Raw genomic sequence first — 243,793 nt, forward strand, 5'->3', positions numbered from 1 at the left:
GCCTTTTCAGTCTCTCTTCACAAGCAGTTTGCTCCATTCTCCTCATCATTTTAATTTCCATTCTCTATAGCTTTTTTGGTTCTACTATATCCTTCTTCAGATGCAGGGATGAGAGCTGCACACAATACTCAAGATCCATGGGTGCACCAAGGTTTTACAGCATGGCTATTTCCACCAGTATGACATGTAGTGTATATATATAAAAAAACCCCCCAAACACACCAAAACAAAATGGAGGATGCAACCACTATAGAGAGGCCGAGAAGGGCATTGATATGCTAAAATGTCTGTAGGTAAAAGCAATGGTGAATAAGAAATAGGAGAGACACTGAAAAGTGTCACATAGTGAGCATAGGAAGAATATGATGCTTAGAGTAATTAGAGACTTGATATTGAAACCTTAAAGAAGGAAAACCAGTACTACTTGGTGCAATGCAGTGTGGTAAAGAAATCACAGTGGGCAAGGAGCCAAGAGATGAAAAACAGGAGAAAGGGCTTGAGAAACTGCTGGGTGCAGAAAGAGAGGGAAAATAATTCAAAACCTTCTCTCCTACGATTTGGGGCTGTTAAAACAAAACAAAGGAGAGGGTTAAAAAAAATATATCCCCGTCTATAGAGATTACAACTTAATGGTCTGCAAAGTAAAGAACATGGAGGAAAATCCACCCTGAATCTGATTTTTTCAGTGAAAAGTAACTGATTGAAAGTAGGAACAAATAGAGGAGCTACTTAAATTCAGATTACCATAGGGTAAAATCCCAGTGCAAATGTCTATGATTTTATGAAAGCAATAATTAGTCACAAGTGACTAGGACTAAGGATTAAAACCATCCACTGTGGGAGAAGGCTAAAAGATATGATCTTCAGTTTCTGGTAGGAGATGAGTCTCCTGGAAGAGAGGACAAAGGCAAGGAGGTCTGACAAGGGGAGTGAGCTTTAAGAGGGAAACTGCATCAGTCATAAAAGAAGGGAGCCAAAGTGACAAGATAAAGGGAGTCGGGTAATTCAAATATAGAAAAAGTAAGGCCAGAAGAAGATAAGAAAAGAGAAAAATGGTGATTTAATGTAGAACAAATCTTCAGTCGTTAGGTAAAAGATCTTAAGGATTTACGAGGACAACAAAGGTGAGGGTAGATATCTGTGCGATACACTCCATCTGTACTCCCCACAACCAGCTTAATAATGTCTTTGTAGGGTGGACCTGTGGTAGGTGGGGCTGGAGAAAGCCAACTCTTTCTCTAATGTACAAGAAACAATTCCTTAGGTGTTAGACACAGCTCTCAGTGAAAGCTTTCATCTGTCTAGGTGGAAAATGAAGAAATAATCTCTTTCAATAAACATGAACAGCAGCAAAAAAATAAGCAAAGCATAAAAGCTGCAGTTGCCTCAGGTGGGTTTTTAGGTAGGTTAGAGCTATGCCCCTATGGGTATTTTTACCACCGGAGTAGTTGTCCACGAAATTCGGGTTTTAGACCTGAGCTATCTTCTGTATAATTTGATGCTAGTCTTTTTTCTCTGGCTTTAGGTCCTGACCTGGCATTTAAGTATACAACTATCTTTACCACCTTACTACCTCATAGTCTTTGTTAGATGGCATTTCAGATGAGGGCAATGATCTGGCATCCATCTATGACACTGCTGGAGATGCAGAGTAAGAAGGGCAGATAAGCAGATATAATCTTCTGCTGCAAGGGGATGCTAAAGGATTCATGAGGAGGGCTAAGCAGAGCCTCCTCCTTGCCATTCTTCTGCAGGCTGCGGCCAGATAAGGGCACAAACAGAGCGGAAAGATTCAGATTAGACCAACAACGTCAGGGCAGTAAAATATCTGCTTATTCAGTGCTGTGGTTTCAGATGGGAAAATAAGTGAAGAGGCCCTTCCCTCACATACGCGTGTGTTCAGCTTCCTCTCACGCTGCCAGGGTGGGGGTCTATTCTTGACTCTGGTCGAGTTTTCAGGACACCCAGAGCAGGGGAACTGAAGCACAAGATTAAGTGACTTCCCCACCAATGGTGACAACCAGGAAAGAAATCCAGATTTCCTGCTTTGCTGTTTAGGGCTTTAACCACAAACCTTTTCACCACAAAGGTGTCTGCAAACCTCTCCTTTGCTTATCCCCTTGTTCCAAGCAAACTGCTCCACATCATTAGCAAACAACAGCATTGGGGATGCCAGGGCTCAGGCATGGCATTTAGTCCTTTTGTTCCTCTCACCTCCCTTAGCCTTCTCACAGACCCTGCTAACTTCAAGTGCCGGTGCCCAAAGCAGGAAGGGTCCCTCTGGCACTGTGCATCCTTACTGCCTCTCCCAAGCATTGCCCGAGGCTCTCTGGAGCCTCCACACCTTCTGCACAGTGGCAGGGGACAGGGACAGACCCCATCTGTCTCCATCACCTGCAGGCTGCATCATACGGACCATCACCATCGCACTGCAGCAGGGCTGAGCCTCATGCAAGCTGGATGGTTTTGAAGCTTATGCAAAGGTGAACCTAACTTCAGTGTTTTCTAAATGAAGGGTTTTTTTGTTTGTTTGCGCCTGGCATGTAAATACCTGTAATACAGTGTATTGATGTTTCTGACTTCTGATATAGATGGGCCTGTCTGAAATGTCATTACCTGAAACCTGAAAAGCCTTTATTCTTGCATGCCATGGTCTATTTTTAATGCATGGCATGATCCTTCACTCATGAATGATCACTAGCTCCCCATTAATTTCTCCTCTGTTTCATTGCTCAATGGGCAGCCTCTGATCTTGCCGCTGCCCCCCCAGACTGTGGAAGAAACAGTCTCCCACTATCTGCAGAAACACCCTTCCCTCCTGCCCTGCGCCCCGGCAGCCTCAGCACAGTCCCTGTCCCCATCGCCCAGGCTGCAACTGCCTCCTTTTATCTGTGCTTACCAGCCCTTCCTCTGTTTTTTCACTCTGCCATCAAGGTCTAGAGCAGCTTCCTGTAATATTTTCTGTGCCACTTGTATCTTAACTTCTGCCTCGAGTAATCTCTGCCTCTGGTGAGCATTTTCCATGTCACATCTTTCTGCAGACCATATATCTTTCTTTGCTCCCATCCCTCACACTTCCTCCGATCCTACTGAATCTCTTCTTTACTGACTGGTGATTTTAGGGTTTCCTGTTCTCAGGAGCCAGGATCTCCAGGCAATATAATATAAACTGCCAAACCAATTTGCTTTTGACCTTATTAAAGTGGTTAAGCTAAGTCTTGTGCTCTTACACTTGAAGTATACATTGCATATGTTGGTTTCCCCTGCTTTTTTTCTCCCTGGACCAAAACCTCCTTTTAATCATTGCTGCAGTTAAGACTTTTCACAAGGAATCAGTTACAGGAAACGTATTTAACAGCATGACTTTTACAGCACAGTTAGTATCTTCTGAAGCAGTTGTCTCTGCTTGATCAGAAAACCATTGCTCTGAGCATCCAGTCCTGTGCTGCCAACATGGCTGGGAGCTATACCCTCAGCGAGAGCTGTCTTTGGGTCTCAGGCACCTGTTGGACTTAAAGTTAAGTACATGTTTACATTCTCATGAAGTCACTTGGTCTTAATCATACACTGAAGAGCTTTGCAGAGTTGATGCCAGTGTTCAATCATGTAGCGGATGGTTGGAGGGAAAGTGGTAACTGCAAAGACCTGCAATGGAGAGTCAGAAAAAAATTAGTTGCTCTCCATAATGCCCTTGCATTTTCCACATAACACTCTTATATTTTTTATCCCCCTATTTAACTTATGAATCTGCTGATAGATCAAATTTTGATTTTCAGCTGTATCATTTGTGATCTCCCTGGCTGTTTTCTCTCATAAAGTTAGCCTGAGTAAATATTTGACTTTGTTCTCTAAGCCACTGCATACCGTTGTGTAACCTAATAAACCCTTTTATTTCATTAGCACCAGTTTATCCAATGTTCCGGACTAACTGAGACTGGATTTCCAAGAAGAAAAAGGAAGAACATGTTCACAACCACAGACACCTCCTCACCTGTTTACGAAAGATAACGTGGGTTCTGCAGGACAGAAAAAATACTGGCAGAAAATACCGCATCTCACCTTTCTGCAATTTTCTCAGTCCGTATCAATTCCCTGAACTAAAAGTCACATCATTCAGTGTTTAAATAAAAATGAAAGCTAAAAAGTAAGGTCGCTGTTTTCCTCCATCCAGTAGGGATTATTGGAGCAGATTCTGCACTTACATGTGCGGAGATCGCCTCCTGCTCTGAGCCCTGCCTTAGCAACTGGGGAGGTGGCTGGACACGCGCAGGTGGGAAGTGACAACTGCTGTCTTCTTTATGTCCACTTGCTTCAGCAGTGTGTGATCTTTGTAAGGAAAAGGGAAATCAGAGGGAAAGGCAAAATACTATGGCAGCAACAAGCCTGCATCCCAAGCCTGTGTCCTCCTGCAGTCACCTTGACCTCCCTGACCACGCAGCAGTGGGGGGGGTTCAGGCAGTGACTGCCCCATGCCTGGCACAGTGGGTACCCACTGTGGTCTCACCTCCAGACAGCTCAGCTTTGCCACTGCTGCTCTGTGGTCTCTGTTTAGTACTCAATAGGATTTTCTGGGCTACATCAGAAAACCTTGGGAATGCAACGCTTTGTGAAGATACGGAAAACATGCAGCACAGGTCCTTTTCCAAGGAGCTTTGTATCTAGGTGAGGAAAAGACATAAAATAAATGGCTGAAAACCTCTGGAGGCATGAGAACAACCTGAACCAGTACAAAATCCGCTATGGCAAAATAACCCCTCCAAAACCCACTGATTTGTCTTGAAAAACATTTGGAGTGGCAGCAGGAGTTTGTACCTTGTACAGTGTTTCTCATTGTGCAACCAGTGGCTCTGGCAATATAGGCACCTGAAAAGCAAATTTGTCACCTTAAGACCCACAGTGTCACCCTTCAGAGGCCTCCAGGAGCCACCCAGCTCTCTCTGTTGACTCGAGATGACAGGATCCAATTTGTAAGTGCTCTGCATTACTCTGACCCACAGCTTTTTGTTTAGGCATTACCATACCTGGGCTGCATACCCAAAGCAGGTGCTTTGAAAATAGCCTGACATCTCTTCCATTTAACGAATAAGGACTAACTGGTAGCACCTCTCACACAAGCACACACTCCTCTCACACTCATACAGTGTGTGAAACAGTTCACAGAATCATAGTAGAATGGTTTGGGTTGGAAGGGACCTAAAAGTTCATCTAGTTCCAACCTCCCTGCCATGGGCAGGGACACCTTCCACTAGACCAGGTTGCTCAAAGCCCCGTCCAACCTGGCCTTGAACACTTCCAGGGAGGGGGCAGCCACAGCTTCTCTGGGCAACCTGTGCCAGTGTCTCACCACCCTCAGCGTAAAGCATTTCTTCCTTATGTCCAATCTAAATCTACCCCCTTTCAGTTTAAAACCATTACCCCTCATCCTATCACTACACTCCCCGATAAAGAGTCCCTCCCCATCTTTCCTGTAGGCCCCCTTTAAGTACTGGAAGGCTGCTATAAGGTCTCTCTGGAGCCTTCTCTTCTCCAGGCTGAACAACCCCAACTCTCTCAGCCTGTCCTCATAGGGGAGGTGCTCCAGCCCCCTGATCGTCTTTGTGGCCTCCTCTGGACCCACTCGAGCAGGTCCATGTCCTTCTTATATTGGGGGCCACAGAGCTGGACGCGGCACTGCAGGTGGGGTCTCATGACAGTGGCATAGAGGGGGGGAATCACCTCCCTCGACCTGCTGGCCACACTTCTCTTGATGTAGCCCAGGATACGGCTGGCATTTCCAGTCCTTTTGTCATTATGGATATAAAAAATAAAAATCAAAGGACTTTCTAAACTGATCCCATTTAAATAGAAAGCTGATGCATTTTTATCACTGCTGTGATATTTCTGTGTGCTGCCAAGAGGGCCTGGAGAAGGGGAACTGAAGGAATTGCTGTATTTTACAAACAAACCAAATAGTGCAAGAGCATGTTCAAGTATAAATTATTAATGAAACTGAAGAGAGGACAACATTGCTACAACAGAGCCCTTCCCAATCAAAGTGCTGGCAAGCTGATCTTCCCCTGCCCTTTGCTTGGGTCGCTGTCCTGGAAGTCCCTGGGGCGTATCGGTTCCTCCTCACAGCGTTAGCAGGGTTGCTGTAAGATGACACGCAGTCCGTTCTGCTGTTGTGGACTGGAGCACCAGACCTGAGGCACAGGTTTCTCTCTGAGCTACAGGTAGGGATGGATCCTTATAGAGATAAATGTTTGTCACTCCCATAGTATTTAGGTATGGAGCAGCAGGGCCACCTGATGCAAAGGCAGAATGTTTGGCCATGCCATTCAAATTTCTGACATACTGTTCGTTGAAGTGAAGGCTGTATTTCATCTACACAAACCAAACAGCTTATCTGGTAATTTGCTTGTTATTTCTCTTCAGCTAAGAAGGAGCCAGACAGCCCTACCCCAAGCTGTGAGCTGCGCTTGGGACAGTGGTAACAGAGGCAGTATAAGCACTGTCCTTTGTGAACAGGGACAAATCTGTCCTGGTGAAATCAGCAGGTGTCCTGGGAGCAAGGTGGGGAAGGGCTGGAGAAGGCAGACCTGCTCCACAATCTCAGCAGGGGGGCCATGGGAGCTGGAAGCATGACCAAGGCTTCTTCTCACCTCTGTGTCCAGGTGATTTGAGGACCTGTCAAACTGCTGGATTGCAGTAATTCTGGATTAGAAATGTTGTGTTTGGACAGTTTCTACAACGGAGGGTGCAAGGAGAATCAATGAACTGGGATGACCATGCAAAACTGATACAGAGAGTAGGGACAAGACCTTTCTTTAAGGATTTCCCCATAACTTGGTCATTCTGAGGGGCATTTTCTGAGCCATTTCTAAGGGAGAAGGACCTTTAAGAGCTTAGCCAGTCTTTTAAAAGTCATCTTCCAAAAATCATTCATAAATTCCTATTAAAAGTTCATGAGGCTGCTAGGCTACAAACAAGGACACCAAAAACACTAAGAAAAAAAAAAAGATAATAAAATATGTGTCCTCTTCTGACTCTTACCCACTTCTGACTCCGATCTTTCAAGGTCAACTGCAGATCCAGTGAATGAGCTCACGTCCTGCCTCTGTGCCTCTGCAGTCTGGCACCGCTGTCGGGGCTTCTTGCAGAGCCAAGACTCGGCAAAGCTTCAGCCCCATGCTCTGCCCCAGTGAAACCTGTCCTCACCCAGCAAAAGGCACATGGCAGGCCAGGGACCAGGGCAGGACGCACCCAGGCAGCTCTGTTTTCTTCTCTTTTCACCTTCTCTGTGACTCCTGGAATGTGTTTGCACATGGTGGAAAAAATGCAAAGAGCAGGGAGAAGCGGCCAGGAACATCACCCTCCCTGTCGCCGCTCGGCTGCGTACCCAGGGAAGTCGGAGGAGCCCCTGATGCCTGTAGCAGGTGAAACACCCAGAGATGAGATGAATTTTTGGGGTAATCCATTTTGGAATTAAAAAAGGAAAATGTATCATCTGCACAAACTCAGTTAACGCAGATTTGCAGTGAAAGAGGCAAAACCTGTTTTGATCAGAAAACTGGCTTGCAAGGAGCACAAAATATTTTACAAACTTTTGAACCTGTCTTCCTCCCATTTTCATTAACGGGCATCTTTTATCCTGCCATAAGCAACAGCAACGAGACTAATTAGTTTAACAAGTACAACAAATGGTTTTATTGACAAAAAGAACCCTTTGAAATATACATTACATTCACAAAGGATTAAATTACACCCTATTATCCATTTTCCATAAAATAAAGATTACTTTGATAAATCACAACTAATGTTATCTTTGGCTGATAAGAACTCTGTGCTTATTTGTGTGGCTTCTATAAATAGTGTGTTTTGAATTTTTTTTCTCCCTAAATATAGTCAATGATACAGTATGCCAGACATTTTCCTGCAATTTGACAATACCACATCTGTGAACCAGGCAGCAAATGAAAGCTTCATTGTCTGAATATGAGACATGCAACAGCCTTTTTCTTTTTCGTCAGCTGCTCTGCAGTAATCTATCAAACATCTTTCAGCCATATCTTGCTCAATCAAGGTTTCCTTACTGTTAAAGCAAGGCAGTCAAAATAAACTTTTTTTTTTTTGTCATGAGAAAAGCCTTTGTGGTTCATCTTCCCATTTTTCAGGTGTAAAGGGCTTCTTTGCACTTTTTCTTTCCATAGTTTTGCACCACAGGATTCTGTAGATCACTGAAGATTCACCTGCATCATCTTTGAGATGAACAGTCAGTCAAGGACCAAGACAGAAGCAATGTCTTGGGTTTACTTTAGCCTTACACCAGGTCTACATAAAATGGATCTTTACTCAAGGATGTAGATAGCTGAGCTATCGGAAGAAGGTCTTTGCGTGACAAGAGGTTCACGCATCCTTTCAGCATTTGGTAACCACATCTACTGCGCTAGTGTGAACATCCCCACTGGAGCACCAGCCCAGCAGCCTAGCTGGGCAGAAAATGCCTGCTTTAATACAGCACAGGAGCACATGCTTACCTTTATAATGCCTTTAAAAAACTTTTGAAGAAGTAGTTTAATTCTGAAAAATATAGTTACTTCCTACCGTGCAGAGGATGGCTGGAGAGACCTGCCCTGCCATACGAAGGGCAATGCCTCTCCTACCCTTCAGGACAAATACCAAAATTCAAGTTATATTCATTTCCCATTTTTTGAAATTCTTTCAAGAAACAACTTGGCTCTGAGTTCAACTACTGCTTTGTATGCCATGGGGTGACTCAAAGCATCTCATTTTACTCTGAATTGCCCAAGGGTTAGAACTGGTGTAGCAGTTGCAGGACTGTCTTGAAGTTTACTTTGCAAAGTGCTTAAGAGTGGTGGGGAAAAGATGTAGAGGTTCTAGAAACCTTTAACAAGCAAATCCAATATGTGAAGGAGTTCAGTTATATGACACACCTTTTACTTCCACTGCCAGCTCCTTCTAATCTGCATTTTGAAAAATTCTCCAAACTATTCAAACGTAACGTCAATTTAACATCAATTTAAGGTATCTAACCCTATCATGGCTCTTTTGGATGGGTGCCCTCATCATAAGCAAATTACTCTTTTCCTGCATTTTCCCTCAGAAGCAGGTGGCAGTACATTTCAAACAAACCCACACCCATGTCTGTGTTGCTTCTGCAGGGTGTGTTTTACTCATGGAAATATGTCTAACTGCTTCGTTTAACTTTCAAAATTTTATAAGCTTCCCACTCCCTGGGTCGCCTGAAAAGTGACTCCACAAGGCAAGCAAAGGGATCAAAGAACAGATAGAGTTTTTTAAATTAATGGAAAAGTTTAGTGGTTCTGAAAATATTTTCTTTCAACACATATTTCAAAACCTTTAATAAAAAAATTACAGCTGAGTCTATTAACAGACAAAATGCAGGGCTAGAGTCATAAATCTCAGAGAATAGGGAGGAGCACTCTGGAAATGCTGCAAAACAAATGTATTATCACCTTTCCAAACATCCGTAAGCTTCTCTTTTCCTATTATACAACACTAAAAATTGCTGTGGCTGGACTGTTGTGTGCTTGCTATAATTTAAACAACTTTTATATTTTATTTCCATAGTGGTGTGCATATTTGTAAAGAGGGGAGGAGAAAATTGTACACATAGGATTGAACACAGAGGTGGTCTGTCACCAGTGTGGATGAACCACCTTGGGTTCAACCCAAACTCAGCTCTGTAGCTTGCTGTTTGCTGGATATTCTGTGGGTGATAAAAGTCTTAAGATCCTGATTCTGTTTCAAAGACTCATGTATTGGAAGTCAAAGATAAGGTCCCTGTGTAACAACTGGAGGAAGATCTGGGCAGTGGAGTCCTTAGGAGAGCCCTCACATACATGCCACACGGGCCAAACTCCTCCTTGCTTATTCTATCTGATGCCTCCCATATTTTGCATTGATTTATGCACAGCTGCTAAATTCAAGAGAGAAGAAACAGACCTGCCCCATCTCATACTACACAACAGCCAAGGGTTTGGGTGCTCTCCAGGAAGGCAGGAGATGTCGATTCCAAACTCATTTGGCCCAAAACCCAGATCTCCCACTTCCCACGAAAGTGCTCTCTGCATCAGAGAACGATGTAAAAAGAGGCCTTTTACGCATCTGTTCTCAGAACTGAGTTGTCAGAGTGTCAAATGCTGGCACTGGTGCCTACTATAGGCAGTATTCAAACACTCCTCTTTACGCAGCATGCTCCTGCCCAGCACAGACTAAGCGACTGGCTCTCTGAAGGCATGCCCCTCCGTATAGTGTTTAAGGACCAACACCAGAAGTGGTGACTAACTCAGCCCCACCAGGGGAGCCTCTCTTCACGCACTGTGATGCTCAAGTCAGACCTGCAGTAACCCCTCTGAATACGGACCCAATACTGACACCCTGAACAATTCCATTTACTGCGACACTTACGGGTCATCCACCTAACTGAGCAATTAGACGACTGCAGCTTCATGGTTCCTGGTGTGGAAATCCTGGGAATTTGTAAAATAAAAGGGTCAGAAATGCCAAGCTAGGAAAGGCAGGTCAAAATCTAATCATCTTTTCCTTCCTCCTCTTAGGAAGGCAAGCAAGAGGAAATAACAACATGGAAGACAGAAGTCAGTAAATCAAATGCTTTTATTGACGTCCTTTCTCATTTGTGACCCTTTGTCATTTACTTTAATTGCACAGATCAAAATTAGTGACTGACTGCAAATTTTTTAAGTTACAACTTCTACAGCTTTCGCATTTTATTAACAGAAGATGAAATCATGGATAAGTCTCTACATGGAAAGACTCAAAGATAGGAAGCAACTTCTTACTAATCCTCATGCAAACTACTGACTGATTATTGGAGACTGAGGTTGAGTGTGATTTCAGGAAAAAGTTCACTCTTATGAGTATGTTAATCTAGTACCAAGCTAATTTATAATCCTTTCACAACTGATGTAATTTTCACATATTAGATAATAATTATAGGCTTATTAAGCAATATTAACATTATTAAACAACAATGAACAGCCTTCTGAATATATACTACGGTAATGCAAAATCTAAGTAATTTAAAGTGCCTTACCTAATAAAAGAGCATAATTTTCCATTAGAGCTTTTCTAAGCTTCTAGAATTTTTTGTCTTACAGGTCTAGTTTTTAAACAGAATAAATCTAACATTCACATTTACAGAAGAATTTGTGCCTGATCCAAGAATTCCAGGGACACTTACACTTTCAAACATTTTTCTATTATACCAACAAATTATGCCCATTTGGAAAACGAGCTATTGCTTTACTGTGGTATTACCAAAGAAGCTGATTTCTGAGCACACTGGATATATATTTTGCAATGAGTTTTCCGAGAGACTAAAATGTATTGCTGCTGCTCTTTTCTTTTTTTTTTGCTGTTATGCAAGTATACACTAAACTACAGACTTGGCTGCCACTAAGTATATATTTTATATGGGGAATATTATTACTGATAAAAATAAAATATGTAAGTTATTCAATATGAATGACTGCTCATCTCCCCCTTGATGTATATAAATAAGCCACATCATAGTATGAGTGTAAACTGAGGCAACTGTAATAACTCTGTGGCACCCATAAAACAACAGAGGAAAAAAAAAAGTTAAAGGCTTCCAACAAAACAGCTTAAATTATCCTTTAAAAAAAAAAAAAAAAAGGCAAACAAAAAACCTAACCCTAAAACACCCCAAATTTCATTTACTAACTTTGTTTCCTGAAGGTTTCTCTATAACAAGGTTTTCCTAAAAGAATACGTTCAAGGAATCTGCAGAAAATTATCATAAGGCCCAACAGAGAACAAGTGTGTCCTACTGATCTGTTTTCCTCTTTTACTGGAAGCAAAGGTCCCCTAAATGATAACTCTCTATATAATTAAGGTTTCTACACAGAGCAGGTTCAGCTTTGCACCAAAGGAGGAAAGAAATGAAACCTTCACTCATGGCTTTCTACACATCAGCCAAGAACAAGTACACACCCACCTCTTCCACATAATTCGCAGAACAACCTGTGGCTGCCACAGGTGAACTTAACTACAATTTTTAGGAGCACCACTGCAGACATATAAACCATGAAAATCTCTTGGTGGATTATTAACTGAATAAATGCTTGTACTACAGCAGATGGACTTTTTCTGTGTTTAAAAAAAGCAAAACAAAAAACATGTACATGTGAAGGAGGAATGGCCATACTGCTGTGCAAACCATTTTCCTAACCTACACTGTTATTGGTCCTAGCCTTGAGAGATCTGCAAGTTTCAACTGATACAAAGATTCCTACAGAACAATTGCACTAAAACAAAATCCTTCCAATAAACCAAAATTATACAAATAACTTAAAGCATTACGTTCCACGTTATGTACATGCATGTAGTTCAAATATTTCTTTTTCTTACAGAAAATACCAGAACTAGCAACAATAATGGATTCCAAAAAAGCAGACAAATTTTGCCCCAAAGATTTAATCAACAGGATTTGAAAAACAGCATCAAATATTCTGAAATGATTTATGAACTGTAAAAGTGATGGACTTGAGACATCAAAGTATATCAGTTGTATTAAAATTACAGTTATCAGCATTTACTGATGATAGGCTGAGAAAAGGAGTGAAAGAACACGAAAAAGAGCAAATAAAAATATTGGTGAGGTCATAAGAGACACTGGTTCAGTCTCTAGTTGAAAGGATTATGTACAGCAAGGAAAAAGCTTCTTTCTCCTTTTTTGAAGAGATTGCATATTGTCAAGGTCCATTTCCATTAGAGGAATACATTAAAATAATTTTTAATCTATATTCTATTTTCCGGCCTATAGAAGGTATTCAAAGACACAGGAAAGACTAGACCTGCCAAGCAGATTAAACAAAACCGCATTCCTACATATTTTAACTACACAGTTACACATCAAAATTCAACACAGAAAAATAACTCAATGCAAATACTCAACAAATACAGAATTACGGATTCTGATAAATCTGGGGGAAGCAAGACTATGAAAGGAGTGCCTGAACTTGATGAGGAGATCTGTGTAGTATGGTTTCTGGATCCTTATATTCATTTGAAGGATTCATCACAGCTGCATATAACTCACTGTAAGCTCTGCAGACCAGTTCTGTTGACTGTTTTATTATCTGCTCTCTAAAAAAACAGAACAAAAAGATAATTTGCAAATTGTACGAAATATAACTGCACTGCATACAAGGAATTAAAGATATATGCTAAAAATACACATTAAAAATCAGTGTCAGATTAAAAAGCACTTTACTTCAACTGTGAAAATAGCTTAATGTTTCAAAACAAAAGAAGGCTTTTTCATCCCTTTGTATCATACATAAACTCACATATATGATCCTGATAGCCAATAAATTAGCTTCTCTATTTCTGCAGTCATGAAAAAAAATAGTAGAAGGATTTAATTTGCATACATTAGTTTTTCACCCGCACTCCTCTGCATCTTTTAAAAGACTGATAATCTTAGTGATCTACTTTCTACCTCCTGTGGCTTCTTGGCGTCCTTTGTAAATACACACTTTTTTTTTTTCATCTACCAGCAAATACTTTCTACTTGCTTTATCTGCACAAGCACCTGATTCCATAATCGGTCAAAAAGGAAGAGCTGAAAGTGATAGTGGTCAGAGATTTAAAACTTGCTACAACCTTTTACCAACAATGCTATCAAGTCTGTATCCTGTTATTTTTCTGGATCTAAATGAGCAACAATGCACAGAGACTGGATGCTAAATTTAACTGGAAAGTTTAATATTTTTTTAAGACAAACTGATATTTTTATTTTACATTGCCCATTGAATCAGTTTACTTTAATCACCATGGTGATGTGCTTACAGTTGTACATGCATTTTTATCTATCAGAAATAGTAGTTACAACTATTTTACAGCCAAACCCATGGAAGCGGAACACCAGGAGAAGCTGAGGAAACCAAGGTAACCATGAATCCAGATTCAGCCCTGCTGTAATATGCAGCAAAGGAATAAAGACAACAAAAGTGCATCCACTAAAATCAGGGCTGAATTTACCAGCTGTTGGGAAGTGACAAGTTAAAGAAATCTCAAAGACCAAGTGTGTAGAACTTTGTCTTTTCAGGTAATATTAAAAAATGGAAACTATGGGAAAGAAGATTAAGAGACAAACCCTGCATTTTATTCTGATGTAAAGTATCCACGTTTTCAATATGCAGGATCAACTGCCATTATCACTAGATTATTAACACACCTGAAAAACAGACTGGCAAATTTAGAAACACTATTGCAAGGGAAATACATACAAGGTGTTCAGGTAAAACAACTGCCTCCGAACAGTCTAGGTTCACTAAGGTGCTGTAACATGACAGTCTCTCTTAAGAAAGTATTGCACACAGAATTTGTATAAAATTAACTGTATTGCACCAAATAACATTAAAAGAAAAAGCTCATTAAAATATTCCAGAGGATTGAACAGCATCAAATAAGTCTTTTCATCACATAACGTGTGTCATTAATCAGTACATTAGGATTTCAGTTGCCATAACAACATGATACATTTTATCACTAACACAAATGGCAGCACTTTCTAAAAATAGTAATGCCAGCATTCAGTTTCTGTGATCCAACACAAATGAAAAGAGCTTTTCAAGACCAACAACATATAAATAAATAGCTTAAAACTTTTAAAACGAGCAAAGGAGTTTGAAAGACAAGAGCATGCACTGGCAAATGTTGGAAGGAAGGTTCTTCACAGTTGTAAAGCTTAAATGATATTGTCAGTATGTAATGCACTGGTCCCTTATTAAAAGCATGTGGTCTGATTTTGAGAACCGAAGAACTCTTGGGTTCCAGCTCAACTGCTGGGACAGTGGATCACAATTATGCGATTTCAAGGAAGATGTCTTCAAAATTGACACCTGCAAAACTAACTTGAAAATTTCAACTACTATAGCCAGAGATTAAAGTTATAGTATTGGTTAAATGTTTTGCTTAAATTTTGAAGGCTTATTTACTACAGAAATATTGACTATTAAGACCCTGATTCTACAAGCATGCATCTCTGTAAATAGGTATCTTAACTTCAGAAGGATTGTTTGTGTTTAAAGCTGCATGTTTGAAGGCTAAAGGGCTAACAGACATTTGTTTTGTTTTAATTCAGAGCAGAACCTGACCTATAGCACTGAGTTATAGCAGGTTAATAAGCTCCTGCATGTTAGCTGAGCTGTAGCAGCTATAACAATCATCCACACACAGGCTCACCTCTCAGCTGCCCACTGTTGCAAGATAACATGAATTTGGCTTAAACTGCGCTAAGAGAGGTTTAAAAAGCTTATCACTGGGATAAGGCTAAGACTGCATACATGACCAGCTTATCTTGGTTCATCTGACAGAAGAAATGATTAAGTCAAGGTAATTTCACTATGCCTGAGTCTTTATGGTAGCATAAAGTCTACCTCTGAAAAATTGCTTCTGTGTTCGTAGTGAAAAATTGAGCTTTCAAAATACATTTACTATTACTATGATTTTTAAATAGACCTACATTTAAAAAAAAGTACCAAGAGCTAAAATACAGGTATAATAGCTTAACACTTAGAAGCAGAAGTCGCAGTGCTTCATAGACATTACTGCTCAAGCTGCCCTGTTTGATCTGTACTGAACAGCTCTCACACAATAGGGAGAGCTCTGCTGGCTGAGCTGCGGGAATGGTAACGCTAACAGAGACACCAAACAAACTACAGAAAAGCACCAACATCTCCTATGCCAAACCATGCACCAGGTATATGGCATGAAACTGCAAGTCTTTGGATGAGGAGGACCTGAGCAATACCACAGGAGAACCTGGCAGCTGGACTAGCAGACCATTGTAGGTCCCTTCTAACTGTTCTATTCTATTAAATTCACAACAATTATTATTTTTGCCTTGACATACTTAATGTTTTAATTGCAAGATGCTGTAATACAATCCTGCTGAGGACAGGTACTAGTAATGAGACTCCAAATATTATTGCACTACATAAAATATGATGTGCTAGTCTCGATTTCTGGTATATTCTGTAACCTGCATTCTTCACAAGTGTGAAAAATAACGTCAAGAAAAGTTTTTGATCAGTGTAGCATATAATTCTCTGAGTTTAGGTATTACAAAATGTCTTCATATGGTTCACATTTTACTGGAAAGAAATTTCTGGCACTTTCCCCAGCCTTAGGGTTCAATTACATTCAAAAAACAAGAGAAGAGATAAATAAAGTTCTTACTTCCATACTTCAAAGAAGAAAACACTAAAAACCAAACATATTAAATGAAAAGCAAAGTAATCTCAGCACAATATTCAATGAGACAGAATGCCAATACTCTACAGCAGAATAGAACAAAGTTGAAAACTCTAGACCTGATGAAGCAGTGGCGATAAATCTTCAGTGGAGAATTACATATTTCATTTGTCTCTGGAATACTTACAAAATAGTTCTGAAACAATTTACAACTAAGTTGACAAAAAACTGCTGACACAGTGGAACATGTTTAAAATAGATGAATGTAATTCATTTTGATGGTGTCCGTTAAATCTAGAGTAACTACTTCAGAAAGTTACAGAATTACATATTCCTCACTGCTTGCTCAAAAAGAGGAGAGTCAGAATAAAACTGAATTGTGACCTGAAGGACAATGCAAATATGACCACAGCTGATAACTTGAATTCTCATCGTGATCCACTAAAACCTAAACGAATTCATCTTTCTGATCATTATGCAGGCATAATACAAATTCAAAGGTAAGGTACGTACTTCACAGTGGCACTCAGCAGGAAATTCAGCTGGGACATTAACAGACTATCTGGAGCAGACAGATAGCGATCAAACTGAGCCTAGGGGTGGGGGGGGAAAAAAGAGAATATGAGATCCACATATTAAACACTTGCTGTTAGATGAAAATAGGTAAATACACAGATTTCTGAAAAGTGATTACATTAAAACGACACCTTCTTATTTGATAAAAATTTCTCTTTTTATATATTTAAGATAGAGCCTAACATACTATATAAATGTTTAAGGTAGAACTTAATAGTCCAAACCAAATGCCTAACTTCAGCACCTCTGTCACCAAAATTTTAAGCTTCTGACTCTGAAGAGTATGGGTGGAGGGGCAACTAATGAGAATCCAGCTTCCATAATTATCCATCTAAGTTTCCTATGCAGCTGATGCATCTATGTACGCACCTCTGAAGATCAGACCTAGTCTGTTCAGTGCAGAGGGAATACAGTAGCCTCCAGACAGAAATGTAGACTGTCCAACTTAAGACATGTTGCACATTTCTTTTTACATGTTTCTTTTTACTTTTTGGTAGGGAGTCACTGCTCAATAATCTAATAATCACTTATGTGGGAAAAAACAAGATCAAGGGACGTAGTTCAGGCTCCTCAAACTGCTTCTAGGCCTACTTCTCCTCCGTCATATAATATATTTAAAAAATTTGTGGTGCTTTGATTCTGGTAGTTTGGAGAGGGAAACACTAAGAACGAACATTACTGCTGTCTTCAACTATCTATCAGAGAAGTTGTCAGTGCCCCATCCCTAGAAGTGCTCAAGGTCAGACTGGACAGGGCTTTGAGCAAGCTGATCTAGTGAAAGGTGCCCCTGTCCATGGCAGGGGGGCTATGCTAGATGACCTTTAAAGGTCCCTTCCAACCTGAACCATTCTATGAGCAAATGGGTGACTATAGAGTCGATGGAGCCAGGTCTTCTCACAGGTGAAAACATGAGGAATACTGGACACATATTACACTAAGGGAACTTCTGATCAGATCGTAAGAGGAAAAAATCTCCCCAGGAGTGTCATCAAATACTGAACAGGTTACCTAGAAAAGTGTAATCAAACTCTGAACAGCTTACCCAGAAAAGCTGTATAATCTCCATCCTTGGAATTACTCAGGCAAGGCCTAGGCAACCTCCCTGAACACTGGACGAATCTTATCAAGCTGGTAAACCCTAAAATCCACATCCATCATTTAAATGTGCAAAAAGTGGACACAAATGACTAATGAAGTCACTCACAGTTCTCAAAAATTAACTTTTTGTGGTTATCTGCCCTTGTTTGGAAAGCAAGGGAGCTTTAGCTGAGAGAGAGGTATGGACTTTGCTAGAACAGCATTTGTAAGCACATATGAACAACATAAAAGGCTGGGACATAGAAAACTTTCAGCCTAAGTTGGGAGACAGTGAATCTGCCTGCAGGTACTCTCTCCACATGGTTTAAATCCTGGGAAGCGAACAGATTAGGCTGATAGATGGGATTTACGTGGGTTTGATTTCAGCATACTGGGTTCCATTCTGGTTAAAGTGTGTTCACAGCAGCAGACATTAAACAAAGTAATGAAGAAAATAAAACAGTTGGATTCTTCTAACTATTCAGGTGAAATTATTGTGCACTGCTATAGGTAACAGAGTTATATATATATATATATATAAAAAATTTAAAGAGATGGTCCCCAAGCTGCTGTCTTTAGATTCCTCATTGGTCTACAAGACTATGATAAATAAAACCTATTTTAATCGCAAAATTTATAAATATTGATAAGAATGCATGCTGATCTGAGTGAACCACTGAATGCTCTGCACCAGAGCTCTGTCTGTCCAACCAGCTAGGAATCACTGGTTTAAAACCTGAACAGAGGAAAACAGGCTACACTGACACAACTAGGAGGAATTCAACATAATATTTTTTAAAGACATTTTATAAAAAATTTTCTTTTAAAAAGACCTTTTTTCCCATGAGGGTATATCTGTACTGATGGATGAGCGGGCCTTATTTACAGTTAAACTCTTAGAATACAACCACACTTGGCTAAGCAAGAAGAGTGACAGAACACACATTATTGCCTACTGAACTGTGATATTGCTATCTCTATGCAAAATAGCCTTCACACACTCTAAGAAAAAATATCAGCTGATAATTTGTTTTATTGTAGCTTTCAACTTAAAAAAAAATAATGACATATGCCCAGCACCTAACTTCTGAGTTTAGCTAAACTATTTGCATAAAATCAAAGCCTTAGGACTAAAATTATAAATTATAGCAGAACCTGTATTTCAAAGCATATAGGCAAAAAAACCCTTTGGTGATTAAAACTAATTAGAGCTAAGTATTTGCTTTTAGCAATTTAAGATGACTCATGGGATAACATTCTTGTAAGTAAAGTTCTGTTTCTCAAGGCTTAGAAACTAATATTCTATTACTACCCATTCATAAATAATTTATGTATTTATTACTTCAAGTGGCCGAATTACTACAAATGAAGAAAGTATTCCCAGACATGTAATTTAGCTATTCTTAAAGACTATGATTGGTTAGATGAATATCTACCACATCACATAATTAATAGTATTCTTTCCCACGTCACGGCATCACCACCACAATATGAAACTGTAAAATGCTTACCATTGCAACCTTCAGGGACACAGAATCCATACTTGGCAAATTTGAAAGAGGACCCTAGGAATCAGTAGTCAAAGGGGGGTGGAAAAAAAGGTCACACTACCATATGCAAAAAGATAAGAAATAAATTCTACAATCAGTTCAGTACTAAATTGTTATTTGGTTCTCCTACAGGATCTTAAATGTTTGGAAACTGAATCACCATATCAATACTGAAATGCTGTAACAGTTCACTTGTATTCTACCGCTCTCTTAAATTAAAAACTCAGAATACTGAGTTCTTAATACGTTCTTTCAAGTCCTTTCTTCCTTTTTCACCATTAAATCATAAATCCCCAAAAAAGCCTTCCACAAGGTCTAGGATAAAAACTGAACTGCAAACTGGCCACATCCCCTTGGTGTTCTAAAATTACAGAGGACAATTTAGCTCTGCTCATCTGTTCTGGGACCCTGTAGAATTCAAGCCTGCTTCCCAGTAAATCCTCTAGTAAGGCATTACAATGTATACATGCTGCATAACCCCCATCAAATCCTGCGACAACGTCACCTCTGCAGCCAGGCAGCTGGACAGATACAAATGAAAATTGCTACATTCCACTGAACAATCTCCCCTGGTCTATTTGAAACTGGTTTTAGAACAAGACATAGTTTCATTAACAGGAAACCAAGCTGAGTTATTAATCAGATATCGCACTTTATGCAAAATTATTGGCTGAAGAAACAACACAAAGCGCTCCAACAGAGTTCTGCTTTCTCCAGAAAACAGTTTTTCACCTTCAGAAACCATCACAAAAGAACATAAGCACACCTGAAGGGAAGAGGGGCTGTATTAATACCTATCACATAACAACCATGGTTCACAAGAAAGGAAGAGCATGAACTCTGAATTCCAGTTTTCAGCTCACTCTAAGAAATCTAGTTTTCACTTTCAGCATCTCACTGTCTTGGTGCTAGAATAGCTAGAGCAATGAATAAGGACAAAAGAAGAAATTATTTCAAATGACTATTAAATTAATCTGCCAATTTTTCAAAGAAGAAAAAAGCAGCAATTGTCTAATGCATGCAGGGTGTCCACAGCAATTGTCCAGTGCATGCAGGGTGTCCACTCTGTATGGTGTGCACTGAAAGAAACCTGAATGCTGCACACACTGTAGGTCCAACATGTTCTAGATGTCATGGAAGTGGTATACACACTCAGTATTTGTGTTTTAGAGACAGCTTGACTCTGACACCTTCAGAGGCCTGTTAAACTACCTATACAGTTACTCTGAGAACGTACAGGATGTCTGTGGTGTACGGAGCCTGTTGTTGGTACACAGATAAGCTGCAAAGAAGGATTGTTGCACAGTAAACCTGCTAGGCTTGCTGAATGTAGGGGAAATCTCTCCTTGCAAGGTGCCTTTGCCTCATAGTCCTGATCCCATGTGAAAAATCAACAGATACTGAGTTTTTGCTTTCAGAGTAAGCTTAATTTGCAAAAGTATTAGTGCCAAAATTCTTCTAGTTGGCAGGTACACAGTACCTCCTCAACGTGTACATTATATAAGCTTACCTGTTCCGGTTTGTGTTGCTGCACAGAGTTATATATGTAACTTAGACCAGCTCTTGTTAGCACATAGGAAGCTTGTTCATTTATGAGTGTATCTAGATGAGCTTCAATCTGAAATTTTAAGCATAAGCCATTTATAAAGCGTGCATGAGGACATTAAATAAAACAAGCTCTGCGGTTAAAAGGCCTAGAAACACAAATAATAAGAAAAAAAATAAATACGAAGAAAAGGTGAGTGATCAACAAACAAGAAAAAAATCACAATACATGCAGCATATTTCACCCATTTATATCTTCCATATTATAAGGAGCCAATAATAAAAATACTGATAATTCTTTCATGTCTGACTAACATATGAACTTAATTTTTTTTGTATTTGTAAATTCAACAGTACCAAATATTAAGAATACCAAAGCTCTAATCTTAAAAATTGCTATATCATTTTATTTTGCTATAATTCTCTGAAAATAAGTGATAAAAATCATCCAACTCTTATTAAAAATATTGACAATAGCATGGCAGTTTTATAATAAAGATAAAAAGACAGTCTTTCACCAGGAAAATAAAACTGAAAGTAAATCATAATCAGTAATGATTTTAAATTCACAAACATGTACTTGAAAAAAGTTAACTGAAAGAACAATAGACAAGGAAATTCAGCTATCAATTTTGCTTTAATTATTTTAATATGAAAAAAGTCATAAACGTATTTTACATTCTTAGTATAATCTTCACTTTGCAGAGAAACCTAATCAATAAATCCAGTCACAGCAGCAGCAATAATTTTTTAGTTTGAGTAGTCTTGGGAAGGTATTTGGGTATATATACATTATTACTTCATTTTTACAAATAACTACCCCACATTTCATTTATTTTTCTTCCAATCCTAAAGAAAGGCAAAAATTTATAATATAATCAAACTAGTAAAATGCAAGACTTTCATATCTGTTATTTTAAGAGTTCACCTTTTTACTTCCTAAAATTGTTTAGAAAAAATGCATTTTTCTTTTTAAATCAGGAGGGAAAATCTTAATATTTCAATTTGGAGATTTTAACTGTCTTAGAGAGTTCTTTTTTCCTGTGAAAAATGTTTCTCTTATTAAATATGCCATTCTAACTCCACTTTAATAACCTACTTATGTATAATCTTAAAGATATTTTTTCAGTCTGTTCCTGTATTTGTAAAATGTTTGAAGAAAGTAAATGGTATTAAATGCATAACCTTCAGTTTTACTGCTTATTTGAAGAATAAATCAATTGCAACATATACTGTGAAAAAGAAATTCTGCTAATGCAAATTAGAAATGCCCCAGACAGTTTGACGGGGTTGTCTGTTTGTTTGTTTCCGAGCTAAAAGGTGCTAGAAATTCTAATTAGGAGTAGAAAGCGAAAAATGGCTCACAGCCAATCTTTACTGATGCCTTTAAATAAGAAGTTGTGACTTTTTTCCAAGCCCCCCAGCTCCAAAAGCTCTCCTGAGATATACTGCAGAGATGTTCGTGTAGCAAAACTATAAATGGGCAGTGCCTAAGTTTTCCCAAGTCAATGGTTTATAAACTACATTTCCATTTCAAAATGGTACCACATATGAACTATTATCCTGGCACATTAGGTGAAACCAAGGAAATGAGAAAAAGGTAGAAAGAAGGACGGAAGTAGTGACTTCAGCTATACTATATTCTAGTATAAACTAGATGATGATCTAGTATTAACTATATGATTGAATATAGTCAGCCATTTGACTTAGCTTTCAACTTCCATTTGCTGCTTCTCGCACAGTTTGCAGATAAGTATTAGAATGACTGGGATAATGAAAATGTTCACTGATGTGAGTTTATCTGCAACTAAACCAAACCAAACCAAATCTTCTAATCATATTTTTGTCTGTTTAAAATAAGAGATGCTGAGTACCATAAGGTCTGATACCTGCTATTTGCTTACGGTATGTGATAAGAACCCCTCTTATCCCATTTCCTTGATTTAGAGTTGACCCAAGACAATATTATCAAAGATAAATACATTCACATCACAACTTATAGTCTGAAAAAAATCAGTAGTAAGTTCATTTTCTTTTGGGGCTGTTAAAGCTTACCTGAAACTGTAACATTTCTAGACGTTTGTCAGTGAATTCAAAGAGAGCCAAAGTAGTTTTCATCATATAAAGTGAATTTACCATGAAAGTTGCCATATCAGCTGTGCCCAAATTACTAGCAGACATAGTACACATCTGTAACAATGGATCTAGCACACAAGACAGAACCTAAAATAGAAAACACACAGAAAAGAGGGAGGGGAGGGAGAAAATCATGTCACAAGAAGCTTCTAAGCTCATTCTGTCTCTATCACATATTTATTCCCCAAAGCAGAGTAAAGAGAAATGAGAGCTTCCAACTGTGCAAGCAGTTTTCTACTAGATTTGTCAGCAGGTCATCAGCTACCATAGTGATGGGAAAAGTATAAAAACCTGAGAAGAACAGATTCTAACCTAGCAGGAAGAAGAGTAACCCAGATTAGATAATTGGTAATTGTGCAGTCTTGAGGGTGTATTTACTTAATGGAGTAGTAATTGGATAACAGAATTTAGATACCGTGTTAAGAGTAGCACTCCATACTGTACTGTAATTATCCACTTTGTTAGTCACCATCTTGCTCATATTACAAACTTGGGTTTGGTAGAAAGCTCCAAAATGGGGCCAGACAAAAAAGATTAATATTTCACCCATCTTCTGTGCACGAGACTAACTTACACATACTTTTTTTTCCCCTCCTCTTCAGAGCAGACAAACATTCTTATACCTGCACAAAGTCAGCTTGACGGGCATCCAGAGGAACAACAGACGAGTCATGAGAAGCCAGAACCTCCCGTAGCAAGTTAAGTGTCTGATTTAGTGCAGAGCTTGGGCCAAGATCAGGAGGTGGAAGTTCAACCTGAAGAACAAGATTATCTGTTTGTGGGTTTTTTTTAAATTTCATTTACAGCAAACACCATCCAATCTATTTGCACAAACGCAACCAGCTAATAATAAAATTATGTGCAGCCATACAGAGAAGAACTTTGACACCAAACCTAGCACGTTTCAGATAATAATTATGTACAACTTTCAACATAACCATCCCATTCAGTGACAAACAACCAAAACTGAATTTCACCTTTCACTCAGACTATGCCTATTTTATAATCTAGAGATCCCCAAATGCTACCGGTTTTGGTTTGGTTTTTTTGCTACCAAAACATTTGCTAGATTAGGTGCCAAAGAATAGCCACATTGTTTGCACCACTGAGTTCACTTTGAGCAGGACCTCCTATATAACTCCAGAATCTAGTGCAGGCAGAGCTCTGGGATATTAGGGCCCTACTGCAACAGCTGAATGAAGTAATCTTCTTGACAAGGCTGCACAGCACCTATCATGCTAAGTATGAGACCTGCAACCACAGATGGAACAAGTCTTAATCCCTAGCAAGTTTTAACCTTAAATTGCCAGTATACAAATGAACTGTGTACAGGCTAACTCAAGTACACCTACGTAAATTGCAATGATACTGCAAGAACTGGAATGCAGGCCCACCTTAAAGATAAGAAGTAAAAATCGTAGATGGTTAAAAAAACCCCACGCTTTCAGAGTCAAATTATGACAAGTTTGAGCACCTGAAATGGACTGAAATTCTACGCTATTTTTAACATAGACTCACATACTTTAGCCCTTCTTTGTAACAGGCTAATACCCTCAAATGCTTCATAAAATGTTTGTATGTTTTACAATGATATAAAATCTAGCACATCTCTTCTTCCCAACCGACGTTCCTCAGGCTCCACTCCAAATGTAGTTGCATCTTGTAGTATTCAATGCTGCCTCAAACTGGATTCCTGCTGCCTCCAGACTATTACTACAAGCCAGGCTGCTGGCCTTATTTCCTTCTGCCAACAACCCTCTTCCAACCTTCCTGTCTCCTACCTACCTAAGGGCAAACACAGATCTGTCTGGATCACATGGGAGTAAGGAGATACCCAGCAATACAGAATAAGCTAAAGCTTCAAGGCATAATCTCTTTCCAGAAGGATGAAGGGAGAAGTAAATTTCGCCTGGCCTGGAACGGCCTGTCCATTTCGCTCAAGGTGTTTGGGCACAGAAGAGCAAGGCAACGTGCACTTCTGCAACACTCTTAAAGTCTCCAGCTCTCCAAGAAAAAAAGGCAGCTTTGGATGGACCCCCAAACCACAGGCAACATGCTCTACACTTTCCCAAATGAGAACTACAGATTAACAGCATAATAACATACAGGTCTGAGTCTCCAAGGAAGAAAAAAAACTATCAAAGGGACAGAGTGTGATGGCCAAAGAAACCAAGGAGAGCGTAACAGGCGTTTTGAGAGTGGAGCATTTCACAGCCTTCTGGAAATGAATCCATACCTAATGAATATGCCACCCGAGGAAGACGGAAACAACTCTCCCTCTTTGGAGCCAGGCCTAGCTTTCACCCTGTGTGTTTTTCAAAACATTTGAGATATCATACATGTCCCCACACTGTTATGAAGACAGATGAAACAAAAACTTTTTTTCATCCTTCTGAATATAAAGTGTTCCTTTATTCTCACTTTCCAACAGATAGTATACTGAATTCAAGGAACTAATGGAAAACTAAATCTAATGGAAACGAAATCTATTAGGTTCAGAGAACAGTTGTTCAGCCTAAGCAGTCTTGAAAGCATAAAACAAATATTCTAGCAATGAAGTAACAGTAATTCAGAAGGAGGCACTTATTCAGTGCTGATTAGTAGTAAAGTTTACTGAAGTTTATAGCACTGAGTGACTTTCTTCTTGTTTATTATTAGGGGTATTGATCGTGCCCTGAACACACTGTTCTCAGACCTGAACTGGACCGTGTTCAGGGATATTTTGGCATTAATTTGGGACTGGAGTTTGATGGGGTTTTCACTTCCAACACACACATAGCTCATGGCAATGATAATTTCAGGCTTCTTTGCACTGAATTTTTGTCTCATGAAGTAGCTGACGGTCAGAAGCTTCTAAATTAGCTTCATCTTTCATTTAATCTATTCTTTTAAAGTCCACTGTCTTCTAGATGGGAGCAAGAAACAACATTATGGAAGAAGAAAACATGGCAATGAAAAAAGGTTTAGATAGTTAGATTCTATTGGGTTAGCTTGAAAATCCTGACTACTGCAACAGAGGCAGAATTATCAGTAAGTGGAAGGAAGACTAAAGCAGTGCTGTATTCATTTTGAAAATTCTAACTTTTTGCACATGAATGCAGGTTGGTTTTTTTTTTCAGAATTAAAAAGGAAAACTTAAAAACACACATTTCTAATTTATAGAGCTACCTACAGACTTCTATTCATGAGAGTTAAATCGCTATTCTAATGAAAAAAATTGATGCCTGAATGTTTTACATGCACTAAAAGATTATTATAATCAATCCTATTTCCAGAAAAATAGATTTCAAATGGATGCTGAATTCTACTTTTGAAGTACTTGCTTCAGATGCAAGCCAGACAGGAGCTAACTGAAAAATTATCAGACAAGTTCTGCAGCAGCTAGTTCAACAGCATCAAAACATACTCTAACACAGTATTAAGTGTTTAATCAGTTATAACCAGCAGTTCAGTCATGCAGAAACAAGGCCAACCAGCTGTCTAGCCCTTCAAAGAAAACAAGAAGAGATTCCCAAATATTTAAAATCTAATATACAAAACTGAAATGAATTCTCCTAAAATTATAATGGACACTAGAAGTTGTACACAAAATTTAGTATAAAAGGTTGTATCTTCATTTGAAGTTCTGCATATCAATCAGTGGGGAATAATTACAAAGTCATAATCTTCCACCAAATACACAATCCAGAGCAGGCTACTCTGTCTATGAGAGCAAATAGCTCAAAGGATGTCTTGAAGGATTTAACAAACCGCAAAGGAAAATACAGGAAAAAGAAAAGGAAGTATCAACAGTCAAGAGAGTGCATGTATGTTAGTTGTTTCCCTCATTTACAAAGAAAGCTAAACAGAAGAAAAATACATGCAATTTTTGTTCCTATTAAATAGTTAATTCTACTAAGGACTGGAGCAGATATTAAGGAGAGCAACTTTGTTAGAAGTTCGTATGTGCACCTGCAAATACTGAAAGTACTGTATAGGCAGGCAATCAAAACTATACACTATCCTACTTGAACATTAGGAAGTTAACAGTACAGAAAGACATGGACATACTGGAGTGAGTCAAGCAAAGGGCCACAAATTTCATAAAGGGACTGGAGTATGTCCTACATAAGGAAGGAGGGACTATGTTCAGCCCAGAGAAGAGAAGGCTCTTCTCAGAAGAGGGGGGCTGTTATCAATGTGTATAAATACCTTATGGGAGGGATACAGAAGAGGGAGACAGATTCTTCTCAGTGGTGTCCAGTGACAGGTCAAGAGGCAATGGGACAGATTGAAATACAGGAAAACAATTTTTTTACTGTGAGGCTGGTCAAACACTGAAGACAGTTGCACAGTGAGGTTGTGGAGTCTCCATTCTCAGAGACATTCAAAACAACTGGAACCAGTCCTGGGCATCCTGCTGTAGCTGAACTGTTTGAACAAGATGGGTGGACTACATGATCACCAGAGGTTCCAGTTGACCTCATCCATTCTGCAATTCTGTGATACTAGTATTAAATAAAACAAGACGGTAATTTAAAACACAGACCTCCTCAGAGAAAGTACTGCTCAGAGTGACAAACAAAAGGTTGGTGGCTTTTTAAAGGGCCTAATCAGCTTTTAATAAGAGTCTTTTTGGAAACCTCACTGGCAGAGGGTAGAGACAAAGCACTAGAGAGGTGGAACCTTGTAAAAAGGTATCTGGATATTTCAATCTGTCAGTTACAACTGGTTAGTGTCAACTACGGAAGTTTATTCTACAAATTGAAACAATTTCCACCACCAACAGCTGCAGTTTAAGAAACCAGAGTGTGTGTCTTTCAGAGAAGCTGTACTAAGCTCTTTCGAGCCCTATTAGGATCCTACAGAGATCACCAGGGGTTCCACAGTAGAATGCCTCATGGCATGCTTTTCTTTTCAGCTATCAAGTTGATCTTGAAAGAAAAGACAACAGAAAAATTCTTGTTAACTCTTTTTTCTTCACATGGATCCATTCAGACCACAACATCAACCAGTCTCATTTCACATGTCCCGCATCTGGTTTCCCAGAAACCTAACAAATTTCATTCTGACAGGAACCAAATTATGGGGGAGAAGTTTACAGTTATTCCCATGCAATGTTTTAATACATCTCCGATTGACAAACTTCACAGAAAATGCAATCATAACATTTAATTTTCATACATCTACTCTAAAAAGAACAGCATTAAGGAATAACAACCCCAAAGCTTGATTTGGGATACTCTACTAATAGTCTCCTAACAGTTCAGACAGCCGATGACAGGCTAGTTTGGCACAATCTCTCTTTAGTACCCTTATGATAACCCTCATTCCATTTAATTCCAAGTTTGTAATTATTCTTTCATTTAATAATTGTTCTGGAACACTACTGAAGCCAGAGTAAGGACAGCTGTGCTTGAAAATTCCCACTCTCTAAACTGAGCTGGTTCAATAAAACACACTGGCATAGGTTAGTCTAACAGGCTTGTTAAAATGCCTCACCAGCAGACTCATGCTTTTAAATGACAATTCTCTCAATATGAGAGAACTGAAAGAGTCCATCCACTCCAGTACATTAAGTGCTTTGAACTCTGCTTTTAGTTTCATTGGAACAGTTTCTGTTGTTCTGAGAATTATTTTCACTTTACTATTTTCTCCTGAATTTATCATCTGTAAAATGGTAACCTGTACCAGGCTGTTCTTAGATCCAGACAGTGATTAACACAAGCAGAATCCCAGATCCCTAAACATCTGATTTATGTGCACAGGGTCAAAGGAAACATAAAAGGATACATGTAAGGACTGAACCTACAGTTCTGAACTGTTTTACCAGGATGGCTGCTAGACCCATGGCTGGGTCCAAGAAAGCTAAAAAGAAACAAATACAAACACCATTTTTCAGCGCAGAGACACTTCATACTGGCCAAAAACCATTCTGGTTGAACCAACAACCAGAACCAAATTGTTACCAGAGCTAGAAACCACTGGCAAAAGACTGCCCAACACTGCCTCTGAAGGGTAAGAGCCCATACAACAATGCAAAGGAGAGACAGCATTTGCAGTAAAAGCTGATGCACTGAACCTTCAGTGACACAGGAGAAGGGTGGTGATGCACGGCTTCTGTATGATGTCAGCATTGAGCTCTGCAATGACCTGAGAATCTCAAAGCTGTGAATGGTGTTTTAAACCCTGAAAAAAGAGTGGCTTTGCAACAACTCTGTTACCAAGTTTCATGTCAGGTTTCAAGGAGTATTGGAGCCAAAGACATTCCCTTGCGTATTGCTATTCTTTGATAACAATGGACTTACAGGCAGCATGCTGAATATTTCCGTTACATAGATTTCGGATGGTGAAGAGCTACCTGAGAGGTGTGAATGAGAACACCACAAAAAGAGTTTCTCAGACTGAAGAGTCTAAAGTTGTGAGAACTGCTGACTACCTTATTTTCAGATTACAATCAGGATGCTTGAGATTTTCTGATGTAATGAAAAAGAATGTTCATAGGAAAGTGCTTCTGAGCAAGCCATTAAGTACTCTGAAGTAACTAGGGATTTCCCCTGTATCATTTACACTGATGGCTTGACAACCAAGAGCGAGAATCCTGATCTAAGACTGCCTTTAAGTTTCCATACAGCTTGGTGCTTGTGACACTCCTTATGTAATATGGGACTCTTCTCAAAAACAGATGTAAAGAGGACACTATTTTCTGAATAGCCTGAAGTCTGTTTCCCATTGCACTTCAGAAATTAAATCTCAGGGAGTTTGAAGGCAATGCTCAACTCAGCATTATCAATAACCTAGGGAATTAAATTGTCTGCAGTCATGAGGACATCAGTGTTAAATTACCATCCTGTCATTTCTCCACATCCAAAGGAAGGGATCTAGAGGAGTTAGCATATTTAATGAAATATGCTTTGTCTAAAAAAAGTTCCCAACTAGCTATACTTAAGAGAAAGATTTGCTTAAATACTGTCCTGGGCTATCAACTACTGCATAGACTGTAGATATTAAAAAAGCATACCACAGCAAGACACAGTAACACATCAGTGTTTCTAGACAATTCTCCCCACAATATACAGTGCAAGAGAATTTGTACAGGGCTAAAGAGACTCCTGTCAAGTTACAAATTCACTGGTAATTATGACTAAGTCTTCTGGAATTTTGTAGCTACAAACAGCAATTAAGAAAACACTTAAATTCTCTTTAAATTAAATAAAAATTGTAGAACTGATTTCCATTCAGAATTTCTTGCTTGATAGTTTTCAGATTATCAGCAACAACTGAGGATAACTGAGGGAATACTATTATTCCCTATAGGCTATATTCATCACTTTCCAACGATCTAAAAGAGGCACCTAAATTTATAGAAATAAAAATATTTCTTATTTAAGAACATCCTATTTGTATTTTAATCTATTTCTGAAGTTTAAATTGCCTTAGGAATCATATCTTAATCAAAGGAATGGACAGCTGATATTCTTTGAAACAGGCTTATTAATGCCTTAGAATGCAAAATGTAAGTGGAAATAAGGAACCATGATTTCCAGATTGTCCAAGTGAAAAGTAATTTACTAATTTTACAAGTGAGAATTCTCTTTGTGCATAACAGGAGCAGCAACGAAGCCTTTGCAACTGTGTATGTAAACACAAAGGGTTGATTTTCCAGTGCTTTAATCTTCTCTGAAAATAAAAAAAATTCTCAAAGCAGTTGCAGTGCACACATAGTTAGCAAAATGCTGGTAAAAAGGTTAGGACATGAAGAGAATCCTACTAATACATATACACAATTTTGGTCTGAAGACACATTAATAAAAAGCAACCTTGAGATTTCTCAATACGCAAAAGCATTGTGACATTCATTACTAAATTAATGAAGACATATGAAAAGGCATAAAAGCTGGTTATCTGTATATTAACACACAATAAACTAAGTAACAGGAGAATTAAATTTATGCTAAAACAGGGTCTTTATCTCATGGAAACTAATGTTTCTCTCAGTGTAATTCAGCCTATTAATTTTGTACTTTTTGTGAAGTAAAACTAATTTCAGTCATGAGGAGATAAGATATTCTATCAGTTCTGTAGTCCACTCAAAGGGAAATAATATAAGGTGCTTCAAAAGACTGTCTGAAACTCTGTCACAAGAACTACACATCTCAGACTCCTCCTCACCCACAGAGTTACCTCATTCTTAACTCCTGAAGCACTGAGATTAATAAATAACAGTGGATGCCTTTGTTACTCACATATCTAATCCTCTCCTGAGTCTCTTTAAGCTTTTGATCTCAATTATATCTCAAGGAAAGATCTTCATAGGGCACACATACAATGTAAAATGTTCAGTGTTTCAGATTTAACTTCTAAAATGTGTTTATGAGAAAGACCAATACTATAATCTTTTTACATTACATGGTATCCTCGGTATGCCATTCATTATTTGTAATGAGGTGCCACTGAAGTACAGTACAATTACTGCCTTCATTTAACATCAAGACCAAATCGAACTCCTTTATAAAACAATGGCAGCATCTAGAGCCAGTTACATCCAGGCTGGGGGCTGAGAGAAGGGGAACTAAGAGGTCAAAGAGGATTATACAACCTTCCCATAGCGACAATACAAAGAACACATGCTAAGAACTGGGGGATCACAATTACTTTATCACTCCTTCTCCTTTTGAATTCTACTCGTCTCCAAACTGAAAACAGCATTATCGCTCAAAACAAAAGTACAAAGATTTTGAGTTACGCGAGTAGAAAAATTATGCTGGATCCTGTTTGAGTACAGATGTAAGACCCAGCAGGATAAATACAACAGAGATGAATATAGAGCTGTCTTACAGTTTCGAGCCAAGAAAATTTCTTTTCCTAAGCACTGCTTTGTTTGCACATTCTTTGTAAGTAAAGAGCAGTCATATATTTTTGCTAAGGTCCATCACTGATTTCTCTTCATAAAAGGAAAAAGTACACAGATATTTTCTTTTAGCTTACATGTTAGGAAATAAAATGTTCTGAGGAAATCATATAGAGCTAGCATATGCCCATAGCAAGCCATAAGCTTTATTTATTTATTTTTTGAGAGTAAATTCATACTGTCCCTGTCCATTGTACATTTCATGAACTCAAGCTTTAACTGACCCTTGAAGAAGCATTAGTAGCAGAGGAACTACTATTCTGATGACACTGCATTCAAATGGAAACACCCCATCACAACAAACAACGTACTAAGTGAATTTCAGTAGTATGGACTGTGGGTGGTAGTAACTAAGGAGTCACCTATGAACAAATGAAACCACTGAAAAGGGTCACTGGGATATACAGAAGATGAGGAACAACGGTTCCTTTGAGAAAGTAATTTTTCAGCCCTTGCAGAAGGACAGGAAGTTGGGATCTGATGCAAACTGTGCAGAATGAGAAAACTACTCTGAGACCACAGAACAGCACTGACCAAACTCAGAAAATCCCACTGACTGGTTAGTGAACTACAAGGCTTTGCACAAAGATTAGTTTTTGTAAATCTATGTATTTTTTACATTTTTCTTGTAGGTTAAGTACAAATAATTTAAGACATACACTTTCAAAATATTTTCCACTTTCAAACTTTTTTTTTTAAACTGGAAAAAACAGTAATGCGAGGGCTTTGTTGAACTCTGGAGTTGTGCAGTAACTAGGAATTAAGAAAGGCATTGGTTTTACAGCCTAGTCAACTCATCACATCTCAGACTGGGATGCTGGATGAAGATCAAATCACTAGGAAATGGCAAGGGACATGTAGCGTAACAATTTTCTTTGACTTTGCTTGGATTTTAGAAAGGTGAGATTTAATGGGAAGATCCACCAACAGCAACATGATACAATTACAGGAGTGAGAAATTAAAAAAACCTGTATTAGTTACTGAACAGTGTGATGTTCACTGAAATGCAATTCAAAGTGATCAACCGGAGAGGAAAAGATACCAGGAAAGTGATGTTGGCTTAGGCACAGATGTTTGGTATAACAAATATATATTCTGCTTTTAACAGCAGCAATGTTCATGTGGCAAACCTATAACAGACAAAAAAACCCAAGTTTTGTTTTACTTAGCTTACCATCTTGGGATATACTTCATAACTTCCAGAAAGAAATTATGCACATGAGTAATTAACTACAGATCTGATGATGTATTAATACAAATGATCTAGCTCAATCAGCTGACTTTGCTATATTGCACTTACAGAAATTTCCAAATTTTTCTGTTTCTCATAGATTTTAAAAATATGTAAACTGCTCTGTAAATAAATACTGCTAACAACACAAAAATCAAACTATTTAGAGAAATAAAATACACACAGCAAGTTTTTTATGTAGTTCAATAGCTAAAGTATAGAAACTACAAAACTTCAATTGTAGGAAAAGTTGACATATAAAACAGCTATTCACCTAATAATCTTACTAGACAAAAGGGAAATGAAAGTGTGTTTTGAAATATGAAAGCTGTACGATTTTGAAACAAACCTTGTCCATTAGTTTACTTGCATGAAGACTCAGGCTATTAAAGAATATCTTCTTGCTCAACAAATGCATTTCTTCAATTGTTGTCAACAGTGTGGCTGCACTGTTTCCTACAATACCACTGAAACCAAAATTAAGATTAATTAAATAATCTGAAGGGGGGGCGGAACATGACAGGGTCAGATACTTTAGACAGCATTTAAAATAAAGGTTTTTTTGAAGTTGAAAATTTACAACAAATAATTGTATGGAACAGTTCTCCATATTAGCTGAGAGATTCAGTCGTAAGATGACTGGGAGAACAAGCATTATCAACTATGTCATTAAGCAGATATTAAGTACAGGCTATCTAAAGCTTTGCACTTTTTTAGTAGAATTCTAAAATCTAGAATTTTGTTCTTCTGCAAATCTACTTCTCATAGAAAACATTACATAAACAAAAAGGGTTGGTAACTGTCCTGTCATACTGTCCTTTACGGACAGCATCATCTCTCTTCTTTCTTCATTGCAATGTTAGGCATCTCCAAAAATCCAAGAATTCATGCCTTGCTATTCCAAGTGTCAAACTATTATAATCGGCCTGAACACTGCATAAACCTTAAACAGCGCTACATGACTATGCTCCTCTCATAGATACACCTTCTATCTAAAGTAAAAGTACTTTTAAGCTACAAAAATGGCAGTAAAAATTCATTGCATCATACTAGTACTAATTTAAACTTGTAGCTTGATTTTCAGATAATCTTGTTGCATTTAATAGATAATTTCTCAAATTGCATTTTCCCTTCATTAGTCAGGTGCACTTCATCTATACAGAGGAACTTACTCAACTGACAGAAGGTACTTCAAGTGTTTTTAAACAACATATCATTTGCAAGACAGAACGCAACAGATAAGACTGCCTAAGACCTTCCATTTTAACATCGCGTTTTCAATTGCACTAAGCTTTATAACCACTGGGAAACAGAAACTTTCGAGACACAAAAACAGCATCAAAAATCTTTCAGCTTTTTTTGACAATAACATTAGGAATAAGTCTTATATGTGTTCTACCACAGACCTGTAGTGCCATCAGAACTGAGGATTTTAAATGCAGCGGGAGGTGCCCGACAATCACTTATCCCAGTCTGACCAGTATCTAAATGTCTTTTCAGACAGAAAAGTAGTAGCTCAAGTAGTAATATCAGTGATTCAAATTCTCAGCGGTTCAGTCCAGGGCTGTGAAGGAAGATTTTTCTGCTATTGCTGTTTCTAACCAGTATGAACTACTGCAAAGGCTATAATGTATAAAACCAGCGGTTCTGGCTTTTCTCCAGTTTCCATGTTCCTGGTGGCATCTGGAAGGTTGGAAGACGATTGCTGTACCTTCAACAGCGAGATACAGAAAAAGGCAAACATCTTCCCAACAGAAAAATGCAAGTGCATAATTAGAAAAAATGGTATCAAAAAATGGTATCAAGTTAAGGAAGAAAAGGAAAAATTGCATTTCTAGAGATAATTTAATTCTAGCATTTTCTCAAAGGGGACTTGACTTGGTCACCTTAAATGTTTTGTGTTGGTTTTTTGTATACTATTTGTATCCACACAGAACAATAAACACTTTCTGTTGCAAATTGATGCTATATTCCAAAGCAGATTCAATACAAATTGAGGAATGTCAACAGACGAATGGCATCTGCTTGATATCATGCACATTTCTCCTTGATTCCACAGTACAGAGTAAAAACTAAGCCACAAAAATACTTTTTACTGTATTAATCTTTACATATACAAATTAAAAAAAGAATTTTCAACACATTTTGTAATTTTGCATACCTGATTGTATGGTGGTAGAACTTGAGAAGATTAGAAATCTTGTACAGTAAAACTGCTCCTGGCTCAGCAACAATCACCTGCTCAATTCTAACCTGCAGAATAAAGAAATACAAGCATCCTTCAGGTCATACATTTCCAAAGCCAATATCTGTGATTTTATATGCAATATATGTCTGATTTTTGAAAAATATATTTAACCAGAAATAAATTTTAAAAGAGAATGTCCAGTTAAGTAAAATATTCTGCTTGAACCAAAGTGCTTCTTGGTTGTCAAGCCTCCGAGTAGAAAACAAGCAGGTAGATGTATTCTTTAAAAAAAAAAAAAAAAAAATTAAAAAATCCTGTTTCCCTATAGATTTTTGTTGCAACTTGTTATTGAACATTTCAAAATAATGAGATCATTTGATGGATTAATACCAGTACATACTGGAATTCTCCCCAGCACTGAATAGCAAGAACAGCTGCAAAATCCTTAAACTACCACAGTTGATCATTATCATGATGCAGCAATTCAGAACATCCGAAAGTATTAAGCATTTTATGCAAAAGACAAAATTTCACCTGGATTAATCTCTCGTTCACTTAAAGGAGAGATTATATACCTCCTCCCAGTAATTAATTAAAATATATCTATAACTAACGACCAGCTATGTTCACTGTTTATGTCAACCAGGAGATACTGGCTACACAGACCAAAACACTGCTGACTGTCTTTACAGTTGGACAGTTGATGTCTTGTCTCCATGGTACACACAGTCTCAATCCACTCATAAAAGGCTGCCCCAGGGTCAGTCTTTGGGCACTCACGAAGCAGCGACAGACAGTGACTTATCACTGTACTGCTCTCCCACAAGTCTGCGTGTGAAAGGGCTACACACAAATCACCAGCCGCCACCCGCTCTCCCAAGTTATTTGTCTGCTGCTCAACGGAACACGATGTGCAGCAGTGCCTTCTTGTCAGAGCCAGCTGCAGGGAGAATTAACTAAGATTATGCCTCCTTGATCCTCTCCCTTTGCATCTAAGTCAGAGACCAAAAACCAAAGAATAATTTTGGACTCTTATTCGCAATGCTCAACGCACGAAGTTCATTTCAACACTCAGGTGAACTTTGCTCTTCAATGCATATGTATATACAAAGGTATATATACAAATACCTATCTCCAATGTTGCATAAAAGGTCATTTGGTCACAGATACTGAGTATAATCTAGGTGTATAGCAAAAAAAGAATAAGAAAGGTAGGGGAAAAAAGGAAAATCAAAATATGGACAAAAAAATAATAGCAGTGACTAAAAATAAAATAATTAAGAAAAAGAATAGGCAGGAGAGATAAAAAACACAAAGATCTTAGGGTTAGGAAACAAAAATGAGAATTAAAAAAAACAAAGCATGAAAAGAAGCATTGCTGCTTCCCATACAGAAGTCTTAACTGCACAGGAGAGCCAAAATTCCAAGTGATTCAAACTAACCCGCTCAGGGAAGTCCTGGATTTACAGGTCTTCCTGTTTCTTAATCTGATGCATCCTGGTCAGTTAACCATAAAAGACTATCTGAAGCCTACATAAGGCATCAAAAACATTGTTAGTTTTGACCTCATCTCAAGTGCTATGGAAAAGACGAGGACCTTAATTTAAATGCTTTTTAGGGTCCTTCTACTTCCATCTAAAATGAATGGCCTGTGGTAAGATCTACCACTAGTGAGTACTCAAGATTTTCACTTGGATGTCTAAAACTCAAATCAACTATCAGTAAGGAATGTGGAAAATGTATACTGCATATAAGCATAATCCTTCCTCAAAAGTAAGGAAGCTGTACCATATTTTACATTCACCTGGAAAGGCATAAACCAGTAAGAAAATTCTACATAATTCTGTATTTAAAAGTGCTCATGGAAATTCCATGAGTAGGCTTTTATCAGGGTATTTTATACCTCAGCATCAACTCAAATCAAAGAGACAGGTTTGTAAACATCAGCAGAAATCTACTAGAAAAACAGTATACTGTGGTGCCACACAACTACAACAAAGGGTGTTTTCCAAAAATTAATGCAGTTATTTTTCTTATTGTGGACAGTCTTCAGAAAGAACAATGTATTCAGAAAAGACTCCTCCAAACTGATTCTATTTTTGTTGTTCCTCTCAACATGATGGCTTGCAATTATCAAACTGCATTGTATGAAGGCTTTTCTGCTTGGGGGTTTGGTGGGTTTTTTTCTGCTGTGGAAGATTTCCCCAGGGGAAACAATAAGTACTGCATATTTTACAATGGGAAGTCTAGACCGGCAGTGAATTAACATGAGTTGTATTCTATTAAAACATAGAATACAATGGGAAGTCTTTAATTGTTCTTTTAGGCTTTTTTTCATTTTTATTAGCACAGTAACCAACTACTGACAGTATTTCAGGGCATGCTTCTAGAGATAGCAGAAGCACACAAAGAGTTTGACAATCAAAATGGAAGGTATAATGTATCAAACCGTACAAATCACAAGTAAAATCACAAATCAAGACCAAAACTCCCTCTGACTTACACAAAGGTTTGATTCTATCCCTAATTGCTTTGTTGGAATGCACAGAAATACTGAACTCAAAACATCAACATTCAGTATTAACAGAACTAAAGCATGCAAGAAGAGCACAAAGCTTGGAAAATATCTTTTGAGAAAACAGCTGTGACAATAGTTTGTTTAATATGACAGGTGTTTTTCAACAGATCAAAAACTAAAGGGTGTGAAGGATGATCATAATTATGGCAACAGGCACAAACTGAAACACCAGAGGTTCTGTCTGAACATCAGGAAACACTTTTTTATTGTGAGGGTGACCAAGCACTGGCACAGGTTGCCCAGAGAGGCTGTGGAGTCTCCATCCTTGGAGATACTCAAAAGCTGTCTGGACATGGTCCTGGGCAAACGGTTCTAGGTGGCCCGCCTTGAGCAGGGGGGTTGGACCAGATGGCCTCCAGAGCTCCCCGCCAACCTCTACCCTTCTGTAATTCTGTGACATAATAAATGGCACTTTCTTGATTTTTACTTCTTCAGACCTTATCTCTTCCTTATCAGAAACTTATGTATAGTATTCAGAACCTACCTGTTAACATTTGGGACTAAGTATTTGGCAACTGAACACAGTTATTATAGCTACAGCATCCTAAGAGAAATTTATTATAACAGTATTTAGTACAGTAGATTTTACTTTAAAAACACTTGGATTTATACACTGCATGGTCAGGCAATTATTGATATCAGCCTCATCACCTTGATTATTTTATTTTGTACTTATGTGAAACACATCCAATAAATAAGACAGTTAATAATTTGATGGATCATTATTAATAATTTCTATCAAATGGATCCCCTAAAATGACTAAGGCTGTAGTTTGAAAAAAGACAAGGGATGCAACAGAAATACAGCAAATCATGGTAGCGTGAAGATGGTAAGTAGGAAACAAATCTTCATGGTCTCTTTCAACATAAGAGCTAGCATTATTAGACAAAACAAAAGGAGCTGACTTTTCACAGAGCATACAGTTAAACTGTGCACTTCCCCCTTGCAGGATATGTTGTGAATACCAACATTTTATATCAACTTGACATATTCATGCAAGAAAAAAAATCTGGTGCGGTCTATTAAATATAAAGACAGTAGCTATGGCTCAGTATGTCCACAAAGAGGTGAGGAAACTACTCTACAGCACAGCTGCATAACCTGTACATTCTTCCCTAAGTATATGCTAATGGTCACTATGAAAAACAGGGTAGCAAATTAAATGATTTTTCATTGGACCCACTACTGCCATTCCTATGTTATTTATCCCAAAGCTAAATTTCTGTACTTAAGTACTCCTGAACCTAGGAAAAGTAAAACAAAATCAAGATACAGATTTAGTATCCTAGTATATCTCACTATGTGACTATTTGAACCAGGTATCTATGATCTATAGAATCTTTAATTTTGTAGGGTTTTATGGTTCTCAAAGTTGAGAATCTGACTCTTAACCAAGGACAATGAAAACACATTGCAGAGATGAGGACACAGGTTCTACAAAAAACATGACAGAACAAATTTTATATTTAGAATGCTAAGGAAAACAAAATACTTCACCTTCAGAGGCCTGCAGACACCTTCTGTGATGTGCCCAACTACTTCTTGAATATTTTCTTCCACACCTACAGTTAATGCAAACACATGCTAAGATTATGCAAATATAATTCTCTTTTCTTCAAGACTGTAAAACAAATAAACAAATGTAGGAGATACTCCTCCATAAAAAGCATTATGAACTGCATGTTCTTTTCTCTAGAAGACTAGTTTACACCTCCACTGAACTTCAAATCTAGCCATTAAGAAATGGCTGCATGACAGAGTCCTGGAGTCATTACCTTATGCTATGCAATTGCTTCCTAGCACAACATAGAGCCTGGGGATTTGAGGGAGAAGGAGCAAGGAGAATAAATGATCTAGCAAGAAACTGTCACAGTAAGGCTCCGTATTAGCACTTCATGAAATTAAACAGGAAAAAAATAAGGCCAGTGAGATGCTCAAAAAGCAACATTACATACCATTTTGAAAGGCCTGAACCATAAATACACGTCTGTCAGCGTTCGGTGCTGATGTGCTCACGGCATTGTTAGAAATTAAATCACATATGTACCTCCACACTGCTGTGTGCTGCAGCATTAGCAAACTCTTCCTCCCCAGCAGCAATTGAAACTCATCTTTCACAGAACTATATACAAAAGAGAATATTTGCCCTATCTTATCATGGAACACAAATGAATTGTTGCATGGCAACCAGTACTGTCATAAATCAATCAAACTGAAAGCAACAGATCTTCAAACTCTCACTTCAGTAACAACTCAGAATACATTTATGGAGAAAGCAATACTTTAATTCTAATTTAAAACTTGTCAACAGGAGTTCATCTTCAGATGGGACCCATGCAATGAACAGTAAACAAACTGACTGTGACATGTGACAGAAATCAGGTGACCTGAAGCTATATTTTGCAGATCTTATTTCAGATGAAAAGAGATTACCTCTGAGAGTAAAAATTATAAAAGATCAGAAATCTGTGCCAATGTCTCTTTACACCAAGATACGTGAAAAGCCACATAAGCAGAAACATCTGAATTCAGTGTGGTGGCTGTAAGAATTTCAGCATACTAAATTGGTAAGGTAATAAAAATATGTTTATATATTTTGAGTACTGATATCAAGGAATAAAGCAAGATTACAAACCACAAGATGTATGGCCTGTTATGTAATGGCTAGCTCCCAGATACACCCTAACAATTTACACATTTTTTAGTAGGAACTGTCACACTTTCACTGTTTATCAATGTAACAAGCACCTAGCACATATTTGCAATAGTGTATCTAGACTAGATTGACTTAACAAGTTGTTGGGTATGAAAGTTTTAGCTGCAAAAATACACAAGTTCAAATACCAAAGGATATGGAATTACAATCTTGAAATATCGCATGCTTGTGCCTTTACATATGTCTTCATATCCAATTAAAATATTTTGGATTCAGAAAACAGTAAAAAGAAATCTTCCAGCACAACGGGTTATGTAACTGTTGCAAGTATGAGTACGTCACACTGACAAAGAATTATGGAATAAACAATTTTAAGAGACCCAAAATAATTTCTAGAAAACAGTTCATTACTGAAGATATGCTTCTGGCCATCTGCCACATCACATATCATTTTTCTCTGTATATCCTTCTATAAGGGAGAGATCTTTCCTGGACATGGTTTGGCTTCTGCTCTCCAGCTGGGTTCATGTAACTCCATGAAAAATGGGTTTCTACTGCATCTCTTAAACAGAACGCCTGCAATTCTCCCTTCCTTTCAAGTGTGAGATCTCCGTAAGACTGGAAGGCTCCTGTTAGCAGAATACCTAAGCTCCAAAGAAGAGAACTAGATGCTTTATGCTTGTCCAGCACAATGCAAAATAGTTAAATTCTTCTGAATGTGTTTTCAGTGCTTAAAATTTTAATAGCATTTTTGGTCAGATTAGTTTTAAACAATTAACATTCGCAAGCCTAAAATTTTAAAACTTATTAAATGCTATTCTTGAATACTTGATTATGGGCTACATATTTTGTTCTCTTTAAAGTAAAAACTGGTATGGGATCATGTCTCCAAAAATGTGGCATTCATGCAATTTTTCTTCCACCAGGACCAAATCCACCTCTGTCTCATCCATAGCTACACATGTGGCTTTTTTTTTTTTAAGAAGGGAAGTTTTTGCGTAGCTGCGACTTACCACATTCTCCATAGTCCTGAAATTACACAGATCTTATAGAATTTAAACAGAAATCTTATCTCAGAACAGACATGCCTGAATTAAAATAATAAAACCAGTTCTGTCTGCAAAAAGTTACTCAAATTGACATTAAAGTTAAAACATCTGACTGACCTAACTTTAGACTCCCAGTTAGGTGTTTTATCTATAGCAGTTTTTTGGGCTCCCTCTATAGGGAACTGAAAAAAACCCAAACAAAACAGTTGTGATGAAAGTCTTCATAAATGCCTATATTAGATCTAACTTTTGTTGGGAAGATGTGCCCTCTGGAGACACAAATCTCTGTCATTATCTGTAACTGCAAATAAACAAGATGTCCACTTTTTAAATGGCTAAGTGAGATTAACTCAATCCCTGCTGTAGCCTGTGCAACCAGACATCTGAAGACTGTATGATAGCACAGGAAATTCAACTTGAATCTCTCAGTACCATAGACACTGTACTCACTGATTAGCCACTACCAACTCAGAATCTGTATTTCTATAAAGCATATCATCTCAAGGTACTTCATAAGGCTGCACTTCCAATAAACGGTTCTTGTTAAACCCAGTGGTATCTCATCAAGTACTGTTTTGTCTTACAGATCTTCTCACATAACCACCCCTGTCATCAAAAAAATTTCCCTAAGATGCAGAGGAATAGTTAATGGACAGCACCTTCCAGGCTTTGTTGCTCCCAGTATGAAGCTAAGAAATCCTCTTTACATTTCTTGAGAACTGTAGAACAGTGATGGCAAATCTATTCCTGGAGAGCTCAGGAAAATGTATTTTTGCTTCAGACATAAATATTGAATCTCTTGTTTATACTAGTCTCTTGGGGAAAAAGTTTTGGCCTGGCGATTTTTTTTTTTTTTTAAATTTTTCCCCAAAACATTTATATTCTCTGTATTTTCAAGTAGTTTACTCTGATCTATGGCTGAAATGCTCTAAATACATCTAATTATGTGGTCATAGCATCTCAGCCTGACGTCCTGCCAGAAGGCCAAGGGATTTAGGAGTTAAATAAAGAGCACTGCACAAAGAGGTGAGACAATTTCAGGACAGAATGCAGCCTGTAGCAGCAGTAGCTCAGTCTACAGCAGAACCAGACACAGTAATATCCTCCATGGGGCCAGCTTTTCCTGACGGACTCCCCAGTCACAGCAGAAGCATCAGTCATCTATAAAAAACTGCCATGTCATTTTCTCCACCATAAAACAATCATAAGGTTTGCTTTCCTGTCTCCCTGAGATACTGTCAGTAAATAATAGCAAATTCACTTCTATAGTACACTGTAACTGTCATTAAAAACAACAACGTGCCTTGAGTTTGATTTAGAAAGTTCCTAAACAGCCTCCTTGCTCATATACCGTTTATTAGGAAAGCCAATTAATACTTCCAGCAGTAAGGAAAATGAGAATGCATATTCACTTTAAATCCCAGAACAGGACTCAATTAAGATGTACAGTCTGAAGAGCTCACCAGATACAGATCAAATGTAAGTTCCTACAATGAGTTTGTTACAACTGAGTACAAACACTTAATTTATTAAACAAGCATTTGGCTGAAGCTATGGAGGCAAATCATACTACAGCTTCTACAGGATAAAGGTCTTTAAAGTCCAATGTACTTAAAACAAAGCAAAGGAGCTGAAGAATAAGCATGAGAATCTGTAGTTTTGTTAATGAAGGAGAGCTTTGATATTAAAAAGCTTCACATATCTATGAGTGGCCTACGCTGAGCTCCGCAAACCTGCAATGGTATGTTACATGCCAAAAGAAAATTCCATTTTACTTGTAGCATACAAGGAAGAGAATTATAGGAAGAAGCAATTATATTTTTAAAAAATTACCGAACAAATAAGCAAGGCATAACAGGAATCCTCAACATACCAATAAGCAATCCTAAGAAAATGTTTTCAGAGAGGTATGTATTCATATACGTTACAGACAATTTTTGAACTCTCAACTAAAATCTAAAATTTCCCTTTATAGATTTAGTTTAAATCTATTATAAGCACAGTAAAATGAAGAGTGCATTTTGAAATACTCTTCTTCCTTAAGGGCTTTCTCTTGGCGAAATGCAACCACCAACTATTCTGAAATTATTTCCAGGAAAATCTAAGCTCAAGACTCTCACAACTGAAGCCCAGCCTAAGAAGTTAACCCCACTTTCTGACTTATCACAGACTTACTTTCTATCACTTCACAAATCATGTTTTAAAATCTAGTCCTACCTTGAACAGTTACAAGCTTTAACATAGCTTCTAGGTGTTCTTTTTCAGAAGCTGTAGCTTGATGCAACCAGGCCAGCATGTCTCCTACATACCTAAATAAAGACAGAAATTTCAGTGGTTTATGGTGCCAGGGATTCAAAGTACCTACAGGCAAAAGAAGAGTTACTTCATATGCATTCTTGCTAGTACTGTACCTCAGAGGATCGTGGGAGTGCATTTCAATAGGGCGGGGAGTACCTCCCAGACCTCCTCTAGTAAGAGCATCTATAAAGCCACGAACTACAGCACTCCTCCTAGCTGTTCCAAACTCATCCAACGTGTACCTGTTATAGAAACATGAAAATGGGTAGAACAAAACACTTCACCTCATCACAGTTTATCAGCTCAACTTTACAGTTAATAGGAGAAACCATTTTTAGAGTTCTAGAAATCTTGCATCAATGCTTGAATCAATGAAGCGTTCAAAACCGCCTGATTTTCTTGACTCCTCTAAACTAAAGATAACTTTTCCTTGACCCTCCCATTCCCTTACCCCACACAAATAAATAAGTAAATGAAAAAATCAGCTTTTCCATTTTTGTACATATAAGCATGAATTGGCAGGTCTAGGACTCCTGTTCACATGTGGTCTAGCTGACTGACAGAAGCAGCAACACAAGGCCTTCTCCTTCTAGGCTACCACATGATTAGTAGCAAAAAAATTATTTTCATTTGATAGTTGCTCACTGGTTTTAATCAAGTGAGTCTTAATTAGATATTTAATGGATGGACAATTACAGCCCAGAGTGCATAATCTCAAATGGCTTGCTGGTAGTAGCGGAAGTACCAAGAACATACACACAGTTCATTTTTGGAGCAGGCTACCTTCCTGTTGGGGCTGAAGCATGATAGCAAGTGAAGGATGGGAAAAGAACACTGCTAACAGCCCTGATACATCTGCTAAGAAACAGGATTTCTGCAAGTCACGGAACACTATATTTTTTTGAAAATAAATGAATTCCAGCATTTTCAACAAAACACATAAATTACAAAGGAGAAAAAGAAAATGCAAATGACAGTTTATTTTTCCAATATAATTGAAGAAATGCCAAAGAGTAAGCATGGTGCCACTTACCAATGACACCCAGCAGCTAAACAGATATAAAAATAATAATAATAAAAGGCATGTTACTCACTGACTGAAGTTAAGTGAGTACTGCATTCACAATTAACAGATGTGGGAAACAAAATACAAAAGAAAATAATACACTGTTTCAAATATGTTCCAAGTTAAGTTCAATTAGATTTCTATTACGCTATAAAAAGTCCAAGGAAACCTTCAGTTTTGCTCTTTTCAATCTACATTACTAGTTGAGAGACAGGGAAAAAAGCACCCCGAAGGATCCAGAAGTTTCTGTTTACATCTTTTTCTTAATACACTGTATTTGTTAACTCAGAGAGTAAATATCCGCAATTAAAAAAAAAAAAAAAGTCTAATAAAAAAAGTCTTTAATAAATTACTATTTACAAAAAAGATGCAATTAAAAGAGGGAGAGATCTGGGATGTGCTGACTACCCACAGTCCAGGAGCAGCAGCATTGCAGTCAAAAATCTGAAGTGTTTGTAGAAACCAGCTAAGCCTTTTCTTCCCCCCTCCAACAAACAGCTATATAACAGATCATTAAAAATACAGTGGTGAAACAGATCTTGTGATCTTGCTATTAGCTTTAAAACCAACATTTAATGATAATTGTTTTAAAAAAGAAAACTACTAATTTTCCTTTTGCTCTCAGTAGAACAGGGTATAACTATTACAAAATCCTGCATCTTGAAAAATGCAGTAATAACTATTATTTACACTAGAAACACAGTACTTACTACTGTTATTGTACGTACTCATGTCAGGGGAAGAAAACAACATTTGGATTCTTTTCAACCCAGCTTCAAATTTTTAAAAAGCCAGTGAAGTAATGATCACTGTGAGGAGAGGAAGGAGGTGGAGAAAAAGGTCTGAAAGCCAGAGTGGATGATGGAAGAGGAACACTGCTTTGAGCTATGACTCCATGTATTTTCTATGAAACAGTTTTCAATTTTTCCGTTAGAACCAGGAAGGGAAAACCAAACTGAAATGTTTATTTCAGATCTCTACTGACTGCGGTTTCCAAAGTGCATCCATCCATAGTGCAATCTTTCTGCCATGAAAAGTCAATATAAGAAAACAAGAATTTGTAGTTTTGCTTCTAAACTCCAGCCCTTCTCCATCTTACCTTCACCCAATCAAATCACAATCTTTATCAGATGCAAGGGGAGTGATTTGGAGGAAAAGTGTTTAGTTCACATAGCAGTGCTTATATCATAAAACCAAAAATTTAAAATTACTTTCTTCTGTGACATAATTTTTACATTTTGAACTCAACAGTTTGTTATGTACTAAAGATACACAAAAATTTCTGGAAGTAAACTAAATCTTGAGATTTAAAATGTAAAGCATCAGTACTGCAATACTGCTGTAGCAAGTAGTTAAGCATGATAATCTATGATGAGAGACATACGGCTGCATCTTCTACAGTAATGTTTACTTTCGCCTTTTTGGCAGAAGAAAAGTCCTACCTACCAAATTCTATGTTTGGTATTACCAGTACTGCTGTTTGTGAGAGAGATGTCAGAAGAAAAACAATGGCTCTTTTGCAAATTTGTTTTAAACTGGCCAGTGGGTTTATACAGAAGATGGAGGGTTTTTCCATAAATGTTAAGAAAGCAAAACAATAATTTTATGACATTTGAAAGTAACATAATTTAACAAAATATTTATTACAGAAAATATAAACTGTATCTATAAAGAATTCTATAAATGTTCTGAACATAGTTGTGACTGATCCTTTGCAGCTGTGAAAGGGGGCCTAGAGGAGAGAACACAAGTACGGCCTCTGCAATCCCCAGCTACGGCCTGATGTACTGCAGTGCACCGCATGCAATAGCTGGGAGGTGGAATGACACCATCTCTCCCTCAAATTAACTAGCAGAACTGACTGAGCATGTTGGTATGTGCACTCTCTCTCATACTGACAGAATTTTTAAGGTCCACTTGCACTATGCATTTTCCCCGGGAACTGGTCCATGGAGATTTACAATGTCACATACCCACACCCTCACACACTTGACGCTCTTAAAGAGAAGGCTAACCTTTGAAAGTCTGCCTAGTACTCTGCTGTCCTGAATGCCTGTGGCTAAAATTAATTTGCAATAGTTGCAAAATGTGATGAATGCATTTTTCAAAAAACAAAACCCTAAAAAGCAAAGAAGTGTAAAAAGTACCTCTTCAGGTATGGTCACCCCAATAAAAACAGTTCTTACAGTGCCACCTCGTGGCTGTCTCTACTATCATTTCGTTTATGTTAATAAGTGCCTTCAGCAAATTCTGAGTAAATAAGGAGTAGTGTATTTTTTATTTATATATATGTAAGTACCCCTAACACTTTAGAGGCCCATATGTAGCAGGTTTTTTTATTACAGATTACTGTACAACTCATAATGGAAGACATTCTTACTACTAGAAGCCTTTCAGTAAGAGCTAATTAGCCTTTATCAATTTTTTACTTTGGGAATTTAAATGAGACACTGACATGCTTTGGACAGCATTATTTTCTTCAGGAATGAGAGCAGAAGAAATTCTAAATTCATTTAGATTAAAATAAAAACAATCTGACGTTTTACTTTAATTAGAAACCAGTAAGTTGGAAAAAGTCCAATGACATTTACTGCACCATAATTATGTCAGAAAGACTTTTGAAATTTAAAGAAGTTGAAATATGATTTTTTTTTTTTTTTTAAATCTGTCACAGGATTAAATTGCCACCATCCTTGGCACTGTAATTCATGCCCATCTTTAAATTTTATAGGGTGGAAATACTCATTTCTGTTAATCACAAATATTTACTTACTTATACAGGACAGGTCTATCCTGTAAGGCTTCCATGGCTTGAGCGAGAACAGGAGAAATATCACATGATTCTTGTGTCAAAGTCCTGCATTCATCTATAAAATATCAATACAGATAAAAGCGCATTCTTTATACTGTAATACCTTTTACGACAAGCTGTCAAACAAGAAAATGAGTTAAAAACTCAGAAGTTTTTGATTTTGAATTGAAGCCTTCAGAATAGGTTACCTGGCCTAGTTTGTATTAATGTAATTAAATTCCCCCATAAGCAATACGTCAATAAATGGATATTCATCACAAATTCCAACAATAATATAAATTAAAGGAAGCTTAGTATCTGTTTGCACCCACATACAAATATTAAATCATTCAACCATCAGAATTCTGTCAGGCTCTTTTATAACTGTTTATCACATTCCAGGTAAACTATTAAGAAAAAAGGGAGCAAGTATTTAATGAAGGTGTGAGATTGCTTTGTTGGTTTTGTTTGACTTTTTACTTTAAATCACATTAACTACGTAATCTTGCATATTCCATTCAAGAATGTGGAAATCATAAACTAAATCAAGTATTGGCATTAAAATTATGAATCTTCATTAGGGTGAAACCACCATTATTTGATGTTTCAGCATCCACTGAAAAACAGCTAATGAATATAATATCACATTGCACCAGCTTTTTTTCACAAATCTTCCTGTCAATGTCTTAGGAGAAAAGAGAAGTAATAAAAAAGCATCTACATTTTACACTATCAAGATGTTACATCAAACACTGACGCTTGGATCCAGACTAAATATGCAAAAAAATAATCACCTACTATCATTCAAAAGAGCATCCTGATAAAATAAGGTTGTCTCTTTTTTCTTTTTTAAAGGTAATAAGCCACTCCTCCGACTAAATTAGTTCTTACTACCAAATTGTCAAAAACAACTTCCCTGTAACCTGAAAGAAAATGAAATACAATACACTTAATTTGCTTAGACTACCAAACTGTAGTAGTTGTTCTCTGTGGAAAACATCTAAAAATACAAATAAAAAAAATACGCTTTTACAAACAGAAATGAGATTGGCCCAAAAAAGGAGAGAATCTCTAATTAACTATTTGGTTCACAACAAATCTTTCACTAAGAAGAAAACCCAAAGCCTTGGTAATGAATCTTGGAAAGGGTTTTTGCTGAGTTCAATCCACATCAAGGAATTAAAGAAATCATCATAATAATATTCATAAACATAAAAACATTCTTAGTCCTACTTTGAGTCCATCTGTAAAGTCGTTCGTAAGATGTCTCTTGCAGTAAAGCCATCTGTTCCATAATTTCCAAGCTACAAGACAAAAAGATTTTATTTGCAAATACTATTTTAGGTAGTACTAGCAAAGGCATGTATAAATCAAATAAAACACAACATTATTAAAATTATTAAGGTTTTAAAATATGTTACTATTCTTTTGTGAAATACTTTTTTTATGAAATACTCTGTATAGAAATATGAAGTAAAGAATAAGACCTTGTTGTGACTTCTACTTTTAACTAGTAAATGGTTACCTTGCACTCATTTAAGTAGCACTCACCCTGCTCTCTGCTGATTTGTCCGGAGGAGAATCTTGACATCATCATGAATTTGCTTTACTCTTCCCAAAGCCTTGAAAAAATCCTAAATCAAATTTAAAAAAAAAAAAAAAAAAAAAAGCAAGCAGTGTTTAAAAGCAGTAACTTCTCATCCAGATCTCTAGCACTCTATACTCCCCTTTTCAATTCCGTATTTATGTTTGCAGGTCTGTGTTCCAAGTGCTGCTTTGAAAATACAAGCTCCCCTCTGCCACCTCTTGCCTTTCATTCCACCTTAAGAGCCTTAGGATTCTTTTCTTTCCCACTGCATCACAATTTTCTTCCACAAAAAAAAAAAAAAAATAGCAGCAGCAAAGATGTGTTTTTAACACGTCTTTTATGTGGCATGTGTGTGTTTTACATTTATTAGTTAACACTTTGGGGAGATTTTAAGGACATTACTATGCATTCCATTATCTTCTCCCCATTAATGTTAGCAACTAAAGAGCAAACTGAAACTTAGAAAGGGCAATGATTACAGGTTGTATTTTTTGTTTTCATGTAATGCAGTAACAATTTCTAAGAAAAGTCAAACATCTGCAACAGACTAGACCAAGGTTTTCCAGGCCAGTCTTTCCCCTCTGAATATCAGTGGCAGTGAAGAAAAAAAACCCTTAGAAGGCATGGATATATGGCCAAAAAGGTTATTTTGTTACTGCTCCAGATAGCAAACAAAAATCCACCAACATTTTCAAACACGTCTTATTATGAAGTAATCTTTCAAACATCACGGAGGAAACTAGCTAATTCAGATATAACTGTTTGTTGTATCTTTTGTGACTTAAACACAGTTTGCCTCAGGAAAGCAGAGTTTCGTTCTGGCTCAAGTCATGTAAAACTTACTCTAAGTGAAGTAGGACACTGATTTCACCTACTGCCTTGCATCAACTGTGTTGAAGATCATGTTTATAAAAACCCAAATCACTCTTCCTTCAGGAAAAAAAAAAAAAAAAAAAAAAAATTGCCAAAACAGATGCCTGACTAAAAATGTTTTAAACACACTGGTTGATTCTCTCATAGGGGAAAAGCACACACTATTTTACTGAAGTCTGCCATTTCAGTTACTTCTGCACATTTTTTAGACAGATCAAAGTATCAAAAGGCCTAATCCTCATTCTACTGCAAGCGAAGCACTGAATAAATGGCACAGCATTGCTGTCATTGTTCCCTGCAACATGTTGACCTGGTTTCAGCTGGGGTAGAGTTTTTAGAAACCTGAATGTTCTTTCACAGTAATAGTTGGTACAAAGGCATACAGCAATTACTCAAGTGCACAATCATTTAACACATTCCATTTATGCTTTCATTAGCACTGTTTATGGTTATCTGTTCCATATCTTTCATAATGCTTTAACTGCAAACAGGATGCCTGTGGAAACCAGGTAGTATGTCTCAGTAGGTCGTCTACATTTAAGTGAAGGTTTCTATGCAACTACAATAGTAAAAATCTATGAAGTGTACTCAATTCTCTCATTATTCAGTTTGCTTTTACTACAAAACAATGTGCCTTCTTATTCAAACCATAAACATATTCAAAACTTGTTCTGGAAGGTGGCTAAAAGTCAATCAGCACCTGATATCTTCATCAACCAAACAATAATGAGGGAAAGTCTCAGTTTATATTGTTTCAAATCACTGAATACCTATATACATGCATATGCAAAACGCACACACACATGCACAAGGGCAGTACTACATATTACTCAAGCACTGTAAATTTCTCACTTGCTTTATTTGAGTGTGATGAAGTTTTAAAACATCTTCACTGAAAATTCAGACTTCATAAAGGTCTTTTTGAAGTGCAGAACCACATGATAGCTCATTTGCCCCTTAAACTCATTACACAAACTAGAATTTAATGTTGATTTTGTTACTTGAATCTTTCATTGCACATCTCAAACTCATCAGAAATTCACCATTCTGTTAAAAGGTACATTCTTCCATAAGAAAATAAATTACAAACTGATAAGATCTCACGTACAATTCAGCTAGGACACTTCTACATTTTAGTTCAGGGCAAAGCTTTTAATGTTCATTGAGCTACCTCAGTAATTGGCTCATCTTTTGTGCCTCGAAGGAGGTTCATTTCATCTGGTGTCAGCTGGAATTTTGCTATGAATGCGTCTGCAACTTGTGCTTTCATTTCTAGTCTCTGACTGTAATAAAACAAAGTGAAGAGAACATTAACTTTTTATGCTTATCTCAGATTTATTTTGCATATTCATACTCTTGGAAATATAATTAGCATTAGAAATCAGTTTTACTAAATTCTAATAGTACATTCTTGCCAGAAAACACTTGTGTTCCATCTTCACATACAATTTTCTATTAAGCTTACATAAATTACTGAGTAAAGACAATAGAAAGATAAGTTAGCACATTTGAAAACTGATAAATTTTTTTAAAAAATATTCCTTTAGCATTTATATCACAAGTTATCTAACCCAAGTACTTTGTGCTTGTACAGTTGCAATGCTTGCAGTTATTTCCTTTTAAATTCATCAAGGAAAGAATGGAGTTTCAGCTCATGTTTTCAGGGATACAAAAAGCTGTAGCAACCAACTGAGAAAATGATCATTAGATAAATCTACTTTTCTGTGGAACAGATCCATTTCTTTTTAATAACATACAGTTCGGATACAAATTCACTAATCTCCCAAGCAATCAAAATGTAATGGCTAATTCTCTTGTTGATTACCCTCCCTGAAATAAACACCTCAGGGATGTAGCATGCAAACGCCATCTTGTGGACAGCATCTTTTTGCACATGTTTTGTCACACACCTTACAACCACAGGACACAAATAAATACAGTTTTATTGCACAGGAAGGGACTGGAATTCCTGTAGCAACAGAAAATTTGCTCAAACTGTGGTTTGAGCACACAGCATTCCAGGAAATAGAGACTAATTTTCAGGACATTGAGAAGACACTAATTAGTTATTTGTAGAAGAATAAGGCTCAATTACTTTAAGACTATTTCAGCTTCCAATGTAATTATTGCAAGATAAATACACTGTTATTATAGGGTGGTAAGACAGGCAAGCACACTTCTACTACTGACTACAATAATTAAATTTCCTGGCAAGATCAAAGCTTGAAAAGTACACTTTTATTTATTTACCCCTTCTCTACTATTCAGCTAGTGTCTGGACTTCATTCAGCTGAAGAAGCACAGAAAACTGGCTTCCCTTCTGTAAACATGGATGACCTTCCCATCCTGCTGTTCCACAAACTCTTTTAGAGATCAGATTAAATGTTTTGCAATTGTCAGTGCTCTAGCATACTGAACAGCAAGGAGGAGGGGAATATAAAATCCAACAGTGTTTTAACAGTTACATTTATGAAGATCAAAGAGGAAGGAAACCCAGTACTTGGAGTTACACAGAAGACACCTAAACAAAAAGGAAAACCAAAACCTTATATGCTTTAATACCATATCTAACTGGTAAGTCAGGTTTCCCCAGGGTCTTATGCAGATGTGGCTATTTTGCCTTTACTTTAACAGTTTTGTAATGCTTAAAATCAATCTATTTAATTTCCTCTACAATTGCAGATTCAGGGTCTCCATGAAGCTGAATGTTTCTCAGGGAAGGAACAAGAGTGAGAGAGGAGCATTTTGGCCAACTAAACAGCAGATGCATCCATGAAAAATTATAGCACTTTCCAAGTAATCTAGTGGTAGCTCACTGAAAGTGAGGAAGAACACGGAAGAAGTCTAAAAAGAAAGGGCTCAAGAGTGCATACACAGCTTGAAAACAAGAAAATGCAGGTAGAGGAAGAAAGAAAAGGTATTTGGAAGAGAGGAAAGAGATTGAGAAGCATCACAATGGTTTGGCAAGGAGGTGGAGTCAGTTTTCTAGCACACAGAATGGGGCACAGGGAGAGAGAGATTTAAGAGAGAATGGAAAGTACCAGAAGACTGGAGGCAGAGAGGGGAGATGTCTGAGGTGATGGGTCTGAAGGGATTGAAGTGGCCCCATCTTCTCTTTTAATAACTTTATCTAAAGCTCTTGTATTGGGGAGAGGACACAAAAGACTATCTTCAAACCTAAACAGACCTGGCACTGTTTTCCAGCCCCACTGATACGCTTTTCTGACATAGGAGGTCAACACAGTGGAAGCAGAATAGAAGAATACCATTTTGAACACATTCAGTAAATTTTCAGCACGAAGATTAGGTGATAAAATCTGAAGAGAGGAAGCCATGGTGTAACTTCAACTGGAGACAGAGGAAAAAAATAGCAAGAGAAGCTGTCTGCGAAACATACTCACAAGAATTAACAGACAGGAGGATATTAACAAAAGAGTATTTTTAATTATTAGGCTTGTGAGAGAATTTCTGATAACTATGCCATTCTCACAACACAGATGAAAGATGGATCAGGTCTGCTCTGTAGTAATGTATTCCAGCATTGCAATGAAACCTGAGCCATGCCAGCTGCTTAGGCTGCCCCAGTCATCCCTGGTCATCCCTGCCCTCTACTGCCCTTCCACCATGCCAGAACTGTTGTTTATACTATCATGTAGTGAGTCAGATCAGAGAAGAAATCTGGTAGGAAAAAGTAAGAAGGTTTTATTTTATTTATTTCTTTTGGGTGAAGGTTATATGTATTCTCTAGTTCAGTTTACCACAGGCCTGTACTAACGGACTGTGGAGTACTAAATTCTGTACGAGCACACGCCCTGTACTAAAGGGTGTGCCAGCACAGCAAGCTGCCAGAGGCAAGGGGGCAGTAACTACTTAATTCACTGCTGCTATGAAACTGCTCATGAAAACTACACTTCAGAACTCTTCTGAGGTATAAAAAGGTCATTTCAACAGTCAGTTACAACAAATAATAGCAATAATAAAAAAATATTATGACTGTCCCCTCTCAACCCCCCCAAAAACCTAGAGGCATATGACATAGCTACTCAAATTGAAAATCAGGCAACACCACTTAGAATTTTACCCAATGATGGTGCTTTCAACAGCACATTCCTGTTTCACACCATTGTGCTGAGGAAGTCTAATCCATCAACATCACCATCACTGGATTTGGTTGAAACAACTGACAATGTAATTTAGTAATTTAACTTTATTTAATAGTTGCTCTGAGTCTCTCCTCTTGTGATGGAAATCTCAATTTAATATAAAACCACAAAGCTGAAAATACTTACACTGGATTATCCCTCTCTTTAGAGAAAAGAAGGAAGGTAGGAAAGAGACTAGAGAAAGCAAATGGAAGACCTTCTTTGGTTTCAACTGAAACAAGATCTCCCACAAACACAGGAGCAGATGGGATGTTGAGAAACTTTTCTGTTTCTCCTGTGTATCTCCTGAGTGCATAACCTTTTAAGTGCTCTTACAGAAGATCTCCATTTACTATTATCTCCTGTTTTTCAGATTTTTTTGAATGTATACTTTCACCAAAATGGGGGCAGGGGAAGGTCTGATTTTAAGAAGTGCAATATACTGGGTATAACAGTTTTTCAGTTTGCTTTGCAGATTTATTGGAATCAGGGTTGTAGACTTTCAAAGAACAAGGACCAGAGTCAGGAACCCTACAAACAGAACACTCGTTAGTCCCTGCTGGAATTCTGCATCCCCTTCACTCCTGGGGTTACAAACACGAGCAGATCTCACTAGTCAATCTCTCTCTGCCTGCATGTCCTCACTCTGCACAGTCCTCCCTCTGTTGCTTTTTTGCTGCTACAGAGAACAAGGTTCAGTCAAATATCATGCTTTAAAGGCACTCTCATCTGTGGCTGTGTCTTTGGCTAACACCTGCCGTAACTGCTCACTGACCCATTCTGCACATTCCCAATAATTCACTTTTATAAACCAGAGTCAATATATCAAACTCTAAAATACTGGCTAGTTAGAAGTTTCACAATATAAACACAAGATAACAACCTCAAGGTGGCAGCAATGCTTCATCTATCTTTCTCGAGATAGTGATCTGGAGGTGGTGAGAAACATCTATCCTAAACCTAAAATCACGTTTCTGAATTTTGATAAAGCTATTTCTTTTGGGCTCTTTACAAAGGACATAGGATTTCAACAAGCTACTCAGTTTCAACACCCAGGTTAGCCACATCTGCTTATACTGGCTATGAAAGTTGCCTTAGTTATCAGTCTGCATGAGAAAGAGATCCTATATCCTAGATGATGGATCAGGAACAAAACATGAAGTGCTATGTACCCTTGACTTCTACCTGGTTGTATACAGCATTAATGACACCAATACCTTCACACGGCTATTCAATTTTTATTTTTTGAACCAATTTCATTTTAATCTTATTAAAGCAGAGAAATGGATTAAAATATCACTCAAGTTTGCTATGGTTATTTCACTGCAATAAGTGCTATGCAAAACACAATGCAAGTAACAACAAAAGCTAGAGTAAGGCCATCTTACATATCACCCACAGCAGTCAGTACCTGTGCAGCACTTGGACATGTCAAGACCCACTGGCCTTTCTACAGACATAATAATTTCTAAATTGTGTCCTAAGCAAGTGCAGTACAGTAGAGGAAACACTGTGCTGTTATCTGACAGTTGTTTTTTTTCTTTTACAGAGTTATCCCTGCATAAAGGAACAAAACTGTTAACAGATCATGGGAACACTGCACCGATGCAAAGGGGGAAGTGCCAAGCACTGGTAGACTTTGGAGCTTGAGTGGGGGCCGGGACTCCAACAAAGAGCAATTTCCCCAGTTTTAATCGTTACCAGGGAGACAGAATTCTTTTGCAAAAGAACTCAAAAGGCTGGGAAAACTATGCACTTCATGCACTTCTCCCTTGAACGAAATACAAACGTGCACTGTTTGTTAGGATTATCACCTAGACAGCTCAAAAAATGAGCTGGAGGAGTAACAGGCTTTTCCAAAGTTTAATTTTATCTTGCCACCAAATACTGCACAAAAATCTGCTAGCTTCCTTTTACAGAATTTCACAGAATTCATAGATTGTCCTTCACCTAGGACAAGTCATAGCAGCACATTCTAAAATTACTTTCAATTTGTTGTACTGAGGATTCAACAGACTTTTAAAGCCTTAGAGAGATGGAGTATTTCTAACTCACAAAGAAATACCATCCTTAACAGACATGTATAAATGCTTTTCAGCAGCAGCTGGAAAAATTATTTTTCTGTGATGGTTTTTGTGGAAGGCAAATATACAATACTATATAACAAAATATCTTCACACAAGTAAGTGTTAGGAAACCATCCTTAAGTACAAGGTGCAAAAATGCATTTGTAATTGCTGAGAACAAGTGTTTTTATTCTACATTTTGTCTGTCAAACACATCTTTTATTAAAGGAGAAACGAAATACTGTGAGAAGGTATTCAGTGACCAATTCCATCACAGAATATAATTATGAAATTTTCTCCTTAATTAGAAATAGGAAGGCACAGAAAATTACAGTGAATTGTCTAACGTTCCTAGGATACAAGAAAATAGCTGTAATATTACAGAAGGCTTTAGTGAGACCTCATCTGGAAAAGATATCCCAATCCTGATCATCTGTGTTCAAGAACAATGGACTCCCATTAGACCAGAGCTAGCACGATGATCATGGGAATGGAGAACCTAATTTATCTTAAGAGCTTCCTTCATCTCTTCTCATAAAGGACAAGATGAGAAAACAGACAATTTATATCCAAGAACTAGGTTGGAAATTAGGGAAAGGCTTTTACTAGAAAGAACAATCTTTTGAGGTAAGTGTTCCAAGAACAACAAGTACAAAATGCAAAAATAATTCTCTTAGTTATATGTTGAACAGTTGATGAGTTTAGGAAAATCATCATGCAAATGATAGCTGGCAGCAGGAGAATGGACTTGAATTTAGAAGGCTTTTCCCATCTGTAATCCCTATCTAAAGACAGCTAGCCTGCAATGCTGCAGCCCTGCCATTCTGCTCTAAACAGGTAAAAATCAAAAAGGCTAAATCAAAAGTTCAGCAATAAAAGATACTAACTGCACTGAAATGACTCAAACCTTGCCAAACAGATTACTAAACACTAGAATAAAAAAGCTTACATACTGTAAATAAATTCATAGAATTCAGTCATTTTCTACTTACATACCGATCAGGCTTCCCATAAACATCATTGGTATGTATCTACAGAACAGTCTGGATAAGTAATTTTCAAATGCAAAACTTCTCAGCAATCATGTCATATATATACTTACTAGGTAAACCAGTGTTTAGCAATGGTTAAAACACAAGATATGGTTTCTAACTTGTGAAGGAGTATTTCCACTGAATAGATTCTTTTCCATACTGCAGAAGTTAGCAAGTTGATACTGTTATACCAAATAGACTGATAATCTTCAGTGTCTCTTTTATACAATCTGATATAAAGACATTTGAAAGGGGCCTGCTTAGTCTAGCTTCAAATTTGCCATCAAATTCAAAAATGTTGCCAAAGGCATGAAAATAACATGCTGTTCTCTATATCCACCTGGAATAAGATCAGAACAAATGAGCTTAACCAGCAGCAAAAGGAGAACTAAATCAGATAGTAGGAAAACAATAAAGAACCAAAATCAATTTCCAGGGAAGATCATGGGCTCTCTGTTCCTGGGCTTTTCTTCTAAGAACAGATTAGACAAACATCTGTCAGGAATGGTATCGTGTAACTGATGCTGCACTTCCGATTAAAGTTTCTCCACCTGTAAGACCATACCTCATTTCATAGTGATCAAGAGTACTTCATGCCTCAACAGAGTACATGGTTGCCAGGTAGAAAAGCTGTCAGGAAATAAGGCTTTGCACTTTCTCTTGCTGGTCATGGCTAAAATGTCACAAATTAGTTGGGGTTTTTTTCAGATCCATTTTAGCTGTTTTGATTCCTGTGTTATGCCCTGTTACCCATGTTTTACTTTGTTGCAAATCAGGAAAGAAAATCAGCCTCAGAATTTCAAGCCTTCACCATCCCCCACATCGAATTATAATTCAGTTTGGGTAATCACTGCTTTCTCTCATGAAGCATATTCACAGGAATAAGTGTAATAACAAGTTTCAAAAGGTCAAGACATGCAATACATCTCATCAGTGCAAACCACCAGGTAACCACTTTTCTCAGCACACGCTGATGAAAGCAAACCTCTCTAACCTGCTACAAATACTGCTGAACTTCCTACATCATTTCCAAACTGATTACGACAAAAAAGATATTTCTTTAAAAAGGAAAAAAGCACCAGCAACAGACAAGCACGAGATCTGTAGCGTAGTGCTACTCAAGCAGCAGATGTTCACTAAGAAACATTTTGCTGAAGACTTCTGACCTTGTATTGAACACAGAGGTGACAGTCAAATCGTTCACTGAACTCCAAGAACAGTTTGTTGAATTTAAATAAAGGGCAAGCCTGAATGCAATTCAATTAAAATAAATTGAAGTACACACTGCTGCATTCCAAAATATGTGTAGGAATCATATTTAACTGTATTTTAAAAAAGTGAACAATCCTAGTGCCACAGAAACTGATTTTCCAGATTCAGCACAATAAGGACTGACATCAAAACACACATTTTGCTCTAACAACACAATTAATAGAAGCTAGCAAAACAAGATAATGTATAAAGCTGTTCAAGTACATAATCTCAATTAAAGTTCTGAAACTTTAGCCTGACTCAAAAAATATCTGTCCAAGCCATTTCCATTCCCAGTCTTCCATACAGCTTTCATTAGTTTCAGAAAACTACTTCCAACTCTCACCAATTTACTATTTCTGCAGGCTTATTTTCTGTGATCTCCCTGAGCATATACATACACTCACATAATCACTCTTATTTAATTTTATAAGAATTAATGTTGTAACTATTACCTTCTGGTCTCTTTCTTCAATTGTTAGATTCACGACTGTCATTTGTGGCTAACCTCAACAACAATCTTGCACAATACCTTACCATTAAGTGGCTGGTAGAACTACTATGAAGCCAGGCTTCTGGCATTCTGCATACAGTATTTTGGAACAGACTCTTATTTCTCTGGTTTGGGAACTACTGAACTACAGACACCAAAGCAAGGTGAAGTAGTTTAGCGTTGCAAGTAGGTTTTTAGTTTCACACAAAGGAAAAAAAGGAACTAAACTCAGGTATAATAAGAGAACCAATAAGTCACAGGAAGCTTTTATTAAAATCTCACTTCAAGGAACAAGATCCTTTTTCTGTCAGCCTATTAGCAATAGCAATAAACAAACCCACATCTTTTAAAATGCAGCAGATGTTGTTTGAAAACAAACTAATCTCCTCATTAATACACATAAAAAGCCTAATGCAACCTGAAAGCCATATTAGTGTGCTCAAGTAAATATATAGAAACCTAGTGAAGACACTGAAGTGGATTTTTAACAATTCACAGAAATTGTCTAAAGTAACTACCTCAATTTTTCTTTATTATCACAGTTTGTTACACAATACATTAAAACAAACATTCTAATCAAGACACCACATTATTGAACAGCAATAAATTAACCTTGCTATAGAGAGATGGGTTGAATGGTTTGGACTACTTTATTACACGCTACATGGCTCTACTAAGTTGTGGTAAGTCTCAATCTTAAGGAGAGAAGAGGGGAAAAAACCCATGCTGGTTCCTATATTTAAATTATGGAATCTGCTTAACAGTGTTCTGCTTCTAACATACAGTAGTTTTAACTAGTCTTTACAGAGAAAATAAATTCAAAACAAGCAACCTAACTGACCAAAGAAATGCACCATCTCTAACAATATTCACAAATAAAAAAAACGCAATTGTATTAATGAAAGATTACTTTTTTAATTCATTATCTAAGTAACATACTGTAGCATTTATGCTATATCAAGTCTAAAGCTCACAAACCAAGTTTACAAGGAAAACAACACTGCAAAGCAACAACCTGAGAATGTAGGAGTTTTAACTTAAATCTGAAACAAGCATCTTCTTTTCTACCCTATTTAACCAAGTGCCTTAAATCATACATTTTACCAACATAGGAAGTCCCAAATAGCTCATCAGGTTACCTACAGGATAATGCAGGTGGACCACTATACCTTCAAACCACAAATCTGAGAGACTAGGATGACCAACAAAGAGTTCAGGTAAGAAGCTTAGGAAACTGAAAATCATCTTGAACCCCATCTAATTATATAGGTGATGATACAATGCAAAAACTACTTAGTATAAGAAACCTAGTAACTGCACAGAACCACCAAGACAGCCATTCCTTTGCAAGTACTGCAGAAGAGAAAGAGTATGCACAAGGATGAAAGCACGAACAAGCATTCTTACTTAAAATGTTCATCCTCATACTCAGTTCCCATGGTCACTCTGCATCTTTGGGAAACTATTCTTCACTGCTATCATGCAGTTCTTGATTAAAAAAGCCCCACTACACAGGTTCAAATGCCACACAGGGAAAAATTTCTGAGGAGATATTTACATTTGCAAGGGCAAAATATGTTGCAATGTAAGAAAATAGTTGACTTACTACTTCAATCTTTCCTTTATTTGCTTTGTGTAGCTAGGGGAATAAAGTTACAACTCCAATCAAAAAGACCTTGGCTATTGACTTTTCTTTCGCTGGTTTTGAAGTGAACATTCTGTTCTTTTAATTGCAGTTTGCTTTAAACTTGATATAATAAAATTTACTTTCCATGAGAACTGACCAGGCATGAAGAGGGTTTACCCAAGCCAAAGGTTCCACCTGTCATTTACTGAAAGCTTTAAGACTCTTACAGAAAGACAACTAGACATATTTCATCAAAGCCAGAGCTAACGTATTCCTTCAAAATGAAGGGAATAAAAAGCTGTGAAATACAAACTCAATTATTTGCCTAAGTAACTTTCTATCTTCACCATACTGAGTGAAGACAGCAGCCCATCTTCCCTAAAATATCAAATACAAAATATTAAGTATTTTTAAAAAAATCTAAATCTCCAAATACCATAAATGCATGAAATGCATCTGAAAGTTTACTGTCTCCCTTCAGCTTCAGAACATTGAATCAAATCATAACATTTTCCTCCCATGAAAACATGGTCAGCTAAAGTAAATCTGATAAATGCTAAACATTTATAACAGAAGACCTTCTTTTTTGACCAATATCGCACAGCAAATCACTGACTGCAAATCAGAATAATTTCTGAAGTTATTTTTTAAAAATGACTAAAGACCGAGAAAACAGATGACGACTTAATGTAGTACTCAGTGAGAAGGGCAGAATCAAAATAACTTTCCTTAAGGACAGTGTAAACAACTGGCTCAGCAAAATGACATTTTCTATCTCACTATTTAAAAATGTTCAGTAACGATCATCTGCAAAAGCAGAACCTAATGAATGCAAAAATGAAGAAGATGACTAATATTTTTCAGGGTAATGTTTAAAAACATTCCGTTACTCAGCACTGATTTAAGAATTTAACTCACAAACACTGTGGTACATAAAATCGGATTTGTTTTTTAAAAAGTACTTTGATGTTAAACTAAAAAATTACACAGAAAATTCCACTACATCGGTGCTATCTGAATACCAATTCCCATTATCCTAAACTTCAAGGAACTTCTGTCTAATTCATGTTTTCTTGTGAAAAGTCTATCATAAAATAAACAGCTGGTAGAACCACAGAAAGTAGAAACAGAAATTTGGGACTGATGAAATCTGAAGACAGCTTCTAATAATAATAAGAGATACATCTTTTTATAAGAACTCTAAAAATTGATTATGCCCAGCAATTACTGCCTTGTTCTAGACTGACTGTTCTTGCTTTAGAGTCATTGTTTCAATTGACTTCTTTTTGAATGGATCAAGCTTTCATACCTGCATTTCAATCAGACAGCATTTTACAACAACCCTCAGAAGACAGAAAAGCCGTGCCCTCCCAGTTGCACCATTTACTCCCTTGCTGGTTAAGAAATGTCACCTGTTAAGTTAAATGAATCAGCAATTTAAGACGTCTATTTTGTCTGACTGTAGGCAAGATTTCAGCTTTTCAAGAAACCCCTCACATTTGGTAGCAGATGTCTCTTGATGTGCCTGATGTAAACCAAAACGACACATCAGAACAGTTATTTAATGAGTTAAAAGATGACTAAAGTGTCACAAATGGAACAAAACAGCCTTCCCATTGTAGCTTTTGTTTAAATATTTCATAAGTTTAGTCAGGAAAAAAGTTGATTTTGTTAATAAATGGCACTAAGAGTCTTCCATAACCATCATATTGTAAGATCACAAATATTGTTTGGCTTCTGCTAGTGGGTACTTCATGGCATACTTAAAAAACAGTCTTTCAGAAGAGAACTTTTTCCTACATGTGCACTCTGAGGTCACACAAACCCTTAGAAGGACAGGCTACTTCCTAAACCTTTTTTCCTCCTCACACTAGGGAGATGTTCTGTCTCTTAAAGGAATTAGCGTAAAGTCTTTTAAGTAAACTATTGTGTAAGGACTATATTGTAGAAGTACTGACGTACAGTCTGCATAATCTCCTTTAATGGAATTTAAGGCCAATTAGACATACACCACTTGGGATTGGTCTTGATATCTTCCATTCTGCTTCAGAACAAGGAATGAAAGCAGCTTTCCTTTTCTTGAGACTACAAAAAGTATGATCACTTCTCTGTCCTACTACTTCACATACTTGTATTTAAAATAACAAATTTTCTAAGACTTGACTTCTGCTCATTGACTTAAACTGTGACTTTGCCAAATCCTTCACTTTATACCAACTGGCACTGTATTTTATGCAGTTATTCTACATTCAACTTTTAAAACATGTACAGATTACACTCTTAACTTCACATTCACACTCTCACAGGACATAATCCACATCTGACTGAAGGCCACAACATCAACCTACTGATTTTGAAAGTGCACCCAGAGCTATCCAAAGCCATAAATTCTACCAGAAACTTATCATTGGAAATAATTATTTCTCATCTCCAGTGAACTGTATATAACTTTCAGAAGAAAGCTCATAAAGCAAGGAGAGTCATTCTTCTACACTGACAAAGCCTATAGCTGTAAAACCAGATACCCTAGCCATAAAACCAAGAAAGATTCCTTGAATCCGTCATAGGCAATTATCCCCTTCCCCTGAATAAAAATACTGAAAAGAGCAAAATACAAATCTTTTTTTCCACAAGAGGTTGGAAAACCAAGAGAAGTAGTGGCCTGTGTTAGGCTCATTAAACAGCACTTACGTATTTCACAGTTAGCTTTGAATATGGCAGAGTAGGTCATAATCCAACTTTCTGTTCCTACATACAGTCCCTGAACAAGAGAGTGATTTCCACTGGATATGAAACATTAACAACAGCAACAAGCCTGTAAAACTGATGAGACACTGAGTAGGTCCTTATCTGTTACAAAACAATATAGCTTACATTATCAACTGACAGCACATCCATGTTCAGAATGCTGTACCAGTATAACTGATTCTCTTCCCTGAAAGGCCAATTTTTATTGCAACAAGCACTAACACATATTCTTACCTTTTTGTATTTTCTAGTAATAAACAAAGAGTTCAGTATTTTATTCCAACTGAGCTACAAACACAGATAGTGCTAAAAACAAAGTACAAATACAAAAACCCCCAAAGTTACTATTGAAAAATAAAGAGTGGCAGAATCAGATCTAGAAGAAAATTCCATCAGTACAGTCATGTCTTCAAGAAATAAATAAGGTTGTATACATACTTTTCTGCCTGGAGTTTTGTGGTTTTTACTATCAAGTCCTGGGTTTGTTCCTTTGCTGCCTAGAATACAATTAGAATCATTAAGCATGTGAAAAACACAAACATATCAAATGTATTACACAACCGTTAAAATATGTAATACTTTTAAAGCTTTCTGACTATAAGCAGTTTTGAGTGTACTCTTTGAAACAAAAGGCCTTCTCAAAATAAGTATTCATTAATTCTCCCTATTTTCAGGCATGAAAAAAACTAATATCCTTATCCGTATATATTTTCATCTTTAGATACATTTATATTCACATACAGTTGATTTCTAGTTTATACTTAATAGAAAAACATTATTATAAATATTAGAAATAGTTCTGATTTTGTTTGTCCATCCACTGTAAGTTGTTTACTGTTACTAAATGAAACAAGTTCCTCTGGGTGCGAAACTGCCCAGTACCACTGTCCATACAGACAGTTTAGACCACATGAATACAGCTCTGCTGGTCTAAGCAAGTTTAGCTCTACAGTCCAAGCAGCTTACAGGGTTGTAAGAACCAAGAAAAATTATTAGAAAAAAATTCTTCACCAAAAGGGTTATCAAGCACTGGAACAGGCTGCCAAGGAAAGTGGTTGAGTCACCATCCCTGGAGGTATTTAAAGGATGTAGACGTGGCGCTTAGGGACATGGTTTAGTGGTGGACTTAGCAGTGTTCAGTTTGTGGTTGGACTTGATGAACTTAAAGGCCTTTTCCAACAAGAATGATTCTACAATTCTAAGAGCGATGCACTTAAGTTCATCATAGCCCTAAATGCTCAGTGATGACAATGCAAGGGTATTGCGGTGGTTTAGGCCCTGCCAGGACCCGAGACCACGTTGCCGCTGCCTTTCCCCCACCCTCGGACCAGACGGGGCAGGGAGTGAAATACAAACCCCAGGGTTGAGATAAGGAAAAATTTAATACAACAGTGTAACAACAACAACAAACCGAACAACAACAATAACAGTAACAACAATGAACAGAACAAGAGGTATACCACACAGATACAGCAGTGAGAGGACCGAACCACACAAAAACTGTCTCTGCTCTTCCCGCGCTTGGGCACCCGGACCTCAGGTCAAATAACCCGGCTAGAGCTCCCTCTCCACTGCTGGGGAAACTTAACCCTATCCTAGCTGAACCAGGACAGATATCCATGCAGAAACTATTCTGCTAGAGACAGCAGCTGCATGACTAAAGGCATTGCTGCAACTGAAGTTAAAGAGTTCTGAAATTCATCGCTCAGCAAGAAGATAAAAGACATCTGGAATTGTTGGTTTCCCACTGGATATCACCAGTGATCATTTAGGCAGAAAAATAAGATTTAACAAAAAAAATAATCCTGAAATCAAAATGCATTCAGTAGAGAATAACATTGCAAGTGAAGAGGTGAAAGCAGCTATAAAGATATTCTGCATGAATAATTTCTACAGGTCTACATTACAGCATTTGCCAAAACGAGGATGCCAGTCTTGAAACCTGTGAGAGGTCTAGTGCAAGTAGATACACACACTGATTCATTTTGGCCTTTCTATCTGCCACACTACATTAGTTACAATGGAAGAACAGTCACAGTACAGAATGCTTTGAAAGGTGAAAGTAGGACTGCAACCACTCAAGTACAACTTCAGTCATCAGAGGGAGCCTGAGCTGTTCCACAAATATAGACAGCGGGCACTGCTGAGGTGACAGTTACTGAATTTTCTAAAGGGAACTACTATGGACTAGCATGCAAATTTAATAAAAGCTCGACAGAATTTACTGAACATTTAGTAGTTCCAAAATAATTTAAGATCTCTTTACGCTTTTTATATCTTATATAAAAATAATATTTTTTTTTTAATGTATTCATATTTTAAACTTTTTTTTAATAATACTGATTTTCAATGTTTCAGCCTAACAAAAAAAAAAGACTATTACAACAAAAGAGTAGACCTGAACTATTCAGCATGGAAATCTACTAATTCCAGACTTTTTTTTTCTCCCCTTCCTTCAGAGTTGCAAATTTTAATAAAGCAAAAAGACAGAAGACATTTGCTTCCTTTCCAGTGCTTTCTGGACTTAAGTACTAATTGCCAAGAAGAATGCTAACGGTAGGACAGCAGAAAGGAAGGAAAAGCAGTTTTTCTGGATCTAGCTAGATATATCAGGAAGTCAGTTTTTATTTACATGCATTCAAATGCATGCCACATACTGTTATTATTGCATGTACATAATGTAAGAGCTTACATCTAATCAAAAGAAGGTAACTGGCAGAAAAGTCAGGCATGCCAGAAAAATCAGAAAGCTGATATTTGATACTTCTTGCAGATCCAAAATATATTTTTCTCTTGTTTCCCACCTCAGTATACTAATTAAAACTCTCATTATCCTTCAACCCATTCTAGCACTTGCCTCCTCCTCTCCCTTTCAGTCATTGCTCTTATCAAGTCACTATCCTGAAATCAGATTTGACAGTATCTGGTTATTTGCATTGGATGGTATTATAAACTTACAAAATAAAAAAAGGTACAAAGCTTTTTGGCTTATCAACATATAGTCCCTTTTATATCTTGTGTTTGTTCTGCTCTCTTAGCACACTTTTCTGCCCTATATGCTATAGATATTCCTTTTCGTGTCTTGTATTTGCTCTACTCTTAGTTCATTTTTCTCTTCTTGTTCAGTTTAAGCACATGCTTGCAAGTCTTCACATCCTATTACAGATAAAGTATTTGACAACTGAGTGCTAGTTCATGGGTTTATTAATTTACATTCATACAAAGAAAACATTGGTTGAATTGAGACAAGTTAAGAGTTCTGCAGGGCTTTAGAGGAAACCTAATGTGGGGCACAGAACAAAACTACCTACTGACTTTAACAGAAAAAGAAATCACTGCAGGGTGGCTCTACTCGGGGAAAAAAAAAAAAAATCACAGATGATAGTTACACTTCATGATCTAAAGACTTCTGCCTTTTAGAGCAAAAATCTGCATGGACACTTGACTCATTTCCACATCTAAGAGTTTAATCAAACAGTTCCTGAACTGCACTAGGGAATACATCCACATTAACAGTATTCAAAGAGATCTGAGACCTCCCAAGGTGCATTACCCATTGCCTTCCAAACCTGAAAATTAAGTACTGCAGTGGGCTACACTGTACTCTCACACTTTTTCAGAGCAAGTTCATCAAACTACAAGCGTTCTTATGGGAATTACATGCAATGACTATGAAACCTATTAATCTAAGTAGGGGGCCATCTCAAATACCCACGTACACATTAGGAGGGGAAAAAGCAACTGTTTTCATAGGATTTTTTTCTCATTTATGTGCTATATTCAGAACAGATTGGTTTGGCAAAACATCTACACCTCAGTGTCCATAAACGTTTTAAACTCATCACTGTACTCAATATTGAACTTGTACACTAAAACCAAGCCAGATTTAGTAATGCATTATAAAACACAACCTTTTAACCCGCCTTAGAATGTTATGGATTCAGGCTTAATACAAAACAGAACTGCTTTTGTTGAATATCAGCATTTTAAGACAATGTTATGAAACAAAACCAATAGAATGAAGATGGCATACTAGATTTGTCTCCCTCTTTGGATTACAAGATACTTTCTTATAAATATACTTGATTTATATGAAGACGTAACAGATGTAGTCAATGCAGAAGGCACGAATTTTAAATGGAAATACACAAACATAATTAACCCTTTAATCTCACATACATCCAATCTAATAAAATATTTTCTCTCCACTCACAAATGGATATCACATTGCTATTCTCAAAATAAGTATATTGCTGCATTCTGAATTGCAATTTGGAAGAAATTAAAATTACTTCCTCCATACATTTTCTAAATAAGTAAAAAGAAACATATTAATATCCTAAAGTAACATAATATGCATACTATGGAAACATCTCAATGTCATTGTTAATCCCTAAAAATAATTATTTATCTTTTTAAAAGAAAGTAGTCTCACCTCAAAAGGAAAAATATACAAAGCACATGTACTTATATATTACCTTCAAACGACTGGACATATCTTCACAGCAGCTGCTCATTGCTTGCACATCTTCGTTTATACTCTCAAGCTCCTAAATAAGTTCAAATAACATTAATTGTATTTTAAATCAGAAATGCCATGCCTAAGCCCAGCTTCATCCCACCAAAATGAGATGCCCAAGTTACAAGGAACATAGTTGCTCTAGGCTCCCTGTAAATCAATGGAACGAATGCACCTCTAAAGATCAGCATTCACTTGGGATTTTATCTGTTTGAAACATCACCTCTCTCTGCACAGGATTTTCATCAAATGAAACAAACGATGAAACAATTTCACAGAATCACAGAATCATCTAGGTTGGAAAAGACCTTGAAGATCATCCAGTCCAACCATTAACCTAACACTGACAGTTCTCAACTACACCAGATCCCTCAGCGCTATGTCAACCCGACTCTCAAACACCTCCAGGGATGGGGACTCCACCACCTCCCTAGGCAGCCCATTCCAACGCCTAACAACCTGTTCTGTACAGAAATGCTTCTAATATCCAGTCTAAACCTTCCCTGGCGCAACTTGAGGCCATTTCCTCTTGTCCTATCGCTTGTTACTTGGTTAAAGAGACTCATCCCCAGCTCTCTGCAACCTCCTTCCAGGTAGTTGTAGAGGGCAATGAGGTCTCCCCTCAGCCTCCTCTTCTCCAGACTAAACAACCCCAGTTCCCTCAGCCGCTCCTCGTATGACATGTGCTCCAGACCCTTCACCAGCTTCGTTGCCCTTCTCTGGACACGCTCGAGTAATTCAATGTCCTTTTTGTAGTGAGGGGCCCCAAACTGAACACAGTAATCGAGGTGCAGCCTCACCAGTGCCGAGTACAGGGGTAAGATCACTTCCCTGTCCCTGCTGGCCACGCTATTTCTGATACAAGCCAGGATGCCATTGGCCTTCTTGGCCACCTGGGCACACTGCTGGCTCATGTTCAGCCGGCTGTCAGTCAACACCCCCAGGTCCCTCTCTGACTGGCAGCTCTCCAGCCACTCCTCCCCAAGCCTGTAGTGCTGCTGGGGGTTGTTGTGACCCAAGTGCAGCACCCAGCATTTGGCCTTATTGAAACTCATACAGTTGGCCTTAGCCCATCGCTCCAGCCTGTCCAGATCTCTCTGCAGAGCCTCCCTATTTTACTGTAAAAGTATATTTGTCCTGTAAAGTCAAAATCTCTCTTAATACTTTTTTTAAACTTTAAATTACATAGCAGTACTCTTGCAAGATAGCTAGTCACACTGTAAAAATACTACCTCTTTAACTTGCTTGAATATGTGGACAAATTCTTCATTTATGGCTAAGCTTCGTCGTTCAATGTCTCCACGCAAGTTTCTTCGGGTGCGCAAACTGTTTTCAACAAAAAAGGTCGAGAGAGCCTTGAGTGCTTCCAGCATCTCCTAGAAAATAAAAAAAAAGACCTTAACTTTCCACACAGTTACAAAGAAGCAGCTTACATAGTCTATAACTATGTTTGTGGTTTTAAGAAAAAAACCCAAAAAACTACTACATGATTTTAGAGAAAAGACTACCTAAACACACTCCAGATAACTAAAATAATTGTTGAGTCTTTCTTCTTCTTGTATGTTATAACACAAACCTTACTATTTCAGAATAGCTTTAATCAGTAAGATTACACCGGGTTAACGCACGACCTACCTATAGCTAGAAAACATTTAAATCAGAAAAAGCCGGAGAAGCGCCCTCCGAGCTAAGCAATACAAACCTGCCTACGATTTGAAGGTATCGAACAGGTGCGTGGCATGTCGCTGGAGAAGCAAAACCCAATTTTGTTTTTAATTAACGCTGCAAACGTCACCTTGCGACTCCGCAGCGGAACTGAGGGTATGACACGGTGGCTCCCCCGCGCCGGAGCCTATCGGGGCTCGCAGCCCTGACGGCTCATCCGGCCGCCCGCCCGCAGGACGCTCCCGCCGGGCAGGCCCCGGCCCCCGCCGCGCCCCCTCAGCCGCCGCCCGCCCCACCTTGTCGTTGTCCAGGCGAGTCTCCAGGATCTTGTTGAGCTTGCGGGACAGCGGGTTGCTGCCGGGGGAGGCCGGCAGCCCCGGAGCGGGGACAGCGGGCGGCGGCGGTGCGGCGGTGTCGGCCATGGCTGCGGCCCTCCCCTGCCGCTCGCACCCAGCGCCGCAGCGGCGGACCGGCCCCGGCGGAAACGCGGCCCCGAGGCTTTGGTTCCGGCCCGGCCCCGGGCGCAGGCCCGCAGCGGCTGGTGGTGGGGCCCGGGCCTTTGGTCGCCGGTACAGGTGGCTCGCAGGGGAATGAATAAAAAGATTAGGGGTTGATGGTAAGAAGGAGGGTTCACTTCCTGAGGTCGGCTAGCTGTATTTATTTCATGAAATAAATGCTTATTTATGAGCTTAGCTAAAAAGGAAAAATAAATGGGCTCTATTGTATAAGCTAATAGCAATGACAGTAAAAGTGTATGAAAATGAGGGGGGTGTCTTGTTTCGGCTGTGCGTTTACTGACACAAAGGTCTCACCCCCGAGGTCTCCTCGTGTCTCCAGAGCAGCAGAGCTGCCCCTCCACCGCAGAGGGAAGGAGATGTGGCTTCGTGAGCCGGGGCCGCGGTGGGATCTGTGTCTGCTGCAGCCGTGGGCTCCGCTCCCCTGGACAGCCCGGCCGCCTGGCCTGGGACCCACCGCGGTGCTGCCTCGGCACTCTGGGTCGAACAGCCTCAGGAGCCTGGCTGCGCGCCCCGCTCTTGTTCTGCAGCCGTGACATGTCCTGTGTCAAGCGCTGAGGTGCGATGAAGGGATTTCTGTGAGCTTTTCCAAAGGACAAAAACCGGATATGCAGATGAAGGTAAGACACCATGGAAAGAAGATGAATATATACAGCACACAGCTGTTACTTATGAAGACGGGGGTCCCACCATGGTATTAGCTCTGAAAACAAGAGCGCCTTGCCCATGCAATTGAAAGTCTGTTTCCATTTGTCTGGTGGTGTGTGGATCAAAAAGCAAAGACTCAAGCAGCAGCTTAACTCTTCAGGAGTCTGGGGACTTCCCATTGCTCTTCTGTAGGCTATTCCTGAAAGAACTGCAGGCAAATCGAGTAACCTTTCCCTTTATGCCCAGAGTGGAGCAGTTTTCATTCACTTATTTTTTCTTTTAGTTTGAGTCATTTATCTCAAGAAAAATTTATGTGAGCAGAGACGCCCACCTGAAATTTTAGCATGATGGGGACAGTGGTAAGATATTTTTCTATTTAATTTTTATTTTTTTGTTTGCTTCCTCACATAAATCATCTGCATAAAAGGCCAGCTTTTCTAAACAGCCTGTGTAGTGCCTTGTTTCTACTGTTGGCTAGTCAGCAAGCAGGTTTTCAAATATTTTCAGACTCCTTGTTTCCCTTCTTAGTTTCTGATCCTCCACCCTAATACGCTGATGTTATGTCCTTTGCTTCTGACTAAGCTTCCAGGAGCTAGGATCTCCCTTCTCCACGTCAAAAGAGATAAACCAGTATGCTGTCATCACAGCTATGAGCAATTAGTATTTAAGCATCTCTCAAAAATCCTATTATTGGAAAGATCCCCTCCCACTTATAAATTGAATGTTGTTAGCAGTTTGAACAACATTTCAAATGCTGTTAACCTGTTGGATGAGTTGACAGAGTGAAGGCACACCTTGAAGTCAGAAAGACTTGAACATCTGAACCGCGAGTGTCAGATGAGTCAAGACCATTGCCAAGTCTTGTCCAGCAAGTTATACCACAAACCTACACGGAGCCACAAAGATTTTCCTCTATCAGTTGGTGCATTTTCTTTTGAAGCAGACAGTTCTGCTTTCAGATGCTCCTTGATGGGTGTGCATTTTTTCAAGAATGTGTTTCATGAGCCAGAATGCTTCTAGCTAACATAACACATTGGGCTGGCAGGAACTGATAGGATTTTGAAACAGCATGTTTTTATCTGTGAATGTGTTCTCCTGGGAAAATGAGAAGAAATAATTGAGGGAGCACTTTTTAATCTCCCACAACTGCAAGAAGTATTTGTATGAAGACACCAGGACTTACCTTTTGTTATTCTTTTAGGAATACTAGATGCAGCTACCAAAAAAATCCTCTCCTTTTCCAACATGGATAATATTTGCAGGCTACATTTTTCCTCAGAGCAGATCTTTTTAAACAAAAATGCAAATGTGATAGTGCAGTGAGGTCACCCTCTAAATCTCAGCTGATGTGCCATGGCTTGTAAGTGTCATGAAAGTGGGTTTGACATGACATTCTTAACAGTTTTCTTGTCCATCAGCAAACATTGTTGTGTTAAGTCAACTGGATGTACACTGTGGGATAAAACAATTGAGAGTTTGTGATCTGTAACTGCCAGAAGGGACTCTGATTTCAGATATCAGTCTATGTATCAGTGGAAAACAGTTTGTGTAGTGTCAAGGATAAATCCCCTTACAAAGCTAGATACGGCAGCAAAAATACAGGTGTCAGCAAAAAAATGTCTGGTACATGATGTTTTCTGTTGATTTTCTTATCTCAGTTCCTTATTGTGTTGCTTTTTGGTTTTGTTTTTTCCCCAGGAATAGACAGCAAAATAACTGTTATCACTATGCAGCTAGTGAAAGTGTTCACAAAACACTCATTTGCTGCACTACAGACAGGACCACAGTTTAGCCTGCAGAACAGGGAGTGTGTGTTCTGTGGAATGCTACCTGTCATCTATGTAGCCCCAGCTAATAATGCCATTGTACTTTCAAATGCTTGGAGGTACATGTACTTTTCAAAGGCAAAGACAAAAAGGTTTGTAGTAGTCTGTTCTTAAGAAGTCTAAGTAAGAATAAAACTCCAGTGGATGAATAGGTTGACTGGGGTCAAAGACATGACTGGAACTGATATCTCCCTATCCTGTGGCAAAAGAGGAGTGATAGAGCAGGACAAAAAGGAAATGTTTTCTTATATACAGAGAAGGAGAAATGGCCCTTTGCTATAGCTGTTGTCACAAGCAAATGAGGGTGAGAAAGGATTTTTGTGATGAACACAGAAGAAAATGTAAAAATACATTAGAAGAAGAAGAATAGTAGAGATTGAGGAAGGAAGGAAGGAAGGAAGGAAGGAAGGAAGGAAGGAAGGAAGGAAGGAAGGAAGGAAGGAAGGAAGGAAGGAAGGAAGGAAGGAAGGAAGGATAGACTGATGCAGAACTTGCTTCAGTATGATCCACAGAGGACATAGGAACAGGACAGATTATGAAGTAAAGTCAGGGAGGTGAAACGTCATATAACAAATGTTCATAATCAGTTGTATTTTCTATCTATTACAGTGTAGTAGATAAAAAGAATTTGACAATGCTACTGTTATATACAATTTACAGGCCCTGATGCTTTCAGATGCAGGGAAGAAGAGCATCTGCGGGAAGCTGGCTATAGTAACTTGCTGCTCAGCTATGCCATCCTTGTGAAAGTGATAGCAGCCCTTTATGCTGCAGCCCTTATAGAAGATCAGGTGAGAGGCTGGTTCAATGGGCTAAGGCCAACTGTATGATTTTCAATAAGGCCAAATGCCGGGTGCTGCACTTGGGCCACAACAACCCCCAGCAGCGCTACAGGCTTGGGGAGGAGTGGCTGGAGAGCTGCCAGTCAGAGAGGGACCTGGGGGTGTTGATCGACAGCTGGCTGAACATGAGCCAGCAGTGTGCCCAGGTGGCCAAGAAGGCCAATGACATCCTGGCTTGTATCAGAAATAGCATGGCCAGCAGGGACAGGGAAGTGATCTTACCCCTGTACTCGGCACTGGTGAGGCTGCACCTCGATTACTGTGTTCAGTTTGGGGCCCCTCACTACAAAAAGGACATTGAATTACTCGAGCGTGTCCAGAGAAGGGCAACGAAGCTGGTGAAGGTTCTGGAGCACATGTCGTACGAGGAGCGGCTGAGGGAACTGGGGTTGTTTAGTCTGGAGAAGAGGAGGCTGAGGGGAGACCTCATCGCCCTCTACAACTACCTGAAAGGAGGTTGCAGAGAGCTGGGGATGAGCCTCTTTAACCAAGTAACAAGCGATAGAACAAGAGGGAATGGCCTCAAGTTGTCCCAAGGAAGATTTAGACTGGGTAGGAAGCATTTCTTTACAGAACAGGTTGTTAGGCGTTGGAATGGGCTGCCCAGGGAGGTGGTGGAGTTCCCATCCCTGGAGGTGTTTAAGAGCAGGCTTGACATAGTGCTGAGGGATCTGGTGTAGTTGAGAACGGTCAGTGTTAGGTTAATGGTTGGACAAGATGATCTTCAAGGTCTTTTCCAACCTAGGTGATTCTGTGATTCTGATTCTCTGATGATTCTGATTCTGTGAACTTGGCTCTGCCAGGCTCTCCACTGCACACAACATACCCCAGAAGAAATCCATCATTGCCTTATGTTCTTCACTAGTTCTCTGCCATCAAATTATTCTTTGGCTTTCTCCGGCATTTTGTTGTTATTTTGTGCTGTGGTTGGGCTAGAAAATCCAGTTGATAGGCAGGAGCACAGGAAAATGTTCTGTGTCTTTAAGTCAATTAGAATTGGATTTTTTGATGGTTTATTTTCTGAGAGGTTATTGTAGATACTTTTCACTGGGCCAAATCAGCCCTTTCCTTGAGCTAACAATTTTTCAAAAGCTCAGACAGTGTTGACCCCATTTTGCAAATGAAGGTATGACTCTGTGAGTGATTTGGCCAAAGGTCACCCTGACAGCAACCTGTAGTCATGTAGTGAAACCTGTCTGTGTCCCTTGAAGCTCCAGAAGAATGTACAGCTCTGAAGTTTTCGGTTAGCTCATGCTATATCACTTGAGGATTTATTGTCATGCCTCACAGTCAGCAGTAGTGGCTATAATATATGTGATGCTGAATCAGCCACCTGGTTGAGGAGCTGTAAAACTCCTGTTTGTTATAACTCACTGAAAAGATAACAGTAACAGTACAGTATGCACTTTAATGCATACCAAACCCGTGAAGTCTTTCTGTTCATCTTCTGCTAAAAAAACCCAGCCATTGATTTCAAGGTAAGTACTGTGCCAGCAAAACTGATAGGGTTTGGTCTAAATGTATTTGGCTTCAGAACTCTACATGATACAGGAATTCTCTAAGGAAGTGGTCATCTAGACTACGTGACCACATCCCCAGCAAGGTCAATAGGTCATGGCACTGCCAGTCACTATAGTGAGGGCCCAAGTTTCACCTAGAAAAAAGAAATAAATGGCTTAGATGGTGGAGCCAGAAGAACTAATATCTGCTTAATAGCTGACTAACTGCATCACCTTAGTGACACTGTCTCCGTGGCTCAGGTATAAAGCTTATCTTCCTTTGCATATGCTCATTAGTATGTCGATGAGACCTGTAATATAAGAGATTATTGTTATTGTTATTACAGTATAGCAACAAAGAGGAATATTTTTGCCAAAAAAAGTAGAAGCACGACACAAGTAACACATGATATAATGTTAATGGTGTATGCCAGACCTGCTATCCTTCCTCTTTAAGCAATGACTGCCTGTGTCTTGCTGGCTAAAGGTCTCTGGAATGTGTTCTGTTTTACAGATGAAATAAAAGTAACCCAAACAACTGAACAAAAATTACGATTCACCATCAGGCAAAGAAACAGTACCCTTCACTATGTTCTGATCTCAGCTGAGGTCAGTCTCTAGCAAAGAAAATCTAGAAAATGATGCCTAAATTACTGGGCAGTGCCTTCACCTCAGCCGATCAACCCAAGGCCATCTACAGGATCATGACACGGCCATGACATGGATCATGAGAAGCCAAATGTAGATCTAATAAATCATGGGATTTATGGCATTAGAACAAATGCTTTTTGAGTAAGTCCATCAGCAGCACAAGTTTTAACACAGACCATAACTGCTGCAAACTTGGCAGAGTTCCCTTTTTTGGCAGCTCCTCTGACTGCTCTATTTTAATCCAGCGCTGTGGGTCAAATGTCCACGTCTTATGGATTTCAGTCGAATCTCTTAGTTTTTTCTTCCCTTGACTTTTCTGGCATGTTTCCTGTGAACAGACTGTTCGTTAAAATCCATTAATGGAAATCCAGACCACTGCCTTAAGCCCCCACAGCTAGTGATGAACCATGACTATTCTTCACTGAAATGCCCGCACAGCTTAGGCAATTGTTGTTATCCCCAGAATCCAACCACTATGGTTGCTTTGTGTTTACAGTTCAAGTCACTGAAGACACGTGATAAATGTTGCATATATTGCTGCCATTCAGGATTCATACAGGACTCCAGGATAGTATTATTCCACTTGGCAAGACAAGAGATGCATAAATACAGACATAGTAATAAAATGTGTAATGAAGTACATTTTTGCAGCCTTTTCCATTTCCTCTATTGCATTGACTGGCTGATCTCTGTTTTGAAGCCTATTTGTCTTTTCTAAGATCCTTTTAAACTCCTGTTGTGTAACTTTTGCGCTCCTGCCCTTTTTGAATCTACCCCCCCACGCATTTCTGCCACACAGGCAGGGTAGTATGACTGGCTTCTCTTAGCTTCAGCCAATTTCTTTACCATGGTCACTATCCAAAGTACAGTCCTTAGTGTGAATAACTGCTATACTTGAGCTAGTAGCTGTTCCTTGGAATGTAGTTGCATAAGATGATAGATTTCTCACCCTGCTAACACAGCAAATCCTGCACAAATGTTTGTATTGGCACAGGAGAGACAAGAGTCTATGGCCAGGAACACCTTGGGGACAGGACTTCCCTTTTAAATGGCAGCTAACGGTTTTGTCAGGCAAAAGTGTATCTGGAACCATGAGGGCACAAGGAACTCTTGAGGGGACAAGCAATGGTGTGGCATGGGGGCAAAAGTGTGGCAGCTTCATCACAAAAGCCATGGTCTTGTGAAACTGCACCTTAGGGATGCTGCTAGGTCAACTCACATAAAAATATTGACAATCATGGCAATTTTCACAGCAGCATTACAACACAGAATCATGGAATGGTTTGGGTTGGAAGCGACCTTCAAGATCATCTAGTTCCAACCTCCCTGCCATGGGCAGGGACACCTTCCACTAGACCAGGTTGCTCAAAGCCCCGTCCAACCTGGCCTTGAACACTTCCAGGGAGGGGGCAGCCACAGCTTCTCTGGGCAACATGTTCCAGTGTTTCACCACCTTTATTCACAGTAAAGAACATCAACCTAATTTTACATGTATGGGTGTTATAAACAGGTTTCCCTAGTACTCATAACGAATCTGTTTGGGTGAATTTAATCAAAATTTATTGCTACAGCAGGAAAAGTAAAAGTTTCCAAAATGCCAGAAGTCACACTCTCTGATATCTGTCAGGAGGGAAGCAAAACAACTCCAATGTGGAGCTACCTCTGTAAAGTTGACTCAGAAGTGTCCTCTGGGCTTGCCTCAACCATTCATCTTTGTGTGTCAGCTCATGCAGCCCTTCCAAAACCTTGGCAAGATGCCATCACCCTCCAAGATGCTGGAGAGCTGCAGTGGATAAAAATAACTTATTACTTAATGGCTGACACTGGCTGCATTCACTGCAGATGAGTTGCAAACAATTTCTCTGCGAAGATCTACTCACCTTCAGAAGAAATATGTTTAAGCCTGCAGTTTCTTGCTCAGATTACCTGCCATCTCTCTCTGGTGGTCATTTCTGCCTTCATGGCATTATTACAGGACTGGCATCCCTATGACTGATGCACTGGAAGCCAATAATTATGTCCTCAAGGGAAGGCAAAGGTTGTAGGAAGCAAACTTGTTTCTAAACTTCTGCATCTCTCATGCATATTTATCCATTTGCAATTTGAAATTGTGAGACTGGAGTGAGTCTGGGCAGCTCTGCCAAGAACAGGCAGAGTGGTAGCGACCTCCCCTGTTCCGGGCCCTGTCGGGTGGCTGCAGAACAGCAGTGGGGAGCACGGTGATGGGCTGCCTGCTCTGAAATGCAGAGGGAGGACAGCTCAGCCTAGCCACCCTGGGTGATGTGGCTGTCAGATGGCTGGATAGTACTGATGTCGCTCTGTGATTACATTGGAAGGAAAAAGCGCTGTGCATTTAGCTGCTCAGATGAGAGTTTTGCCAACGCAGGAGTTCAGCGTCAGCATCTACTGCAGCCGAGTAGGTTGGTTCGGCTGGTGTACAGCACGGCATCGACAGCTTTGTGAAGCACTCGCATTCCCTGGCAGGAGCTCAAGGAGCACTTCCAGCAACCTCCAATTACAGTATTAATTACAAGAGACTATCAAGTTCCACAGAATAGGCCCCAAGCTTCCTTTTGCATGCAAACTAGCAAGGACTTTCTTGTCCATGCAGGTAGAACTCTGTTCAGAATATCATCAGCCTGTTTATACATCACCCATCACTGTCAACTTCCCTTAAACAATGACACCTTAAAATAATGTTGTGCATGCAGAGCACATGCCTTTCAAAAAGCAAATGTCATGTTGAGTGAACTGCCAATCTGTAGGTTTTGAGAGGATATTTTAATGTTAATTGTGGTGATTAGTGGCTTCCTTCTACTTCTGCCCCATACATGGCCTTCTATGTGATAAAGTCTAGAGTACTAGTAATATAGGCACAGTAACACCCTAAAGAGAAGCATCAGGTGCCTTAACCAGATTGTGGATTGCAGATTGCAGTGCTAACTGACAGAAATTAGCAGATTGTCTTCAAGCAATATTTGTGCCTCACTGTGGAAATCTTATGGCAAGAAATGCCCATGCTGGCATGGAGCTAGGCTTTCCTTTCACTGGTCAAAAAGCAGATTATTTTGCTGCTTTACTAGCAGTGTGACTACTGATCCACTGCTGATATAGGAAGCTCTGAACATTAAGTGGCATGAATCTCTTCTTGCTCTCTTCAACTTAGATACCTGAACACTTGAAGAGAACATTAAGTACTTACGGTGGGATACATCTCACCAGTCTTCTACCATCTAAAAGTTAGAGGTGAAGTCCACATCCTATCCTATCAGAGGAGTGAAAGAAAGGAACTTTCAGAAGGCAATTCCTACCTAGTCTTCTCCACTGTCTGCATAGAAAATTTGTATGATGGACCATTGACCAATTTTTTTTTAATCCTCATTGGTCTGACTGTGGCTTTTGACTTCTCTGCAAATAATACTAAGAGTATGCCCCAGCTACAGAAATGAAATATAGTATTAGAATGCTGGTGTAACCCCAGACTCTCCATATACTCAAGGGGAAGGGGGTAAAAACCCCAGGATGTTTGATTTTACAACTGCATAAATAAAATGTCTTATTTTCACAGTAAAATGATCCACTTGGTGCCTGTAGGCATGTGACATATCATCCAGACACATATCATTTTGGGTGACACATCGTGGACTTGCCAGTTGCAAGAGTAGAACTGCCCAAGGGCTAGTTCAATTTTTGCACCTGAATCAGAAAAACTTTTAAATTTTCATTCATAAATCAATGGTGCAGTCTAGTTCATACCTGCTTCTTCTGTTTCCTCTTCTCCTATGTCTCCTTTCTTTATTCATTTTGTCACCTGCTCTCTGTCTTCCCATGCTCAGAGGTATGTGTTTCACTCTGTCAGAGATATGCCTACTTGCGATGCATTACTCACCTTCTCAGATACCAATATTAATCCAATTTTCTTTTGGTGTGATGGGATTTGGACACAATTTCTATTATCAGTAGTGGAGATATTATGCCAGCATACCACCACAGGGATATCGGCTTGTGTCTGATTTCTTGAAATGAATAGTTGTTTTACAAGAGACTTGAGCATGAGCAGGAATATGTGTGAGCTCCATTCTCCAAAGTGTTGGGCACTGTCTTGAAGATGTGCTTAAGTGCTTGGTGATTTATGGCCAGAGTTTCTGTGTTTTACAATGTTGAGCCAAAGTTCCTTTCTTTTTTCAGTCACTGAAGTTAACAGAAGCACTCATGTATGGGTATTGCAGCATAAATTATCTTCAGCTGAAGAAACAAGATGGTTGTGAAGAAAGAGGGAAGACAATTCTCACTGCATCAGAGAGGAAGGGTGCATTGGCTTCCTGAATTTGGAGGAAGAGAATAAGAAATATCCTCATCACCGCCTCAGCCCCGTTCTGCCTCATTTTCCTCCAGGTGGTTAAAGCTCCAAGTGATGGGCAGTTCTTTAATACACAGAACTACCACAGAGTCTTCTTTTCTCAAATGTGAAAGTGGCTTAGCAAATATCTAGCATCTCTAAGGCAGCTGATGGTGTATATTTGAGTGAAGGATTTTTTTTTTAAAAAAAGAAGAGTCCTCTGTTTAATGGGTAATTTCCCTTGAAAATGGTAAACTGCAAATGAAATGGCAAAAAGCAATTAATTATTGAAATGATAATATCCTTGTAAAGGTTAAGAGGTAATATAAATGAAGTTCCTGTGAGCATATTAATGGAATTACTATCTTCCCCCTTATAAGTGGCAACTGTAATGACCTTGCTAATTAGCTTTTTCATCAGGAAAAGGAATATTGAAATATGTAGTTATATTGGAGAAGCAAAATCTATGACTATCTTATTTTTCTATGACATAATACAGAGAGAACCCTTTTACATGCATTTAAGAGCTCTTCCCAGAGCATGCAGTTTTTGGTGGAAACGGGAAACGATGCATTTGAATTACATAGGAAGAACAACTTGTAATTTGGAAGGATAACACGGGCCAAAGCAAAAGATTAATGCAGGCACCGAGACCAAGATACACCTCTCAACAGCTTGCTTCAGCTTCCCTGGGAGCACAAGGCATGACCAGAACATGATTCAACCCACTGTGGCTGAAGAGGTGACTATCCCTCCCCACACAGTGCAGGGTAGGTAGCCTGGGCTCTACAGTCCAGTCTGGGTTTCAGGTACTCCCTATGCAGTATTTTTAATATGTGGAACTATAGGTATATACGTGTAATACATAAATGCATACCATGTAGGCATATGAATGATATATACATGACAAGCATTTTAGAGAGCTTTAAAAAATGAGCTTGGTTCTTCCCCCACTGAGAACATGTTTTGGACATGGATACACTGGGAAGTGGGTACCGTTTGGGTTTCAGCTGACAAGAGTTGGCATTACAATTTTTCCGTGAATGAATCCATGCAAGATTTCAGAGGTTTCAGCTTCACAGAGTGCCTGAGATCTGTATGAACCTCAGGGTATGATGGGGAGGAAATGAGCTTCCACTTGTAAAATGAATTGGCCTTTGTCCCCAAGAAGAGGATTTTCAGCTTTCCTTTTTAAAAACCCCAGAAGTCATTAGCCTCATTCTTGGGAATGTGATCAAATATGGTGACCTAGATGCAAATGACTGCTGGAGCTCAGGGGGAGAGGCAGCTCAGCTCCAGTTCTGCGGCAAAAGCCTTGTGGGGAGGAACGATATGGTGCCTTGCACCGCGTTCACAGACACACACCGCTTATGCAAACTGTGCCGCCAAAGTCACCGCTGCGTGTTCTGCAAATGCATCTCATGAACCTCAAGATCGTGGCACAGGGTGGTTACGAATCACACACATTTTGTGGAGAACAGAAACAAGCTCTCCTCCCTGCCCCCGCTTTTCACGCACACGCCCTGCCCCGTCTTGCAGCCCGCATCGCACGCAGCGGGCAGGGGGGTCAAGGGCTGAACCCGTGCCACTTCCCCACGGCCCCGGTAGGTGCGAAGCCCCCCTGCGCTGCCAGGCCGGCCTCTCCGCCCTTCCCGCGCTCCCTGTCCCGGCCGCCCAGCGAGTGTCACTGTCGAGCAGCGCAGAGCTCGGCTCCCGCCTCCGCCGAGCCCAGCCGAGCCGAGCCCAGCCGAGCCGAGCCCAGCCGAGCTCGCTGGGGACTAGCACGCTCCTGGCCCTGCTTTGAAAATGTGACTCGCAACTGAAAGCCGATCCCTAACTGAGGCTTTAAATGGAACAGAAAAATCTTAACTGTTGCATGCGCCATTAAACAATCTCATTTTGCCGAACGTGCACGCCACAAAGTGCAAAAGAGCGCAGTGGCAAGACCTGCTCTTTGTATATTCCCCGCATTCTTTAACAGCGTCTAGGGAAGATAGGCAGGTGTTCCCTGGTAAATGAGATGCCACGATTAAATTATTTGTATTGGGTCTATATGCACAGAAAACAAGCTGCTAGTAGATGAGCATTTCTTATTGGGAAATCGCTCATTTGTTATCCAGACATTCCTTATTTTTCCAAGTCCACTTGGGAACAGTGGAAATTTAGGATTGACATCATCCACATGTTTTTCCTGAGTTTGTGCAGGACTAAACCAATTCCCTGTCGAAGGAGGATGGGTCTGGGACCTGTCATCCCAGAGCTCGGTCACCTTGGCAGTGCTTGCGAGGGTTGAACTGGAATTCCTTCCCCCAGCTGCGGGGCTGGTGCAGACTAAACCTCTCCGGCCTCTCCCACAGCCACCAGGCTTGTCAGCAACAGAACACAAAAGGAGTAATCAGTAGCTTGATTTGCTGTAGCTACTATTTTAGAGCCTTGAAAAATGCAGACCACCTGGTGGCTTTTATATAATAGATGATAAGTAATAACTTTATAAAGATGAAACAACATAAGGAGGCTTTATCGGAAATAATAAAGAATGCTTCCCTTTTTTGTTATACATTGACGTGTTATTTGTATGTGCATCCAGAGATTAGAAGACTGGTATTAGCAACAACAGCATTATATATCCAGTAAGACAACTGTCCTTCAGAAATGTGTTAAGTTCTGTTCATGAACTGTCAGTAATAGGATTCATAAAATTTACCACCATGGGAACCTCTAAAAAAAGTACCAATCATAATATAATATTGGAATGGAAGTGGAGAGAGGATCTTTTGTTTAGAGCTAAGTTTTTAGGCCAGGATTCAAGTTTAGGTGTGACAGCCCAAAATCTTGGGAGTCTAGTTCCACCCACAGTAGAAAACACGCAATGTGTCTGACTTGAAAGAGACACCATATGCATATATTAGGATCTAGTGACCTGATTTTTTTTTTTTTTACCTTATTCTGAGAAATTTACTGGTGTTAGACTTGGGGTTCTCTTTTTCTGCCTGTTTAGTTGATGGATTTTTTCCAGATGCTGCAGATTGGACATAATTTCAGGCAAATATATTATCAGATGATTTCCCTAACAGTACTTGTCTGTTTGGTTTTCAGTGACTGTATTTGAATAATTGGGTTGACTTTCTGTTGCTCCCAGTACATAGCCTCAGTCTATTGTTGTGCCTACACCTTTCTTTTTCACTTAAAATCGAGTACAGACATGACCTGAAGATCCAGTTTTGTAAGATGCTCGGAACCATGTCGGCGTGATCACTCTCCTGTGGACCACACAAGAGAAAACCAGATGGTGGCCTGCAAAATAAAAATGTCTTGTTTCTTTTTCTTGTCAAAGACTGAAGAATGAGATGGAGCTTCACTAGCTGCTTCATTTTCCTCGGGGTTCGGGAACATATGTACTCCCCTATGGCATTTTAGATAACAATGGATTGTCTTACAGGATATGCTGTAATGAAGGAGTCTGTGGCCAAGCCTGTGATGTGTATATTAGCTGGGATTGATTTAGGTACAGTGACAGGATTTTCCCTCTTTTATTCTGCTGCGCTGATTAGCTCCATCGAGTCTGTAGGGCCCCAGCTGTAACAGCAGCTTAGTCAATGGATCGGGGAGAAAAGAAATGGTAAAATCTATAAGCATATTTTCCCGTCTCCCTGCTAGAGTAGTTTTCTGACAGCGTATTCATGGGTGTTTGATCCATCTGACTTCCAATGATTCCAGCAGTGGCTCAGGTTCCCTCGACCAACTCTGAAGCTTTCTCAAAAGCGAATTCTCTTAAATTTCAAAACACCAGAACCAATTTTAAAATCAGATGCTATTTCAGTATAGACAAGACCCTGGGGACTAGGACTTTTGTTATCGCTCTGCTCTGAGGAGGTCTCTCTGCTTTTGTGGTTACAAGAGAGATTGTGGATCCTGAAGCACCATGTAGTACAGACAGGTTAGATATGGATTGAAATATTTCAGCTAAGTTTCCCAATAAAAATACTTCTAAGCACAATGTTCCCTGAAAGGGGCAGCAAATGTTGATACAGCTGAAGCATGTTGAGCTGTAAACATTAGGAAGAAAATGGAATAAGAATTTGGATGTTAACTTATACACACAATGTGTTTAATTTGTTTCTAATCAAAACAAAACTCCTTCTCTGACAGAAAAGGGATTGTGAAATAAATTTTATTTCTCTACAAGTGACTAAGTCATGCAGCCAGCTTGTGGGGGCATTCAGAGACAGTTGGCAAGATAAGATGCTTCAGGAGAGGTGCAGAATTCAGCGTACAGTTTCCATGAGGGAATGCAGAATGGCAGCAGCTCAGGGAGTGAATGTAAAGGCCATATAAGGGAAGTAAATGAACTGCTGTAGAGATGCCATTAGCAAAGTAAACACTGACTTGGGGACCTTGGCATATACCATAGAAGAGATAAATTGCATGAATAAATGCATACTTGTTTGCTTCTCCCCAGGTTTACAAAGCCAGTTTTAACTGAGAAACCATTTACATGTGTGAAACAGAAGTTTTTCCACAGTCACTTTAATGCCAAGCAATTTCTACCCCTGTCTAATCCCAATGCATGCCTAATTTAGACACATTTATCACAGTTTCATTATAACTGAGGCCCTTTGCTAAGGAAAGAATGTCAGACCGGGTCTTTAAACAATTGCAGATTTAACAACAGTACTCAATTCTTCTCTTTCTTTACCCCAAGAGCATAGTTCAAATGTCACAATGTTAACTTAGTATTCCTGTCATTTCAGGTGTTGGTAAAATGAATAGCAGGAGGCAAAACATGGCTGAGCCAAGTGAAGTCATGAGAACGATAAATGAGGAGTGTCTGCACTCATCAACAAGTGCATAGCTCCTTGCAGAAGTGGAGACCTGAAAACTGGGGCACTCTCAGGCATGGAGGCTTGGCACCAGACAGAAATCTGATTTGAGGGGAGGGTGCTAGAATGGTATGCTGGGGAGCACGCTCCAGCTCTCAGCCTTGGGAAAGTCACACCATCTCCCTTTCTGTCAGCCACCCTGTGGGCACATCCACATTCATGTTTTGGTGTGGATCAAGGGCATGCTTTTGGAGTGTATCTCCGGATCATCCTCACTTACCTCGTTTTGGCTTACCCAGCAGTGGTGAGTACACAAAGTGGACACAGCCAGCACTAAAGCAGAAGACAGATGCCAGGAGTGCATCTGATACATTCTGAGTACTCATAGGGCCCTCGGTCCATAGACCCAGGCTGGAGTGAATCTGAAGAAAAATCTGTGGAAAAGCATGAACATCATTCAGGTCCTCAGCACCAACAGATCGGATCAGATTGGCCCACATTACTTGCTAATATAGATGTGTACTAGGTGGATAGTACACTAGAGGTAGTCAGGGGGTGATGGACTGTTTTGGGGGTATGCCTTGTCTTCCTTGTGAAGGACATTATTCCATACATTCTAGCACTCAGCCTATATTTAACCTACTTCTTTGATTTGCAGCCCTTTTCCTTGAAGAATACACTTGAAATGTTAGGATGGAAAACTCGATCTTGCTAGATACTTTCCAATCCATTTTTTATCCCTTGAGAAAATACGCATTTTCAGTAGTGTTCTGATTTTAAGACTTTGCATTATGGGGAAAAAATGGAAAGTCTTATTTTAAAAATCCAATAAAGTGGCTTTGTAATTTAAAACTGAACACGACTGTTGTTACTATTAAATGGTGTAAACACAGACTGAGTGCAATAAACCTCACTTCCATTTAGCATTAATAATATTAATGATCAGTACTTAAATCACATGTCATGTTCCAGGACTGTAAAAGAAACATTACCAAAGAGACTTTGCCTGTCTGGTGCTGACATAATTTAAACCTGGCATAAAATGGTCTTCTGTCTGAAGGAATTTATTCAAGCTGCAGGGCGGAGAGGAAAAAGCAGAATAGGAAATCTCTTTCTCCCAGGGACTCTGTGCGCACCATCCCTCCTCGCCCCCAGAAGGCAACCCCTCCCCAAAACTTTCCCACTTAAGACGCTCTGGGAAAGGACTGGAGCTCCTGTCTCTCCGCTTGACCTAGCCCGGCCGGGATGAGCTGCTTGGTACTCCGGTCACATTTACTCTCGCTGTAGACCAGCTCCCGAACTGTTGCGACCAAACTGCTGGATCAGCAGCTCGCACGCAGACACAGACACACACAGACACACACACGCCTTATCACACGCACACCATCAGGAGATTAGCCCATATTTCCCATGTAAGGCTGCAGCCTTCCCCCCTTCCTTCTAACACTCCTTCCCACGGCTTTTTCCTCCTCTCCTCTCCTGCCCCTTCCTCCCTTCCGTCCCCGGCTCTGCCGCCCCACGCACCCCGCAGGCAGCCGCGGAGCCCAGCGGCGCCGCAGCGCTCCCCGCCGCCACCGGACCCACCTCGGGGAGCCCGCACCCCCCCGCTCCGGCCCCCGGCAACCGACACCCAGCGCCCCAGAGCCGGGACCCCACCGCCCCCGCGCCGACCCCTCAGAGCCGGCACCCGCTCCCCGGGAGGGCTCGGGAAGGCCCCCCCCCTCTTTCCCCCCGCCGCCGCCCGGCCCCTCGCCCCCGGCCCCGCAACTGCGCCGTCCGCGGCGGGTCCCGCCCGGGGAGGCGGCGGCCGGGAAAGGGGGAGGAGAGGCGGCGGAGTGCATTGCCTCCCGAGGAATCAAACGGGAAGGGGGGGGGGGGGGGAGAGGAACGTGCGGAGGAAGGGAGGGGAGGACGGGCCGGGCTGGGGAGGGTCCCGGTCCCGGTCCCGCCCGCCTCGGAGCGCCCGCATCGCCTCCGCGCCGGGACCGCGGGGAGAGTCGCTTGGGGCGGCCGCCACTCGCCGGCCCCGCGCCCCGGCTCCGCGCCCATGTGCTCCCGGCAGCCGCGGCGAGCAGCCCCCGCGCCCGGCGTGTCAGTAAGTAGCCCTTCTCCCCCCCGGCCCCGTGCCCGGCCCCATCCCGGCACCCCCGGACCCCTCGCCCCTCCTGCTCCTCCCAGACCTCGGCCCTCCCGCACTCCCTGCGCGGCTGCATCCCCAGCCCCTCCCGGACCCCCTGTACCCTCTTCCCCTCCCGGACCCGTGCCCTCCCGCACTCCCTGTAACGCTGTAGCCGCTGCACGACTCCGGATCCCCCAGCCCTCGGAACCTCCTTCCCCTCTCCGACCCCTCCCTGCCCTGCACGGCCACCTCCTCTGCACCCTCGGACCCTCTTCCCCTCCCGGATCCCTTTTCCCGCTCCGACACCCTTCCCGGCCGCATCCCTTGCCAGTTCCACCGGACCCTCCAGACTCCCTTCCCCTCCCGATTCCCCAGCCTTCCCATCCCCTTGCCTTCCCGCATCCTACCCCTCCCGGGCCCCCGTCCTTCCCGGATCTCCTTGCCACCCCGGACTGCTCTCCCTTCCCGGCCCCCCTGTCTTCCCGGTTCTCCGTCCTCCTGTCCCCCCTGCCCCCCCCCCCCCCCCCCCGATCCCCTGCCCTCCCGACACCGCTCCTTTTCCAGCCCTTCCCCGCCCGCATCCCCCTTTCTCTCCCGGACCCCCTTCTCCTCCCAGACCCCCTGCCCCTCCCAGCCTGCCCCTGCCGCAGCCCCTGCCCCTTCCGGGGCCCCCTGCCCTTCCCGCAGCCCCTGCTCCCCGGCCGGCACCTCCCCGGTCCCCCTCACACCCCTCCGGCTCCGCGGGCGCGGCGCCCTCTGGCCCCGCAGCCCTTCCCCGCGCATCACCCCGGCGAGTTTTGGTTCCCGGACGCCGCCTTCCCTCGGGGGGTGCCGGATCTCTCCGCCGCCCCCTCCTACCCCCGAAGGGGGGGAGCGGAGTTTCGGGGCCCGAGGGGCGAGTCCGCCTCCCCGGAGAGCTCCCCGGCTGTGAGCCTTCGGGGAGGCGAAGCTGCTGCCCCGCCGGAGCCGGCGGGTTTGCAGGGTCCTACCCCTGGAAGCCCCCATGTTGTCCCCTATTTCCAGCCGTACCTCCTCCCCCGATTCAGGGAATGATGATCCCCAAGTGCCGTGGCCCACTTTGCCTTAGACGTTTGGTGCCACGCCAAGACACAGGCAGATTCTTCTCCAGAAGATGCCTCTGGAGGGATGGAAACACCCTATGCCCCTCTCCCAAGTTTTTATCCTCAGGGGTTTGGTGTCTTGCAGGCTGAAAGGCATTTCTGCGTATAGGCTACGAGTAGATAGGTGTACACTTCTCGAGTAGCAGCATAGGCTTTTTTTTAACATTGGAGAAGAGACTTCTTAGTGTTTTAAAAGTAAACAAAACTTTTGTGTGGTGCACATGCTTAGTTTCACTTACAGACTCTTTCTATACCTTCCCTCCTTGTGCTGAAGTAGTATTAATTTTATTGCCTGTACATGAATTGTATTCACTGATTGGTGTCCAATCATGCTTAGAAAAAAAAGCCCTGTAAATAGCTATCAGAATTAATTTGGCAGCAACTCTGAGAAATGATCCATAAATTTACAAATGCAGTTGGAGTAATGATCCAGCATGGATTTAACAAGAAACACACCCCCAACCTCTGGGAAGCAGCGTGTAGGTTTCTATGACAGTCAGACACACTTGGTCACGCTGGTACTGAGCTTAGAGGCTGCGAGCTGTCCGAGAAGGATGCAGAGGGGATAAGGCTCCTGGGTTTGAGCTGGGAAGAGGCAAAGAAGAGAAGGAGCTAGGCTGAGTGCAAGCACAAATGTTAAGAGAGACCTGTGTGTTTTAATCATGTGCTGCCTGAGGTGGCGTGGGGGTGAATCCAAAAGATGTGGCAATGTCTTCACTTGCTGGGAGCCCATCTGGAGTTGGGGTTCCTGGCACTTCTGGACATCAAGTGATAAAAGGCTCCTTTTGTACAGGGATGCCAATAACTTAAGGCACTGCTGGAAAAAATGTCACCTCGTAACACTTCTCTCTGGGGGTGTGTTAATGAGGTTTACCTCTGCCACAAGGGTCTGATCTTGGAAAGCCTTAGGCACTGCAAGTGGCTTTGTGCTGAAGCTGCGGGGCCATGTGTAACATGAAGTACATTCCCCAGGCGCCGCAGGAGGAAGGCCCGACTAACTCAGGATAAACAAGACCTCATGTTTTTTCTCAATTGGTATGGGAAAGATCAAGACATACAGTGGAGAAAAGTGAGTAGGCAAGCACAAGGGGAGCCCCTGAAGGTGGCTGCAGAGTGTCCTTGGATGAGCACAGCAGCCTGTGCCGGCTGGGCTGCCTCCCGCCACTGTCCCCGGCAGCCGGTATTGCTGACGGCGATTCTAGCGGCTGCTTGCAAAGATGGGACAGAAAAGTGAGATGTCTTAATCAGAAGTCCTGTAGGAAGGAAAAACACTCTGGCAGATAAACATGTTTTTCTAACATCAGTATTACTGAACTTGTATTTTTCTCCTTTTTTTGTGTGTTGTTATTTGATTAGGGACCTTTGACTTCATGATGGGAGGAAACATCCCATCGGCTATTAGGATCCGAGCTTCTCCCAGCGTGAGGATTTGTCAAGGCTGAGAGACTCCAGATTATTCATAAACCTCTTCTAAAATACACAGCTGCTTTTCTGTCTCCCCATCACGAGGGGTCTTGGAGCAGAGACAAAGATGGCCTCCAGCCTTACCTGTGCCGGCGTTGTCTGGGCCTTCCTCTCCTTCCTCTGTGCCGCTGCCTCTTGTGTGGGCTTCTTCATGCCCTACTGGCTCTTGGGGTCTCAGCTGGAGAAGTCGGTTTCCTTTGGCACTTTCCGGCGGTGTTCCTACCCAGTGCGGGATGAAAGTCGCCAGACGACCGTGATGGTGGAGCAGTGTGGCCGCTATGCCTCCTTCCAGGCCATCCCGAGCGCTGAGTGGAGGATCTGCACCGTGGTGACGGGCCTGGGCTGTGGGCTGCTCCTCTTGGTGGCCCTGACGGCGCTCATGGGCTGCTGTGTGTCCGAGCTCATCTCCAGGACCGTGGGCAGGGTGGCAGGAGGCATCCAGTTCCTGGGGGGTAAGTGCTTGTATGGGGAGGGGACGGGGACTATTGGTTTACACATGTCGAGACTCTCCTGGTGCTTTGGGATGAGGAGGAGGTGAGTTAAACTTTCTGCTAACAGGGGACACCACTTGGCTCCCTCAGTGGTTGAGCTGGTTGTCTGAACGCCTCAGTGGCCCAAAGATGTAGCCGCCTGTGCTCACTCTCTTGTGCTTAAGTCCTTGCTTGGTCATTGTCCAACCTTTGAGAGTTGCATCACAAGTCGATTTCTGTGGTCCAGCATCTTTGCAGTGGTTTGGTGAGCTGTAGTTTCCAGCAGAGCTCAGCTGGGGTGGAGGTACCTGGAGAAGCGTGGAGGCTGCAGAGCCCTATGGAGCATCACAGTTTTGCAGAAGAGAGACTGTGTTATGTGGGAACAATCTCTCTTCTTTCTCCTTCCTACCCCCATCACTGGCACAGCTCTCTCCACCTCTGCTCCCTGCAGCTGCGTGAATCTGGCAACAAGTCTGCGGTCCAGGTTTGAAGTAGGGATTGTTTATCCCTGGTGGAGGTGGCCCACCATCTTGCAGGAGGAGCCCCGCCAGGCTGTCTGACCCATGCTGCTTGCTGATGGTGCTGCTGGTTTGTTGAGTCCATGGGCTAGACAGCGTGTGGGAGAATTGCCTCCCCTCCTTTTTTTAGCTTGTAATTGTATGGAGTATTTGTAACTGTGGAGTATTTGAAGGGTATGAGATAATAAACAGGAACCTTAAGTGTGTTTTTTATAGGGCAGTTTTCCCAGTAAATCATAACTCTCTTGTCATCACTGACATATGGCTCAGTGGCACTCACTTTTGCTTGGTGCAAGTGCTCCACCCCATAAGGGGATGTTTTCCACAAGCTTTCGGTGCTGGGGCAGCGCAGGTACCAGTGTTTTGGGTGCCCTGCAGCGTTCGGTCCCAGCCAGGCACCCCGCTCGTGCCTGGAGCAGCAGGCTGCAGTGGGACCCCCACCTCATTCCGCTCCAAACAGAAATTTGCCCTGCAAGGGCAGTCCGAATACATCCCAAGTCTGCAGCCCTAAGGAAGCACAAGACAAAAACTCTGCTCCTGTCCAACTTGGGGCAGACAGCCAAGGCAAGGAAAGGGCCCTGTGCCAAGCCTCCAGCCAGGCAATGCCAGTGTAGCTCCCTCTTGGCCACAGGGAGCCCTGCCTCCAAATTTTTGAGTAGTTTCTGGACTTTAGAGCAAGCCAACCCCGTCACTTCGCCCTTCTCTCAGCTTTGCGACTCACAGGCATTCCTGTGTTTAATCTGGCTGACAATTTGAAAGTGCAGCAGCTGCTGGAGAGTTAACTCTGCTGGGAGCTGTGGCTTCTTGAAGCCTGCTCCATCATACAATTCCAGCTGGGCAGCCAGGGAGTGGAGAGGATTTTTGTTTCGGTGATATTCTGCAAGCCCGCTTGGTCTGGCTATTTTCACTTAGAGCCATCACAGGTTCATGCTTTAACCACCCCCCTCCTCCCAACTGCTGGCTCGGCTCGTCTGGTTTTGATTTGTGTTTGGCCCCTTTCTCACGGCTGTGCTCCCCCGCCTGCCCATGGAGCGGGGCTGGCCGTGCCTGTGTCTGCTTACAGCCACCCCAGCGACCACGGCATCTCCAGCGGTGGGTGGCCAGCTGGAGGACGCAGGAGGAACCCCGCTCCCCCATGGCACTTATGTGGGCTGAAGGTGTGCACCCTTCTCCGAGGCGGAATGGTGGCTCCTGTGCAAGGAGGTGAGAGGTCCCTTTAGACCACACCACAGCCACTCCTGGAACTTGTCCCAGCTGACCAGGCAAGCGTCCCATCCCGCCTGGAAGGGTGTGCGCAGGTAGGACTTGTCCTCGGTAGATGACAATTCGAAGAAATAAATGTGGACTTGTGATATGAAACAAAAATTGCCAACAACTTCGCTTACAGTTCAGAAATTAGTTACACAGCATGTCTAATTTTCCCCTCTACTGGCTTTTATGGTTGTCTCTCATTTCACTCAGCACTGCTGGAAGTGTGTTAAGAAATGAACAAAGTGAGAACCTGTCATTTCTTAACCTGCTTAAAACCCAGCTGTGGGGACAGGAGGGAGAGCCAGGTGGTGAAAGCCGACAATTTGCATGAACTGAAGGGACATATTAGGGTAAAGATCAGATCTTTACATCCTTAATCAGATCCTTAGCTGCTATAAATCAGTATAGCTTCATTGTTTAAATGACATGACTACATTTATTCAGATGTCTAACTTAGGCACTATAATTATTAGGTTGTTTTATGTCAAGATAGCCACGAGCTGTTCACTTTATTTACTAACTGGGAATGCCAGCTCTTTGTTCCCTCTACTGCAGTTGAAGGTTTAGTTATATATCACAATGTGTGCTTTGAATATGGCTCAGTGGCAGTACAGTGATTGCCATTTTAATTGGCCTCCGCTTGGAGATCTAACCAAATAAAACTCTCAGAAATATTTTGGTTTTGATTGGGGAAAAGAACCCCCTCCTATCTTTATATGAAGAAAGAGCCTGGGGAAATAAGCAGTCCACTGAGTGATGTTATTAATTCATCCTCTGTGTTAGGGCAAGGAGATGGCTAGGCGGTTTCACTTTCTGTTTCTTTTTGTCTGAGTCACCTGCTCCAACATCCTGCTGTGGCTCCTGCTCCAGTGGTGGAGGATGAGTATTGGAATAAACTGTGTTTCTGTTGAAGTGTAGATAGTTTATGGCTTTAGTGGTGTTCCATTAGTCTAGGATCCAAGTAATTTTCTCAGCATTATTTAAATGGATTTAAATGGATTCGATGAGGAAGTAAGCCAATTAACATTGGAGTATTATGGGAGGCCCAGGAGTGGGTGAGATGTACAAGCCCCTGAAGCTGTGGTGAGCCAAAGCACAAAGGTTGCTAAAACTAACTTAGTGCAACACTGGAAGCATTTTTACTTCTGTGAAGAGGTGGCAGAGTGGTTTGCTTACCAGAGGTGGCAAGCAAACAGCCTGGTCCTCTTCTTCTAGCTGTGCGAAGGAGGAGTAACTCCAAGTAGGTCAGTGGAATAACACCTGTATAAAAGTAGTGCAGCTTGCACTAGCTAAACAGTGCCAAGGTTTTACAGCTGGGATTTCCCCAAGTTGTATGTGGCAACTCATGGGAGTGAATTATTCATGAGTGCTTATACCATAAATCTACTCTTCTCATAAAAATTGCATGGCAGAACCTACAAGAAATTGCAGATCCGCATAGAGTCAGAAGGGGTCTTTAGATATTGGTTGATGTTACGTTCTTAATCTATATTTGCTATTTCAGATGGTCCTGGCTGCAGAGCATATGTATATTTTAAGATGACTCTGGGATGATACATGCTGAGTTTCCGTTCCTAGTAGGAAGACTGCACCATAGACTTTTCCTCCCATTTGCAATTATGGGAACCTCTTCCTTTCCCATGCATGATCACGTGGCAGCTCTGTAGCCATTACAGCAATTGCTTATGTGAAAAACAATGCTATTTTTAGCTTTTTCTAAGGCAATTTGGTGGTGGGCGACAAGAAGTAGCCAACACCCCAAGGCCAGCCATTTCTGCAGTGGCTCTCAGTGGTCTGCAGTTCATGGTGGGCAAACTGCCGCTGCAGTGTCTCAGAACATGCTTCATGGACATTTCTGTTGGATTGCTTCAAAGAACTGACAACTGAGGTGAAAGTTACACTGTGTGTAACCTCTTGAGGGCACAGTTATGTAGACGGATACAGTCTTCACTGATAACGGTAAGTGCAGTGTTTCCAGCTGGTTTCCTTTGAATGTTGAAAGACTGAGGCATATATAATGTAGCTAGAACAGATTGCAAGGATGTATCTTTGACCATAACTATAGAGAGCATGACAGCAGGAAGTGAAGTTTAACAAATCTATGGCAAATTGGAGTCTGTAATTATTGATCTTCTTTTCATTGTGCTGTGGCAAGTCAATTCCACTTAAATGGGGAGACTAGAAATTTGCACGTAGGTAGCTGAGATATGAAATACTAATTTGGTGAATAGTTTCACTCTCTGAATGCAGAGCAATGATTTTAAGAACATAGCAATAATTTTAAGAACATAATGAACTTAAAGGTTAGCCAGTTTTATGAGAGGCAGTGGATCAAAAGACACAAGTATTGCAAGGATGGTCAATTTAAAGAGCGTTATGCTGGCAAGGTGAAGCTTTTCATTAAAATGGTCAGCGCACAGGAATTATAGATGAAATGTGCACTAGCTCACAACTCCCTTTGGCTGTGTAGGACAGCTAAGCCAAGCTCAAAGGGGTATGAATCCAAGAGAACAGAGCATGTCCTGCTGACAGACATCTCTCCGAACCTCACATTTTGGCCCTGATTCTGAGTGGCATGTGAGAAGTGAGCCCTCTCCATGATTACAGGGTGGCCATGTGGTTTGTACTGTCATCTTTAGTACCGACCACTCATTGATTGTACTCAAGTAAAGCACAAGTGTTGCTACTCCCTTCAGTAAATGAGCAAAGTTTTAAGCAGCACCTTCTCTTCCTCTCCTAATTTCTCTATCTTCTTTCCTTTGTGTCTCATGGGAGTGCTGGAACTCCTGAAACTATGGTCCTTGAATTGCTGGTTAGAAAATTTGGAGAGCTCTTCAAGTATGGGGTGATGAAAGGAGCATTTGGCTATTTGACAAAAAGGGAACACAGATCTTAACAGCTTCTGATTTAATCTCAGAAAAAAAAATATGGCCTTCTGGAAAGCTCTCAGCACCACATGAAATCACTGCAGAATCCTTCTCCAAGTGTCCTATGCCAATAGTGGCCATAATAGTTTCCACCACCCATAGGGTGCTCAGAACAAGTGTTTGCTGGGTGCAGACAGCAGGAGTGCTCCATCAAGATGAGGAGAACGTTGAGTGTGGGGTGATGGCTCTGTGTTGTCTGTGGTGAATCTTAGAGAAAGCCTTTGAGATTTTGGGCTGGCGATTTTAAAGAGACAGATGCAAAGGTGATCTGCAAGTTGTTAGCATATTAATGCTAATTTGCGGGTGAGACGATTGAGGTCTAAAATGTAGGGGACAGAGAAAGGAAGAGCACGAGATAATAGCACTATGGGACCATGTAAAGAAGCTCTCCCTTGAAGGCAATGCTTGGGGAAACAGTTAAAGAAGTAAGAGTAGGCTCTTGGGAGAGATGGAGCCACTGAACCTAAGTCATGTTTCAAGAAATGTGGTGGGCAGTCAATGACAACCTGTGTGTCAATGAGAATGAAGGCAGTCTTGGTTCTGAGACTGGCTAAGAAAAAGTAATTAGGGGCTTTGGTGAGAGTAATTCCAGTTGACTACAGGAACTAGAAACTCCTGGGAACGATTTGTGTGGAGCTGGAGGAAAAGAACTGCAGGCAGTGACCAGTAACCATTATTTTGTCTGACAGATGAAGTGAGAGTCTTTACTTTGTGCCTGAAAGACTAAGGTCAGGATCATTTTCTGCCTGTAGGGAGAAAATGTAACTGAGAAGAGCCTTGCTGGGGACAGGGGAGATCTGAGATGGTCAAGAGACTTCCAGGAATGAAACAGTTACCCCAGACTCTTTTGCAGTGCTCCCAAGCCTATCTCATCCATTTCCCCCATTTACACGTATTCTTCCCAAGTCCTCCTGAAATTTTACCTGAAAAAAACCCAGGTATAAAACCATGGAAAAATGGCCTTTTAGTTCTTTCATCCTCTTCAACCTAAAATTATTTTTCAAAAGGATAACTTTTGGGGAGAGGCTGGGGAGGGGCATCTGCTTCCGTCCAACACCAAGCACTCTTCTTCACCTGCAAGTTAGCTACTCAGGGCTGTTTTGCCACATCTTCCTCTCTCTTTTCTCTTGTCATATGCAAAGCTTCAGTGACTTTGCTATGCTCACATAGACATGTGACAGGACAATCCTCATCCTAGACAAAGACAAGCTGCAGGCTAGGTAGTAATCCAGTGTATACATGCACATATAAAGATGCAGCAAGAGGGGCATATGAAAGGAACAGATGCTTCACGAGGACGTAACAGAAGAAGAGCAAACACAGCACTCTTAAATGTTGCTAGTGAGTGGTTGCATGTCATGTCATAGGTTCATAGATTCAGCAATAATAAGGTCAGGAGGGAACACTGTGACTATTTAGTCTGAGGTCCGCTGTAACTCAGGTCATAGGACAGCCTTTATATAATTTTGGTTTGAACAAGAGTATATCTCTGAGAAAAAAACCTTCTAGTCTGAATTTAATTAACTTTGAGAAAAGCAGGATCTTTGTAAGTTGTTCCCGTGGTGAATTACCCTGACTGCTTTCCTTCCAGATCATTAATGCAAATATTAAAAATGTAGCACCAAGAATGTATCATTGCAAAATTACGTTCTCTTGAGGATCATTATATTTATTATTTTTTTTAAGATTCTGTGGTTAGGTTGCTTTTAATCCATTTAAGCTGTGCTGTGTTGTGGCTTCTTTACCATCTATGTTGTGGTTTCTTTACCAGAACAACCTGTATAGAAGCTGCTTCATAGCTGCTATGTTTCACACCAGTTATCTCTCCAGTTTTCTATAGGCATCCACCAAAGACTAAGTGCAGTGTATCGTTTTGCAGCTTCATCCCTTTTCATCTTGACTTTGACTTGCTCAACTGCATCCTGTGACTGCTAGTGCCTGTGTTCAGTATCTGCTTCCCAGCACTACAAGGCACCTTCACATACTGCAGTACAGTACAGAGTCAGATTCTTGGATTTAGGTTTGGAGTCCAGGTGAGCAAGGCAGGGAAGTATTATTGTTTGGGAAGATGTTCAGAACAAGAGAATTTCGACAGTGATGTTATTTTAACAGATTTTGTAGCGGGTTTTATTAAGATTAGCTAGCTCTCTCTCTGCTGTATTCAGACAGGAGTTAAATATAAGACAAATTCAGGACCAAAGCCAAGCCAATACAATATATGTCCTTTGTTGCTCTCAGTTTATAAATGACATCATTACTTACATTCCTACTCTCTTAATCAGATGTAACCCGTATTGCTTGAATCTTTCCTCTATGCATGGGCCACCAAATCTGACTGGAGTGGAATTAAAGTTAGCAGGTACTGCTCTGAAATAGGTAAAGGTGCAGACTTAGATTCTGTATATTCTTAAGAGAGGATCCTGTTTCCCATGGTTGCCTTCACCTTGCTCACAGAAGTTCCCACCGCAGGCTTGCTGAAGGCTGCTGCCCCGACAGATCTAACAGCACAGCTTTTTTTGTGATTGTTCCCTAAGGAGTCCTGCTGAAGGAAACCTGAGTTAGCAAAGAATTGCTATTTAAGCTAACACCAACCATTTTAACGAAGCGGGTTAGAAAGGAAGAATCAGTAAGAAACATTACTGGTCATAAAGTGCAGAATCAGTAGCTCTGAGGAGACCATCCCTGCCAGCAAGGTTACAAGCAGCACAGACCAAGCAGGGAGTTGTACTGCTGTTGGAAAAGTGGAGATGCAGCTTGAAGAAGTCAAATGATGTGGAGAGTAGCCTTCATACTTAGCTGTCTTTATTTTTTAATTTCTGTCCCCAACCACTTCAGATATCTTACTTCAAAATCTTACTAAAAAAGCAGAAGGGCCCTTACAGGCTGTGAGGTTTTGTGTGTCCTTTGAAGTCAGAGACATGTAGTACAAATGACATCAGTATTTCTATCTTAGCGATTATTTGATTGTGACATTAGCCATAAGTGGGTGTGGTTCCAATGCCGGGTTTCTTCTTGAAGAGCTACCCCAGTGAATTAGCTTGTCTATACTGAATTGTGCTTTGAAATGCACACTCATTTTTGGTTTGGTGTTTTTTTGTTTGTTTAGGTTTTTTTTCAATTGTATTTACTCCAAATATAAATTTTGGCTAAATACAGGGGGAAAAAAAACATGCAGAGTTTCAGCCTGGTGCAAATTCTGCAAGTTACATTTTAGGTGCTTTGGAAGCACATGTAAAATGGAAGTGCTGATGTATTAGAAAAAATAAAAGATGCTGCTAAAATATTGGGAAGAATCTCTTTACTTCTCTTTGTTTTCCTACTGATGTTGAATATAAAAGTGATGTTTTGAATATTGCTGCAGCTGTGTTGGGTTTAAGCAGAATTTTGCATTAAGCACAGAATTTTTGATCTAAAGAAGTCCTGGAGTGCTGTTTTATTTATCTGTAGAATGAAGTTCAGACTTCTTGCTTCCCCCCCCCCTCTTTTATTAGAAAGGAACAATGATGCTCAGCACTTCTGTGATGCTTTTCATTTCAAAAGGCTTTGCTTGCATAACCTAATGAAACTTCAGAAAACATGAGGCAGGGGAGCAAATAATAATTTATTTTGCTGCTGTAGAAAAGTAAATTCAGAGTTACTTCAGATCCTCTGCATTTGTGTTGATGAGTGCAGAATCTGGGTTGGAGTTAGCAATTTTGTTTGTGCATTGAAAGATCTGTCTTTGTTTTGCTTCCTGAGCTCCATGAGATACTTGAATATCGCTGGGAACTTCATTTAGGCATCAAAATGTTTCAATATTTTCCAGTGTGAATGAGGTCATATGCCCTACAGACAGGAGAGGATTGTTCCCAATGGTGTATTTTCCAGGATTTTGTCCAGTCTGGTGTTAAATGTCTATGCAATGTGGGTTTTTTTCTCATTTCTCTCAGGAAACTCAGCTTACTAGGCATTCCACTTGAAATTTTTTCACAGTATTCAACCTGCATTTTCCTTTCCTTTCCTTTCTCACATCCTTTTACTTCTTCAATACACATTTTTACCTTCTAAGCTCTTTAACTTTGGTTTTATAAGGTACAGTAAGACAGTTTTAAATCTCCTTTATTATTTCAATGAAGTCAGGCATAGTACTTGAGGGCAACCAAGTTCATGCAGTGAGCAGTTAGGAATGAGCATGGTGTAATTAAGAAACACGGGATGTATTGTACAACCAAAGCTCCACCCACAGCTGCATGCCTTGTGGTAGCCATCATGTTAGCTGGCTCCCTGCTCAAGGATTTCCTTTGCCTCTGTGGAATACCTTTGTTGTTAAGTTTTTTATGTTGCCCAAGTGCAAGGTCCTAAGTGGCATTCGGACTGTGTGGAGATGGCCTTAAGTCACAACAGAGGACTAAGAAGGACATCCTCTCCTTCTTCTTATGATGAGTCTGCCACCACAAGACATCACTGGTCAGAGGGGCGATATTGCATTTGACAGATCCCTTCTAGTAGCTGTCCTGTATCTTCTCAGGCATGAAAATTTGGGCATGGTCAATGCACCCTGACAATGCTGGTGATAAGGCTGATTCACGAGGCTTGATTGGATCTCATTTACATTGTTTGTTCACTGTCAGTCCCCTGATGTCACAGGTACATCTGAGAACAGAGGCAGACTTTTTTTCCCTCCAGCCTGGCTTTTCCTTAGAGCCTGACCTGCTGAAATCAACAGCAATATTCCTCCATGGGACCCAGGGGAGGGCAGGTTCTGGACCTTAGCACTGTTACTACTCATTGTGGCTGGTGGGATTTGGAGGAGGTTGCTGCTATGTAGCAGTGCAGACCTTCATAGGATGCCAGATCCTACCTAATTCCCCAGGTACAGAATATTAATTGCAGCAGGACTAATGCCTTAGAACAAAACTCTTTCTTGAGAAGGTTGCCATACCATGTGCTGAGTCCACATTTTCTTGGATAAGTCTGATAAAAAAGTCTTTGATGAGGACTGACCATTTTGAATTGATTTGCAGGTACAATTCTTTATTGAGCTAACAGACTTTTAAGTAAGCTTGGCAGTAGTTTGTAGAAATATAAAGAAAATGTTAATGAAAGAAAGCCTAAACAATTACCTATTAGAAATCATTGTTATTTTTATCTTGTAACATGATCCAAAAGGGTCCAGAGAGAATGAAGCAGAAAATGCAGAGTTCCGATAAACACTGTATCATTTTTGTAGTAATGTAAAGATTTGACCCTTTTCTTTGCAATCTGACAGTTCAGTTGTCTTGCATTGTCTCCCAGTAAAGATGCCTTTGTAATATAAAGTGGTATTGTTGATTTGAGAAGAATGGTTTTCTAATAAATGCGAAAGGATATGGAATTTGTCCCTTGCATTGAGGAGAAGGGATTTGAGATAAAGCCATGAATGATCAATCTGGAATAACAAAAGCTGCTTCTGAAATACAGTGCCCTGTGAAAGGATATGAAACCCGCTAACATAGTAGGGTGTAAGAAATAGCCTTCCGGCTTCTGAGGAGTGCACTGCCTGACTTCTTCACAAGTTCAGGCTTTTGTCTGGGTCTGCAGCTAACCAAAAGCCTATTTATGAATACTTTTTTATATATATATTTTTTAAAATGGGAATGAACTTGATATTCAGAGCATCACAAGCAATTCAGGTTGGGCACAGTACAGCTGAATGCTAGTTACTGGGAAGGGTTACAAGGACATACTAAAAAGTGCTTAGTTTTGTCAATCTATAGAAACTGGGGTAGCATGATTTTGAGGGACCTTTGTGAGTGTATGTGTGAAACGAAATTTCTCTGTACTTCGTTTCAAACTTTGCTCTGACTCAACCCAGGTGCTGCTGCATGACTACTTTAAATGTCTTTTGGAGATTAGTACATCTGCTTGGCAAATTTGTACAAACATCCTCAATTGTACAGTGTTGCTTCTGTTATGGTGGTTGTTGTTCTAATGTAGGAAATTCTAGAATTCCATTGTGCTGGGGGAAGAGACAGAGACAATTGCTGCTCCAAAGAAGTCCTAACTGAAACGAAGTTGGACCGGGAAATTGAGGGTGCTTTGAGTTTACTGAATTTTTAGTATGATAAGAACTGATGCTGACTAATTTCTTGTGCGCTTTGTGGAGGAGTAAGTAAAAGGAGACCTCAAAATGTTGACTTAGTAACAAATGACGAATGCATTACTTTCATGGGTAGAGTTTCCTCTTCAGATAACCTGCATGCCTCTAAAAACTCTTTAACTGCATCCTCAGAAGGGTATGAGCAGAGGTGGGAGCAGTCAGAAGCCAGGGTTAGAACAGGCAAAGCCGGCCAAGGAGAGCAGGGTGCTGCACGGGGAAGGAAGCAGGCAGAGGCAGACAGGAGGGTGCTGTGAGGGAAGAGGAGCTTCACTCCCTTTGTAAAGCTCCATTCGCTGTGCCTGCAGACATATGTATCCTCTGCTACTGCTGACTTGCAGAGGGTCTTTCAGATGTTGTATGGGTTACATGCAGGAAAATACAAAACAAGGCTTCTGTGCTATAGCGAGTTTTAGATTTCAAGTAATTCTGTTAGTTTTCAAGTCCTTTTTCTGTCACAGTAGTAAAAACACAATAAATGGCACTAAATACTGGGACAAGGCTCTTTATAGCCAAGACAACCCCCCAAACCATTACAGGTACATTCTGAAAAATCAAGAGGTTGTTAGACAAGTCAGGACATTTTTACAAGAAATCCTTTTTCAAGAAACCCAATGGCTAGCTTTGGAGGGCTTTGTTCAGTACTGGAAGTCTCCTCTCTAACTAGAAACTTTCTCTCTGGAAAGTATTCCAGGGTCACTGGTAGACCAGCGAGAGCAAAATCCAGCCGTTCAGGCCAGGCTGCAAGTTCGAGCAGGTTGTGATGATGAGACCCATCAGTGAGGCAAAGGTGCAGACCCCAAGCCTTTCTGTGTGGCCCAGGGCCAAGGCAGATACCGATGTGCCCTTCCCATCTGTCCCCCAAACTACCGATAACTCCCAGGCCACTGAAACAATGAATGTAGCTGAAGCTATTTCCCGCAAAGATGGGCTGGACAGCTTTTTTGTCCCTTGTCTTCAAAGTCTGAGGGATTACTCCCATAAATGAATGCAATCACAGTTCTGTGTGCCAGATCAGGCTTTTCTTAACACTGTTTCAAAATAATGCTGTTGTAATAATTCAGGAGTAAAATGATTTCTTAACAGGCTACAGTGGAATGATGCTTTGGAAACCGTTCTCACTGTGAGCACTGAGCTCTCTGTTAAATAGAGTCGTTGCTTCCTTCTTCTCCTACATTAGCGTTATTTTCTATTTCCTATTCTGCTGCACTGACTTCAATTCATTCTGCAGGCTGTGGAAGGGGGTACCATGGATGAAGATAGTTTATGCTGAGCCATCCACAACTCTGTTTAGCTTGTTCCTCTTTTTGCAATTTGCAATAAAAACTGTGTCAGGAAAGAGCTCGGTGACCTGCGAGGGCTGGGACAAGCCTTACGCTGGAGATGGCAAATTCCATTTCAGGGCACTAAGCCGGAGATCCGGTGCTAAGAACACAGGAAGCTGGGAGGATAAATACTGTAACTTTTCATCTCATGCATAAGAATTGCAGTCTGTTTTGATCTCATGATAGAGAAAAGTCATTCTGCTTATCTCATCTAACATAGTGGCTAGTCTGATTACAAGCTTCCCTGCTTGGCACCTTTTAAAATTCAATTTGGCTGCCTGTGCCCTTGGCACACAGTGGGTTTCATTAAATTTCACAGCAGTTAGTTTTCATTCCCTCTGTGACACCTTTTTATCAACATTTGACTCTAGTGTAATTTCAAGCAATTGTGCTTTTTTTTGCAAAGCACTTGTTCCATAATAATTTGGCAGAGCAGGTGGGGGAAGATGATGCAGACACCGTTGCAAATATGTGTAGAAAACTAATATGTGGGAATCCAGGTCAGCTTGCGAGTGTTTTTCATGTGTGATGATAACAAAAGGGAGCTGCTTTCCTTTTTTCTCTGGTTGTATCATTGAAGACTGTCAAAATTGCAGTTAAAGAGCTTGCTGTAAGAGGCAAATTTTATTTCCTTCAGGCTAATCACAGCTTTATTATAAAAGCAGAGCTAGTGGACTGCTGCTGGATTGACAACCCAAGGTTGTGAGACGAGACTTCTGCAACCCGGGCTGCTTAGCAAGTCTATGTGAGTTTTCTTCTCAAAAACAGATGAGGAAGCTGGTTTGTTAAGAAAGTGTGTGTGTGTGTGTGTGAGTGCTGGAGTGCAGAGAGCAAATGTGGTTGATTTCCTTTAGTACCTGATACTCAGTCCCTGTGAGGTGGGGTGAGGGAACACAAGCACCCCAGCATAGACCTGGCATCTCTTGTTCACATCACTGCTACCTCTCCCCAGGCTGCAGAGCAGCATTTTCTCAAGTCTGTGTCTAAGGCAGATGCTGGGCAGATTTGTGCAAGTATAAGTGGTTTTTCTGTAAGTATAAGTGGTTTTGAGGTGTACTCTAAAAGGCCTTTATTTGCAGAGTGCCAGCCCTCTGAAATGCTGTCCCTTTTTCAGTCTGCCAAACAACATCCAAAAATAATGTGTTATGGTTTCTCAGTAAAATTACCTAATTAAAAATTAATTAAAAGTGAGTCTTAAAAGTTCTTAAAAGTGAGCTCTGCATTCAGAGGTAACTCAGAGACTGACAGACCTGTGCCTCACTGCAAGCCAAGGGCAGCCAGACTTGGGAGACCATAAATCATTTTCAGAATGAGACTTCTGATTGATGAAATTTTTCCTTACGCCTTAGTTCAAGTCCTTTCAGTTTAACTAATGGAGTGTCTTGCTTTCCTCTACCCTAAGGTCTCCATAATCCCTTCGTAGAGAAAATATTTCCAGATGCACACAGTCTTGAGTCTCCTTAAACACCTTAGGTTTTCCTTAAACACCTTAGGAAAGGTCATTGGTTATGGGCAGCTTCCCACCTCCTTTGCATGAGGGACCTTTGTGCACTGTAGCTCTGGGTGGGAGAAGACCCCCTGAGGATTTTCCTCAAGGAGCCCCCCTTCCTTGGAGGTTTCCCATGGGATGGGACTGATCAGCCCTACGCATACACATATCTAGCATCTTTTTGGTGGATAGGCTGACTGTAGTTTACATCTCAGGCAGTGCCTTGAGTTTACTGGGAAGGCTTAGTTGTGGCAAGAAAGCAAGGGTGTCTTGCTAGCAGTATCTCCAAACATCCCCTGTGTCTCCAGAGGGCAGTGGCTGCTGTAAGTGCTGTGTGCTCCAGGTGCTTCTGAACAGCGAGCTGGATACGCAGCCAGTGCAAACTGGTATGGTGCTGCTGAAATCAGCCCTGGCTCGGAACTGGCTGGAAAAGGTGGCGTCACCCTTTCTTCTGGGGATGGAAAACATCTTTCCAGAGCACAGTGCATGGACCTCTGGCTACAGACTGAAATCTTGCTTGTTTTTTCCAGGTTGGCTAAGTACATTGGTTTATGGATGAAGGCATAACTAACAATTTCTGTGAGCTTTCTTTTCCTGCTAAGCTGCATGTAAGAATACAGATTATTATTTGTTTTAGTATGAGGGCATGAAGTCCAGGACCTGTACTTGGTGTTTCCAGTACAAAATGCTCCAGTGTAAGTAGCAGACCTAATATAGCAGACTATTAGCAATCAAATTGCTCTGGGGGAAGCTTCTTCCTCTTTCACATAATTATATGATTAGTTCATATCCTGATGTCTGGAGATTCCTATAAATTTTATACCTAGAGTAATGGTAGAGGTTTCAACCACAAAAATCACATTATGATTATAATATAATTATGCAGATATCCTATACACAGGATTATTTTAGAGATCAATATTTACAGAAATGTTTTACCAATGTAACCAGTGGCAGCTCTGGAAGAGTAAATAATCAAAAGATTATTTGAGAATGCAAGTAAATGTAAACCCTAGAAGAGTTATATCTTCATATTTTATATTTTAGAAGACTTTAGTACAAGACTATGTCCTTTTGTTTCAAGATGATATATTTCATTATCACTGCTGATGAGCACCTGACATGGTGGGCCTTCAGCTAGAAGGAACAAGACTGCTAATGCCATGTGCATCCTGACAGGCATTTCTGAGTATTTACAGGCCTTGATATATATGCAATCTATGGATATTTCAAAACTGATTAACGTTTCTGAACCTGAGTTAAAGTTTATACTTGGCATTTCAATAGTGTCGAGGCAAAATTAGAGCTCAAAAGATATGCAGTCTTACTGACTTGCTAGTGACAGTGAAAATATAAACCACTGAGAAATAGCCTGCTGAAAGACAGAATCTAACCTGGATTTTGGAAGAGGATCTGCAAAATTGTCTTACTGCCACAGACAGACTGAAGTTGTGTGCAGTGGTGTAGCTGGCATTTACTGACTAAGGTACCAGCTTAAATGACTCAGCGCTCTGCTGAGTTGTATGTCCTGTAATAAGTCACTTGCAAATCTTCTTACTTGTGAAACATGAACATATTAAATATGCAAACTAATCTCTTGAAACAGTTCAGATAAGCAGCATTTTTAAATGTACCCAGCCAAGATATTTTTCCGTCAATGAAGCTCAGCAAGCAAATGCTTTCATTTCAATGACCCTCATGAGAATAGTCAAAATTTATACTTGGTTGTGATTTTAGGCTGTATGGTTGTCTGTAGTAAAAATAAGAGTAAAAAATAAGAGAGCGGAATGAATTTGTCATGGAGAGTTCTTCAGGTTTTTTTGGTTTTGTTTATCTTTGTTTTAAATAGGTCAGCAATAATCTTTACACTTTTCAAAAGACTTAATTCAGCTTCAATGAAAGCTGTTAGGATCCAGTTTGAAAAGCATCAGATCAAATACTATGCCTTTTAAGAAATCATGCTTTCTATTTGTTCTGTAAAATAAAACCCTAAATGAGGGATAAGCAGTAGTTTTTTTTGAGTAACACCTGTGTGTCTGTAAATGTGTCTCCGTGTTTCCAAACAGAAGGGCAGTGTAGCTGTTCTGGGTGTGGTGGAGCTGGCCAGCATTTTTTGATGGAGAAGGAGCATAAGCTGATTGTTAAATCAGTTTTGAAACTGCAAATCTTTATTTTCAGTCTGGAAGAAACCACCCAGTGAATAGGGAAAAATTAGATAAAGAGGATCTGCACAGAATCAGCTGCCACTCCAAACACTAAAGCCAGGGTACCTAGAGAAGACCTAGGAGGGAAGGAAGTTTGGGGTGGAAGAGGGATTGGACTCTTTCTTTCCCCTAACTTCTTGTATTTTTCTGCTTACTGGTTGTGAAAGTTGTCTTAATTTAGACTTTGGCAAGAGTATAACAGCCCCTATTACTTCCACTTACCTCTGAATTTGGTACACTGTGTCCTATGTATTGACACAGCGACCTGGATTTGTTCTCACGTCTGGAAACCATCCCTGTCTCTCTCATGAAATCTCTTTGATTCTTTTTCACATTTTTCCCGTTTCCTCCCAGGATGCTCTTTGAAGTACTTTATGCCATATCCAGCAAGCATTCCTTAGTTATCATGGTAGTGGTTGTTCCCATTTAAATCCAGTCTGCTCAGATGTCAGAGATTTTTCTTAACCTCTAAAGATATAGGGACAATGGAGAATTTTCTGTCTTGAAAACAGATGGTGAGAGGTGCTGCTTCCAGATCGGGAATACAAGTTCACTTTGAAAATAGAGTGGGACTGCTGTGAACCAAAGGGAGAGGTGGCGTGGTTTTCAGTGATCTTGAAAAGTAGATAAACGAGAATGGAAAGCAAATGTTGACACATGCCTATGGTCTCAACAGGTTTAAATGTGAATTCACAAGTTACAATCAGATTTTTCATTGCGGCCTGTCTCCAAATATAAATATAATTGAGAAGGCAGGTGCATCTTTAAGAAAGCTAATCAGTCTTTGAGATGGATAATGAGGGCAAAACAGGATGGCAAAAAAGGAAGATTTGAGGGAGCTTAACACTGCATAATTGTGTTTTTTTTCCCCTTCATTATTTGAGTACACAATTTGATGTCATCTCTGGCAAAGTTGATTGACAGAGTTCAATATTCTAAGTTATAAAAGTATCTTTCCATAAATTCTTTATCTTCACAGTGTCTCTTAACACAGATGCAAGGAATATTATTTCCATTTTACAGATAGGAGGCTAGAAACTTATCGAAGGTTGCATATAAAACATATTTAAAGAAGTGTTGTACAGCCTTCCAAGTCTTAGGTTCATGAGCAGCCACTGAACCAGCTGTCGTATGGAAACACTACTAAAATATACGGGTAAAATAATGTGCCTCTTTCTTGCAGTAAGTTATGACTACAGGATTATCTCCCTGGCATTTTTGAGGCAGACAGACATTTATGCTGTGTGCAGCCCGAGCTGATGGGTGACTGTGCAACGTCACAAGCTAACATACACTGTTTCTCAAGGCAATCTACCCTGTTGAGCTCCTTGCTGCCATAATTAAATGTCTTTTTTTAGTCTAGTTGTGTAGAAGGCATGTCCTAACTGAAAGACACAGCTAATTTTCTTTGTGAAGCTCTTCTTGTTATAATAAATGGTATCCCACGGTTCAAAAGAGGTCATAGCTTCTTTTATGTACAAAGATTATATATGCTTGTTTAGTTGACTGGTTTTCAACCTTTCCTGACTGGTTGACTCCCTAGACTGCTGAAAGGCATGGCTAAGCTTGTGCTGCTTAGTTACCTTTCGTGGACCCGTCACAAAGGTCCATGACACCTCCTGTGGTCTTGGGTCACAGGCTGAAACCCACAGAAAGACTTGTAAAAAATGTAAAATTTTCCATTGATAGATTTGTAGGTCAGAGCTGCTTTGTTGTGTTTGATGAGTTTTGTTGAGGACATTCTGTTCTCCCTGCATGCAAAGGGCAATAATCCTGTATGCTTCTGGCCAGAAAAGCAAACAAACAAACAAACAAGCAAGGAATAGATCTGCCACACAGATCAGAAAGGGAATTTTAGATCAAAGATCTCATGGAGCCATTATGTGGTCATCTTTTGTGTATGTAAAATATATAATTCCTGCACTTTTAATCTGTTTTGCAAATATGTGTTTAGAAGATTAGTGAAATGTGGATTATATATTCTTTCAAAAGAGTTATTAGGGTGTTTTGCCACACTTTCTAACTGGATCTTTCACACGAGCAATTAATAGCTCTGCAGATTACATGGCACTGAACAAACAGCACTTTGCAGAAGGCTACAGCATCATATTCACAAGGAAGGAAACATTTAAAACCAGTGGTGGACTAAACATGCTTTTTGGGTTGGTACTGCACCTACTTAAAACCGTACATGTTCTTAACTATTCTTGAGATATACCTGTGTTAGGGGAACATAGGTGCAAAACATTGCACAAAAGCTCCCCCCCCAACACTGTCTTCCTGCATTTTAACCTTCAGGCTGCAGGAATCTGAGAAGTTTTTCTTTGTTTCATCTCTTGATTTCAGAAGGGATGCTCAGCTGGGTATTTCAGCCAAGGGTGAACAATCTCATTGAAATATGTCCCCATATGTCCCTGTCACTGGAAAGAGAAACAAACTTTCTGCCTCACTGCATTTTGGGAGGCAGCAGGAAAGCACAGGTGTCCACAGCCAGGCTGACATCCCCGGCACCACCCAAGAGTTTCTTGTGTGAGGATCACGGCAGCATGATGGATTGCCATGGCTTAGTGCCTGCACCTAGGGCACCTGGTGGGGAACAGCAGTGCTTAGATGTCAATGGAAATTGTACTGTTTGTAGGACTGGGACCTCGATACACTGTGCGGCATGGTGACGGGGTCTACGTCCAATACCTCAAGAAGAACCAAGGCATTGATACACCTCAGTGCAAAAATTGAAGGAAATTCTGTATAGCTGGGCCTGTCAGGCAAGATCTAGCACAGCTAAAGTGACTCGCTGTCATGTCCCAGTGATGGGGTCTCTATGGACTAGTGTCCGTGAAGAACTGGGGCAGGTCCTTTATATGCTGTGAAATAAGAAAAAGTGCCAAACAACAGAGTTCTGTGATAATGTGGTTGCAAAATTAATTGGCACATGCAGTTAGCAGAGGACACAGAGAGGATTTGCATTTACATGTGGGAAGAGTGAGTCAGAATGACTTTGTACCTGTTTCCTATTATGTGTTTCATGTATATTGGATATTTTTAGTTTAATACTTCACTTTATTGTTTTCTTGATTATTTTAATTTTCTGAACTATCTCAGTGTGAAAACATATCACAGAAGATGCTGATACTTTTTATTTATATAAGATGCTTAAATTATACTTCTGAGGTTACTTACCCAGCTTTTTATTTATCTTGCAATCATAATTATTCAGTGCCTCATCCATCTGCTTTTTGACTGTATAGAGAGCAGCCACAAAGATAAGTCTCTTCAGGTTGATCAGTTGTACAGAGCGTCTTCCATGCACTGTAATGAGTTTGCTTGACACCTGGCAATTAAATGGAATAGACTTTTTTGTTGCTATTCATGAGGGTTGGCGTGATATCAGGCATCCAGTGATGTGGCTTGGTTCTCACATGCATGGCAGACTCTCCCTGGCAGTATGAAAAGGACAGGCGAAATAAATTATAGAGTTGCCAGCTGCTTTAAACAATCCTGTTCAGTTTCATAACCCACTTTTGTCAAGTTTCTGGGATTTGATGCATTTTTGTGTGAATGTCTTCTTCAGCCTTTTCAACTGTTGCCAGAGAGAACCTCCTACTGAAGTTATTGCTGCTTAAAATTCAAGAGTGCTTTCAACTTCCTCTCTAAGGCAGAGTTTTCTACAGAATAAAGGTATTCCTTATCATCCTACTGTATTTAATACATCCTTTTTGATGCCGTAAACAACGGTGGAGTGACTGTGTACGCCTGTCAACTAAAATTATACTCTTATACCCCTGTTTACTGCTGGGACAATGCCATTGATTCCTGTGAGATTTCTCCAGATTCACTCATGTAACTGAAATCCAGATATGCACCTGTCTGCTTTCTGGGGTGCACAGGCACAACCCCAGTTCCCTTTACAAGGAAAGGAATTTGACCCTTGTGAAGTTTTTTTCCTCAGACTTGTGTGTATCCTAACTCTTCATGGACATGACTTGGATCTAAAGAATTACTAAACTCAATAGAAATAAAATATTAAATTAAGGGTTTATTGACAGTTTTATCACTGAAAATATCTGTACTGAATGTCCACAAAGGTAACTGTTTGCCTTTCCTTTTCTTTTTATTATACCTTTTTTCTGTGAGCAATATATGTTAAATCAGTGTTATGACTTTTAGCCCCTAACCATTTCCAAAAATGTGTTTTGTTTGTCATTTAAAGAAGAAAACATTTTTGTTGATTTAACAGTAAGTTAAAATCTGTTCATTTTTATCAAAACATTGGAAAAACTCCTTGAACTTACCTCAAAACAGTCATGAACCAGCCTTATTTCTCAGTGGTTTCTAATATGACTTGAATCTTCTCTGCCTTAATCTTCATCATACCTCTCAGTTACCCACTGGGAAATAAAAAAGGCAGCTCCCAGAGAGTAAGACAGCAAAAATTGCTTTCAAAACTTGCTTTTTTTGTAATTTATAAGAAATTATAAAAATTTTTTGGGCATTAAAATTCCTTTCTTCTTGGTCACATTCTTCTGGTGCTTTTATTAACAAACCAATGCTGCCTCACTCATCCCAGTAATAACAGCATTTCAGTCCAGATTCACAGGCAGCCATACACACTGCCTACTGCCCAAGGACCTTGTGCAATCTGCTTAATGAAAGGATGCACTCCTTTGGCATTTTTTTTTTGCAGGTTGTCATGTTTTTTACTGCTCTTGTGGGTTGCTTTTGAGGGAGCTCTGTGCTGGCTCTTACATTGTCCTTTGCCCACGTGACTTCATCTGGCTCCTCTAGGACTCTTGTAGTTACCCTGTTGCTAAAAGTTTAGTGAGAAACCCACATCTTTGACCAAGGAGTTGGGCGAGAAGACCATTGAGTTAGCAAAGGAATGGCAGATGGGTGCTGTGGCATGGTCGGCTGGCACAGTGTCTGGCTGCAGCAGGGTCATGTGTGAGTGAAAGACCCACCTGCAGGACAGGGGATTTGAGCTCCTGACAGCCAAACCATCAGCACTGTCCCCTTGTCCTGCAAGCAGAAGGTGGACTGGCCAGGCTGTAACATGAACCAGTTTCAAGCTCCACTAAAATATGCTTCAATGACAAATCCATGGCTATGAGGAATGCGGGCAGAAGCATGGCTTTGTGCTTCTTGTGTCTTCACAGAAGCAGGCTAATAGGAAGGGAGATGAAGAGAACTCTTGGAATGTAAATGAAGCCTGGATACCCCGATGACCCGTCACAGAGCGACTGTGTTGGCCAGCCAGCTCTTTGGATCTGCAGGGAAGAGACAACCAGGTGTCTGATGCTGATTGCTACAGTCCATGTTTTGAGAGAAAAGAACTTGTTTTCACTCTGGGTAATTTTATATTCCAGACTTGCTCAGGAACTTCATTACCCATGTCCCCAAGGAAAAAGCTTAACATTGGTCGTGAGGAGTATTAATTCCAGGAGGAGTAGTCTGAACAATTAGATGAAATGGAGGAAGTGTGCAAGTAGTGAAAGGGTTCCTGAAATGACATCTTCATACCCTTTTCTGTGTGAAGCAAAGCATTGTTCTGTGAATGATCCCTGTCCAGTTGAAGCACTTACGCTGATGTTTTTGTCTTGCTCCTTTGTTTTGGAGTACTTCTGCTATCAAGTTTGTTTCACATTTCCATACTGCAGACAACTTTTTTACCCAGACACCTACCTCTCCTCTTCTTGAGCCAGTAGACCACCTCACAGCACTGTAACAGCCTCCCACAAAAGACAAAAAATTCAGAACATGTTGATAGATTTTTGGCCATCTTTGAACATTACTTAGCAACTGGCAGTAAGGATGAGCCCCAGGACTCAAAATGGAGAAAGTGTGCTCTGTTACCGAAGTGTGTGTGGTATCCCTGACATGCTGCAGACCTGCTGGCATCTGAGAAGCTAGGCTTTCTCTTTACTGCCCAAAACTGACTCTGAGGTACTTCCTTTAATGCTCACATGTCTCTTCAGGTTTCTATTTCTGCACTGTTTGCACTTGGGATCACAGGAGAGGGTGAGAGACCAGGTGGTACTTGAGCGCAGTTCCACCAGCCTTGTGGAAGACGTTTAGTCTGAAAGTCTTGGCACCACATCTGCTCACAAAACCCTCCCCTCCCACCATTGCTGAAATATTTTCCGATACCTACAATGCTGCTCATTGTTGCCTTACTTGTTTTTTGCCTTTGTTCTACTTCCTCTGTCCCTCATCCACTGGCTGCTTTACTTCTGCAGTTTCTCCTCTGTCTTTCCCAAAGTGGTTAAAGGCATCTTCTCTTCAACATAACTTCTGTCCCTTTTCTTGCACTGATCAGCAATGTCACCTTCTATTTTTTGTACCTGTGTGCTCCAGATTATAGCATATGCTTCATTATTTTCTGTCTTCTTCAAGAGGTAAGCACCTCAAGCCATGCCTGTTTCCTAGTACACTTTGTAATGCTTCAGAAAGTTATTATAGTAGTTCTCCTCATGTTCTGTTTTTTCATTCAAGCTATTTATTTCTGGAAGGACCAGTGTAATAAATAGCAAGCATAAGAATTTAGTCTAGCAAGGAGCAGTTGTGTGAGGATGCCTGTGTTCCTAGCAAGGGAAAGAAACCATAGGTGTCACCACATCATGATGGGGCATTGCACTACATAGCAAGGTCCATGCTCCAGTAAGTCTACAGGAGGGTCTCATCTCACATGGTAACTTGCTGCTGAGCCCCTCTTCTCCCTCATTAAGACTTGGTGCTGGATGTAGCTTTGTCCTATGAAGGCATTTGAGATGCCTGCATCAGGCCTGAGGACTTCTGCAGTTTTGATGTTTGTGTTCTGTGAGTGTGGTTAATAACTGCATTTGTCTGGGGCAGGGCACAAAAGAGCCCCTGAGATCAGGCTTGAAAACCATGCTAGTATTCTTACAACAGTGACAGTCTTGAAGACTCGTACCTTATGTTCCAGTCAGCTTAAGCCAGCATAACCAGATACTGAGGTGCCAGGAAGGTGTCCTGCTCTCCCAGCCCCACCTCCTGATACTGCTGCCCACCAGCTTTCCACACCCTGCCACATCAGGGTTCCGCTCTGCCTGAAAATTGACTTGGGAAAAAAAAAAAAAAATTTTTAGCTGGATCAGTTCCCCTATCTGATTCCCAGCATGGTTGCACAAATGTTTGTGCTGGCACAACTGAAAGGATGCTGCGGGAGTAGGAATGAGCAGTCAAAGATATGAGGAGGAGGAAGCCAGGAACTGTGTGCATCACCAAAAAAGGGTCCATGCACTTTTAACCTAAAGGCCTGACTCTGCCACTGAACTCAATGGGAGTATCTGTGGAGTCTTAAAAGGACTCATGTTTAAGAGTAACAGTAGTTGTAGGTGCAGGTGATGATACGTGTAGAAAGCGAACATTTTCATGTAAGTGAGGCAGCCATAACAGTCTGAGAAGCAGTGGCAGGAGTTACAGAGCAAGAAGTTTTAACAGAGCCTTGCTGAACCTGTGAGGCCTTTTTTTCAATAAGTGTAACAGTATCATCACAAAACCAGCAGGTTGTCTCTTGTAGCCAGATTTTTCTGGGTACACACTGCAAGTGAGAAGTACATGCTATAAACAAGGTTGGGTGCTTAATTGTTTAGAAAGGAAATAACTTCTATTATAATGCATTTTTGCAATGGCAGCCTCTAGATTCCCTACTTTCTAGCATCTATGACCAAATCCTTAGTCACTGTTCAAGGCTGCAGAACATTGTCATTATTCAGTGGATAATGCAGAGATTTCAGTAATCCTCAAGGGGTGGGGAAAAAAAAAAAGAAGAAAGAAAGAAGCCTCCTGCCGATGAGATTTCCAAAGCCAGAGTTTATGCACTGTATATTTAATGAGCACAACTGAAGCAATTGTATTGTTTCTTTGCGGAATGGTATGAAGCTTGTACTCAGGAGTGCTTGTCAGTGGGATTCCTGTACCTAACATTTAAACAGTACTTTCTGGAGGGAAGAAAATAGATCTGAAATTCAAAGTCATGGATATTTCTAGTGCAGTTTTTCAGGTTTAATTTTGCATGTAATCATGATATAGTCTGTCTTCCTCAGCAAGACCTAATGCCATAATACATCACAGCACTTTTCTCGGAGAGCTGATCGTTACTTAATGCCTGCAACCAGGTTATGAAAATTTGAGGCTTTTTCTCTGCAAAGTGTATGCTCATAAAAAAGGTGTTTTTCAGAGCCATGTCAGCTGAAGTGTTTTTGTTATTATGCTTGGTTGCTTTATGATGCTGTTAGCATCCTCCTTACATACTACACCAAACTGATCCATCATGTCATGTTAGTAGCTTCACTACTTAATCTGCCTTCCATTCATTGTCTTGCATTTTAAACTGAAGACATGGTCCTCCAAATGTAACTATCTTCTCATTGTGGCTGTAAAACCCTCAAAGAACAAATTTACTGAGGACTGCAATATTGAAGATCTTTTATTTACAAAAGGGAAAATGGCAGAGGTGTCTGTGTTCCCAGGGACTTTGATCCTCTGGAAGCTTTCAGTTTCCAAATAATGGAGCAGAAGGTGTCAGAGGCTCCAGAAATCTTACTAAGCTACAAAGAATTGCATTGGTATCCCAGCATGAACTGAATCCATGAAGTATATGTTACTAAGCACCACCAATTAGGACCACTGCTCTCCGAGTGTCTGCAGACATGAGACTCCCTTCCAGAGACCCAGTGGATTTCAAATCTCTCCCTTAAAGCATGTTGCAATGTTATTTCTTTACACACCTCTCCCTTTGGTCTGCTGTATATTTGCTTGCTTAAAGTCCAGTCTGATGTCTGACAGTGCCAGGTCACTATGTAATTTTCAGAAGAACATAAATATCAAAACCACAATACCAAAATTATAGTTGAAGTTCAGTGTGCTCTATTTTAGCCTTCTCCTCCCATCTCTAATTTGCAATGGGCTGCTGAAGTTAGCTTCTACTGCATGGCTGCCCATTGTGAAACCAGTGCCCACGATCACTTGCTTTTTCTATGGAACCAGTGGGGCACGAGGGGAAACTCGTGATCTCACTGACAGTGATAACAATGCAGAGTTGGAGCCTGACATGCAGGGAAGCTGGGGTTGAAACTTGGCAGCCAAACAAAAAGCCCAGTTTTAAACCTCCATGCTAAATTATCCTAACACTTAACACATTATCCTAAATGTGGAGTTGTTTTTGACACGTGCACGGTGTCTCACATTGGAGCGGGTCATTTCTTGGTTCAGAATAGTTATCTGATATTTATGTATTCTGAACGTCAGCAAAGGTTACACAAGCAGTTTTAAATGCTTCATGATAATGTCTTAAAGTGTGCCATAAACATAGCAGAGCAGCTTCTCTACAAGCAATGACATTCCAAAAATAGGAGATCTCACTACTCTGAAAGGCTCCAGACTCTCAGTCTTTGATGGTTATAAGTCTTTTTCTAATCTCCAGAATGAATTTGTGTATTGCTAGTATGTACTTACTTGCTTTTGGACCAGTGTTGACCCTTAGCTTAAATAGCTGTTTTCCCTCTCTGCTGTAAGTTGCTTAATGTATTTATATAGACAGCAATCTCTACTCAGACTTAGCTTAGTTGTATTTTTTTTAAATCTTGAACTGTTTTACCTCTTCTTGTAAGATAGAGTTTGCAGTCATCTGTCTCACCTTTTTAGTCCTTGTCACAAACTTGCATAAGTTTGTTGCTCCTGTTTTTAATTTTGGCAGCCCTCAGTTCTTCAGGTGTATGGTTTCAGACAGATGTCGAGGTTCTCTATGTTCAGTGAAGAGGAATAGGCACCTCCAGTAGGAGCCTGATCCCACATGTGTTAGATCCCACCTACATTAAGAGAGAATAAATAGTCTGCTGGAGGTGCCTCTGGTCAGTACGGAGAGAGCCTGGACTGTTAGCTCGTGTAAGATGCTTCACTATTAGGTGGCTAAAGTTTGGTGAGATGAATCCTGCCCGCTCTGAACAACCTTATTTGGTAGCAGTCAGTCTCTTGTAAGACTAGGGGATGATCTATGAGTACACCCATGCCATATATTGATGTGGTTCTCCTCCTTCAAGCTGACTTTGTAGGGCATGAAAACACCTCACAATCTTTTTTCGAATCAGTTTAATGACACCATGGCATAATCCTTTATCACCTGTTATGCTCCACTGCACTAAGCACATCCCATAGGACAACTCTGGAAGGAATTGGTTCCCTGCTGTCCGTGTGGAAGGCCCGTTTCCCTGATTGATTATCTGGCTGCATTTCACACTTCAGATCATCCCTGCATAAGAGAGCTCTGCCTGATGAATGCTAACATTGCCACTACAGGTTGTGTCTTACTTAACATCAGGGCTCACATTGCTAATTTTCTTACTTAGATCTTCACAGGGTGACCCCATGTTTGTATATTTAAATGATGGGAGAATCTGTGCATTTGCTTGCGTGGATAGTGACAGCATCCTTTGTTCACTAATTAAGCTTGGCAATTAAATGTGAAACTTGTGTCTGCACAGCAAACCACTCAGGACACTGTGCAGCATGTAAGCCCCGTATTCTGGATTAAGTAGACCTTTTTTGGGACTCACTCCATAGGCATGAATGAAAGGCTGTGCTTGAAAAAAAGACTCAAGTGTGATGCCTTGCCAGTGTAGTTTGGTAATGCCTTGAACAACTGTAGTTGAGTTTCAATTATTTATGATAATATGTTCTAGCCTGCCAATAAACATACTGTAATAGGTTTTTAAAAGTAATGAATTCCTAGAAATATGAGATCTTGCTACTAACATAAATTAAAGCTTTGCTGAGAAGTGGGATGAGTCCCCTTGGGGGTAAAGGGGTTGGTGAGTTCTTTAAATGTGTGGATTAGCAAAGTGAGAATTAATGAGCTGTTATTATTTATAGAAGCAACATCTGATCAGTGTTTCCTCATAATTTATACTTCTGAAAACCTGGATTTACTTTGCTTTTCCTCAGCTAGAGGCTTTAGACTCAGTAATATTTTTTCTACAGAACAGAGATTCATCAGTATTTTAAATGGGGTCCCCATTTTGTGCTAGAATAATTATTCCTGATTTATGTTCTGTCTGCTTTGCATACAATGGGCCAAGTTCCTACTTAAAATTCATGTAGCCCCATTCATGTGAAAGAGGCTTGTAACAGAGACAGAAGAAGGCAGCTGTGGAGATGCCTGAGACCATGACTCAGAATGGAGATTTCCTTTGTGATCCAGACCAAGCCACTCAGGGTGGGATTTATCCACCTGCAGACAAGATAGCTGCCTTAAGTTGCTCACCTGGTCTCTCTCTACAGTCAAAGGAGAGAGCAGTTCATTCATCGGAGGTTATTAATTCTACCCTAAAATGGTTGTCCTAGATGATGGAGGCTTGATCATTTGTCTGTGCTCCAGTATTTGGTGCTTCTGCTGCATGGTACTCCTTCATGAACGTCAGGAAATTGCCTGAAAGCCACCCTACTTTGGTGGTGACCCTCCATGGACAATTACTTCTCAAGTCTTAGAGCCATTTTAAAATGCATTGTGTAAGTCAATGATATTCGTGTTGTGGTAACTCCTACCACAGCTGCAGTTGCGTGTTATCTGTATTGCTATATCTGTATTGCTATTCCTATATAAAGGAACAATGAGCAGTAAATGTCAGTGAGTTTGGCACCAGGAAGAAGTGGAAGGTGGTACACGGTGACATATGATTTCACGTATGTTGTCTGTCTGTCTGCAGCATCAGTGCTATCCCAGCACCTCTGGCTGTGTTTCATACTGTCTGAGCCAGTGGAGTATCTGAATCACTAGGATCCACCGCTTGAGAGTCCCCCTTTAATACTGATTTGTAAGCTTTAGCCTCTGTGATTATTTCTGGTCCATAATCTCATTAACTAAACACTCCTGTATTGAACAGTCTGAGTCACTTATCATCCTGTAAACTAATTTATTCCAGTCTCTTCTGAACATGTTTGCTTTTGTTTTCTGATGGACAGCAATACCTTTGTGCCTTCTGTTTCACTCTGTTGGCATCCCTTCTGTTTCTGCCCCTTCCCCAGTCCTCCTGGTACTCTCACAGATAACTGCTGTTTCCTTAGGTGAAAACTCCCCTGATTTCTCTGCTGTCTTTGCTGGCTTGTTCCAAGTCCTGCTTTTTCTCTCCTTTTTATTTTCTCTTTAGTTTTGAGTATATTTTCTTGCTGTCTCTTCAAAATTATATTTAGTGGTTTCCTTGATGATTTTGTTCTCTGTACGTATGCCATATTACAATAACCCTAATTCAGATATGTAGGTGTCTTTTCCTATTATTACCATTATTACACCTGCCACATTCACTACCAACTGGCAGCCACAGGCTTTACATATTAAATATTTTCCTCTTGAATACCCTCTATTTCTCCTCTCTCAAGTTTATTTTCCTCAGTGTATGGGACTTATTATATGCGTAACTACCATTAATGGTAATGGGAACTCTGTGTGTAAATCTCCCTTGTGTTGAAAGGAGAATGGACCTCCATGTTTCTCGTCATCTAAGATGTCATCCTGGTGGGCTTTCTTGGTGCTTATCCTCTGGGGTTTCCCCTCTGCCCTTACCCTCTGGCACAGCATATGCATCTTGCAGGGAAAATGTGGCACAAATCACGGTACATTAAACAGATATCAAAATCCATCCTGAAGAATGGGTAAGCTACAGTGGGGAAGTGCAGAATACAGACAGTCACTAAGAAGGATGAATGTGAGCTGTGCCTTTAATAATTAGATGAAACATAAATAAAACAGTGACATGATTTGTTTCGCCACTTACCTCATGAATAGGAGACACCAGTCCTGCCTCTTCCTTACCAGAGGGGAAGCATCAAGTTCAGTGGTGTTACTCTTGATTCGCACTGATGAAAGTGAAGAAAAAATGGCTTTATTTTGAGAGATGATATTGAGGGAGTTGTTGGAGAATAATGAAGCTATTGGGCTGACTGTTTAAAGTCTCCTGTTACAGCCTTGTGTATGTCAGAGCAGAACTCACACTACCCCTGTATGACAAATTAGTATTTATCCTGGAGCAGGTATATATGTTATGGTATCAATGTGTCTTAGGAGTGAGATGGGAGACTGAACCATGACAGAAAGGAAACCGCAAGGGCATTAAGCCATTTGGCATGGTAAAGGAGACTATATTGTGAGGAATAACAGATTTTAATATAAGAAATAGCAGTGCCACATGATGTGGGTACTTTAGCATATTGAACAAAGTTACTTAACTGAAACAAAAAAACCTGGCCACATTAAAGAATATCTTGAAGGGTTCTTCTATGTGTTTCTCTTCAGAGGTTATAAACAAACCGCATGTTGAATATTGCTTTTTGCACACAGTGAAAGGCTCTAAGGTGTCCCATTGGTTTCAGTAGAATGAGATTGATTCGTAAGGGCTGGCTTTTCATGCAGGCACCACTGTTATTATTCTTTATTAATTTGTACAGCATCCAAACAGGCACTTTGCAGACAGGCACAGTAAGGTTTTTTCCCTGAGGAGCGTAAGAGTGTAATTAATCCTAGCAGTGATTTTAACAAGACATTTCAGGAACTTAAAACTAAATACATGTTGTTTCTAGAATCAGATCTAGAGGAGAGGTAGGCACCATTCCTGCAAAGTTGTGGCATCTCCCTGCAAAGCCCAAACTCCTTCCTTTCCCTGTCAGTGTCCCAAATACTCTGTGGTCTGTTGACCCTTTGCGTTTGGGCTTTGACGTGTAGGAAGGAAGAAGTCCTGGAGCTGTACAGCTGCAGTTGTGCACTCCAAAACACCCCACTAGGAAGTACATGGGTTAGAAGCTCATGGTGGAGCTGTTGCCTCCTGGTGCTTGTCTTGACTGAGATGCAGCTGTTGTGTAGATCATGTACTCACAGGTGATCTCCATCCTCAGCAAAGAATAGGAGAAAGCCACCTCATGCTACATCTGGACAGAAGAACACCACAATTTCATAAATATTTTGAATGTTTTCCAGTGAGATGTAGTGGACTGTTATTGTCATGTATGAGTTATTTTTAATAGAGCTATGGTTTTGATTTTTATTTGTTCAGGACAAATTCAGTCCTGGAATAAGCAAGAGCAGCTCCAAGGCAAATCTTAGGATCAAATATGAAGTAAGGCCCTAAAGATACACAGCTGATCTCATCTGGCAATGGGGTAGGTGCTGGTATGTGAGAAGAAGACATGACTTGGCTTTTGCACCCTTTTTTAGCTTTGTTATCATTCTCTTGGTGTCTGTACTTGTAGTTATATGTCTGTGTAAGGATTTACATCCTTTTAAGTGGATGGAGACTTGAGCCTAGAAAGTACCTTTTACAAATCAACGGTTGTTCACAGCTGATGCACCATTTGTATTTTACTTGAATGAAGAAATTCAGAATTAGAGAAATGAAGACTTTGCTCAACCTGAATCTAGTTTAACTGATTTTTTTTTTGAGTCTTTAAATTCTTCTAATTGAAAAAGTAACATTACACTCTGCATTAAAATTACAAGTAATAATCATAATAATGATATCCAGATTTTATGCAGCATTTGTATTTCTTATTAGTGGTAGTTTCCAGCTATGATGATACTGTGTGAAATAATTTCCATGGGCTCATGTTCTTGCTATGAAAATATGAGTTCAACCTGTAGTCTTCAGTGAGCACTTTGTTATAAAGAATCTTTATAAAAAAATGGTCACTTGGGAAGCAATTACTAATAATTACAGAATCCTTCATCATTGCTTTTGATCTTTCACATGCATGGATCTAAACCCCTAATATTCACGTTGCTGACAGTACAGCACAGTTCAACAATAGCTTTGATGCCAATAAGAACAAAAGGGCTTTTTAAAAATATTCAATTCAGCAATTACTGTCACATCTCTACTCCTTGAATGCAACTGTGTGTGTTCTTTGCAGTTAATGAATTCATACTACCTTTTAAAATTTACAATACTTTTTCCAGCCCTTATAGTTTTTAGATGTGAATTGTATCAAGAGTGATATCCATCATCACTAGATGTTTGCTCTGTGAGCGTGTGTTGCTCTGTGTGCGATGTGTACAATTACTTTTGAACCATAGACAAGATAATAGTCAGGCCATTTCATGCCTTAGGCAGGGGACATCTGCCAAGCATATATTGTACTCTACCAATAGGTCTTCAATCTTTCGCATCCTCATGAAATTAATTTTTCCTGGGGCTCTAGATAATTTGTCTTGTCTAATGAAAGTACAGTCATTTCACAAACAACAAAATGGTTCTGGAAACTTGTATTATAGAAAATACTTGCCTTCTTTCTAAATGTGAAAAGCTGATTTGTTCAATGAGAATAGTTTTCTATTTAATTTTCTTGGGAATTATGAAAAGAAAACATAGGATGAGACACAGATCATTATGCTAAGGCAAAGGTATTTAGAATAGGTCTGGAATGGAAAATGTATCCATGAAATATATGAGACATATCTGTATGACTCATGTCATACATATCTCATATCTCATATACATCATGTAAGGTAAAATATAGCCAACATTGTTCACTCAGTTGTAAGCTACAACCCATCATTGTTTGTCACTTTAGACTGTGCAGTCTTTGGGAAAAGGGACCATCCCACCATTCGACATCTCAGCAGTGCTTCCAGCTCTGTTATAGGTTGTTCCTGCCTTGTGACCAGTCACTGAAAGGTCTTCAGCCACTTGGAGAAGGGCCACGCTGGGTCATAATGTAGTGATACAGCCTTTTCCTCCATCATGAGGCAGGAGATGTGTGGTTCTGTGTCCTCTGAGATCAGGGATCATCAAGAGCTGGGTCATGGCTGGCACTTGTACCATCTAGCAGGGCTTCTCTGAGCATTGGGCTGGGTTTGATCACTTCTCCCTTGCAGTAGCCCAGTGTTGAGGCCTCTTTCCATCTTTAAACTCACCTGTACTTCCTGTACCTATCTAGCAGATGACATGGCAAAATAAGTGGCTCTACTTGGCTGTGGGGCCAAGGAATAGGAGAGAAGCTGTTTGACTTGGATTCTTCAGCCTGGAAAAGTCAACACAGGTGGGGTATGCTAAAGAACTACAGAATCCTGGATATGGAGAAGGTGGATAAGGGCTAAACATTCACTGTTGTATCCCAGGCAAGGATGAACATCCATCAGATGGAGCTACTTGAGAGACAGGTTCAAAACTAACAGAAGACAGCAGTTCTCTGTCTAACAGGCAATGAACACGTGGAACTCCCTGCTAAAGGATGTTATGAATGCTAAAGTTCAAGGAGAGACTGGGCAAGTACTTGGAAGTGAGATTTACAGAGGATTATTAAACAGGTGAAGCACATGAAGCTTAGAAAATCTGCTCAGCTGAAAATAGTCAGAGGCTGAGATAGTATGTGGGGGAAATCCTGTAAATGTTTGCCCATTTCTTATTTTTCACTGGACATTTTTCACTTATGGCCACTGCTGGAGGCTGAAACTGGGCTAGGTAGCCTCTTTGTTTGAACCAAAACGTCCACTCATACATCCTCATGTAAACCACAGCACTGGGGTAGAAGGCAGCAATTATGTTTGTCCCCTGCACAAAGACAGCAGTCTCTTAATGGCTGTGGTGGAAAGACGACACGGTTGGCAATCAGCTGATGTTATGCATGTCTGGGTTCTTCAGGAACAGGCCTTGAGATCTGTCTGGCTTGGCTGTCCTTTCTTATCCTTTTAAAGCCTTGAAGTCATTTATTTCCAGAGGATTTTGAATGCTTGCTATGGCAGGCTGGAAGTTTGCCACTGTTGTTCTGCATCTGTATCTCTGGGGATTTGCTGAATGTTTTGGTTGAGTCAATTCCACTTTAAATACACTTCAAATTTTAAATGGTGATCCCAGCAGCAGATTCAATCATCAACACCATAAACAAATAGCTCTCTTTCCTCTCTGCCTGGTCTCCTGTGCCACAACTCCTGATACGCGCCCAGAGCATGAAGTGGCTGGGGAGTTTCAATGACCTGGCTTATCTCCTTCTGTCAACTTAAACAAGAAAAAACTCCTTAATAAATCATGTAATTACAAGTTACACAGAGATAGGAGTCTGAAACCTGCTGGATTAGGGAGTTCTACCTAGCCAGCAGAAAAATTACCTCTGGCATCCTCCCTGCTCCCCTGCCTTGTCTTTTGTCATTCCTATCCCTGGATGACTTTACGGTGGACTTGTGGGCTTCCTTCCACATTAATTAGCACAGGTTTTCACTCTCAAATGAATTGACTTTTTGTCATATAGTGTTTCCACTGCCAGGCTAAGCACTTTGCTTCTCTTTGGAAATGGCTTGAAGAAAAGCTGGAATACTCAAAAGCCTGCCTGTATCCCCAACTATATCAGCTGGTTTAACAAAAAATTTTGTTTCTTCCTGCATACTTTGCCTTCTGATATCCTTCAATGGTCTCTACTACAGCAGAACTGTGTTGAGAAATGTTAAAATTAGGTCCTGTTTTACGAACTTTGCTTCTTTGAAAAATAATTTTTAGTGGCCTTTACAGGTAGATTTCTACATTTTGCATTTTCCTTCTTGTACAGAATGCTGATATATAGTCTTTTCTAAGAAAACAATTTGAGATCATAAAATACCTCATACTTACTGAGCAAACATGTCTAGGAGCAAAGATGATTAGAGATAAAACAATACCTACATACTTCTTGATTTTATTTAAAATACATATTTGAGACCTGACCCTCTGTGTTTTGCAGAAGAGCTCTAACTTTGCAGGGAGTCAGGGCCACATCCTGACTTGATGATGGAGTAAGGGTGGGACAGGGTGATGCCACAGGATTTGCAAGGTGACATGGAGTCAGTGCAGCCTGAAGTGAGATCTCCAGTACAGAACAGCCTGGTAAGAGGCTTCCTGGGCTGTGAAGACATAAGACCTCTTTTGCCTTCTTCATCCTACTAATATGCTAGTATGTAATATCTGGCTGCTTTTGCTGCGTTCATCACCATACTGAGTGCCTACAGGAATTATGCTTGTCTTTTTTTTTTTTTTCCACAAACTCAGCAAAGAGTAGATTAATGGCACTTTCTGTTCCTCCTACTTTTCCTCCTACTCATTCATTTGCTGCGGGCAGCAATAAACTCGGCAATTATAGCAGCAGAAGCAGAAGCCGCCAGCTTCCAAACAACGAATTCGGCCAAGAAGAAAGACATTCTTCAAACCTGTACCATACTGCCCAGCCCACAGTCAGAACAAAGTCTGCACCTCCCAACAGCAAGGAAGGCAAATGTGCTAAAACAGAGGCTTGCAAACACTCTTCCCTTCCTCCCTTGCCAAAGGTAAACACTGAACTGGTTTGCAAACCTGGCTGAGGACGAGGAACTGTTTTCCCCCATGTGCTTAAAAAAAGAGCTTCCCCTTCCTTTGCCTGGGACAGCACCTCCAAATGGATAAATCTCCAACATACTCCGTTTTGAAGCAAAAGTTATGGAAAAAGTTGCCAAGTAATGAGGATGTGGGGGCATAAAGTGACTTGGGGGTATCCTTACCTGCCCTATATTTTACATTGCATTGAGAATATTTCATCCTCAGCCCCAGTTTTTAGAGCATCATTCTTGGTAATGTTCTGTGAGCTACAACAGGGGGAATGCTGCAAGAAGTGACACATTATACTAAGTCAAAGCTTTTTTATTTGCCTATCTGAGTAAATTATGGTTTTTACTGGCGTACCTTTTATTACAATGTAGATACTCTTTGAATGGCTATTACCCTTCTCAGGTGAATCAATGTCAGAAGATGTCAAAATTGAGGTCTAAAATAAGTACAGGCAATGATGAGCATGGAACAAAGTCTGCTGGATCTCGCCATTAGGGCCAAGAGGATCTGCAATGGCCACCAGCCCTTATTCCTTTTCCAAAGCTAAGGGGAAAATGGAGTTTTCCTTTAACAATAAATTATATGTCAATTTAGGACCTGCCAAGATTTATAAGGCCAGATTGTGGCCTCTGTTGACTCCAGTGGCAGCACTTCACATGCATCTAAGGACAGAGCGTAGTCTACCTTTCAGTGAGTTTCTTTCCTTGTCTGTTGACAGGAAGTGTTTTGAATTTAAAATGAAGTTGCAAAGTCAGAGTGAAGCCCTTAATGAACATTTCTTCTTGTTTTTGTTTCCCTTAATCAGGGCCAAATCCAATAAATATCACTTACACTAAAAATGTATATATTTTTGCCTCCTGGGTGAGACTTGTGGGATCCTTTGCTCTGATAGTCACTCCTGCATCTGAGTCAGAGTTTCTAGACCAGCAGGTCTGTTCATTTACTATTGCTTTTTCTGAAGGACTAGTTTGGGGAATCCCTGTTAGCACTCAATAACAGAGGTTGCCCTGTGGACTGTAGTTCCTTTGTGTCCGCAGAAATGCCTCAGGACAGATGAGAGGTGTGCCTTCTGCAGTTAAAAATAATTAAATAAAGAGTATTGCCAATTGAGAAAGCCAGTGAGACCTTTAACCTTTAGAATAAGCATTGCCAGAAATAAAATAAAGTGTCAGGGTGTTGTAAGAATTAAGTGTATTATTGAGTCTAGTGGGAAGAAAGCCAGAATCTTAAATGGAGGGCACTGGAGTCTCCTGTTGATTACAAATGACACTGCAATGCAAATCACAAGCTGATGTTTCAGAATATTCTGTTTGCATCTCCCCACTCCAGGGATCTCTCTGTGCTCACTTAATCAAGAGAAGGAATCAGGTCTCCCAGATACACACAGGGCCCCAAACAGCCAAGCCAGATGCGAACCCACAGACTTTATGAATAGCTGAAATCTCCTGTTGAGCAACAGGAAGAGATAAAATCCTGAGGAATCTAATACTTGATGAGTGTAGGGCATTACTTTTTAAGGCAACTCTCTGTAGGCTGGCAGGGGGAAGCAGAATAATAATTGGAAAAAGAGTATATCAGGGCATTTTTTCTGTCTTAATATTCCCCTCCTTCAACCTCTCAGAAGACTTTGGAGGTGGTGTAGTGCCTCTGCTCCACTCCTTGTATAGACAGGATGAAGGATTTGTTATTTTAAGAGCATGGACAAATTTCAGCCCCAGTCTAACTCCACATTATACATGGTGAGGATCAGCTATCTTTCTCTGTCTTTATACCAGGCCATGAAATGCAACATTAGCTGATGTATGCTCCCTGGCCATCGTAGGGCTGATGTTCCAAGAGTACACGAAGAACAAAATAGGGTATAAATCCCCTCTTCTTCATAAACAAATGTACAAGGTACTGTAACTCTTCTGTAGGAAAAGAATTTTCATTTCCCCCATGTGTGACAGAAGGTCTGTTAAATAACCAACATACTTACAGCTTTAAAAAGGAGTGTAGTGTGATCTCTGTGGACAATTATATTACACTTTAAACAAATTAATTACCAGCAGAATAGGAAGGAGAATATACCTGAGGCCAAATGTCTCCATAAACCATTGTAATAACAAGGAGACTGATCCTCCCTGTCTCCCATTTGGGCTCTCTGCTGCTGCCCATTCTGCATTGCAATGCTCATTATAAGCAGAAAAGCAATCCTGAATTTTGCTTTTAAACCACCAACCATTTTGTTATGAAGCTGAGCCATTTATATTTTCTAAGCTTTTCCTCACAGATAGGAGAACAATACTGTGAAGAATAAAAAGAGCAATTGCCATGACTCCTCTTTGAGAGGCATGAGTATTAACAACCCATTTGTCCCAGGGGCTCAATCGAAGCTGGAACTAGGGGGGTCAGTGGTTGGGTAGTCCTGATTTGCACAAGGCCATATGGCAAAGGCAGAATCAGAGGTAGGAGCTGAGATCAGGAATTCGTGCCTCTCCAGACAGACCTCCTTCCGCCCTTACCTTGAAAGTTCAGAATTCCAAATCTCTCTCCTCATATGCCTTATTTAATAAAGAAGAACCTTTTCTTAAATATCCAAGAAGCCAGACACCTTGTGTTTTTTCTCTCTATTCTATTGTCTCTGTGAGTCTCACTCAAGACCTAAGCCTATTTAAGTTTCCTATAATGATGCATATTGTAAAAGTTTATTACAACAGAATTTAATGGCTGGGAAGCAAAAGTCTGCAGGCTGAAGCTTTATATCAAAGGTAACCTTTTAATAGAAAATTTTGCAGACGTGGTAAATTTAATCCGACTCAACTATTTTACTCTTCATGGTGTTTTTCTCATATTTCTCTGAGGCGGGGAGAAAACAGGCCTGATTTCCCCCTTGCCTTGCATAATTGTTTAGACTTCTGCAAAGTGGATATAGAGTTCTTCCAGATCCTGATGGCAGGATTTTCCATGAAATTGTCAGAGGAGCTGAGAAGTGCAGAAGAGATCAAGTAACAGAGAACTGAGGACTATGGCCCAGCCTCATCCCTACCAGCTTTAGGGACCTATAAAACTGAACTTTTGCATGTGGTTGCCATAGGTTTCCTCTGTAGTCAATGATGAGAAATAGGTCACCTACAAATGGGAAATTCTCATCTAAAATGTGCTGAATCAATATCTGCAGGTAACTCTGCCTAGCTCCAGCCTAAAAAGCTCCATTCAGTTGCCTTAACACAGGTGTTTAGCTTCATCTGAAATGCCCAAAGGAATGTTACCTGGCCTCCAGCTGCCATTCCAGAATTGCATGGGTTTCCCATAGGTCTTATGTCATATATGCCAGGCCTGTGCAGACATCTGAGATACCATAGGGAATCTCAGATGGCACCAAATGCTTATGTTAAGGCAACTGACTCAAGCTGTAATTAATGAGACTCCCAGATTCTGTGTGGGTAAACTGAGAAGAGGGAAATCCAAAATTTGTTATAGGCAGTCTGAATATAGCCTTTAGTTCTTGCACAGATGAAGAGCAACTGATTTCCGTCACCATAGGGTAACCTATTTAGCTAATAATAGCACTTTGGGCATCTCTTGGATTCTCTCACTGAATTAGATGTGAGCTCAGAGGAGGACAAGAACACAGGCTCAAGTGAGATCTTCAAAAACATACTGTAGACTTCCTTGCCTTGCTTTGCCTTGCTTGGCCTTCTTTTCCCTTCCCTTTCCCTAATCTCTATATTGTCAGGTGCTTGGGATACAAGCCCAGGAGTTGGAGAAAGGATTGCCTGGGAATCAGGATTTCTTGCTTTTCTAATTAGCTCCTGGATGTTCCTGATCAAATATTGTCACAGCTCTATACATTAGCTTCCTTTTCCATAGCTGGGGGTCATGACGACTGTGACATCCCTTCTCAGGATCTTTGACAGGTTATGGAAAAGACTGTAATCATTTGATTTTGAGGAGTACTTGTCATCTCCCACACCCTGAAGAGGCAGTGGATTAACTATACCAGGATATTTTGTGGAAGAAGTAGATCTTGTACCTTCTTCCCCAGCTTCAAGGTGGTGCTGCAGATGCATGATCTTCTCTATCAAGAAAATACTGCATTCTGTTATTCTGAGAAACAAATCACAGCATCTGATTGTAAATAAAACCAGAAGAGAAACGCTGAAATTCTCTGAGATGTGATTGTCACTGATCCCCATTGCAGTTGTCATAAAGCTTGATCTAGCATATATAATAATCTGACACTGATCTAGTGAAGTCCTTGCCCATCTTGAGTAAGAATTTAATTTTCTCTGTTGCTTCTACTGTGGTTCAATCCTTTACTAGTTCTGTCTTCTCCTGATTACCTGTGAAACCTCTTGTGTTCCTTCTATTACTCAGAAATTCTATTGAGAGCTGTCATGATCTATAGTGCACATCCTGAGCCCCAAGTGACAAATCACCTAGAGAGTGAGCCTGATTTCCCATGGCCAAGTGAATGCAAATTATCTAGTCCTAGAGCAATCAGTTCTTCTATCAGAAAGGACATTGACCCCCACCACTGTCAGGAATACTCACTATATTAATGTAGAGCCAAGCTCAGTTTCCATACAGCATTTGACCTTGCTTCCTTATGGAGACATATATACTTTCCATAGGGAGGAAGTTAACACTCTCCCAGGCTATCTAATAGGGTTCTGCAAAACTTATTCTAAAATTGGGAGGCTATTTTAAGGAATGGAAATACCCTTTTTAAAGGTAATTTGAATCATTTTGCATCATGCCGCGAGACTGACATCAATCTCAGTTCAGTGCAGGGAGATTATTAAAAAATCATCAGGAAAATGTTGTTTTCTATTACATTTTATAGATGTTTCTGGTAATATGTTTAGGAGGTGAGTTGGAGCAACACTGCACAGGTTTCATTAGTCCAACTCCCCAGTGGATTTTTTTCTGAGTGGAAATCCCCTGTTTAGTCCTTTAAAACCTTTCTAGGTATGTTCTCTGGACTCTTGGTTCCCTTGGTGTGTTGGTCATAGATAGCCTTCAAGGCTAATTCTCTGTTAAGTGGAAAGAAGGCCATTTCCAGTCTAAAGGGCAGTTCCTAATATGTGTTTGATTTGGTTTAACGACTTCAATTTCATGATCAGTTTCAGATACTTGTATTAATGTTCTTAATTGCTTCCTGTGAGTAGGAATCTTGCCATCATATGGACTTGCCTACATTTGATTCTAGAAAAAGTCTGCACAAAGCATTGTTCAGACTTAGCGGCATGCATCTTTGTAGTGTGAAGGTGAAAGAAGGACTGGATCAGGTTAAATAGCTGGACAGAAGAAAAATAGTAGGAGGCATGCACCAGTAAAGTATGCAGCAGTATGTACATAGTGTGCATGCACGCATATTCTGGGTTTACACGGCATCCTATATCAAATTCCTAGGTGCTACTAAATAAATAATTGATCTCAGCATTGTGATGGAGGCTATGAAGGACACCTAATGAAGCTTTCCTAGGGGATAACTCATTTGTCAAAAAAGATATAAAAAGTATCACTTTGTTATAGGGAACTCATTACACAGGATGATAGGCAATAGATTGATAGCCACCTCCTACGGTGCAGTAATCTTTTGTCTTTATGATATATAGGCATGCCATTATCGTAGGCTCTTGTAACAGGGGTGATATTCAGCAAGTGAATGGGGCTCAACTGAGCTACTGGAAAGCTTCATTTGATGTGCAAATGAAAGGTCCTATTCAATAGGATACACATGTCCCAAATGTGTGTACATGAAACTCCACTTAATTTCTGCCAGAGCCTGTGAAGAACACAGTGTATCAGATAAGGACTGGGACGCCTTGAGGGACTGCTTATCTTAATGTCACTAGCAGGGGTAAATTGAGTTTTCAGCCTGGAAAAGCTTTTCATTCAAAGTGAAAGGCTTGACATGTGCAGTAGCCCTGATTAGGGAATGAACTCATGAACCAAAGGTTGAAAATTATCATACCTAACCAGAAGGAGCAGGAAGAAGCTTTCTGACATATCCTAAATGCCTGTATCCTTGAAAACAAAGCTTTTAGCAAAAAATCCAAACAAAATATTCCTTGATAATCTTTTCTTCCCAAAGGTGCATTAAAACATTAAAAATATCTTGCCCAGCTTTGTGGAGGAAAGAGAAAGAAGTGAGATCACATCCCACTAAAAGAAGAACAAATATCCTATATGTGTCTATTTCTTGCTAAGCTGTGAAGCTCAGAGAAGCTGCTGCTGTTTTCAGAGGGGCTTTGTACCTGCCGAAGATCCACTCAGAACATCCTAAAACTGTCAGGGTGACAGATCTTGTTTCCAACAAAGAACATAACATGATGATATATCTTGAACTCCAGTATAACATAAACGGGCCTAAGTGAAGTGGTTTAGTACAATGGGAGGAATCAGATTATGCCATTAGAAGGAACAGCTGTATGTGAAACCAAAATAATTCAGATTATGCAGTGTGCTTCTGTTTAAGCCTGAGTAAAGACAACCAACCTTTGTTTGATTTTAACTGAGCTACTTGGAAAATAAAGGACTACTCAGTCTGAATAGAAGCCAAGAAATCTGGCCCTACAACAGAAACTAAAAGAATCTGTTCTTGAAAACATCTATTTATCTGTACTCAGAGGCTACATTAAACAATTTCCTAGTGGTAGGCAGATCAAAAACCAGCTGTGTTAAGGGGTACTTGAAACAATAGAGACATTTGAAGTGAAATTTTTAATGTTAGTTCCAGGAGGGTCAGGACTAATTTGTGAATCATCAAATGGCCCAAAGGCAACCTACATATAAATGCTCAATTTTGCACTTTATTTTGTCATCATCATGAAAATTGATTCTTCTGTGCTGTGTGACTAATATTTATAGGCAAGACTTACGGAACAGAGGTTATAATAAAAGCTTTTGTCTGCCCAGGTAAGATAAGGCTCAGACACAAATTTACAGTGTTCTCACTACTTTGTACTAACTCCTCACCAAGTCTCTTTACTAGTGGGATGTATTGCACATATAAAAGTACATATCTTGCTTAAACTGACTTGTATAGACTCACTTGACAGCCAACGAGGAGAAATGGGTACCTCCATGATGGGAGAGAACAGATAATTGCCCTGTGATGCTACACACCTTCCTCCCTACATAGGGGGCTACGAAGGGCTTTTTAGGCAAAACTTTTTGCTGGCTAGGTGTAGGAGTTTCACTTTCTGGACAAGATAGTTAGTTCTACACTGTATCTAAGAAAACTCTTTCACACCAAAGCATTTTCAGACATGCCCAGTCTAGGGGCTGCGTTTTGCTTATTGATGGATTAGTCTGGATTTGCACAGGAGTAACTGAAAAGATATTTTTGGTCTACACTGGCCAAAGGTTACTCATTATAAAGATAAAATTTTGGCATCCACAGAGATATAGAAGATGCAGCCTGAAAATTAGAATTATATTTATATAAAAACCTCCAATAAAATAAAAGGTAAAATACAAATTAATTTACTCAGATAGTGACAGAGAAAAATATATAAGTAATAAGAGGGAATAAAAGTGTGACATTCAGGAATCTTGGCAAAAGATGGCTTTTATTTTATGGATGCAGTCACCTAGCATGAATAAATCTGGCTTCCTAGGCAGGGGTCAGTCTTCATTCATCCCACCATCACAGAGGTGATGAAGTGATTTCCCTAGGGAAGACATTACGAATGACAGCAGAAAAACATGAAAAATCATTACAAAATGTGCAACCACTGCACTATCTTACACTATGATTTAACCCATTCCTGTACACTTGACTATAAGCCATGCTGCTTTGAAGAATTTTTGCTCTCTTTTCTCTTTAAGGATACAGACCAAGTCAAAGCCAGCAGGTGCAGTAGGCCAAATGTCTTTTCTTTGAGCCACATCTCATGGTTTTGTGAAGATGTGAGTATGACACAGTATCTTTATGCTTCAGGGCTGACTGCTATTTTTTTCACTAATTTCTTCTTCCTCTTTTTTTTTCCTCCACCACTGCTGTGATCACTAGTGGACAGGAGGCAAAAAGCAGGGCAGTGCAGAAAGGCCCCATTGTGCTGTTTTTTCTGGAAATGTGTTAGTTATCCAGTGAATATGGAGCTTGCTGTTTCAAAGTCAGGCCTCTCTGAGGCATGCCGAGTGCACTTATCCCTTACCCAGGACATGCCTTGAGCCAGCTGGCATGCAAAATATGCTTTTGCGGGGCTGTAAGAAGACTGTGTCAACACTGCAGGGTTTATGATTTAGCTCTCCAGTTAATGCTTTTGGATGAAATTCTCCAGTTCTTTTCCACAATGATTTGGTGGTGATTGCTGGGAAAATAATTATTTTCCGTGTTGAGCACTGCTGCTCCAGCTAAGCTCATGGCACGTGTCACAAGAGACAGACTCAAAGCCTCTTGGATGTGGCTTTTTTTACTGGACCACCTGGGCATCTGAAGGATGAAGGTGCTGTGGTTTCATGTTCAGGTTTCAAGAGATTTACCTTCTGTCCATTTATTACCTGTTCTTATATCTGGCACTTGATATGGATGGAGGATGAGTGGCCAGATGTTGTAGTCTGCCTCACACCTTTCTGGGCTATTTACAACTTCACTCACATTTTAAGGCCCCCTGGTACTCATTTGATGCAGCGAAAATTGACCACACCGCAGACAACATGGTGGGAATCTGGCCCCCAAGGTCTGTATGCTTGTGGGGTGATGCAGAAAAGTACAAAACCCCTGTGACAGCCTTTGCAGATAGTGAGACCTTTGGGTTCCTGTTGCCTCTCTCAACAGGCGAGGTTGCCCCCGCCAGTGGCCATGCCCACCGGAGAGGTCTCTTGGGTAAGCATTTCCTTGCCTTGCCCCTCCTTGCCTGTCCCTTCCATCTGGGGACATGACCTCTGATGTAGTGGTGTGGGACTTGGTGAGAAGATGGAGATGCAGTTTTTAGGGGCACAGCTGGGGGACAGGTCTGCTGAACCCTTTAGGGTTGGATGGTGGTTGGACAGCTGAAAGCTCCATCTTGAAGGCTCCTGCCTTAAAAGTGCTGCCATTAACTAGCACTGTCTTGCATTAAGGTTATGCCTGTACTCTCATGAGCATTATGGCTCCTGTACCCCAGTTTTCCAAGGTGCTGAGTGCACTCAGGTTACCAGTTCATTCTCACAAGTTGGTAGGTCACGGGACATGTTTTCTCACACTTTTCCAGCCTGTGTTTGCACCTGTCAGAAGATCTGAATCGTGATACGGCGTTTGGGAAAATGCTATTTACAGAGCAGAAGTTATTTACCCAGCAGTGGAATATTTTGCTTGACTGTGGCAGTCTTTGATCTTTTGTTCTGGGGTTTTAAGAGTTGAGCAGCCAGTCTCTGGCAGATTGGTAGCCAGAGCCTTTTGTAAGTAATCTCCTTTAAAAGCCAAGTCACTTTGGCTACCTCAAGGTCTGAAGATTCGTCGTTTATAAATTAGATGATTTTCTGGGAAGTGGATTCACATTTTAATCTGTATTTAAGCATCCACCTTGCAAATCCATTTAAGCAGCTTGAATGATTTGGCATGGCAGCAGAACCCCAAAGTGAGAGTTAGCTTTCCCAAGGAAGATTTTCACTCATGCAAATTTGGGTTTTGAATACTGCCAGTGAAAAGAGGAGAACAAAGAAGAAACTCAACCACCTAAACAGGAATACCTCATTACACCTGGTCGGCTTTGTTTTTCAGATTGTGAATGAACCACTGAATGAATGCACAGAAACACTTCCCATACTTGTAGCCACCTATTGTATAATGAATATACTATAATTCATCTAGAAAAATGAAAATACTGGAAGGCCCCAGGCAGCCAATTAAACATTTTTCCCAAGTTCAGATAATGCCTCAAGAAGATCTATTTTTATACCTGCTGACAAATTATGCCTACACTTTTTTTCTTCCTGAATCTAATTTTTAGACAGTTAAGCACAGGGTAACTTTCCATTGCTTTGCTCTCAAGTTTTACAATTTCATGAGTTAATTCACAAACAAATGGACCAACAAGCCAGGTAGCCAGGTAGGTGCATTATTCTTCTGTAGTCGGATGCCTCATGAATCACTGCCCTTGTAACAATTTTTAATTAACTTAATATATTTCCTATCAGCAATTCAAAACAAACAACTGTTTCAAAGGGAGTTAATGACTTTGTAGACTGCTCACAAACAGCAGTATGCATATGGGAGAAGAAAGAGTTTAGAGAAACTGCTTTAAGAAGCATTGTGTCGCTAGAGCTGCCTCTTTCATGGCTCCCTTTCTACCTCCAGCTTTACTAATTTACCTTGACAATTGACACTCGTCGTGTTTCCAGGAACAAAATCTGTAGTGACACAGTGACTTAGTGTTTCTGCGTTTGCTGGGAGAGCAAAGGGAATTACGCTGTGCATTGCTGTCTGACCCTCATTATGTATTGCATCTGTTCTGGCTGGGTGCTGCAAGAAGTGCTAATTCCTGTCTTGCCATCTGCCTGAAATTGTCATAGTCCTTCAGAGCCACAGATGCATTTTGGATTGTTCCATACAATTTATGCATTTAATTAGGACCCTGACAATTTTTCGAGTCCCGTGTCCTGACTGTAGGGTAGCAGGTAATGCAAGAAGGTATGCAGCCTCTTGCCTGCCCTGTGGGTAGCTGAGTGCCAACTCCTTTTGATGTCTCTTGGGTGGGAGAGAGTCTCTGGGTCCATGCTACACACACATGGGAGATGTGGTCCTGCTTGTGGAGGAGCACAGATGGACAGCATGTGCAGAGCCCTGAAGCCAGCTGGTGCGACCTGGCAGCTCAGCAGCTCCACCAGTCCTGTCCTACCACCTTTGTGCTTTGTTTAATAAACTCAGGGAAGGGAACCTGCCCTTTTATCTCTGCTCTGGGAACACAGTCCTGGGGCTTAGACTCGAGGGGAGGGTGAGGGGAGGAGGAGGAGGAATCCCTATGCTTCAAAATCCAACCTTAATTACTGCCTGTCTCCTGCACAGCTTCCACCCCCGCGGCTGGCACGGGCTTCAAACAAGGGCCATGGGTGAAGCCTCTGAAATTAAATCTGTGTTCATCCCCACCCTTGTGAACAAGAAGCCCTGATTTATCTTCTTTCTTGCCTGCTCCACCACAGAGGGTCTGGTCTTACCTGACACCTGCTTCTCCAGGCATCTACCGACAGTGTGCGGTGCCTGGAGGCCACAGCCGCCTGGGCGAGGAGTGGGGGAAAGGCAATGCTTCAGAAAGTCATCATAAACATTCATGTCGACACTTTCTCTGACTCAGGAAATCCCTGAGCTGCAAACTGTCTTTACAGGATAAGGAGATGTTTTCTGCCCAAATATCTGTATATGTCTTCCCTTAAGTCATACTAGTCTGTCAGCATCTTCAGTTGGCCCATCTGATGGAGTCCTGGGTGAAAAGAACCTTCACTTTCTGTCCTGGCTTGGCGAGGAATAACAATCGTCTGCTCTTCACCTGGCATTTCCCAGCAAAGCAAACAATAGTTAATGAGCTTACTGCTGACATTAAATATTTCAAAATATATTTTTTAAAAAGTATATAATTATATTTGTCTATAATTATATATAAAGAAATTATATTTTCTTCCAAAGGAAACAAAACCGTGAAAGCAACTACATGCACTTTACATAGGAAACTCTGAGAGAATGAATTTGTAGGCTGCAAATTTGAGGATGGGTTTTTATTGCTTTTATCAGTTAGGTTACAAATAAGAGCTTTGACATGGGCAAACACAGGCATGCACACGTAAAATTAGTGAGAAAATTCTCAGAAGTCCAATAATTAACAAATATGCTAGGTCGCACTTGTATGGCTGAATTACTACAATATGCATTATAATTTACATTAAGCATGCTGTATTACTGAATTGGGAAAAGAACAACAAACACATGAGGTTGTCTGGGTTTTTTCTTATGGGGAATGCGTGGGAAGCATCAGCCCCTGCTCCTCTGAAGGATGCAGGGGTGAGAGGTGCCCTTCATGAGGAACAGCTTCCTGATGCTGGAATTGCCTGGTTTGCTGTCGCAGGGACCACTGGGCACAGAGAGATGCACATGTAGCCCTCAGTGGGACATGCCAGCGTGGACACCACCTTGTCCAGCACAACATGGCTGCTGCCATTGCTCCTGCCCAGCAGTCCAGCTTGAACACTGGGAAGCTCTTCCCCTTTCCCTCCAGGAATAATTGAGATTTTTCCTAAAGTGGGCCTGGTGAGGAGGTGCGATTGCTGCAGGTCATTTGGAAATATTTGCTAATGACCTCCTCAGTCCCAGTGCTGAATGCTAATTTCCACTATGAATTTCACTTGACGGTTGTGCTTGCTGTGAGAAATGCTGACTCAAGATGCCATGAGGTGAAGACGTTGGAGCTAGCAGAGATATTTAGTGAATTTGCACAGGCTGCACTAATCAGGAAAGAAAGGGATAAAATTTCTGATTAGAAGTGACATCATTTAGCTTAATGTAATTTTTTTAATGCTTTTAAGGACACCATCACACTGAAGGTTCATGTACTATCTGCATCTTAAACCTAATCTGTTAAAAAAACCTTGCATATAATATCCAGATCTAATCTTACTCTGCCAACCAGCAAGTTTCCAGGAAAAGCAGTGAGGATCTGCAATTTAATAGCATTTAGTATAATGTGCAATTGATGCCAAGAGAAGAAAATGTAGAATTAGCTGTACTAACTTTGAAGGGCCTGAAACAAAGGGGGAATATGCATGAATAGCTGGAGATTCCTCAGATAATAGTAATGTCATAAATTTTGAATATTATAACATACTTTGTAAAGTGAAGTAATTTTATATTCCAAGTAGAGAACAAATATAAAGAGCTTTCCCAGAGCATGCTGTAGATTAATGAATTTCAGACAAGCACATCAAAGTAAATGTAACAATAACACTGCCACAAATAAAAAATATGATGGGAAGAAGTTAAAATATAAAGACAAAGGGCCAATTTTTTGCCCTCTTTATCCTGGTGTAAATTCAGCGTAACTTTGTTTCTCTCTTCCATGACTCCAGATCTGGAGATGGGAATGACAAAGAATTTGACTCATGCTTACATTAGAAGTGGGGAGAGTATAAAGCTATGATTGAAAAAAGCCCCGGGGTTTTTAGGAGATGAGAGATCTTGAAAGCAGGGAGACGAAAGCCCTGGAGGAAATGCTCAGAAAGGCAGAGCTGGCTTTTGCTGCAGTGTGTTGTTATCCTGGCTGTAGGATCCCCATCTGGGTGAACGCTGATCCGCAAAGCGCAGAAGTCACTCCAGAAACCCGGTGGATCAAAAGGGACCTGAAGAGAAGGATGACTTGTGGAGGGGTTTGGAAATGTATGGAGGTGGGGGAGAATGCGAAGCACTCTCATGAACATGGCTTCACTCCAAGAGGAAGCAAGGGTGAGGAAGAAGAGGGACACCCAAGGCACCCAGTTCCCTGTGTTGTCTATGCATGTGCTGCCCATGCCAGCGTGCAGAGGTGAACATGGAGGAGGCTTGGGCTGGCAGCGTGGCAGCCATGGCGGGCACTCCATCTGGCCAGGGCAGCCCCGGGGGGTGACAAAACTGCAGCCACGTGGTGGGCGAGTGTGGAGATCTCCAAGATAGGACTCACACATCAGGGGAAGCAGAGCAGAGAGGTTACTAGACCCATTGCAATCAAAGCATCTGTGTGTGTCATTTTCTGTTTCCAGTGTTGACAACTTTGGATGAAATGCAGCTTTCCCCTGAGATGGCTGAGCCTCTGATCTTCCCCTGCTACAGGGCTGATCCAAGGGGGATCACTGGATCGCGTACCACTGCTTCCTACCTCCCCCCAGGCAGTGGAAAGGAAATGAAGGAGGTGGCTTTGGCACCCTCAGGGTCATCAGTAATGCTTGAGACTCCTGAAAACTTCAGCTGAAATGAATAAATAAGCAGATGCATCCACTTACTGGGGTGACTTTAGCAAATGTGTGGAGACGGTAAGGCACTGAAACCTGCACACAATGAACGTAACCAAATATTTTTGCTGGAAGCTGTTCAATTGTTGCAGTCAGGGAAAGCATGGTTAAGGTTGACCCATCCTCTTCCTTTTGTTACCTTTATTCTCCCTTCTAGTACCTCTGTCATAATGAGCACATATACACATACATCAAAAAGAAGGCTGGGTAATGATGGACTTGGCATGACATGCTATTTGGGTTCTGCAGCAACCTACTGAAGTGCCACTTGCCAGGTTGCTGTTCAACCTGAAGGGATCAGGCAGTCAGCGTATCACATAGCAAAGGATTGCTTAAAAATAGAGAGGACTTGTGTCAAACTTGAAGGAAGTATTGATTGAAGCCAGAAGAGGAGTTAGTGCTTCCTTCAGTGTTTCTAATCTGTCTAAATGACCTGCACAAAGAAACCAGCTGCAGACTTCTTACGTTTGCTCTTACCTGTAAGTGCAGAGCAGGCAGTGAAAAGAAATCAAAGGGATGTCAGATGTACTGTGAAACTGGGTCACTGTGCAGCAAATGGAATTTAATGTGAAAATATAAAGAAAATGGTGGGTAAAAACATGAAATAAATGAAGCTAATGAGAACAGCTCACAAAGAAAGCCATCGGAATAGCAGTTGCCTGAACAAAACTGAACATTTGAGAAATCAGTTTCCAGGAAATAAATCAAAACCTGAGAAACTGCTAAGATACCTGACCACAGCAGTGGGCTCTTGATTGTGAGAGCATTGTTTTCATCATATGGACTATGGTCAGGGAGTGGAGAAGCAGGATGTGGCACCTGCTCAGATTTCCTTAGATTTCATGATTTTCAGCTGTTGCAGCCAGTCTTCTGAAGGTGTGAGGAAAACTTAATTTAGTCCTTCTTCTGGGGAGAGCTTCAGAAGCTTGTGTCCATTAGTGCAAGGGGAAAGGACCCTGGGAGGCCTTGGGAGAAACCCAGTTACATAGTCCATAGGAAATTTTAAAACATCCGTTTTTTGATGTTCTGGTAATATCCAGTGTAGGGCTTGATCGAACAAAAAGCTCCTTGTTAAAAGCTGTTGGTTGCTCCAGGGGACCAGGAGGAGGAAACAGGGCGGATCTTAAGGAGGCGGATTTCCTTGGTACATTGTGGGAGGCTTGGGGATGTTGCATGCACACCCTAATACAAATAGGCAGTTGCAGCTCAAGAAGCTCTTTGGAATTTGACAAAGGAAAGTAGGAGTCGAAAACTGGGGAAATTAATTTTAAATGGAAAATTGTGAAAACTTTTTTTCTCCTTCTTATTTCCAGATCATGGCATTTAAGTTTAGGAGTAACCTCAGGACACTTCTTCCAAGTGGGTGGGACACTGCATGCCAAGTTTCAGCAGTAATGAGGAGGCTGAGCAGGGAGTGCACCTGCGCATTCCTCTCCTTTAGTCTGATGCCAAAGGATTGATTTCTGGGGTGGGATGTAGTTTTGGGCTGGAGGGTAGTGAGAGTGTTAAAAGTAAGAATCTGTATTACCTAAATTGGTGGCAGCCCCCAACAGGGACAGGGACAGGTACAGAATGAAAGGAGAGGTGGTGTGTACTGTGAGTCTTCACCACAAAACTAGGTATCTATGCATGTGCAAACAGAGTAAAACATATTTTCAGTTGGCTTTCCAAGCTAAAGACATCAAGATAGAAACACACCGGTGCTGTTCAGTAAATCATAAGCTGCCTTCTTGGAGGAAATAGAGCGTTAAATAGAAAAGGTAAGTGAACTTTGATGAACCAAATGGCCTATGCTTGTTCCATCATTTTTTATTAATTGCACCAGGTGGCTCACTCTAGGTCTTTGAGTGTATATCTGAATGTGCTGCTGTGTCTCTGAATTGTCACCTGGACTCTGATTACTGGAAACCTAAGGTGACAGTGACAAACTATCCTCCCCAGGTGTTCTCCGGTAGAGAAATTTAGAAGGAGAAGAAGGACCACACAGATACAGAATATGCAGAAGCCCCCAGAGTGATGTACAGATAGGGTCTCTAGGGTACATGGGGTTTGCTGCCTCCCAGGAACTGAGTGAGGCTGTTGGAGTGTAAGTCAGCCAGCCCCTTTGATAAACCACTGTGTCAGAAATTACTCTTCTCTGCTGTCTTTTTCCATATTGCTTCCTCCTGAGGGCAAGATGGCTTTCATGCAGATTCTTACCTGGACATGGGAGTAAGTGGCATGGGGGGCAGATAGCAAATGCTCTTCTGCAGCAAGCCCAAGCTGAGCACTCCCCTGCCTTTATTTAAGAAGAAGGTTTTTGGCAGCAAATGTAGATGAACAAGTTTTTCTTTGTGCCTTCAGCTTCTTTGTTGCTGTCACCTCAGATGCCACTGAGCAACCACAGCAATGAGTTTGTCCTTTAGATAGAGAATGTCAGTTGCCAATGCAGAGTATTGATTTCTGCTGATTTCTAATGAGTAGGTTGAACTGTAACTTTGCGTGGAGAAATTGAGCTGATTCAGGCTGTTGGAAGTGTCACTCGGGCCAGTGGAAATTTCCTAGCTAGCATTTGGCTGTGTACTTCTTCGGCAAAGGCAGTTTCCTAGGGAAAACTTGTCACCCTCTCTTTCCCTTGGTCTCTGAAGCAGGTTTACGTGAGACTGGTGCCTCACCCTAGCCTAGGGTGGGGAATGCAAGGGAGGGGATCAGCCCGTGTATCAGAAAATGAAACAACATGACATATTCATATTCTTAAAGCAACTACTTCTGGTCTGTTGAAGTTCATCTGCCTTCAGAGTAGTATTTACCATGACTAATGTAGTCCATCTCCAAGGGTCCACAATCAGCCACCTCCCATCCCTACCAGATGTGTAACTCCCTAACCTTATTTGCATGGATATTTTATCTGCACCAATTGTTAGCTTCAAGTCCCAGCTCCTATTCTGTATGGAATAATTTCTGAAGGGTCTTGAAAATACCTGTTCACACTTTGTTGGAATAAGACTCAACTGCACCAAAACAAAAAAAAAAAAAAAAAAAAAAAAAAAAGTCTGCTTAATGCAAGCAGGATGAGAAATCCTTCCATATGAGTTCTAAGTGACAAATCCTCTGTCATCCCTTGAGATTTATTCAAAAGAATTTTGATATTTTGGTGTATCTCCTGTGTTCTCTGATATATTTTTCTCCCTGTCAGCAAGTCACATCTTAAGCAGTAGCAGGTTCTTTGCAATTAACCAGCATTTTGAAGAGTCACAGTTCCCTTTTCCCCCTCCTTCTCTCCTTCCAGTCTTCAGCTGGTCTTATTCTTGCAAAGTCAGTGGCAACTGGAAAACTAATCCCATTAACCTCACTGTAGGATTTCTGAAATTAACTTTCTGGGGAGGAAACTTACTTCTTACTGCACATTGAGACTTCAGAATTACTCACTTCCCTTGAGCTATACTGCTTTGATATCCCCATGATGGATGCTGTGTAAAACTTAAGACAGGTATTCATGTTAACAACATTAGTCAAAAATCATATTAGGGTGTCAGTATGGTCATATGGGATAAGACTAGTGCTCCAGCTGGTCAGGATCCACCTTCAGCTGCTACAAAGGAACTTTTCAATTGATTAGCTGTGTAACCATCAAATTTTTCTCCTCTTCAACTTGATAACAAAAATGAAGGGTGGTCTAGCACCATATTGATCTTTCAGTTCTCTTCCAAAGGGGTAGACAACTCAAAAACATGTTCTTTGCTTAGTCCATGTGTTTTTCCACCCAGCTGTTATTCTGTGCCTTATGTGGAAATAATTAAGTTACATAAAAAAGCTTGTTTCAATTAATTTAGAAATCATGTCTATTTTTTATAAAGGACTTGTTTTCAGCTCATTCTGTGGCTTGGTTTACTATGTTTTAAGAAGGTCAAATGACTTTGCCAAGAGCACACAGGGACCTAATGTGTCAGCTTTGATGAGATCTCTGGTCCCAATGGGTGAAGGGGCATTATGGATGCTTCAGACTGTGACAGAGTACCTGAGCTGCCCTCTCTGTGCTGAGAAGGCAGGGTTGCCTGTAGAAAAACTCTATCTCAACATGCTGTAGCTTTGCACTTTGTTTTATCCAAAGGTGAGAAACATTTACAAGTCACATGGCTCATAACATAGCAGATGTATAGCCAGGGAATGCGTAACCTTGTGCTGGTGAGGTGGAGTCCTTGCATGAAGCATGTTGCTGGACTGATGCCTCCTTGTCTGCAGCCTGGTATCTGCGGCAGGAGCGAAGGAATGCAAGGTGGCTTGTAAATAAATTACATCATTTGGATGGTATGAAAGCTGGCTGGAAATGTTTTGTATTCATTTCCTGGAGGCTCCTAGATGTGTGGAATAGCTGTTCAGGGTCCTTGTTGTTGTTGTTGCTGCTGCAGGGCCTTAAGTTTGCTGATAACATATGTTAAGTGTGATTTACAAGAAGATGCACCAAAGGGATTTGGCAGCATGAAACTGTAATTAAGCCTCCACAGAATTTGGGCTTTTGGGGCATGTAAGTTAACACAGGGAAAACTTGGTGCAACTTTAATGGAAAAATACCTACAGTAAGCAAAGAAGAGCCTGTAATTAGTTCCTCAGGAACCTCTGTACTGTGGAACTTCTTAGATTTATTTATATATTTTGAAATCAAGGGTTTAACCAGGTGAGATGGACTTTTCAGTCAGTGACAGCATTCAACATTCATGGAGAAGACAGCTTTGCTCTTGAACGTCTTCCATACCTAAATGCCATTCATCTCTTATACGAGGGCAAAAGGGGACATGGATCACCAAATCCAGCCCTCTGATATCACAAGCAGCTGTATGGTGTGATGACACTGGCACCAACGAAACCTGTTCTCTTAACATCCCTGTAACATTCATTGGCAGTATTGATTCCTCAGCATGGCACAGGAGGGGAGAGAACGTGGATTGCAGAGGGCTTGCTGGGGCAGGACAGCAGCTTGCATCCCTGCCGCCCCTGCTACTTGCTTACCCTGCCAGGTAGTGAAGAAGTCTGGGGAAGAGCCCTGGAGCATGGTGACTTCTCAGCTGGAGGAGGAGAAAGGTTTAAACTGCTGAATCACACCAACTGCTGCAATTTATGTGCAAGGGAGATGTGGGGAAAGCTTGTTCTTGCCATCGGATATGCAATCCATCTATTACTGAATTTGTCCTTAATAACCTATGATCAACTCATTTTTTTCTCCACTTCTGTATGTAGCATGGCACTGTGAAACTATCACAGATCTGATGTTAATACACAGATAATCAGCAAGCTAGTTAATCACAGCATTCAGATGGCTCTAAGCCTGCCTTGCTGCCTGGCAGAGATAAATTAGGGAATGAGAGTGATATAAAACAATATTTTAAAACTATTAAAACCTAAGCCCACATTTCAGAAGTTATTCTACCAATTACAGTTGTGATAGAAGGTGCAAGTCTGTTTTCCATTCTTTGTATAGAATATGCATGTATAAGTGTACAAATAATCAACACTGCTGGCAGTTTTTTCTATTCATAAAGCTACTCTTTATCAATAAAAGTGATTAATAGCTTCTTTATCCCCAAATTACATTAGGTCATTCTGTGCAGAGTATATAGCTCCTTCCTCTGTATCTCTGGGGAAGCAGAAATCTCCTGCTCTCTTCAAAAAAGGATGCAGCAGTTCAGGAGGATGCAGCTTGCAGGGCTGCTGGACACCTGCATCTGAGGGAGAGGTTGTAGCAGATCTCATGTCTCTGCAGCTCCAACGTCAGTATCTTTGCAAACTTCCCTGAAAAGTTTTCTGGGAAAGTCCTCTGTCTTTGTGGCCACCAAATCTTGTGGGTACGGTGGCAGAATGAAATGCTGGAGCTTGTAGAGAAGCTTGATGGAGTCTGAGTTGTACTTTTCAAGGAAGGCCAGTGCTTCATGAGTGGTTCAATCTCCTTTGAAGTCCCTGCACAACCCTCTGTGAACTGCTTTGCGCACAGGGTTTTGTGACAAAGGTCACAAAATTAAACCCTTTTCATGATCCCATTATACACTGATGATGTCTGCTTTAGTAAAGAAATATTTCAGGAGATCTTTGGTTTCTTTCAAAAGCAACCATGCTAAATGTTGATATTTAGACATTCAAAAAGGGTTCCTGACTGGAAGTAATTCAGCATTCAAGCCAGCACAAAACCTGTGTATCCTCAAAGTCCCACACACGCACCTAGCATTTAATTCCAAGCACATGGCCAAGACCCAGATAGACATCAGCTAACAACCATTCAAGGTCTTTAGTGCATTTAGGCTTCAAGGTGACCTTCTGCATGACATGAGTTGCCTGAAGAGTGTATGGGAATTCAAAGGATGCAACTGCATACCTATATTAAATCATTTTCTTATCAGGGTGCTAGTACAAAAGCTGCCATATTTCAGCATACTGAATTCTTTACTTTCCCAATTTTCAAAGAATTTGCTCTGAAAAGGGCTTGTTTGTACCAGTGAAGTTAGTGGAAGACATTGTGGTCTAATCCCACTGGATGAAAGGTCTTGCCTCTTTCTTAACTAAGAAGCAAAGGAGACCTACTAGTGAAAGAGCTTTGATGAGCTTTTGGATGATGCTGGGATGAATTAGCTTTTGCCACTCACAGCATACATCTTGTCATGCAGTTGTGAAGAGAATTACAGATCTGAAAGGGCTGCTAGCTTTGATAGATCAAGCTCTTCTGAGCAGGAGCCATGGGCACTGGCAGAGTCACTTTTGCAACAGTACCATCCTACCTTCTCAACTCCATGGCTCATCAGCCAGAAAGAAAATCTGGTCCCAGTCCCAGACTCGTGCTGGCAGACTTGTGTTTACTTCTGTATCTGACCGTGACATTGAGGTACCTTGTTTTGTTCCCTGAGAACCAAGACACTCTGATGCACGTCAGGGCATTGCCATGGAGAGAACAGCATATGCAGAGCCAGCTAGAGTGGGAGAGGTGGCTTGGGACCTTCTGTAGCTTGTTCTTTAATCCACACCCAAGGTAACCATTATAAACCCCAAGCTATGTTCTCAGTTTGGCAACCATCAGGCCTTTTTTACTGCAGCACTGAATAACAAAGCAGTTAAAAATACCTAAGCATAAACTCATGACCTCTGAGAGTTTTTTCAAAGCAGTGCGCTTGGTACGTTGCAGTTTTGGGAGATGGCCCAAAAATCTCCCTGAGGAGAGACCAGAATAGCATCCTTAGAAATGTGTGTGAGTTGGAAGGAATTATAAGGATTAAATAATGCTCATAGCACTCCTTAGGTAGAGGCCGACTTGCAAACCTGAACCAAACCCCAGTTTTTAATGTGAGTAATTTTGAAAGCTTAATGTTGGCTTCCAAACAGTATCCTTCCAGTGCTGTTGTTAATTAGTAGATAATCTTCTGTAAGGCTTTATGCTTGGGAACACCTCTCCAGGAGAGCCTAAACCACAGTCTTTACTAGTTATAATAGCAGTCATGCCATTGATGTCAGTTGGCTTTGGATCAGGCCCTAAATGCATATAATATTGAATTATGTGGCAACTGTACATTTTCTGTTGAACTCGGCAACAACAAAGCAGTCTCCCACTGTGCATTATCAAGAAAGTGGACTCCATAGAAAAGTAAGTGAAGAAAAGCCTCCCAACAGCATTTGTGCAATTGTTGGCCGCCGCGGCTGCTACTTTCATTACAGGAAATGTTTCCTTTAAAATTGCTATGCTGCCAGGGTTGCCCATTCTCTGGTCACTGCCTGCCAATATTAATAAGCCAGTGACAAAGTTGTGTCAGAAAGTTCCAGCTCTGACTTTATTTACCCTTGAGGGCAGATACAATCTTGGGAGGAGCTTTGAATCCTATTATGGCGAACTGTGACTGCAGTGGCAAGCTGATGAGCTAGAGAAACCCACACTTCCATGTCTGAAAGTGGTATTAATAATATTTCTGAGTATTGTTCAGTTATTTTCTATTTTTTCTAAAATGTAAGGCCACCTGCCATATGTCCTATTTAATATAAATGCCCTGCTTGGGATGTCCTTCATGGTGCATAAGAGAGATTACTGTGAATGATTGAGAGGAATGAATTACTGCTGTCTCTGGACCCAAACAAACCCTGCAACTCCCAGGTTCACAGGCCAGAAATGCAGCAAATTTTCCACCTGAGGTCACCTCAAGATGTGGCGGGGACTGCTGACTGTGCTCCACTTTGACATGAGTGGAAGCTGCTTAGATCAGACAGAAACGATGGATACTGGGACCTTGGTGGGGCCACAGTGGACCATGCTGGACAATGATGTTTTTGACAAAGAGGTGGCAATGCAGTCATTTCCAACGAGGGCAATACACACATAACTGGATAATGAGATTTTTCCATACAGTCCCAACAAGAGATTTCTTTGCTCAAGAAACAAAGACGCATAACAGGACTTTTAAGTCTATAAATGAGACCATATCTCTCTTCCTCATATTTACAGCATTGCTAGCTCTGTCATCTTTGATAACAACACCAAAAGGGCTGTTTGCTCAGAAAACAAGCCCTCATTGTTCAGGAAATTACCATTTAAATTTATTTTATTTTATTAAACCTCTACTGTTTGGCTACCCATGGTGTGGGAGTACTGGAACGTATACAAAGCAGCAAGACTGCTGAAGTCTAAATCAGACTTTAATAAGGGAATGTCATGTTTCATTTAAAAGCTTCTCCTCACCTTCCTTTTTCGTGCCGTCAAGTGAAAATAAAACTAGGGTTATAATTACATCGCTGCCTCCGCTCCACATTATCTGTGAGATCTCTCACATTTCTTTCCACACCTTTTCTACTCCTCCCTAGCTTTGCTGCTTGCTTAACAGGCTGTCAGGTTCCCGGCTCTCCCTTGAATAAGCAGATGACTAGCTGTGGTCCTTGTTCATTATGGGGTGACAAGCTCAAGCAATAAATGCCTACAACATGGAAAGTTTCATGCCGCAGGGTGTCAGCCTGACTTGGTTGGGTAGAAAATGAGGTGGTCTGAGCTTCCCCACTCTCTCTGGAGCATGAAATTGGACAGAGACTGACTCTGACAGATGCTCGCCCTCTTTGGGATCTTATTGCTGCTCTCAGATCCACCCTGTCACATTGCTGCATTATGCTCTTACAAACTACTGTCAAGTCTTGCTTCTTTTTAAGAGTGCTTGACAAATGTTTTGGCCCAAATCCTTCTTTTTATTCTCCCTAAGCCGTTTCTTTTTTCATTCCTGTATCTTACACCCTTTCTTCCTGCCTCTTGATTTTTTGCTTCTTGGCACTTTTCCCCCTTCTGTTCTCTCCCTTACTTCTTAATTCCTTTTAATCTTCCTTGTGAACAAGCCTGTCCATTCCCAAAGATTTATAGTCCTTTCGTTTCCTGTCCTGCCCCGAGTTCCTAGTTTCCAATTTTGGTCCAAACCCCACACTTCATGGTACCCCCATAGGACTACCAGGACTTCAGAGAGGCTCCGTGCATCCACTGGCATGGCTCTCAGATAACAGGGACTCAAGACCATAGTTTCTTCAGGCAGAGATTTTCTGGCTCTGGGTCTGCTAAATCCCTGGCCTCCAGGCCAGGTGTTGAGTGGTTGCATCTGTGATACTTAGGACTTCTAGAGTAGGCTTATTTTGGACAAAGATGGTTGGAGCTGGGCAAAACGGAGCTGGGAGATGCATTAACTTTAACAGTGGGGACAAGTGGCCCAGAGCTTCAGCTCAGTCCCTACCTCTCTTTTATTTAGTGTGTTGCAGTTCTATTTGGTCTTTGGGAGACTGTAAGTCATTACTAGAATTAAACACTGATCCTGAAGTCAGTAATGGTATATTATTAATAGGAATAATAAGATTGTAAAACTGAAATGAAACTCCTGGACCACTGAGTTTAATCTTCTCTTACCACAGATGGTCACATGATACAAAACCTTACCTAAAAGGTGGATATTTTCTTTTGAGATAGCTGATTGCCTCTTCAAATTAGGAAGGTACATCACTGAGAATGCTACGTTCGTTACATGATTTTGCCTTTTGAACATTAAGATGTGGTTATACAGGCTATCTCATCCCAGAGACATCAGTGCTGCCTTTGAGAGTGGCAGGCCTACCTTCTTCTCTGCCTCAGGTGGCTCATTCTTGCCACCCCCCTTGAGCATCATAAGCTTTCATAGACCTGCATTGCTAGACATAGTAGGCAAGTTATGCAGCTGGAAGCTAACTGCATCAGAAAAAATAAAAGAAGAAAAAAAGAATAATATTATCTGACTTGATGAGATGAGCACCATCATGCAGCTATATGAACACTAGAGCTAGAACCTTGATGCAGCTGGAAAGAAGAGCCAGGGGAGTGCCAGAAGACCTCTTCTGAGCAGTCTGGCTTTGGGCCAGGTTGAAGTGACTCTTTACTGCAGCCTTAAAATTGCCTCTTTTGCTAGCCTTCACAAGAGACAGGAATGAACCAGCTGCACTTTCACTATGCTTTATCTGATGAATCCTCTGTCAAGCTTTTCATAAAAATAGGTGGCATTGTTCTGAGTAAAAGAGAAATGCAGTTTAATGGGAAAAATAGTGGCTGAGCACTTGATAGTTAAAGCACTGGCTGAGCACTTGATGGTTAAAGCACCAGTCATTGATGTGGGCAGGCACACACTGAATGTGGTGCATTTGTCTTTGGCCGAGGCATCGGACAGAAGTGCAGAGGTTATGTATGTGACACAACTGGTTGTTCTCTGATTCTGAAGCTCTCTGATTGTACAGGTCTCTTCATCTGGAATAGCTGCTTGAATATATCACTGTGACAAGAAGCCATATTCAGCTTAAATTGCTTTAAACTAGTACATTTAGGAATTTAACATGCTCCAGCTTTTAATAAACACTTACCAGAAATGTTTCATAGTCGTTTTTGACCAGATACATGCAAACATTCAGTAGCAGGATTCAGTGGAAATTTCAGGAGCTTTACCACTAAAGTCTGTCAGTGGGACTGAATTCATTTGTAGGCAGACTGATCAAAAGGAAACCACTACTGGCATCTAAATATAAAAGATTCGGTTTGTAACAGATCACAGTCCTTTGTAAAGCCCAGTGAATGGAAATTATTTTAAAAGCTTTAAACATATTTTTATTTCTTATCTTGTTTATTAGTGTTATCTGTGGCAAGATGCTCAAGCAAAGCACAGGATTAATCTGACTGATTTAACATTTACTGCTATGATATTTATTTATTGTACATGGAAGTCCATGGATGTGCCAAACAACATATTATTTACTGAATATAAACCCCATTATTAGTGTCCTGGTGTGCACAGCCAATGGGCTGATCTTCAGGAAACAGTAGAAGCCAACAAAGCCCACTGCTTGATCCAACGTGAAGTATACAGCAACTAATGCAGCTCCATGATAGTAGACCCTAATAACAATCCTTGAAACGGAGTGATCCCAGTAAGGACTGACATCCATTATGATTCTTTGTATTTAAACAAAAAAAACACATTTGGACCTGCCATACGTCAAAGTTCAGCCCAGAAGTTATTTGCCAAGCCAAAGTTTCCTGGAATTAGCACAAATTATAAAATATGTTTGATCATGCCTTGGAACAAGGGCTAGACTGTATCTTTGGTCCCTTCCAACCCAATGTTTTATGATTCTGTGGAGTCAGTGGAAAAATGTTATGGAGCAGATGAGAATTTTACCTTGCAGATCAAAAAGGGCAGAAAGATAAAGTGGCACTGGGAAATAGTATCAACAGAAGAACATGAGATATAGGCAAAACCAGTTTCTGTTTTATTGTCCTTCATCTCCTGGGGGGAATTTTTCCTGCTCTGTAATTCCCTTCTGTTCTGTGCTTCACATATACTATACTGATTTGCTGATTTGTAGTTGGGGCACTTTTATTACCCTTAACATCACTCATGAGTGTAGCTCACACAGGTGTTAATTTTCAAATGAACACAATTGTGGAAATGGAATAATGCAGTGGACAAGTACTTGCTTATTCTTATTCTCGTCTTTAAAGAAGTATGGCCATTGTCTTCTGCTTTGTTTTCCAGGTAATTTCTGAGTTTTATGCTTCTTAATTGCAAAACACCCTGTATTTGTTCATTTCTCATGGGCAAACAAATGGAAAGTCAAAACACATTCACTTGGTGGTGCCAAGCACAAAACTCATCACTCCTGAATTTAAATGTAACACTCTTTGCAGAAACAAAATACTGCCACCAATGCAGCTGAGACATGCAAATAAAGAAAATCAGCTTGTAAACATGCAATCAAAAGAACTATGACACATTTTGCTTTTCTCTCTCGTTCTCTCTATGAATATATATGTTTTGAATTTAATGTCTTTGCCCATAGAATGAGCATCTCATATTGTTTTCTCCCTCATCACATCCTTGAATAATAAATACTATTATATTAGCATAAACCTTACTTTCTAGCTTTGTTTGTAAAAAAACAGCTTTTCTAATACACTGTCAATATGTTGACAGACCTCAGAGTGTTAAAATTCTGTTCTTTCATTTCAAAGTTTTTTTTTTTCTGGGTGCTTTGTGTTAGTGTTACAGCCCTGTGCCTGTGGCTGCAATAGGTGCTTTTGTTCCTGCTGTAGAGTTGCTAGTGCTGGTGCTTACTCTGCTGTCTCTTGTTTCTGGTGAAATCGATGGTTTCAGGTCCTCTTTGATCTGTGTTAATTAGAGAGGGGCATGAAAGCAATGTTAATTGCTTAGCTTCTGACTCCAGCCCTTGTCCTCAGAAATACATTTCTCCTCCCATACTGACTTTGTGGATGAAAACATGTGGGTTTTATCCACTGATGGGCTGTGCCCTTGCCAGTTCTCTGTGACCAGACATTGAGCAGCAACTTGTTCTGCTCAGTCATGGGCTGAATGGTGCAAAAACAGGCTCCTTGCTTCAGAATTGCTTCCTGTTGGGTGTGAAACCTGAGCAAATAATTCTTTTTCCAAAGAGAAAGCTTATATTGTTTTCTAGATGTTTATCCCCCACTGTGTAGGTATTAATCTCTATTATGGACAATATTAATAATTGACAGAGGGCAGGAAATACAAACAGTTTTAATCTGAGCTTCATACATTTATTTAACAACAACGTATTCATTTTTAATGGCATTATGGATTTTTAAGTAGGGAAAAAAAGTGCATTCTCTCACTGGGGTGTGATTGAGGTCTTACATTCCTACATGGGAGAAAAAGTTCAGATCTGACCTTGAGGCACTTAAACACAATCTTAAATAGCCGTGATAATATTGAAACCTACTAATTCTTGTAAAAATGTCTTCAAAGGAAACTGGGTACAATCACTGGAATGTGTTTATTATAGGTCTCTGAATTGCTACCTAAACCCATAACAAACAAGATAGTACCTCAGACAACCTTTATTAAGTACCCCATTCTTTGAAGGACAGGTCATAGACTCTACCACCATTTACTAGATTTACTAGGCTTTTTGGGGATTGTGGTAACAAAACACTCCAAACTAACTCCAAAAGCCAAACATGATGCTAGAGTCTACTGTATTGTAGAGTCTACCCTACCATACAGGAATAATCAGTCTTTTGTCTCTAAGCACCTCAAACACATTTGGAAATATAGACCGTAGAAAGTTTTTCCTAGCAGGCTTGAACATTCCCTTCTTGCACTAAATGTTCTCCAGACCAAAGTGTTTAACGTAAGTCTTTTTCACTGGCATTGAGCAGTCCCCATCCACAGCTCTTGGTGGCCCCAGCCTTGTGCTGGCACTGGCATTTGTGAAACTGTGAACTGAGCCAGGGAACTGGTCTGGCTGAAAAAAGTAACAGGGGAGGAGGGAAAAAATAAACAACATTGGATTCCCTGAATTTGCTCTCTGTGTGGCAGACACAAGTCATTGGAAGTGGAGGAGAGGAGCTGCCCATTGGCTTAAATGATATTGCTACCCAGCCTCAGGGTGAAGCCCTTCAGTGATGGCACAGTTTTCATTGGCCATGTTAGAACATAAATTCCCATATCTGGGCTCACTAAAATGGCCTTCAACAGAGCTTCTGCAGTCATGGAGACCTAGTCAAATTGTGCTTGATAGCAGGTCAGCTGGAGGTCATTGTCATACAATGCTCACCAGGAGCAATTGTCTCTAAAAGGGTCACAAAGTCATGTTTAGCATCTTTCTATCTAAGAAGACTCCTTACCATTGTGTTTCCAGACCACCCTAGAGAAGTTAAACCTTGAATCTTGCATCATGGCCAATTCATTCATAAAACAGATATAAAAACACTTGTCTGCCTCCATCACGACTTGAGAGGCATAGCAAGCAGGGGTGGCTGGGGTTTTCTGAGGAAACACACATTCGTTTCATCAGATTCAGAGGTGAGAAGCTCTGGCTCAGGTCTTTCATCTGAGTCAGTTGATTTTGGGATATCAGTTGCAACTTTTTAACTAAGACAGAAGCTCTAACCAACATGCCTACTGCCTACTCCAGGGAAAGAGTGTTTAGGGGTTTGGTGTTGGCATTTAATGATTTCTCAGGAAACAATATTGAGATATTTCTAAAGGAAAACAGGAAGCATTTTTTAAATCCCAGGAATTCTGAGGATGGGAAAGCATGTTTCCAGATCAGCCTAATCCTGAATAGCCAAAAGCCTGGGGAGGGATAGGAATTTTAGGTGCCGTGAAGGATGTAAGTGATGATAAGTGGTAACACGCACACACTGATTTTATTTTTCCCTCCTTTAATTATCTTTGGCCAAGAGATATAACAGAAAAGTCTACTGCATACTTCAGCATGGAAATATTTCTATAAATGTGGGCAGAAGCTGAAGTTGCCTGCAGCTAACTATGGGTGGTAGCTTGTATTTATTTTGTAGTGGTTGTCTTAGATAAAGTCATTTAGGGATCAGGGGCTTTCCCAGCTGGAGGTAGACTGTTAGGGCCAAGGTAGGAATTATTGCACACTGGCATGCGATAGAGATGCTGCCATCTCAACTTCACAAGGCCTGTTTCTGCCAAGCTTTACTCTTACGAGTAAGCCTTCCTTGGGCTAATTGTCTCATTGTATCCCAGTGGATAGGTAGAACATTTTCATGTAAGTGAGAGCAGGCTGAGGTGAGATCTTGTGCCTTCACTCTGGTTTGGCCAGATGCAGAATAGCAGCATGGCTTCAGGATCTGTAAAGCTGCTTTAGTGCCAGGTTGTGTTTGAGTTTAACATGCCTTCTTTCATAGGATATTAACTCAAAGGCCTGCAAGAAGATTGAGTTTAAGCACATTACTTCAGTAATGTGGCTGTAAGGGCTTCCAGATCAGAGCAGATAGTAGTCTGCTCAGCTCATAACACAAGTAGTGGAGCTCAGGAGTATGCCTACCTGTCTGTTAGATATCCACTAAACATCTCTCTCTGTTGCAAGATTGGACAAGATTGCAGCTAACATCATTGCCTTGGAAGATGTATGCGCTTGCAGTGACATAATACCCTTACTCAGCCAGGTGAGATCCCACAGAGCCCAAAAGCAGAAATCCTATCCCCCCTAAACTCCACCATGTAATTTGCAAACCAGGATAAAGAACAAAGTGAGGCACCTTCTGAATTAGTGGAGAGCTGGCTAACAATAGAGAACTATCTCTAAAGTCCTGCCGTTGTTCCCAAGAAGAATGATTTTGTCCAGTCCCAGTACTGCTTAAGGAGAGATATGTCCTTAAGAGGTGAAAGAAAGAAAGAAGAGCTATTATAAGCATGAACACCTTCATTTCCCTTCATCCAGAATACTGAAATCTGTAGAAGTCTTGTGCATGTATCTGGCAGCAGAATTGGGTCTCATAATTTTGTGGCTTCCATATCGTATTTTTTTTTTCCCATTTTGAACTCCTCCTGTAAATTCAAGCTTTTGAATAGATGTGGTGATACAATGGCTTTCCTGGTCCCCTGCCACTGCCATGATCCCTCCGATAATTGTGTCTCCTGAACCCCCTCTATACCCCCAGCCCAAAGTTTAAACAGGGCATTGACTAGAGCCCTTTCAGCTGCATTTGGTGGAACTTTACTGCTTTGGAGTCATGTTAAAGCTGATATATAGCTTAATCTACACTGCCCACAAAAGGTAATTGTTCAATTTTATTTTTATAGTGCTTCAATTTACAGCAGGTAGTTAGATTTTGTATAGGCTTATGCATTTCAGATGGCAAAGCCCTATCATTTTAGCGCAAAGGTTTCATGTAGCCACCTGCAGACTGTATTTTAAAAAGCCTGGCAAATTTTTTACTGGATTCTGGGACAACTTTGTTACACCTGTGGTTTAATATGATGTAAGATTAATTATACCCTATAGGCAACTCTGCAGCTTTTGTCTTTGCCTCTGAAAGGAATGCTTCAGAGGTGTCCAACCACATTAAGGGGGGAAAACATTCTCTAGGTTATTACTTTGCCATTTTTCAGCAATCAACTGGCCATTGCTGTGTTGTGATGGTTCTGCAACTTCAGGAATTGCATGTGAATTTTTCCTTATGATGGACAAAAATAGCATTCCTGAGCTCCCAGGCATATTATGAGATTTAGAGACTAGCCCAGACTATGAGTACCACCACATGCCACACTTAATTATTTCCCCCAGAGCAAATAAACCTTATGAGACACTAAAAGGAAAAGAAGATGCTGGCTGTAGTGAAAGACCTGGATGACAATCACCTAGATTACATAGCAAACCAGCAGAACGCAAAGCAGTTCGGCTTTCACAGGAGACTTCCCAATGTTACTTAATTTAATGGTACTCCATTAAAGAATAAATACTAGAATGAGAACCTATGGGGTGTTTCTTGATATCTTCCTTGTGCCAAAGTCTTATGTCTTTGTCTTGTGGCTCACTTCAACATTACACAGGAACAAACAACTGTCTGTTCTGATGCTGTAAGTGAATTTAATCTAATATTCTCTCACCAGTAATGTTCAGTACATCTGAAAACAGTTCTGGATGCTCCATATTGGTGCTAATGGAAGATCACTTTCAAAACTGTGTCAGTTGGAAACATGCATGTCATAAAAACTCCCTTACGCTTTTCCTTCCCATACCTTCATTGCTGCTGAAAAGTTAAACATAAATAATTTTTTCAATGCTAACTCTTGCTCTTACCTCTGTATTATTAATAAATTCAATAACCAACAGCTCTAGCACGGAATTTGTGGGCATCCTGCTGTTAATCTTTTGCCACAGTAAAAGCAAACTGACTACCTTTGATCTCAGTCTCTTAGCCACTTTCCAATGCATGACGAAATGATACCTCTCATCCCATGACTACTCATTTTTCATAACTGTCTCTAGTGAGGGACTTGGTCAAAAGCTTTTGCAAGTTTAAATAAATGGCCTCTGGTGGTTGCTAAGGGACAGGGTATTTCAGCTCTCCATGTGAAATGTGTGAAATGCAAGAATATTTAAAGGCCAAGCTTTCTTACCAGCAAGATATGACCACAGGAGGGGGATCCGTCTCAGCTGCCTTTAGTTGTCTACACTCCAGATGTCTAGTCCAAGTTGTTATCTAGGATGTCTTTAGTCACTGTAAAGGGAAAGAAGTACCTCCAAAGGGCAATTCATTTCATCCTAAAAAGGTGTGTTTAAAGGTTTTGTTTGCTGAGATGCTGACTTCATGGCAACTCTGGCTTAAGTAGCTTCCGCTCCTGAGTTTGAAATTCACCTCCCTTTGGATGTGTTGGTACAGCTGTTGCTGGGACCATGCCATAGAAAAGGGAAAATGAATAGATTTGGCTTATTTTTAAGATCACAAGAGGGTCTTATGGAAATTAAGGATGTGGTTTCACAGACAGCTGAGCAAATTTAATGGCTAATTAGCAATGAAAGGTGAAGGTCTAGGTCATCTTCCCTCCTTCTCTGTAACAGGATGGTCTGGTCCTCTCCAGCCATGTGTTTCCATCCTCTCTCTGTGTCAGCATGATGCTCCTGTACTTGCATGTTGAACTTGTCAGGGAAATCATTGAACAGAAAATGAGCACTACCAAGCATAATAATTTTTTTAGTTACAGTATGTCCTTGATTTTGCTTTTGTTGCACCTACCAGAATGGTAGCACTGGTTGTGAGGGAAGAGACCGTGGAGGAGGGTGGGCCAGACCACTTGGTAGTAGTGAGTATTTCCATGGATGCAAAATGACTCATGAAACCAGACACTACATAGTCACTGGGTGAGAGGCAAGATTATCATAGAATCATAGAATCATTCAGGTTGGAAAAGACCCTTGGGATCATCGAGTCCAACCATCAGCCCTACTCTACAAAGTTCTCCCCTACACCATATCCCCCAGCATCTCATCTAAACGACCCTTAAACACATCCAGGGATGGTGACTCCACCACCTCCCTGGGCAGCCTATTCCACTGTCTGACCACTCTTTCTGTGAAAAATTTTTTCCTAATGTCCAGTCTAAACCTCCCCTGTTGGAGTTTAAAGCTGTTCCCCCTTGTTTTGTCACTAACTACCTGTGAGAAGATACCAGCACCAACCTCTCTACAATGTCCTTTCAGGTAGTTGTAGAGAGTGATGAGGTCTCTCTCAGCCTTCTCTTCCTCAAACTGACAGTCCCAGCTCCCTCAATCGCTCCTCATAGGATTTGTTCTCCAGGCCCTTCACCAGCTTTGTTGCCCTCCTCTGCACTCGCTCCAGCACCTCGATATCTCTCTCGTATTGAGGTGCCCAAAACTGGACACAATACTCCAGGTGTGGCCTCACCAGTGCAGAGTACAGGGGGACTATCACCTCCCTACTTCTGCTGGTCACACTATTTCTAATACAAGCCAGGATGCCGTTGGCTTTCTTGGCCACCTGGGCACACTGCTGGCTCGTGTTCAGCTGCTTGTCAATTAGAACCCCCAGATCCTTCTCTTCCAGACAGCTCTCCAGCCACACCTCCCCAAGCCTGTAACGATGCATGGGGTTGTTGTGGCCCAAGTGCAGGACCTGGCACTTGGCCTTGTTGAAGCTCATCCCGTTAATGTTGGCCCACTGATCCAATCTATCCAAGTCTCTCTGTAGAGCCTCCCTATCCTCATGCAGATCAACACTCCAGCTTAACTTGGCATCATCTGCGAACTTACTTATGATACACTCTATGTCCTTATCAAGATCATCAATAAAGATGTTGAACAGAAATTGTCCCAACACTGAGCCCTGAGGAACTCCACTTGTGACCGGCCGCCAGCTGGATTTAGCTCCATTGACTACCACTCTCTGGGACTGTCCATCCAGCCATACTTTAAAGAGGTTGCCCAAGACTGTCCAGATGTTCAAAATCTGACTGGACACAGTCCTGGGCAGCTTGGTCTAGCTGACCCTGATTGAACAGAGCATTTGAACCAAGAGGTGCCTTTGAACCTCAGCATTACTGTGATTCCGTGATTAGGGACTGTCCTCCACAAAGGCTCTTTTTATGCTTGTCAGGTCAGTGGTAAGCTTTAAAGCCTGGTCCCATAAACAGCTGTAATGGCACAATTGGCAAGTGGCAAACTGAACCACCAGAGTGTGAAAACTTGACTGAGGGTGGTAGGGAATGGAAATTTTATAAACCAGTTTTGCTTCTACAGTCAGCATCTTGCTGAGCAACCTTTATATAGTTTGGAGTTTTGTTCACTCAGGTACTATTTCACTTCACTGATTGTAGGGGAAGACTTGATAAGTAGCTTAGATTAAATGGCTAACTTTCAGATGATAAAGTTTTTCAAGATGATTGTTACTGTAAGGTGCTACCTATCAGTGCTGCTTTAGGCCCAGAATGCAGCAGTTGTGAAGGGTTGGCTAGTGTAGCCTCAGAGGGCTCAGGGAAAGCCTTTCATAGTATAGCAAAATCATTTCACTTCTGGGCCTGTTTTTTTGACGTTAATGTTATGCTTGGAAACCTGAGCTGATCACTGCACTTACCTGATTTCCTGTCTCTAACTGACTTAAGTGGGGACTCCATTAGGACATCACAAATGATGTGGTAATTTGGTATGCTCAGAGCCTCTTCACTTATTTAAAAAGAATTAAGGCAATGGATGAGTCATCCAATATTTATTGATAGCACTTAAGAAAGCACTGTGGTAGATGCTGTGGCAAATGGATGTATCATGTGACTGAGAAATTAAAGTGTGTGGATCACACTTTCTAAAGATTTTCAAAAAGTCTTTCAAAATGAAAAGTTTCCAAGCTTTGACATCTTTGAAAGGATTGCTTTGGAAGCTTTTTCTAAGTTGCATGATGACACCAAAAAGCCACATAAATTCCTCTACATCCTCAGATGCCCAGATATTGTACATACTTCTTGAATGAGGAAGGCCAGAAAGTAGCTAACCTACCTTCTACATAACCTACTCTTCATTACGTCTTTAGGGATGAACTGTATGCCTAGATCAGTGTCTAGGAGAGAACAGGATCTAGAGCCTCACTTCTCAATACCACCTTCATGACTTGCTGATCTTCAGGGTATTTCCAAAAAGCAGAAACTCCTTAGAGAGTCTGCAAGTGTGGTGGGTCACAGTAAAAGAGGGATCCAAGAAGAGGTACCCTTCCTTTCTCTACCTGTCACAATTTTTCTTGCCTTCTTGACAAACCAGAGGATTATTTGAATTTGACCCATATTGCTGACATAAACCTACTCACAAGTTTCCTTTCTTGTGTTCAGTATATCTAATACCAGAGAGAGGTGGAATGTATCATGTGTTTATGAGGTGAAGTCAAACTGATAACCAATGGCCCTAGAAACAGTCTAAGTTACAAAATTATAAGGCTAAAATATTAGGGTTGGGACTCATCATCCCAGATTTGAACGCTTACAGCATAATGATTGCGTCTGAAATAGTTGTCTAGACAGCCTTTTTACTCAAGGGGAAGAAGCGGGCACTTCTGTGATTCATCTGTCCAATTTTAATCATCTTGCTTTGGTGCAGGAACTTCTCTTTCTCTCACTGACTATATATAAAGCAAGACTAGGTGAGCAGTTCAGATGAGGACATCCACGTAGAGGTAAGATGAGTCCTTTCTTAGTGTATACAAACCACAGCACACGTGTGTGTAGTTTACCTTTCTGTGTGTGTGTGAAAAGTCAGTCTCCTCCATAAAAATCAGACTGCTGCAACCCAGCAAACGTAATAAAAACTTGAATTAGGCTGACTTTCAGGAAATGAGAAAATCAGTGTGTGGCTGGAGGAAGAACATAAAGGAGGAGACTTTACTGGTTTAGAAGCACCAAGACAAATATAAAACTGCTGGCCCGTTCTTTAGATTGGAAATTAGGTCCAGTCTGTTGTTCCTATGAGCATTTCACTAAAAAATGCAACCCCCTTGCCAGGTGAGATATTTGCTTTTAAGTTTCTGCACAATGTAGAGCCATTCAAACTCATATTCCTCTCTGCTATTTGTATATATTGCAACACTTTCCACTTTTTTCTAAGTATCTTATCTATGTGCAGAAGGGTCAGTAGGTACAGCCTTGAGCCAACTGAAAATTCTCCATCTGTACTTGGAAATTGCAAAAATACCATGTCTCTGTACATAATTAGTTCAAGCACTGCACCAGACTAATAGGACTACATAGCTTCCAGATTATATCTGACTGGCTTGGAGAAATGGAGACATCAGAATGTAGGCATCTACTCTGCTGGACTGAGAAACGTGTTTGTGATATCAAACACATTTTTTTGTCTATTGAGTGTTGTGGAAAAGAACTAAATGAAAATAGTCATTAGTGTGATGAGGTCTCCTTTCTCTGTAATTGGTCATAGCCCAGTACTAAAGTCCTATGCTTACTCTTTAGAGGAGATATGAACTTTGCTACTGGGTTCTTTTCTGCTGTAAATATCACTATATCTATTTTGTGCAGACAGTTGTGGTTGTTATGCTGCGATGGTATCTGAGTAAAACTGAAAACTTGTGGTAAACACGAAATCAAAGGAGATAAGCTCAAGGTACCTTTTTAGTTTCTGTGGGATTTTGGAGGGCCAGTTGTTCTGCACCAGCACTGGAAATGTTGCAGAAATGTAGCAATATCAAAACCAATCAACCTCAGAAAGTATCTGGTATTTGGCAGAAAAAAAATAAAATCTACTAACTGTTGTGGTTTTTTAATACTGGTCTTTTCTGCTTTCACAAAACCTGGATATTTTCAGGGAAGGCTTTCTGCCTATAACAAACAAAATCATATGTTTAACTACTCTCCATGTATTTTTACTGTTGATGCTGGAAGCCAAGAGGGTCCTTATTTCCTGACTGCACATGGCAGAGGGGGTGGTGACCAAAAAAATCCCCAATCTCAGACTCCTGTGTGGAGTTCCTTGGATCTTTCTGAAGCTTTGCCTATATGAAGCATTTTAAAAATGATGAATCAGCAAATTCTGCAGAAAAGAGTAGTTTAGTGGAATTTTCCTGTCACCTTTTTTTCTGCTGAAGTCACTGGCAGTGCTCCCATTTATATAAATCAAATCAAGGTTTCATCTACACCTGTGATGGTGATATTATGCCTATAGTTTTGCTGTGTGTAAACTTCCTATGAAGAATGTTACTGTGAAATCTATGAAATTATTATGAAATATATTATGAAATCTAGTTTTCTTCTCCCATCATTAGCCAATGTAGGAAAACAACCCACAAGCACTGTGGACAGCAGGTTAACAAAATCATTTGCATTTTATCAAAGACTAATGAAGTGTTCTTAGAAAAGTTGCGAGCCTATCAGTACCTGCTGATGTGATTTTGTTAATTTATGATAAAACAGTAGGTCCTGGACACCCTGCTTATGCACATTTTCAGTAACCTTATGGAGCAGGAAGGGAAGTGTATACTGTTAGGAAGCAAAGTAAGTAGACTCCAAGGTAACATGGTCAGACAGCATCAGCCTCTTTGGAGCTGAAGGAATTGGGATTTCTGAGGAATCACTGAGGGGAAACTCATGTTTTCATTGATAAGTAGCAATATAGCCCAAGTGCTGCAGTTCAGTGCTAAGGTGACAAATGACACTAGAAACCCACGTGTCCAGAAGAACCATCCAAATGGCTTGAAAAGCCTCAGCTCACATTGCTGCTGCGGGACAAGCTGTGCTTTATACATGTCCTTTTCTTCAATAGGAAAATCCTCACTGTGAGTGGCAAAGCAATGGTTATATAGTCCAGTGTGCAGATGAGGTCAGGCTCCCTGACAAGAGGGACGGGCTTTGTCTCAGGCGGCTTGAGCTCCCTGAAGGTCAAATATCTACCCTAAAGCTATGGTTCCTTGAATATTTCTCTTGCCAGCAGTGCTGCTTTAAAGCAGCTCCTGCTCTGGCTGCTCATTCCGGTGCCCATGTTGTGCCTTTTGATGGGTCAATACTGCTCTTCATGTAGCTATGTGTTGAAAAGCATTAACCTAACTCTAGGGCAGGGGGAAACAACCATACAGAACAACCTTTATATTTCTTCTTCTTTTTTCCCCATTGTTTTTCAGCTGGGCTAGTTCTGTCGTGATTCACAAAATGTCTTCTCAAAAAGCTGGGCTAACATCTCTGAGGAGCAGTGAAGTCTGGGGGGAAAAGAGATGAGGGGATTCCCATCTGGGGATGGGACTATTATGTGCTGCCAGTGCCAAAATTGATGTTTACGATATGTACCTTGCAGCATGGGATGAATCATGCTCCAGACGTGCCTGTCTCTATCTGTTGACCACACATACAGGCTAAGTAACTAACTTAGATGAAGGAAGCCATTCAGGTGCCAAAACATAGGTGCCTACTAGCCATCATGTGCTTTAGGGTATTCTTGGCTTCTGGCTGACACTCTGGAGGGTAAGTCCTGTGTCATAGCTACCAGGCCTGTGCAGATATCTTGACTCTGCAAAGATGTCTAAAATGGCACTAGATGTGTGTGTGGGGGTACCTGACTTGCTCTAAAAGGTCAACTTTAGACAGTTACAGCTAACTTCAGTTAACTAAGTCTGTGAAGATCTCTACATGCAAAGACCACACATGTGGATCTCCTCTCCCAGCCTTTATCACTTAGTCTGGAGCAGTGCACTGGAGGGTTCATCGCATCTGTCTCCTAGTGAGTGATGGGGACCAGAATCCAAAACCAAAATGGGAAACCAGCCCAGCCAGTAACTGATAACCCACCCCTGTTTTTTGTTCTAGAGGCTGGAGAAAAGGGAAATTATCTTAAATTATCCTTGAATGAAGTTACTTTTTTAGTGGCTATGCAATGAAATAAAGGAACAATTTCCAAGGGAGGCACAGACTCCAAAAGCCAGTGCTGAGGAGGACTCATGGCCTTGCACCTCTCTTCTCTTTGCTACCCTTGGTATGGACATAATCTGTGGTGTTTGTGAGCATGTGTCCATGGCTTCCAGCAGCATCTCCCAGAAAGAGCAATTATTTTACTTGTGTACCTGGGAAGTAATTTGCCACTGCCCTGAACTAGCAGTAAAGCTTCTCATGTTACTGGCCAGTAGGCTTGAAGGCTTCACCTGCTCCCATTCTTGGCTGTCTACCAGCCCTCTAAAGGGAGGTGGTATCTTTTATTCTATGCCTACGTATGCCAAGGAGGGAAATAAGGAGTGTAGGAGTTTCTTATTCCCTTGCAAGAGTGTGTGGTCCAAGCTGTAGTCTCAGCCTGTGCACATACATTTTAATTAATATGTAAAAGGTCATTTTGATTAATGAACTTTCTCAGAAATTTCCCTCTTGCTTTACAGTGTATCCATGGAAGGCCCATGTGATTAAAATCCTTGGGCATGCCATGGAAGATGGGACCTACTTTAATTATAATGTGTTGTTCGCTGACCATTAAATAAAGATGAAATAAATTGTCCCATTTTCTGTCTCCGAGGCTGGTTGTTTGAGCATATTACTCATCTGAGGAGAGTGCATTGTACTGCCAAGGCTGAGAGCACATACATTTATCATTAGTAACAGCACAGGGATGAGTTGCTTTCCTGTAGCCTTGTCTTTTGTTTGTGAGATTAACTTGTTTTCAGCATTGCAAATTCAATGTTATGGAACAATTCCATACTCAGTCATTTGAGAGCTGAATATGGTTTTCCCTCCTGTAGAAGTGCATGGTTTTCCTATCTTGAGCAGTATGCTTTTTAGACTTTACAGTTATTATTTACTACTGGAATAGTGTATCAGGCTTTAAATATTGGGGAAGGCAAGGTCTTTTCACTATGCAAGTAGACGCATGTTCTCTTTCCTCTCTTACATTGGATCTATTATGTTTGCCAGTGAGAATATTTCATCTGCAGAGTTTATGGACTCACGCACCTTTAATCGAAAATATGACATTGCCTCAAACCCCAAATCAAAGCCCATTTGATATTTAGAGCTATGGAGTCTGCTTAACCCCCTCTGATTCCTGCCTCTACTGCAAAATCAAATCTCTTCATTTGCGTGTCAAATATGGATTAAATTCATGATGTTGTTAACCCTTTCGCTTCTAACGGTGAGAAGTTTGTTGACTTCAATGACAGGATGGAGAGGTGGGATGAAGGACTGATGCAAATGAAAGTGATCATTTATTCTGCCCTGTCTGGTGTGATGCCATGATTGAGGCTTTGCTTTGTTTAGTGCTTAAAGAGATTCTGTGGAGACTTCTTAAAAGTGAGGTATGGACAAGTGCGGTGAAAAGGAGGGAGAAGAGCTTCGCTACTGTCTTTAGGCATTTGGGTCAGAACTTGCCACCTAACTTCCAGCTGGAGATCCTCCAGAAGTCAGGCTCCAAAGACATTGGTGGGTTTGATTGGTGTTCCCTTACCAGCCATGCTGCTGTGAATCCACAGCAACAGGAGGTAATTTTTAGGCTCAGATCTCCAAAGAGACCCCCAGGTAAACACACTGCCTTTCCCTCAGCTGCTGCAAAGAAGAGAGCTTCTAGCTTCTAGGTGTCTGTGCCCATCCACTATGGGTTCCTTGCTCCTACAAATGAATTAATAACAGGGCAGCACCTCTTGGTTTCTCTGTGAAAGAGGAGAGACCAGTCCCTTTAAATCAGGGATTTTATTCCCAGTCTCATGGAGGATACAGGTGAGGAAAGCTGTGAGGGTGTGAGGAGGCAAGGCAGTGGCTGTCTCGCATCCCAACCCTCCCACCAGATAGCACCCCGTCGGACAATGAATATTACATTTATTCCCCTGGAACAAAGGATCCGAATTCTTAGTACTTATGGGGGAAAAGTTGGAGGCAGCTCCAGGGCACTGTGTGAAAGGAAATAAAAAAGCAGTTGTAAATCATTACAACCCAGTGAGATAAAAAAATAGAAAGCAGCCCATTGTCTTTTATTACAGTGCTAAATCAATGAGAAAGGAGTTAGGTGATTTATCAAGGTGGAATCCACATTGCTTACAACACTCGAATTTGCTTTCATTACAATGTCAGTTTTCTGATCAAATGATTTTGCTTTCATTAATTAACCTTTATGCAAATGCAGTCCCCAGAAGTGCTAGTTCCTACTCACAAGTAAGAAATCCCATCTGCACGGAAGTGGAGTGGTTATGTAACTCTCCTTCTCGAGCTGAACACAATTAAATGTAAAAACCTGAACAAACCCAGAGACCCCAAATCTCTTTATATAGCCACAGCAATAACTAATAATACTTAATACTCTGACTGGTTTTTATCCCTGTTGTTGAAAGCCAGCACTAAGGCAAACAGAGGCATAAGTAGCTGATCACAAACAGTGAAAAGGAAGTTGAACTAAGATATTCAACAAAAGTTTTGTTCAAAATTAGGTAATGGGCAATTCGAAACACAGACAGAACATAGTTTTAAAATATTTTAACCTCAGCTGCATAATCAATATTCCCTTTTCATATGCTGTCTATACTGTTTTATTGCACTTTCTGTTTTCATTAATCGCTGATTCTCCATAATGCTGTGGAACAGCTTCAGCTGACATTCACACATTCATAAGGAAGATTGCCTCAGCGATTCCAGCTGTATGGATTGAAGGTGAGAGAGGGACAATGTGTGGGCAGCAATGGGAATCTCTTTACAGCTGAGTAGATTTTTTGGGCAGAGAGGAAAGTTTTCATGGAAGCTATCATCTTGTTGCTTGGTTATGAAATATTCTGAAATGTAATATTGGTAGAATAGAATAAGAATAAGAATAAGAATAGAATAGAATAGAATAGAATAGAATAGAATAGAATAGAATAGAATAGAATAGAATAGAATAGAATAGAATTATTTTTATGTGTTTGCAAAACAAGAGGGGACAGGTCTTGTGGATAGGCTCATAGACACTCTGCAGTGCCAGGTGTGTTTGTCTGCCTCTGCTCAGAGGGTCTGGGCTGCTTCTGCACTGGGCACACTCCAGCAGCTTCCCTGGGTGATGTTCATGAGAAGTGGTGTGCTCGTGGCAGCTGCAGTGTTACGTTCTGGTGCTGAGAGACAGGACATACTCTTTGGGGATGATCTTCCTTTTTTAATTCTATATTTATCAGGAACTCTGGCTTCATGCTTACTGATAAATTGACCTGGAAGTCAAAAGACATGGCTCCTTCTTTCTGTTTCATGCTGCTGACCCCTTAAGCACTGCAAATGTGCCTGGATGGTAGACACGTATGGAGGGGACGTGGGTTGGGTGGTTGGTGTCTGGAAAAGAGACAGCTTGACTGCACTGTAGAGGTAACCCAGCAGGTGCTGAACTGTGACATATTAAGGCTTCCTGGGGGTCCATTCAGAGCTTTTCAGAGGAGACCGCAACCAGTGGAAGAACTGAAGGCCTGTGGGGAAGGGGTACCAGAAAGTTGTTCGGAGCCAAGAAGGAGATGGATTAAACCTCTGCAAGAGCTGGGTATATTCTTTTTCATTAGGAACCATTGACTGTTGAGGTCCTGGGAGCATAGTTACAATGCAGGGAGTGGGGTGGCCCTGTCCAGATTTTGCCTAGGAGCAAGACTCCAGAGTGTACCAGACCCTCACTTACACTGTGGTTTCCACAGGTTGTGGATATTGTGTTTAATACTGGTTCTCTTTCCCCTCCTTCCCTAAAAAGATGTAATAGAAGGAGAAAAAAAATAGAGTTTAATAAAAATTGTAACATTTACTAAAAGTTACAGAATAGCTTCAACATAAGGGCTAAGTAGGTAGGACTATTCAGCCTGGAAAAGAGGTTACTGAAAAGGTTATGTGAAAGACCTATAAAATAGTGAGTTATAAGGAAGAGTGAATAGCAGACTCTCCTATTCATTAGAAAAACTAAAGGGCATCAAAGAATATTACCAGGCAGTGAATTCAAAACAAACAAAAGGAGGGGTTTCTTCACACAGGTAATGAACAACCTCCACAGCAATTGCTGAAAATGCTGAACTGCCTTTTTTATAAGAGTAATTCATGGCAGAAAAATTCCCCAAGGGCTGTTGAGTATAAGGACATTGCCTCTGGCTGGGAAAGTCCTTGAACTGCGAAGTCTGCAAGCCTGGAGGAATGATCTGGAGAAGTGTCTGTACATGCTTACTCTGTTCTTCTTCAGATGGCCAGATAGGGAACGAGAAGGATCTTTGATCTGACCCAGTAAATCCATAATTGTGGTCTTAAAGTTCAGAAAGAGTTTCTGTCCCTCTGCATCTGTTTCAAAGACCCATCTGTAGGAGGGTCAGCTTGAAACCTTTTGAAAGATTTTCTTGTTCTTCCACATGCACATTGCTGCTTGTTGGTTTAACCATATGAGTGCATGCTACTGTTGCTACAGCCATGGAAGCTGGTGTGCAAAAAGGAACAAAATCCTGTGCATATTCTTTTAAAGTATATTTGGAGTGCTTTTTAAAGCATGTTTTTTCTTTATTCTCTTTTTTTTCCCAATCATAAAAACACAGCTGTAGTCTGATGAGCTAAGTGCACTGGGCTTAATTGTTTGTTTTGTGCTAGGGAAAGACATGGAAAGGTAAAGATAACATAAGCTACTGTGGGGAATTCTTGGGTCCAGTGTTTTCCAGGGTGTATTGCAAGGCCTGCCAGCTCCTGATATGAAGATAGCTACTTAAGAGCTGCTCTAATTTATGCTTATCTCTCTACAGACTTTGGGAAACAAGTAACAGGAAAGCAGCATACTCCAATTATGCCCTTGATACACTCCTTATCCTGAGGACCATAAGCGTGACAGCCTTTATTCTGTCTCCTTGTGTCTGCTCCTTGAGGAGGCACAGCAAAAGTGAGAGATGAAGGAAGAGAGGGGAGTCCTGCGTAGGTAGCAGGAGGGTCGTTTCTTCTGGTTTTAAATACCTTTGGAATTTTTCTTTCTTCTTGGATTTTCCTGTTTATGAAAACGCAGTGTTTTGCTGGTAAACTAAGCTCACTTTAGTTTGTCAGAGTAGGATGAAATTTCTAGCATAATTCTAGCCTGCTAGACTGCTGCAGGCAAATTGAACATCAGTCCAGAGATTTCTAGAGCTGCTTTGTCTCTGTTGCTTGGAATTCCTCCATCCTCATCATCATCAGTTCACTCTCTGCATCGCACATCCAATTCTCTAATTCGCATCAGCAAAATGAACAAGACAAAGCATCCTTCCAAAAATAAAATATCAACTGGGAATCCACTGACGTGTGATTTCCCTCCTCACCACCTTCTCTCTCACTCTCAGAAGTGTTTATGCTTTCATTCCTCCCCAGCCCGCCAGGAATAGCCACTAAAGCATTTGACTTTAAATGATGAGTCTGTAGCTGGGGAGGGCAAGAGGGTGGTCCCCTAAGCATGGCTGGGAGTTATTAGTCCAGGTTAATTACTAGGGGAATTTATGTGGTGAGCATCAATCAAGGCTTAGGCATATCAGATTCTGCTGTATAAACTGGCCTCTGCCCAAACTACATAAGATGACTTCTGTCTTAATATTATTACTGTATTTGTCAGCTGAATATATAGCCCAAACGTATTCTGAAAATGGGAAAATATCCCAAGACTGTGAATGTCAGTCTGCATATCAAATAGAATAAACTTGGACTGCCTGGGGTGAGTGATAAATTATAACAATTTGGCATTGATGGGAAAAGGGCTAGTAATGGATTATAACATGTTGCCCTTGCTTAGGGTTACTGAATTATATCAAGGAATTATGCAGTGAAGGATAATATGCATGAGCCAGTTTTGCTAGTGGGATGGAGGCAATGCACTAGACAAAAGCAGGCTTGTGGCACTGGTATTCCTTCATCAAACCAGAGGGTCTTTTAAACACTTGGGAACAGCTGACTATTACTCTCTCCTGTGACTGACTTCTTGAGAAGGCACATTTGTCAAATAAACGTGATCAGGTGATCCATGGTAATAAATAGTATTTTAAACTTTTTCATACAGGATAGAAAAAAACAGAGGGGAAGAAAACTGCAAAAAATAAAATGTTTAGAAAAAAATCAGTTGCATCCTTAAAGTTGGTGCCCAGACCAAAGATACAACCTGGCCTTATCCTCCCCCATCATAACATTTTCCTTGTCTGCCAGTTCACCATAAGAAGTGGCTCCCATTTGTTCCCCAGCCTTTCCTCTTGGGCCCAAGTTTAGGAGACTGGGGCTTTGGATGGCTCTCAATCCATCCCACCTTCATAGCAATGAGTCAGAGAAAGGTGTGTGAGATGGGAGCTGGACTTCCTTCCCCATTTCTTTAAGCACCTGCCCAGGTGTGGTGGCTTTGAATGTCCATCCTCACTGAGGCCACCACAGAAGAGACACTGGGTCAGCTGGGATTGCAGGTGGGCTTTGGCCCTCGGTGATGCACTCATTGAACTGGGTGCAAACTTTGGCTGAGGGAAGGCCTCTGGAATCTGAAATCATGTAAAATTAATTAAATGACAACTAAAGGCTCCTTATGAAACACAGTGATGTGCAAGTTAACAGTTATAGTGACCAAAGGTATTTTAAGAAAAAGTCTGAAGAAAATCACTAAGGCTATAAAAAGGTATGCAAACTCACCCTTTACTTTGTAAACCCATGCTGTTTAAACTTGTTGTAACACTTTCACAGCCACAAGATGCAGAGTGTACAATAGCGGGCTGGTAGAACAGTCCTGGGGCACACATACAGCATCAGCGAGCAGCAGCCAGGTGGCAGAGGTTGCTTCCTGCCATGGTGTGCCTGGGCGAGAGGATAAAATATGACACGTTTAGGCTGCCCAGGGATCGATGAGCCCCGATTGACAGCCTACGCTCCAACGGCTCCACGTTCAGCCCTGCCAGCAGCACAGGGTGGAAAATCTGCTAAATGTCTGCCTGGTTCAATATTAACATTTCTCCAAAGTAAACTTTGGGCAAATGCCATGTAGCCAGGGGTGGTTGGGAGGAAGGGAAGGAGAAACCCAGGCATTATTTCCATGATGTAACAGCAGTACTTTGCTGCTGGTAAGGGATGACAGCAAAGCAAGAACAGGAAATTGGATGGAGGGGAAAAGCAGGATACAAGGATACAAGGAATGCCAAGGAGACACCATTCACTGCTGGCTTGTATATGTTTTCTATCACTGTATTCACCTGCATTGTGGGTCCAGTTGCTCATAAAGATGATATACTGCACCACATCCTGGTGCTGCAGCCTGAGGAAGACTTCAGCTAGAAGGGCCAAAGAGATTTGAAACAGCCCCATGTGGGCCAGACACCTTGGGGCACTTGGAGAGGCAGGCACATGAGGACAGCAGCAGCTCCCTCCCCCTGAAGCCAATTCCCATCTCTCTCTTCCATCTTCCTTTCAATGGGAAACAAAAGCCAAGATTTCAAAATGTTGTAAAAAAGACTCAGAGGCTATTTTGTGGTGGTGGTTTTTTTTTTTGTTTTGTTTTTCTTAGCTGGAGATTGTGAAGTGTTATAGGGAGAAGGAACTGGGGCTGGGAACTTGGAAGAGGATGGGGAATTTAGGGACCCAGCTCCTAAGGACTTTCCCATTTGGCACTTCTTGTGAAAATTTCAGCTCTCATGGTGAAAAGTCTGGTTATGGCCACAGCTCAGCAGTGAAGTGAGGCTAAGTTTGGGTGGATATGTTGTGCAGAGATGGACCAGGGGGCAATGTCTACAATTCCTCCTCAGAAATCCTCTTCTCCAGGAGGGAAAAGAGGTGGATATTTAGGTGGACATCAGAGAAAACTTCATTCCTTCAGTGACAGCAGCTCTTCTGGAGCATGTCTTAGGAGGAGTGGCTGAGGGTACTGGGGTTGTTTAGTCTAGAAAAGAGGAGGCTGAGGGGAGACCTCATCGCCCTCTACAACTACCTGAAATGAGGTTGCAGAAAGCTGGGGATGAGTCTCTTTAGCCAAGTAACAAGCGATAGGACAAGAGGTAATGGCCTCAAATTGCGCAAGGTAAGGTTTAGACTGGATATTAGGAAGCATTTCTTTACAGAATGGGTTGTTAGACGTTGGAATGGGCTGCCCAGGGAGGTGGTGGAGTCCCCATCCCTGGAGGTGTTTAAGAGTCGGGTTGACATAGTGCTGAGGGATCTGGTGTAGTTGAGAACAGTCAGTGTTAGGTTAATGGTTGGACTAGATGATCTTCAAGGTCCTTTCCAACCTAGATGGTTCTGTGATTCTGTGAGTTTTATCACATATGAGTGCAATGCAGTAAGACTGAAGGTTGTAGATACGTTGATAGCTATAAAGTTTACAGGTGAAACCCTCCCCAGCACCCTCCAGTTGTATAGTGGAAGAATGAGTCTCTCTGCTTTTGCTGGAGCAATTCAGAGGGAGCTCTGTGCATCAAGACTGACATTCCCAAGTGGGCCATAATCTGTTCTCACATAAATAAACAGCATGCAGCTGTCACAAAAGCTTTCATGAATTCAGGGCAGAAAAAAGAGAGGATAAAGATATGTGGCAATTAAAATATTTAATATTCAAATGAGCCTGATGTCCTGTGAAGCTGACCCAGAGTGTTTTCTTGTTAGGAAAAGTAAAGCCAGCCAACTGGGTGCTTTCCCTTCAACAAAGTAAGGGACTACTGTAGCTGAATTGATGCTCTCTAGTGCCCTATGCCTGCCATACTGAAAGTGAATCAGGCAGTGCTAGAACGTCATTATGACACAAAACTTGAAGTGTTGCCCTCAGACCATGAATCTTACCACCTTCCTTAAGCCAGTGAACTGACTGATTCCTTCTTGTCCTGCTCTTCTTTGTGATGCCCAGGCAAAGCTGACTTTTTCTATGCTCTTCATGAAGTCTGTAAAATCCTCCCCTGGTGGGTGAGAAGCATACACCTCCAATTTATTGATCAACTTTCAAAATATTTTAAAACCAGTAAACAGACAAATAAGCTTAAGTGGCTAATCTAAAGACAAATGAAGTGCTCAAGAATGCATTTATTTCAGGGTTTTGGCCAGTTTGCAGCTGCATTGGTAATTTTGGTGGCTGTGGTTTTAGGCAGAATAAGTGTGGATGCTACCCTGTTTAGCATACAATACAATACTAATGTAATGCCAATTATAGATAAACATCTTAATTAAAAACTGAGGAAAGCATTCTTAGATATTTTCTAGAAAGTAAGATTAGAATGTAATCTGAATCTTTATGAATGCAATGGGGAATAACAGATAATCTTGATATTCTGAGGTTTTTCGCTTGGAAACAGCATTTATTTTGAAACAGCAAAGCCCTTCTGCACAGAAGTAGTCCTGTTTTCAGAAAAACTGCCTACCATGTTGACAAAAGAAATCAGTGTTTGTACTCATACACAAGACATATGACTATTTTGTATGTCTCAAAATGAAGAGCATGTTTTCCAAAAAAGGCTAATAGGCTGGCCTATGTAATTATTGAAATTTGAGGCATTTTTGGCAAATGCTTTACACAATAAGGCTGTTGTGGTCACACAGTCATTTTTGCTTGCCTCTCACAGATGCCTGTTAATAAAACGTGACAGCTGAATTCGGACCTAATACAGGCAGAGTTTCTAAGTTCCCTGCTGCTCTCAGAGTCAGTTGGATAAAAGCAGGAGGATCCTAATGAAGTTCTGCTGAAGACAGCCGAGATCAAACAGCAGTTGGGTGCAACATTTGGCCATGTATTTCATAAGTATCACTGGCCACATCCTGAGTTGCTGCAAATCGGTGGGACTCCACTGAGCTCCGTCAGCTGTGTTGGTTTCTCCTGGAACGTTCAGGCGCTGCTTTTCTGCCACTTTCTAAAGTGGCTTTTTATGCATCAAAAGGCTCTGAATCAAACCTCTAAGGAGTATGTAGGATGAAAAGTACAATGAATTTAGGAGCAGCTACCCAGGAAGCTAACTTAGTGATAAGAACTTGCTAATAAAGTGCTCGATGAGAAAGGGAACTGATATTTGAGAGTAACAGGCCAACAATGGAGCTCAAAGGAAATGTTTGAGGCTCTCAGATGTCCCAGCTGATTTTTGATGCTGAAAAGATATAAAATAGTCAGAGCTAGCTGCACACTGGAGACTAGTGCGAAACATGCTGTGAAGTCTGTCTTCCAGCTGACAAAACAGCCAAGCCCTTACAAGGCAATCTGGCCAGCATTATATCTTTCAATATATTTCCAGACTTTAGTTTCTGAAATCTCCAGAGGATCATGAGCCTCCAAGGTCATCAGGGTTTCGACCTTTCTTTTATTGCCATAGCAACCAAAGCTGTCTTTAGTGTTTAAATTAGTTAATCAATTGCAGCCCTTGATTTATGCTGGTTGGCAGCAGCCATCCTTGAAAGCCATGTCTTGACTAATATGTGCTTTTATCACAGGAGGGTATTCCCACACCTCACTTGAATAAGACCCTTTGATAGAGGAATTCACTTCATCATCTGAATTCAGTACCTCATCTGGGGCCAACTAGTATGAATTACTATTATAGATTTTTTTCCCCCTAGAATCATCTTAATTCTGGTTTACAACCCCTTAGAAGAAGACGGGGGGTCACTTAATTGGAAAAAGCACAGGCTCTAATTGCTTCCATAAAAAAGGAGAATGCTCCACCTTTGAACTGTGTGTAAATGAAATTACAATGCACAAACAAATTAATCACTTCAAAGAACTCTTTTGAATGAGGTCAAAATATGAGCCGTTTTCTGTTTAACTGGCATATTCTGATGATCCCTGATTCTTCTGAGAAATAGCATCGAATAAAGGATTAAGGGCAAGGTCACCGACTGAAATGCCCTGAGACCCAGGATTGTGCATTGATTTACAGTGTGGGTTTTGGTACATTAGTACATTGGGGACATTAGCCTTCTGCGACTCAGTCCCCTGAATTGTAAAGTGCAGCTAATACCTACCTTGCTCACGTGGAATCAGAAAGTGTGATAAGTGGTGAGTGTTTTCCTGTTTGAAAGGGTACCTTCTTCCTTATTTCCTTTCCTTATTGAACATGTATCTGCACAAGTACAGGTGCTTGCAGCCAGTTCTGCCTGTGCTCCAGGCTGGTTTAAAAGAGTCACAGGCTCACATGGATGGGAAGGGGTCTCTGGAGGGAGGTCTCCAGTCCAAGTCCCTGCTTAAAGCAGATCCCACAAATTGTTCAAGCTGTGTCCAGGTGAGTTTTAAATACTTTCAAGAATGGAGATCCTACAACATCTGTGGGCAGCCTGCAGCTTGAGTTAACACTGCTTCATCTTTGCAGAGATGTATTTCTGAGGATTGCACTGTCCCAGCAATACTTCTTCATGCAGTAACAGATTTTAATGATTTTGCACTTAAACCTGCTTTGTCTCCTTGGACAATCAATGAAGTCAGGCTTGGCCTGTCTCGTGCCTGTGCACATCCTAAGAAATTATGTTAGACTGGGTATTAGGAAGCATTTCTTTACAGAAGGGGTTGTTAGGCGTTGGAATGGGCTGCCCAGGGCAGTGGTGGAGTCCCCATCCCTGGAGGTGTTTAAGAGTTGGGTAGACACAGCGCTGAGGGATCTGGTGTAGTTGAGAACTGTCAGTGTTAGGTTAATGGTTGGACTAGATGATCTTCAAGGTCTTTTCCAACCTAGGTGATTCTGTGATGCTGTGAAATTACTGATGCATGCTCTCTACAGCAGCTCTGTGTTAAAAGTGATTTCCAAATATTGCTCAGTCTCTGATCTGTGAGCAGGTTTGTTTTTTTTTTTTTTTCTTGCAGTCATTGATAGCAGCTTTAAGAATGACAGGTGTGGAGAAAGCTGGGAATTTCTTGATGAACTATTAGAAAACAAAGCTAATGTCTTCTTTGGTTTGGGATGTGTTCTCAGCTAGAGTCCTGGATCTCAAAACCAACAACATTTGGTTGAAACAGTGTACATGTACTTCTTGTAATGCCTATCAATTCCTATTATTCATTGGGCTTTAGAGAAGGACATGGACTCTGCAATGCCAAAGCCCACGTGCTGCTGAATGGTGAAAAAGCGCTCTGCACCTTAGTTTTCACTAATGCAGAGTGAAGCGTGCTGTTTGCAGAGTAAAAAATAATCCCTGCAGTCCAGCACGGTGATTCTTTCTGTTGCCTTAAACTAGTGGCCCCTGGGGACACTTTTGCCTGGGCTGGCTTCTGACAACATGACCTCATCATTATGCTAAACCAATGTTCCTCCTGTCTTTACACAAATAGTCTTGCAATCCAAATGAGCACACTCTTTGTTATTTTAAAGAGTGACTGGTACCAAAGCGAATCATTTTTCTTTTGATTAGCATTTTCAAAGGATAACCTTCGTGAATTTTCCACAGAGGCTGCTGCTGCTGCACAGTGCATCTGGTTGAGTTTTAATCATTTAGCAATTCTTGGTCTCAAAGTGCTGTTCCTGGGACTTCTTGAAAGTTGTGACATGATGGCCAATGGGGACAATGCCTTTTTCCTGATGTGCATTCACTGTGTGATAGGATTTGTGTTTAACATCCTCTGTTTGCTGCCAAGAAGGCTGTTTGTCGAGGGGAAGGTGAAACCAAAGAAGAGGTATCTCTGTAATGTGCAATGGCAGTGTACCTGTGAAAGACGTGGGATTGAGTGCCAGCTTGGAGAATCAATAAAATCAGAGTAATTTTCATATGCTTGCTTTAGCCTTGCACATATTTCCCCAGTAGCTCTAAGATGACTTTAATTTGGTAAGTGTTGATACAACTTTTATCACAAAGTTGAGGCTTTGTGACATGTATCGAGCACTATCAAATTATCTGACAAGAACCATATTTGCAGTTCCTCTGGAACAACACTATCCATTTGCAGAGGGATTAATTAATTATAGTGTTCAGAGAAAGGATTTCAGTAGTAACTTAAGGAATTTATTGCTTGATGTAAAATAAATGAAGTGGGAGAGGGGATGAAGATTAGGATGCAGCATGCTGTTTTATAATATTTAAGCTGATTGCAGGTATTCAGAACAGTTCGAATATCACTTTGGCACCAGTCCTGAGCCTTTTAATCTGATCTTATTTTCTCATGTGACTCTGTGGCTGAGAGGCACCCAGGCCCTTTGTGAAGTTAACAAAACAAGACAAATGGTGCTGGTGCTGTGCCAGACACCACGTGCTCAGTGGCCACCAGTGATCGTCGCTGCTGTGATCCGCACTGGAAGCAGCGGCAGAGTGGTTTTGGTTGGAGTCAGGATTCCTTGGGACCACTGGGCACTGTTTAAAAAGTAACTATAAAAACAAGAGGTCTCTCCCTAAAGAAGAGATAAACCAACAAGATTTAAGAAGACAAGGTCATGGCATCTCAGAGGAGGTTTATGTTGGACTTCTGAACTCCTTCTTGGCTTTTTGGTCTGACATGGACTGCATCTCCTGGGGCAACACCATAGCACCTCTAGTGAGTGTGGGATAATATATTCAGGCCTCAGTTGTATAGGAAAACCTTTAAATAATTTGGCAGCAGCACCCCTTGTGGGAGTGAAACTTGTGTGTGAAAACTGCCTAACAAGGAAAGCAGGGTGAGAGGAACCTTAAAAGTAAAAAGTAGGATTTATAGTTTCCTCATTTCAGATATCTGGTGCTAAAGCCATAGGATGTCATTTGAAGAGGCAAACTGAGGAAAAGTCACTGGATGAAGAACCTGTGTTAACAAGCACATGTAAACTGCAAAAAGCAGAGTATGCCTTTGATGACCATGTTATCTGTAGGGAATTGTGTGCAGATCAGGAGCGGTTGTCTTATGTTGATTTCAAGCTGCATACCCTTTAATTCTTCACCAGGCTTTGCTCTCCTTTTCTTTTTTGCTCTGCACTTTGCCTTTTCCTAGCTTCCTCTGCTTTTCCCCCAGTTGTTTTTTATTTTAAAAAACCTGCAGAAACTTCCTATTTCTGTCTTACCATCTGGTCTCACTCCACAGTGTCTTTTCTGCTAGATTGCTGCCACTGGAACTGCATAGCAGGTATATGCCATTCCAGGCACATAAATTTTCTAGAAGTAGCTGTTACAACAGTGAGTTTTGCTTGGAAAATGCAGTTTCAAGTCAATTAGGATGATAGTGGTTTGGACCCAGAATATTTAAAAGCAAGGCACTATTAAACCAAGATATTTTTTTAAAAGGAGAGGAATCTAATCTTTATAGTTATTATTCCCTCTTCATTTTAAGTATCAGAATTTTGTCATTTTCTCCTTTCCTTTTTTTACATAGACACTGCGCTTGCCCTTAGAGACCATCTTCCCTTCCCTTCCCTTCCCTTCCCTTCCCTTCCCTTCCCTTCCCTTCCCTTCCCTTCCCTTCCCTTCCCTTCCCTTCCCTTCCCTTCCCTTCCCTTCCCTTCCCTTCCCTTCCCTTCCCTTCCCTTCCCTTCCCTTCCCTTCCCTTCCCTTCCCTTCCCTTCCCTTCCCTTCCCTTCCCTTCCGCTCGACACAGTATTCACTGTAGTATCCAAGTGTCTTCCTCCATGTGAGTAATCATTGTCATGTGTTTTCATTTTCACCCTCTCCCTAAGAGCAGTGACAAATTCAGTGACATCATTTTGCAAGTAGTAAAAACAGATTCTGTTTGGGTTGTGGTTCTGTTTTTTTCTTAATCCTGGCTTTTGGTTGTTTCTTCCCTTCCCCTTCTAGTTAGTGCACGGGGGGCTTTCATTTTTCTCTTTCTTTTTCAATTTGCTCTAATACCCTTCAAAGTCTTCAGTCATTCTCAGTGCATCTCCACCTCACAAATATATCTGGATCTGAGGTGATTAATCATGGCATAGCAGTTTATTTTCTCTAAGGTGTACATAGCTGAGTAAGATTTAATGGGCTTCAAAGGACAAACTCGCAGAGGAACAGCAGGATATTTAAATTCTTTTTTCTGGATAACTAGAGGAATTGTCAGGAAAACAATAATAGTGATATAGATAGATATTACAGTGAGGGCAGTGTGGGGAGAGGATTTACTTGTAAAATGCTTTAGCAGGGGACTCCTCTGCTGACTGACAACGCAGGTTACTGCTGAAAGTCTATTTTTAAAACTCGCTCTAGCCGCACTGATCTCTTCATCCAGGATCATTTCTAGCAAGTGAAAGCTCATAACAGATTGACTCTTCCAAATTAGCCGAGGACAGTGTTTCCCGTTGATTAATGAAATCCCAGCAGCCAGTGAACCAGATGATGACAAAACCAAGGCTCATAAAGCACTCACTCTGGTTCATGCAAGCCTCTGCACCAAGCAGTGTTCCTCCTACCTCTTCCCCTTTGCTGAGTAGTTTCTGTGTTGAAAAACACGGCTTTTAGTCATCCTGAAAGTATTTGGGAGCTTGCCCTGATATTGCTGGAGATGTTCTCAGGACGAGGGTCACCAAGGGGGATGGTGAGAAGCAGGACGTCTCTTAAAGGACTTGAGAGGGGGTGCAAGCCCCTGTGCCCTGGGGGAGATAAACTGCTCCCTGGTGGGGCTAGTTTCACTCCTACTTGTGGAAGCTGTTAAGTATAAAGTACTTAAATAGTCATTGCACTAGGATGGAAAAATAGGAGTTCCCCTTCCCAAGCAGACTACAGGCTCTTTCACTCTTTGTCTCACTGAATAGTTATTTCTTCCACCCAAAGGGGGGCAAGTCCAAACCTTGGTTCTCAGGTGGGCTGACACTGATGTGGATCAGGGGAGGTCAGGAGGGAACAAAATCTGCTGCTGAGGTGCCCTGGGTGGATGCATGAACCGATGGGCTACTGGCACTGCCCTGGGGCGAATGTGCCAAAAAATGAGCTTTCCATGGCCTTTGCTGTTGTTCAAAGTGCTGACACAGAAATTAACCTGTTTGGGATTTTTGTGTCATTGTCAAATACTAGAAACCATGAAACATATTTTTGGCTTTATCTGATTTTTTTTTTTTTTATAAGCCAATGTTGTTTTCATTTTCGATTCAGGGGCCAATTATGACATAACCCTGCTAGAAATAATATAGGACATTAGTCAATAATTGTTTCTCTCCGCATTTTCATTGCTGAACTGTTTCAGTTTCAACTCTAGTGTTTTACTCACTTGACAAGCAGCCTTCATTTTATAGCTTAATGCTGTTAAACAATGCTATCATCTGCTTTCTCATTTTGTAAAGCTGTTTAGCACTAATGATTCATGCAGATAATGTATACACTGTGTAACAGAAAATAAATACCATGGGGTTTGGTAGAAGAAAGGTAATACAATATTTGAGAGCCTTGTTCCCTGGAGTAAGGAAACTGTAATTGTTTCCATACTGCATCTGCCTGATGACTTTCGAGCTTCAGAGTTCTGTGTGACTGAGCTCCTTCTTTCTGCTGCCTTCCCACAGCAGGCCGAGCATAGCTCAGCCCTGAGGAAGGTCTGTAGCACAGAGGAGCATAGCTCAGTCCTGGAGCTGCTGAGCAGCTGCACCTACCAGAATGGGCATAGTTCAGCTCCCTGGGTCTCTCTTTGGGGCAGCAACACTGCCTCAGATCCCTGCAGTGGTTCATGCAGAAGTGTGGATGTCAGGGGTTTGTGATGCCATCTTCATGGTTTTCCTCCAATCTGGGGAACGTCTTGCCCCACCTCCATAGTCCCTCCCCTGCTACTCCAAGTATTAGTAGCTGCTGGAGTTTGGTGGATGTGATCAACACCATGCTGTAGTCACAAGAATACACTCTCCATCACCTTGAGGTGAATTGCTGAGTTTTTGAGACATACTGTTTTAATCTTCATGGCCTGCAATGGTTTTTGTGAAGAAAACTCACCACAAATCACAGTCACAGGTGTTTTTTTCTGAAATCCAGAGGACATACCCATGGCCAATAATTTCAAAAGTCACCAGTGATTGCGTTGCCTCACTGCTGGTGAGGATTGTCTTACAGAAGGCTGAATTTCAGAGGCTGAGCACTTAATGCCAGGGATAGACTCAGCTGAAGCATGTTAAGCCCCCCTCATTTCATTAGTGATGCCTGCTGCAGTGTGCGTTTCCAGATGCACTCTGGGGGAACAGCTCTGCTCATCACCAATTAGTTGTTGGGACAGAAATCAGGCCATCATTCCGTGTTCATTAATTCTGGATTTTTGCACTGCAGAATCACCTGGCTGTACCAGAGGGATCCAGGACAGGCACTAAGCTGTGATCATATTCCTGTTGAATTTGCTAAGGTGCACACTGAGTTTTGTGCTGGCTGTCGGGTGACAGATAACATGTGGTCCAGCCTGAAGTTAGAGTGCTTTAGGTCCTTTGAAACAAAATCATCAAGGAAAAAGTAGTGCTTTCAATATTTTTATCAGATTTGAATAACTGCAGTGTATTTTTACCGCTTCAATACTTTATATCATGTGACTGTTGCAATTTTTGCTCTGATACAAGGCACCCTAAAACTGGATACAGAGTGTTGTGGACCCATGCCCACATTTAATCCCACAGAATACTTCAAATTCTGAATGTACAAGTTGCACCCCATAACCACAGTTCATGATCTTTGTTGAAAATTCCCTCCGGCTCTCCTCTCTCCCAACTTCATGTTTTTGTCATTTACTAAACAGATTGTAGTTTCAGACAAATAGCTTTCCAATAACAACTAGAGATGGTAGCAGCCGTGTCAAGGATATTATAAAATCCTGCTGTCTGTGCTGTTTTGCTTAATCTTGACAACACAGCCAAGAGAACGAAGCACTGAACAGAAGGGATGTAAAATCTCCTAATTCAGTATAATGACAGATAGCATACTTTGCCCTTTTGCAGATCTTTATGAATGGTTAAAGTTATGGCTAGGCTTGGATTAAGCAGTGTTTCAACCAAAATATTGCATTTGGGTCTTTCAGACATTGAGTCATTTGAAAGATGGGGGAACATTTAATCTTACGCCTACACAGACATCTTCATTTCAAAAACAGGATCTCTCCTGACGTTTAATGACTCTCCAGCCTGTGTTGAAACTGAATGCTGAAAGGAAAATACATCAGTCAGCAAGGGAATGCTAAAACTCTCTCTGTACTCATTCAAACATCATTGTCAGCATCTCTGGCTTTTGGGGGTTTATACATGCTAAATATTCTGGACAATACTCTTTATAGCCTGGAAAATCTTTATTATGTGTGTTTCTTGTAGCAACTCCTCTTTTTTGTGAATCCCACATCGATATTTCACTAGCCAGTTCTTCTTTACTGACCAGAGTAAAATACTCTGATTCTCCGGAAGCTGGTTCTCAGCCTTGCCCCGGTTACTGATTTCCCTCATGTCTCTTGACAAGTCATTTGTGCGTCTTGAACTTGACTTGGACCAGCTGGAAAATGGAATGAAAAATGGAAATTCTGGAAACTGCTTACTGTGTCTCATTTGAGCTCTGCTTCATAGATGCAGTTCTTCTGTGTCGTAGATGAAATATTGGGTGATTCTAACCTTTTTCCTGTTTTAATAGCAAATATTTCTTAATTAGATTTTTCATGAATGATGGAGATTTTGTGTGAATCCTGTATTGTCACTCAGTCACTATTACGGCAGAGAGTTGTCAGAGAAGTGAAGGGAAGGTTTTAGATAAACTCTAAGTATAGGTAATTTTAAGCCTGGCTAATTATGTCACTTCTTTAATGGATTTGGCAGTGTCTGAAGGTGTCAGTAGCCCTTGTAAGGATCAGAATATCCTCAGCGGAATTTGGCATTGCTGGGACTGGACTCTCCTGAAACTGCCCCCAAATAATCAGCTGACTTTCGCATGGCAGTAGACCAGGAAGCTGAGCTACACAGAGTCACAAGGAGACCTAGTTTAAGCAGGCAGCCATCAGCTTGGAAGTTCACAAGATGCTGTTTTACCTTCTGTGTTATATCCTGTCCATGCCTATGAGAATGGGAATATCTGTGGGAAAAAAACTAAGCCGAAGGCTTAGAGGTGGCAGCTGTGGGGCAGCAACACATGCCGTGAGCTGGAGGTGTCTGCTCTGGAGTCCTACTTGAACATATGTCAGCAGAATGAGCCACCTCTTAAGGTTTTGTAATGTTTATTTACCTACCCTGGCAAGCCTGCCAGTGAAATCGGTCAGGAGGGTCAGTTCTCCACTTATGCCATGGACACGTGTTGATTTGAGATCCCCTGAGGTGAGTGAAGCTGCAGGGACTGCAGAGGCTGTAACCCAATCCTGAGGAATTACCAGCAAATCTACCCCCTCTGGAACCCTAAAAACCTGCAAGGCAGCTCAGCCCATGTCCTTCTTCTGCTGCAAACCTCCCTCCAGGTGTCTTACTTTCACTGGGGAGAGTAACACAACTGTTACTGCCAAATGAAATAATGCAGTATCTCTCTGTTTCCCTCTAACCATTGTTTGTGTCTCACTGAGTCCTGGCAGAAAGAGTTTAACTTTTCCTGTGGGGAGAAATGTTGACATAAAACCCAGCAGCAGATGATTTTTTCCAGCAGTTTGATCTCTGTTATTTTTTCTGAAAAGGGACATTTTCTCTTTCTTTTCTTTACATTTGCTTTCATCACATGCTTTTTTCTTTTGTTTGTGAAAAGATAGAAGAGCTGATAGGAATTCAGAGCAGAGGGTGAAATGGTAAATGTGATCTCACTAGCTGCAAGTCATTTTGAAATATGGTTTGTAACATTAACAGTGTCTGTGTGTATAGAAGACCACTGAACACTTTTGTCCTTTCCGGTCTTTGGCACTGACCCACTATAGCCTCATTCAAAACCACTTTTTTAAAGGCAGAAGGCCTTCTTGGGAGAACAGCCTTGGTTCAGTGGCATAGACATAGGCACCTGTGTGTACCAGGACATGCTGGTTCATTATGACCCTGGTAAGAAAGACACTCAGGCTCTGAAAAGTACTACTTCAGGTGCCGTTTGTTGGATTCAACACTATAAAGAGAAAGGCAATAGCATAAATAATCTTGTCTGCTGTGAGATGCTGGGATGCTGAGTTGTGCAGTGCAGAGTGGAGCTCCAGTGTGGGCACAGCACTCCATGCAAACCCCATCTCTGTGGTGGTTACCCCATTTTGGTCATTGGAGCTCTTAGAGGGTTTTCTTACAAGAAAACAACTCCATTCATCATTTCTACTGCCAAGTAGAGAGGATGTCTACGTGAGAAGTTGTTGCTGCACTGTTAGATAAGGGCAAGGCCATGCAGGTGTGTAACTGGCGATACGGAGTGGGAGCTGCCTGTGGGCTCCTCCATTACCATCACCAGCCGCGTCCGCCCTACAGCGAGGAAGAGGTGCAGCGCGGCACAGGCCTGAAATAAGTCTGTACTCCACATGCATGGCTTTGTCAAAAAGTTCTCATTCAAAATAGTTGCCTTAATTTTATTTCAGCAGAAGCAGCACTCTCTGCACTATCATGTGTTAGCTAATGCCCCTGTTAAGCTCAATAGTGGTTTCTTGTGGTGGATTAGCTGTAGTTTCTTCTGTTCCTTGGAAATGGTATATCATTGTCAATATGTTTAGTTCTCCCGTAAAATTAAATCATTTAGTATACAAAAGATAATCATTATCATTTTTGTCTTGAAACAAAATCAGTGATGAAAAATACTGAGATAAAACAATCCAAAATTTCAGGCTTTTTGATCCTATAAAATTTGAATACCTTGAAACTCACAGATTTTGAATAGATTCAAATTCTGCTGAATCAATAACAAAAACTATCGAACTTGTTATTGATACAGTTTTGGCATGGTAGTTTCTTTTGTTCAGTTGCTCCTTTTGTATAATTTCTTAGCAAAAGGGATTTTTGAGAAAGATGGGAGAGGGAGAGAGAGAGAACAAGAGAGGAGGAGGGAGGGAGGCAGGAGAAAAAGAAAAGAGCTAAAGAGAGAAAGAGACAAAGAAAAAGGAAGGAAGGAAGGAAGGAAGGAAGGAAGGAAGGAAGGAAGGAAGGAAGGAAGGAAGGAAGGAAGGAAGGAAGGAAGGAAGGAAGGAAGGAAGGAAAAGAAAGAGAGAAAGAAAGAGAAAGAGAGAGAAAGAAAGAAAGAAAGAGAGAGAAAGAGAGAAAGAGAGAAAGAGAGAGAAATAAATAAATAAAGAAAGAAAGAAAGGAAAAAAAAAATTTGTTAATTTGCTTTAGCCCTAGATCTGTTGTGGTTCCTCTTGCTGGCATATGATGCCTACTGTAATTTTCTTCAAATTAAAAAAAATGACAGAAGAATTGCCATGCTGGAGCTGCAGACACATCTTTCTGACTTTAATCGTCTTCAACACATTATGTCTGTAACTGCTTGTCCCTGCTGCTCAGTACTTGCATTATTCAAATCTGAACTTTACATCTGACTTTCCTTCTAAAGTTTGTCAGAAACTATCAAATTCACAATTTCAAGTATAAATTGTTTTTACTAAAATATCAATTAAAAAGACTGGTACACTTTCCTAGTTAAAATATGAAAAATGTTCAGACTTTTTTTCTGTATACAGGGCCAATACAGGAAAAAAAACCCCATCCTTAAAAGGATTTACAAGAGTGATAGGTTTAATTTTTCAATTGATTCCACATGTTTCTTCCCACATCGTTTCCTAACTATCAGGAGTGTTTCCTTCACATCTCTCACCCATGGAAGTTGCTCAGCAGTTCACAGATCTCATCTCTTCCAATGTCTCCTCAATACTTACTTCTTTCACAGTGCTCATGGGGAGGTAGTTCAGCAACAGTGACCTAAAACAACATTCAGGTGGATATTCTTCCTATTTGAGTAAGGGTAAGGCAACATTATAACTATTTTCTTACATCTCCATTGGCTTGTTGTTTATTGATGTATGACTTATGGTTCAGTTGCTTAAATAGTTCAGGGCAGGATAAATGAAAGTCAATGAACTATAGGCTTATTTTAGTCAGTGTATGAACACAATATTGGAGCCTAAACTCTGGTCAGTTTAAAGCACAAAAAGGTGAATATTCAAAAATCAAGGATAAGATCTCCTTTATGCATTTTTATAAGTTCATATAATCTCTTGACTTCCTGTTTTGATAAGATTAATTTTGATCCCTGATAGAAGAAATAAGATGATCTGTCATTGGTATTTCTTGTGCCTGGAGCATCCATCATGACATACAAGCCAAAATGGTTTGTCTTTTAGTGAGATCTACTGGCTACAATAGAAACCTAAATATATCAGCTTCATAGCAGGAGCTCTGTCAGGCTCCATGTGAGTAGTGGAGGTTTTAAAAAGTTGTGTGTAGATGGTCTAACAGTGGTTGAAGTAAGGTTAGTTCTTTCCTAAAGTTTTTCTTGCTCTTCCTTTCACATCTTGAATTATAGAAATTGTAGGGGTGGGGATGCAGGGAATCTAAAAGCCTTCTTAAAAGATTAAGGCATCCTCCACCTGCACTGCTCCTTGTGATGCCAGTAGAAATGTTATATTTGGTGCAAAGATAGAGCTGTAGCCCAAAGACTTCAGAATATTAGGAAAATACAGGCTCCCCACTTGCTCATTAAGAGTATTTTTTTCTTATCTACAAATATATGCAGATAAGATGCTAATTGTGTGGATCCATCTGTTGTATTTAAAGTGTCATAAATGTAGATCCTAAGTTTAAAGCTGTTCATAGAAGCTTATATTTGAAGTCCTCCTTTTTAGAGCATAATTTTTTTGAGTACTATTTGCATCTGGAACAAAGTTTAAGAGGCTGGGAAGGCCTGCAGATTGCCTGTCAGATAATTGTGAACTCTGTCTTTTGGGAACATCCATGACAAAGCATTTTACTCACCCTGGCCACAGCTCCTACCATTTTTGTGACATCTGCTGCCAGCACATGGACTATACATCTGTTAAACACCGGGTGGGGTGGGGGAGAGAAGATGCTTTCCTTCTTTATTCAGCAGTAACCTGTTAACCTGCTAGAGAAGAACTTTTATATGAGCATTTCTACAAGTTTATTTGCCATGTCTTATTTGCAGATGTTTTGTGACATTCTCTGTCATGAATAAAGCCTTGGAAAGGGGAGGGAAAAGGAAAGAAACTTAGTTTTGAGGTACCTGACAGTCAGGTGGCAGAACTGGGAACTCTTTTGATACAGCTGGATTGTCAGAAATGTGCTGGAACTTTTGTTTTAGATTTTGCAGCAGAATTAAAATAAAAGAATTGGGGAAAGATCCAGGCAATGCGTTGCTACATCAGTGGGAAAGTCCCAGAGGTCTAGCACCCTATTTTTCTCTTCCAGTTCAAAGCAAACCCATGTAATGCATGGCGTGCTTAAGACACACAACTGAGCATTCACATTTGTCTCTTGAGCATGCACTTGAAATTGGGGATCGCTTGTATGACAGCTCTGACAAGAAGACCCTTGGGGTAACAGTGGGTTTTCCCCGCTCCTTGCCCCACTTCCCAGCACAGGTCCAGACCTTAGCAGGCTTCCTGCCTTCACCATCCCTCTCCTTGGAGAGTGGAGTGACAAAGAAGACAGGGATATTTACAGGCTTGTAGTTTCCTCTTGTGGTCCAGCAAGGTGTGTTGCTTTATAGAAATGCCAAATATATTACAGCAGTTAATAAGAACTTCCATTAGATGATGTTAGAAAACACTAGACACCTTTCAAAGAAGGGAAGCAACCATTTTTCAAGCAAGGTGAACCAACAGTAAATAAGAACAGGAGAAATAAATCTGTGCACAGGTGACTTCGGTCAGGAAAAGCAGGACAGAAGTACTGGAGCATTGCAGTAAAGCGGACCAGTGCTGTCCTGTTCAATTGCTATGTCTTGGAGAGACCTAGTATGAGATTAGGGGGCTATAAACCAGCAGTGAGCTAGTTTCCATATAATTGCTTGGCATGTGAGGAGGTCCTTTGATGTGGATGCTGAAGGGGTCTCTGCATGGCTCTGTGCTCAGTTTTACTGCAGATCGATATCTGTGTCAGGTAAAGACACAGACAGATCAGTGAGCTTGAGTTGAGATCTACTACTGCAGAGAGATGTTTTCTTAAAAACATGATGAAGTCTACCTTGGCTTTTTGAGGAAAAAGTGTTAACGCAATATTCTTGTATCTCATACTGCATTCTTGCTTGTATGTAATAACATCTATTGGTATTCGCCAGAAAGCCTGCTGAGGGTATCTTAGAAATGTGTATGTACTAAAAAGTAAGAATCAGTAGCATTTGGTTGGGAAATCAGTGTAACATTCCTTTTAATTTTCTCAGACCAATTGTAATGGTGGGAATTACTATTTGCTTTGATTCTTACTAGTTCACTATCTTTTTCCTGAAAATATTTGAATGTTGGAGGAACTCCCAACATATCACAGCTTCTACTCCACAAGGAAAATGTGGCTGAGTTAAAACTTAGTTCAGATTCAGTATCTGAGGCCCTTGAATTTTTGCAATGCACAAACTTCAAAAAAAAAATGCAAACCTCACCCAATGGTGAGTCATCAGATGTGAGAGAGGTCTAAGGAGCATGCTGAGAATCTTTCATTATTCTCAGCTGTTGACATTGCATTGGGTACAACATAACTATTTGGTCATGGAGAAATATTTCTTGTTGGAAGTTAGCCTGCAACAAGGTAGCGTGCTTTCTCACAAAGGCTCGTGACTACTGGAAGTGAAGCTGTGTGAATAGCTTCACAGGCAGGTTAAGAAAATTTGACAGAAGATAGGTAATGTCTATTGAAAGCAAGTCCTACTACATCATCCAAACACTATCAGGAATGTGTAATCAAGTCTGAACAGCTTCAGTCTGGCAGGCAACAGCTATTAAAGCTACAAAGAAATGTAATCGATTTATATTTTGCATATTGACTGCTGCACTTTCCAAGATACACCTTCCCATACTGATACTGTCACCGTCCATATGCCATCAACAGTAACACCCTCAGCTGCCCTTCTCATGGATGGAGCAATGGAAGGGTAACCAATACAGTTTGACACCCAGCCTGAGACACTCCAGGATCTGCAGCAAAAGCTGGCTCACATATTCTGAATAGGTTTAGCAGAGGTTCTTCTCCCATTCCCTGACTGGGGGGTGTGTGTGTGTGTGTATATAAAAGACTTTTTAATATTAAAATATTTCCTTTTTTCTATGTGGTCTTTAAAATAAAGCCGCTGGGACTTTTAATATTGCTGATGTTATTGCTTTGAAGATTGCATAAAATGATTTTAAAGGAGAAGCTTTTAAAAGACTCATCCATTGCTAACACTGGCAATCAATCTGACTTTGCAGCTCTAGATATAAGTGGAAACTTTGATATAACAGAAGTTAAAGGCAAAAGATTTTACATGACAGTTTGAACAGATGCGTATTTCTAAGTGCTGAACTTTTGTTTGTTAGGATTTCATTTAGTGAAGGATGCTCTGTAAAACTGCAAGTATCTCACTGCATTTGACTGCAGATTGTTAAGTGTAAAAGATCTTCTGCCTTTTTATGTAGCTGATTCAAGAAAGAGAAAAATGAGCCTTTTCTACCTAATAGCGAGGAATCCACAAGAATTTTAGCATATTAGCCCCTGTGTCAGCCTGAAGGGAAAAACTAGGCACATTAACCAATGTTTTCTTTAGAAAGCCCAGAAAGAAATGCCTGATAAAAAATGTAAAAGGTGTTTAAAGTGACTTTAGTCCGTCGGGACTTATTCTTATGTGTTGCTCTGTGGAAGAGTTTAGGGGAAAAAGCTTCCTGTTTTGCAACATGGTTTCCTCATTTCCATTTCTGAGAATTCAAAAGAATTCTCATATTTTGAATGATAAGATTTTTTTCAAGGTTTTACAAAACCAAAAAGGCCATGGGTTAAATGAAAGATGGGTGAGCTGTGAGCATTGGGGGGTGATGGAGACTTTTACATTGTAGATCAGAAAGATCAATGCTAAAAAGAAAGGAATCAGTCTGGTAAGAGCCCCTAATCTGACTGATGGGACACTCATCCCTGGGAAAGAAAATTTTAACTTTTTTTATGAGATCCTGGAGTTCACATGTCCTATAAATCTACCACGGGTCATGACCTTGCAGAGGAAGGCCTTTCACCCTCATTTTAGGGCAGTGGTTCCATCTCAGTCTAAGAAACATTTTAGAATGATGGGGGGAAAAAGTTTCTTCTTTGACAAATGACAGATTTCAGTATAAAACCATTTCATTCAATCTATTTTATTCCACCATCTATAACCGAGTTCCACGTCTTGCTTGCTCCAAGGTTACTGTAGCAGCAAAAGTACCATCACCACAGAAGGACTGGATGACAGATTTCTTATTCCCAGATCCATATGAATCTTCTGATATTATTGAACTAAACTCAGTCTGCTCTTCTAGCATCTTTTCTGTCCTTCCCCATAACTTCTTCAACCTTTTCTGTATTTACTTTTTACCTAAGATGATAATATTTAAGTACTACTTTTCCTTAGAGACATATTTTGGGGGGTTTCACTTTCATTGTTCTAAAGAAAAAAAATATGATATAAGTTGACTGCATCTTTCCAAGGGGAAAGGACATTATAATATAAATTCCGTATCCCTACATCTTTATATCTTCACAGCTGTATAGCTATCACGGGGGACCATGTTTCTTGTATGTCTGAAATTATTTTTTGCATTTGTGATACTACAGCTGTTTAGATTACTTATTTCCTTCCATGTCTTTGAATCATTTCCTCCATTTACATTTTGCCTTAGAATCTTTCCTTTCTTTTTAATTTACAAGAGATTTGTATTTTTATATGACTTTGTAACGTCAAGTAGAAGGAAGGCTATGTACCTTTGAAATGTGAAAATTAATGCATTACAAATATCCACATTGACTAAACAAGTTTTCTGGTTTCACAACAGAAGTATATAGTATATTGCACTTATGTGATGTCCCAAAATTTCAAGCTCATAATTTATAGAGAGACAATATGAGTATAACATTTAGCTATATTTTGAGCCATTATTCAATTCTTTGACAATCAGATTTCAAGGAAGAAATATTAATCTGGCTGATACTGTAACCAACCTCTTAGAAAGACAAGCAGTCTTCCTCAAAATGCAATCTATTGTAATAATTAGATCTGTTTATATTTGATCTATTTATTCTTGGTTGATTCGTATTTGTGTAATAAAGAATTATTCCCATTCATCTATTACAAAAACTCTGCTTTGCAATCGTTGTCAAAGAAGCAGTATCCAGCTAGCCAAATCAGGTGTAGTGAGAACACCTGAAAAATGTGTTTCTCAGCTGAAGTTGCAATCCCTGGTCCAAGTTTACATCTGATCTAACTTTGCAATTCAAAACAACATCCATTTCAAAGTGCATACTGCATGTGAGACAAAATGCTTACCTTTGAGAGGGGGACTGAGTCCTTCCCCTTCCCCAAACGCAACCCTGTATGCATTTGTGAATGTGGTTGGGAAAATTTGAGAAAACAATAAAGGCCAGTGAAACAATAAAAATCTCCCCTTTCCCCTGCAGTGCCCCTCAGTTCTTTGGGATTAGCCTCTCTGGCAAGCAGACCAGCAGTGTTTCTAAGGCACTGTGGGGTCCTGGTCCCACAGCTAACTTTCCCCACTTGTGTCCCTGGGTTAAGCCAGGGGATGCTCATACCCATCCTCGTCCCAGCACATAGTCAGGACACAGCAAAAGCCACATGCAGAGGAGAGGAAAGCTGGAAGGTCCTCGCAGTCCCGTAGTCAACTTGTGGATCTGCAGGCAAATGTGAATGGAGTCACTGGGTTGGTTCAGCTGGTGACAAGACACTTGTCCTAGGACAAAAGGCAGGTGTCCTGTCAGGTCTGATTTACCCAAGATGCTGAGCACTGATCTAGTATCTCTCACAGTGTGGAAGACCAAAGAAGACAGCTGAGACAAGGGCAGCGTAGCAAGGATTGACATCACGTTAGAGACATTGAAATCATGTTTTTATGATGCTGATTAGCTCGATGGCCTCGTAGCTCGTGCTGAATGAGCATGGCAAGGCAGGGAAGGGGCATTCCTCCTGCGTTCCTCTCCCCTTGCCTTCAGGAGCCAGCCACTGTCTGGTGGCAGCTCTTGGACTGTAGATTTGATTCATGGCATCCAACATGTCACCCAGGATTTATGCTACGTCAAGGGGACTGTAATCCTCCATTTCAAGTGTCTGTGAAGAAAGGCTTCATGAAAGTCGGGCTCTCTGTTACATTAGTAAATGTTTATTGCTATTCTGATAGAGTACTTTCAGGTATCATAACTTTTGTCAGACATGAGCTCCGAGCAGGGACACATAAATATCCAGGGGAAGGCTACTCACGCTACACACACTCTCTTAATCGGGATTTGGCTGCACGTATACATAGCATTGGTGAGCATCCTCTGCACTGGGACTTCTGGGGTGACATAAGGATGCAGACATATTAGCCAGCACAAGCATTTGTCTCAGTATACCATTCAGAAAGATGCAGGAAGGAAAAGGAAGAAAATGGGGAAGACCTGCCCAGCTGTAGAGGAACCTTTAGGATGACAGAGATGTTGATTTAACCTTGTGTTGTCATTCCTCGCAGTTAGTCCAGCTGCCCCAGATTCTGACTGTTCACCTACAAAAAAGCAATTTACAATCAGTAGTGAGGAAGCTATACTTCAGAGATTAAGAAAGGCCTTTTTTTCCTCAACTCTGCACTACTAAAGTAATGTCAGACTGAACAGAGAGCAGAAATAGAAAATATAGCGTGTCCCTCAGCACTGAATAATTCGCATGATTTATTTAGCATCTTCTTTGCCAAGTGAGAACACATTATTACCCTTTTTCCTCTGAAATACTGGTGCTTGCCCTGCTATCTTGAAGTAGCTGTTCAGGGTGCACCAAATATAACAAGAACTATTTTACCAGATGTTTTCAGCTTAACATGAAACAGAGACTGGCTCTTTGTTTTCCTAATGTGCTGGCGTGTGCCCTGCTCTCCGAGGGCAATGAACTTGGAGCCAGGTTATAGTCACTCACCCATAGATGGAGCAGGGTTAATATTCAGATGAAAATAATTATGATTTGAGTAGATCAAATTTCTCAGAGTATGAAATAATATACTGGGCAAAATCTATAATTCGCATGGCACAGTCACCCACTAATAATATTTCTAGGTTGTTTCTGAGTGATTTCAAGACACTGTGCCATAAAATCATAATGCGTTTTATTAGAATAAGCATGTGTTTTATATGTAATGATCAGCAAGCTCCAGGGCATGAAAGAAGCAGGAAGGAGCTTTCTTAGAGTATTTTTATTGTATGATTTATTGTGCCTTAGAATTATTTTTCAGAACTGACATTTGTGAATGATAAGTATTTTTTCTGCCTGATAATGTGGCTGGAAACAGAACCATGCAGAAAATAATGTACTTCTGTATTGTACAAATGCAGTTAATACTCTATTACAAGAAAAAATCATTCTCAGAAAATTTTTTTGTGTCACAGTATGCAACTGCTCAATACACTAAGTGATCTTGCACAAAGGGAGTCCTGTGATGAAGGTTTTGATTGTTCTTAGATAAACAAAAAGCAGCCTTACAGGTTTCATAATGACTCATAACAGGGTGATTCATAGCAACTAAGCTGTTGGGGTCTTTGAAGAAGCTCAGGACCTGAATTTTACATGCATTAGAAATATTTTCCTCCATTTTGGTGCAGTTAAGGAGCAGCGAGTTGGGCATAAAGGGCCTCTATGGTCAGTTAAAAGTACTCCTGAACCAACAGAGTTGTGAGAAGTTGTTGGGCAGGCTTCTGGATAGATGGCTCCCACCAGGACTGTGCAGAGTTGGTGCTGAGGGGAGCAATGTGGCCCAGGTGGAAAGGTTTAAAGGTTTGGAGTGGTGGACTGTGTGGACACCCACCATGCAGTGCCCCTGCATCTTGATGTGGGGTTTATTAAACAGCACAATTAAGCCTGTGAATACTCCTATGGGACAACTGCATTTTACTTATCCCTCTGAGCAAAAAAACATCCTTTGCTTTTTACTTTCTAGACTCTCCATTAATCTACTGAATAGACAGTTTGTGCTTTACCCCTTGTTCCCACGTACCCACTGCAGGTTCCCATACTAACTCTACTTTCCACCACTCCCTGTCCTTGATAGCTCATGCCAGTCATCTCGCATCTCATTGCTATTCAGCTCACAAAAACTGCATTTCCTAGCTTACAAACATTCCCATTTCAGCCATTCCTTTGGCTTTTGTCCCCATTACTCCTTCTCAAATAGTATCTCTTTTTTGTGACTTTTGATACATTTGATTAAGGCTATTCTGAAGAACAGCTTTCTTCTTAAAATTGCACAACAAACCCACCTAGTTTGCAGGCTGGCCTGACTGACCAGCCCCAGCAGCCTGCAGACCTCAAGAGATGGAGAAAGTAATATTAAGTTCATTGCCTATCAGCCACTGATCACAGCCCCAGCTGATCTTCATGGATAATAACTTAGGCCCAGATCCAATGTAAACAGATCTGATTTAGGACTGTACTGGTGATCACTCTGGTGATCTTCAGGTGTGTTTCTCTCTCTCTACTGTCTCAAAACACTAATAATTAGCTAAATTATTTCTACTCAGTGCTTTTGAGTGCTAGAAATGTAAAACATGGGCCCTTCCCTGCATAAGGTGATCACACTGGATCTGGGCCATGTAATAATAATTATTATTATTACTCAGTGAACTTGATATTACATGGGAATATCAGCTCTCTACCAAAATAAACATAGTCCAGAACTTTAATAAAGCTGAATCTTCATAATCCATGTGCTGGTCATTGCGGAATATAATGATCTAATTAAACTGTGCTTTGCACCTTTCTGCTCTTTTGTGTTAATCTCTCACCAAGCTTTGGATTAATTTGACTGTTTACATGCTATAAATCCCACAGTGGGTTTTGCCTTTGTGGGACTTTGATGCTAATGCAAAGGAGTGAGTGAGTCCTGAAAAGCCAAGGCTGTTTAATTTTATTGAGATACCACAACAATGAGGTTTTGGTGGTTAAACCAGTTATTTTATTTGGAAAACTTAGGAAAACTCACAGCTGTGACATGGTAGCTCAAAGACTTCTGCTTTAATGAAAGGCATGCAGATGTCTGTTATTCAAAGCACGAGATAATCATCAGTGTCTGAACAAATTCAAACTGATATCAGCTTCAGATCATTTTATTATGCAATTTCCACTTACTCCATCTGTCACTCATATTATAAAAAGGAGATGCATTGATAAAATAGAGGATTTACATGCTTCCTGGAAATAAAACCTCAATAACGGAAGAATGGCATCTGGTTTCCACAACCATTGATGAGAACCATTGTGATCTCTTTCTTAATGCAGGCATGATGCAAAGCACATTGGAATTTTACAAAAGCTTCTCCATCCTTGTAGTCCAGCTCATTGCTACTGAACCCTTGAAGCTACCGCAGCATGAAAACTGGCCTCACAGTATGCTCCCCTTACAGCTTTAATAAACTGCATTTTGATCCTTCAGACTTATATCTGAAAATATGCCTGTAAATTAGACCTAACAGATGCATTAGCAGTGTAATTGTGTTGCATAGCAGGTACCCCTCACAGCATTTTTCACATCTAGAAAAGGAAATTAGGATCCAATGCAATTTTAAAGTGTCCTTAAGAAGATCAGAGGGAAAAAATAGACTCCATTAATGAGACACTTCAGTGTCACCAAGGCTTCTTCTGCTTCTTCCCACATTTTTGTTGCCAGTGTATCACCTAGACTGGGCTGCATATGATGGAGAGAGAGCCTAGAAGCGAAGGAACATTCATTAAACCCCTTCTTCCTCCTAGTAATGCTTTAAATCCTCTGATGATACCATCTCAATAGCTGCAAATCCCCAGCTCATTTCTGTGCTGAAGAGCCCTGAAACATATCCAGACATGGGCATGGGCCAGCCCTGGGTCCTGATCCTGCTGGCAGGATGGAGGGGGGCTGTTTTTACCCACTCTGGACTGGAGCATGGTCCACGGGGGTTCATGAGGCTGCTGGAGGGGGTTGTAGTTCACCAATGGCCTGAGTGATAACAAAGACTCATTTCTCTGCTGGAAGTTCAAGATAGGAAAGGGGGAGGGAAGGGAAGAAAGAACTGGAGAGCTGTTGTGAGCAATTCATTCATAATGAACTTCTGGGGGAGGACAAGCGTGATCTGGCTGTGCTTGGGTGTTCTGCTTGAGACCAAGCAAACGTCTTCCTCTCCCATTACAAAGATCTTAAGCTTATTGTTTAATGCAATAATAAATACTGCATTAAAATAACTGGCAAAATAATGCCAATAAATAATGCATTTCTCCCAAGAGTTTAGGCAAAAACCTAACCCAACCCCTGCATACGCTGCAACATCCCCCAAAATTGGTCACAACTATTGCTCCTCATCTGCACTGTTTTTTCTTGCCTGGATGTGATGCAGTGATTTGACCTAATTTAGCTGTCTGTCAAATGGCTAACCACAGTTTTACAAGGCAGAGAGCAGGGCTGCTCACCAAGCCTGTCCCATCTCCGGCACTGCCTGCAGACTGTGGTCTTTTTGGAAAGGTGCTGCTGTGCTCCACATCCATAAGAGGATCATGATAATCTCCTTGACTATAAAGTTGATGCCAAGCAGCAGCATTAACTGTTTTTTTGCTGGCGAGGTGAGGAAGGAGACCCACAAATAAACTCTTTCAATCTTTTTTTTTTCTGACATAAGCATTTCATTTACTCCCTGGAGAAAGCAATATTCTTCCCAGGAGCTGAAATAGGATTTACTGTATATTAATGTCTTTTTTTTCTACTTTTCATCCCTAGCTTCTTCCATCTGTATTAAATCAGTTGTGCTGGCTGACCTGAAATGTGTCAGCTAAGATCTTCCTGCACTGAAACTGAGGAAAAACTAGTCTTATTAAAATAAAAATGACAGGTTAAGGCAAGAAACCTTATGATGATTTTCTTTTTTTTTTTACTGTGCACAGAATTGGAGTTTTTCATGACTATCTGCTAAGCAAATATCCTAAGTGTTTCATTTCTTGCTGATGGGTATCAGCCACCAGTGCCCGATACCACCCCTCCATGTGAGGACTGAGTCAACCTGTTTCTGGACACCTCCACCTTGAAATTTCATCTGGAAAATGCTGTTATATAGATCATCCAGTTTCCTATCTCCCCTTTAGTAGCTGCGGAGAATAAGTGAAAACTGAGCAGGTACAATGGGACATAGAAATCACCCTTGTCTTCCACAGGGTCTGTGTGTAGTCAGCCTCTCTCCAATGACCCTAGGGGCTGCAGAATGGACTCACTGGAAATACCCATGAAATGCAGGAATCACAATGACCGTTAAGCATGCAGGGCTTTAGTTGCTCCATATCAACTGAACTGCTGTAGCTCCATGGCAAGCACTTCACCTGCCACAAATGCAAAACAGTTTGACTTACCTTGACCTTCTCTCGTTGTCTCTCCTGTTGGTATGAGGCAAATTGTTTCTGCAGGCAGATCACTCCTACCTTCTGATTCACACTGTTATTTTAGTAAAATATCATACCACCTTTCTCTCTTTCCACTCCCATCAAAAAACATCAGTATTATGGCTCTGCTGGTAAAAGCATCATCTGTCTAAGGAAGAGGTCTGTCTGGGGGATTTGCTCTAGGTAATGATAACAGACCAAGGGGTGTTAATGATTTCAAATATTGGAGAAAAAAAAGTCATTGCATAAGCATTCACCAAAGCAAAAGGGCTTCTTAAAAACGGCAAGCTGCAAACCAAGGCAATTCCAGCCCAGAGAACCCTTCAGAAGAGAATACAAATCCCATTTTCTCTGTCCTCACTTTTCATGGACCCTGCTGGCAGGAGAATTTTACTGACATTCATCTTCATCATTCATTTGCAGCATTCACCTTCTGCATTCAAGAGGCATTTTGACTGACAGAGAAAAGCAAAAAGAGACAGATGTACTCACTGGGGAAGGCTTATATATAATTGAACATGTAAACATTTGCAAGCCACTGTTATTCTTACAGTTATATGAATAACATTGTGTTGACTTGTGCTCATAGGCCTGTCAGGAGCTATGTAAAGCTGGGTACAAAGCAGGTCCCCTGTAATTCACCACACCACAGGCTCTGGGCATGTGGTGAGTACCAGCATTGTGTGGTGCTTCATGCACCCCTGCTTCGAGGCACCATGTTATGGTGAGCACTGGAAGGTGGGTGTCAAAGACACCATGGCTCTGCAGAGGAAAGACAAGCTGTACATACCACAGGGACTTTACATTGCAAACTGTCCACCCAATTCCTTTTTATGATGTGAAGAGTCAATAAAGTAAGCTGTTTATGTTCCTATGCCATTCTGCCTTTGGGAAATATCAAAAATCAGCTGAATTAGTGTTGGCTGAGTGGCAGGGTAATGACAGGGGAGTCCTTAGAAGGCCTGTCTTGTGACAGTTCATAAGAAATTAGAAAACTTTGCCCTTGCACAGATTTGCAGAGGACTTGTTTAATGCATAATACAGTAAATCTGTTTGATGATTGTCAGCAGCATATTTTCCGTACTGCTGCTTGCTGTGAGGAGCTTCCACCCAAATGAGATTTGGAGGGATCTTCACCCCCAGTCAGAGAAATGTGTTCTGAGTTTTGATAATGCTCTTTGTGAGTACAGTGCCTGTGCTCAAAAGGAATACTGCAGGGAGACCACCCTTCTTACCCTGGGAGTTAAGCTCTCTCTGGTGGTATACATCGCTCACCATGGCAATGGGAATTGAATTTTCCGCTCCCTGAGCTCTCCTGGATACTTAAACCAGCCTCATGTAATACTATTGTGGCCAGTGTCATTGCACCACTGAAAACTAAATGAATGAATAAATTAGAGCCGTGGCGTTTTGGATTGCTGAATTGCATCCAAGCTTTTTACTGCAGTCATGAACTCCTTTTCTGATGACAGACGGAATGATGCTTATTAGGCCGTTAGGCAGGTCATTGTAATGAACAAACGCAAGAAATACAGTAGCAAGGCTGTATATCAGAGAACTGAGAAGGGATTATCTCTTAAGAAACCTCTTTCCAACACCAATTGCCTTTTGACTGCAGGGCACCTTCGTATTACACAACAGTTTATTCTCCCTTATTGATGCAAGTAATCTAAGTTTATGGCTCCTATCACAATCTTTTCCTCCTTGGCCTTTTAACTGCCTTTAATATAGAAGCTATTCCCATCTTCTTGAAAGTTTGTACTCTGTCAGCTTTCGGCTTTCATCCTCCTTCTATTTCATATGTCTCTGAATATCCCTCAGTGTCACATGTGCAGTGCTCAGTTCCCTGTTTGTCTCATTTCTGTGCAGTTGTCTCCAAGGCTTTTTCCTCAGCCCCGCTTACTGTGTTGCTCCACAGCCGCTCTCAGCCATGGGCAGCAGTGCAGGTCCCCGTGGCTCTGCCTACCTCTCTAGGACTTGGTCAGGTGCCAGACCACTGTTTGGATGCCCTTCATTTGCTTGATGTATCTAGACTGGACTCCTGACCTCTTAGGGTCATTGCATGGAGGGCTCAAAACAAACTGACCTGGTGTAGAGTTTGATAATTTGCCCAAGCTGATTTACTGGATACTTGGGAGGAGGTGGCCCTTTGCCCCTGTCATGACACTTGTGTTATCCATCAGTGTGACAATTTGGAGGGTTAATGTCAGCAGAATAATAACCCTATAAAAAGCAATGATTTTTTTTTTTTTTTTTTGCCAGTGTAGCTCCCTGAACTGTTCCATGTTAGCCTGAAATTGCACAAGGGAAGGGGCAAGAAGGGGAAAAGAAGATGTAGCTGGAAATGTATAGTGTCCAACTATCCCTTTCAGAGATGGCACATTAGCATTAGATCTGCTCAGCTATGACATGAAATTTACCCCAAAGTCATATTTTGTGGTGCATTAACTATCACAAGAGCAGGCTGCTTTGGGAAGGAGCAGTCCTGTTGGATGCCCCTTGTATTGCCACCTCTGCCTGTTAGTACAGCTGATGACACACTGTCCGTGTTGAGCTGAAGCACCTGGAAATCAGCCCAAGGGAAGGAGAAGCCTCCATTGCTTAGCTCCCCATGCAGCCAAGGCAAGTGGCTCTGAACACTTCCTGAATGCAGCGGTGAGCTGTTGTGCTCTGGAGGAGGCTGCTGTGCCTGGGGATGCTTGTCAATGTTGTTTTGTGCTGCTAGTCCTCACAGTGTGGTGTTTGGTGAACATGAGGATGGGGGCAAGCTGAGTCTTTGTCACCTCAATGGGAATGAAAGGTTAATGTGATGAGACAGAAGATTGTCATATATCATTGGGAAGAGACATCTTCGTGTATATGTATATAAAAAATTGTTCTAGGAGAGCTCTTAAGCGCAGATGTGTTTTCCTGGTGAGACATAGACATAAGCTTCAATTTAACTGCTCCCCTGAAGTCAGACCAGAGCAATCCATTTGGCTGTGGAACAGTTGCCCCAGGAAAGCCATAAACCTTTATTGCTTGGAGACCTTTGAAATTGGACTGGACACACCATGGTGTTCAGCACAGATGAAAGCAATGTGCTTCAGGGAACAAAGCACAACAGACTACCTCAGGGAATGAACTGCCCCTCGTGAGAGCGGGACTGGATACAAATTGTCCTTTTCCATCTCCAATTTGTGCAGCTCTGCTGGATCTGTTAGACTCAGAAAGCTGGAAGACAGTGATCTGCTGCAGGGTACAGTGGCACAATTTTTATTTTTATTTTTTGATAGCTTAAGCTTGTTGAAGTATTTATCACTTGCCAGCCTCTCATTCCTGACTCTATGTTGCCCCTTGTCCTCAGAAAGAAAAAAATGCTTATTTTCTACTGTATTGGTTCCCAAGCAGCCATATAAATGCTTGTGGCAATATCTTGCTGCGACAGTTGAGGAGGAAGTGATGATGGGACAGTTGTGAGCAGAAGGGTGCAGACAAGTAGAAGGAGGAAGCCTTTCAAACCATCCTTCAATGTCAGCCAGGTGGGAAGATGGCCTTATTCTGGTTCCTGTTGCTGACCTTGTTGAAGTTACCCTGACACTGCCAACACGTTTTTCAGGGGTCAGATTCAGATCCAGACTGTAGGCACCAAAACCTTGTCTTGATTGGTTTTTATGCTGATTTCCAGGGACATTTTAACCAAAAATAGCAGATGTTTACACTATCAAGTGTTGTTGTTGATGCTCCCTGCAAACTGCAAAAAGTATCTCATATTTAATTTATGCTTATTTCACTTATTTAAAAACAAACAAAAAATGCTTTCATAAACCAGGAGGTAGAGTGTCATATCTTTAACTGACAATTTTGCATTGTTTTCTGGGGATAAGTTGTTCCCAACTGAGGTAGGTAGCCACTGAAATTATCGTAAATGGAGGAGTGTACAAAATGGAAAAGAAACTGTGGATTTTGTTCATTCCTGGAAATGTAGGATTTGTCATCCTGTTGGATTATACCTGCTTATTGCATCCTCTGGCCAGTCCCTATGGTTTCTGCAAGAGGAACATTACCTGTGTCTCAGCCTCTTCAGATCACAGCTTGATCTGCTAGGTTAAATGGCTAATTGAAGGTGAGTGCTTCAGTGCACATTAGTCAAACCCTGTAGTTAAAATGGCAGATAATTTCTTTGTAGCTGCATGCAAAGGCGAATGTCTCTGGTTCTTTTGTTCATTGTCATCCCCACAGAAGGGCTTCTGATTTAATTGCATAATCTAGCAGAACTCAGTGGCAGGGCTGTAACTTAACCGTTTCTAAGGTATTTGCATTATACAGCCACTCTTTCTTTTGCCTTTTTTCCGTACACTCGTTTCACATCTGTATTAAGCCACATGGGGATATTGGAAGATGCTGTAGACTCAGATGTCTGCTGGAATCTCGGACTGTGTAATTAGCTGTGGCCATCTAGACACTAGCTGGAGAGATGTGTCATTTAGTGAATAATGTTTAGTTTTGGTGCCAAGAGTTGTATGATCAGGCTTACACAGACCATATCATAGCCTGTGAAAGTAGCTGTGACCACTCCTCCTGGAGCAAGGGCTGTGGTGGGCTCTGCCCTTGGAATAGTCGGGCGTGTTTATTTGCTTGTTCATTTGATTTTTGAAAGTGTTTCCCTTCCCTGTTAAGTAGAAGGATAAAAGGAAAGAAAGTTGAATGAGTTTGAGTCCAACCTAAGTCCACCAATCAAATGACGTGATTCACCCAGTTGTTTGTTTTACTTTTGTTACAGGTTGCAATAGTTCAAACCTTGTGTGAACACCCTCCCTCCTCCTACCCTCTGTCTCTCAAGGTCTCCAAGCACTACACAGAGGCAAGAAATCCCTGTGGCTTTTGAAACTAGTATCCCCTCCTTATGTAGGGAAAAGAAGGCTTCAAGGGACAATATGAGTAACATAATGATTGAATTCCCTGGTGGGGACAGAAGTCAGCTGTAGCCTTTGTGACTCCCCAGGTCTCTGTAGTGATCTTGGTAATATTTCTCAGTCATTATAGTTGCAGCTTTTTTGCTTCAAAAAGCAGCATCATGTCAATTAAAGACAAAAATAAAGCAGTCCACCAGGACTCATATGTGTATATTCAATTCCATGTCTTTCCTGAGTTGCTCACTCTGCTCTTTTAATCCTACCACCTGAGGGACAGTCAGAGTTGCTTTGCTTTCCTCCAGAGTCTTGACCTGAGCACTAGCAGTGTCTGGAAGTTGCACCAGAAAGGCAGAGCAGGCAGGGCGAAATGTGCTCTTTGGGCTTTGGCCCTTTCTGCTTCATTACCATGAAAAGCCTACAACTGAATATCAATTCATTTGTATTCAACCTGGCTGTTCTGCTTCCAGACCTCCTTTCTTGTCTGCAGCTGACAGGATGTCACGAGGAAGTGACAGGGCAGTGACAGTTTGTGTGTCATGGTCCACTTCTATTTGAACTTGATTTTTATCTAGTAATGAATCAAGCCACGGGAGTCCAGTCTGGGAAAAAAAGAAAGTGTCCCAAGGAAGCAAGCTGAAGCTAGAAAGTTTTTCAGTCCATTTGGAAATAAGAATGCATTACAATGTGCTTTTTCCCTCCATACCAGACCCCTGTGTTCTCACAAGGTAGACTGGGTATAAAAGGGGTTTTGCATTATTTATTAGTGTGCCTCTGTCACACATAATGAGGACTATAAAGTATGTAAGAGTTTATAATTGGCTATCTGCAAGAAGTAATCCTAAGGGGGCTGTGTAAGGATCAAATAAATTATGCTTCATTATAGTAGTTATGCCAAGGATATTAGAAAATTGGTTTTAGTTGGAGGAAGAAAAAGAAGGAGAGTCAGAAAAAGAAAAAACCCTCATTACTTCCCAGACCCACTTCTGTCAAAGCTTTTACAGTTTCAGGCAAGATTTCAGTCTTCCTCTTTAAAATTCCTGATGTGTTCAAGATGCTAAATAAGCAGTTGTGAAGATACTTGTACAAATAATGCATAAATGGAGTTTATCTAAATTGTTTTATTAATAAACTTTACTGAACTCTCCCATGCAGTTAAGAAGGAATCCCAGTTCCCCACTATCCACCACTGGCACATCAGCTTTCAGAAATGAAACTTTTATCTCTTCTTCTCAGGGGAATATGAATACCTTTCCCCTCCCCCCCCGGCCCTTCCCTGAATCTAATTATTGTTCTGATAATTCAGAACAAGGATTCAGTGGCAGTAAAATACAAAGAAAAAAAGGATGAACAGCTGGTCCTGGAAGCTGTGATGGTATCATTTTAAAATGAACATTTACATTTCAGAAAAAACAGGACTAAATGAATCTCCATGTTTCTGACTTATTTATAGGGCTCTTCTGATGCTTCTGGATATAGTGTGTGCTACAATGGAGGTGCCACTGGAGTACACAAGTTAGACAAGGAAAAGTCTTGTCAGATCCAGGAGGGAGGGAATATCTCACACCTTAAAGCAGTTACTGGGTATTATTCTAGTTTTAAATAAAAAGTCAAAAAAGGACAGAGTTTCTCTCATGGTACAATATACTTGGTTTTGAAAAATTTCCAGCAGAAATTTCTAGAAATAGCAAGCTAAAGACTGTGGCTAAAGCTCTGGCTTCACTGAAATTATTGGCAAAACTGATTGATTTCACAGGGGCCAGTTGTCCTCCATTAGATCTACTTGAATGGGTAAGGTTACAAGACTGGGCCTGCAAGGTTGCATGTGCTTTTGTATGTTAAATGTAATACTTTCATAAGTCTAAAAATATATCCCATAGCCCTTATGGTGCCATAATTGCACCAGCCCCTGTCCAAGCCATGAAGTAAACTCATGTTTTGGAATACATTAGTAAAACAGCATTTTGGATGGACAGTTGTGTGAAAACTATATAAAGCAGGAGCCGACTTCAGGGACCAACAGCAGTGGAGGGATTTCAGCCTTTATAAGCAGCTCAGGTCAACCTGCACTCCAGAAACCTCACCCCAGCTCCAGTCTTGGGCTGTTTGCTGAATGCATAACTCCACCAAACAACTTTGGCTTGGGAACACTTGAAGGTGGTTTTATTTGCGTCACAGGTCACTCATTTCGTATGTGAAGTATAAGTTGAGGGGATTCAAGAAATGATCAGTGGCACAAGTGGTCAGTGAGGAGCTGGATGTGTCACAAGAGTCAGCTGGTTCTGAACAAAGAATGCAAATAGCTGTTAGTATATGGGGAGAGTTGAAAATAAGGGACTTTTCCTCCTTGAAGACTTTATAAATATTCTAAGTGCCATCATTGGTTGCTTCTGCAGCCATCTAATGTTCATCTCATAGCTTGTTCATTTTCTGTTTCCATTTTTTTCTTATGTTCTCTCTCAGTCCTTGTAGGAGATCCAGCCAATACTACTCTTGCTCCTTAGCACTCACTACTCCTACATGTAGATAAGAATGCATTCTTGTATCTAGCAATTGCATGCTTCAGTCACCAAGTATTAATCCATTAAGCCAATGATCTTGTAAATTGGAGCAGAAATATTAAGTGCTGGGGATGGCATCAAGGCACTGATAGGCTTTTATCAAGGACAGCCTTTATAGCAAGGATGTACTTGAAGAATGTTCTGCTGCTCATATAAAGCATCATTTCTGGAAAGTTTTTAGGAAGAGAGAACAGTAATGAGCTCCAAGAGTCACACAGTTCATTTTAGGGTTTTGCTAGTTAGTATTGCCGTCACCTTCAAGGTCTTCTTTTAACTTGATAATTCTCCTTTTGTTTCTCTCAGTTGAAAACAATGAGTTTGATTCATTCATTATTCAGCTGCTCTGATAGCATTCTGGCATTGCTTTTTGTTTTTTGAAGGAAAAATTCCAACAGACTGTCAAAGCCAGCAGCCATAGAAATCCTCTGGAAAGAGAAGGCTGTATGGAACGGCTAGTTCTAGTGGGAAAAACTGTATGAACTGGGACTGCTTAATCCACTGGAGAGAAAGGTGCTGCACAGCGGGAAGAAAATAAACTGCTCTCTGAGCCCCAGTAGGGGTTTAGCAAAATCCATGGTTTAAGGACTAAACTTAAATTACCACAAGGAAGATACAGGTTAGACAACATGAAAACCTGTTGCAGACACAGAGACACAAGAACAGATTGTCTTAGAAGGTAGTGGGATCTCCATTGTGAGAGGTTTTTTAAGAACAGAGTGAACAAATATTTTTCTTGGAAGGTACAAGTAGAGCTTATCCTGACTTTGAGGCTGAAGGATGGATTACATGCCTTCTTGATCTCCCTTCCAGCCCATGTTTCCAAGACCTTTTTTGTGTTTTAAGTATGCTCTCTGCATAAGAGAATTTGCTATACAATACAGGAGGAAGATGGGAAGCAAAACACTCTCAACATAAAGAGCTGGACAGTGCTGAGGCATTACTCTGTTGCCCTGGGATAACTCCCAGGTGGGTGGGCAGAAGATGATTTCAAAATGAGATCAAAGGTGGGCACATGAGCTCGTCATGGGAGAGGCGTACCCTTCTACTCAGTTCTCTCTCATGCACTGGTCTTTCTTACCAGAAAGAGTTAAGTATGTTTGAGATGTTGGTAAGGTTGTCCATATGGATTCTCTCTGGAGAGGATAAGCAGCAGCGCCAAATTTTTCTGAGCTGCAGATGTGCAGTATATTTGTAACAAACTGCAGCTTCTATCCAAAATTATGATTTATCATATTTTGTGGCAAACTGAAAAATGGGACCTACTTCAGGGAAACTGACTTGGTAGAGTATTTTTTCCTCTGCAAATTAGGTCAGTTATTGAGTTTGAATGACTTCAGATAGAAAGCATGGAAAATTCCATATTTTTTCATGTGTTATTAAAAATAAAAAATATCCTTTTCTTGGTTATGTCACATGAAGCAAACCTTAGAGCATGTAAAAATCATGCAAAACAAAACACAGTCTGACACTATGGAAACAGTATTTTGAGTGTCACACAGTTCTCATGGGAGCTGTGCTGAACCTTATCATCTCTCTTATTTAAAACAAAGTAGCTGAGAATGAGATAATAGTTGGTTTTAGTTTAATTGAAGAAGCCATCTAAATACTTGATTTCACAGGGAGTCTATTTTTATTTATATTTGACTTAATTTCTTTTGATTTTACACTGTAATTCAGCACAAAGGCAAACTGCACTGAGTATAACCTTTGTTCATGCATAGATTAATTCATGTGCTTAGCTGCATGCTCTTCAGATAGCCATGTGGACGTGGAGGGTATTTAAAAAGCTGCTAAAAAGTGCTCCAGCTGCAGCAGCAAACTAAATTCAACTGACCTCTCCTTCACCAGATTCCATGCATTTTGCAACACTTAGCTGTCTATGACGTATCCATGAGAAAGCTCTGCACTCTACAGAGAAAGATATATATGTTGGATGGCTGCAGGCCTGTGATTCAGCTAAGCTGGTGTGTACATTTCTGCAGGGTAGCAGGAGGCTGAAACCTGTCAAGGACCAGTGAGAATAGTATAAAGGGAAAGGTGTTTGTCAGCTGTGTTTGGTGACTGCCACTGACTTTTACAGCATTATAGCGGTTTATCTTACTATATTTCCTGTCTAGAGAAGTGGTTTCCAAACTCATTTGATTTGGGGGGTCTTACAGACTCTTCAGGAGAAATGCGGACCCATTCAATCTTTTCTCCAGGTACAGATTGCCTAATAGCATGTATGAACTTGCTTGGAAGTACTCCTTGGTTTTCCGGAGGGTCTGCAGACCATGTACTGAAAATGCTACTTTGAAGTCTTGAGCATGGTTGAAGTTTTACTGAGATGTGAAGTGGCTGATCTTCCATTAATCCTTGAAACAGTCAAATGAAATAAAACAAGCTAAGAAAAAAAAAAAAAAAAAAAGGCAAGAGCCTGGTATGCAGTATTCCTCCACTGGATGTATGCTCTGCATCAGTTCCAGTTCCCCTGTCACTTTGGGGATATGCCACTGAAGTGAAGGAATTGCCTGGACATCTTTGTTGCTTTATCCAGTATCTACAAACTATTGTTTTTCCAGATCATCGAATTAATAGACATGGAAAAGCAATTCTTTGGTATTTAATCCATGTCTGAATATTTCCAAAGGCTGAGACAATCTAGAGGCAAAATCACTGGGGTGATGCTCAGGAGTCAGACTGCTGGAGACTTTTTTTCCTTAATGCTTATAACAACCTTATTCTGCCCAGTTTGTATTGAAAAGATATGGCAATGCCTGTCCACTTATCCATTTTTCTGCTTAAGCATCTTCACTGACACAGTGAAGTGTTTCCTTCATTCCCTCCTCATGGTCCTTCATGAGATCAGTTCACCTACTGGGAAATCCTGCAAGCATGGAGCTTCTGCAAAGGCTCTGGCTAGTTTTGTCCTGTCTCCATTTGCTACTGAAATTCATATTAATGAAAAGGAATATGCCTTATCGACTATGACTACATGGAGAATTATGTATTTTAGGAAGTTAGTTATTAAACTACCTTTTATTAATTACAGTAGGCACCCTTATGTTTCTAATGGAGTGATTTCTATTTAAATACACTATGTCATATGCCATATGCTGCTCTAGACTCTTTGAACTGTCAAGCATTTGATTCTGAGCCACAAAACGATGGGGTGAGCACACAGATGGGTTGTCACATAAAGAAGTCTGATGGCATGTGATAACGCTCAGGCTTTTTTTTTTTTTTTTCCCCTATAAAGCTTATAATGTACAAGCAGTCATCATGGCTTGCCAAACAAAAATGAGCTGACAGTCAAACTCCAGAGTGTTTTCTGGAGTTCTTCAAGCATTTCAGTTCCACTTTCCAGATTCACTCTGCCTTTAACTGGACTGTGTCACATCCTTTTTAGAACAAGTGGTATTAATCATTTTGTTGTGGAGGAATTCCTCTGGGAGGAATGAGGCAGAGACTCACCAAAGCTGGTCCTGAGTGGTCTATCTTTGTGGTAGCAATTGAGGCAAACCAAGGCCATTTTGAAGCAGCAACTTGTTTCCATAGAAATAACTTCCTTTTAAGGTAGAGCATACAGGTTTACACTCAGGAGTAAGACAATTTTTCCTTTACTCTTCTTCCCTAACATTCAATTAATTTCCCATAAAGGGAGGCAGAATTCATGACAGGAATCGAGACATTGCATCTTAAGGGCAGAAGGATAGAAGATAAGGGATAAAATAAAGTGTAGGTAACTTTGGGCCGGATTCAATTATGGATTCACACACTTTTTAAAGGTGTTTATAATACAGTTATTTTCCCTTGAGGTAGGTTTCTAAGCTCACATTAAGATAAATAGATATCTAGGGTGAAACTCATTAGCCTAAATCTAGATGCTTTGCACTGTTAGAGATACCCTAGGGTCTGCAAGACCTCTGCATAGACTGGCAGGTATGACAGAGGACTTAGGGGAAACTTGCACTGCTCTGGAGAGGCAGCTGGAGGCCAAGCAAGAAACTGAATAGCACTTAAATTGACATAAGGTGACGTATTTGAGTGGCTAAATCCCTCTCTGAATCAATACTACTAGTGGAGCACAATTCAGTCATTGACCTACAAGTGTCTAGTGCCATTTGAGATGCTCTTGGCTACCCCACCTCCAGCTGCTAGTCCAGGAACATGTAGCTTTCCCTATTGGCTTTGTGTCATGTCTGACAGTGCCATATGTATGTCTTTGTGCCTTTGGCTTAGGTGAACTTAGATGTGTCCTAGTCATAGACCTATGTTTATGTATTCTTTAGGATGAGAAAAATATCTTCTAGACTCTGTTGATTGTACTGACAAAGGTCTCAATTCAGTTGCCACTGCAGAAGCATCTCCATAGGTTTGATATGCCCTGTGCCATCTGAGGCACCTAAAAAGAAAGACCCCTGCGGTTCTGGAGCAGGAACTGGTCTCCAGGTGGGCTACCCAGCTGAAATGCAAGTAGTCAAAAAAAAAAGAGAAAACGTGGTGATGCTGGAATCTCTCATATCCAGTTGTCCACACCCAACACTCATGGTTGGGAGAAATAGACATGGTAAAAGCCTTCTCTTTTTTGCCCCTTTTTATTTTCCTGATTTGAACCTTGGTCGCTCATCCCCTGGGATCTCTGGAGCTTCTATCTGAAGGATGTTCTACTTGGTACCTAATACTTGTATCATCACTGGCTGAAAGAATTAAAATGTAAGAGGGACTGTGTGATCTGGTGGTAAGGGAATCAGCCTGGACTATCTGCTTCAGTGAATATTCATTCTTTAATCAATTGGTACATCCTCCAGATACCCTCCACCTTGACTCTGTGGCCAGCCTTAGCCCCACTTAACCATAACCAATAAGATATAAATTGCACAAGCATGTACCTGTTGCCTTGGATCTCTTTAAATCCCCCTGCATGTGAATGGTGCTGTATGATAAATAATAATAAAGGAGTTTTCAGTGAAATAACCAGTTACACACTGTACTTCAACTAGTTCTCAAAGATCATGTTACTCCTACTACTGCATACATAAAATAAGATTTAACTCTTGGTTTTCTTAATATCTAGTACCAACCTGTGCAGACTGTGGAGCCTGTTTACTGCTGCTTTATAAAATCTAGTCACAGCAAGTACCTCCAGGGGTGATTCTGGGGGGTCGGAACTGTTGGGAGCTGCAGTCTCCTGGAAAGCCCTGCACCAGCACCTATTTTGCAGGGCTTTGAAATTGGTGCTGGATCTTTCCTTTCTATGGCAGCAGCTGCCACGGCCCTGTCACTTGTCCTTTTACCAAATGGCTCCCATTAATTCACTTCCATTTAGTAGCAGCTCTGTGTTTGATTTCTCTACATTTCCTACTTCACTCTTTCCTTTGCGTTTCTCCCAGCCCCCAGCCCCATTTTCTGAAGCCTTCGGTATTGCTTTTTAAAATGCCCAGGGCCAAATAGAGCAGACAAAGCCATTAGCTTTTGGGTAGCAATGTAGCATCTCTGGGTGAGATTTCCCCCTCTGAGCCTGAAGTATCTCTGTAGTAATGAGCACACCACCTTTGATGAAATGAAAATCAAAGCAAAGTGATGCTTTGTCTGTCAGAAGACTCCCATCTGCACCCCCCACTGCATGTGTGCCCACAGTCATGGAGAAAGCAAAGGCTGTGACTCTCCCATGACACAGAACTTTGCTGTGCTGGATGCTGGCAGGCATTTGTAATGCCTTTTTTAGGCTTCCTTTGCCACTGGCCCTGCTCTCCAAGAGCTCTGGGAAGCGGTAGCAGGCAGGTGGCAGCTCTTCACTGTGGCTGTTCACTGAGGTTCAGAGTCGAACAGCTGCCAGGCAGTGAGTGCTCGTGGTGTGGAGTAACCCAAAATAACAGAAAAGGTCTTATCTGAGGGATGGGGCTTGACAGTCAGGAAGGGAGCTAAGCAAAGCTAAATGCATTGAATTAAAACCTGGAGATCAGAACCAGAAGGGAAAGGGTGGTCGGGTTTTGCCCTTGGCTGAAAATCCATGAGTACTATTTCCATCATGCTCAAGATGAAGCAGTGTTATGGAGGCAGAATCTGCAAAGCTGAAGGTTATAGCATTTTATTCTCTCTGTTTTTTGTTGTTGTTCTTATGTTTCATTTTGCTTTGCTTCTAGAGTCCCTCTAATGTCCTGCTATAGCAAAGTCTGTGGCAGAAACACCTTGACTTGAGTGAAGCTCTGAACTGACTTGCTGTTTCCCATGCTGTGACCCTTGTGAGGTGGAGTGAGAGGAAATTTGTCCTGGACACTCAGACAAGAGAGTCCCTTATTGCGTTCATTCACATTGTAGACAGTTGTACCCTATCTCAAACTATGCACTTGCAGTTCAGGCTCAATAAGGAACCAGTCAAATGTGCCATGTTCAGTGACTACTAACTCGACAGAGCACTGTTGCCCAAAGTGTTGATCTCATGTTTAAGCCTAATAAAAGCCCAGGTCAGGTGTATGCCTGGGTTTCCTGAGGGACAGGTACTAACACCAATGGAAGGGATCTGTGTGATAACATTTCTCTAATGGAAGAACAGCAGAGAAACCAAAGAACAGAGAAATGATGTCAAGAAAAGCAGTAGGAGTGTGACGTTAAAGAAGGGATGCTTCTGGGTGAAGAGCTGAGAGCCGCCAGTATAAAGACATAGTCCCTCACTAACTGAATTGAGGCTGGTCTCCCGTGGGCATGGGAGCCAGGCTGCCTGCAGCCAGCACAGTGTGGCTTCCTCTGCTCCCCTCTTTGCTCTGTTGGGTCCTGCTGCTTTGCCCAGGCTCTGGAGGTTGTCTGAACCTGTTCTGACCCACTTCTGTCACTCTGCAGTTGCTGCTTGGTTGCAGCTCCTGGAGATTTTCTTGAACAAGGACTTCAGAAGATGTGTCTGCTGAATTATTTCACATCATGGTTTTTAACCAATTCTTCTTTAACCACATTGTTTGTTGGCTAAGGTACATCTGAAAGCAGCAGACAACTTCATATGCCAGCTCAATTTTACTTTCACACTGCAGGCTCACTTTTATAGCAGATAAATGCTTTAAAACCATTACAGCAAGGAGAATTTTTAAATCACAAGAACTGAAGAGTCAAAGTCCATGCTGCATCTAAAAATTGGTTTTGTTTTGTTTGTAGAGATTACTGTACCTTCAAGTGACAGATGGGAATGTGAAAACTTTCTATCATCCTTGAAGATTCAGATGGACTAATAGAGAAAAAATGTGAAAGGAAAAAAATCATTAAAATGGTCTTGAAAGGGATGACTTCCAAATTATTGTCTGTCAGCTTCTCCAGATGGCCTGAATATCTGTCAGATGAGCAGTAGTCATTAGAAATGCCTAGCAAAAAAATGGCAAGGTTTATTTTTGGTCAGGTCCGAAAATGAAAGGGGAAAAAAGTAGAAAATGGGGGGAAAGAAAGGAGGAAGATATTTTGAAGAAGATTTTTCTCACTAAAAAGTGACTGTACAAAAGGCAACATTTGGTTCTGGTTTTCTTTTCTCTCTGCAGTACATATATCAAGTCTGACTCATTCCTTTTATTTTTCTAGGTGGAAATACAAATTGGGTTTTCACAATGACACTGGGATCCTTTCTGCTTGAGAGGCTTTCCAGGCCTCCTGCTACAGCAGAGCAGACCCCCTCTAACCGCTGGCCAAGAAGGCCCTTTATGGTGCCCAGGCAGTCCCTTTCACTGCTTTCACAGGAGGTTGTACAAAAAAGGCATACAATTTCTAGTGCCCACGTAGAAGGCTCCTAAAAAGCCCATAATCAAGGAACAGTTGATTATGGTACAGTTCCCATTTGAAAATGCGTTTTCTAGCAGCAAGACTCTGAGGCTGAATCAAAAGCTAAGTGCCTCATTTACTGCCATCACTACCTCTCTTTATTGATCAAACTGATGGTTTTCCCCATCGGATTTATCTGAATCACATGCTTAGGTTTACCCTATGCAAGGGAGAAGGAAGGACACTAGGGAAAGTTTGGCTTTATTTAACAGCCTTTTGAGGATGCAATGATCAATTGGGCTGACAACAAAACAAGAATGAGCTATATAGCAATCAGAGTCATGCTGTGACCTCAACGAGTGAGAGGAAGAGCTGAGTCTGTAAACCAGTACTTGCTAGCTATGAACTCTCAGGACAGTTACAGACAATTAATTTATGGTGTGATGTCTACAGGGGTTATTTAAGGAACATCAGACCTTTGGGTGGAGGCTCCCATTAAAGCCACAGCAGCAGTCTGAGGACCGCCACAGGGATTTGCAAGCTTCCTATTTTGTGCATTGACTTGTGCTGATCCATCTTGGTCTTTCTGAGTGCAGTCATTTTGCCCATGGCAAAATCTGGTTAATGTCTCTTGGTTTATTAATCCTTCTGCATTTATTGTTTGAGACTTGTATATATCCAAGCTATTCTTGGAGATATTAATAGTGGTTAATATTTTACCTCTTGGAGTAAGCTGATTGCTGCATGCCACAAATCATTTCTTTATCACTTTGAAGATGAAACCTAGATCTGTGCCAAGACACTAATGTAATTACTGTCCCTTCCCTGCCGCATCCACCATATGCAGAACCTGTTATATGCAATTATTTTCAATCACAAGCTCCACTCCAGACAGACAAGATCATCTTTCAAGTGCTAAGTGTTACTAAAATATGATCATGCACGATACCCACAGCAAGAGTGACAGAGAAGGCAGTCTGGGATGGACAAGGATTACTCCGGGTAGTTTACTATTGAGGCATCCACCCTCTGACCCCCTGGTTTGTAGTTTTGCAACTTGTAGGTCTGGGTAGCTCCTCGCTTGGCACATAGGCTGTTTTTAGCTCACTTTTTGAAGGTATCCAGCTTTCTGCATGGACTACACCGAGTGTCTAAATGGGACCCTGTTAAATATTGAAGCCAAGCACTTAATTCCAGCTTTGCACTGCTGAAGCTGGCTGCATTAAGTCAGCCCTGTGGCTCTCTCCGCATGCCTCGCTAGCGCATCGAGCCAGCTGCAGCACTTGCAATAGCAATGTTTCAAGCCAGGAGCCCATTTCATTCCCGAATGCAGAACTGCTCCAGAAGAGCTGGCCCCTGACAGTGCCAGCATCTCCACTGGTGCATGGCATGTCATCCAAAACAGCAGTCAAGGGCCGCCAGCACCTCTGCTGCTGGCTGGCCCCATCCCACTGACTGGCTCCCTTGCACCTCAAAGCTACAGCCCCTTTTGTGAAGGTGCTGTTTATGGAGCTGCACATTTCCTTCCCCTTTCTATTTCTTTTAATGACTGTAGTGGGTAATGGAAGATGACAGATTATGGTAATCACAGCTTGGTGGGGTGTTTTTATTTTTACTTTCTTAAGAAATGTTATAGACATCCTAAGCATTTGAAGCAGCTGTAAAGATGGGTGTGGTGTCCTCGGTAGCATAGCTGGCTAAATACAATAACTGTAGGGCACGCCACGATGTGACTCTTGAGCTAAGCCAGTAACTGCTCTCTACTGAAGCTGCAAAATTAACTTAAGGATTTCTGCTGGGTTTGCAGCCCTTGGATTTAACTTAGATCTTTAAACGGAGGTTGCCGCTGTTCAGCAGGATCTATATTCTCTGTGATTATACAAATTGGCTGTGAGCATATATGAATTATCAGTGGTAATAGTATGCAGTTTTTTGGTTTTGCAGGGTCTGATTCACACATTTAGTTGCTTACAAACAGGGGTGGATTGATTAGAAGGGAAAGAAGGAGCTGAGGGTCTTTTGCCCAAGTCCTGTTAACATCATGGGCTTTGAGGTACACTCCACACTTCTAGTGCATAAAATAAGGGAGCTGAAATGCCAGTTCCCAACTTCACTGCCCATGCAGACCGAGGCAGTATCAGCCCTGTTGAAGTCATGCAGAATCCTGCTGAAAGCAATGGGACATTACACACACACTCATGCGTACATACATACCTCAGGGCATAAAGCAAAACCTGTGAATTTTTTTCTTACTGACTAGCAGTCTCTAAGTCTTTGTGGAAGTCTTACACTGAAGGTAAATCCCTGAGTTTAACCCACACCTTGCCTGCAAGAAGTACTGGGGAACACAACTGCTTAATAGACCTCAATAGACCTAAATCCACAACAGGCACATACGCACCACTACAGGGAAACATTTGAAGATGAATCAAGACCAGCTGAAAACCAGTGATATCAAAGGAGATGTCAAAACAACAGCTTTAAGACTTGTGGTCAGTCGGTACCTGTGGCAAAATTGGTATTTATAGGCAAAAGCCTTTTTGCCAGATGGAAATGTAGCCCCGTGCTTCTGGCAGCACTTTTGGTCTCTGGTAGGTTTTGTGTTTGCTAAATGAACTGTGTGATCTTGCCCGTGGTTTTATACCTTGTCCTTCACAAGTAAACAGGCTGCCAGTCGTGCTCTGGGGCCATGCAGTGACACCGGCGTTAGGCGGCATTTTCCCGTTTGATGTCATCATCACAGTCAGCGCAGACTGCGGGCAGAAAAGAAGCTGCGGTGCTCCATGGCTGGTACTCCATAAATGATAGAGCCTATACCCAACTGGAGAGCCAGCTGTTGCGGGGTAGGAAGGTTTCCTGACATAGCATGATAGTTTTCCCTTATTTAGTTTATTTCTAGGAGGCACAGCTAATGGTGAGGTGCAGTGGTGGATGCTGTGAGCTGGTTATTAGACAGTGTGGACTGGCTTTAAGGGCAAGCATCCATGTAGGAGTGAGGCAGTTGCTCCTTTGGAGCAATTTAACATTACAGTATATCGAATTGCTAATGAATTTTTGACTGAACCCCACAATTTATTTTCACTGAGACTGGGCTTTGGACTTACAGAGATGACCAGACAGAAATGAGAAAGAGGGTGTGACAGGGGGATGAAGAGGTCTGGCTAAGGAAGGAAATAAGTTGTCAAGGCTTGTGGCCACTATATCCAGTGTAGCATCGGAGGCAGAAAGAGTGAACAGGTACACGTGTTTGGAAGACGATGAGCTGTGTTTGGAGGGTGGCAGTGGAAAGTGCTGTGAGCAATATTCGTGGGAAAAAAACCAAACAACCTGTTACTGCAACAAAACCTAAAGAGAGCTGAAAACAAACAGTCCTTTGTGAATGCAGTGGGCACTAGACACTCTTGCCACCTGAGGAGAGTAATTGGCAAGTGCTGAGTAAGAGCTTGTTCTGGGTTTGGAGGGGCAGCATTGTTATGCTAATAGTCCTTTCACTTGCCTTCGGTGCTGCTGTTGTGTCTCTCCTGGAAGAATCGGGCAGGAGGCTTTCCCAGGACCTATTTGTGAGGAAGGGCTAGCTACTGTTTCATCTGCTACAACCCAGGCAGATGCAAGCCTGCCTTCCCTCCTACTCCCTGCACACATCTCCCTGCCCCTCGCAATGGAGCCCTCTGAGCATTTGTGAGGTCTCCCAGAGAGTCTGTTCAAGGACACAAGTTGACTGAAACCAGCCCAGCCAGAGTGGTTCACTTTTGGCCAGAGCAGCTTCTGAGCTGTGGTCTGTTTGAGTTGGCACCAGGCAGGTCATGGGCATCACAGCCAGTGTGGGAAGGGGTCAGAACCACAACAGGACTGGCCGAGGCTGCCATGATCCATCTGTCTGTGGGGCTATCTCTGGCATCTAGGTGCTCTTCCTCCCTTCTGCAGCCATTCTCATCATCAGTGGTGATGTTCCTCCTTGCCCCACTGGGTCCTGCCCATTCCTAGCACACCAGCCATGCTGTCAGTGCTTCGCAACGCCCTTCTTGCTTTAACAATTCAGTGAGAATCAGTTGGGTTTTTTCAGTCTTAAGCTGTCTTTAACAAATGTAGACCCAGTTTTGGACTAAGTTCTCTTGTCTGAGAAACATGCTTTCTGAGAATTTAATTAGAAGCAACTCTCATTTACATGGATTCTACCAGCTGCCGTCAGCTCTGCAGCCCTGGGGGAAAAAATCAGATGATACTGTGAAAGTCATTAGCGAGGACATTAGAAGCAACCATATTCAGGTCAGGCAAATTTCTGAAAATACCTAGCATTCATGTGTCCTTAATTGCTTTTCTCCCTTTACAGCTGTTGGGTGAATGCACCATCTGAGAGAGCTGCCTCAGGGATTTCTTTTTCAGTATGCAATGTAGATATGGAGACAGAAGCAGGCAATGACTGCTCAACAAGAAAAGGAAGAAGCAGACTTGCACAGCAAGAAGAAATTTGAACTTAGTGGAGGAGGATCTAAGGAGCTAATATTGGGCCTAAACAGGGGCAGATGTGCTTGGAGGAGCAGCGAAGGAGTTGCTGAGCTACTTTGCTAACAGATAAGATGCTAAAAGCATTAAACATCTTTTGGAGAAAGATGAGATGCCACTTCTGGACTTCAGTGTCTTGTTCAGGTGTATCTCTGAGCAAGTCAAGAACATAATAAGGTGATTTTTGTATCTTACAGAAGTGTCAGAAATATGGGAAACTTAGGCACCTTGAGGACGGAGACAGTAGAAATGCACAGCTAGCTCCAGGACCTGAGTCAGAATCATTCTCAGGACTCCTGCTAGACTGGTGTGATGTCCCCAGTACCTCTGTCACCACACCCAGGGCTTTTCTGCACTAGGAGCATGGCAGCAGAAGCACTCTGCCAGGGAGCACATTGTCCTTATTGTCAAGAGAGAAAAAGTGAGGTGATGTGAGGTCAAGGGACTTGCCCAGAGTCAGACAGTGGCAGCTGAAGGGCTTGAAACCTTGTCCGAGTCCTGTGCTCTACCGAACAGGTAAAAGATGCCGGTGCAAACCCACCCTGCAAACTGTTTGAGGACTTGCTTGCCTTTACAGCCTGCAAAGTGTCAGGCCCACCCAGCCCATTATCTACATAATGATTCATTTCCAATCTTATAAATAAGATCTGACACCAAGGAGGTAACATTTAAATGCTGTAGCATACATTGAAATGTTCTCTCTAGGCTGTCCGTGTAAGAAGCTTTGCCAGCTACACCCACTTTTTGGCAGCTGCTGCGGTGACAGCTGAGAATGCAATATGATAAAAATGCCACTTCTGCAAGATAATCATGGCCTATTGGGTGATTCCCAGCAAGATCTTGTGAAGGGAAAGACTTAGCCAAAACACATCTGTTTGGGGCAGCATGAGGGCTGGAGAAAGCAAAGCATGTTGTGAATGTTAAGCCAAGCATAATAGGTAAATGGCTCAAGACCGCAGTTTTAGCTGAAATGATTTGCGAAAACTTTGTGGAGTGTGTACCTGTGGTGTGAATTGATCAGGTGACATGAAACCATTTTGAAAAGGTGAAAAACAAAGGAAAATGACAATAGATTAGCACAACTGTCAGTTTACTTTTCCTACTAGAACCTTGATAGACCCTGGTTAATTGTTGTTTTAATTAATCAGAAACAATCAGCTTGCAAATGCTGTGATTAACACAGTTTCTATTTAACCCCGCATTGAGTTTTCCGAACAGTATATGTAGTTCTGCAGAGTAGGAGGGGAGTGTAAAAGCTCTCAGGTAGAAGCTCCAGAAGCTTAGGGTGGCTTCTGGTGCTGAACCACCAAGACTGCCTCCAGCCCACAGACCAGCTGTAAAACAGCACAGCAGAATGCAGCAGTAGAAGTCCAAATGATTTTCTATTGTTTTTAGGAGAAGAAGAGATTTTTTTTTTTTCTCTGAGCTTCCCAAATTGCAGTTTGACACTTTGATTCCCAAGTGGCAGCCTGTGTTTAAGAAAATGGCAATTGCTTGTATAAACTCCTATTTTCTTTTCTCTCCATAGGTTTGTTGATTGGCTCTGGTTGTGCCCTCTATCCTCTTGGATGGGACAGTGAAGAGGTCAGACAAACGTGTGGTAACCTTTCCAACCAGTTTGAATTGGGTGAGTCACCATCAGAACATCTCAGCCACATTAGACTCCTCTGTGTGTCGTCCATAAAAGCAAATGAGGATGTGAGCACAGTCGTGGAGAAGCAACCCAGTTGTGTGGTAGGGTATTCATATTGCATCATTCTGGTATGGTGCTAAGGCAGGGGATTTCAGATAGATTTGCTGGAAATATTTTCCAGAACATCATTAAAAAAGAAAATGAAGGAATGTATGCATGTATATATATATATTTAAGACATCAGATTTAATAGGCTTGCAATACAGGAGCTAACACTCCTGCAGATCTTGACAAGTTAGGCAGAGACATCATGTCACAGCACAGGTCAGTGTAATTCACAATGAGTGCAATTAGCTGTCTTTGAAGTCTGGCATGTTTATGGCCTTCTAACCCCGGCCTAAAGAGTATGGATTTGGTTACTTGCATACTTGGGAAACTGGTAAATAGCACTTGCTCCCTATGTCAGCCTTCTTCCAAACAAGCCACTGGTCTTACTGTTGATGACTTCACTGACTGCTGAATGAGACCCAGGGATGCAGTATGGGGTGAGCCACCTCTAGAGAAGACTGTGAAAAACAAGGAGCCAGCAGCAACCTAAGGATTCATCAGTGTGGATCATCAAGATCTGATGTTTGAATGCACATCCTGGTCCTTGTTTAGCTAGAAGGGTCAATGCAGCTGCTAATACTCTGTAAGTGCTCTCTGATCCTGTGCTGCTTGAGGAAGAGCAGGATCTGCAATCCTCTTGAAGGAGCAGGAGAGACTGGGCACCCTGACCCTTTGCAGGCTTGAGAGCTCCCACTCCCAAGCGTGGACACACAGTTCCCCATTTCCAGCCCCTGCGAGCTAAACCTTATGGTTAGTGTTAGAAATCCTTTCCATAGATGTGTGTGCAGGGCTTGTGGTAGCCTGGCAGTAATCCCAGTGCAAAGAACAGTGGACGAAAAAGGTCTCCTAGAGTTAAACACAAACCTGCTGCAATATCTTTTATTTTGCACTGATATTTCTGTCAGGCTTCAGGAGTACGGAGTTTTGTTTCCATCCCAGAGATGTTTCTTGTGAAGATATGCAAATGAATTTAGGTTGAAAGGTAAAAAATATTGCTTTGGGAGAGATGCTCCAGGTCATCCTCCCTTACACCATTCTTGTGGTGTTTTGGATCTGGCATGGAACCAGAAATTCTCATTACCAATATAGGCACCCATCTCTACCACTGCCACTGATGTTATCGGGAGCCACTAATGGTGTTGCCCAAGGGATGTGTAACGTGCTCTAGAAGCTTTACCTTGTTATTCTGAACTCTAATATCCTTCTGTGCTATTGATATTAAATTTTCTTTTCAGTGAAGTATAAAAAGTTCCTGCGACTTTTTTATTCACCTAATACTTGAAAGATATGAACACAAAGGAGAGAGAGCAATGAGAACAGAAATGTATAGTTAACTACCAGAAAAAACATGTCCCAGAACTAAGATTCCCAGCTCCATGGAAAGGTCTCTCAAAGGATGGCAAAACACTGCAGTAACAGGGAACAGTCGGGTTCATCGCTGCCTGTGGTCAGTTCTGTGCAGAAGCCTGAAGTTCCCAGCCAGTCCATTTAGCAGCACTCCCCTTTGAAAGGCCAGCTAGCCCCTTGCTGGAGCACGCTGATGCCTGCTATTCCATGCCAAGCATGTGAGCAGCTCTGCTCCTGTGATTCCTGCTTGTGACTCCTGACAGCCTGCTTGTTCCCAGGCTTCAGTCATTGTTCTCCCCAGAGTACAGAAAAGTGTTACCTTTCTGGGCTATTTCTCTGCAAACTTATGAGAAGGTGGGTGTCATGGCAGTCTGAGCTCCCTGAAGACAGCACTTAGGCAGTTACAAACTGTGACCTTAAACACAGTCGTACCCACAATCAGAGCAGAGTCTCTGAGACCACCTTTGCCATCTCAGTCTTGAGTCATGAGTCAGATATTTGCATAAATTTAATCACTTTGCCATTAAAGTCAGTGAAGAAACCCATGTGAAAAATTTCAGCTGACAGCTTTCCTTCCCGGTACACATAAGGACCATGACATGTATTACATTAGCTGTGAAGGCGTGTACTCTTACTATATTTTCTGGACCTGGAGCATGCAAGGCATGTGTTATGCATGCCTAGGCTTGATGGGGAGTGCTGGTCTCACCGATCTGCTGCAATCATATGTTAACACATTAATTAACAGATTATAATGAGAACTGAAATTTGCTGTAGTGATTTCCACCAGGCAGCTCTGCCACTGAACATCTCCACATACATTGGCAGTGAATTTAAATGCTTGGCTTGGATTTTTTTTTACTTAATATCAGTGCCTGGTTGTTGCTGTGTTAGCAAAGTCATCTGTAAAGAAGAAGTACTGTCCGAGGCCCGTTTAATATCCACACTGCTCCTCGTCTTTCATAAATACCTCTTGGTTGGTGATAACCCAAAGCCTCTAGTCTTTTCTGAATCATTAGAGACTGACTTATTCATCATAGCCTACAGGCCAAAAATGATGTTTCAAAGACTTAATCTCATTAAGTCTCAAGACAAATTTAAGTAATTATTGCTTTCATTTGAATATTTAACTTGATTAAGCCACAATGATATGCTTTCTATTCCTGAATCTGTGAAATGAGTTGCTCAAGAACGACATATATACATGCTGCATTCAAAATCAGAAAAGCTGAGCTGCTGTGAGCCCTGCACTGGTTTGCGGATGGGAGAAATGGTGGTGGTGGGAGTGCTGGTCCTGCATCTCCTGCTGCTGGGGGTGCTAGTGAAGATGTCACTGAGAGTCTAATTCAGCACATGTGGTTACCCTCAAAGAAGAGGGTGTTCAAAGGGATGCTGATCAGCAGACAGCGTCCAGCCTCCTCTTCGAGGAGGGCAGAGCAACTGCTGCAGCTTGGGCCACAGGGAACATGTGCGTGCAGTTAGGAAAGGAGGGTCGAAGCACACCAGGTTTGACCACAGAGCCAGCAAAGATGGAGTTTCAGCACTGATATTTGTTCTGGACTTAAAAAAGGTGAGGGGAAAAAGTGGTTGAGGTTGAAGGTAGAAAAGATAAGCCAGGAGCCCCATTCTACATTATAGGAAGATGAGAAGGACAAGAGACAGGTGCAGAGGCAGGACTGCAAGAACTCACTTGAGAAGCAGCTGAATTGTGCACTGTGAAATGTCATGTTAACCAGAAATATTCCAGAATTATCGATTAAATGAAATTTTTTGCTTTACCAAAACAAGACAAACCCCCACCTCCCGTAACATGGTCATAACTAGGTAGAATAAATAAATAGTAATGCTAAGAACCCATAAAAAAGCCTAATCCTTTGTGCGTGTGCTAGATAAGAAGTGCGAAGTGTTTCTCCATGTCTTCAGGCATTCTGAAAAGGCATTAGACTAATAGACACTCCAAATAGTGCTGAGATAGCCCATATTGTGAAGAGGGACACCCTCACTCTGCCCCTGCCAAACACACACATTTCTGTGTACATTCCAAAGCAATACTTAAAGAGGCTGCAGGAAAAATAACCATGCCTTTAATTTACGTATAAGTGGATTTGGATATTCTTTTCTAGAAAACCTGAGCCAACATTGTGAAATGCCCAGCAGTTTGCTGCTCTCTTTAAAACTGGGTATTTATTAGGTTTTTATTAAGTGAACTATGTCCAAAGGGTTTACTTAAACATTTATGTATCTAATTGGGCTAATTTTTTTCAATCAAATGGAAGTGGTTGTACAACTCCATCTCTACAAAGAGTTCTTCAGCTGAAGATACCCTGCCAAGGACAACCCCATTTGTTGATTAAATTACATTCAATAGATGAGCTGTTTTGCTAATGAGGATGGGGAGTAACCTCCATAAATAGACAGAGAGACTGGTGCACCTGTAGAGGGACCTGCTGTCTGCTTTTCTGTAGCAATCTGGTTTTCCATCATGGAAAAAAACACAGGGATAGCTTAGGGCTTTGACAAGCAAACTCTGGCAAATCTTGTTGTGGGGTTAAGGCCATGATAATTCTCTGTTGTGTTCCTCTGCTTGTGATTCCCAGCTCCCTAGCAGTCAGCAGGACCTGCATGGAGGTCTTGGGGCCCCACTCTGTATTGCGGCAACCCGTCTCAGGTCACAGGTGGAGCAAAATTCCCACCGGAACACAGACTATGAAGTGGAGCAGTCTTCTGCTGCTATTTTTAGGGTGGTAACTCCTAGAAGTAGGGCAATATAAATAAATGGGTGCAAGAGAAAAGAGATGTTTATATTTTAAACCAGCGCAGTTCTTTGCTTAGTGACTGAGACAAAGTCCTTAGTCTAATTTAGCCACAGGCTAATGACTGAGATGAAGACTGGAATTATAAGATAGCAGTGCTTGAAGGAACTGCCTTTCACTTTTACCAAATGTCTGAGAATGGATCAAAATCATCTTAATCTCTTGTCACCATGCAAGCTGTTATTGTTATGCTGCCTTATTTACAACCTGGAGTTGCCTGTGGGCCTATTCAGGACAGCACTGACGTGGCACAGCAGTACAGAGCTTCTGACTGAAGGCTGTGAAAGTGAACCTGATCTACACAATCCTGTGGTCTGTGAAAGGAATTAGCAGGCAATTTCCCAAAGGCCAGCATCTTTATAGCATATCATATAGCACACATTCAGTTTTGCTGAGCTAGAGGCACTAGTGCTATTGTGTTTTAATTTCTAAATGTACCACACAAGAATAACAGCTGAAAAATTAGTGTTTTAGCAGGAAATTCATTAAAGTGAGGCACCCTGCATTAAGGTGAGAGGATGCATTAAAGCGAAGACTGCACCAGACATTTGCAAAAACTTACACATTTTGCAAAACTTAAACTGTGTGAAGAAATCTTCTGAACTTGTATGCCTTTTTTAAAGGGCAATGTATACGTGTGAATACATTGGTATTGGTTCTGAATGTCTAAAATCAATATGATACTTCACTTTAGGCTATTCATTTCCCTAGATGTGCATGTGGAGACTGCTCAGTTGTTGAATGCTCATTTCTGTTGCGATGGGTGCAGAGGCAGCTAAATCCCACAGAAGGTCCCAGAGAGGACAGGGCATGCTCAGTTAACTCACAAAATCGAGCCTCAGTTGGCATCTGGTGAAACAACAATACAAGAACGATACCTAAGATCCTGAACAGCAAAATGGTTATCTAGGGTAAGATTCATTTATCTAAACCTAGATGACTCATGCCGTTGTAGGTGCCCTAGGAAATTTCATCTGGCCTCCAGCTGCCACTTCCCTACCATCAGATGTATGAAATGATATTATGTACTTACCTTATTAACTGGAAAGAATGAAGACACTAAATTTAAGATAAACTCCAATTTTTAAGTTGAACTCCTTGGAAAAAATTTTTGTCTTCCTTTGAGGAAATATGGTGTGTTTGGGCAGTCCAGACTCTGCCTGGATGACCAATGCTTGAGAAATTTTATGTCCTACAACTTTTTGTGAGAGATTACTTTTTAAGTCATACATTTCCTACCTAGAACATGCTTTTTTATTCTGCTGGGTGATCATTTGTGCTAAGAAGCATCCTACAAACATGGCTTGGTGTTTGCTGTCTGTAACTACCTTCAGAGCTCATCTTTTGAGTTTCATTATGCTTTTCTTTGCTATTAAAGGCAGTGAAAATCATACCTCTGGCAGCAAGGGCTTGCATGGCTCAGGAGTGGCCATCGGCACACTGTGCCCTGCCTACCCACCTGGCAGCTGCTGCCGCAGACTGCCTGAAATGTATTTTATGCTTGTTTGAGTTCATGCCATCCTTATGAGACTGGGAATGGTCTCCTGACCTGTTTCTTTTGCAGGCCCTTCTAGATCCTCTCCAGTTGTTTCATGTTCTCTGGCTGTCACACTCTATCACTACCTGTCACGCACAGAGGCATCCTAGGTCTGGGGGCCCAGCTGCAGCAGCAACCAAAGTAGTTGGCTCCAAATGCACACCTTTGCTTGCCCTCTGTGACTGTCCATCCATATGTGAACTGCCGTGAAAGGGCTCTCCTGGCCAAAGGGGCTGTCTGGAGAGCAACTTAAAAGGCTGGATGCCATCCTGAACTAAACAAGCAGCTGAATTGCCCTCAAAAGCTCTCAGTAACTTCTCTGTTGAGTGATATTTGTTTCCAAAGATCATTATTATTAAGGTTCCCCTTTGCCACTTTTAGAGGGCTTGAAATATCTTAAAGAGAACTGTTGACTTGATAATTACTTTTGCTGTAGAAATATTAGAGTAAATGATCTTTAAAGCACTTTAAAAGCAAACAGTGCAGTTACTAAAACGACAATAAAAAAACCCCACAGAAAGCAGTGAATATAAAAAAAGCTTTGTCAACTAGTTAATTTGCCTTAGGTGGCATCATCTCAGCATCTGTCTGAATGTTGACATACAGTGCCAAAACGATCAAGAAAACGATTTAGAGGGTAGGGCAATTTATTAGAATCCTATTAAAGGCAAAGGCTTCAAAGCTGTATTTTTCTACGAGCAGTCTATCTAACAAAGCCAGTTTTCTTGTTCGCAGATCCTCTGCAAACAGCTCAGAGATTTTATGGTTCAGTTTTTTGACTGGGGCTGAGCACAGTCTTTATGAGTGTACCTGAGCTGCAGCTACTCAGTTCTTAGATAAATGAATGAGTCAGCCTACGTGCTAGTAAAGAAAGTGTTTCATCAAGAAACATTTCCTCTTTAGTGGAAATATTTGTAAGCCTTTGGTGACTGTATCAAAGTCCACATATTTTCTGTCTAACACGAGGCACTTACCTTTGTTGCCAGTTAGAACATGGACCCTCTGCAGTGAATACAGATAAGCAGGAGCATCCAGAAAGGAACTCAGACCACCCGGGAGCAAGTACCTGGTGCTCCTTATTACTTGAAAAGGGCAGCTAAACTGTTTGTTTGTAATCCCTTCATAGTTAAAGGGAGAAAAATAGGTGCTACTAGAGCAGGATTCACCTGCTGCACTTCAGATGTCTAACTTAAGATGAAATGCAACACACTTTTATAAGTGACTTTTTCTCCTCGTCTCCAGAGGGAGTCTGGGGGACTAGTCCAGTGTGAATCTCTGCACTGTGGATGTCCAAAGAGAGGTGAAATTAATTTCACTTCTTGCAATATGTGAGCTTTCTGCAGACTCCTTCCAGGAGACTGGGAGACCTCCTCATTATCAGGACATAAGCTATTTGCTCTTGGGAATTTGAGCACTGTAATTGACACAAGATATTGATTTCTCCTTCATTGTTCCATGATAAATGCACACGTACAACAAATTTGAGGTTTGATTAAACAAAATGATGTCATCCTCCAAAGAACGGAGGATTTGGTAATATGAGTGAGTACATACAGCAGAACTGAAGAATTCCAGGTTGTTACTTCTTTTTCCACTTTTTACAATTCTGAACTGTATAAGATTTTATGCATTTAATTACAGACCAAAATACCCACACAATTTCTTTGACCAATTATAAGTAACCAAAATAACTTGATCTATGCATGCATAAGAATTCATATATTTTTAAAAAAAGAGAAATCCATTGAGAAAGTCATATCCATGCTACAGACAAAGAAGCCAGCTTCACTGAAGCTATTTGTTTGGGTGCAGTTTTACCTTATATAGTGCTCTTTCTTTGTTTCACATAACTACTTTAATCCTTTCTGGATGCATTCCAAGTTTTAACTTCTTTTCCTGCTTTTGTAGCTGATTTCACATGAGGGCTTTTCATTGTAACTGTGTCAAGAAAAAAAGTCTTCAGCTCTTTAGTTTATCTTGGCTATAATTGTGCCTTCTTATTAATTAGCTGATTATCTTTTACATTCATTTTGGCTTTTATATCTCCAGATCCCTGTATATCCCTTAACATCACACTCCTTTTTCTCTGATTACTTTTCCAACACCCTGATTGATTACATGAATTCACATTCCCTGTAGTACTGGACTCTCGTGTGAAGCTTTTAATTAGAGTTCCTGCACAGCTTTTTGCAAGTAAGAATTTTAGTTTTTATTTCTGAAGGTATATCATTTGCATTCTTCAGCCCAGCTAATCTGAAACCTTTTTTCCTTCATCTTGGAAAACAGGCTCTACTTAAGGCTAAATGATTAGGTTGCCAAATACCCCAGGCTGCAAGCCCAGGATAGTCTTAACATTAGCAGCAAAGAAGGTACAAATATTTAGAATCATAGAATGGTTTGGGTTGGAAGGGACCTTAGAGATCATCTAGTTCCAACCCCCCTGCCATGAGCAGGGACACCTTCCACTAGACCAGGTTGCTCAAAGCCCCACCCAGCCTGGCCTTGAACACTTCCAGGGAGGGGCATCCACAACTTGACTGGGCAACCTGTTCCAGTGTCTCACCACCCTCACAGTAAAGAACTTCTTCCTTCTATCTAATCTAAATCTACCCTCTTTCAGTTTAAAACCATTACCTCTCATGCTATCATTACACTTCCTGAAAAAGAGTCCCTCCCCATCTTTCCTGTAGGCCCCCTTTAAGTACTGGAAGGCTGCTATAAGGTCTCCCTGGACCCTTCTCTTCTCCAGGCTGAACAACCCCAGCTCTCTCAGTCTGTCCTCATAGGGGAGGTGCTCCAGCCCCCTGATCATGGCCTTCCTCAGGACTTGGTCCAACAGGTCCATGTCCTTCTTATGTTGGGGGCCCCAGAGCTATATAACTCTGTGGGGTCTCACGAGAGCAGACCAGAGGGGCAGTATCTCCCTCAACCTGCTGGTCATGCTTCTTTTGATGCAGCCTGGAATACAGTTGGCTTTCTGGGCTACAAATGCACACTGCCGGATCACGTTGAGCTTCTTGTCAACCAACACCCCCAAGTCCTTCTCTACAGGGCTGCTCTCAATCCACTCATCACCCAGCCTGTATTTGTGCTTGGGACTACCTTGACCCAAGTGCAGGACCTTGCACTTGGCCTTGTTGAACTTCATGAGGTTTGCACAGGCCCACCTCTCAAGCCTGTCAAGGTCCTTCTGGATGGCACATCCTTTCCCTCTAGCGTGTCGACTGCACCACACAGCTTGGTGTCATCAGCAAACTTGCTGAGGGTGCACTCAGTCCCACTGTCCATGTTGCCAACAAAGATGTTAAACAGCACCACTCCCAGTACTGACCCCTCAAGAACACCACTTGTCACTGATCTCCACTTGGACATTGAGCTATTGACTGCAACTCTTTGAGTGTGACCATCCAGCCAATTCCTTATTCACCGAGTGGTCCATCCATCAAATCCATGTCTCTCCAATTTAGAGACAAGGATGTGTGCAACAGTGTCAGATGCTTTGCACAAATCCAGGTAGATGACATCAGTTGCTCTTCCCTTATCCAACACTATAACCCCGTTGTATAAGGCCACCAGATTTGCCCTCAGTGAAGCGATGTTGGCTGTCACCAATTACCTCCTTATTTTCCATGTGTCCTAGCATAGTTTCCAGGAGGATCCGCTCCATGATCTTGCTGGTCACAGAGGTGAGACTGACTGGTCTATAGTTCCCTGCATCTCCCTTTTTAAAAATGCGGGTTATGTTTCCCCTTTTCCAATCAGCGGGAACTTCACCAGGCCACCACAATTTCTCAAATATGATGGATAATGGTGTAGCTACTTCATCCACCAATTCCCTCAGGATGTGTGGATGCATCTCATCAGGTCCCATGGAGTTGTGCACCTTCAGGTTCCTTAGATGGTCTTGAACCTGATCTTCTCCTGCAGTGGTCAGTTCTTCATTCTCCCGGTGCCTGCCTTTGTCTTCTGTGACTTGGACAGTGTGGCCGGAGCACTCGCTGGTGAAGACTGAGGCAACCTCAGCCTTCTCCATGTCCTGGGTAACCAGGTCTCCCATTTCCTTCTGGAGAGGGCCCACATTTTCCCTAGTCTTCCTTTTATCACCGAAATACCTATAGAAGCTTTTCTTGTTGCCCTTGATGTTTCTGGCCAGATTTAATAATTCTATCAGGGCTTTGGCCTTCCTAACTTGATCCTTGTTTGCTCAGACAATTTCTCTGTAGTCCTCTCAGGCTACTTGTCCTTGCTTCCACACTCTGTAGGCTTCCTTTCTGTGTTTGAGTTCATCCAGGAGCTCCTTGTTCATCCATGCAGACCTCCTGGTGTTTTTGCCTGTTTTCCTCTTTGTTGGGACACATCACTCCTGAGTTTGGAGGAGGTTATCCTTGAATATCAACCAGCTTTCGTGAGCCTTCCACATGCTTTATCCCATGGTCCTCTACCAAGGAGATCCCTGAAGAGGCCAAAGTCTTCTCTCCTAATGTGCAGGCTAGCAAGCTTGCTGCACGCCCTCCTCGCTGCCCTAAGGATCTTGAACTCCACCATTTCATGGTCACTGCAGCCAAGGCTACCCTTGACCTTCACATTCCACCAGCCCCTCCTTGTTGGTGAGAACAATATCCATCATAGCACCTCTCCTCATTGGCTCCTCTGTCACTTGGAGAAGGAAGTTATCATCAATGTGTTCCAGGAACCTCCTGGATTGCTTATGCCCTGCTGTGTTGTCCCTCCAACAACGGGGTGCTTGAAGTTCCCATGAGGACCAGGGCTTGTGAATGTGAGGCTGCTCCTATCTGTCTATAGGGGGCCTCATCTGCTCGGTCTTCCTGGTTGGGCGGCCTGTAGCAGACCCCCACTATAACGTCTCCTATCCCTGACTTCCCTTTAATCCTGCCCATAAGCTCTTGGTCAGCTCCTCATCACTCCCCAGGCAGAGCTCCATGCTGGTCATAGACATAGAGGGTGACACCCCCTCCTTGTCTTCCCTGCCTGTCCTTCCTAAAGAGCCTTTATCCTTCCACTCCAACACTCCAGTCATAGGATCCACCCCACCATGTCACCATGATGCCAGTAAGATCGTAGCCCTGCAGGTGTGCACACATCTCTAACTCCTCTTATTTATTCCCCATGCTATGTGCATTTGCATAGAGGCATTCAAGTTGGGCCTGCAGTGAAGCTGACTTACTGGCTGGAGTTGCTTTGTGCTGCTCTTCAGGTGCTCTCCTGCTGACCTGTGATCCCTCTCCAGGATCTGGGCATCTACTGCTGGCATCGACATCAAACTGGTAGTAGTGGGATGGATTGAGGTTCCCCTCTCCTGGCAACTTTAGTTTAAAGCCCTCTTCACCAGCTTGGCAAGCCTATGACCAAAGATGCCTATGACCCCATTAGCCCAGTAGATCAGGTTTCTCAAGATAAAATTTAAGATATTAAGTCTTACAAGTAACAGGTTTGCATCCACGACACTTTCATATTCTTGATATTTTTTCATAAGTGTCAATTATTGGTTATTTAGACAAAAATCATATGTTATTTCCAGGACTTTGATAACTATATGTGATAATCATTTATAAGACATCATGAGTAGAAATTCTGGTAAAATTCTGTTTTGGCAACTGGATCCTGGCACAGTTCCATGGTAGATCAAGTATCCATAGATTTTCTGTTGCCAAATTTCACTCACTCCCAAATTTGTTTTAATCTTTTTTTGCCTTATATATTGAAGAGGAGTGAGGGAGCTAGCGGGGACATATCATGGCCTTAAAGATCACGTTAGAAATCAGGAAAAGTGTTTTTTAATAAGCCCATCCATTACAACAAAACTACCCTTCCACATTCTTTGATTTCTTTCGATTTAGCAAATATTGTCTTATGTTCTATGGGACTCTTTTCTGCTGAATCTTCTTTTGATAGTGTCCTCACTCACCTTGCTTTTGTCCTTTATCCTTGGGGACTGCAATTTCTTTCAATCCTTTTACAAAAGAGAGGAGTGTAATGTTTCCACTCTTTCCTTCTTTTATTTGCTTGGAAAATGGTCATCCTTTCCTATAGCTGCAAGGTCTGTTATTCTATGATTTCAGTGTTCATCCTGACCCTCTCTTGCTGCCAATCCCAGTAAAAAAAATGTGAAAACAACTTTCTTAACGGCTGGCTACAAATTTACCTGAGCTGACTTGGACAGTCCTGCTTCACTGAGCAATGAAGAATGTCAATTATTCACGCTCTCCTTTACCAGAAAAAAAAAAAAGGAAAAAAAAAAAAAAAGGGATCCAGAACAAACAAAATGCTGAAGCCACAGCTTCTCCCTCCATAGTGACCTGTCAGGTAAAGGCTGATTTGTTAAAAGAATCACCAGTTCTGTGCAGAGAAGGAAGCTGCTGTGATGTATGTCATTTTTATCAGCTAGAAGAGTACTTTGGCTGCTGGGGAATTTACTTTGGCATGAAACCAGATCCAGCCTATTTTCTGAGCAAGAACATGTACACATTCTTGCACGCACCTCCACGCCCTCAGTGGGCTGGCACACTTCTACCTGTATATATCTATTTCTCTGTATCCTTAAGGAAAGCAACAGCTTTTGTGTCTTTGTGTATGCGTGAAAATTGACATAATTTCAATAATTGTTTTAATTCTATCAAGTAATTAGATGGTCTTGCTCTTCATTTTAGAGTTTTGACATTGAAAAAAATGGGAAACTGCAATGCAGCATTTCTAATCTTTAATAGGATGGACTCCATGAAAACAAACTGCTCTACTTGATGGTTGGGTTTAAGCCCCAGTTCTAGAAAGCTCTTAACCATTTGCTTACTTCTGAATACCTGACTAGTCCCACTGATGTCAGTGCAATAAAATTTGAATGTGACAAAGGGTCCTTCTATGGTACCCATTATTATAATATAAAAATATAAAGCTAGAAAGCAAAGTCTATCTTCTCTAACATATAACATTTCTATAGGTGTATTTCTTTTCATTTGATATTACATTTAATTACTTATCAACCCTGCTTTTTATAAAGCTTCCTGTTCCTTTTAAAATTGGTGTTTAATATCAAAGGGAAGCAGAAGTCATTTTACGATTTAAACTGTAACCAGATTACCCAATTATTGTCAACCAGCAATCTTTCTTTAGGATGCAGTAGATTAAAATAGGTCATAGATGTAGCAAAATGAGAACACCAGAGCAGAAACATTAACTCCAAAATATTTTTTCTCCTTGTGCAATACAGGATTATAAAAGGAGTAACCTTGTTTCATTTTGACATGTGACTATGAAGTGTAGGCAAACATTCATTGCAACAGGTACCTTTGAGATGGATTATCTCTGGCCTTATAGCTATACTTAGCTATGGACCTAGGACTTACCTATACTTACAATGAAAAGTATAGCTAAGTCCTATACCCTCAGACACCTTCCTCACTGCAGGCTCTTTCTTCAGCACAATAGCTTGAAATGCCGTTCTGCTCAGCATCATCCAAATACAGATCAAGCTATTTTATCCAAGGCCTCCCGTTGCTCCTGACACAGGCTGGAAATAATGGCCAGGTTTATTGCTGTGTTATTATTGCTCTAAGGTCACGCTCCTGGCTCTTTCATCCGTTCTCCTGCACTCTCCCATTCTTTCATTTATTCATCTTGACCCAACTCACACTTGTGAACTACATTGCATTTGTTAGATGAAGAGGCTGCCTGCCATCCCTCAGAGCATTAAGTAGGGCAGTGGTCCTTAGGGTAAATGAAGCATGGTATGCTGAAATAAATATTATTCTCTTCAGCCAAGACTGAATGTGCGTGTTATATCTGTTGAGCACATCTCTGACACTGATTTAACAGTTCTTTCTTCTTAACCTGTATCATGTACACTCTCCCCCTCTATCACTGCTAAGGCTCAAAAGTTGAAATCACACCATGCAAAAGTTCAAATTTACTTCATTCTATCCCACTTAGGTCACATCTTTGGGCAGGGCTATCATGTGAATCTTTAAATTCTTTTTAAAGTAGCATTTTGACATTTATTTTCTCTACCTGAAAGCATCATGATGAGAAAGATTTACTTTTTCAAGCTGCAACTACAATTCTCTGGGAATTCTCGAAAGGAAATCTTGATAAGGACATAGAGTGTATCATCAGTAAGTTCGCAGATGACACCAAGTTAAGCGGGAGTGTCGATCTGCATGAAGATAGGGAGGCTCTACAGAGAGACTTGGATAGATTGGATCAGTGGGCCAACGTTAACGGGATGAGCTTCAACAAGGCCAAGTGCCAGGTCCTGCACTTGGGCCACAACAACCCCATGCATCGCTACAGGCTTGGGGAGGAGTGGCTGGAGAGCTGTCTGGAAGAGAAGGATCTGGGGGTTCTAATTGACAAGCAGCTGAATGTGAGCTGGCAGTGTGCCCACGTGGCCAAGAAAGCCAACGGCATCCTGGCTTGTATTAGAAATAGTGTGACCAGCAGATGTAGGGAGGTGATAGTCCCCCTGTACTCTGCACTGGTGAGTCCACACCTGGAGTATTGTGTCCAGTTTTGGGCACCTCAATACGAGAGAGATATCGAGGTGCTGGAGCGAGTGCAGAGGAGGGCAATGAAGCTGGTGAAGGGCCTGAAGAATAAATCCTGTGAGGAGCGATTGAAGAAGCTGGGACTGTTTAGTTTGAGGAGGAGAAGGCTATGGGGAGACCTCATCACTCTCTACAACTACCTGAAAGGACATTGTAGAGAGGCTGGTGCTGGTCTCTTCTCACAGGTAGTTAGTGACAGAACAAGAGGGAATGGCTTTAAACTGCAACAGGGGAGGTTTAGACTGGACATGAGGAAAAAAATTTTCACAGAAAGAGTGGTCAGACAATGGAATAGGCTGCCCAGGGAGGTGGTGGAGTCTTAATAGGAATACTTAACAATTTAAAAATACCTATCAGATAGAGTCCATCTTATCACAAGAAATGCTTTAGCACACCCCACCCTATTAGAAACATGATAATTTTCAATGCAATCCAGTAGATTTAGACATTTGGTGTATGCTGAAGTCTGGTTTTGATATTCCAAGCAGAAGCTATGGACAGTGTGTGTACACCGGCAAAACAGTAGATGGTCCAGAGACAGGTCTCTCCAGGGACTGCTGTGCAATTGGGCAAGGATCAGCATCAGTGACATTGCCAGGCACTTGGCAGTTCTCCATGGTTTCTGATGTCTTCTCTTTAGGAAAGCACACTCTCTGTGCGGTCTTCTATAAGGAAGCCAAGAATGGTGTTGATCTACAGAGCATAACCAGATTACAAAATCAAGTAAATCTCTCTGTCTGCACCAGCACATTAAGGAGAGAGGCTAATGAGCTCAAGCCAAGGCCACAGCTCCTCAAGTTCTCTGGTCACATCAGGATCTTTGTTTCACTGGACATTTTTTTTTAAATAAAAGGTTTTGAGGATTATGAAGAAAAAATGAAGCAAGTACTGTGCTTCCTGCTGTGGTGTCAACCTGAGATCCTCAGAGTGGACAAGAGCATAAATGTTGTCTCCCACTAATGTCTCCTTACAAAGGTGGCCTGACAATATCCTGCAGACAGTCAATGGATATGCTGCCTGCCTTGAGGCATGCTAATGCTTTGGACATGTTGAGATGTGCAGACACCTTGTGTGGTTTGTGCCTAAGGCAGGATTAGCTGATTAATAATTGCCTGAACCCAAGGCCTGGCCTTCAAGGATGCCATTGGGACAGAGTATGAACATGCCACCTGTTTCAGCTTTGTCTTTCTAGATGGAAACTCTGTTGTTACTTTCTGTTCTTCTGAGGGAAGAATTGTTTCTGCTGCTTTATCCAGAGGGTGGGAAGGAAGTCTTGTATTGCTGCTTGTGCCTTACTAAGAGCACTCACTGCTCAAAGCAGGGCGGTATCACCCAAGATGGTGACACAGGAAGAACTTCAGTTGTAATGAGTCCCAAGCACTCAAGATCAAAATGACCAAGATGACTCAACCCAATTGAAAATTAGAGACGGGCTGAAGTCCTGAGGAGTAACAGCAGCCACCTCCTTGCTTTCAGAGATCTCTGTGAGGAGGCTTCCTCCCTGCTGCAGCTGCTATTTTCCTCATCTCCTCCTCTACTGCAGGCACAGTGGTGCCTGGAAAGAGAGCAATTGCTTTATGGTCCACCGTGGGATTCCCCAGCACTATTCGCTGAGGATGAGTTTGGCTGTATAAAGATACTGAGGCCAGTAAATGTATTCAAGGCCATATTGTGACACTGTTAAATGCATTAGACAAAAGAACAATGAAGTTTTCAGCAATGAGTTGTGACCTTGGGTGGGAATAAGGAAATTTCTCTATTTTTATATTTCTGGACCCCATTCCCACAACAGCCCCCGTGCAGGTGGTCCCTGGACACCACACTCCTTTGGGGATGGTCAGAATTGATGACCGTGCAAGGGGGACATGAATGGGTTCCCCACAGCCGTGTCCTGGGTTACTGTCACCCAGAAGCTTGCAGCTGCATCCAGTTTTGAGCCCTATCACTGTGATGGTGAAGCTGGGCCCACTCAGTTGTTTCTGAAGGGAGCAGGTCCTGGCTCAAGTTACCTGGAAACCCTCAAAATCTCAGTCAGAAATAATCAAAATATCCTCAGATGGTGCCTGGAGGGGAAGAAGAAAGAGAAGGGTGAGAAAAATTCTCTTCCAACTGCAGCTGCTGTGAAGAGCAGTGCCTCAAGCTCTCCCTGGGCGGGTCGGGCAGAGGGACGCCCGCCCTACTGCTGACATGCTCATGGTGCCAGCAGCCTCAGCTTCAACTCTTGTGTGGCATTTCCCCCTGTGTAGAAAACAGCAACTGGCAAGCAAGTGAGCTCAGAGGCCTGTCTGCTGAACCGGTATAGAAAATTGAGGGGAGCCATTTAAACAGCTTGGCTTCTCTAATTGCTTGAAGGTTCTGGAGCACATGTGATACGACGAGCAGCTGAGGGAACTGGGGTTGTTTAGTCTGGAGAAGAGGAGGCTGAGGGGAGACCTCATCGCCCTCTACAACTACCTGAAAGGAGGTTGCAGAGAGCTGGGGATGAGTCTCTTTAACCAAGTAACAAGCGATAGGACAAGAGGCAATGGCCTCAAGTTGCGCCAGGGAAGGTTTAGACTAGATATTAGGAAGCATTTCTTTACAGAACGGGTTGTTAGGCGTTGGAATGGGCTGCCCAGGGAGGTGGTGGAGTCCCCATCCCTGGAGGTGTTTTAAGAGTAGGGTTGACATAGTGCTTAGGGATATGGTGTAGTTGGGAACTGTCAGTGTTAGGTTAATGGTTGGACTGGATGATCTTCAAGGTCCTTTCCAACCTAGGTGATTCTGTGATTCTGTGATTCTGTAATTACACCCTGTGTTCCCTGTCTGAGGTGGATGTGCAAGTGGGCAGAAACCTAAAAAAGTGCTTTTTCCTGGGTGGGCAGCAAGGAGGGTGGTGGCAACGCTTCCTCCCCCAGCTAATACTGTGCCATGTCACTCTGTTTGCCTTGCAGGGACCTGCCACATCGGCTGGGCCTACTACTGCACGGGTGGGGGCGCGGCGGCGGCCATGCTGGTGTGCACCTGGCTGGCCTGCTTCTCCGGCAAGAAGCAGAAGCAGTACCCCTACTGAGCTGGCCCCGGGGCGCGGGCGCTGCCAGGTGCCCAAGGGGCTTGCCAACGTCTTCTGGATAACGACGATGAACAAGAAATTTTTAAGTGCTTTCTCTCTGGAGCAGGCGTGGGGTGGGACAGTGAGTTGCCCAAGGGAGGGCAGGGAGGTGAATGGCAGTACAAAGCGCCCTGGCTAGGCTGGACAGGGATGGGCTTTCTCGCTCGAGCCTGCTAGTGGTCTGCTCTGTTAAAATATAAACAAGGAAAACTCCACTTTGGCAAATGGTGAAATTGTGCGTGCACCAATTAATTGAGAGGTTGGTGAGGGGATGGCAGTGCCGGGGGTCTGGGTAGCACCTGGCAGCCCCTCAGCGTGGCATTCCTGAAAGCACACACGCACGCACAGATGTTGACCATGGCACAAAATGAGTAGAGAGGAAACTTTTTTGGTGCGATTCTTCTTTCTTTTCCTTTTTTTTTTCTTTTTTTTTTTTTTTACTTCTCTCTGGTGGTTTAAAATTCAGTGTTGCAACACTTTTTAATCTATACATTATACTTAATAAAAGGACCAATAAGCCACTTTATCAGTATTTTGTATATTCCCTACACATTTTTCTTCCCCAAACATTTAGCCACTGCTTATTCAGCCCTATATAACTTTTATTAAGCCTCTGTGTTTTCAGCATTATTACAAAAATGCAACATAATTACTTGGCATATGTAGCCTTTCCCTATGGTACTTTTATGAAGTGCAGTAAATGGACGTTTTTCTGTCCATTGGAAATTCCACTTACAGTACTGTAGAGCTCTGTTGGTTACGTACGACTAACAGGAAACTTCTTCCAGTCATAGATTTCTGTTGCTATTATGTTTAGCTCATTGATGTTGTATTGTGCTGTACCATGTTTATTATTTCAATATTCATTTTTGTAAAAAATATATATAATATGTGCTATTTTATGTTTGTATTTGAAAAATCTCTGTAAATAAATTTTTTCTTGATCAATACTTGCAATGCATGGTCGTGTCAATAGATGAAAAAGTGCCTTTACAGCTCCCCATTGAAAAATCCTCAGAAATAATAATGACTTTTATAACCATGCTGTATCCTTTTTCCCTGTAAAACACATACATTTAGGGTTCAGTTACATTGCCTGAGGATAGATATTTATTGCCACTGGAGGCATTCTGGCATATCCCACATTTTTGCCTGATGCTATCCGGTGTCCTGCAGGACTTCATTGAGACCTTTCCCATTTTGTCCTGGCTGCTGTGGACTCGACATTTCACACAGCACTGCGTATCCCTGTTTAGGTGACTGAAATGAGCTCTTACTTTCTTAATAGCATCGACACTGATCAAATACCTACCAGGTGATATTCCTTGAGCAAGACACTGGCAGTGTACATACAAAACTCAAAACCAATCTTTTATGTTCTTTAAGAAAAACAATGTGAACTTAGAGCATGAGAACTTGTAAGGGGTTTTCACTCATGACATTAACTGTTGTTATTCCCTTTCAAATTTGTTTTTCTGCTCTTGTTTTCCCAATATGATATTTCTGTCATGTATTTCTAAGTTATTACCTATGTTCTAGTTGTAGTTCTGCTGGTTAATAGCATAGCTGTCGCAACTCTGAAATTGTGCAGTTGTTTTGTACATTACACCGGACAGTTTTTGGAGGTATGTCGAAATGGCAATGTCAGCTTGCAGTGGTCAATCCTGATATCGCTGAACTGAATTTTATCAAATTTCATTATAGGGTAAGCACTATTTATTTGCTTTATGGTGCTGTGCAGTGAAAACAAAATTGTACCTCACCCCTCCCAGATTAGCCCATAATAGCCCTAGTGCATCCAACTGCACTTCTGCTGAGAAGCACATCCAACCATGTGGTGGGGGGCTTGCCACGGCATCAGCAGTGGTACCAGCATCACGGGACATGGTGCTCTTCCCTCCTGCTTCCAGGTTTTAGGGCTTGTTCCTTCTTGTGAGTGCTCAGGACCTTACCCAAACCTGCTGTGGGAGGTCAGTGGCATACCATATACACTCACAGTAGGTATGAATGTGCCTGTCAGGGTTGTGGATTGCTGCTTTATTAAAACTGAAGGATATATAAACACAACTTTGACTGTGGTTCCCCTGGCTCCATAAGATCTTTGGCAGGTATCTCAACAGAAAAATGCTGCCTTTGTACAGTATGCTACTGCAGAAACATGCCTTTCCTTCCGATGAAACTGCAATTTGCTATATGAAGTTTCAGTGACTTGGCTATAAAAATGTGTTATTTTTCTAAATTTGTCCCTCTCTAGATTATATCCTGGACCATGCATCATAAAGAACATTTTGACCTTTTTTAGATCTTCCTGTGCTCAGGTTAGGGCTCAATTTATCATGACAAACTGGAACTATGCAATTACTTCACGAAGAAAATTAGCTTTTTCTTATGATGCAATATAATTATAGCATGACTTACTTTCTCTGAATTTGTATACAATATCCTTTTTTTTTAAATTTGGGATTGAATAAAATGCCAATTTTTAGTAATCAAGCCAATGATATATGCTGCACCTGCTTCATAGCTGTTTATCATAGAGCCTTCAGCTGCTGTGATATGAATAAATCAATCACAGCTTAATTAGGTTTGTCCATATTTGTGCATTTTGGTTCTGATATCCATTTATTATCATGGTTATCAAACCTCACAGCTACAACCTCTAATATCTTCGAACTGGGCTAAAGATTGCTTTCAATTTCACAGTATAAAGTGTCAATGAAATATTTACAATATTTACCATGTTTAATTTTCCATTTATTTATTCTTGAAGATGAGGAGTTTGGCCTTGTATTTGTCAAAACAAAAGACATAAGCTTGCACAGACTTCTAGGTCACTGAATTCTGTCCTTGCCATTGCTGGCAATTATATCACATAATTCTGTTCATAAATTTATCAAGCTGCATTTTAAAACTAAGCGGTTTTCCCCTGACACCTACATTGGGAAGTTTATTACAAAATCTCACTCTTTTGTTGATTAGACACTTCCTAAATTCCAGACCACCCTATGTTCTGGAGCTCACTGTCAGCACAGATGTCAGAGGTCACAGTCTGCTTTCAACAAATACTCTGGGAGCAGCAAGTTTCATTTGTCAGTCCTAACTAATACAGGAGCTATATAGAAACAAATCGTATAGTCACAGAGTACTGTTCATTATCAGAGGCTGTCTTAGGACCACAGGATAATTCAGGTGGGAAGGGACCTTAGGAGGTCTGTAGTCCAGCCTCCTGCCCAAGGAAGGGTCAGTCATGAGGCCACAACAGGTTGCTCAGGGTTTTATCTCATCTGGTCTTGAAAACCTCCAAGGAGGGAGACGCACAACATCCCTGGGCAGCCTGTGCCACTGCCTGACTGTCTTCGTGGGGAAAGTGTTTTCCTTATAACTGATTCTTTTTTCAACTAGTGACCACTGTCTCTCATCCTCCCACCAAGAATCACTGACAAGAGCTCATCTCCATCTTCTGTCACCTCTCCATAGGTACTGGGTGGCTGCTATTGGGTTACCATTCCCCCCCCACAGGCCATCTTTTCACCAGGCTGAATAAGACCTGACCCTTGGACCTCCTGCACAGGTTGAGCACTTCAGCCCACAGGTCCCCAGGTTCTTTCCACAGAGCTGCTCCCTGGTCAGGCAGCCCTAGCCTACATCACTGCAGGGGCTTCATCCTTCACAGGTGCAGAACTTGGCATTTGTCCTTGTTGAATTTCATATGGTTCCTGTTGTCCTGTTCATTCAGCCTGTCTCAGTCCCTCTGAGTGGCAGCCCTACCCCTCAGTATATTGACTGGTCCCTCCAACTTGGTATCATCTGCAAACTTGATGAGAGCACACTCCTTCAGCTCTTCCAGGTCACTGATAAATCTGTTAAATAGGACAGGTTCTAGGATAGACTTGTGATATCCCACTTACTACAGGCATCCAGGTAGGGTCCAACCAGGAGCCATGACCCTCTCATCCAACCAGGCTTTTACCCATCTGGTCGCCTACCCATCAACACCATAATGTCCCAACCTGGGTACAAAAACACTGTGGGAGCCTGTGTCAAAAGCCTTGCTAAAATCCACACAAATTACAACCACTGCTCTTCCCTCAATCACAAATCCAGTCACTTTACCATGAAAGGCCACCAGGTAGGTCAGGCACAGTTTGTTCTTTATAAATGCATGCTGACTGCTCCTAGTCACTGAAATGAGGTCCTATGGGGCTACCAGTGGAAATAAAGAGTTGGGATCCTGTTGCCTTTGTGTGCTTAACTTTTGCTTTGCATCACTAAATACAGAAAAAAAATCATCAACAAATGTAGAGATATGAAGGGTAGGAAAAAAATTGAGCTCTGGAAGTTGGAAATTTACTTCATATATATGTTTGAATGAGGCAAGTGGAGGTGGAAGAACTTGATGTAATACTGTTTTACATAAGTTTTGTCTTTGGAATGACTTCAGGAGAAGACATTTTGAGTAGGAAATTCTTCCACCTAAACCCCAGAGAGCTGGGGAATTTCTTTGCCTATGCAGCATGGTGTGCAGTGCCAAAACTCTTGTCCTGAGCATTAACACAGTATTTCCTAAGAGGGAAAATGCAAATTCTGTCATTCAAGCACTAAGTCAGGTAGAAGCTTTTCTGTGTAAATATGAGGCATGTGAAGGCACTGTCTGGAGTCTGAGAGGAAATTATGCTCTTTCTGTTAAAAAAAAAGCCATTACTTTTCAAGACTTATATGTTAACAAATGACTCAAATTTTCAGAACATGCTGTAGAGTTTGCTCCCTCCCCAAAATACAAATATATGTCTATGAAAAAAAAACACTTTAAAAATATTTTGAAATGAGAGTTAGAGAGCTCCTGAGGCAGTTTAACCCCTCTATGTCCTTTTTCTTGATAGAAAATTCAGAAATCAGTTGGAACTGCAATTTATCTGTCATTCTAGAGTTTGAAATAGTCCATGAAAAATATCAAACTGAATGACAAGACAGATAATCTGTACATCAACATAAGCATTAATTCTACTCTACATACTTAACCTTTCAGAGAGACAATGGTGAAATTAGATATGTCTTTTTTTAGAAGTGACATTTTAGTGTAATCCCTTAAGCAGACAGGATTTTAAATATATTCTTTTGAGTAAGTATTAAGTGTTTTTATTATTGTTATTTAAATAATGATCGATCAGAGCAAATGAAGAAAATTTTGAAACAGTTTCAAGTTCAGTTGTCTTAGTGGCGAGAAGGATAGTTATTAGGTTAAATATAAATATGTGGCCTTTTTTTGTGTTCCTCACCAAGAGACAAAATGTTCATTGAAATTTATACGGATATTTTAGTTGAGTAAAGACAGACTCTGACTCCTTTCATGGACAATTTTATGACCTTTTAGTGTTCTAGAAGTATCTGCTAAGAATATCAGTATGTTAGGGATATTCTATGTTATGCTGAGCATCTTAAATTAAGCCATCACAAGGAAAATTATAATCTGAAAGGAACATATGGCACAACTTCATTATACATATCTACATCAACAGGGCCCACAACATTTTTGCCTGCTTTTCTGGCTTCCTAAGAGCAAATGAACTATATGTTACTCTGCTTTAAGCATCCACCATCACACAGTGATATCCTGTGGCCCTCAAATATCTCCTCAACAGGCATTGCGGAGCATCCTGAGCATCACTAGAAGTATGATCATCTCCAAGCATGCCTCAAGCATGATTGTCATCCCAGTGGTTATAAATCAGTTTGGCTTGTCATTCTGGGGATGGTGAAGCCATGCTAGAGCACAGAAAAGCAGCCTCTCATCTGAAGCCTAAACAAATGCAGGTCTACGTTAGCAGGCAGAAAGCTGCTGCCTCACACTGTCCATGGGGATGGGAGGACTTTGTTGTCACAATGGAAAGCAGCTGTTAGCTCCTGTCTGCAGCAAGACTTAGAAGCCCAAGGAGTGAGTCTGTGAGCCTGTAACCACTCAGGTAACTTCCCAGACATTTTTGTTATAGGACATACATGGAGGCCACTGCCTGAGTTCCCAAGAGAACACCTTAAAGACAAAGAGTGCTCACATCTTGCTTGTCCCCCTAAGAGGCAGACCCATCTGGGGTAGAGGGAAATGCTCATGTACAGCTCCTGCAGCAGCCCTGGTGTGTGAGACCTCTGCACCAAGCCTCAGCTCTGGGACTGGAGGATAAAGGCAACGGCAGCAGCCAAGGGGCTCTATGTGCTCCATGTGCTTTTGAAAACTGTATGCAGCCCTGCTCTGCATATATAAATGTCTTCATCCTCTTTTCATTCTTCAGGAGCTATAGGTAACTTTGAGTCTCTTCACACTGGCCAGTAAAATCAATATTTTAGTATGCTGAATAAACAAAGGTTGTTGGTCTGTGTCCTGGGTTTGAGTGAGTGGTGGCTGGTTTCGGTGGCAAGGGAGGGGGCTACAGCAGTGGCCCGCTGTGAGAAGCTTCTCAAAGCTCCCCTGCCTCCAAGTTGGACCCACGTCTGCATCAAGGCCTACCATTTAGCTGCACCTCTGCAATAGCGTGTTTAAGAAGGGGAATCTGTGAGGAGTTGGAGTTGTGAACTGGAGTTGTGAGGACAACCTCTGTGTGAACACCGAGGTCAGTGGAAGAAAGTAGAAGGGTGAAGAGGTGTGCTGATGCAGAGCCCCCCTGCTCGTGGAGAGACGGCAGGGCCGCCGCCCCAGCCACCCATGGAGGTCTAGGTGGAGCAGAAGCTGACCTGCGGCCTGTGGAGAACCCCATACTGGGGCAGGTGACTGTGCCTGAAGAAGGCTGGGACTCTGTGGGAAGAAGCCCCCGCTGTTGTAGTTCGGCACTGGGAGGACAGCAACATGTGGGGGTGACCCATGCCAGAGCAATGAGGGAAACACTGCGGCACGTGGGAGAGACTCATGTTGGAGGAAGTCTGTGGAAAGCAGATACTCTGTTAAGTGTTGTTGTTGTTAGTGTCTGTATTAAATTTATGTTCTTTTTTCCTTCCCTAATGAGTCTGCCTTTTGCCTGTGAGCATAATGGGTGACTCATCCCCCTCTGTCCTTATCTCGATTCCTGAGCCTTTTGCTTTACTTCCTCCTTCCCAGCACTGGGAGGGAAGGTGGTGTGAGCGTCTGCATGGTGCTCAGTTGCCCTCTGAGCTCAAACCACGACAGGCTGTGTAGAAAGAGTCATGCTACAAAGCACTTTTGCTCCAGCTCGTCACCAAAGAACTGAGTGTTTTGAGTAATGGATGGCAGCTTCCTACACAGGAGTCTTGAGTGGGTGGTTTTCTACAAATTCCTCTGCCCCAATAATTTTATCCCATTCCCTAAACCTCTGCCAGATGTGACCACTTTTCAAAACCTTGGTCTTTTTAAAGCATGGTAGCTGCTAAAGGAAAAGCATATATTTCATGTGAATACTTCGTTTTCTGTTAAGGATTCCAGTCATTTCAATGGGCTTGGACCAAACTCCATGACCCTGATCCAAAAACTAGAGGAGCCAATGAAAAATAGTCCACTGGCTTAACTCAGGCATACATTCAACAGGCAAAATACCAGAACTATTCTATATCTGGCTTTGTAGTATGTTCCAGTAAACTGTCTATCTTTTCTTCCTGTGGAAAAAATACACACATACGCACACACACACACATTTTATAAGCAAAAAAATCCCTATATCTTTCTTGTTTTTATACTTATCTAAATGTTCTTTGTCATCTGAGAATTAGCTAAAACAAGGTCCTACAAATGCAAAATCTATGTGGCACGTAATATCGTCAATTAGTATTTATTTAGGAGTTATGTCTTCAAAGATCAGAAACTTTTAAAAAAATAACATTTTGTATTGATTTTGCAGACAAACAAGCTGCCGGATTTGGATAATAAAGCACAGTTTTTGTGAAGCAAGCCAGCTGTATGTCCTTATCTTGCCTGTTCCAGAAGAAGAAAATGAAAAGTGGATTAACTAACATAATGAGCATTTCAAAGGATATAAAATAAAATCTGTTATATGATGTAAGGCTGTGGTTCTTAGCTTATATTACTAGGCTGGGTGGGTCCAAATGGAGTCTTTCTACTGCCAAATGGAAAGGACAAAGAACAGAAAGTAGAAACGTAGCCGTATACTGAGGGGTTTACTGGGGACCCCACTACAGGGTGGTAGTAGGTGCTCTGCACCTATGACTCACTGTGGGTCAGTAACTCTCCATATGAAGCATCTGGGTTATTCTCGTCCGTGTTATATGTCCGAAAGTATCAGTAAGCTTTCTGTTTGTACAGCACCTAGGAAAAATATTTCCCAGTCTATCAGTAGGACCCCTAGGTCCTATCCTAAAGTAAAGTAACTCCACTTCACAACAAGAGTTGTGTAAAGGTTGGTAAAGGACTTTCTTTTACTGAATGGTAGTATCTTTTGGTGGGGAAATAGAGAAAGGAAATCTCAGTTAAAACACAAGCTATAATTAGGACAATACATTTGAAATTATTAAATACTTCTTGCCTGGAGCTCAGCGGCCGTATTAAGAGCTGCAGTATGAGATATTTGTTTTCAAGTAGCTGTCAACATATCATTTGCTTTCTACACTCTGGGATTACACACAGGAATTAAAGACCGAGTGCATTACTACACCTATCTCTCTCTCTAGCTGAAATCAGAACTTCTTTTCACAGAAGCTCCTGCATGTTGACTTCAGCAAGTCTGTGTGCCTTACAGGCACCCCAGGAAGTGCCTGACCCTGCCTCTTCTCAAAAACCTGTTGTGAGCAGGATATCTGCTGCCATTCTCCACATCACACTTTCCAGCCCTTTGCTACAACTTGCTGCTACAGAGCATGGCTGTCACTTCTGGAAGGTTTCAAGCTGTTTCTCACTAACTGAGCAGAGTAACTTGTTTCAGGATAATCAGTTACCAAAAGATGCTACAGTGCACCACCGCAAATTAAGTGTTTCATTTCCAAAGTTATTGTTACATCCCACTCTCTTGCAGACCATTCAACAACATTAAGGTAGTAGTAGTCATCACTAATGCCTTTTCTTCTTTTTTTTTTCAGGTCCTGAGGGCAACAGTACCAGGAGAAGTCACATCGCAGGTGACAAACCCATCTGTGGTAAGAGGGAAGAAGTTAACTTTTTACAAGGCAGTATCATGCAGAAAATAAAGCCAGCCATGCCCAGGTGCGGAGTGACATTTCAAAGAGGAAGCACATTAAATGTTT

General features: G+C 41.3%; 2 protein-coding genes and 1 long non-coding RNA gene across 4 annotated transcripts; 1 reads left to right on the plus strand and 2 right to left on the minus strand.

Moving 5' to 3' along the window:
- Positions 1-10,620: 10,620 nt before the first annotated feature.
- On the minus strand, positions 10,621-70,452 carry COG6 (component of oligomeric golgi complex 6). 2 transcript variants are annotated; one of them, XM_074815794.1, is made up of 19 exons: positions 70,202-70,452; positions 69,473-69,616; positions 68,200-68,271; positions 64,160-64,218; positions 51,532-51,643; positions 49,451-49,533; positions 49,133-49,203; positions 47,882-47,975; positions 44,156-44,284; positions 43,962-44,053; positions 39,537-39,601; positions 35,434-35,525; positions 33,622-33,739; positions 23,774-23,905; positions 23,070-23,237; positions 20,980-21,087; positions 19,431-19,484; positions 16,780-16,859; positions 10,621-13,152 (listed from the first exon to the last, which is right to left on the minus strand). In XM_074815794.1, the coding sequence occupies exons 1-19, from the start codon at positions 70,325-70,327 to the stop codon at positions 13,005-13,007; spliced, it is 1,947 nt and encodes a 648-aa protein (XP_074671895.1). In that variant the 5' UTR covers positions 70,328-70,452; the 3' UTR covers positions 10,621-13,004. The 2 variants fall into 2 exon arrangements, with proteins under 2 accessions (XP_074671895.1, XP_074671896.1); XM_074815795.1 differs by lacking the exon at positions 19,431-19,484.
- A 12,256-nt stretch (positions 70,453-82,708) lies between these two features.
- Positions 82,709-86,459, minus strand: LOC141919710 (uncharacterized). The gene is made up of 2 exons (XR_012622082.1): positions 85,326-86,459; positions 82,709-83,519 (listed from the first exon to the last, which is right to left on the minus strand). It is a non-coding gene; the product is annotated as an uncharacterized LOC141919710 (long non-coding RNA).
- A 478-nt stretch (positions 86,460-86,937) lies between these two features.
- LHFPL6 (LHFPL tetraspan subfamily member 6) lies at positions 86,938-235,555 on the plus strand. The gene is made up of 4 exons (XM_074815796.1): positions 86,938-87,140; positions 89,642-90,201; positions 217,040-217,138; positions 234,441-235,555. Exons 2-4 carry the CDS (start codon positions 89,817-89,819, stop codon positions 234,557-234,559), a joined length of 603 nt encoding a protein of 200 aa, XP_074671897.1. The 5' UTR covers positions 86,938-87,140; positions 89,642-89,816; the 3' UTR covers positions 234,560-235,555.
- Positions 235,556-243,793: the final 8,238 nt, after the last annotated feature.

Source organism: Strix aluco, chromosome 2, assembly GCF_031877795.1.
Source record: "Strix aluco isolate bStrAlu1 chromosome 2, bStrAlu1.hap1, whole genome shotgun sequence".
NCBI lineage: Eukaryota > Metazoa > Chordata > Aves > Strigiformes > Strigidae > Strix > Strix aluco.

Coding starts and splice junctions, on each gene's coding strand:
- COG6 (XM_074815794.1), bottom strand. CDS start 70,327: ATGGCCGACACCGCCGCACCGCCGCCGCCCGCTGTCCCCGCTCCGGGG. Junction 44,285..47,881: donor GATAGACCTGTCCTGTATAA/GTAAGTAAATAT, acceptor TTTCTATAACAG/GTACACGTTGGATGAGTTTG. Junction 39,602..43,961: donor AAAGCTTGTAACTGTTCAAG/GTAGGACTAGAT, acceptor CATTAACTGTAG/GTGTGGAAGAAAATATTCAA.
- LHFPL6 (XM_074815796.1), top strand. CDS start 89,817: ATGGCCTCCAGCCTTACCTGTGCCGGCGTTGTCTGGGCCTTCCTCTCC. Junction 90,202..217,039: donor AGGCATCCAGTTCCTGGGGG/GTAAGTGCTTGT, acceptor TTCTCTCCATAG/GTTTGTTGATTGGCTCTGGT. Junction 217,139..234,440: donor TTCCAACCAGTTTGAATTGG/GTGAGTCACCAT, acceptor TTTGCCTTGCAG/GGACCTGCCACATCGGCTGG.